At 42.8% G+C, this 288,358-nt stretch overlaps 1 protein-coding gene across 1 annotated transcript; it reads right to left on the bottom strand.

The window, feature by feature from the left end:
• Nucleotides 1-161,450: 161,450 nt before the first annotated feature.
• UBE2QL1 (ubiquitin conjugating enzyme E2 QL1) lies at nucleotides 161,451-281,924 on the bottom strand. The gene is made up of 2 exons (XM_073630837.1): nucleotides 280,508-281,924; nucleotides 161,451-162,280 (listed from the first exon to the last, which is right to left on the bottom strand). The coding sequence occupies exons 1-2, from the start codon at nucleotides 281,384-281,386 to the stop codon at nucleotides 162,149-162,151; spliced, it is 1,011 nt and encodes a 336-aa protein (XP_073486938.1). The 5' UTR covers nucleotides 281,387-281,924; the 3' UTR covers nucleotides 161,451-162,148.
• Nucleotides 281,925-288,358: the final 6,434 nt, after the last annotated feature.

The following is a 288,358-nucleotide window of genomic DNA, read 5'->3' as shown; positions in this document are numbered from 1 at the left end:
CTAAAGTGGTAACCTGTAAAGGCTTTTAAAGGCTTTTAAAAATGTATTTATTTTGTTGCCGCTGCGCGTTTGTGCGCAATTTTAAAGCATGTCATGTTTGGTATCCATGTACTCGGCCTAAGATCATCTTTTTTATTTCATCAAACATTTGGGCAATATAGTGTGTTTTATTGCATTAAAATTTAAAAAAGTGTGTTTTTTCCCCAAAAAATGCGTTTGAAAAATCGCTGCGCAAATACTGTGTGAAAAAAAAATATGAAACACCCACCATTTCAATCTGTAGGGCATTTGCTTTAAAAAATATATAATGTTTGGGGGTTCAAAGTAATTTTCTTGCAAAAAAAAATTATTTTTTCATGTAATCAAAAAGTGTCAGAAAGGGCTTTGTCTTCAAGTGGTTAGAAGAGTGTGTGATGTGTGACATAAGCTTCTAAATGTTGTGCATAAAATGCCAGGACAGTTCAACCCCCCCCAAATGACCCCATTTTGGAAAGTAGACACCCCAAGCTATTTGCTGAGAGGCATGTCGAGTCCATGGAATATTTTATATTGTGACACAAGTTGCGGGAAAGAGACAAATCTTTTTTTTTTTTTTTGCACAAAGTTGTCACTAAATGATATATTCTTCAAACATGCCATGGGAATATGTGAAATTACACCCCAAAATACATTCTGTTGCTTCTCCTAAGTATGGGGATACCACATGTGTGGGACTTTTTGGGAGCCTAGCCGCACACGGGACCCCGAAAACCAAGCACCGCCTTCAGGCTTTCTAAGGGCGTAAATTTTTGATTTCACTCTTCACTGCCTAGCACAGTTTCGGAGGCCATGGAATGCCCAGATGGCACAACCCCCCCCCCAAATGACCCCATTTTGGAAAATAGACACCCCAAGCTATTTGCTGAGAGGTATAGTGAGTATTTTGCAGACCTCACTTTTTGTCACAAACTTTCGAAAATTGAAAAAAGAAAAAAAAAATACATTTTTCTTGTCTTTCTTCATTTTCAAAAACAAATGAGAGCTGCAAAATACTCACCATGCCTCTCAGCAAATAGCTTGGGGTGTCTACTTTCCAAAATGGGGTCATTTGGGGGGGTTTTGTGCCATCTGGGCTTTTTATGGCCTTCAAAACTGTGATAGGCAGTGAGGAGTGAAATCACAACTTTACGCCCTTAGAAATCCCGAAGGCGGTGCTTGGTTTTCGGGGCCCCGTATGCGGCTAGGCTCCCAAAAAGTCCCACACATGTGGTATCCCCATACTCAGGAGAAGCAGCTAAATGTATTTTGGGGTGCAATTCCACATATGCCCATGGCCTGTGTGAGAAATATATCATTTAGTGACAACTTTGTGCAAAAAAAAAAAAAATTGTCACTTTCCCGCAACTTGTGTCAAAAAAGAAAGTATTCCATGGACTCAACATGCCTCTCAGCAAATAGCTTGGGGTGTCTACTTTCCAAAATGGGGTCATTTGGGGGGGTTTTGTGCCATCTGGGCATTTTATGGGCTTCAAAACTGTGATAGGTAGTGAGGAGTGAAATCAAAAATTTATGCCCTTAGAAATCCTGAAGGCGGTGATTGGTTTTCGGGGCCCCGTACGTGGCTAGGCTCCCAAAAAGTCCCACACATGTGGTATCCCCATACTCAGGAGAAGCAGCTGAATGTATTTTGGGGTGCAATTCCACATAGGCCCATGGCCTGTGTGAGCAATATATCATTTAGTGACAACTTTTTGTAAATATTTTTTTTTTTTTGTCATTATTCAATCACTTGGGACAAAAAAAATAAATATTCAATGGGTTCAACATGCCTCTCAGCAATTTCCTTGGGGTGTCTACTTTCCAAAATGGGGTCATTTGGGGGGGTTTTGTACTGTCCTGCCATTTTAGCACCTCAAGAAATGACATAGGCAGTCATAAACTAAAAGCTATGTAAATTCCAGAAAATGTACCCTAGTTTGTAGACGCTATAACTTTTGCGCAAACCAATAAATATACGCTTATTGACATTTTTTTTACCAAAGACATGTGGCCGAATAAATTTTGGCCTAAATGTATGACTAAAATTGAGTTTATTGGATTTTTTTTATAACAAAAAGTAGAAAATATCATTTTTTTTCAAAATTTTCGGTCTTTTTCCGTTTATAGCGCAAAAAATAAAAACCGCAGAGGTGATCAAATGCCATCAAAAGAAAGCTCTATTTGTGGGAAGAAAAGGACGCAAATTTCCGCGCAATTAAAAGTTAAAGTGACGCAGTGCCAAATTGGAAAAAGACCTCTGGTCCTTAGGCAGCATAATGGTCCGGGGCTCAAGTGGTTAAAAACACTAGGTCAGCAAAATTTGCCGAGTTGGCAAACTTTTCCTTGAATGTAGCAAACATTTAAAATAAATGTTTCTATAATTGTGGCCTATTTTTATGCCCAAGTAATTAAAATGATAATGTTTACACAATTTTGCAAATCTGTTGCTAAAGAAAAAAAAATATTGACGTTTTTGTTCTTCATTTGTTCACTGCACTTTTCACATTTACTGAACTTCCTAGATGTAGAGGCATGGGCAAATCCCGCTCAAAGGCCATCTTTTCATTCCAAGAACACAAAAAGGCATAATAAGACTAAGAATTGAAGTACATGCTGGGACTTTTTGTTCCTCAGAGGTTAACCTGACCGAGAGATGTACAAGAGTGCAGGTCCCCGACATCTGAGTTCCCGTCATAACCAGGGTCTGGATGGGTTATTACACATACATAAACACTGGATCCTTAATGCAGTAAATAAATGTCTGTCACCTTCACCTTTGCTGGATAGCGTGGCCTGCATGTAAATGTCATCAGTTTGCTGGTTTTGCCTGAAATAGATTTTCAAGCAAAGGAATCCAGCTGAAGTTCCATTTTTCTCACAGAAAGTAAAATATTTCCATTCTCCGTTATTCTTTCCTTGTATGCACCAGCACCTAATGCTTCTTGAATCAGATAACTGCACATATAAACCCACAACTAAATCATACAATCTGTAACATAGAATTGTAAAGAAATCTTCAATGTGTGTGGGCTCACATGGAATTGAATATATTCATAAAATGTAAAAGAGACTGTATGAATCAGTGTTAGGGCAGATCAGAAAATGTTGAATTACCTCTAAAGCTAGCTATGTATGCCGTAATTTCCAGAAAATTTTGAATAGCTTTCAATCACAAAACTTGGAAGAATTACAGTTTAGGGTTATAGACTGCAAATGAGCAAAACTTATCGGAAAGCAGGTTGAAATTCTCTATTTAATGTAGCTAACAACAAAAATCCAGGCACACAGACCAGAGGCCAAGTGAAAAGTCAAAAAGAAAAATTAAATGTAGCTGTGGCCGCTGCTGTCCAAAACTCATAGACAAATGAGGACAAAAGATATAATCAAAGGGGTAAACAACGCTGACATAAATAGGACCCTCAGAGGCAAAGTAAAAATGTTTTATCATTGTTAAAAAAATAATAAAATGTTCACCAAGGCATACAGCAGTCAATTGATGGTCATGCAGAGACTTGGATTAAAAAGCTAACAGTACCTGGAGGCTGGAGCCGCATGGGTGACATTTGTGCTGGGTTTCCCTAAGCCCCTGTGTCATCTATGCGGCTCCAGCCTCCAGGTACTCCAAAAAATTTTACTTTGCCTCAAAGGGTCCTATTTATGTCAGCTGATCAGTACTGTCCACCCCTTTGATTATATCTATTTAATTATATCTATTTATTGTGCCTCTTTTCCTTTCCAAAAAATGTTACATCTTAATAATTGCAGTATGCGCTTAGTAACCATTATGGCCCATCAAGATATCATCTTAAGCTACTACACTCACTGACTACAGGAAAGTCAAATCTAATCGGTTTAATAGGTATTTTGAACTAATCAGAAGACTATATATACACCATGGGGGTCATTTACTAAGATGAATGCACTGCGCTGGTTCAGACCTTAATTGGTGCGCTGGATAGCTCGCTGCAATAGGAAAAATACATCTTCCTATTAAAGCAGCGTGAGAAAAACCGGCATGGGTTCCCCCTTCGGGTGCATGCCAGGCCCTTCGGTCTGGTATGGATATTAAGGGGAACCCCCTACGCAGAAAAAACGGAGTGGGGGGGTTCCCCCAAATCCATGCCAGACCCTTATCCGAGCACGCAGCCTGGCTGGTCAGGAAAGGGGGTAGGGATGAGCAAGCGCCCCCCCCTCCTGAACCGTACCAGGCCACATGCCCTCAACATGGGGGATGGGTGCTTTGGGGAAGGGGGGTGCTCTGCGGCCCCCCACCCCAAAGCACCTTGTCCCCATATTGATGAGGACAAGGGCCTCTTCCAGACAACCCTAGCCGTTGGTTGTCAGGGTCTGCGGGCGGGGGGCTTATCAGATCCCGGCCCCCCACCCTATGTGAATGAGTATGGGGTACATGGTACCCCTACCCTTTCACCTGGGGGAAAAAGTGTCAAGAAAAAAACACACTAGACAGGTTTCTAAAGTAATTTATTAGGCAGCTCCGGAGGTCTTCTTCCGACTTCGGGGGTCTCTTCCTCTCTCTCTGGATCTTCTCCCAGTCTCCTGTTCTTCTCTGCGCTCTCCGGCTCTTCTCCGCGCTCTCCTGCTCTTCTGCCTCCGCTATCTTCTGCTCTTTTGCCGCTCTTTTGCTAGCAGAGGAGCCCGGTCTTCTCCCGCTGTCCGATTCTTCTCCCGCTGTCCGGTTCTTCTGTCGCTGTCCAGTTCTTTTCTGCTCCAGTTCTTCTGCCAGGCTCCCCCGCTATCTTCTTCCAGCTCTTTTGCTAGCGGTGGCCCGGTCGTCTTGTTCTTCTTCGTCACCGAGGCCGCCTTCTCCCCTCTTCTCTTCTCTTCTTCCGATGTTGACACAACGCTCTCTCCTGCTGTACTGCCATCTGCGAGGTGTGTGGCGACTTATATAGGCATGGGGCGTGGTCACCGTGTGATGTCACCGGGTGACCCCACCCATTATGACGGCACAGTCCCGGGGCATGCTGGGACTGTGACAACATAAGGGGCGGGGTCACTGGGGGACATCACTCCCTGGTGGCCACTCCCTATGCCTATACAATTGGTTACAGACCTCGCTCACGGCATTACAGTGAAACGGAGCGTTATGTCAACATCTCAGGAAGGGAAGAGGAAAGAAGACGTCCCAGAGGACCGAGCTCCTCCGCTAGCAAAAGAGCGGCAAAAGAGCAGAAGATAGCGGAGGAGCCTGGCAGAAGAAAGAAGGCATCGGAGAAGAACCAGAGAGTGCAGCGACGACACCGGAGAGAGAGGGAGAAGAGGCCTGAGAGACCCCTGAAGTCAGAAGAAGGCCGGGCTCCTCCGCTAGCAAAAGAGCGGCAAAAGAACAGAAGATAGCGGAGGAGCCCGGCAGAAGAGCCGGAGAGCACGGAGAAGAACCGGAGACCGGGAGAAGATCCGGAGAGCACGGAAGAGACCCCCTAAGTTGGAAGAAGACCCCCGGAGCTGCCTAATAAATTACTTTAAAAACCTGTCTAGTGTGTTTTTTCTTGACACTTTTTTTCCCCAGGTGAAAGGGTAGGGGTACCATGTACCCCATACTCATTCACATAGGGTGGGGGGCCGGGATCTGGGGGCTCACTTATTAAAGGGGGATTATCCGGATTCTGATAAGCCCCCCGCCCGCAGACCCGGACAACCAACGGCCAGGGTTGTCGGGAAGAGGCCCTTGTCCCCAAAATAAATGTTTCTATAATTGTGGCCTATTTTTATGCCCAAGTAATTAAAATGATAATGTTTACACAATTTTGCAAATCTGTTGCTAAAGAAAAAAAAATATTGACGTTTTTGTTCTTCATTTGTTCACTGCACTTTTCACATTTACTGAACTTCCTAGATGTAGAGGCATGGGCAAATCCCGCTCAAAGGCCATCTTTTCATTCCAAGAACACAAAAAGGCATAATAAGACTAAGAATTGAAGTACATGCTGGGACTTTTTGTTCCTCAGAGGTTAACCTGACCGAGAGATGTACAAGAGTGCAGGTCCCCGACATCTGAGTTCCCGTCATAACCAGGGTCTGGATGGGTTATTACACATACATAAACACTGGATCCTTAATGCAGTAAATAAATGTCTGTCACCTTCACCTTTGCTGGATAGCGTGGCCTGCATGTAAATGTCATCAGTTTGCTGGTTTTGCCTGAAATAGATTTTCAAGCAAAGGAATCCAGCTGAAGTTCCATTTTTCTCACAGAAAGTAAAATATTTCCATTCTCCGTTATTCTTTCCTTGTATGCACCAGCACCTAATGCTTCTTGAATCAGATAACTGCACATATAAACCCACAACTAAATCATACAATCTGTAACATAGAATTGTAAAGAAATCTTCAATGTGTGTGGGCTCACATGGAATTGAATATATTCATAAAATGTAAAAGAGACTGTATGAATCAGTGTTAGGGCAGATCAGAAAATGTTGAATTACCTCTAAAGCTAGCTATGTATGCCGTAATTTCCAGAAAATTTTGAATAGCTTTCAATCACAAAACTTGGAAGAATTACAGTTTAGGGTTATAGACTGCAAATGAGCAAAACTTATCGGAAAGCAGGTTGAAATTCTCTATTTAATGTAGCTAACAACAAAAATCCAGGCACACAGACCAGAGGCCAAGTGAAAAGTCAAAAAGAAAAATTAAATGTAGCTGTGGCCGCTGCTGTCCAAAACTCATAGACAAATGAGGACAAAAGATATAATCAAAGGGGTAAACAACGCTGACATAAATAGGACCCTCAGAGGCAAAGTAAAAATGTTTTATCATTGTTAAAAAAATAATAAAATGTTCACCAAGGCATACAGCAGTCAATTGATGGTCATGCAGAGACTTGGATTAAAAAGCTAACAGTACCTGGAGGCTGGAGCCGCATGGGTGACATTTGTGCTGGGTTTCCCTAAGCCCCTGTGTCATCTATGCGGCTCCAGCCTCCAGGTACTCCAAAAAATTTTACTTTGCCTCAAAGGGTCCTATTTATGTCAGCTGATCAGTACTGTCCACCCCTTTGATTATATCTATTTAATTATATCTATTTATTGTGCCTCTTTTCCTTTCCAAAAAATGTTACATCTTAATAATTGCAGTATGCGCTTAGTAACCATTATGGCCCATCAAGATATCATCTTAAGCTACTACACTCACTGACTACAGGAAAGTCAAATCTAATCGGTTTAATAGGTATTTTGAACTAATCAGAAGACTATATATACACCATGGGGGTCATTTACTAAGATGAATGCACTGCGCTGGTTCAGACCTTAATTGGTGCGCTGGATAGCTCGCTGCAATAGGAAAAATACATCTTCCTATTAAAGCAGCGTGAGAAAAACCGGCATGGGTTCCCCCTTCGGGTGCATGCCAGGCCCTTCGGTCTGGTATGGATATTAAGGGGAACCCCCTACGCAGAAAAAACGGAGTGGGGGGGTTCCCCCAAATCCATGCCAGACCCTTATCCGAGCACGCAGCCTGGCTGGTCAGGAAAGGGGGTAGGGATGAGCAAGCGCCCCCCCCTCCTGAACCGTACCAGGCCACATGCCCTCAACATGGGGGATGGGTGCTTTGGGGAAGGGGGGTGCTCTGCGGCCCCCCACCCCAAAGCACCTTGTCCCCATATTGATGAGGACAAGGGCCTCTTCCAGACAACCCTAGCCGTTGGTTGTCAGGGTCTGCGGGCGGGGGGCTTATCAGATCCCGGCCCCCCACCCTATGTGAATGAGTATGGGGTACATGGTACCCCTACCCTTTCACCTGGGGGAAAAAGTGTCAAGAAAAAAACACACTAGACAGGTTTCTAAAGTAATTTATTAGGCAGCTCCGGAGGTCTTCTTCCGACTTCGGGGGTCTCTTCCTCTCTCTCTGGATCTTCTCCCAGTCTCCTGTTCTTCTCTGCGCTCTCCGGCTCTTCTCCGCGCTCTCCTGCTCTTCTGCCTCCGCTATCTTCTGCTCTTTTGCCGCTCTTTTGCTAGCAGAGGAGCCCGGTCTTCTCCCGCTGTCCGATTCTTCTCCCGCTGTCCGGTTCTTCTGTCGCTGTCCGGTTCTTTTCTGCTCCAGTTCTTCTGCCAGGCTCCCCCGCTATCTTCTTCCAGCTCTTTTGCTAGCGGTGGCCCGGTCGTCTTGTTCTTCTTCGTCACCGAGGCCGCCTTCTCCCCTCTTCTCTTCTCTTCTTCCGATGTTGACACAACACTCTCTCCTGCTGTACTGCCATCTGCGAGGTGTGTGGCGACTTATATAGGCATGGGGCGTGGTCACCGTGTGATGTCACCGGGTGACCCCACCCATTATGACGGCACAGTCCCGGGGCATGCTGGGACTGTGACAACATAAGGGGCGGGGTCACTGGGGGACATCACTCCCTGGTGGCCACTCCCTATGCCTATACAATTGGTTACAGACCTCGCTCACGGCATTACAGTGAAACGGAGCGTTATGTCAACATCTCAGGAAGGGAAGAGGAAAGAAGACGTCCCAGAGGACCGAGCTCCTCCGCTAGCAAAAGAGCGGCAAAAGAGCAGAAGATAGCGGAGGAGCCTGGCAGAAGAAAGAAGGCATCGGAGAAGAACCAGAGAGTGCGGCGACGACACCGGAGAGAGAGGGAGAAGAGGCCTGAGAGACCCCTGAAGTCAGAAGAAGGCCGGGCTCCTCCGCTAGCAAAAGAGCGGCAAAAGAACAGAAGATAGCGGAGGAGCCCGGCAGAAGAGCCGGAGAGCACGGAGAAGAACCGGAGACCGGGAGAAGATCCGGAGAGCACGGAAGAGACCCCCTAAGTTGGAAGAAGACCCCCGGAGCTGCCTAATAAATTACTTTAAAAACCTGTCTAGTGTGTTTTTTCTTGACACTTTTTTTCCCCAGGTGAAAGGGTAGGGGTACCATGTACCCCATACTCATTCACATAGGGTGGGGGGCCGGGATCTGGGGGCTCACTTATTAAAGGGGGATTATCCGGATTCTGATAAGCCCCCCGCCCGCAGACCCCGACAACCAACGGCCAGGGTTGTCGGGAAGAGGCCCTTGTCCCCATCAACATGGGGGCAAGGTGCTTTGGGGTGGGGGACGCAGAGCCCCCCTGCCCCAAAGCACCCATCCCTCCATGTTGAGGGCATGCAGCCTGGTATGGTTCAGGGGGGGGGGCGCTTACTAGTCCCCTCCCTTTCCTGACCTGCAGGGCTGCGTGCTCGGATAAGGGTCTGGTATGGATTTTGGGGGGACCTCCAGGCCATTTTTTTTTTTAAATTTGGCATGGGGTCCCCTCCGAATCCATACTAGACCTAAGGGCCTGGTATGGACCTGGGAGGGGACCCCACACTGTTTTTTTTCAGGATTTTTTTTTTTTAGCCGGCATTTTTTTTTTACATTAAGCGGGAAGTCTGCTGACAGCTGATGACTCATAGGTTGTTAAGGACGCGGTGGCCGGCTTCCCGGCCCCCTTCTTAGCAACCAGCTATATACAGTGTAAAAAAAAGAAATTAAAAAAAATGCAAATCGCGGTAAAAACGCAGTACTTGCGTTTTAGATACAGGTCCATTGAAATCTATTACAAGCAAAACGCTGCATTTTGGGGGGAAAAAAGTCCCCGACCCTTTCCAAAAATGCATAGGCACAAAAATGCATTGATGTGAACATGTTCCATAGGAACCCATGTTAAAAAATTCCCATGCATTTCTGCAAAATGCATCAAAAAACGCATTAGTGTGAATAGAGCCTAAGGCCCCTTTCACACTGGGGCGGGGGGGCGTCTGCGGTAAAGCGTCGCTCGTTTTAGTGCTGCTTTACTGTTGTTTTAGCGGCGTTATGCGGCTGCTAGCGGGGCGGTTTTAACACCTCTGCTAGCAGGCAAAAAGGGGTTAAATCCGCCCGCAAAACGCCGCTGGGGTGGTGTTTTGCATGCGGATTTAACTGCTTTTCGGCCGCTAGCGGGGGTTAAAACCGCTAGCGGCCGAATACCGCCAGTAAAGCAGTGCAAAAAATAGCGCCGTTTTACCGCTGTCGCCCGCACCGCCCCAGTGTGAAAGGGGCCTAAGGCTCCCCTCACACGGACGGACCTTTGAGGTCCGCCTCGGACCTGAACGGACACTCCATAGACCTCCATGGAGGGTCGGATGTCAATGGTGACATGTCCGCTGACATCCGACCCACTTCAATCCTAAAAAGTGTAACAGAGGAAAAACCTATTTTTCCATCCATCTGCGGATCGGATCGGGTGACGACGGACTCTACGGTCCGTCATCATCCGATCCCCCATAGAGGAGAGCGGCACTCTGACAGGTCCGTCCCTGCACAGTGTGCAGAGACTGACCTGTCATCTGCCTACCCAGTGGGGATCCACGGAGCCATCCCCCGCTGAGCAGAGCGGGCTCCATACACAGGGTACAAAGTCCCATCATGTGTATGAGGCTTAAACACCAGAAATTCAAGTTTTCATATATTTAAAGGTCACCATACACTGGCCAATCAGTTAGATCTTCCATAAATTAGATTCAGTGCAAGAGCCTTTTTGATTTTCTACAATTAGAAGTAATTCTTATGCCCCGTACACACGGTCAGAGTTTGTTCGGACATTCTGACAACAAAATCCTAGGATTTTTTCCGACGGATGTTGGCTCAAACTTGTCTTGCATACACACGGTCACACAAAGTTGTCGGAAAATCCGATCGTTCTGAATGCGGTGACGTAAAACACGTACGTCGGGACTATAAACGGGGCAGTGGCCAATAGCTTTCATCTCTTTATTTATTCTGAGCATGCGTGGCACTTTGTCCGTCGGATTTGTGTACACACGATCGGAATTTCCGACAACAATATCCGTTGTTTTTTATATCCTGCTCTCAAACTTTGTGTGTCGGAAAATCCAATGGAAAATGTGTGATGGAGCCTACACACAGTCGGAATTTCCAACAACAAGGTCCTATCACACATTTTCCGTCGGAGAATCTGACCGTGTGTACTGGGCATTACAGTGCATCTTCCTATTACCGCTTTAGCCTAATGCTCTCTTTCCACTATTTCAACCCCAAAGTTGCTTGATTTACAATGTGCTTTTTCGGCTTGTTTTCCACTATTGCAACTTGTCATGCCACTAGGGACTGAAAAGTTGCATCACAAGTTCTACTCCATGATTTACAATGTGTACCGTTCATATGTGTGCCACTTCAAGTCGCAGCAACTTCAAAGTAGTCCCTGCACTACTTTGGTCCCACTTTGATGCGACTTGAGGTCCATAGACCTCAAAAATACACAGGCATTGCGTCAAGTTTTGGCAAAAAGTTGCGGGAAATTCGCGGCAAAAAACACGCAACTTTGGGCTTGCAATAGTGGAAACCGAGCCTTAATGCCGTGTCATGCGACTAATTGAAAACATCTGAGAAAAAGTCACACTGAAGTTGGAACAAAGTAGTGCAAGAACTTTTTTTGGAGTTGCACCAATTAGAACGGGGGAACATTGAAATACATGTGTTTTGACTTGTCCTGCAACTTCACATGTATAAGGTCGCACAACAACTCGCAGTAGTGGAAAGAGAGCCTAAAGCCACTTGGGACTGAAAAGTTGCATCACAAGTTGTACCCCATGATTTACAATGAGTACCGTTCATATGTGTGCGACTTGCTTAAGCACATGCCGTTTACACAGCGGGCACACATCTTTATTACAGAAATCCATAATTGGCATGGAAATTAACCCCTTGCTTACTGGGCACTTAAACCCCCCTGCTGTCCTGACCAATTTTCAGCGCATTTTGAATGACAATTGCGCGGTCATACTTAGCCAAATGTTTTTTTTTGTTTTTTTTTTAGTTCCCACAAATAGAGCATTCTTTTGGTGGTATTTGATCACCTGTGTGTTTTTTTCTTTTGTTCAAACAAAAGAAAAAACAGATTTTTATAAATAATTTTGTATATTTTTGGATATTTTGATATTAAATTTTGCAAACAGGTAATTTTTCTCCTTCATTGATGTAATGCTGATGAGGTGGCACTGATTGGTTACACTGATAGGCAGCACTGCTTGGGACCACTGGTGGGCATTGGTAGGTAGCAGTGGCAGGTGGTACTGGTGGGCACAGATGAGGCAGAATTGCCTCTTCGGGACCAATGTCCCTTGCACCTAAGCCGGTGATCAGCTTTTATTTTTATCCTCATGCTGTCAGCGTGAGGAGAAAAAATAAACAATTACCAAGCTTTAGTTTACATCATGCGATCAGCCGTCATTAGCTGACAGCTAATCGCGTGGTAAGGAGCCGGGATCGGCCCTTACTTCGATCTGTGATCACCTGTGTCTCAGTGACTCAGTTCACGTGCAGCAGGGAGCACACGGGAACCCCGTCCTATGACAGCCTCCCAGAAATTCAGGTCCACGCTGTGGCCGTCTTTGGCTATAGCACAGACACCAAGTGGTTAATAGAAAAACAGATGCAGATTTCTAGGACTGGCCAAAAATAATGTTTAGAGTCAAAGACAACTGATGACTTTCTATTAAAGGTCTAAATGGGCCATTAACATGCATCACAATTGAACTTAGGAATGTGTCTTTGCAAAGTTAAACTCATTAAAATCCTTTCTTATTTTTGCTTGGGGATAGATTGCAGAGGGATTAGAAGTTTTGGGGGATGTCTACACCCCTGGTAGGGTGAAGACACCTCCCAAATTTTGCCAATTTCTCATTCAAAATTATGCACTTCCTGTCACATAGCCAAACAGGAAGTGAGGGTAAAACTCTACCAATGTATGTCCTTGGGGACACACAGGTCAATCTAAATAAGTTCCCCATTCGGGAAATTGCACTCTAGCATTTTGCCCTGTACATCCCAAATTATGATATATCTTGGGGTTTATTTACTAAAAGGTAAATCCACTTTGCACTACAAGTGCACTTAGAAGTGCAGTTGCTGGAGATCCGAGGGGGACATGCAAGGAAAAGAAAAAAAACAGCATCTTTGCCTCTACATGATTGGATGATAAAATCACCAATGCTACCCCTCTGATTTTCATCAACTACACTTGTATTGCAGAAAGGATTTGCCTTTAATAAACCCCAAAATACCTAATAATTTGGGGTGTACACAACAAAGTACTAGAGTGCAATTTGCATAATGGGGGCACTAGTTAGGTTGACCTGTGTGTCCCCAAAGAAAAATATTATTGAGGACTTGAGGCTGAAAACCACTGCTCAAAAAGAAAATTGAATACTTACCACTCTGAAATGTTATTTTCCTGGTCACTAGCTATGGCAGCATACGCACAATCCATGCATGTGCTACCATGAAAGCACCAGGAAAGTAACCTAAAAAAAAAAAAAAATTAAAAAAAAGGGATTTGTCTAAGACATGTCAATCAACCTAGTTAAGCTGCAGCTGGGAAATCCGTTGCATGAAAAGAACACACATAAAACAAAGAATTTAAAACAATTTTATTGGTCCAAAAATAAAACAGGACTTGGAAAAGAAGCAAGGGAAGCAAAATACACACATGTATGTTAATTTGAGACACTAACAGAATAGGTTTTAAGTTTGACCCGTTTGCAGTGTAAATTAACAGGAGTTAAAAGGAGAGCACCCACAAATGGACATCTATTAAGGATTAAAACAGCATTAGGCACAACATCTTGAGAAAGAATTTTAAAAATAAGGCAGCACAGACAGTTAAATCAAAGTGAACAATGTAAAAACAACAAAAATTGCCAACATAAAAAAGATATCATGCTTAAATAACCACCACCCCAAAAAAAACCAACAAACCAAAGTAACAAATAAATTGCATAAAAACACATCTGTTTTGCAACAACATAATACAGAAAATACATGTGTTAGAAACTCGATAAGGACCAGCCAGGGACACACAATCTTGGCTCTTTTCAGCACAAAGTAAGTGCAAGCTTTATATAACATAGGTTTGTGTGCTAATGAGGCAATTGCAAACACATGGACAGTCCATAAAACACACAAAATGCAAGTTCACTCAATGTAGAGACTGAACTTTAAAGTGGGTACACCTATTAAGGATGTCCTTAAATTATTAACCCAAAAAACACACTGAGCATGCCCAGAAACATCCAAGTGCTGTTCACACACAAAAAGCACCACCAAAAAAAAAACAAAGTCCCTGAGAATGCCCAGAACAACCCAAATGCAGCTAGCACAAAATAAGCCACCCCACTGTCCAAAATTAAGCACATCATCCAGCATGAACCAAAATTACAGATGGGACAAAACACCCCCAGTCCAGGGGGGCAACTAAAGAGCCTAACATGTGCAAAAGTTATACAACGAATACCATTGCAGTCTAAGGGAACTGACTTGGCAATTTTACTAGTCCCCACTTGGCTGGCTTATCTTCTAGTTATTGGCCTTAAAATGTGTATGGGGCCCAGGTCTCACCCTAAGGGACATATATCAACGCACTGGAACGCACTTGTCCTTATTTAAGGTTAAGAAAAAAGAGGGGGGGAGAAGCACTGGACTGCATAAAAAATGCACCAAAAATGCACTGGAACGCATCAAAAACGGGCATGCAGAAAAGCACTTGGAACACATCCGGACTGCGTTTCTATGGAGTGAACCGGCCCTAAGGGCCCTAAGGGCCAGATCACACCATAGAAACGCAGTCCAGATGCGTTCCAGGTGCTTTTCTGCATGCACGTTTTTTATGCGTTCCAGTGCATTTTTGGTGCATTTTTGATGCAGTCCAGTGCTCCCCCCCCTCTTTTTTCTTAACCTTAAATAAGGACAAGTGTGTTGTAGTGCGTTTTTGGTGCATTTAGGTGCGTTCCATTGCGTTTTTGATGCATTTTACAGCGTTCCAGTACAGTCCAGTGCATTTTCTACGTTTTTTTTGGGAACTGGAAACACACTGGAACTGCAAACATTGGTGTGAACTATGCCATTGAAAACCATATAATCTACTTTCCGTGCGTTGATGCAGAAAAAAAACGCACTGGACTGCATGTGGTGTGAACTGGCCCTTAAGGAATAAAAGTTATTTAAAACTACTCGTGGCTATAATGAAATGTCGGTCTGGCAATACACATAAAAGTTCATTGATAAAAACAGCATTAAGAAAAAAAACAAAATCAAGAAAAAAAATGTGTGGGGTTTCCTCGAAATTCCATACCAGGCCCTTCAGGTCTGGTATGGATTTTAAGGGGAACCCCGCGCAAAAATAAAAAAAAATGGCGTGGAGGTCCCCCTCAAAATCAATACCAGGCCCTTCAGGTCTGGTATGGATTTTAAGGGGAACCCCGCACCAAAATAAAAAAAATGGCGTGGGGTCCCCCTCAAAATCCATACCAGGCCCTTCAGGTCTGGCATGGATTTTAAGAGGAACCCCGTGCCAACATTTAAAAAAATGGCGTGGGGTCCCCCTAAAAATCCATACCAGACCCTTATCCAAGCATGCAACCTGACAGGCCGCAGGAAAAGAGGGGGGACGAGAGAGCGCCCCCCCTTCCTAAACCGTACCAGGCCACATGCCCTCAACATTGGGAGGGTGCTTTGGGGTCCCTCACAAAGCACCTTGTACCCATGTTGATGAGGACAAGGGCCTCATCTCCACAACCCTTGGCCGGTGGTTGTGGGGGTCTGTGGGCGGGGGGATTTTCGGAATCTGGAAGCCCCCTTTAACAAGGGGACCCCCAGATCCCGGCCCTCCCCCGTGTGAAATGGTAAGGGGGTACCCTACCATTTCACAAAAAAACTGTCAAAAATGTTAAAAACAACAAGAGACAGTTTTTGACAATTCCTTTATTTAAATGCTTCTTCTTTCTTCTATCTTCTTTCTTCTATCTTCTATCGGTTTCTTCCTTCATCTTCATCTTCTTCTGGTTCTTCCTCCAGTGTTCTCGTCTGGCATCTTCCTCCGCGGCGCCGGCGTCTTCTTACCTTCGTCTTCTGGGCCGCTCCGCATCCAGCATGATGGGAGGCTCCTGCTGTGTGACGCTTCTCGTCTTCTGACGGTTCTTAAATAACGGAGGGCGGGGCCACCCGGTGACCCCGCCCCTACTGACGCACGGGGACTTCCCTGAAGCTTTCCACGTGACGTCAGAGGGGGCGGACAGGGAAGTCCCCGTGCGTCAGAGGGGGGCGGGGTCACTGGGTGGCCCCGCCCTCTATTATTTAAGAACCGTCATAAGAGGAGAAGCGTCACACAGCGGGAGCTTCCCATCATGCCATCATGGATGCGGAGCGGCCCGAGGAGAAGAAGGGAAGAAGACGCCGCGGAGGAAGATGCTGGACGAGAACACCGGAGGAAGAACCAGTAGAACCAGAAGAAGAAGAAGATGAGGATGAAGGAGGATACCGAAGGAAGATAGAAGAAAGAAGATGGAAGAAAGAAGATGGAAAGAAGAAGACTTTAAATAAAGGAATTGTCAAAAACTGTCTCTTGTCATTTTTAACATTTTTGACAGTTTTTTTGTGAAATGGTAGGGGTACTTACCATTTCACACAGGGGGGAGGGCCAGGATCTGGGGGTCCCCTTGTTAAAGGGGGCTTCCAGATTCCGATAAGCCCCCCGCTTTCAGACCCCCACAACCACCGGCCAAGGGTTGTGGGGATGAGGCCCTTGTCCTCATCAACATGGGGACAAGGTGCTTTGCGGGTGACCCCAAAGCACCCTCATTGTGGAGGGCACCCTCTCAATGTTGAGGGCATGTGGCCTGGTACGGTTCAGGAGGGGGGGCACTCTCTCATCCCCCTTCTTTTCCTGTGGCCTGCCAGGTTGTGTGCTCGGATAAGGGTTTGGTATGGATTTTTAGGGGAACCCCATGCCATTTTTAAAAAAAATTTTGGCGCGGGGTTCCCCTTAAAATCCATATCAAACCTGAAGGGCCTGGTATGGATTTTGAGGGGCACCCCACGCCATTTTTTTTTGGCGTGGGGTTCCCCTTAATATCCATACCAGACCTGAAGGGCCTGGTATTGAATTTCGGGGGAACCCCACGCATTTGTTTTTCTGAATTTTGTTTGTTTTCTTAATGCTGTTTTTATCAATGAACTTTTATGTGTTTTGCCGGACCAACATTTCATTAGAGCCACACGAAGTGAACCAGCGTTAAAAAAAAAAAAAAAGTCTAGAGATGCACCTGTTCAACCTATGCAAATGCTTTTACGTTGCCTGACATTTACTAATATTTTGCCGGTGCAGTGAACCAAAGTATTTGAACAAGCGCTAATGCCGTTTGAGCATGCGCAGTGCATAAATTTACCTCCCGCAGTTTAAATGTATTTGCCGGCGCTGCCGGCTTGTTCAGAGAAAGTCACTTTCTCATTCTATTTTGGCCATATTTGTGACTTGGGCAGTTAGTACTACACTTCCCCACATCACCCCACATCACCCCCATATTATTGGCACTTCCAGCTTGTTTAAATTTGAAGTGAAAGATGCCGTGCGCCATGTCTATAGTGGCATACAGATCACCTCTTCCCGTGTGCCGGGAAGAGAATAGTAAATGGGGGATCACGCTGTGTTACCGGCGCAAATGCTTTGTAAATACGAAAATGTCATTTGCACATCGGCGTGCACCACAAGTCATGGCGCAAATGCTTTGTAAATCAGCCCCAGTGTGTGTGTGTGTGTATATATATATATATATATATATATATATATATATATATATATATATATATATACATTCACAGTTGTGCTCATAAGTTTACATACCCTGGCAGAATTTATGATTTCTTGGCCATTTTTCAGAGAGTATGAATGATAACACAAAAACTTTTCTTTCACTCATGGTTAGTGTTTGGCTGAAGTCATTTATTATCAATCAACTGTGTTTACTCTTTTTAAATCATTATGGCAACAGAAACTACCCAAATTACCCTGATCAAAAGTTTACATGCCTTGGTGATTTTGACCTGATAACATGCACACAAGTTGACACAAAGAGGTTTGAATGGCTATTAAAGGTAACCATCCTCACCTGTGATCTGTTTGCTTGTAATTAGTGTGTGTGTATAAAAGGGTCAATGAGTTTCTGGACTCCTGACAGACCCTTGCATCTTTCATCCAGTGCTGCACTGATGTTTCTGGATTCTGAGTCATGAGAAAAGTAAAAAAATTGTCAAAGGATCTGTGGAAAAAGGTAGTTGAAACTGTACAAAACGGGAAAGGAATATAACAAGTTATCCAAAGAATTGAGAATGCCAATCAGCAGTGTTCAAACTCTAATCAAGAAGTGAAAAATGAGGAGTTCTGTTGAAACCAAACCATGGTCAGGTAGACCAACTAAAATTTCAGCCACAACTGCCAGGAAAATTATTCGGGATGCAAGGAAAAACCCCAAAATAACTTCAGGTGCAATACAGGACACTCTGAAATCATGTGGTGTGGCTGTTCCAAGATGCACAATAAGGAGGCACTTGAAGAAAGATGGGTTGCATGGTCGAGTCACCAGAAGAAAGCCATTACTATGCAAATGCCACAAATTATCCCACTTATAATATGCCAACCAGCACAGATACAAGCCTCAAACCTTCTGGCACAAAGTCATTTGGAGTGATGAGACCAAAATTTAGCTTTTTGGCCACAACCATAAACACTACATTTGGAGAGGAGTCAACATAGCCTATGATGAAAGGTACAACATTCCTACTGTGAAACACGGAGGTGGATCACAGATGTTTTGGGGATGTGCGAGCTACAAAGGCACAGGAAATTTTATCAAAATTGATGGCAAGATTAATGCAGTATGTTATCAAAAAATACTGGAAGAACATTTGCATTCATCAGCCAGGAAGCTGCGCAATGGACGTACTTGGACATTCCAACATGACAATGATCCAAGTCAACCTGTCATTGGCTACAGCAGAATAAGGTGAAGGTTCTGGAGTGGCCATCTCAGTCTTCTGACCTCAATATCATTGAGCCACTTTGGGGAGATCTCAAATGTGCAATTCATGCAAGACAGCCCAAGAATTTACAGAAACTGGAAGCTTTTTGCCACAAGGAATGGACAGATTTACCATCTGAGAAGTTAAAGAGCCTCATCCACAAATACCTCAAAAGACTTCAAGCTGTCATTGATGTTAAAGGGGGCAATACACAGTATTAAGAACTGGGGTATGTAAACTTTTGATCAGAGTAATTTAGGTAGTTTCCGTTGCCATTATGATTTAAAAAGAACAAGCACAGTTGACTGATAATAAATGGCTTCAGCCAAACACTAACCATGAGTGAAAGGAAAGGTTTTGTGTTATCATTCATATTCTCTAAAAAATGGCCAATAAATTAATTAATTCTGCCAGGGTAACTAAAATTATGAGCACAACTGTGTATATATATATATATATATATATATATATATATATATATATATATATATATATATATGTAGCACTAACTCTCGGTGGAGCTGCTGGTTTAAGCGGGCTTGTTACCTTCACTCTCCTTCCCTCTGTTTTACCGACACCGGGTCTAGGGTTCCGTTGAGTTTACCTCTGGACGATACACGCGACAACACTTGAATACGTTTTCAATGCTTTATTAAACGATTTACTAAGGAAGTAGCAGGAAAGAGGCAGAAGGGAAACCACAGAGGAAACTCAAATATCTTCTTACGAAATTCTTGATAAATGTCCTGGTAGAATTTGGATATAACAATAGGATGCACTCCCTTCGTTGGACACACTCTTTGCTCACCTGGATAGGCCTTTCTCACTTGCCTAGCAGCCAGTACGTAGCACGAAGAAAAGTCTCTGCCACAGACTTATTTGGGATAAACCTGTACAATCCTCTGCCACAGGATGTATTGGTTTTTCTGCAATGAACATCAGTCACAGTGCTTGAACCTTTAAGCCAACCCGGCAACACTATGCTGTATAGTTACTTTTTAGGATACACCCTCCAACCGAGTCACCAGGCCCCTCTCCAGACCAGCACGCTGCATGATCCTTCCATGACGGGTCCTCCCCTGGGATCTCCTCGGTTGTCCAGCTTCTTCCCTTCTAGATAGAAAGCTCAGGACCATTACTCGGCTGCTGTGGTAGGCCCCAGACAAGCTTCTGGGCCCACCCCTGCGCCGCAGCAATGTGGGCCTCCGGAACAGAGGTCCACGAGATAGCTCTCTAACGCATACCTGTCAGCCAGGAGGGCCAGCAGGTGGCTGTAAAACGAACCCCAGAATATGGCGTCTGCCCCATAAATACCCTCGCCCAGAATGCAACTCGGAGAACCACCTCCACCGAATTGTCTCTGGGACAGAAGAGCATCCATACACTTTGACACGTTGCCTTTCCAACACTGGCCAGTGATAACAGCGACACCCACCGGTCAGTATGGAAACACACACAACGTCAGCCAAGCTGAAACAGAGGCAAACCTAACCTATTTAACAAACAAGTTACTAAATTTACCTAATATATGGTAGATCGCAAATCTACCAGCGCTACATACTCCCCCCACTACAATAGACGTTGTCCCCAACGTCTGTCCAAAACAGTAACAGTAACTCCCAAGCCTGGGAGCAAGTATTTGAGTTTCTTATAACTTGGATAGACGAAGAGAGAGGAAAAGACAGTGGAAAGATATTATAAGACTTACATCTATAAACATTATGTTCACATCCGCAAACAAAACCATTCTACAATTGTACATAACCTCACTATCTATCTAGCTGAAAAGCCTCCCAGCTTGATAGGAGATCCAATAATTCCTGAAAAGGCAAACTTATTAAACACACATATATATACCGTACAATATTAGGAGCAAAGCCTCATTTCTAGAGAAAATGAGCCTCTCTTCCTTTTATCCATATCAGAATAAACTTAAGGAGTCCATCCCTGTACTATGATCTCTTCAAACAAAGAAAAAAATATTAATTCCGGCTAGCAAAAAAGAAGTCCTTGGATTTAAAACACTGAGCATAACATGTAAATCTTGACCACGCAGATTTCTTTACACTGACACTAACTAGCTGGCTACTTGCAAAGTTCTTTTGTCCAGAATTACCAATAAAACCGGGGATCTGGCAAGGTCAATGTTTTTTCCGTTTTATCCACGGTGGTAATGAAATAAACAACATCATCTTTTCCCGGCCTGCAGATAACCACTTTGACAGCATAGATGTGCCAACCGACGTTCCAGTGCATGAAGCATCCACTAAAACGTTCATCCATCTTAACAGAACATCCAGTCTTTCGGAAAGGCTTAGGCACAGACAAATAGTCCCAAACAGCTTCACTGTACCAAAGTTCCCGATTAGTTTCAATCGCCTGCATTATATCCTGGAGCACATAGGGGAACTCCAAACCATATTCGGCAGCTACACGCTTGTTTAACATCCTCTGCAAACGTGCAAGTTTGGGCAAAGATCTGTCTCTCCCCATACCAGGCGGTACACAGGAATCCAATGATTTGCTCACCATAGACCCAGCCGGTGTCTGCAGTGAACTAGCAACTTTTGGCAAAGTCCCAGTAACAGTGCTGTGTGGCTCCACACAGGGTGACATCTTCCCAGAACTCAGGGCTGTCCATTCAGGGAAAGTCGTGGCAGAGGCAACATCTTCACCTTGTGACCATAACAGCTCTTGTGACATAGTCTCAAATAGGTCATCATCCACGGAAAGATCCGACATGGATTCTAATTCCGAGTCTCTCAACTCTTCTGCTGGTAGATATTTACTCACAGTCCCGGACACATTCCCCATCAGTGGCTTACCCGTTCCTGACGTGGACTCTGGTAGCTCCGGTTCAGGTAACCTCTGGGGTAGGCCTCGACCATGGCCCCGGGAAGCCTTCACATATCCCACCTTCCTTTGAGTAGGCACAACAGGAGTAGGTGTAGTGGACGCAGAAATCAAAGTAATGTCCCCTGACAAGACGACAGCAGCAGTGTCTCTCTCCGAAACATTTTTCAGCAACAACCGGCAAAGTGGTGGCCTGTCGTTCTCTCTCCATAGCGGTTGTAGCTTCTACTGTGGAGATACCTGTTGCCCAATCTATCCGATAAGCACGGGGCGACGTGGTAGGTTGCTCCACCACAAACAAGTACTCTCCACATTGCGGACATCGGCCAAACGGACGGAGATGCACAGCCAATCCTTCACATCGGTGGCAGATCATACCCAGTCCCTCAATATCTCCTGAGGTATACAGGACAAACCTCCCCTGCGGCTTCAAACGAACTCCAGTATCTGTAAGCAGAGTTCCAGATAGCACAGCATTCATCACGGTGCTTGTAGGGAACATTCTCGGTCCCATGATCGGCTGCATCGCCGGAAAAGACATGGCCACACTCTGATCTTCTCAGCACGATCACAAGGCCTCTCCTCTCCTCTGGCGCCAAACACATACACGCGTCCCACGCGGTAATAAGTAGGGTAGGCTCCTCCCACTTGTTCTTCTGGTCACGTAGCTCCCATGCCTTCACTGGCGCCCGCCGTCTACGCATTTAGAAATAAAGTCCTGCAGTTTAGCCTTTTCTCTTCCTGAGGAATTTTTTCAAAGTCCAGCTCTCTCCATAAACTCCCAGTAAAACACCTCTCTGGGTTGCGAGAATTGACGGTCAACAAATCCCGGACGACGCCCCCACATGTAGCACTAGCTCTCGGTGGAGCTGCTGGTTTAAGCTGGCTTGTTACCTTCACTCTCCTTCCCTCTGTTTTACCTGCACCGGGTCTAGGGTTCCGTTGAGTTTACCTCTGGACGATACACGCACCAACACTTGAATACGTTTTCAATGCTTTATTAAACTATTTACTAAGGAAGTAGCAGGAAAGAGGCAGAAGGGAAACCGCAGAAGAAACTCAAATATCTTCTTATGAAATTCTTGATAAATGTCCTGGTAGAATTTGGATATAACAATAGGATGCACTCCCCTCGTGGCACACACTCTTTGCTCACCTGCATAGGCCTCTCTCACTTGCCTAGCAGCCAGTACGTAGCACGAACAAGAGTCTCTGCCTCAGACTTATTTGGGATAAACCTGTACGATCCTCTGCCACAGGATGTATTGGTTTTTCTGCGATGAACGTCAGTCACAGTGCTTGAACCTTTAAGCCAACCCGGCAACACTATGCGGTATATTTACTTTTTAGGATACGTCCTCCAACCGAGTCACCAGGCCCCTCTCCAGACCAGCACACTGCAAGATCCTTCCATGATGGGTCCTTCCCTGAGATTTTCTGGGTTGTCCAGCTTCTTCCCTTCTGGATAGACAGCTCAGGACCATTCCTCAGCTGCTGTGGTAGGCCCCAGACAAGCTTCTGGGCCCACCCCTGCGCCACAGCAACGTGGGCCTCCGAAACGGAGGACCACGAGATAGCTCTCTAACGCATACCTGTCGGCCAGGAGGGCCAGCAGGTGGCTGTAAAACGAACCCCACAATATGGCGTCTGCCCCATAAATACCCTCGCCCAGAATGCAACTCGGAGGACCACCTCCACCGAATTGTCTCCGGGACAGAAGAGCATCCATACGCTTCGACACGTTGCCTTTCCAACACTGGCTAGTAATAACAGCTACACCCACCGGTCAGTATGGAAACACACACAACGTCAGCCAAGCTTAAACAGAGGCAAACCTAACCTATTTAACGAACAAGTTAATAAATTTACCTAACATATGGTAGATCGCAAATCTACCAGCGCTACATATATATATATATATATATATATATATATATATATATATATATATATATATATACCTGCACTGCCGACTCATCACCATATCCAGAGAGGTAGGAAAAGAAGAAGGGCCCTATCCTTGTGGAGTGTGTTTGCCATCTTTATGATGGTTAAATAGGGACCTGAGGGGCAAAGATTCAAAGATTAAAAGTATATATAACTCACATATTCAAATGCTTATAAAATCTGTATGGAAGGTACGCCCTTCGAGAACCCCTTTAGATGTGTCATCCAAGGCCAGTGGTGGTGAACCCTCTAGCTGGAAAGGTGCTGCAAGAATGCCAAGCATACCCAGGAACAGGAATCAAGGCTGCTTATTGCACTGTAGACTTTGCCACCAGTTTGGCATTTCAGCAGCACACGCCACCTGCCTTGCTGTATTACTTTGCCACTAGTTTGGGGTTCTTGTAAAATATACCACCTGTCTTGCTATAGGATTCCCCATTGCTGCCTGTGGAAAACACTTTTACAATTTTTGTTAAATATATTTGAATTATTACACCTGATGTGCTTTGATGGTGTGTTTAATAGTATTTCATTTTTTTAATGTGTTTTTGGTGGAGTTCTGCTTGTGAGGGACCTATTGAAGCAGGAAGACTACCCTGTGTCTTTTTGCCATGCTCAGTCTTGCTATTGTGTTAGGGTTAACATTGAAACGTCTTTGGCGACCCCAACTTTTCGTAAAGCATTGCTTTTCCTCACTCAGTTTTATCGAACACAGGTAATTCTGATTGATTTATGATTGTATTTTTACTTACATTTTACTCATTAACGCTAATAACTGTTTAATCATGCACAGCGCCAAATGGGTGTAAAATCCCTAAAGTGGTTCTAAAGCCAGAAGGTTTTTTTTTACCCTAATGCATTACTATTATTAAGATAAAGAACCTTCCATAGTTGTAACCTCCAAGCCTCTCCAAATACTTACCTGAGTCCTAGATTGATGGCTGTGCCTGTCAGCAGTAGCACTGGTTCTCTCTCTCACCTCTCACAGGCTCAAAGACCAGCGGGAGCCATTGGTTCCTGCTTCTGTCAAACAAATTCTGTGATCGCTGTGCCTGTCAGCAGTAGCACTGGTTCTCTCTCTCGCCTCTCACAGGCTCAAAGACCAGCGGCAGCCATTGGTTCCTGCTTCTGTCAAACAAATTCTGTGAGGAAGGAGTGGGGGCAGGCCGAGCTGCGCTGTGTGTGTCAATAGACATATACCTTTGAGAATTAGTGTGAGAAGTTCCTGCACTGTCTGTGCTCAGTAAAGTATATAGAATCATAAAAGATAATCTACAATATCTACCTTATAATCAACAACATCTGTTATAACAAATGACAAAACATTGCAATAAAAGTTCATAAGGTGCTGTGATTCTTCAATATAACCCCATCCATTACCCCATATATTTTATATACACTGAATTTTATATATGTACACTGATTCCCCATATATTATATATACACTGGTCCCCATGTATGATATATAACGAGTGCCCCCCCCCCCCCCAATGTATTATACACACACATACCCCCCAATCTTTCAGCACCAACTTCCTTTTTAGCTCTGAGATGTCATGTTGTGATGCTGGAAGAGTTAGCATGTGGCTGTGCAGAACGGAGGGATGGGCAGCAAGGTCTAAGAGAGACCGAGAGAAGAGTGTAACTGGGGTCTGTAGCACCAGGCCAGCACTTATCTTCAATGGCGGCGCTCCTCTCTGAATCCACAGCGCTCACACCAGTTGACTCCACCCCCACTGTGGCCGGGAAACCGGAAGTGATGAAATACAACTGCCCACTGTCCTCTCCTCTGGTCCCAGTTGACTCCACCCCCACAGTGATGATAAATGTACCGCCCACTGTCCTCTCCTCCGGTCCCCCGCCACGCCAATCCTAACCAGTTACTATGCCATACTGACAAATCACAGTAGAGTGGGGGTGTTTGCGGCCCAACCACGCCCTAAACGCGGGCAAATCAGCTTCCCAGCCTGCAATCAGCTGATTGCAGGCTGGGAAGCTTCCCATAGAGCGCCGCGTGTCTGGCGCCTGGTCACTCTTAAAGTGACAATTTTTATTAATTTTTTAAACAGCTTGAGGGGGCGCCGCTCATGCGCCCCCTATAGACGGGCCACCACTGATCCATACCCAATCATGCTCATCCATGCCCAGCCATACTCATCCATGCTCATCCATGCCCAACCATGCTCAGCCATGCCCAGACATGCTTAGCCATGCTCAGCCATGCTCATCCATGCCCATCCATGCTCATCCATGCCCAGCCATGCACAACCATCCCCATCTATGCTCATCCATGCCCAGCCATGCCCATCCATGCTCATCCATGCCCATCTATGCTCATCCATGCCCAGCCATGCTCATCCATGCCCAGCCAGGTTCATCCATGCTCATCCATGCCCAGCCATGCTCATCCATACCCAGCTATGCTCATCCATACTCATCCATGCCCAGACATGCTCATCCATGCTCATCCATGCTCATCCATGCCCAGCCATGCTCATCCATGCCCAGCCATACTCATCCGTGCCCAGCCATGCCCATCCATGCTCATCCATGCCTAGCAATGCTCATCTATGTCCAGCCATGCCCATCCATACCCAGCCATGCTCATCAATGGCTCATCCATCCCCACCCATGCTCATCCATGCCCAGCCATGCTCATCCATGCCTATCCATGCTCATCCATCCCCATCCATGCCCACCTATGCTCATCCATGCCCATCCATGCTCATCCATGCCCAGCCATGCTCATCCATTCCCATCCATGCTCATCCATGGCTCATCTGTGCCCATCCGTTTACTTATCTGTGCCCATCCATGCTCATCCATGACTCATCCGTGCCCATCCATGGCTCATACGTGCTCATCCATGGCTCATTCATGCCTCATTCAAGGCTTAATTATGCTCATCCATGCCACATCAGTTCTGATCCGTGCCACATCCATGCCACATAAGTGCTCATCCGTGCAACATCCCTGTCACATCAGTGCTCATCCGTGCCACATCCATGCCACATCAGTACTCATATGTGCCACATTCATGCCAAATCAGTACTCATCTATGCCACATCCATGCCACATCAGTTCCCAGTGCCCATCAGTGCCACTACAGTGCCCATCAGTGTCTCACAAAAGGGTAATAAGTAGTCAAATTAGATGTGTAATTTATGCTCCTAAAACACCTGATGGTGCTCCCTGCATGTTGGGCCTCTGTATGTGGCCCGGCTGTGTAAAAGTCTCACACATGTGGTATCGTCATACTCAGGAGGAGTAGAAGAATGTATTTTTTTTGGGTGTAATTTTTGCTATGTACATGCTATGTGTTAGAAATATCTTATACATGGACAACTTTGTGTAAAAAAAAAATTTTCATTTTCTTTCCACATTTTCCAAAAACTTGTGGAAAAAAATGACATGTTCAAAAGACTCATTATGTCTCATGTTGGGGTGTTTGCTTCACAAAATTTTTGGGGCGTTTCCATTGTCCTGGTGCTCCATGGTCTTCAAAAGTGTAAGAGGTAGTCAAGTTAAATGTGTAATTTATGTCCCTAGAATGCCTGATGGTGCTCCCTGCATGTTGGACGTATGTGGCCAGGCTGTGAAAAAGTCTCACACATGTGGTATCGCCATACTCAGGAGGAGTAGTAGAATGTATTTTAGGGTGTAATTTGTGGTATGCATGTAAGCGGGTGTAGGGTGTAGCGGCTTCACAGAGGGAATCACATGTACTGACTTTATAAACCAGGCAACGTTTATTACCTGGAGGGACGGTAGTAGAAAGAGTATTTACAGCAGTAATGCAAATAGTTTCACTCCAAGCATGGAGGCACAGATACACAGCACAGTCACTTCTGATGTAAGCGGTAGTTGTATTCATGAGCACTATAGGCACTTTCCACTGACTGACACAGTATAAACCCAAGCACACAATGCGTATCTGTAGAGGCTGATATTCACACACGTTACCCGGTAACATCGGTATTCCTTCAGCAGATGGATATAGGCATCTGATACTCCCTTCAGTGAGGACACCAGATTTATTATCCGCAATGGGGAGTCTTTCATCCGACCAGGATTGTTGATACAGGACTCCGTAGGAACCCTGAGCTATCCCTCACAGGCCGGAACACTTTCCCTATCTTCTCCTAACTCTCCCTGACGAGCGGGGGTCTCTGTCCCTGTCTATACACACACGTGAACTGAACTAAAACATGGTTGGGCTTTCTTATATCAAGTATCCACCCAAAAATGGCCGACCAAATCTCTCAAGATTTGCTTGTCCTATCAGGACACCAGGCTTCTCCAAAATGATGCTGGAGACCATATAGAGGCCAAACAGCTCTGAACACATAAACACATAAACATATCAAATAGGCATTGAAAATGAGAATATACACTTGCTAACCCACTACTTCTTGCAGCCAACTAGGCTAGATCTCCACCTGAGGCAACAGGATCAGTAGGTGCTATTTCTTCCACAAGAGACTCATCCTCCTCCAGAGTGCAGGCACCGTGCACATCTGGCTCCTTCACAGATAAGTCCCATTCAGTAGCAGCAGCCTGGTTCTCTGTATCTCCCCCAGCTTGGGATAAGGTCTCTACCACTGGCAGAGGGGGCAGTTACCAGCTTGCACAGTCACTGTTGAGGACATCCTGGCTGTTGTCCTATCTAGCAGATGGGGGAAAAACAGGAATAGGATTATCCGTTCGTGAATCAGCACTTAACACACAGGGACGAAGGAGATTACAATGCAGTCTCTTGTGAGGTCCATGCGGCTTCTCTGAAACTAGATCATACACAGGCCGCCCAGGGAAAGGTTGTTGCTTGACTCAATATGGACAAGGCTCCCACTTGGGCTCCAGCTTGCTGCCCCTCAGGTGTTTAGAATTCATCACCAAGACTCTGTTTCCCGGTGTAAGTGGCAACAATTGAACAGTATTTTCCTCGGCTAAATCCTGGTGCTTTCCCAGTACTATCTGTTTGGCTTGATCCAGGCGGTGCCAGTGATCTTGGACCCATTCCTCTGGGGTCCTTGACGTAATAGGCTCTGGAGTTTCCAACAGTAAATCCACCGGTAAACGGCCACAACGCCCAAACATCAGAAAATGGGGAGTATAACCAGTGGCTCGATGCACAGTCTGATTATAAGCCCAAACAACATTTCCTACATACTGCGGCCAATGTTCTCGATGCTCTTGCTCTAATGTGGGAATCAATCCCAACAATGTGCGATTAAAGCGTTCTCAGGCCCCATTTCCCTGGGGGTGGTAAGGAGTAGTATGAGACTTCCGAATACAGGGGGTCTCCTAGTTACAAACATCCGACTTACAAACGACTCCTACTTACAAACGGAGGGAGACAACAGGAAGTGAGAGGAAATCTACATCTAGGAAGGGAAATTCACTCCTGTAAGAGCTATTATGGGAAAAGGTACCTCCACTGATGCTTTATCACCAAGGCTTGTTTTCACAACAACCCAAAATTTTCAAAATCCAATTATCATTGGGACAGAAAGTGAGGTGAAATCTTCTTAACAGGGGCACAGACAGCAAAACAAATGCATGTAAGCGGGTGTAGGGTGTAGCGGCTTCACAGAGGGAATTACACGTACTGACTTTATAAACCAGGCAACGTTTATTACCAGAGGGACGGTAGTAGAAAGAGTATTTACAGCAGTAATGCAAGTAGTTTTACTCCAAGCATGGAGGCACAGATACACAGCACAGTTACTTCACACATGTTACCCGGTAACAGCGGTATTCCTTCAGCAGATGGATATAGGCATCTGATACACTTGTCCCTCCCTTCAGTGAGGACACCAGATTTATTATCCGAAATGGGGAGTCTTTCATCCGACCAGGATTGCTGATACAGGACTCCGTAGGAACCCTGAGCTATCCCTCACAGGCCGGAACACTCTCCCTATCTTCTCCTAACTCTCCCTGATGAGCGGGGGTCTCTGTCCCTGTCTATACACACATGTGAACTGAACTAAAACATGGCTGGACTTTCTTATATCAAGTATCCACCCAGGACATCTGCCTCCTAAGGTAAGGAGGCCATCCGTCTCCCCCCCCCCCCCCGAATTATCGAGCACCAGCCGTCACTGGACGTACTTTTTCCTAAGAGCCCTTTCACACTGATGCGGTTTGCAGGAGCTATTGCGCTAAAAATAGCGCCTGCAAACCGACCTGAAAGTGCTGCTGCTTTGTATCCAGTGTGAAAGCCCCGAGCGCTTTCACACTGGAGCGGTGCGCTAGCAGGATGGTAAAAAAAAAGTCCTGCTAGCAGCATCTTTGGAACAGTGAAGGAGCGGTGTGTATACTGCTCCTTCACCGCTCCTGCCCATTAATCCGAGGAAGTCTATTTTAAATACAATTTATTGTCCTTGCCTGGAGGAAAAATAATTGTTACCTGTCAACGGCATCAAAGGGCTATTATATTGCCAAATGTATTTTTAGAAAGCTTATCCCATACTCTCAGTGTTTCTATGGTAATTGGAGCCATTCTCTAGAGGAGCCTCTATATTGCCTTGGAATCCAGATAATCTGACTCAGAGTTGATTTACTCAGCTCTGCCTCTAATAACACCCATTTTTTATAAGGAGAACCTTGCACCCAGTCCAAGACTCTCTGCAGTACTGCCGCTGCGTGATATTTTTCAAAGTCTGGAAGGAATAATCCTCCCTTTTCTTTTGGTCTACTCAAAATTTTATAGGCAGTACGATTACCCCTATTATTCCATATAAACTTTTGCAGTATCAATCTAAAGGTTTTAAAATAAGCCACAGGAATATTTATCGGAAGACACTGAAAGATATACAAAGCTTTTCGGGAGAGTAATCATTTTGATGACACTTATCCTCCCAAACCAGGATAGTCCGTGTATAGGGTATCCTCTCAAATCTGGTTTCATTTTGTTCAATAAGGGCAAATAATTATCCTGGTATAGGTCCATTACTGATGTTGACAGAAACACTCCCAGGTATTTCAGACCCCTCTTCATCCATTTAAAGGGATACAGAAATCGGAGATCCCTTCCTTCATCCGAGGGGACCGAGATATCTAATATCTCAATTTTCTCTATATTAATCTTGAGATTTGATACAGCCCCGTGGTCACTCCATTCAAACAAAATCTCTGGGAGTGTTTGTGTAGGATTCATTATATATAGCATAACATCATCCACAAACGCAGATGTCATATGTTCTTGTCCCGCAACCTCTATACCTTTTAATTTTACAATTAGCTCTTATAGAGGCTAAGAAAGGTTCCAGGGAAAACGCAAAGAGTAGAGGAGAGAGGGGAAAACCCTGGTGTGTACCATTATATAACCAAAGGGTCTCGGACAGAGTTCCATTTACATTAATTTTAGCCATAGGGTTGGAATATAAAGAATCTATCCACCTCAGCATTCTTGGGCCCAAACCAAATTTATATAGTGTCCGCGGCATAAAGTCCCAATCTAACCTATCAAAGGCCTATCAAAATAACTCAACACACAGCCATTAATGTCTAAACCGCTGGCAACAAAAGTGAGTACACCCCTAAGTGTAAATGTCCAAATTGGCCCAAAGTGTCAATATTTTGTGTGGCCACCATTATTTCCCAGCACTGCCTTAACCCTCTTGGGCATGGCGTTCAACAGAGCTTCACAGGTTGCCACTGGAGTCCTCTTCCACTCCTCCATGATGACATCACAGAGCTGGTGGATGTTAGAGACCTTGCGCTACTCCACTTTCCATTTGAGGATGCCCCACAGATGATCAATAGGGTTTAGGTCTGGAGACATGCTTGGCCAGTCCATCACCTTTACCCTCAGCTTCTTTAGCAAGGCAGTGGTCATCTTGGAGGTGTGTTTGGGGTTGTTATCATGTTAGAATACTGCCGTGCGGCCCAGTCTCTGAAGGGAAGGGATCATGCTCTGCTTCGGTATGTCACAGTACATGTTGGCATTCATGGTTCCCTCAATAAACTGTAGCTCCCTAGTGCCGGTAGCACTCATGCAGCCCCAGACCATGACACTCCCACCACCATGCTTGACTGTAGGCAAGACACACATGTCTTTGTACTCCTCACCTGGTTGCCACCACACACGCTTGACTCCATCTGAACCAAATAAGTTTATCTTGGTCTCATCAGACTACAGAACATGGTTCCAGTAATCCATGTCCATAGTCTGCTTGTCTTGAGCAAACTGTTTGCGGGCTTTCTTGTGCATCATCTTTAGAAGAGGTTTCCTTCTGGGACGACAGCCATGCAGACCAATTGGATGCAGTGTGTGACGTATGGTCTGAGCACTGACAGGCTGACCCCCCACCCCTTCAACCTCTACAGCAATGCTGGGAGCACTCATACGTCTATTTCCCAAAGACAACCTCTGGATATGACGCTGAGCACGTGAACTCAACTTCTTTGGTCGACCATGGCGAGGCCTGTTCTGAGTGGAACCTGTCCTGTTAAACCGCTGTATGGTCTTGACCACCGTGCTGCAGCTCAGTTTCAGGGTCTTGGCAATCTTCATATAGTCTAGGCCATTTTTATGTAGAGCAACAATTCTTTTTTTCAGATCCTCAGAGAGTTCTTTGCCATGAGGTGCCATGTTGAACTTCCAGTGACCAGTATGAGAGAGTGAGAGCGATAACAACAAATTTAACACACCTGCTCCCCATTCACACCTGAGACCTTGTAACACTAACGAGTCACATGACATCGGGGAGGGAAAATGGCTAATTGGGCCCAATTTGGACATTTTCACTTAGGGGTGTACTCACTTTTGTTGCCAGCAGTTTAGACATTAATGGCTGTGTGTTGAGTTAGTTTGAGGGGACAGCAAATTTACACTGTTATACAAGCTGTACACTCACTACTTTACATTGTAGCAAAGTGTCATTTCTTCAGTGTTCTCACATGAAAAGATAGAATAAAATATTTACAAAAATGTGAGCGGTCTACTCACTTTTGTGAGATACTGTATAAATGCAGGTTTGACGGTGGGAATGTTAATAACGCCTAAATGTCAAAAAGTCAGTTTTTGTTTGTTTTGTGACCCCTTTGTCTGTAGATTGCCATATATATTATCAATTTTGCCATAAGATAGTTGTTTGTAAAAGTAATATACTGTATGTATTACTTTGTTCTTAAGTAATGACAACTTTAATGCCAAATCCATGTGTCCTGAGCTGAAATGTAAAAATCGTTCTAATCATTTAGGGGTATACAGATGCTTACTGTCCTAATTTTAGCATCTTTAGCACTGAACTCCAAAAGTTGTCTTAAAGGAAATGTGATTTTGTACATAACGTATGGCTTGCTTTAATTATGATCAGAAGTAAAAAAAAAAAAAAAAAAGTCTATTTTTGTTTCTTTTACGCCAGAGGAGAAACAGGCCTCTTTTACATTTTCTAGAATCATTTTTTGTAAGTGCCGGTTCACACTGGTGCGATGCGAGAACACTGCGAATCCACTGCGTGTTCCCGCATCGCATGTCAGTTCACACTGCCATATGCGAATCGCTGGGGAGTGTCAATACATTGTTAACGACACCCCCACTTCAGCTCGCATATCGCACTGCGAACTGGCAGCTCGGACATGAATCGGATGGCATATGTGTGAACACACATGCGATCCGATTCTGGTCCGAACAGAAAAAAGGGTCCTGTGCGTGTTTGCACCGAATGCGGTGCGATATCAGCCATACTATCTCTATGGCTGATATCGCACCACACAGACATTGCATGTAATGTGAACGGCAGTGCGCTGTGAATTACATGCGATGTCTGTGCGATGTTTGACATCGCACCAGTGTGAAGCGGCACTTAAAGTTGTCGTGCTTATGAGGATAATTTTCCTGCGCTGTATTTATAAATGAGTAATTTTTAAACGATAATATTTTTAAGATACAGGACCAATCAATATGAACACAGACTAAAAATAGAAGGTTTATTCACCAGACATGTTTCATATAAAATAGTTATGTATCATGGTTGAGAGAAACAATTGTTACATAAAATTAATAATATTAATTGTAACACCCGCTAATGGGAGTATTGTACTTTTAAATGACACAGAAATGGTAAAACTTCCCTGTAGAATCAATAACAAAGTAAATATGACAATTAGACAGAACGTCTGTATTTCACAAATTCAACCGTTACTATACTGCAGGTAAGTAAGTGATTAATAACGTAAAAAGAAATTAGACGTTTGCTATGTTAATAGCATGGAAACTGTAAAAATTATAATGAAAAATTGAAGCTCAGAAAAAAATCTGCAAGGCAGTTATCAATTTGAGAGAAATAGTTATCCAACTGTATATAATAATCAATAAGTAAATTTTTAAGTAAACATAAATGAATATAAGGTAAAAATCAATACGACATAATTACCCTCTCCAAAATGGCTACTGGTTTGAAGTGATGGTTACCAGAGTTTTAAAATGGCTGCCGTGGCTTCCAAGATGGCTTCAACTTAAAGAGGAATTACTTCTTATGTTCTCAGAGTTTCAAAGTATAAGGTGTCAAGGAATCTTCATGAACGTGGAGCTATGAGTTGATGAATGAAGTGTGTGTCTGTGTGTCTGATTGAGTGTCTTTCCATGGTATCTAGCTTAATCCTATCTACCATTTTGGACAATAGGCTCATAAAAATTATAATAAGCCTAGCCCAGAAGGTGTAACTTAATTTCTATTGGTTGAAGTATCTAATAACCTACCTTCCAGGAAATCCTTTTGTTTGAATTGTCACTTCTTCTTTTACCCACCAAGGGTTATCATAAAGCAGAAATATTAAATTTGAAATATTTTTATAAGTAATATTTTGTAAACCCTGTTTGAAAGTATCCATCTTCATAATGTGTATCTGACTATGTATATATATATATGTCATTCATGACCATCATTCGTATATTTTAAAATATTTCTGCGTAAGGAAAAAAATCAGGTCGTTCTTTAAGTTGCCTAACATGGATTTTGCCCAGACTGATTGACTAGTTAGCCAGTTTAGTTGGATAAACAACTATTGGAGTTTTCACAATAGTCTCTGTCAGCAGACAGGGATTTCAGCTGGAGAATAATCAGTCGTTTATATTGGCGACTCGTCTTTGTGGTATCATATCTTTTTATCTACCAATCCAAAATGTAAATATCTTTGGTTCTTTGGTTTGTAGCTTTGCAAATAGTTTGTTTATAGTATTTAAGGATATGTGATTCATTAAGAGTTGGGAAACAGATGAAGTCATTGTGACCCTTCCTTCACTTTCCTCTCATGGGGCTCATGACATAAAAAATGTTTTAAAGATATTATTATTTCTTCTCAAAAGGTCTAACATAACCCCCACGATAATGGAATCCAAATGTCATAGCCGTTTGAGATGATTATCAAGGTAGACTCATGAAGAAATATGGCTTATTTCGGGCCTTGTAAGTCTTGCTTGAGAAGGTTCAGAACTGTGGGTATGGAATGTTTAAAAGGGTGTAGACACCCATCAATAGGTGTAATTCCTTTGGAAAAAGATAGGTTTCCGATCGATGTGTGCATTTCAGGGCTGTCATCCATCTGTTGGTGGGAAATGGATCACCCCAGGTACCTTTGGTCTTGGTTGTCCTGACGGGTCTGTCCTGGTAGACAGGCCATCAGTGGTATCCGTGGATCTCTCACACAGTCCCTTCTCTTGATGTCTCACACACATCAGGCTCTCGGTTCTGCCGATTGATTCATGGACATCTTAGTCCTGTAAAGAAAAATTGATTCCATGAGAAAAGGCATATATGTTTTACACTAACATAACCTGTGTTTAAGATCTCAGTGTCAAGCTGGTATCCTGGGCTTCCTCTGAGCCCCCCCCCCCCCCCCCCCAGTCCATTGTGTAATCAGTCCTTTACCTGAACACTCTGGATGGCAAAACAATGTATGATAATGTTGCTATTGGAGGTATAGCTCCAGGGCTCATTAACATGAGGACATTTATTTATAGCTATGGACATCAGACACTAACAACTGAATTACACTCCTCAGAATCATATTAGAGCTTAAATGCAGAGGTTCTGGAACAATAAAATCATCGGAACATTTTGGTTTTACATATGACATACTTACTGTCAGTAATAAAACATTTAACATTACAGTCAACCTTCTACTTGGGAGGAATAAAATAAATAAGATCTCACCCCTTTGGGGTGTCAATACAACTCATTTGAGGCAATCAAACTACCTTATGATGATGACTCCTCATCTTTAACCAGAATATCAGACCATTTAGGCCTCCTGACATCATTAGCGCCTTTAGGATTTGGTCTTCCTCTGGAATTACTGTCTTCGGAGACTTCTTGGAAGTGGGCTGTTTTGTGCGACCTGTTTATGTGGAATGAATTGACCACTAAAAAATAGGAGTATAATTATTATCTAAAGAAAAAGATCCCTTGGTAGGGATTTCACAATCCTCATTACTGTGACCTGGGGAAAAAGTGGTGTTAGAACCTCTGTTTCCTTTGTCTTTATTCAGTGAATTCCTCTAATTTTTTTAACGTGGATGCTTCAAAAGCTCTGTGGCCCTTGGCTGGCCACAGGATTTGCCCCTAAAGAAGGGTTATTTAGGTTCAGTGTAGCAATGAAACCGTTTAACATATCAATAATTAGATTCATTTTGATTTCCATGTTGCTCACAGGCCTATCAGAATTGGGTTGTGGGAACTGGTTTCTGTAATTTCTGGGGATTTCTAACTCAGCCTATCCCCGTCAGAATCACTGTCTTAATTCTGAAGTGGTGGTCTGGGCCTTAGTTGCTCCCTATCTTCCCAGGGATTTTGGGCTGTCCTAACGTGTGGTGGATCCCTATTTACCTATGTAGGTGCCTGGGGCAAATTATACTGGTTATAGTGAGGATTTCAACCCTCAGGGTTAAATCCGGTCCTTTTGGGATACTCCCTATAGTTTCTCCTAAACCTTGGGTCCGGTTCCCTTGGAGGATACTCCTGAGGTGGTCTTTGTGCTCCCCCTGTGAAGTGTGGTCTCTGCTCCCCCCCTCTGACTGGTGGGGTATCTGGTCTCCCCCTGGGGAAACCATGTGGCATATCTCGTCTGATTATATCAGCATATGTCTTTTTCTTGGTTTCAAAATGTAACGATTGAGAAGATATATGAGTTTCAGCCACAAATTTAGTTATAAGTTTATACCTTTCTTTGTATTTACTGGTCTGTTGGATAGAGTACAAATTATTACTTTCTTTTACCAAGTATTTCAGTGAACACCCCAACTTGTAGTCCCTCGCTAAACTCATTTTTATGTAGGTAGGTAGAGCCTCGAAGAACAGAGATTTAAACTCAGGGTGATTGTAATCTGGCTAATTCTGCTAAGTCGTAAGCACTTTTTAGTACAGCCAGAAATTCAGCGGGGCTTTGATGATTGGTACATCTCAGATTGTAGATAGCCACTCTAGCTCTAGTAAAGTTTTTGTACGGGCCTCATTCAAGATGACGGCAGTGTTTAATTTCTCACCATGAAGTACCGTACAGACCTTTTAAAGATTCACAGAATCTACGGTATTTGATTTCAAATACCCACAACAAGAAATGAATCCTAGACTGGTCATCATTCAGGCCCAAAACTGAGAGGGTATTTTCATAGGCCTCGATGTGGTCAGTGATATACATGGATCCCTTCTTCATAAAGACCAGGGTGGCACTTTTCAAAAATGTATTATTTTTGAAGCATCCTGTTTTGGGGTACATGTCTTTTTCTCTGAACTTGGATAGAACTGATTATACTTACCCTTACGTGGTGGTTACATTCCGACCCTCCTGTGCTTTGCAAATGGTTTGGGGTAGTACATGGGCATCTAACTCATAACCTTCAGATTGAGAGTCATATCTGGGATTGTAGTCAGACCACTCAATCTTAGGATTAGGCCTACCCTGGGGCATGAACTTCACTTGTTCTTTTAATTCTCCTACTTGTTTAATTAGGAATTCCTGTCCTGACCTAAGCTGATCCACTTCTCTTTCTAATTTTCCACTGCCTACTACTCTGCAACTTTTGTCAGGGGACCCTTTTTCTTGTCTATAACTCTCCAGCTCTTCTTTTAATTGTTCACACTTTTCATTTAATCAGAGATTTCTAGTTTATTTTATTGGATGCTCGCACAAGTGCTATCTCATCTTGCAGTTTCAGTTTGAAATCGTGATAACGATCTGCCATACCAGTGGCATCATTCATTTTTTTAATGAGTTTTCCTACCTCACATTGCTTTTCTTTTAAACGGGATGGGGACTCTAATATATCCTTCCCTTGTTGGGTATTTTGAAGTTGAAATTCATCACAAAGATACAGGCCATAATTCGAAAATTATACCATCATGCCTTTTTATGTCCTTTGTCTTAGAGAAGCTGTCTGTGAGCTCATAGATTTGATCTTCCACATTCCGCATGTCATTCATGCCTGGCTTTTAAGTTCTTTAATTTATGTCTTTATCACAGCTTCAATAGACAATATGTTTCTGACATGGTCCACCATTTTCAACATGTCCTGTATTTGTGCCAATTTTGATTGGATATTAATATCACCACTAGGGACTGACTCTGGACAAGCACTAGCATCAGACAATTCGCTTGGACCAGACATTTTGGGGAAAATTGTTTTTTTCTTTTCAAAAATTAATAAGTTATAATTTTATGCTAAATATTATCTATGTCACCACAATAACTATGATTGATCTTGTACAAAATATTAATGTTAATATCAGCAATTGCCTCCAATTAATATGTTGTGCTTATGATGATAATTTTCCCGCACTGTATTTATAAATGAGTAATTTTTAAACGATAATATTTTTAAGATACAAGATCAATCAATATGAACACAGACTTAAAATAGAAGATTTATTCACCAGATATGTATTCATACAAAATAGTTATATATCTTGGTTGACAGAAACAATTGTTACATAAAATTAATAATATTAATTGTAACACCCGCTAATGGGAGTGTTGTACTTTTAAATGACACAGAAATTATAAAACTTCCCTGTAGAATTAATAACTAAGTAAATATGACAATTAGACAGAACGTCTGTGCAGTAATACCTTGGATTGCGAGTAACGCGGTTAACAAGCGTTTCGCAATATGAGCTATTTTTTTTTTTTTAATCCTGACTTGGTTTGCGAGTGTTGTCTCGCAAAACGAGCAGGATTCAAGCCTCTGCAGTGTGCAGTACCGCATTTGGCCATTGGGCGCCGCTGACATTCAGATCCGCTTGGATGCACTCGGAGCCATTCAGAAACACTCGGAAACACTCGGTTCCCGAGTGTTTCCAAGCCTCTCCGAGTAATTCAGAGTGCATCCGATCGGCTCTGAGCTGTTTACGCGTGTTTCCAATTGTCTCCAGCGCCCCCCAACCTCTAGCCACATGTGGTACTGCATACCATAGAAGTCAATGTGGAACGAATTATCTGAGTTTCCATTGACTTCTATGGGGAAACTCGCTTTGATATACGAGTGCTTTGGATTACAAGCATTCTTCTGAAACAAAGTATGCTTGTAATCCAAGTTTCCACTGTATTTCACGAATTCAACTGTTACTATACTGCAAGTAAGTGATTAGTAATGTGAAATAAAATTACACGTTTGCTATGTCAAAAGTAAGGAAACTGTAAAAATTATAATGAAAAATTTAAGCTTAGAGAAAAATCTACAAGGTGGTTATCGACTCCAGAGAAAACGTTATCCAACTGTATATAGTAATCAATAAGTAAATTTTTAAGAAAACACAAATTAATATAAGGTAAAACTCAATATGACATATTTACCCTCTCCAAAATGGCTACTGGTTTGAAGTGATGGTTACCAGAGTTTTAAAATGGCTGCCATGGCTTCCAAGATGGCTTCAAATTAAAGAGGAAATACTTCTTGCATCCTTAGAGTTTCAAAGTATAAGGTGTCAAGGAATCTTCATGAATAGGGATGAGCCCGATGTTTGAGTGGAACGTAAGTTCCACTCGAACATCGGGTGTTCACCTGTTCGTCAAATATTGAACAATTTGGGGTGTTCGCAGCAAATTCAAAAGCCGTGGAACACCCTTTAAAAGTCTATGAGAGAAATTAAAAGTGCTTATTTTAAAGGCTTATATGCAAGTTATTGTCATAAAAAGTGTATGAGGACCTGGGTCCTGCCCCAGAGGATATGTATCAATGCAAAAAAAAGTTTTAAAAACAGCCATTTTTACGGGAGCAGTGATTTTAATAATGCTTAAAGTGGAACAATAAAAGTGAAATTATTATTTAAATTTCGTACCTGGGGGGTGTCTATAGTATGCCTGTAAATTGGCGCATGTTTCCCGTGTTTAGAACAGTCCGAGAGCAAAATGACATTTATAAAGGAAAAAAAGTAATTTAAAACTACTCGCGGCTATAATGAATTGTCGGTCCCAGCAATACAGATAAAAGAAGTCATTGAAAAAAATGGCATGGGATCCCCCCAGTCCATTACCAGTCCCTTTGGGTCTGATATAAATATTAAGGGGAACCCCAAACCAAAATTAAAAAATAAAATTGCGTAGGGGTCCCCCCAAATTCCATACCAGGCCCTTCAGGTCTGTTATGGATATTAAGGGGAACCCCGTGCCAAAATAAAAAAATGGTGTGGTGGTCCCCCTCAAAATCCATACCAGACCCGTCAGGTCTGGTATGGATTTTAAGGGGAATCCTGTGCCAAAATTAAAAAATGGCATGGGGGTCCCCCCAAAAATCCATACCAGACCCTTATCTGAGCACGCAACCTGGCAGGCCGCAGGAAAAGAGGGGGGACAAGAGAGCGCCCCCCTCCTGAACCATATCAGGCCACATGCCCTCAACAATGTTGATGGGGACAAGGGCCTCATCCCCACAACCCTTGCCCGGTGGTTGTGGGGGTCTGCGGGCGGGGGGCTTATCGGAATCTGGAAGCCACCTTTTACAAGGGGACCCCCAGATTCTGGCCTCCCCCCGCGTAAAATGGTAACGGGGTACAAATGTATTAAAGTTTTTTTCATGTATTATCATGGTTGGTAACACGTATGTAATTTAAATACTCTTTTTAAGCAGCGCCAACTTCTCTTACTTCGATTTCCAATTCTTTGCACACCACTTGTGGAGTCTTTTTTCAGGGAGGCTGCGGCTTAACTTATACCTAAGTGCAGATTTTTTTTGTTAAATATATGATTGATTAGTTAGCCAGTTTAGCTGGATAAACAACTCCTGGAGTCTTCACAATAGTCTCTGTCCACAGACAGGTTTTCATCTGGAAAATAATCAGTCAAGTGCTTATATTGTCGACTCATCTTAGTGGTATCATATCTCTTTATCTACCAACCCAAAATGTAAATATCTTTGGTTCTTTAGTTTCTAGCTTTACAAATAATTTGTTTATAGTATTTAAGGTTAGGTGATTCATTAAGAGTTAGGAAACAGATGAAGTCATTGCGACCCTTCCTTCACCTTCCTCTCATGGGGCTCACAATATAAGAAAATTAAAATATATTATTATTTCTTCTAAAAAGGTCTAACAATGTAAAGCTAATGTTTACTGAGCTCAATAGCTCAAGCTGAAATGTGCAAAAGTGAATTAGTCAAACCAGTGATGTATCACTTAATTCCCAGTTTTAAGCAGACAAACCAGAGTCTAAAACCATCTTCTGTCTGTCTCGTTGATTATCTCTTGGCATTCTTTTCTCATGTATTAAATGTTTATCTGTAAAGGAGACATTTTACACAGATAGTAAAAAGATAGTGAAAAACAGCAGTTAAAAACTTTAAAAAAAAAATTAAATTATTATGCCTAATTTCCTTTCTAGTTTACCTCTTAATTTGGTCACTTTCTAACAATTGTAAATGGAATTCATGTAATCCTTTATTAAAGCGGTAATAAACCCAAAAGCAAATATTTATTATATTGCAGATTACCAATTCTTAGATGTGGTGGCTGCATTTGTTTTCTTTTTTAGTCTTTCTTTTAAATTCACCTGATGATCCAACCAGTAAGTCTGTTGTTTTTCAAAAGAATAAGCTCTTCTGCACATGTAGCAATAACACAATGAGACAATTTAACGCTGACAGGGGTGCTTACAATGATCAGCTTATTTATTTATGTAAAACCTTTATCCCAAAAAGAAAAAAACTGTTAGCTGTAACTGATTATAAAATATTAGCTTGCGTTTGGCTTAAACTTGTTATGCCCCGTACACACGGTCGGACTTTGTTCGGACATTCCGACAACAAAATCCTAGGATTTTTTCCGACGGATGTTGGCTCAAACTTGTCTTGCATACACACGGTCACACAAAGTTGTCGGAAAATCCGATCGTTCTAAACGCGGTGACGTAAAACACGTACGTCGGGACTATAAACGGGGCAGTGGCCAATAGCTTTCATCACTGTATTTATTCTGAGCATGCGTGGCACTTTGTCCGTCGGATTTGTGTACACACGATCAGAATTTCCGACAACGGATTTTGTTGTCGGAAAATTTTATATCCTGCTCTCAAACTTTGTGTGTCGGAAAATCCGATGGAAAATGTGTGATGGAGCCTACACATGGTCGGAATTTCTGACAACAAGGTCCTATCACACATTTTCCGTCGGAAAATCCGACCGTGTGTACGGGGCATTAGTGTGTTTAAATATGCTAGTACATCTGATATATTTCTCCTCCTATAATGGCAATGCTGCAGTGCAAAAGTGCTCCTGTGCTCATTCATTGAGATGAGGGGCACTCTAATACAGGAGGTGTGTTAGTGGCCAGATTACCAGGTGAAAATAAAGGGAAATGCCTAAAAAAAGAAAACTAAAGCAGCTAACATAGCTAATGATTGGTAAGCTGCAATATATTACATACATACTGACATACAGGTACATTAACCCACATCGACCTTGTTTCCGGTCAGCCATTTATAGGCTAAATGTATTGTGACATAGACTGCCATGAATGTAACAGAGTTTTAAAATGTGGTAGCCTTGAGAGAGGCAAAAATATTTAATTTCTGATTTAGAGCATTCAGAGACTCAGTTATTGATTTAAAAATAATTTTAATGATTTGAAAGGAAAATTGGAGAAAATATTTACATAAAATATATTAAAAAATAGACAAACGATGACAATAAAATAGTTACACAGTTAGATAAATAGGATTATAAGTGAAAAGTTGTTTGATTAGGACCAGAGTAAGTCCAATCTGATATATCAAAGTCACTGGCTCTAATAAATTATTCTTAGCATCCCTTCATAGTTTTGATGGCAAGTAAAACAGTGAAGGTGCAAATGCAGCCATCTTCTCAGGTCCCTGAATTTAACCAATCAAAGGGTCTGTTTGGGGTGCTGGAGGGAATATGATGTGTTGTATTTTGCTCCAGCAGACACTCCATCCATGCCAATAATTTTGAATATTTTTATATTTCCAGATGACAAGTTTCCACACTCTGACAACAAACATATTATTGCACAAAATGACATTACACAGAATGAAATTATGATTCATTAGAGACCAAATATAAATATATACAGTGGGGATGGAAAGTATTCAGACCCCCTTAAATTTTTCACTCTTTGTTATATTGCAGCCATTTGCTATCCCTGGGCAGCAACAGCCATGGATTGGTCGGCAGCATCAAGCAGTGGACTGGACAGAATGGGCTAGTTTAAAGCCCATGCGGAGGGAGCAGAGAATAGGAGCTGAGGGCAGTCATTCACTAGCCATTGGACTGGACCGCCAGTCTTCTGCAGCTATGAAGCCCCGTTCTCCAGGCAGAAGAGAAGGCCTTCTACGCTGCCTTTTGGAGAAAGCCGAAGGTGACAGGGGAGAAGAATGGCTGCTGCAGTATCTGGAGGAGGGACAAGGCTCAGCTCCGCCTGTGAGGGCAGCCATTACAACCCCTAATGAAGAAGAGGAGGTCAGGAGTGGGACGCGTCAGCAGCCTGTCAGGAAAAAGAAACACCTAAAGACTAATGCTTCTTCTCAGCTGAGAGGCGGGGAGGGGGCTGGCAGTTCTGTAAGGAAGAGTGCACCTCACATGAGGAAGGGCAGCGCTACTCAGCCTGCCCCTGTGGCAGCCAGCAGTGGGCATCCAGCATCTAATATTGGTGGTGAGACCTGTTCTGATTCTAATGTCTCTGAACTGTCATTGTTGGTTACATCTTTATCTAATAAACAGTGGGGATGGAAAGTATTCAGACCCCTTTAAATTTTTCACTCTTTGTTATATTGCAGCCATTTGCTAAAATCATTTAAGTTCATTTTTTTCCTCATTAATGTACACACAGCACCCCATATTGACAGAAAAACACAGAATTGTCGACATTTTTGCAGATTTATTAAAAAAGAAAAACTGAAATATCACATGGTCCTAAGTATTCAGACCCTTTGCTGTGACACTCATATATTTAACTCAGGTGCTGTCCATTTCTTCTGATCATCTTTGTGATGGTTCTACACATTCATTTGAGTCCAGCTGTGTTTGATTATACTGATTGGACTTGATTAGGAAAGCCAAACACCTGTCTATGTAAGACCTTACAGCTCACAGTGCATGTCAGAGCAAATGAGAATCATGAGGTCAAAGGAACTGCTTGAAGAGCTGAGAGACAGAATTGTGGCAAGGCACAGATCTGGCCAAGGTTACAAAAAATGTCTGCTGCACTTAAGGTTCCTAGAGCACGGTGGCCTCCATAATCCTTAAATGGAAGACGTTTGGGATGATCAGAACCCTTCCTAGAGCTGGCCGTCTGGCCAAACTGAGCTATCGGGGGAGAAGAGCCTTGGTGAGAGAGGTAAAGAAGAACCCAAAGATCACTGTAGCTGAGCTCCAGAGATAGGAGACAGTTGTAGAAAGTCAACCATCACTGCAGCCCTCCATCAGTCGGGGCTTTATGGCAGAGTGGCCCGACGGAAGCCTCTCCTCAGTGCAAGACACCTGAAAGCCTGCATGGAGTTTGCTAAAAAAACACCTGAAGGACTCCAAGATGGTGAGAAATAAGATTCTCTGGTCTGATGAGACCAAGATAGAACTTTTTGGCCTTAATTCTAAGCGGTATGTGTGGAGAAAACCCGGCACTGCTCATCACCTGCCCAATACAGTCCCAACAGTGAAGCATGGTGGTGGCAGCATCATGCTGTGGGGGTGTTTTTCAGCTGCAGGGACAGGAAGACTGGTTGCAATTGAGGGAAAGATGAATGCGGCCAAGTACATGGATATCCTGGACGAAAACCTTCTCCAGAGTGCTCAGGACCTCAGACTGGGACGAAGATTTACCTTTCAACAAGACAATGACCTTAAGCACACAGCTAAAATAACGAAGGAGTGGCTTCACAACAACTACGTGACTGTTCTTTAAAGGCCCAGCCAGAGCCCTGACTTAAACCCAATTGAGCATCTCTGAAGAGACCTAAAAATGTCTGTCCACCAACGTTTACCATCCAACCTGACAGAACTGGAGAGGATCTGCAAGGAGGAATGGCAGAGGATCCCCAAATCCAGGTGTGAAAAAGTTGTTACATCTTTCCCAAAAAGACTCATGGCTGTATTAGATCAAAAGGGTGCTTCTACTAAATACTGAGCAAAGGGTCTGAATACTTAGGACCATGTGATATTTCACTTTTTCTTTTTTATTAAATCTGCAAAAATGTCAACAATTCTGTGTTTTTCTGTCAATATGGGGTGCTGTGTGTACATTAATTAGGAAAAAATGAACTTAAATGATTTTAGCAAATGGCTGCAATATAACAAAGAGTGAAAAATTTAAGGGGGCCTGAATACTTTCCGTCCCCACGGTATATATATATCCACTTGCCGACCATCCACAGTACATTTACGTCATGACTTTGACATTAATTATCGTTGTTATGGCAGCAGCTAGCTGCCATAACTCCAGTATCATTTTGTTCTGTGAGTGATTCTGTGTCAGTTAAAAGGGATCCCAGCGATGGATTTGCTGCAGGATCACTTTTAGAGGCGGTAGGAGAGGTGCTCCCCTCCTCCTGCCGCTTTCTGGTCATTTCCAAGCTTACCAGAGCCAGAACCCAGAACCGATCCGATGGCTAGGCAGGAGGACAAGTGAGGGCAAGATAGCCCCCACTTGGCTCTATGCCCTTGAAGGACCCGAGCGACCTCTGACATCACTTCTGGTACTTGGGTTTAAAGAGAAGATTTTTTTTTTTTTCAAGTCAAAGCGTCTTTTTTTTTTGCTTTTAAGGGTTAGTGAGAGATCTGGGGTCTTGATTATTTCTATTACTAGGGATGTTTACATTCTTAGTAATAGGAATAAAAGTGATCAAAAAAATTAAATAAAGGGACAGTGTAAAAATAAAAAATGTAAAGCACCCCATCCCTCTTTGCTTGCGCTCAGAAGTGAACGCATACGTAAATTGCACCCGCATATGTAACTAAAGAGTATACTCAGGTTATACCCTGTTAATTAGATCGGCTTCTTTCTGATTTCAACTCTTATTCAACTATTATTAAGTCACGTTTTTTATGTTTGATCTTCACCCTGTTACTTCCCCACTTCTATTTATTAACACTTTTGTTAGCTAACCCCCCCCCCCTTTAACAGTTGATTATTTAATTACATTATTTTTTATTCAAAAGTTCCCTACATACTTTTTTAATGCTACCAGCTTCTCTAGATATTTTCACCTCTATTTTTGATGTTATCCAACACTAAGTTTTTAAAACCTCATTTGAGTGGTTGCATGTATTATTAGGGTCAAAAGTAAATCCATTTCACAAACTCGTATGAATAAAATTCTGTTCCTTGGAGCTTTAGAAAGTAACCGAATTGAAACTTTTAGTTCTGAGAGCGATGAATGCTCCAATTATGGAAGAAAATAAAGTATAGACTGTAAAAATAATATGAGTGGTTAGCATTTAAAGTGGTTCTAAAGTATGAAGGTTTTTTACCTTCATGCATTCTGTACATGAAGGTAAAAACCTTCTGTGTGTAGCTCCCCCCTCAACCCCCCCTACAATACTTACCTGAGCCAGTTCTTAATCTAGCAAAGTGCATGAGAGCAGCTGCTCTCCCAGCACTCTCCCTCCTCATTGGCTCAGGCACAGCAGCAGAATTGGGTCTGCTCTGTGCAATACCATTGCACGAAGCAGGTAAGTATACCATGTCCGTTATTTAAAAAATGTCCTTTAGTATCACGTTTAAATCTGGTTTCACTGAAGAAAAATTTAAAGTAAATGTTGTCATTACTGCTAACAGATTAATAGGTGCATATGTTGGAGTACAATTATGGCCTTTCATATATAGACAGGACAACAAGAGGACTTAATGTACATATGTTGGAGGTCTGGATGTCATATCAGCAGATTCTCAGGCATACATAGTCTTTATCTTCATACATCATAACTTGTTGAGGTTTTTCTAAAGCATACAACTTCTGGCCAAGAGCAAAGAGCTGTTCAAGGATGTCAGGGACAAGATTGTAGACGTACACAAGGCTGGAATGGGCTACAAGACCATCGCCAACCACTTGGTGAGAAGGTGACAACCAGGGGTGGACTGGGCCAGGGGGCAGGGATGCATTTGCCCCTGGGCCGCTCTGATGGCCAGTAAAAAGGCTGCACGCACCACTTCCATTGCAGCAGTCATGGAACAATTTTCTTATTTTTTGCTGTGATCGCTGACACTTTTCCTGTCAGTGCTAAAACAGTAGATGCAGTGAAAGTCAGCTTTCCCGGGAGTTGGGATGTATCTGCTTGTCACCCGTCCCCGTTGCCACTGTCTTCCTAGCTCCTCCCTCACTTGGCCACCTGTACAATCTGACACTCCTCCTGCCATTTGTTTCCAGGCCAAACACCGCCCACACTTCAGCCCCCTGCATGCAATGCCTGCACTGTGCTCAGCTTACCTGTGGAAACCAGCCTGAGGGGAGAAGCTTAATTGGTGAGTAAGCTATCTGCACACTGCACAGCCCCCTCTCTCTCCCGACCTCCTGTTGCTTTGCCTCTTCTTTTCATTCTCAATTCTTACCCCCTCCCTGTGCAAACTAGGGGGGGGATTGTGCAAGATGGGGAGATTGTGCAGACTGTGGATGGGGGTGTTGTGTAAACTGAGGCGGGATTGTGCAGACTGGGGGGGAGGAAGGGAATTGTGCAGAATAGGGGGAGGGGGATTGTGTAAACTGAGGGGGGATGGTGCAGACTGGGGGAGAGGGATTGTGCAAACTGGGGGGGGGGAGATTGTGCAGACTAGGGAAGGGGGGATTGTGCAAACTGGTGGTGGGGATGTGCAGACTAGGGGAGGGGGATTGTGGAGACTATGGGGAGGGGGGAATGTGCAGACTGGGAGGAGGGGGATTGTGCAAAAGGGGGGGGGGGATTGTGGAGACTAGGGAGAGGGGGGATGTGCAGACTGGGGCTGTGTATGCAGACTGGGGGTAGGAGGGATGGGGCAGACTGGGGGGAATCGTGCAGACTGGGGGGGTTTACAGACTGGGGGTAGGAGGAATTGGACAGACTGGGGGGAATTGTTCAGACTGGGGAGGAGGTGTGCAGAGTGGGGGTAGGAGGGATTCGGCAGACTGGGGGGAATTGTACAGACTGAGATGGGGAGTTGTGCAGACTGGGGGTAGGAGGGATTGGGCAGAGTGGGGGGAATTGTGCAGACAAAGATGGGGGGGTTGTGCAGACTGGGGGTAGGAGGGATTGGGCAGACTAGGGGGAATTGTGTAGACTAAGATGGGGGGGTTGTGCAGACTGGGGGTAGGAGGGATTGGGCAGACTAGAGGGAATTGTGCAGAATGAGAGGTGGGTGGAGAACTCAGAGCAGCGCAGAGGAAACTGCAACTCCCAGAGTCTTGGAGGCAGGCAGAGGCATGGTGCACCTGGGAGTCAGGACACATGTGACTGGCTCGGGCTGTGGGGGTGGACGCTGGCTGCAACAGCTTGACCCCAGGACCAGGAGGCCGTGCAAGGACCTACTGAGCTGCCATCGTTCAGGTATAAGACTCTGACACAGCTGACCCCCACATCAGACTGCATTGATGGGCACTGGTGAGGCTGCATTGATGTGCACTGGTGAAGCTGCATTCATGGGCACTGGTGATACTGCATTCATGGGCACTGGTGAGGCTGAGCTGATGGGCACTGGTGAGGCTGAGCTGATGGGCACTGATTCGCAAATGGAAGTAACACAAAATAAATGCCAATCTCCCTCTGTCTGGTGCTCCATGCAAGATCTCACCTCGCGGAGTTTCAATGATCATGAGAACGGTGAGGAATCAGCCCAGAACTACACGGGAGAATCGTGTCAATAATCTCAAGGCAGCTGGGACCATAGTCAGGGGTGTACCTAGAGCATTTGGCACCCAGGGTGTATCCTATATCTGGCACCCCCCCATGTTAAAATGTAAAAACACCCCACTGTGCCCCCTGCATACCTCTGCATCCTCCAATGTCTTTTTGTCAATACTGTGTACCCCCTCTCCACCCCTGTGTACCCTGCACCTCTGGACCTATTTACATTACACAGCACTCTGCACCTCTGGACCCTTTTACATAACACAGCACCCTGCACCTCTGGACCCCTTTACATTACACAGCACCCTGCACCTCTGGATCCTTTTACACAGCACCTCTGGACCCCTTTAAACAGCGCCCTGCACCCCTGGACCCCTTTACACAGCCCCCTGTCCCTCTAGACCCCTTTACATTACACAGCACCCTGCACCTTGGGACCCCTTTGCATTACACAACACCCTACACCACTGGACCCCTTTACACAGCACCCTGCACCTCTGGACCCCTTTACATTACACAGCACCCTGCACCTCGGGACCCCTTTACATTACACAACACCCTGCACCACTGGACCCCTTTACACAGCACCCTGCACCTCTGGACCCCTTTACAATACACAGCACCCTGCACCTCTGGACCTCTTTACACAGCACCCTGAAACTATGGACCCCTTTACACAGCACCCTGCACCTCTGGACCCTTTTACACAGCACCCTGCACCTCTGGACCCCTGCATGTTACACAGCCCCCCACCCCTGGACCCCTTCACACAGCCCCCTGCACCTCTGGACCCCTGCATGTTACACAGACCCCCACCTCTGGACCCCTGCATGTTACACAGCCTCCCCACACACACCTCTGGACCCCTTCACACAGCACCCTGCACCTCTGGACCCCTGCATGTTACTTAGCCCCCCCAAACATACCTCTGAACCCCTTCACACAGCACCCTGAACCTCTGGATCCCCTGCATGTTACATAGACAGCACCCCCCCTTCTTACCTTAATCATGCAGCCAGAGGGAGAGACACAGCAGCACTGAACAGAGGAACTGCTGGAGATATTTTTCATGTTAACAAAAAAAATATATGGTTGCTAGGAACACCTAGCAACCAATTACCTGCTGGTTAGCTTAAAAAGTTAACTCCAGCAGTTCCTCTATTAAGCGCTGCTCACTGTCTCTCCTCCTGCGGTATAGGAGGAGAGACAGTGTCTTCTTTCTCCTGCATTGCTCGGCTCACTCTGGAGGCTCTGGATGTCACCCGGGTAGTGGTACTTTCCACACCCGGCCCGGGCACCCCTGCACCATCACAGCTCAGCTCTCCTGCCTCTCTCTGGCTGCCTCTCACCGCGCCGCTGCACTGCTTGAGCCCGCCCCGCTGTCACTGCTTCACTCGCGTGGGGGTGCTGGCCTGACCCCCCCCGCAGTGTGTGGCACCCAGGGTGGACCACCCCCCTGCCCCCCAGTTGGTACGCCACTGACTATAGTCACCAAGAAAACAATTCGTAACACACTACGCAGTGAAGGACTGAAATCCTGCAGCGCCCGCAAGGTCCCCCTGCTCAAGTAACCACATGTGCAGGCCCTTCTGTAGTTTGCTAATGAACATCTGAATGATTCAGAGGATGATTGAATGATTCAGAGGAATGCTGCCTAAGACCCCAAGAACACCATCCCCACCGTCAAACAGGGAAGTGGAAACATTATGCTTTGGCAGTGTTTTTCTGCTAAGGGGACAGGACAACTTCACTGCATCACTGGGACAATGAACGGGGCCATGTACCGTCAAATCTTGGGTGAGAACCTCCTTCCCTCAGCCAGAGCATTGAAAATGGGTCGTGGATGGGTATTCCAGCATGACAATGACCCAAAACACATGGCCAAGGCAACAAAGGAGTGGCTCAAAAGAAGCACATTAAGGTCCTGGAGTGGGGGGGGCGTGACCGGATGGGCGGGTGTGTGTTGAGAGGCAGCATGGAGTGAGTGAGAGCATGGACGCTGTGTGCTCCGTCCCCCCTCCGTTCTCATCTCTCTCTCCCCTGGCCGTATGAACGGCATACTGGATGGCTCTGGCTCCCTTGTCACTCGGTGCCTCGCTGCCCCTCCTCTCTCTCTGCTAAAGGTGTGCTGAGGAATCCTCTGGGTGAGATGTCATCCCCTGCACGCTGCTGTGAGACAAGCAGCTTTTTACTTTCACTTTTCCATCTCTACACTAGTCATGGAATAGAAGTCGGCCAGAGCTGGTACAGTATGGAGTCACTAATATAGTATCCAGATGCTGTTTTTTTGTTAGACAATCCTCAGACCAAAAGTAAATCCTGGTAATATGACATCTGTGTAGTAACAGAGTTATTTATGTGAGTCAGTGCGTTGACCTGCCTGCTGCTTGGGTAATATTAAGTCTGGGAGCAGACAGATTGTGCTAATATAGGAAGCAAAGTATATTCTCCAACCTTTTTTTTTTTTTTTTTTTTTTTGTTGTTTGTGTGCTGCTGACTAGCTAAAGCCCTGGGACCCCTGGGATTTTCAACAGATGCAAAGAGAGAGGTTTAGGTAGGGGTTGGGATACTCGGTATATATACCCCACTAACCGTATTTTTAATGGCGACTGCCTTAGCGGCATTTAACCAACTGTATAAAACTACGGTGTAGGTGGGGGGCTGCACCAATTTAAGTTGTAGCTGTGGAGTTTATGTGTGTAGGGAGTTGCCCCACACCTGCCATTTAAGGTATTGTAGCTTCCTTCTGTGTGAGCTCTCTTTTTTTTTTTTACGGGGGTGTATAAGAGTGTAGAGTGGAGAGACTTACCCCGCTTTATACACTTTATGGTATATGCTCTGTACAGCGGGCAGTTGAGCGCTGATGGGAGCAGCGGCTTCCCTTTCCTCCCCCTCTCTCCTTAGTTCCTTTTTGGATTTGTGGAGGACGTTGGTAACTGTCAGTCTCTAATTTGTTGCTGTTAGAGTATATTTATATCTATAAGCGTAAATGATGCAGAATCTACGTTCCTCTAAAGAGAAAAACCCGCAGCATGCGGCAGCAGTATCAGCAGCAGCAAAACTGGAGCAATATGCCCATGCCTCTGCTCTGACCCCTCCAAAAAAGGGGTCGCAGCAGAAGGGTCAACAAGGGGGGGCATCGGATAGGAAAAGCCAGGGCCAGCCTCAATTACAGCCCTTAGGGGCTGTGCCGGCTACCCAGCCTTCCAAATCTTTATGTAATAAAGGCCCAGGGCTAAGTGATCAAAACACAAACGTAAATTCGGAGCTAATAAATGACCCGAATTTACCCTTGAACAGAGAACCAACTATAACGGATGTATTCATGGCTGTAGGGGTATGTAGCGGCTCGCTTAAAGATCTTTGTGAACAAATGAAAGGTGTTAAAGCAGATCTGTTATTGGTTAGACAAGATCTGCAGAAAACGGCGGAGAGAACAACGGCCCTGGAAGAAAGAGTCAGTGGGCTAGAAGATAATGTGCTCCCAATAACCAGAGAAATAAAATGGCTGAAGGAACAGCTATCTAAACAAGCCTCTAAGTTAGATGAGATGGAGAACAGGAGTAGAAGAGATAATGTGAGGCTGATAGGTTTACCCGAAAGGAGTGAGGGCGCCAACCCAATTGCATTCCTAGAAAAATGGCTGGGGGAGCTAATCGGGAAAGAATCATTCTCGGCTTCGTTTTCCATCATAAGAGCTCATAGGATCCCTTTCAGGGCACCATCGGAGGGGGGCCACCCGAGACCCCTCCTCCTGAGATTTCTTAACTACCAGGATAAAGTAATCTTACTACGGAAGATCAGGGAAGCAGGGGAGGTTTTTTTTAAAGGAGCAAAAATATCGTTTTATTCCGACTTCTCTCCGGATTTGCAGAGGCGTAGGGCAGAGTTTACCCAGGCAAAACGCAATCTACAAAAATTTAAGTTGCCCTATGCTCTTTTATATCCGGCAAGGTTGCGGGTTGCGGCTCTGGGGGAGACTCTGTTTTTTAACTCCCCTTCTGAAGTTGAGAAGTGGCTGGAAGATAATAGGGAAAAAATCACGAATTTTACGTAGAGAATGGGGGAAGATATAATAGGCCGGGATATCAATAGGATGGCACGATAAGGCATTGGGAGGTACAGGGGTTGTATTTTTGTTTTTGTTCTTTTTCTTGTTCTTGCTTTTTTTTTTTCCACCCCTTTCTGCCATCTGTTAATGCTTTTTGTTATAAGGGGACGGGAGGGGATGGGTGCACACAGCTATTTGTGGGTAGGGTGGTGTGGGGCTGTGAGTGTAAGATTGGTGTAAAAGGTTGGTGTTAGTGTAAGAGGCAACGGTCATGGTAAACCCCCAGGGGGTACACCTAGATAGGTGGGTACGGGTGGGGGGGGGGGAGGGGGATGGGGTGGGAGGGTAGGGGAGATTAGGTGGGGAGGGAAGGGAAGGGGTGGGAAGATGGGAGGGAGGGGAAATAGGATGGGTAAACCATTCCTTACGAACACTTATACCACTAGAAATTATAACGGAGGTATCCAGACCTTCCTTAAGATTATTTTTGCACATACAGGCACTTTTTATAGTAAATAGGTTTTTGGTTGTTCTACACGCACATGCAAGCACTGTCTATGGCAAATTTATGCCCAAAGTAAGGCTAATATAGCCAAAATGAATACGTGGTCTAGTGGCCAAGTATGCACACACACGGAATTGTTATAACAGTCACTAGGAGGAGAAAAATTAGTTTTGGGTTAGGGTTATATATATTAAATTTCTCTTATATCTTTCTGTTATATACGTTTGTATATGTTGGGGTAAAGAATATTCCTCAGTCTTTAGATGTTAGCTAAGACTCTGAAAATAGGATCCTGGAATGTCAGGGGCCTAGGTACACCACTTAAAAGATTAGCAGTGTTCTCTATGATGGAGAGGTGCGGGGCTGATCTGGTCTGTCTGCAGGAAACCCACCTAACCAAGGAAACTATCCATCACCTACAGATGAAAAAATTTCAAACCCAATTTCATGCGGTTCACTCCTCCTACAGTAGGGGAGTGAGTGTTCTGGTAAAGTCTGGGGTGAAGTTTTCCTGCAGCCAGGTCAGGATAGACGAGTTGGGTAGATACATCTTTTTATTATGTTTTATTGAAAACGCCAGGTATGTGGTGGCAAATATATATATCCCTCCGCCCTTTAATCTGGATGTCTTGCTTAAACTGTATGAATTTTTGCTAGATAAAAAAGAGGTGCCGATTGTAGCAATGGGGGACTTCAACGAGGTTCTAGATAAAAGGCTGGATAGATTCCCACTACGAAAAAGCTCAGAGGACTCAGTAAAGAGTCGGTTAAGCTTTTTTCTGGAAGAAGTGGGATTAATGGATTTGTGGAGGGCACGGAACCCAGGCGTGCTGCAATATACTTGCTGTTCTGCATCTTACTCCGTGCTTTCAAGGATAGACCTAGCCCTAGGAAATGATAGGGCTCTCCAGATGGTAGAAAAAATAACATACTGGCCAAGAGGCATCTCAGACCACTCACCTATGGTAGTCATTTTAAATCTTGGGGAGCCTAGGCCCCGGAAGTACTGGAGTATAAGCCCGTACTGGTTTGAAATTTTTAAAAAGACGGTTGGGATACTTTCCTCCTTAAGGGAGTTTGTTGAGATCAATCAGGGAACGGTGTCCCCTTCTACGCTATGGGACGCCCTTAAGGCTTTTCTTAGGGGGGTCCTGATACAGCAGATAGCTACATTCAACAAAGAGGCTAGAAGGGAGGAGGAGAGCCTGTTGAGAGACGCTCTTGAAGCAGAAAACAACTATACTTGCAACCCAAACCCGGAGACGGAAAGTATCTGGCAAGAGAAACAACAAGCATATAAATCAGTGGTTTTACAGAAAGCAGAAACCAGGCGGTTACTCCAAAGACAGGAATCTATGGTGGAGGGCGAGAGAATGGGAAGGACACTGGCTATGCTAGCAAAATCCAATGCAGCTCCATCCACGGTCCTCGCGATTAGATCCCAGAGCGGTGAGGTAGTATCAAGCACCTTAAAAATAGTACAAGCCTTCAGGGATTACTATAAAAAACTGTATTCCTCCCAGAAGAGGGGTAAGGAGGCCAAGATGGAGGACTTCCTAAGGGGGTTAGACATCCCCACCATATCACAAGAAGAAAGAGATATATTAGATGCCCCAATATCTATAGCAGAATTATACCAAGCAGTAGCAGGCATGGCAACCCATAAGTCGCCCGGACCAGATGGTCTTCCAATTGAGACCTACAAACACTATGGTGAAGTGTTGATCCCCGAACTGCTGAAAGTTTTGGGGGGGGCGCTTGAGGGGGGCCAATTACCTGCCTCAATGCTAGAAGCAACTATTATTGTATTACAGAAAGAAGGGAAAGATCCCTTGGATATGGCCGCCTATAGACCAATTTCTCTTTTATGCACGGACGTAAAAATTCTGGCCAAAGTGCTGGCAGCAAGATTGAATGGAGTTATCCATAAGCTGATCCACGAGGACCAGGCGGGCTTCATAGCCAATAGATCCACGAGCCTGAATATTAGAAGGGCGTTTTTGAATGTACAGACCCCAATGGTGAACGAGGGTTCGAGAGCGTTGATGACCCTTGATGTATCCAAGGCTTTTGATAGCGTGGAGTGGGGCTATATGTGGCGCGTGCTGGAGATCTTTGGATTTGGCCCTGCCTTTATAGGGTGGATTAGAATGCTATATACTCGACCCAAGGCAAGATTAAAAATTAACAACGAATTGTCAGACTGGTTTGAGCTGGAGAGGGGGACGAGGCAGGGGTGCCCACTCTCCCCTCTGTTGTTTGCACTAGCGATGGAACCCCTGGCCATTTCCATAAGGGGAAGTCGAGCGATAACCGGCTTCCAGAGAAAAACAGGCGAGGAAAGAATCGCATTGTATGCGGATGACATTCTGTTATTTTTGGGAGACTCGAGGAAATCGCTACCGGGAGCAATGAGGATAGTGGAGGACTTCGGCAGTTTTTCTGGCTTAGAGATAAACTGGGAGAAATCAGAGTTTCTACCGATAGACCCCTTAAATGAGACAATAGCACCTGGTATGCCTCAGGTGGCAACAGTGGAGGCTCTGAAGTACCTAGGGATTGTCCTGACGAAGGACCCTGTTCTATATATCAGTAAAAACCTTGTCCCTCTATTAACAAAATTTAAACAAAAAATAGGAATTTGGAGACGCCTGCCTCTATCAGTTGCAGGAAGATGTAGCTTAATAAAAATGATATGGATGCCACAACTGCTATACGTCTTGCATAATTCCCCTGTCTGGATAAGTAAGAAGTGGTTTAAAAAAATTGACAGTCTCTTTAGGGAATTGATTTGGAAGGGGAAACAAGCCAGGATCCGTCTTGGAGTGCTCCAGCTCCCTACCCAGGAGGGGGGCTTTGCCCTCCCACATCCCGAGAGTTATTTTTACTCAACTCAGTTGCAGCAATTACTGGGCTGTGGGATACCGAAAGGAGGCACCCCTAATGGCAAGTTACTATTGTTGAGCTCCACACATAATACAATTATTGAAGCCCTAGAGGCGGACGCGTTCCATGATAAATTTCCAACAATTAAATTGATAACCAAACTTTGGAAAACAGTTAAGAAAAAGATGGGGTATGGAGCCTTAACAGCCTACTCTCCTATTTGGAACAACCATAATTTGCAGGAAGTTCTTAAGATAGGCATATTTAGAGAGTGGGAGAAGCTTGGCCTCAGTAAGCTAAGTCAATTATATAACGACTTTGGGTTAAAGAAATTTTCAGAACTGGTTGGGGAGTTTAAGCTTCCCCGGGGGTCTTTCTTCCTATATGTCCGGTTGGAACATGCCCTTAAAGCACAATTTAAAGCCCAGACCCCGAGATGGGAAGAGATGCCTCTATTTCAGTGCATAATTCAAATAACCCCCACTAGAGGGGTAATTTCAAGAATTTATGACCAATTAAGCAAATCGGTTAATAGCAGGGAAATACTCCTTCGGGTAAAGGCTAAATGGGAAGAGGAGGTGGGAGGAATGACCCAGGAACAATGGGCGAGAATTTTGGAGTTGGGAGCGCAGGTTTCTGTGACCCCTTCACAGAGACTCTCACACTTAATGCTGCTAAACAGAGCCTATTATACTCCTAAAAGACTTTTTAAATTTGGGAGAAGGCCCAATGACAACTGCCCCAGGTGTCGAAGGATGGGAGATCTCATTCACATGGTGTGGAGGTGTCCCAAGCTGTTTAGATACTGGGAGGAGGTGACTGGGAACTTGGGAAATATTTTCGGTACGACAGTGGCAAACGAGGCCTTGGTTTGTATTCTGGGGCATAGAAGAGTGATGGGAGAAAGGTTGAGTACTACCTTAGCTGTCACGCGGGCCCTGTTTCAGGCTAGAAAGTTGATAGCACTTAGATGGCAGGTAAAGGAGCCCCCCACCGTGAAAGACTGGATCTCTACAATGAATGAAACCTTGGGTAGGGAAAGAATGGAGTACATAAAAAGGGGCAATCTTCAGGAATTTGAAAGCATGTGGAAGATGTGGATAGAGAAAGTGAAGAGTCATTAATAGTGGGATCTGCATAGACACGGAATAGACTGAGGGATGGGCTTAATATAGGTATATAGGCAACTGGTATCCTTGCAGGCAAAGGATCCTATAATAAAGTGTTTCTGGATATGCACATTTTTAGTTAAATATATAGCTTAGTAGGGTATAGGATAAACATATAGGGAGTAGGTGGGGGGGGGGGGGATCGGGGTATTAGGGCATAGGTAATTTGGTACACAATACAGGCTGGGTCAGTAGAAGATGGGCACGGGGAGCCCACAAGTTCATTTTTACAAACCTCTCTTCTTGTATTTTTTTGTTGGTGTTTTTGTCCTTTTTCTTCCTTCTTACGGGTCCCTTTGGTTATCGAGTCCTAGTTAGTGGGGCTTACGAGATGGAAGGGACAGAGGACTTGTTGGTAAAGAGGCGTAATGGAATCCGTTGGTCACTAGGGCGATATAAAAAGCAATGAGAAAAAGTATAATCCACTATGATGTGAATACGAGAAGGCGACAGTTAATGAACAACAAACTGATTTAGCCCTCCAAACATTGTTTACTGATGTGGAAAAAAAAAAAAAAAAAATGTACCAACTAGGAAACCTTAATGTGAATTAATCACTAGGACAAGGCTTACACTTGAGAGTTCTTAAAGAACTTAAAGTGGGAGTAAATACCCTTAGTGGATTTTTATCTATAGGTAAGTATATAATAAGGCTTACCTATAGGTACAGCAAATATCTCTTAACCACTTGACAACTGGTTTCTTAAAAAAAAAAAAAAAAAAAAAAAAAAGGTCCTGGAGTGGCCTAGCCAGTCTCCAGACCTTAATACCATAGAAAATATGGAGGGAGCTGAAGATTCAAGTTACCAAACATCAGCCTTGAAACCTTAATTACTTGTAGAGGATCTTCAAAGAGGAGTGAGACAAAATCCCTCCTGAAATGTGTGCAAACCTGGTGGCCATTTACAAGAAATGTCTGACCTCTGTGATTGCCCAAAAAGATTGCCCAAAGTCACGTTTTGCAAAGAGGTCAAATACTTATTTCATTCATTAACCGCTTGCCGACCAGCTGCTTTTATACGGCGGCAGGTCTGCTCTCCTGCGCAAATCGCCATAGCTGTACGGCGGCTCGCACAGGCGTGATAGGGACCGGGCCGCTGCACGATGCGGGAGCGTTGTCCTAATGACCCGCAATCACCTATTACAGAGGCAGAACAGGGAACTGCCTTTGTAAACAAGGCGATTCCCCATGGGCTAGCACAAAGGGATTTTAAAAAAATAACGAGACATAGAAACAGTTTATAATTTTCACAATATTTATTTATCTTGGCATTTAAATAAATGGCCACGGTGTTATCCAAGGGGTAAACTGATAATAACTTAAATTTAAATGAAATATGAGCCACCCTGGCTAAAAATTTGTTAAACAAAATTACACGGTGTCCATCCAGACAATGCTGGACGACTACTCCCCCACTGAACAACACCATGACTTCTCAGAAATAGGGAGGGTGGGTGGGGAGTTGCGGTCCAGTCCAACGGCTAGTGACTGACTGCCCTCAGCTCCTATTCTCTGCTCCCTCCGCACGGGCTTTACACCTGACCATTCTGTCCAATCCACGGTTTGATACCGCTGACCAATCCCATGGCTGCTGCTGCCCAGGGATACCGCTGCAACCAATGACAACCTGTGACTACAGAAAGCAGGAAGAAGAGATCTGCAGACCCCTTTTGGGCTATCCCATGGTGGCCCCGCATATTGCTGTGACCTTTCATGGACTAGCACAAAGGTATTTTAATAAAATAACGAGACATAAAAACAGTTTATAATTTTCACAATATTTATCTATCTTGGCATTTAAATAAATGGCCACGGAGTTATCCAAGGGGTAACCTGATAATAACTTAAATTTACTACTCCCCACCGGCTGAAGCCAGAAGAGAAGCTACTGGCTGAGGCCCCCTAACACTGTGGCTGTCTCAATCAAATTTTGTAGGTCCATATTAAATATGTCTAGGCCAATTGCGGATAAATGCACCAAATCATTGCGAAACAAACCCGGAACAAAACCTCCTAATTCAGCGTGGCAAAATGATAATCCACCAGATGAAAACATAAAGTTATGAATGGTCCTGTTGAGATGTTTCCTAATCCTATCCACATAAAATAAGCTACTGGAGGGAGACCAGATAGGCCTTGGAATCATCTCAGAGAATGCTAAAATAGCAGATGGAAACAGAATCCTGATAGAATAAAGGTCCCTTTTTATTTCACAGAGCAGATCCCACATTTTGACCTACCCTAGATTGTTAGCCCCGACGTGGATGACTAAAACTTGAGGAGAGGGCCAGATGCTAGCCAAATAAATCAAATGGTCTCTCAGATTCCGCCACCTTAAACCCCTAATGCCCGACCAAAAAACTGAGAATTTATTAGCGCCCAGACCTAGATTGGAGGAGTGAGTCCTAGTTCCGGCATGTTTAGCAGCCCAGAGAACATAAGAATGATCCACTATCCAGACATTGGATTTGGAGGAATCTGAAAAAGAGAAATCACAAAGTTATTAGATCTGGGCGGGCATATACTGTATCTTGTACCTATCACTGCCCCAACGGCCTACCTTTTTCAAAACATCTGCAGACCCATAGAATCAGTTGTGGTAGCTGCCCCAATCCTAAGGGAATGAGATGAAAAGCAAATACCTGAAAGATTCAGGCGTTTCAAACAGGAAGCTAATGCAGCTGAAAACTGGTACCTTGTTAAAGAGGACAGGTCCTGGTGAATAAAAAGGAATCAGTACAAGTAGGTCTGACTGAAAGATACTTGGCAACATGTGAGACCGGGCATATTACAGGATTGGTGGAGCTGGCTAGAGAAATCCAATGGCCTCTACCTACACGCAGGGATTTGGACCTACAAAGGAAAAGGTTCAGGAACCCCTCACCTAAAGACACATTGCAAAAATGAAGAAAAGAGATAAACTTTTTATTCATGGCTGTAAACTCCCCAACCCTCAGGGCTCCAAAAAGGCAATTGCAAAGGCAGCTCTGAAGAGGAAAAGCTCAAACTCCGAAAAACAAACCTTCTCCAAAACCCGGAGAAAGGTCAATCAACAAATTAACTGAAATTATCACACGTAGGTCTGAACCTCCTAAGGCCTTTGAGCACTTGACTAACCTGAAAGAAAGAAGTTAATGCAGGTAAACTTGCAAATTTTAGAAAAAAGGACACACCCGCTAACATCCTGCTTACTGAGATTGGCCAGAATCAACCTAGACACGAACTCCAGAGAGACATATGCGGTCATCCAAGGCATCCAGGCCCAACTCATGACAAAACCATCTGAACCAAGAACAGCGATAGTCTATCCAAGCCTTTCTTGATGCAGAGTTTTTTAGGTTAGACAGTATTAGTTCCAAATTAAGCCCCAGGGGAAATCTAGGCAAGGAGTGCTGCACTGATCCGCTGCCGTAGCCAATTCCCAAAACTTCTCAAACTGCAAACAAGATAAAGCGTCAGCTATAATATTATGTATCCCTGCTATGTGCGTCGCTTTTAACCAAATATTAAAACGCATGCAGTGTAATACTAAAAACGCAGCAATTTAATAACTGGTTCAGACTTAGAGGATAAAGTATTAATGCCAAAGAAAACACCCTTGTTATCCATGTGCACCAGAACTCTGCAGTTTTTTAAAGCATCTTTCCATACCACTATGGAAACTATTACCTCAAATAATTCTAGGAGAACAAGATTCTGAAGAATGTCCTGCTGCAACTAATTCGAGTGCCACTCGGCGGCACGCCACTGACCATCCATAAAGGCTCCAAAGCCCGAGGATCCAGCGGCATCTGTGAAGAAATTCAACTGATAGTTATTAATAAATTCTTGTTGTCAAATTGTGGAACCATTAAAATTACATAAAAATGCATCCCAAACTTTCAGATCCTCCCTAATGCTTTTGGAGATACAGATGAGAGAATATGGACTCTTAAAACTCTTGGTAGCCAAAGCAAACCTCTGGGAAAATACCCTGGCAATAGGAATGACCCTGGCTGCGAAAGCAAAAAGACCCAATAAGGACTGGGCTTCTTTCAGTAACACCTTTCTTTTCAATAGAAAGATTGAGATCATTGATCTCATTTTTTGAAGTTTGTGTAAGGGCAATCTGAACTCCATTAGTGAGGAGTCAATTGTAATCCCCAAAAATGTGATAGTAGTAGAAGGAAAAAACGTCTTTTCTGGTGCAAGCGGAACCCCAAAGTATTCACATATGCCAAAAAACAGTTGTGACAACTTTAGACAAGCAGAGGAGCCCACAGGGCCAACAAATAAACAGTCATCCAAATAATGCAAAACCCCCCCCAGAAGGATAAGATACTGTCAAAACCCAGTGCAAAAATATAGAAAAGGCTTCAAAATAAAAACATGACAAAGAAAACCCCATGGGAATACATTTGTTGAAATAGAATTGACCTTAAAATTGAAAACCTAAGGAATTGAAACCTTGTGGGAGTACTGGCATCAAACGAAATGCAGATTTGACATCTGCCTTAGCCAATAAGGCACCAGGTCCCTGCTGCCTCAAAATAACAAGAGCCTCATCGAAGAAAGAATAGGACACTGGGGCTTCTACATCAGAAACTTCATCATTCACTGAAGAGTTCCATGGATAGGAAAGATGATGTATCAATCGAAAACAGCCACCCTCCTTTTTAGGAACTATACCCAAGGGGGGAGAGCCTAAAATTTTGAAATGGCGGGAAAGAAAAGGGACCAGCTATCCTACCTTCAGTAATTTCTTTGGAGACCTTATCTTGTACCACAGACGAATGTATATAAGCAGATTTTAAATTCCTTACCATATTACAGCCTGACCCAGTAAAAGAAGGAACCAGAAAATCATTCCTGAAACCATTAATTAGCAGAGTTGCCATCCTGCGATCTGGATAGCGTTCTAACCAGGGAATCATTCTTACTAGACTCACCGGGGTCAAGGCTTTTTCCACTAGTGTCCTTGAGAAGTGATTGAAAAGAGGTTGAGGCAGATCTACGAAAGCACCCGCTGGCAGAATGGTTCCCGTTACAGTGGAAGCACTTGTGCCTATACCTGCAGTTAGATAGGAACTTGCATTGCCCTTCATTGAAGGCAAAACAAAATCCCTTGTGAAATGTAATATGTGGAGTAGACCCTACCCTCGGGGTGAATTGAGATTTTGGAGGCAACATTAAATTTAACCATAAGCCTACATCCTTAGACCCCCCCCCCCCCAATGTAAAGAGGGGTGAACTGCCAATTTCTGACAAAAATTTTCATCATAAGTGTACCAAGCGTAACCACCAAAATGATGAAAGGCAATGATATCTAAATGCTGGAATAAACCCGAGCATTTACTAGAGAAGCGCTCTCCCATGACAGCCGCATAAATGCAAAAAGCCTGTAACCAGTTCTGGAAGGTTTTGCTGCCATATAATCAGCAGAGTGAAAAATTCCCTTTGCACAATGAAAATGTGCCCCTGTATCATCAGAATCTTTATTATTAATGCTCCATGCACCAGTAACCTGTGCTCCTTCCAACTCTTTAACATTAGCACCAATAGATTTTGCTCCTTTAAATTGCTGTAATACAGTGGGGACAGAAAGTATTCAGATCCCCTTCAATTTTTCACTCTTTGTTATATTGCAGCCATTTGCTAAAATCATTTAAGTTCATTTTTTCCTCATTATTGTACACACAGCACCCCATATTGACAGAAAAACACAGAATTGTTGACATATTCGCAGATTTATTAAAAAAGAAAAACTGAAAAATCACATGGTCCTAAGCATTCAGACCCTTTGTTGAGACACTCATATATTTAACTCGGGTATCCATTTCTTCTGATCATCCTTGAGATGGTTCTACACCTTCATTTGAGTCCAGCTGTGTTTGATTATACTGATTGGACTTGATTAGGAAAGCCACGCACCAGTCTATATAAGACCTTACAGCTCACAGTGCATGTCAGAGCAAATGAGAATCATGAGGTCAAAGGAACTGCCTGAAGAGCTCAGAGACAGAATTGTGGCAAGGCACAGATCTGGCCAAGGTTACAAAAAAAATTTCTGCTGCACTTAAGGTTCCTAAGAGCACCGTGGCCTCCATAACCCTTAAATGGAAGACGTTTGGGATGACCAGAACCCTTTCTAGAGCTGGCTTCCTGGCCAAACTGAGCCATCTGGGCAGAAGAGCCTTGGTGAGAAATGTAAAGAAGAACCCAAAGATCACTGTGGCTGAGCTCCAGAGATGCAGGCGTGAGATTGGAGAAAGTTGTAGAAAGTCAACCATCACTGCAGCCCTCTACCAGCTTTATGGCAGAGTGGCCCAACGGAAGCCTCTCCTCAGTGCAAGACACATGAAAGCCCGCATGGAGTATGCTAAAAAACACCTGAAGGACTCCAAGATGGTGAGAAATTAGATTCTTTGGTCTGATGAGACCAAGATAGAACTTTTTGGCCTTAATTCTAAGCGGTATGTATGGAGAAAACCAGGCACTGGTCATCACCTGTCCAATACAGTCCCAACATGGTGGTGGCAGCATCATGCAGTGGGGGTGTTTTTCAGCTGCAGGGACAGGACGACTGGTTGCTATTGAGGGAAAGATGAATGCGGCCAAGTACAGGGATATCCTGGACGAAAACCTTCTCCAGAGTGCTCAGGACCTCAGACTGGGCCAAAGGTTTACCTTCCAACAAGACAATGACCCTAAGCACACAGCTAAAATAATGAAGGAGTGGCTTCACAACAACTCTGTGACTGTCCTTGAATGGCCCAGCCAGAGCCCTGATTTTAACCCAATTGAGCATCTCTGGAGAGACCTAAAAATGGCTGTCCACCAACGTTTACCATCCAACCTGACAGAACTGGAGAGGATCTGCAAGGAGGAATGGCAGAGGATCCCCAAATCCAGGTGTGAAAAACTTGTTGCATCTTTCCCAAAAAGACTCATGGCTGTATTAGATCAAAAGGGTGGTTCTACTAAATACTGAGCAAAGGGTCTGAATACTTAGGACCATGTGATATTTCAGTTTTTCTTTTTTAATAAATCTGCAAAAATGTCAACAATTCTGTGTTTTTCTGTCAATATGGGGTGCTGTGTGTACATTAATGAGGAAAAAAATGAACTTAAATGATTTTAGCAAATGGCTGCAATATAACAAAGAGTGAAAAATTTAAAGGGGTCTGAATACTTTCCATCCCCACTGTTTATTAGATAAAGATGTAACCAACAATGACAGTTCAGAGACATTAGAATCAGAACAGGTCTCACCACCAATATTAGATGCTGGATACCCACTGCTGGCTGCCACAGGGGCAGGCTGAGTAGCGCTGCCCTTCCTCATGTGAGGTGCACTCTTCCTTACAGAACTGCCAGCCCCCTCCCCGCCTCTCAGCTGAGAAGAAGCATTAGTCTTTAGGTGTTTCTTTTTCCTGACAGGCTGCTGACGCGTCCCACTCCTGACCTCCTCTTCTTCATTAGGGGTTGTAATGGCTGCCCTCACAGGCGGAGCTGAGCCTTGTCCCTCCTCCAGATACTGCAGCAGCCATTCTTCTCCCCTGTCACCTTCGGCTTTCTCCAAAAGGCAGCGTAGAAGGCCTTCCCTTCTGCCTGGAGAACGGGGCTTCATAGCTGCAGAAGACTGGCGGTCCAGTCCAATGGCTAGTGAATGACTGCCCTCAGCTCCTATTCTCTGCTCCCTCCGCATGGGCTTTAAACCAGCCCATTCTGTCCAGTCCACTGCTTGATGCTGCCGACCAATCCATGGCTGTTGCTGCCCAGGGATACCGCTGCAACCAACGAAAACCTGTGAATACAGAAAGCTGGGAGAAGAGATCTGCAGACCCCCTTTGAGCTATCCCATGGTGACCCTGCATATTGTTGTGACCTTTCATTCTGACAGGTGATATGACAGAGACCTACTGTTCACAGTCATCGGGAATAGTAATTTCTGTCATGTTCCAGTAAGCCCACCCCCCTACAGTTAGAAAACACTTGGGTAACACATTTAGGCCCTTGATCGCCCCCTAGTGTTAACGCCTTCCCTGCCAGTGACATATTCACAGTAATCAGTGGCTATTTATAGCACTGTTCACTGTAAAAAAGTCACTGTTCCCAAAAAAGTGTCAAAAGTGTCCGATCTGTCCACCTCAATGTCGCAGTCCTGCTAAAAATCGCAGATCGCTGCCATTAGTAAAAAAAAAAAAAAAATGCCATAAATCTATCCCCTATTTTGTAGATGCTATAACTTTTGCACAAACCAATTAATATAGGCCTATTGGATTTTTTTTTAACCAAAAATATTTAGAAAATAAATATCGGCCTAAACTGATGAATTTTTTTTTACATATTTTTTTGGATATGTATTATAGTAAAAAGTAAAAAAAAAAAGTTTTTTTTTTTTTTTTTTAAATTGTCGCTTCTTGTTTGTTTATAGCGCAAAAAATAAAAACCACAGAGATGATCAAATACCACCAAAAAAAAGCTCAATTTGTGGGAAAAAAAGGACATCAATTTTGTTTGGGTACAGCGTTGCACGACCGCGCAATTGTCAGTTAAAGTGACGCAGTGCCATATCGCAAAAAATGGCCTGGTTATTTAGGGGGTAAATCCTTCCGGGGCTGAAGTGGTTAAAATGCAAATCAATTTATAACCTTTTTGAAATGCGTTTTTTTGGATATTTTTGTTGTTGTTCTGTCCTTGCTGTTAAAATAAACCTAACATTAAAATTATAGACCGATCATTTTTTTGTCAGTGGGCAAATGTACAAAAAATCAGCAGGCGATCAAATACTTTTTTCCCTCACTGTACGTTGTGCTGTTTTTGTACAGAACTGTGAACAAGGCCATTATGGCTGAAATGCGTTAACATCTGCTGTACATATTCATCTTTTATGGAGTCACAATAAATTTGGACTTATTGAACATGTATGCATTTGCAGATTGTCTCCTATCTATGACTGCTGAGGTGCAATAAGCCCAGGTCCCATCCGACTTATATGACCACTTAACATACCTTACCCCTTCTTCCCATCCAATAAAAAAACACATACAACCATTAACGTTGGAAAGGGCAAGGCCACAGCTTTATTTTAACTCAAACATACAATAGATATTTAAACCGTGCCAGTCACAGTTGCACTGTGAGCACTCAAAAATCCAAAAGTAAAAGGGAGATGAAGGAGGGGCCTGTCCTTACCATGAGTGCCGGACCGGCCGTTAATCTCCCAATTACCAACAGGGCGTAAAAAAGGTTGCATATTTGCTGGCAAGGTCACCAAAAACCGCCACCAGCCAGTCAGTGAACTACTGACGGGCGCCCCACCGCAGCCAGCGCTTGTTCCACCCCCCTCTGAAGTCCCAGGTTAAAAATGTCCATACCAATCTCGTTGAGATGAACACCATCCCTCCTCAGCAAGTCAGTGTTGTTCCCTTCCAGATCTCGGTGACGGACCACGACCCCCCCGATTCTCCGGACAAATTTGGACACTTGAGCATTGACCTTTCTGCGGAAATTCTCCAAACAGGGGCCAGGGACTTCCCTTGCCCAAATTGAGCGAGGGACAATTTCTGACCAGACCAAAGTCAGGCTGGTGAACATTGCAAGGCACTGAGCAATATCGCCCTTTATCGCGGTAATTAGATCCACGGACCGGGTGTAGCCAACATCATTTCCGCCGGCGTGAACAACGAGGATAACGTGACCGGACACACGGGCACGGAGCTGCCAACATTCCATCAGGACCTGATGCCAACGCAACCCGCGCAGGCCAAGCCAGCGGATTCTTGCCACGTCGGATGAAAATCCCAGATTTTTTCCATAACTGCGAATCTCAGCACGACGGGCAGCCCAGAAGATAAAGGAATCACCCAGTATCCATATTTGAGCCGGGGAAAAACCTGAAATTTAACACAAAAGGTGAGGGCGAACATACAGCGAGAAACGAGACGACTCCCATCTCCCCAGTCGCTGAAGTTCCGTATCAGAAAACCCCAAACCAGAAGCGGCGGTAGCAGCGCCTATGCGAAACGAATGAGTAGAGAAGTCGCCCGCCGGTAAGCCTAAGGCCTTTAGGCAAAAACGAAAAACCCTCAAAAATTGAAACCGGCTCAACGAGGATGATTCGGCATGCACAAAAAACGTGGGGGATGGGGGGCGCGCAGAAACAAACGGAAAAGCCAGGGATACAGGGCAAAACGGACCGCCACAGTGGTGCAGCACCACTCGGCGGCCCCTGCCAAAACTGTCAGTCTTGGATGAGCGCAACAAAACCGTGATGCTGCGCTCAGCCAAAGAAACGTCCTCCTACCTGATACCCCCGGCAGACGACCTGGATTTTGAAACTAATTCTCCGATACGAAAGGCCCCAAAAAACGCCCACAAAAAAGCAACCCGAAAAAGCAAGGTCTCGAACTCGGATGAGCACACCTCCGGCAACATAGCCAAAATTTTGGATAATATATGAAGGGAAATCGGGCGCCTGGAATCGGGAAGGTGTGTGATGCGTCTCCAGCCTCGCAATATCCGACGTACCGGAAAAGCTTTCGTGACATCTTCCCACCCCAGGAGTTGGAACCAAAAGGATAGGGCTGACATGGCAGAAGATATGGTGGAACCTGACACACCCTTTTCTTGTAACTGGACCAGGTAGGCAAATAAGACCAGATGTCTATCATCCGGAGAAAAAACAGAGAACTCACCGCCCGACGCCTGGAACCACTCGTGCCAGACCCGACAATAAGACGCCCACGTCCGCGGAGAAAGCGACGACCGAAGCAGCTCTAGCAATCCCCGGAAATGAGGTTCCATAAGTGGGCCGGACAAGGGAGGCCCTCCAGCGAAGCCGATGGAGCCAAGGAGCGAAAACGAGGAAACTGTTGACGGGAAAGAGCATCGGCAATATCGTTAGAAACTCCCGGAACGTGTTTTGCCTTAATATAATTATTAAAATGCAAACATCTTAAAACTAAAAAACGCAATAGCGAAACCACCGGAGAGGAACTGGCCGATTGCTTGTTCACTACCTGCACTACACTCAGATTGTCCGACCAGAAGATCACCTGATGATTGCGCAACTGTTCACCCCAAAGCTCCACCGCTACAATGATCGGAAAGAGCTCCAAAAGGGTGAGATTGCGCAACAAGTCCATGCGGGCCCATAAGGCCGGCCAACATTCCGCAGACCACTCCCCCCCGAAAGAAAGCACCGAAACCACAGGAGCCTGCCGCATCAGTGTACAGCTCCAGCTGTGAGTTCGGTACCTCCTCCCGCAACCAACGAGACTGTCCATTGTACGACTGCAAAAAAGTTAGCCAAATACCCAAATCAGCCCGCATGGGCTTGGTGATCCGAATGTAGTGGTGAGGAGCCGTAACCCCCTTTGTGGCCCAGGATAGGCGCCTGCAAAAAGCTCTCCCCATACGTATGACCCTACAGGTGAATACCAGGTGTCCCAACAAAGATTGTAGCTGCTTCAGCTGCAGTTTCTTTGACCCTTTTGCCAAACGGACCAAGGATAGAAGCTTGGTCAGCTTCTCCCTCGGCAGACGAAAGACCATGGCCACTATATCAATCTCAATTCCCAGAAAAGACAATACCGTAACCAGACCCTTGTTTTTTTCAGTGGGACGGCAAAACGCCGAAACACCTCCTGAAAAACAAAAAGCAGGCATTGACACTGCGCACTGTCCGCGGGGCCCACGAAAAGGAAATCGTCCAAGTAGTGCAGCAGGGACTGAAAACCAGCCTCCTGGGTGACCACCCATTCAAGGAAGCTACTGAACAACTCAAAGAAATAACACGAAATGGCGCAGCCCATAGGCAGGCACATATTGAAGAAATAGCTTCCTTGAAAGTAGCAACCCAGGAGATGGAAACAGTCCGGGTGGACCGGAAGAAGGCGAAAAGCGGACTCAATGTCCGCTTTTGCCAGCAGAGCGGACCGCCCTGCTGCCCTAACGAGGAGAAGAGCCTTGTCAAACGACGCGTAGTGTACCCGAGATTCCTCGCGATCAATTCTGTCGTTAACCGAGGAGCCAGAAGGGTAGGATAAGTGATGAATTAAACTAAATTTACCACTCGCCTTTTTTGGGACCACCCCGAGTGGGGACACCCGCAGGTTGTGAAATGGGGGGAGATTAAAGGGGCCCACCATGCGCCCCAGTTCCAGCTCCTTCCTGAGCTTGTCGGCCACTACCGACTCAAACTCTACAGCCGATTTCAAATTGGAGGACATGGTGGGGGCATCCGACGGGGAAAAGGGGATCCAAAAACCTCTATCAAGGCCATCCTTCAGGATCAGGGCCTCCCTATGAAGGGGGTACCGGTCTAGCCAGGGAAGCATCCCTGAGACGTTCACCGGCGTCCTCTGGCTTAGAAAGGTCAGTCTTGGCCCCCGCTCTGGGAAGCGTCTGCTTTCCCTTCTTAAAACATCAGCTGGCGGGGTGAGCGCCCCCGCAGCTGGAGCACTCGTGCCTGAAGCAACAGGTGGAGTACCATTTACAGTGGCTTTCGTTGAATAGCCAGCAGACACCCTTTTTGGACGTGGTCGACGCTCCGGAATGAGGAGCGCCGACCGTGGACTGAAAGGACGAAGGCCTGTGGGGGCACATAAGCAGCAACCACAGGCTACCATCCTGACAGTCAAAGCGAAGCTCCTTTCGCGCCGCCATTTTCTGCCGAAATTGGGTGTCATACTGGAACCAACACTGCCCCCCATAAACTTTATACGCCCCCCAAATAAGGTCCAGATAACAGAATAATGAAGTCGCCAATTCCGGGAAACGCTCGCAGAGCACTCCCGCATAGGCACAGAAACCCTGCAGCCAGTTCCCGAAAGTCCTAGGAAGCTGTTTTACTTTATCGCCCTGCGCCGCAACGTCTACTCGCCGAGATTTGTCAATCGTTTCCCTATCCGGTGGCACCAGCGCCAGGAAATCGACGAATTCACGACGCCAAATCCTCTCCTTCGTCTCCTCCGGTATATGGGTACCAGTGGGCGCTACTGCCCACAAGGCCCCCCCTGGAGGGGAGGTAGGATATGGCGACGCGCCCGAAACACCCATGCTGGATAGGACCGATTTGACAACCAACGCTATGCGGTCTTCGGGACCCGATACGGAATCATCAGCCAACCTACCCCAAATCAATTCACAATCATACTCACTGATCCTGGGGGGCATCATCGATGATCGATCGACCTCGTTATCCGGCACGCCTCTGGAGGACTGAAGACTGGTGCGGCCAGCACCGTGATGATCCACGTGGCCGTGTATGTTTGGGCCGTCCCGGCCTACGGAGAGATCCAAGGGCGGAGGTCCCGTCACCAACTCGGAAGAGTCCCCTTGGCCGGGGGCAGCGACTGTGCAGGTGCAGGAGCGTCTGTGAACTCTGGCCGGCTGACCCGGGGCGGAAGCTGCCGCCAGCCCGGGTCCGGAGCTCGAGTCTCCCGCCCAGCCGGGCGCTGGGAGACTGGTGCGACCCGCCTGATTTAACGCGTGGGGGGGTAAGCCCCTGTGATGTGGGGGGAGTCACTCGCACACCCTCCGCCCGTCTGGGCGCAGGAGGGCGGCAGTAGGCACAGGGTGGAGGGGGAATGGAATCCGTGAAGGGTGATAAGCCCGCACCCGCCCTGTTGGGCGCAGAGGGGGCACCCCTTGTCCGGGAAGCGGTGTGGCCTGGCCCAGCCTGGGAATGGAGCCTGTCCCCCGCCCGGTCGGGCGCAGAGGGGGTCCTAGACCGCAAAAAACCTACTCCAGAGTTCCCAGGGGCCAGTGGAGACCCTGGCCAGGAGGGCACAGAGGGATCTTGAAGTGGCCCAACAGCATCGGAGGAGGCATTACCCCCAACCCAGCCGGGTGCTGAGGGGATCAAATGCTGCGGATCCCCCTGGCTAGAAAAACCGTGGGCCAGCTGATACCCCGCCAAGGCGGGCGCAGGGGGATACCACCCATGTCTCCCTATTTCCCTGGGGTCATTGGCAGCATCATTACCCCCCACCAACACGGGCGCAGGGGGGTGCAAGTCACATTCACAGTGTGACACATCTGTGGCCAGTTCAAAAGCTCCCGCCCGTCTGGGCGCAGGGAGTGAACTGGCCACCAGGGGGAGCTCTGGAGCGCAGCCGACGCCGCTTGCCGAGGGATCCGCCGCCTGCTGGGACGCAGATGCAGGCGAACGGATCCGGCCCCCGACCGCCGCTCTCCGGGAGGAAAGCCTAGCCGAGGCACGGACCGGACGCCCGCCCGCCGCTCCCCCGCCGGCCGGGGGAGGCGGAGACAGGTACCACAGCACTCGAGGCCGGGGGATGGAGCGCCGCGGCTCTGGCCCGGCCTCGCGCCCTGCATTGGGAAGGGGAGGGGGGCGAGGGGGGCCACCGAGCGGGGACTGCGCGATCTGGGACACCGAGGGGGGGGGCGCGCGTCCGACCGACGAGGAGAGGGAGAACGCCGAGGGGGGGCACGCCGAGAACGGGCGGCCGACCCCCGCTTCCTCAACAGGGAAGACCCAGCAGCTGGAGCAGGGGACGAGGGGAGGGGGAGAGAAGGAGGGAGGCAGTAAGAGGCAGCAGAAGGACTGGGACTGAGGCGGGAAGGCGGGCGGGCACGTCTGCGGGCCCTGTGTCCCGCTATCTCAGGGGGGGGACAGGGGAAGGGGCCGTGGAAGGTGCAGGAGAAGGCACCCCAGGGGATAAGAGGGCAAAGAGCCAGTCAGCCTGACCTCTGAGAGCCAGCTCACGGACCTTAGCCAGGAGGTGGTCCGTGTCCATGGCTGGAGCCACAGGGTCAGGTCCGGGCTCTTCCATGCTTCCGTCCGAAAAGGACCATAATCCCCTGGGGTGACGAACTCCTGAGCTCAGGCCCAACCCTTTGTCCCCTCTTGTGCCAATCCTGAGATAGCCAAATTTACTTTAACTCCTCCCTGGCCATGCCCCCATCAGTCAGGGCTCTCTTTCCCGAGGGGCTCAAGAGGCCTTCATTTACTTTGTTATCAGCTGAGCGACTGCACATCCTGCACCCGACTATTCAGGATCTCTACATAATCTGGGGGGTAGTAGCACCTTTTTCTTCTATCACGTGACTGCTATATACAAGAGTATGGAAAAGGTATTTAGATTTATTATTTAAAAAATAAAAATAAAAATGCTGCAGATGTAAGGACATTTATTTTGATTAGATAATACCAGTTTCCTTATCTGAGTTTACAACTTCTTAAATTTAGTGTATTGTCTGGTAAGTAATATATAGTAGGAATCCATGAAGCTAAAGGCAATAGAGATTTTATTTTTTAGATATACAGTATTTAAAAATACTTTAGAATACTTTGAAAATACTTATGTACGTGTTTTAACTAAAGTGTATACCCTTTAAGTTAAAATGGATTATTTCTGATTTCAACTCTTATTCAACTATTATTAATTAATGTTTTATATGTTTGATCTTCACCCTGTAACTTCCTCACTTCTTTTTCTAAACACTTTTGTTAACTAAAACCTCCCCTCCCCCTTTATCAGTTGATTATATAATTACATTATTTTTTATTCAAAAGTTCCCTACATACTTTTTTAATGCTACCAGCTTCTCTAGATCTTTTCACCTCTATTTTTGATGTTATCTAACACTAAGTTTTTAAAACCTCAGTTGAGTGGTTGCATGTATTATTAGGGTCAAAAGTAAATCCATTTCATAAACTCGTATGAATAAAATTCTGTTCCTTGGAGCTTTAGAAAGTAACCGAATTGAAACTTTTAGTTCTGAGAGCGATGAATGCTCCAATTATGGATGAAGATAAAGTATAGACTGTAAAAATAATATGAGTGGTTAGCATTTAAAGTGGTTCTAAAGTATGAAGGTTTTTTACCTTCTTGAATTTTGTACATGAAGGTAAAAAACCTTCTGTGTGTAGCTCCCCCTTCAACCCCCCCCCCCCCCAATACTTACCTGAGCCAGATCTCAATCTAGCGAAGTGCATGAGAGCAGCTGCTCTCCCAGCACTCTCCCTCCTCATTGGCTCCTGCTGCTGTCAGCCACATCCAGTGAGCAGGGAACAAGGGGCAGGGCTGAGCCCTGTTCTATATGTCCAGAGACACACAGAGCGGGGCTTGGGAGTGAGCATGTATGAGTGCCCCCACAGCAAGTGGCTTTCTATGGGGGCCCTCAGCAGGGGGATGAGCCCAGAGTGCTGGCAGAAGGGCCTGAGAGGAGGATTGGGTATGCTCTGTGCAATACCATTGAACGAAGCAGGTAAATATACCATGTTTGTTATTTAAAAAGGTCCTTTAGTATCACTTTTAAATCTGCTTTCACTGGAGAAAAATGTAAAGTAAATGTTCTCATTACTGCTAACAGATTTATAGTCACATATGTTGGAGTACAACTATGGCCTTTCATATATAGACAGAACAACAAGAGGACTTAATGTACACACAGTTGTGCTCATAAGTTTACATACCCTGGCAGAATTTATGATTTCTTGGTCATTTTTCAGAGAATATGAATGAGAACACAAAAACATTTCTTTCATTCATGGTTAGTGTTTGGCTGAAGCCATTTATTATCAATCAACTGTGTTTACTCTTTTTTAATCATAATGACAACACAAACTACCCAAATGACCCTGTTCAAAAGTTTACATACCCTGGTGATTTTGGCCTGATAACATGCACACAAGTTGACACAAAGGGGTTTGAATGGGTATTAAAGGTAACCATCCTCACCTGTGATCTGTTTGCATGTAATTATTGTGTGTGTATAAAAGGGTCAATGAGTCTCCTGGACTTAAAGTACTAGAATGCTTATGAGCACAAGTGTACAAGCTCTTAAACCGTTTGTTACCCCAGCATTTCATATTCCTGATATGTGCCTGCTGTACCATCTACTTGTTTGAGAAATTATCCTGGTGTCTTTGTATTGCTTCCTGTGTGTGAAATCCCTGGTGTTCCTGCCAGTCCCTCTGCTTTCCTATTAAAAACTGACCACACTAAGCAGAACACACCATGGTCAGTTCTCTAGCTATGCTGGGAACTCAGCCGCACTCTTCCAATGATCAGACTTGTCCTGAAATGCCCCCCCCCCCCCCGCACAGCCATTCACTGGGAAGCTTAGTGTGTGCTGCATCTCCTCCCCCAGCTCTTATGCAGCTGAGAACAGAGGGAATGTGATCACTTATAAATCAGGAAAAAAGGTACTGATTAGGTTTTTTTTTTTATATCTGGACACAGATACTTGCCTTTCATTTCTATTTAAAATGAATTGGTTGTTTTATAAGGTGAGGGTTTACAACCACTTTAATATCCTGTAGTAAGCTGACAACACTGCCTCTGCTACACTACAATTCTAAGCATTTTTGTCAGTCCTGCCTGAGTTCTTCCCTGCTAGCCTAATGTATACCTCCTAGTAATGTTATTAAGATGAGGAGACAGGAGTATTCTGTAGTCCAGGAGAGGAGAACTTTAGCAGGGCTGACAATACCGCATGGAATTTTTGTGCAACAGAGGCAAAGCTGCCAGCCATCAACATAACATTAGGCGCATACTGAATTTCCAGCAGGATCAACAGGTATTTTTCTGTATTTACAGCATTGATAAAGAAACAAAACATTTTATTTTATTTTGCTCAGCCATACACTTAAAGGTTTAAAGTAGATTTTTTTTTCATTTTGGGTAGAGCAAGGGAGGGTATAACCCCTGTCAGATTTTTGTTTCGCTATCTGTGTCCCATTTCAGAGATTTACCTTCACTTTTTGTTCCATAGCCAAATGGGAAGTAAGAGGAAATCCCTGCAATTCAGGGGACACTCAGGTCACTAGAGCTAGTGTCTCCATTGGAAGATTTCCCCTTGATTACTTTTCTGGGGACAACCCAAAATTTGGGATTTTCTTTACTTTCACTTTTAAAGATAATGATAAACAGGGCAAATAGAAATGGTAAATCACATTAATGGGGCCACAGACAGCAATAAAAAGTGACAAGGGTACTAATCCCTCTGCACTCTATCCAGAACTATAAAAAATGTTTTGGCTTTAGTTATACTGTAAGTTAATGTTGTATATTAAATTGGAAGATCATAGTTAATGGATAACAGAATGAATGGAAAGAAAAAGTAAAAGAGCAAATTTACAGTGACTGATAATGTTGGATTAGCCAGGTATATCCATTTATGTATCAACTGTGGAGTAAACTGTCAATGCACAAGAGTTTATGAAGTTTAATTAGAAAGATGACATTAGGTTAGAAGAGTTGAAGAGTTAATAAAGTACTTTGTTTTTTCTGTATTTGAGATATCAGCCTCAGTATTCATTTTCTTGTCTCTGCAGTCACTGTATTAAAAGCACATTAGTGACAAAGGTGAAAAATACATGTGAGAGGCGGGTACACAGATATCAATCATTCTTATGTTAGTGTCACTAGCAAGTCTTTGAATAAATCACCTGCCCATGTTTGGCAATTAACTTTAGGATAGATTTAACAACCTCCCCAAAATTGCCAGACAGTTAGTTTATAGCTGTATTCCTAGACCATAGTTTAAGTTAACTACTGTTTATATAATAACTGTACTCTATATAGTTTTTCAATATTGAAAACTATCAAAATGTAAATTGAGCGCTGTCATTTCAAAGCCCCGACTTCATCTGGATTAGATTAGAATCCAGGAGAGGAGAGCTTAAAAGGGATGTGAGTGGACATGTGTAGGGTGTGCTTCAGCTCTCCCATCCTGTAGCCTATTCAGACTAATCTCCAAGAAATCTATGCCTAGTGCCTGTGCGCTTGAGCGGCAGCTGTTTTGAATTGCCTCAATTTTCCTCAAAACTCTCTTTCTAAATCCTTCTCTCTAAGGCACAGCACTCCGCAAGTAGAGAGCCAGTGGGATGGATGCGGAAAGCCAATAGCTTGTGTCTGGCTACCTGACGGTTTTGTCGGTTCTGGTCTCTCCTCACTACATTCCCTCCTGTTACCTTGGTTGAGTGGTTGGTCGGTATGGAGCTGCTGCCTGCTGAATTTTGATGTACCAGTGGTATCCCCATGACAGGGGGACATATCCCCATGACATCCGGAGCCGGTGGACTGTGCCATCCTGTGCCTGATTTCTGCCCGTGCTCTGGTCCTCCACATTGGTCTCCCTTTCCTACCTTCTTTTACTTCTGCCTTCGGTGGATCAGCGGCTTCTGACTGCTGTCGGTGGCTTGGCTTCAGTATAGGCTGGAGTGGGAGGTGGAAAGTACCTGAGGGGTACCCCGGCGAGTCTCTGCGAGCATCGTTGAGGCTAGGGGAGAGACACTGGCAACTCTGCCTGAAAATTGACGGAGATGGGAGCTGTGATCGGCTCTGGTCAGCCGAGATCGGCGGAACTCTGTAGAGCTTGGTAGAGCTTGCAAAAACTTGTGAAAACTCATGGAACTCTGATTAAAGGTAACCTCCACAAGCTAAAGAATTTTGGGAGAGCTGTGCAAAGCAGCAGAATAATTAAAGTTGCAGAAAAATTATATATATATATATATATATATATATATATATATATATATATATATATATATATATATATAACAATTAAGGAATAAACAAACTAAAAAGAGGGAATAAGAGAAAGATTAAAACTGAAAGAATGGAGAGGAGAGGTGTAAATAAAACCATAAAATTATGCAAGGAGGGACAGGGGGTTTTAAATGCTGCAGCCTCTATGCAAGATGATGGAGGACTATCAGCAAGCACAAAGTGGTAAATCTTCAAAAGAGAAGGCTAAAGAAGTTGCTGCTACCAAACTAGCAAAATTTTCATTATTATCAAAAGATGGTGAAAATAAAGTCCCTCAGCAGGATGCCAGTGAAGAGCTGGGAGATTTTTGCATGAGAAAAGCTACAACAATTTTACATAAATACATGGCGCAATCGGTATGTGATGTGGAAGAAAGGGATAAAAGTGCGAGACAGTACACTGATAATCAGTTAAATGGCCAGCATATATTAACAACATCACCAATGCAATTAGAGCCTACATTATTAGATGTGCTAAAAGCAGTACAACAATGTCAGAATTCTATATGCAATTTAACAGGGCAAGTGCAGGGCCTTAAAGAACAATTTACTTTTCTTCATCAGGATGTACAGAAAAAAAGGGAAAGAACGTCAGCTTGTGAAGGTCGTGTTAAAGAATTAGAGGATATCTCACAGCCATTGGATAAAGATATTAAAGAAGTGATGAAAAAATCAGATATTAACGCTTGCAAGTTGGAAAATCTTGAAAATCATCTTAGACGTAATAATATCAGGCTGGTGGGTCTCCCAGAGCACTCTGAGGGAGCAATCCCTCCAGAATTTGGGGAGACATGGCTATGGGAGATGATTGGCAAAGAACGCCTCTCTATGTTATTTTCGGTTGAAAGAGCACATCGAGTACCTAGTAGGCCTTTACCAGCAGGATCTCCCCCACGGCCATTTCTAATATGACTATTTAATCAACGAGATAGAGATTTTATTCTCAGAAGAGTTAGCATATTGAAGGAAGTTATTTTTAATTATTATTATTATTATACAGGATTTATCTAGCACCAACAGTTTACACAGCGCTTTACAATATAAAAGGGAGACAATACAGTTATAATACAATAAAATACAAGAGGATTAAGAGGGCCCTGCTCAGAAGAGTTTACAATCTAATAGGGTGGGGCAGGTCGTACAAAAGGTTGTAACTGTGGGGAATGAGCTGGTGGAAATGGTAGGAGATTAGTTGGAGACGTGATAGGCTTTCCTGAAGAGATGAGTTTTCAGGGATCGCCTGAAGGTAGCAAGAGTAGTGGATAGCCGGATAGATGGAGGTAGCGAGTTCCAGAAGATGGGAGAGGCTCTGGTGAAATCCTGGAGACGGGCATGGGAGGAGGAGATGAGAGAGCTTGAAAGCAGGAGGTCTTGAGAAGAGTGGAGAGGTCGATTTGGGTGATATTTGGAGACAAGATTAGTGATGTAGCTCGGGGCAGAGTTGTGAATGGCTTTGTATGTTGTGGTTAGTATTTTGAATTTAATTCGCTGGGTGATTGGGAGCCAGTGTAGGGATTGGAGTAGAGGGTTGGCAGACACTGAGCGGTTGGTAAGGTGGATAAGTCTGGCAGCAGCATTCATGGTAGACTGAAGAGGGGATAGCCTATGGAGAGGTAGGCCAATGAGAAGGGAGTTGCAATAGTCAAGGCGAGAGATAACAAGGGAGTGAATGAGGAGCTTGGTGGTTTCATTTGTTAAAAAGGGGCAAATTTTAGAGATGTTACAGAGGTGAATTCTACAAACTTTTGACAATGATTGGATTTGAGGCTGAAATGACAAGTCAGAGTCTAGGATTACACCTAGTACCCTGGCATGAGGGGAGGGACTGATGGTTGCATTGTTGATTTTGATGGAAAAGTCATGGAGGGGGGCACGGGCGGGGGTGGAATATTAATAGCTCAGTTTTAGAGAGATTTAGTTTAAGGAAGTGGTGCAACATCCATGCTGATATGCCAATTAGTAAGTTAGTAATGCGAGAGGAGACTGAAGGAGTGAGGTGAGGAGTAGACAGATAGATTTGGGTGTCATCAGCGTATAAGTGTTATTGGAAGCCGTGGGCGGTTATTAAGTGACCAATATTATTAATGGAACTAAAGTTATGTTCTTTCCAGATTTTTCTCCTGATGTGCAAAAACAGTGTGTTAAATTTCAAGATGTAAAAAAAAGAATGCAGACCCTGCATTTATTATATACAATGTTATACCCTGCTAAATTAAGAGGCAAATTAAGTTGCACACTTTTTTGATAACCCAAAGGCTGCCACTGAATGGCTGAATAGACACTATAAATAAAATAAAATGAGAGAAAGAGAAAAATTCTTTTTTTTTGCTCTTCCTCTTCTTATTTTTTAGATGGGAGGCGGTTAGTTTGATTCTTTTTTTTTTTTTTTTTTATGCAGAGCCGGAGGAGAGAGTCCAGTAGAATTTTTTTTACTGAATGGACTCTGTGTTTTTTTCCTGTGGGAAATGTTTGGTTGCTATTTTTTTTGTAGGAATACACAATACACAAACATATGTTCATTTTTTGTAGACTTTTTTTAAAATAACTTTCAATATTTGTTTTCAGCTATTGAAAAAAGTCACTATGTGTATATTGTGATGTTCCCATATGTAAGACCCTTCAGGAGATGGTCATTGAGGGGGATGATAATTCTTTAGGGGTCTATGTGAGACTGGTACAAGTTTTGGGATTTTTCTTTTTTTTTAATTATTATTATTATTTTATTTTTTCTTCTTTTTTTTTCTCTTTTTTGTTGTTGTTTTATTTTTTATATAGATTTTTTGTAGGCACTCACCAGATAGTTAAAATGAATTAGAAATTCTCTCCTCACAAGGAAGGGGCTCTTTTTCCATTAATAAAAAGTACTATTTACCTTACAGCTATGGTACTAAAGCTTGATATTATAGCAATCTGTTAAATACAATGCAAGTTTTGGTATCTTGGAATATTAGGGGGCTTAGCGACCCAGTGAAGAGAAAAACATTGGATACGTGTGATTTGATTACATACAGGGAGGCTGTCAATTTTGAAGTTTATGGCATTTAATTTCTTATTAACAACTCCCATACATGATCCGATATTTAATACTGATGGGATCGCTGTGTGCCTCACTTAGAGAATGTGCGCTCAGTATCAACGTTTGAATGATTGCAGTGATAACCAGTGAGAGCGCACATAGTGGGAACGCCCTGGGATAAGATCTGGGGAGGGGAGGGGATCTCACAAAGTGTGGTGATGGCAATTAAAAGTATAGTTATTCCTTAATCACCTTTATTATGATCTACGACATATGAACTACTCAGAGTTAGTTGTATTCTTAAGGAATTTTGTTTAAACTATTGACCAACATGCAGTGTGTAGAACACTAGAGAAGTGTTGCTAATGCTGGATGGCTTCTATGTAATTTTAAGGCATATGTTATGAAAGTAGAGTAATTAGTGCAGCGCAATATGAATAAGAGAAAGTCCATCCATAAATGTAAAAGAACTACAAGTCCCAGAACGGAAGATGAGACCCCTCATGAGAGAATGGAAAATCCAATCCACTGGCTATTCTAGGTGATAAGCCCTCCCCCCACAAAACCAATGCTCTTACCAGAAAAGGTGGACCCCTGATATGCAGAAGGTCAATCACGCTTGTATCCACAGTGGGATGATGGTATTCACCAGCACGGCAGTGGAACCGGAACATCCATGGCAAGTGTAGAAAGACAAAGGAGTTCCAAGATTTTTGGAGTCATAGGTTCAAGGTCACCACATCCCAATTGAATAAGAACAAAAACCCCCCATGGGTGGGTGGGACCAGAAACAATACATTTTATCAAATATATCACATTTATTTAGAAAACACATGTGTAAAAAAGACAAGAGACAAAAAAGTACAATAGTATACTACATATAAAATATATTGCCTAGTATGTGCAGACACAGCCTGTAATGGATGAACCCAACGTTTCCGTCTTGATGCCCTTCTTAAGGTTTTTTTTTAACATCCAGAGCCCGGTGTCTATTGAAAAAAAAAAAAAAAAAAATATATATATATATATATATATACATAGATTTTAGTAAATAATATATACAGACAATGTCAATAGTATAAACAATGTAAATCTGTTTTGTTATTGTTTTTCAAGACAATAAGGAGTTGCGCAAAAAAATATATACATATGGTGAATGACACATATAAAGCATACCAGATAATGATGGTGTCCACATAATTAGGGAATGAAAAATTCTGCAAGTAATAACAAGGAAAAACTGCCTGTATGCCACCCCACAAAAAACGCTTCACACAGATTCCCCAGCAAAGGTCCGAACAAAACGTGGGCATAAATCAGATCAAATGATCTGAAAAAGATGAAAAAAAAAAAAGTATGCACTAATAGATTGTGAGCATAAATGACATACAGTAGATATAAAACATCTGAGCGACCTCCATAGGGTCATACATACCCGTGGAGATAGCATATCATCGCACAAAAAAGATGCATCCAGTATATGTAAACCAACTGAGGGAATATATAGTATATTTACAAATCAGGCAGTATACCTGTAGTGGTACATATAAATGTAAGGGTAAGAAATTTGAACCAACTAAAGGACCAGGCAGTATAGGTCCATAAGTGTCAGGATGGTGGATGCTTACCCTAACTGAAAAAAGCACCGTATAGAGTGCGGGTGATCAGAGCCATGGCAGCTGTGTTTGCATGCTGCGAACGGCTCTGATAAATACCCCTTATGCTGTATGCGCGAACGGGGAAGTGACATAATGACGTACACTCAGCAGCGGTGCATAGGCCACAGAGCATGCGAACAAGGACAAAAATCAGGCTGAGATGCCCTCATTTTATTCCAATTACTTTGATCCTGTCAAAGTAATTGGAATAAAATGAGGGCATCTCAGCGCTAACATGCACCGAATTTCCCCCAAGTGCGCCGGGTGGAGATTCAAATGAGGAGACATAAAAAAAGGGGAGTGGGGAACCACACAAGCAGACTTATACTTGAGCTACACAGAGAAAGCAAGGGACCGAAGAGGGGCAGAGTAGGAGGGAAAACCAATATGTGTAAAGGGGACATGAAATTAACAGTGTGATATCATATAGAAATAATTAGAACAGGCAAAACCACAGAGCAAATATATATAGGTAGAAGAGAAAGAAGGGAAATTACTACTAAATCAGCACCTATCAGAAGGAGCATATTCCTATTCTTCCCATCCACCAGAGGAAAAACCTTCCAAAAATGGACCATAACTAACCATGTCATTCAGGCCTGGGGGTAGCGTAGCATTTAGATTGATTATCCAGCGAGTTTCATGTTGCAACAAAATTCTATTCCAATCGCCCCCAGGGGCACTGGGATGTATTCTGTCCAAAATTAAAAATTTAATTTGGGAAGTTTTGCTACCATGAACATCTCTAACATGTCTGCCCAGTGGAAGATCAGGATTAGATTTTTTCATACACAGGATATGTCTATATGCTCTTTTATGGAATTCTTGTTTGGTTTTACCAATGTAAAAGGATCCACACTGGCATACCAGCATATAGACAACTCCAGCCATTTTGCAGTTAGCAAAATGTGCCGGTTTGAAAATCTTACCATTGGGCAATTTGATGTTATTTCCAATATACATGTATTTGCAGTGGTTGCAGCCACCGCATCGAAAGGTACCCAAGAGTCTGCATGGGTCATCACGGAACTCTCCCGTGATTTCACTTTGTATAAAGATGTCCTTTAGGGACTTGGTTCTACGGTAGGTAATTAAGGGGCCATTTGGAACAAATGGACTTAGTAAAGGATCAATACTAAGTAAATGCCGGTATTTTGATATAATGGCCCCTACTTGCCTGGAATTGCCTGGGATATGTTTATTAAATAACAGATCATGTCTTGATCTAGAGTTCGCCCTCTTAAAGGCCTTTTTAAGGCATATAGAGGAATAGCCTCTCAAAAGCAATCTATCTCACAATTTATTTGCCTCTTCACAAAATCTAGCCTCATCTGAACAATTCCGACGGATTCTCAGGAATTAGCCATAGGGAATAGATTTAATAAGTGGTGCAGAGTGGGCACTGCTAGCGTGAAGTATCATATTATTTGCTGTCTCCTTATGATATAGGGAGCTAGCAAGTGTACCGTCTTGTAATTTGTAGATAGTAACATCCAGGAAATTAATTTCTGGAGTGCTATGGGTCATGGTAAAATGTAGGTTACAGGAATTTTGATTCATGGCTGAAATGCAGCTGTTCAATAAATCAAGTGATCCCCCCAGATAATCAAAATATTGTCTATATAGCGATACCAACTTAGTATCTTTTCAGTTAGATGGGAATAATTGTCATCCGTCAAAAAAGGCCTGTTCTCATTCCCCCAGGTACAGGTTGGCATAGGAGGGGGATCAACAGGTCCCCATAGCCACACCCTGTACCTGGAGGTAGTGGGAACCATCAAAAGAAAAAACATTGTAAACCAATATAAATTCATAAATAATAATATATTATATATTCCTATATTATAATGCTGAAAGAATGAATTCATTAAAAGGACGATTGTCCTTATGTGACTGAGAAATGGCATGACTGACAGCACTGATGCTCTGCTGGTGGGGGATGGAGCTGTAAAGAGCTTCAACATCAACTGCCACCAGCAGGGCATCAGGCGGCAATACCATTTCCTCTAAATTTTGAAGGATGTGCAAAGTATCCCTGATGTAGGAGGGTAAATTCATAACATATGACCTGATCTATTCATCTATGAATTTACTTAGATTTTCCGTCAGAGCCCCGCAACCAGAAACTATGGGTCATCCTGGGGGGTTATTTTTATTTTTGTGAATTTTTGGTAAACTGTAGAAGGTTGGTATCTTTGGATGAGGGGTACGAATGAAATCCCAGATTTGTTTATCAATTACTTTATTCAGGTAGGCATCATCTACCAATATGTATAATTCTTTGTCATGTTTTTCTATCAGGGATCCTAAAATTAATCTGTACCATAACTTATTATTCAAAATTTTTAAACACTTGTTTTTATATTGTATATTGATCATTATAACAATATTCCCACCCTTATTAGCTAGCTTTATTGTGAGGTGGGTTTGGTTGTTTAGAGTGGTTATAGCTGCCTTTTCTCCTAATGATATATTATGGGACATGCCGGAACGAACACTGAGTTTGTTTATGTCTCTGGTGGTCATAGCCAAAAAGGCTCCTAGGTTGATATTCAAACTAAGTGGGGGAAACTTATCAGATTTCTTTTTTAAGGTTGATTTGATTTCTAATTGTTTCTCCTTATTGGTCATAGTGTTTGCTTCAAGGAGAGTTTCTAGGTCAATCCTGTCAATAAGATCCAAAACATCCTGCTCATCAGCCAATTCAATTAGAACATCAAGGTCAATTTCATTCGAAGTTTTCTCCCTCTGAGTAGGTACGGTGTCTTTACATACTCTTCAGCAAGAGTTTTCTTGCGAATAGTTGCAAGTCTTTAATAACTTCAAATTTGTCTATGTCTGATTCTGGGCAAAAGGTAAGACCTTTAGATAAGACAGACATTTCATCATGTGATAGAATATAATCAGAGAGGTTGATAACATTCAATGTATTTTCACTTGTAGAAATAGGATAGAGCTATGAAAGAGTATTATCCTGATTGTGCTTCTGAGAGTTGTCATCAGCCACAGTAGGACCAGATATCTCCAGAATCAATTCCTATAGTTTGTAACAAAGGAAAACAAGAGACAGATTGCCCAGATGGGCCACCATGTGCATCAGTTACCTGTATACCTACAAGACCCTTAGATGGGTGTAAAGTTTGTGCATTTGAAAAGGCCTCCACTGTACTCTTTTTTGGAAGTTGTAGTTCTTTATTTGTTGATTTCCATTTGTTTTTCTGGGGTTTTTTTATTCTTATTTCCAAAGGTAGACTGCGAAAAGGATGAAATAGAGGAATTAAGAGAAGTATTAGATACTAAGCCAATCCTGTCAAAGTAATTGGAATAAAATGATGGCATCTCAGTGCTAACGTGCGCCGAATATCCCCCAAGTGCTCCGGGTGGAGATTTAAATGAGGAGACAAAAAAAAGGGGGGGAAGGAGGAACCACACAAGCAGACTTATACTTGAGCTACATAGAGAAAGCAGGGGACTGAAGAGGGGCACAGTAGGAGGGTAAACAAATACATTAAAGGGGACATGAAATTACAGTGTGATATCATATAGAAATAATTAGAACAGGCAAAACCACAGAGAAAAAAAACTTTTTCTTTTTCTAAAAAAGAGAAACAGGAATAATAAATATATATATATATATATATATATATATATATATATATATATATATATGTAGCACTAACTCACGGTGGAGCTTCTGATTTGTTGCGGGCTGTTTCCGTTACCTTATTTACCTGTGATTTCACCAACAGCGGGTCTAGGGTCCTGTTGAGCTTACTATCAGACAATGCAGGCACCAGTCACTTGAATATTTTTTCCAATGCTTTAATGGGATATAACTGGAAGAAGTAGCAGGAAAGAGGTAGAAGAAGAGTTGCAGGGAAGTTCAAATACCTTTTCTTGGTGTAGCACTGAATAATTGGAATTTTAGAGATGAATATATTTTCCTTTCAAAGTTAAATCTTTGCCCGCCCGGATAGGTCTCTCTCACCAACCTAGCAGCCGGTACGCAGCACGAACAAAAAGTCTCTGCCACAGACTTGAGTGAAACAAAACCCATACGATCCTCTGCCACAGGATGTAGTGGTTTTCGATGAACAGCAAACACAGTACCTTTAAGCCGACCCGGCAGTACTTGTGCGGTAGGGTAGTTTAGGATACGTCCTCCAAGCGAGTCACCAGGCCCCTCTCAAGACCAGCCTTGCATGGCCCTTTCCAAGATGGGTCCTCCCCTGGATCTTCCAGATCATCCGGCTTCTTCCCGCAGGACAGACAGCACAGGACCATCCCCACGATAGCAGGCCCCGGACAGGCTTCTGGGTCCACTTGCACGGCTGCAGCTCCGTAACCCTCCAGGCTGGAGGGCTATGAGATAGCACTCACTGACACATACCTCTAGGCCAGGAGGGCCACAAGGCAAAAAGCTCTCCGAAACATGGCGTCTGCCCCATAAATACCCTCTCCCAGAATGCAACCCGGAGGACCACCTCCGCCGAGTTATCTCCGGGACAGAAGAGCAGTCATTCACTTCAGCATGTTGCCTTTCCAACACCAACCCATGGTGACAACGACACCCACAGGCACAGTGTGAAACTACATGCAACACAGCCAAACTGGAACAGAGGCCAAATCTGACAATAAACTAAATCTGAACTATGTACAAAACATTTGACCCACTAAATTTACCTATAAGCGGTAGAAAAATCTACCAGCCCTACATATATATATATGTATATGTAGGTAGAAGAGAAAGAAGGGAAATTACTACTAAATCAGCACCGGATCAGCATCAGAAGGAGCATATTCCTATTCTTCCCATCCACCAGAGGAAAAACCTTTCAAAAATGGACGATAACTAACCATGTCATTCAGGCCAAGTGTAAAAAGACAAGGGGACACGTTCTAAGTGCTCTGCGTTGGTTTATTTAAAAAAGATCCATAAAATGGCATATGGTGATGACGCCAATATCGCGCTACATGTGAAACCAATAAGCCAGTGTACAACTAAATACATAGGATCCAAAGATCCAGAGATGGCAGCGGGTGACGTCCGCAAGATAGCTCCTCCCCCGTACGCGTTATGTCCTACAGGACTTCGTCAGCGAGGGCGGGGCTATCAAGTCACCTGGAAGTTTAAATGGACGGCTGGTCTCCTTGGAGAGTGTGGCGGACTGGAAGTCATAATGGCTTAAATGGTAAGAGCTCTGGTAAGAGCATTGGTTTTGCAGTGGAGGGCTTGTCACCAAGAATCACCAGTGGATTGGATTTTCCATTCTCTCATGAGGGGTCTCATCTTCCATTCTGGGACTTGTAGTTCTTTTACATTTATGGATGGACTTTCTCTTATTCATATTGCGCTGCACTAATTACTCTATTTTGTATACCCATTGAGGGTGATATGATTAACCTGTAGTGTTCAGCTTGCATTTTCTGTTTAGTTTAACCTATTGTTTGTGCTGATTGTTCTTTATATATTTACATTCTTTGTTATCACATTCCTCTCAGCAGCATTCATGGATGTTTCAATTCTTAGAACACAGAGAGGTTAGGCTTAATGAAGTCTTCTCTGACATCCAGCCTTCAAATAGCTTGGATGATCTGTCTATTTGCTTTAAGAAGCTGGGTTATATTTTTTAAAAGAAAATTAAAGCTTGGTGGGACATTGCATCATTTAAACAGTATACAAAATGCAAATTAGTACCCAGAAGACTGAGGTGGGATCTCCCACCCAATAATGACTAACGATGATAAGTACCGTATATACAGGAATAGCTTGTTTTTTTTTTTTTTTATAAAAAGGGCCAGGAACTGATGGATTTTTTATTACTTAGGAAACAGAGAAAAATTAAAATGTTGAATAAACAAATTGTTGATCTCAAAAATAAGAACCATTTCAGGATTCACTGGGTTTCCCAAAACTTTCCAGTGAATTAAAAAAATAAAATGGTTAAATGGGATAAGGAGGTTCAGGAAAAGAAAAAGAACAAATATATTAGAAATTCTGATGACTATTCTCGGGGGGAGGTCTTTAAATGGCAATCTTATGCCCTGTACACACGGTCGGACTTTCCGACGGAAAATATGCGATCGGAGCTTGTTGTCGGAAATTCCGACCGTGTGTGGGCTCTATCAGACATTTTCCATCAGATTTTCCGACACACAAAGTTTGAGAGCAGGCTATAAAATTTTCCGACAACAAAATCCGATCGCGTCAATTCCAACCGTGTGTGGACAATTTCGACGCACAAAGTGCCACGCATGCTCAGAAGAAATTTCGAGACGGAACAGCTCGGTCTGGTTAAATTAGCGTTCGGAATGGATAGAGCACTTTCGTCAGGCTGCAATGTTTAAAATAGTTTAATACAGCGCACTCTCTTCTTCTTTATAATGCTAGAAGAATGAAGTAGTTTTGCTGCTCATATTCACACAGACTTCTCACAAACGTCTTTCTTTATTATTTATCGTGATTCCCTCAATATATTTTGATTTGTCACATCTGACAAAAAATATATATATTATTATTTTTTTGGTTTGTATTTTTTTCAAAGCTCCTACTGGGCCCGGCCTTCTCCTGGCTGCCACTTAGCCCCTCCTCCTCCTGGCTGCCACTAACCCCCACCTCCTCCTGGCTGCCACATTCCACAGCCTCGTCCTGGCTGAGGTCCTTCTGTGTATGAAAAAGGGACATAGTTTGAGGTTTTTATTCATCAATCACACACAATTTTCACCTCATGATTGTTGCAAATCGAATGTTAACAAATATAACAGATTATCATTCTGAGCCCAGCATTTTTCATTCTTGTCCCAATTATTTTTGCCCACTACTGTCTATTGATATGTAAAACACTTTATTAAATCAGCAATTAGTGATCAATAATAACATCTAGTAAACATCATTTATTTATTGACCAGAAATCTGTAGAACAATACTATACCTGACTCAAGCTGGGCTCCTCCACTTCTTCCTGGCTGGAAGTCCCAGGTTGGACATCTTAAGCCTCAGCTGGGGTGGAAAATAGGGTGGAAGGAAGAGTGGAAGGAAGAGTGGAGAGGGATTCCCTGACTCCAGTCTGGTCTGACAGAAATCGCAGTCTCTCATGGTACCACAGTCTGGGGACATAAATGTCATCTGCTGCAGCTCCTGATCTCTGGGAATCCGTGACCTTCTTGCGCTCCCTAAGAAAAGTGCTCCTCAGGCCACCAATTTTGGCTTTTAAATAGGGGATGGTTGCCGTGGGGACCACCGGCTTCACCAACTCCAGCAGTTTCTCCAGCGCTGCCTGCCTCTTTGTTTATTGTTGTATTGGGGGTGTTTGATCTGCCACAGACAGGGCAGCTCACTGTATTTGTCTATGAACAGGGGGAGGAAGTTGTGGTTATTGAAGCCATCCATTTTATCTGCAAGACACAACACAAGACAAACCCTAATGTCATGCAAAACTCTCCTAATCTTGTTACAATATAGGCCTCAATCTAGAAGCAGTATAGGCCCAAGTTTAGATCTTACCTTTGTTATCACGATCGGCGCCTCCGATACTCCTTCCTCCGCTCACAGATCGTACGTACTAAGCACGCATGTTACGCTTTATATACACTGCGCGTGCGTGAAACTCCGCCCGCCCCTGACGTTCTTTCTAGTCTATTCCCCGCCCCTTTTCATTCAGACCAGTGGGGGATGAGCACATGGTGGAGACACAGCAGGTGTCTGATAATTACAGCAACAAGGAGGAGGAAAGCCGGAGCCTGAAACGTCCCGATTCCGGAAGAGACGATTTAAGGCATCAAATATGTCCTTTGCGGAGATGTTGGAGATGGTCGACATCCTGAAGAGGGCCGACTATGATGGGAAGTATGGACCTTACCCGAACCCCAATGTCAGAAATGCCAAGATAATGGTGAAAGTGGTCAAAAGTCTGCAGAATAATTTCAGGGTACGACGATCGAAAGATCAACTCAAGAAGCAGTGGTCGGACCTCAAATTAAGGGACCACGAGCAGTACAGAAGGATCAGGAGAGAGCTGCAAAAAAGTAGTTGTGCTGTGTTCCTATTCATTATTTTTATTACGTTCGTGCTGCTCCATGTGCTTTTCTTTACTGTTGTACAGTTTAAAATGGCAATTTTCATGTTCATGGGCACATTGTTCATTCGTATGAAACATTGTTCGTTCAGCCTAGAAAACACCATTGTTTTGGCCATATGCATCTGAATACATTTTTTATGGCCTACTTCTCTTAAAATAATTTGGTTGTGTAGATGGGTTTGTAACTAGAATAAAATGCAAACTAAATCCTGTGTAAGGAGAGGACACTCAGCAGCAGTTTTCACATCTGGACGCTGGAGCACTAGTGTGGGACACAAGAACACCCTTTTTATTAGGGGGCCCACACAGGTGCTCCATTGTATACTATAGGGGTGTCTCCATCTGTAAAGCTTGCACAAAACAGATAAGTATTCAAACTTGACAAAGGCAAAAAATATTTCTTCATCTTGGAACTCTGCCAAAATAGACAATTGTACCCCACTTCCAAGCAATGTTTCAGATTCCTATTTCTGCCATATATGATATGCCAAATATCTGTGAGCTAAGTATACCTATTTTTTGTTACATAGGGGATAAAAGACTCGGAGGACACCCCTCATCCGAGGACACCACAGACCCCCCACCTCAGGAAGAAGTGGAGATCCCACAAAGCCAACATGAGGAGGAGGAGGAAGACGTAGTGGAAATTGTCACCACAACAGGTGAGTGTCTGCGACCACAGGCTCAGGTAAGAGATGGATGCCGGCATATTTATAATACATGGTGTGTTTTTGTTTTTATCTTTTTAGGTGATCGTGATGTTGTGGATCCAGGTCATTTCACCTCTGAAAGTGCACAGATCCTGATCGGGGAGATCATGGGGTGTAATAGGAACTTGGAAAACATCCAGAAAAACATCAATGATGTTAAAAAAAAAATGAAGAACATCATTATTTCTTTAGGGCGAGTTTAAAACAACTCCAAATCCATTCCCTTTTTTGTGCTTTTTGGGATCTAAAAATTTCTCACATTTTTTGACATATTCGAGAAAAGGCAAATTTTGAAGATGCACACAGTGTGTCAACATGTGCTATCTGCCATCACAGGAGATCAATGTAGGCGTTTTGGGGGTGCAACCCCTTCCTCAATAATAAAGTAGCTGGGAGGAAGGGGTTGCACTCCCAAAACACGTCCCTTGTTCCCCCGTGATGGCAGGTAGCACATGTTGACATTCGGCAATTTGTGTGCATCTTCAAAATTTGGCTTTTCCAGGGGTGACTTCACTCCATCTGAACGCAATATCAAACACAGTCAATAAATACTCATGTCTGATATTGCCTTCAATTTCTATAAAAGTTGAACTTTGTAAGTTCCAGATTTGTGTCTTTCTTGTTGGTTTTAAACATGCCTGTTTTACCTTGAATAGACATTTCTACTTTTAGTAATGTGACCCAAAAAATTGTTATACAACAAACATGTTGGTTTGTTTTAAAAACCTTTTCTAAATGCACATGTGATTGTGCTTGTATTAAAAAGATTAATAATCAAGAATGTGTGGATTATTGTTTCAACGCTCCAAAACTTTTGTTGTGCTCAAATTGGTGTTTTCTGTGACAATGGGGGTTATTTCCTAAGGGAAAATCCACTTTGCACTACAAGTGCAGTTTCAGTGCAGTTTCAAGTGCACTTGTCGTGCAAAGTGTCTTTGCCTTTAGTAAATAACACCCAACAGTGCTTTGTAATGTTACACAATCACGCCATTTTCAGGACTCACCACATTTCTGTCAGGTTCAGTTAAAAGAAACACAAGCAGTAAATGTCACCAAAGATTTTAGTAGTTAAAATGTTTTTTTTTTATTTTAAAAATGTTTCAGACATTGTCTGGCATATTGATGGCTGCAAAGTAATCAAGGTATCTAAGACGGACCTCACGGGCACTCGGGGGGGGCAAGCCAGGACGGCCACTTTCAAGCGCCGTCAGGGTGGGTTCATTATGAATTCTGGCCTCAGGCCCAACTGAGGCAGCATAGTTGGCAGGATTTTGCTTTAAAAAGTTGTGTAGAACACAGCACGCCAGGACGATATGATTCAGTTTGTACTCTGCCATGTGTTTGGGGGTAAGAAATAGGCGGAACCGGCTGGCCATGATTCCAAATGTGTTCCCCACCACTCTTCTGGCTCTGGCCAGCTGGTAATTAAAAACCCTCTGGTCCGGGGTGAGGGTCCTCATAGGGAATGGCCGCATAAGATGGTCCCCCAGCGCAAACGCTTCATCAGCAATGAAGACGAATGGGAGTCCTTCCACATTGTCTTCTGGAGGTGGCAAGTCCAAGCTGCCATTCTAGAGACACCTGTAGAACTCCGTCTGGGCGATGACTCCACCATTGGACATCCGGCCATTCTTCCCCATGTCCACATACAGGAACTCATAAGTAGCCGACACCACCGCCAACATCACAATACTACTGAACCCCTTATATTTGTAATAGTATGACTCCAAGTTGGGTGGTGGGACGATGTGGACATGTTTCCCATCAATTGCCCTTCCGCAGTTAGGAAAGTCCCACCGCTGGGCAAAGTAGGAGGCCACAGTCTGCCATTCCTGTGGGTTGGAAGGAAACTGTGGAGTCAAACAAGAAAAAAAAATTAATCATTTTGCACCTAAACAGGGAAAGCAGATTAGACACAAACATTCTTGGTCAACATCAGTATAACATTTATTTTAGGGAGTTTTGAAAGAACAAGGTATAAGGTCCATCTATCAGATCCCGCCCCCCCCCATGGGCCATTTCTAACATTTTGGGGGGGGAGATCTTTTGGACAGGTAACCCTCTCCACTTCATTGAGAGATGAATGCCTAAATAATGTGTATTACTTTGGTTAGCCCCTCCTTACTTACACTATTGACAGCCTGCTGGACAGGTAAGAAGTGTCATAATGCAAAGATATAAATACACATTATACACATTTTAGCACATTTGGACATTCTGCTATTACCTATCAAGATAATAATAGGATACAAAAACTTTAAACAGTACCATTTGAAAGTATACAGGCAGGCCCTTGCACTACATGCTTTGGGGAATTCATCCATACATCTGACCACAAAAGAGATGGGTATGGTGTGTATGGGTTTGGCAAAGTCAGCAGATAGATGATTGAGGATAGATAGAGAATTGGTATCAGCTGACTTAGCAGTTGGGGGGAGGGAGGGTTCCAAATGATTTGGGGACCCCAGAAAAAAAGCCTCTGGCACTCTGCCTGAATTTAAAGCACAAATTACATTTTTAAACATTTTAGGGGGTTTTTAGGGTAAAGCACTACTGTGGAGCTGACAAAATACACTGTTAAGTGACTACATGAGGTGAATATAGGGCTAGGAGAGCATTCTGGGGAGATAAGTGAAGGCAAATGTGCATGAAGGACAAAAAAAATAATGACATAAAAATCCAGCATGTATGAGGACAAAGGGGACATTCACAGCATATTATAATCATGGTAATTAGGGAATGAGGAAAGAAATACAATATATTATCAAACATTAAATACAATAAAATGTGATATTAAAGGATAAAAATCTTACCTTCATATACTCCTTCTGCAGGACCTGGATGATGCCAGAACAGGTCTCTGGGATAATGATCCCCAGAGCCTGGGGGGAGATGCCTGTCGAGAACTTAAGGTCCTGCAGGCTTCTCCTCGTTGCCAAGTACCGCAGGGTGGCGACTAGCCTCTGCTCCGGAATGATGGCTTGCCTAATGCAGGTATCCTGCCTGCTAATATAAGGGGTCAGCAAAGCCAACAAACGGTGAAATACGGGGTCCGTCATCCAGAGAAAGTTCCTGAAATCGTCAGGATTATTCTCACGGATCTCATGGAGCAAAGGCATGTGACAGAACTGGTCACCCTGAAGCAATCAGTTCTTGGTCCATGAACTCCTCCCCACCCTGCTCATGGACTGGACTTGTGTCAAGGTAAGGACCCCAACACCAAGACCCCACACAGCACGAACTCTACAAGGAGTACGTATATGCAACATGGCTAGAAAACGGTTGGCTACTCAGAACGAAGAAACAGAACGCACTGAAGAACAGCAAGGCCTGTGAAGAGCGACCTGAAAAACAGCAACGAGTGGACAAGAATGCACTGAATAATCCAATACGAACTGACTGCACGCACTGAAGAGCAGATACAAACCCACAAGCACAAACTGAACAGCAGAAAACAATCTGAAAACCACGAGTCTAAAAAAGCGTGAATCGTCTTTCACCAAACTTTTACTAACTCGAGATTAGCAAAAGGAGCCCAAAGGGTGCCGCGCTTGGTTCAGAACAACCCTTTTCTAGTCTCGTCGTACGTGGTGGACAACTTTGTGCGACCGTGTGTATGTAAAACAAGTTTGAGCCAACATCCGTCGGAAAAAATCCATGGATTTTGTTGTCGGAATGTCCGATCAATGTCCGATCATGTGTACAGGGCATTAGTTTCAAATCTTGGAACATGTGCCAATTAATGTAGCAATGAATCAGACCTCCCAAAATAACCCCTTCCTCTTCCCCAGTTACTATTTCTAATGCCCCCACCTCTCGGGGCATCAATAACAGGGGTCGCACCCATCCCAACAATAGAGGCAGAGGGAATTTCAACAGAGGTGGGAAAAGTAGAGGAAACCATCATTATTATGCACCTCTCCAGAATCAAGGATATTGGGAAGATAATTGGGGTCCCCCACGTCCTCACAGAGGTAGGGCCCCAAATAATTAATTTAACAGGGGTAATCACCATTATATTAATCAGAGCTAATATCCTAGAGGTAGGGATGAGCCGAACACCCCCCCGGTTCGATTCGCACCAGAACCTGCGAACGGACCGAAAATTCGCAAGAACATTAGAACCCCATTGACGTCTATGGGACTCGAACGTTTGAAATCAAAAGTGCTCATTTTAAAGGCTAATTTGCATGGTATTGTCCTAAAAAGGTGTTTAGCTCCAGCCAAAAAATCTATTTTAAGCTTTTTGGAAAACATAGGGAAGGGTTATCACCCCTGTGACATTTGTTTTGCTGTCTGTGCTCCTCTTCAGAAGATTTCACCTCACTTTTTGTCCCAATGACAAATGTTTTTTGAAAATTTGGGTTTTTTTGTGAAACAAGGATTGGTGATAAAGCATCAGTTGAAAGGAGAAACGTTTTTCCCATATTAACTCTTACAGGAGAGAATTTCCCTTCCTAGGGGTAGATTTCATTTCACTTCCTGTTGTCTCCTTCCGTTTGCAAGTAGGAGTCGTTTATAAGTTGGATGTTTGAAAGTAGGGGCCTGCCCTATATACTCAGCAGAAATTTGGGCCTTAGGTGTTGTTGTGGCCACAACACTGTAAGCCCTCACAGGGCCCTGCTGTGAAATATTAGATCAAGAATTGTAATTACATGCCCCTGTTGAACAGGGGCAGAAAAATTGGGCCTTTGATGGTGGTGGTGCTAGTGCCACAACACTGTAAGTCCTCACTCACTCTTGGTGGGCACAGAAACGGGCCCTGCTGTGAAATATTAGATCAAGAATTGTAATTACATGCCCCTGTTGAACAGGGGCTGAAAAATTGGGCCTTAGGCACTGGTGCTGGTGCCACAACAGTGCAACCCCTCACAGATACTCTAGTTGAAATGCAGAAATGAGCCCTGCTGCAAAGTATTGCATCAAAAATTGTAATTACACGCCCCTGTTAAACAGGGGCTGAAAAATTAGGCCTTAGGCACTAGTGCTGGTGACACAACACTGCACCCCCTCACAGATACTCTAGTTGTAATGCAGGAATGAGCCCTCCTGCAAAGTATTGCATCAAAAATTGTAATTACACGCCCCTATTAAACAGGGGCTGAAATATTGGGCCTTAGGCACTGGTGCTGGTGCCACAACACTGCAACCCCTCACAGATACTCTAGTTGGAACGCAGAAACGAGCCTTGCTGCAAAGTATTGCATAAAAAATTGTAATTACACGCCCCTGTTAAACAGGGGCTGAAAAATTGGGCCTTAGGCACTGGTGGTGGCGCCCAGAACCAAAAATGTTCTTACAAGCTATCAGAGGATAATTACTCAGGATAGTCACTCAGCATCAGCATAGGCAGTCTTTGAAGGGATCTGATATTTCAAAAAAAATGATTCGGTTACATCAGCATCAGGTGCTTGGTAGCTGGTGGTGATCCAAGACTGATTCATTTTTATGAAGGTCAGTCGATCGACCGAGTCGGTGGACAGACGCACCCTGTGATTGGTTACAAAGCCTCCAACAGCACTGAATGTGCGTTCCGAAAGAACGCTGGATGCAGGACAGGCCAGTAGCTCAATTGCATACTGTGCAAGCTCTGGTCAGTGATCCATCCTCAAGACCCAGTAACCCAGAGGATTTTCGGTGGGAAAGGTGTCCAAGTCAGATCTTGCCCCTAGGTATTCCTGCACCATGTAAAACAGACGCTGGCGATGGTTGCTGGAACCGATCATACCTTGGGGCTGCTGACCAAAAAATTGTCTGAACACATCGGTCAGACGGCCACTTTCTCCACCGCTCCTTCTTTGACTGACCGAAGTCTCAGCAACACGTTGTCCAGAAACAGGAGTTTGTAACCTTCTAGTCTCTGGGAACACGTTGCACTGACCTTTCTGCAAGGCCTCCCGAAGATGTTTCATCCTCTGCTCCCTCTGCGATGGCAAGATAAGGTCCGCAACCATACCCTTGTAACGTTGTTCAAGGAGGGTTGCCAGCCAGTATTGGTCCTTCTCCTTGATACCACGAATACGAGGATCCTTACGCAGGCTTTGCAGGATCAGGGAGGCCATGCAGCGTAGGTTTGCTGAGGCATTCGGTCCGGAGTCCTCTGGGTCACTAAGGACGACATGGTCCGCAGCCACCTCCTCCCAGCCACGTACAAGTCCATGTGTTTCTTGGGACTGATCCCTTAAAGACTGCTGCTGATGCTGAGTGCCAGGCTCCACCTCCATACTGACCCAATCCTCCTCCTCCTCCTCCTCCTCCTCCTCTTCCTGTGTGATCGGCGGGCACGCAGGAACACTATCTGGATAAAGGGGGCCTTGAGAGCTAAGGAAGTCCTCCTCTTCCTGCCTCTGTTCTGCCTCAAGTGCCCTGTCCATTATTCCACGCAGCGTGTCCTCCAACAGGTGGACAAGGGGGACAGTGTCACTGATGCATGCACTGTCACTGCTCACCATCCTCGTGGCCTCCTGAAATGGTGACAGGACAGTGCATGCATCCCTGATCATGGCCCTCTGGTGTGGGGAAAAAAAAACAAGCTCCCCCCGACCCTGTCCTGGTGCCATAGTCGCACAGGTACTCATTGATGGCCCTCTGATGTGTGTGCAGCCGCTGCAGCATGGCCAACGTTGAGTTCCACCTGGTGGGCATGTCACAGATTAGGCGGTTCTTGGGCAGGTTAAACTCCTTTTGGAGGTCAGCCAGCTGAGCGCTGGCATTATATGACCGGCGGAAATGCACACAGTCTTTCCTGGCCTGCCTCAGGACATCCTGTAAGCCCGGGTACCTGCCCAAGAACCGCTGCACCACCAAGTTAAGGACGTGAGCCAAACAGGGCACATGGGTCATTTGTCCCTGTCGGAGGGCAGAGAGGAGGTTGGTGTCATTGTCGCAAACCACTATTCCTGCCTTAAGTTGGCGTGGCATCAACCACCTCTGAACCTGCCCCTGCAGAGCTGACAGAATCTCTGCCCCAGTGTGGCTCCTGTCCCCCAAGCACACCAGCTCAAGCACCGCATGGCATCTTTTGGCCTGCATAGTTGCGTAGCCCCTTGAACGGCTACGGAGCACCGCTGGTTCCGAGGACAAAGCACAGGAAGAGGCCATGGAGGAAGAAGAAGAGGAGGGGGTGGAGGAGAGAGGTGTGTCACAATCATTAGTAGTGGCATTTTGGAGGCATGGTGGTGGAACAACCTCCAACACTACTGCACCTTGTCCTGCATCCTTCCCAGCTGCTAGCAGAGTCACCCAATGTGCGGTGAAACTTAGGTAACGTCCCTGTCCATGCCTGCTGGACCATTGCCTTCCACATGCCGGTAGAGAGCCGGAATTGCCTTCCGTGAGAAAAAGTGGCGTTTGGGTACCTTCCACTGAGGAACCGCACATTCCACAAACTCACGGAAGGGGGCAGAGTCTACCAACCGAAAAGGCAGCAGTTGAAGTGCTAGCAATTTTGCAAAGCTAGCATTCAACCGCTGGGCATGTGGATGGCTGGGAGCGAACTTCTTTCGGCTGTGCAGCAGCTGGGGCAGGGAAATTTGCCTGGTACAATCTGACGTCGGTGTACCGAAAGCAGATTGCCCACAAGTACTTGGCTGTGACACACCTAATTCTACACCTTCATTCCTCTCAGTGCAGGTCTCACAGAGGACTGAAGGTATAGTGGGGTTGGAGATCTCAGCTGATGAGGAGCAAGGAGAGGTCCTCTTTGTTCTTTGGTGTGGGTCTTTTAGATACGCATGCCAACAAACTGCATGGCAGGTCAACATATGTCTGGTCAAGCATGTGGTGCCCAAGCGGGAGATGTTTTGGCCACGCGAGATACGCTTGAGACATATGTTACAAATAGCAGCGGTGCGATCTGATGCACTTGTCTCAAAAAAGGCCCACACCAAAGAACTTTTGGAATAACGCATAGAGACAGCAGCGCCCTGCACATGCAGAGCTTTGGGGTGTGGTGCAGTCAGTGTGCTGCCCTTAGGCTGGCCCCTGGAGGGCCTCCTGCCTCGTTGGTGATGTTCCTCCTCCGCTCTCTCCTATTAGGCACCCACATTGAGTCAGTGACCTCATCATCCCCTCCCTCCTCATCACTGGAGCAAAACTGTCAGTATGCTGCAGCAGGGGGAGCATGACTGCCAGATTGCTGTCCTTCTTGGGCACCCCCTCTGTCCGTGCTCACATTACTGCCTTCATCTAGCTCAGTATCATCATCAGAGCCTTCTAAACGCTGGGAATCCTCCTGGAGCATGTACCCAACACTGTGGTCAAATAGTTCGAGGGACTCCTCAGGAGAACATGGTGGGGCTAGGGAAGGAGTCACTGATGCCATTGAGCCGAGGGAAGAGGCCGCGTTGGCAGCTGCTTTACCAGACAAAGTACCCTGAGCATGGGTGAGAGAGGATGAGGAGGATGAGGACGGCTTGGTCATCCACTCGACCAAATCTTTCGCATGTTGCGGCTCAACAAGGCCAGCTGCCGAAAAAAAGGTCAAGCATGTCCCACGGCCACGTGCTAATGAGGAAACACTGTCTCCACGACCAGCACTGTTGCCTCTAGACACAGAGCCTGCTTGCCCTCTTTTATTGGCTTGTGACTGTCTGCCCCTCCTTGTTGGCCTTCCAGACATACTAATGGCCTGTAGCTGCACTAAGCTGGGATATATATATATATATATATATATATATATATATATATATATATACTGATACTACAGCTAGCAAAATCAACTGCCTGCCTGTAGTATGAGAACACCACCAACCTTCTACGGGTATCTTTAGCTGAACACTGTGCAGAGCTCGCAAAAAACTAACTTGTATCTTATTTAGCTGCCTGCGGTAGTGATAGGATCAGGAAAACACCACCAACCTTCGACAGGTAGCTTTAGGTGAACACTGTGCAGAGCTCACAAAAAACTAACTTGTAGCCTATTTAGCTGCCTGCGGTAGTGATAGGATCAGGAAAACACCACCAACCTTCTACAGGTAGCTTTAGGTGAACACTGTGCAGAGCTCGCAAAAAACTAACTTGTAGCTTATTTAGCTACCTGCGGTAGTGATAGGATCAGGAAAACACCACCAACCTTCTACAGGTAGCTTTAGGTGAACACTGTGCAGAGCTCGCAAAAAACTAACTTGTAGCTTATTTAGCTGCCTGCGGTAGTGATAGGATCAGGAAAACACCACCAACCTTCTACAGGTAGCTTTAGGTGAACACTGTGCAGAGCTCGCAAAAAACTAACTTGTAGCTTATTTAGATGCCTGCGGTAGTGATAGGATCAGGAAAACACCACCAACCTTCGACAGGTAGCTTTAGGTGAACATTGTGCAGAGCTCGCAAAAAACTAACTTGTAGCTTATTTATCTGCCTGCGGTAGTGATAGGATCAGGAAAACACCACCAACCTTCTACAGGTAGCTTTAGCTTAACAATGTGCAGAGCTTGGACTACACTAACTTGTAGTTTTAGCTGAACACTGTGAGGAGGACGCACTACACTAACTTGTAGCTTTAGCTGAACACTGTTCAGAGGATGCACTACACTAACTTCTAGTTTTAGCTGAACACTGTGAGGAGGACGCACTACACCAACTTGTAGCTTTAGCTGAACACTGTGAGGAGGATGCGCTACCCTAACTTGTAGCTTTAGCTGAACACTGTGCAGAGGTCACACTAAACTAACTTGTAACTTTAGCTGAACACTGTGAGGAGAACGCACTACACTAACTTGTAGTTTTAGCTGAACACTGTTCAGAGGATGCACTACACTAACTTGTAGTTTTAGCTGAACACTGTGAGGAGGACACACTACCCTAACTTGTAGCTTTAGCTGAACACTGTGCAGAGGTCACACTAAACTAACTTGTAGCTTTAACTGAACACTGTGAGGAGGACGCACTACACTAACTCTAAATAGTCTAGCTGCCTGACTGTGGTACTAATAGGATCAAAAGGACACCAGCAATTTTCTTCAGGTAGCTGTAAATACTGTAACAAGACAAGCCTGCCTGTCAGTAGGAAGATAACAGGAACGGATCTAGCTAAACTGAATACAGTGTGTATATATATATATATATATATATATATATATATACAACACCTGGGATGCATATATATATATATATATATACACAATACACTGTAAGTGCAGCTAACTCACTGACTGTCCTGCCTAATCTAGCTAACTCAAATGAAATGACACTGTCTCTCTCTCTCTCTAAGCACACTGGAACACACTACACAGGGCCAGCATGCAGGCGGCCTTATATAGTGTGGGGCGTGTTCTAAATCCCCTGAGCCATAATTGGCCAAAGCCACCTTGGCTTTGGCCAATTACAGCTCTCTCTACTGACGGCGCTGTGATTGGCCAAGCATGTGGGTTATAGTGCATGCTTGGCCAATCATCAGCCAGCAATGCACTGCGTTGCCGCAGTGAATTATGGGCCGTGACACGCTACACGAATTTGGCACGAACGGCCCATAACGTTCGCAATTCGGCGAATGATCGAACAGCCGATGTTCGAGTCGAAACCATGTCGAACGCAAAGCTCATCCCTACCTAGAGGGAATGAAGACCATTATGATAGAGCCCCAATACCGGTTCATAACAGGTTCACACCCCTTATTAATGATGGAGCACAACAGGGGGAAGGTGTTTTAGGGAACCTTCAACCCCATTGGCAAGAACCTTGGGGTCAAATGCCTACTGGAAACAAACAGGGGGGCAAAAGAAGAGAAATAGAGGGAGAAGAGCAGGAAGAAGAACAAAAAAGGAAAAGGTTCCATTAGGAGCAGCCTTTTATAACATCAGTGGTTCAGCGCTATCTGAGGACGAACTGAAGGTACTTGATAAAGGACTAAAGTTTGCCCCAGTGCACAATTTTAATAAATTCCAAACTTATATTAGTCTGCAGAAGTTTATTAGAACTCGTAGTATTAAAAGATACTTCCTTTCCAAACCTAGTGAGAGATTTTCTCAACCTGGCCTTGGAGTTTCTTCTGGGGTTTATTCCAATCTGGCCAATAAATCAGTATTCAATCCACCCAAAAATGATAATAGACATATTAAAGTCTTTAAGAATATGGCGACCAATGACCTGGAAGGAATGAAAGTTAAAAAAGTTAAGGACCCCTCTTATTTGAAAAAAGGAATTGCCACTTAGTAAAAGAATAAGGATGTGGTTGTCTGCCCCGCAGATAAGAGGGGCAGATTAGTGGTTATGAGCAAATCCTTTTTACAAAGGGGACATGGAAAGATTATTGGCCAATCGGAATACATATCAAGTGTTAAGTAACGACCCAGTGTTTCAGTTTAAAAGTGAGCTTCAAATACATTATGGTAAAACCAATGGGGTTCTAAATAAAAAGGAGGCAATGTAACTACACCCCAGTGCTTGTAGGAGACCGATTGTGTATTATTTGCCTAAAATACATAAAAATGCTCAGCCTCCCCCAGGCAGACCCATAGTTAACAGTATTGACTCGGTGTAAGCATGGTTAGGTCAATACATTGACTATTTTCTAAAACCCTTAGTGTCAACTACCAGGGCATACTTGAAGGACACTAAACACATTACTCAGATTAAACAAATAATAAGGTGATTTTGCGCAAATATTAAAATAGTGCCAAATCAATAAGGATAGTGCCAAGTCCAATTTGGACTCCCTCTAGATTGCTCCATACCATTGTCATAGAGACATTCAAAGCATAATTCATCAATTCTAGATTCAATATAGTTCATTTATATATATCTCATAGATTGGGATTTTTTTTTTTATTTCTTTATCTGTTTAATATTGACACTATTTTATGTTTAACACTGAGGATTCACATACGGACATTATTATTGCTATATAGATTATTTATTGAATATTTTTTATTAGAGTTATAACATTTGTGTGTATATATAATTTTTAGTTTTTATTTATATCACGTGGTTATATTTATTATGGAAATTATTTAGATGCTCTCCTGAAATATTTGCATTTATTGATTTGGCACTATTTTAATATTTGCGCAAAATCACCTTATTATTTGCTTTATCTGATCAGTGGTTCGTGTCACACTAATAGATTTTGCAGCATTTATTTATACACTTTCACTTTTAAATTGTTTATAAACATTTTTGCACTCATCCATAGTAGCGCGAAGGCACTTTCCCCATTAACATTATTCAGATTATGGAAACCATACCCTGTAATGAGAATAGTCTTTTGGTGACGGCAGACGTCAGCTCACTATACACCATTATTGGTCACCAGGATGCACTGATGTCTGTAAAGTGGGCCCTAGATAAATCAGATCTTCCTGAGTTGCATAAAATCTTCCTAATGAAATCACTAGAGTTTTGTTTGGCCGGAAATTATTTCTGGTATGATGGAAAATTTTTCCTTCAGATTCTCTGTGTTGTTATGGATGCTCGGTTTGCTCCAAGTGTAGCCAACCTATTTATGGAGTTATGGGAAGACGAAACGATTTTCTGTGATTAACCTGCATAGCTGGTTTGCTACCAAAGATAGATAGACAATTTGATCATGGTATGGGAGGGAGATCTTGTTAGTTTACAGCTGTTCATGTCTAAACTTAGTGACAATAATAAAAACGTTAGTTTATCTTCCTGCATGACATTCCTCGATTTGAGATTTTCAGACAGGGAAGTTCTTTTAAGACAAGAAATTTCTTCAAACCAACTGACAATAATGGCTATATACCTGTAGATAGTTGCCACCACCAATCATGGCTGTACAATATCCCAAGAGGTCAATTTATCTGCCACGGGGGAACTGTGCTCTTGATTCTGAGTATCATACGCAGTCTAATGTGTTAGCTGAACATTTTTTTCCAAAAAGGGTAAAAAAAGGAACAGATTGCAAGTGAGATCCAGAGCATTGGGAACCTGGATCGAACCCTTTTAGTTGCAGATTCCAAAATAAGAATAAAAGAGACAACAAGTTTGAATATAATATTATTTTAGATTACAATATACAACACAAAAAATTTGAAAAAATAATTATGAAGCGTTGGGAAATCTTAAAGAAGGGTAGAATTTTAGGTACAGTGCTGCCCCCACAACCGAGATTCATTTACAGAAGACCTTCTACCCCCTGAGACACTTTGGCCCCAAGTGTAGTAGACCCCCCTGTTGTTAAGGAAAATAGATTGTTTGCCTTTTTGTCTGGAAAATGCCCTGCATGCAGGCAATGTGAACATAACCTTAAAAAATGCAAGGATTTTTTCGCCTCGGCCGCTAACAGACAATGCCCCATAAAAAGTCTTATCACGTGTGATACAGTGGGGGTCGTGTACATGCTGGAGTGCGATTGTGGACTCCAGTATGTGGGGTGGACATCAAGACCTATGGGTGTTCGCATAGCCGAACATGTGAATAATATTAAAAAAGGCTTGAGAACACATAATACTTCTAAACATTTTAGACCCAAGATGTCTCAGATTCTGGGGGTTGGAGAAGATAAAAAAGCACTGGAGAGGAGAAAATTTTATACGCCAGTTAAGTCAGCGAGAATCCTTCTGGATCCATGAGACACAGGTTTCAGTTCCAAGAGGGTTAAACGTTGAATTTGACTTAACTGCTTCAGCCCCGGAAGATTTTACCCCCTTCCTGACCAGAGCACTTTTTGCGATTCGGCACTGCGCCGCTTTAACCGACAATTGCGCAGTCGTGCGACGTTGCACCCAAACAAAATTGACGTCCTTTTTTTTCCCACAAATAGAGCTTTCTTTTGGTGGTATTTGATAACCTCTGCAGTTTTGTTTTTTTGCGCTATAAACAAAAAAAGAGCGACAATTTTGAAAAAAAAGCAAAATTTTTTTCTTAAATAAGTAAATAATAAAAAACCCCAAAAGAATATAAAAAAAACTAATTTTTTCCTCAGTTTAGGCCGATATGTATTCTTCTACATATTTTTGTTAAAAAAAATCGCCATAAGTATATATTGATTGGTTTGCGCAAATGTTACAGCATCTACAAAATAGGGGATAGTTTTATGCCATTTTTTATCAATTTTTTTCTTTTATTCGTAATGGTGGCGATCTGCGATTTTTATCATGACTGCGACATTATGGCGGACACATCAGACACTATTTTGGGACCATTGTCATTTATACAGCGATCAGTGCTATAAAAATGCACTGATTACTGTGTAAATGACACTGGCAGGGAAGGGGTTAACCACTAGGGGGCAATCAAGGTGTTTAATGTGTCCCAGGGAGTGATTTTAACTGTGGGGGGATGGGCTTCAACTCACATGACAGCGATCACTGCTCTCGATGACAGGGAGCAGTGATCTCTGTCACGTCACAAGGCAGAACAGGGAAATGCTTTGTTTACATAGGCACTTCCCCGTTCTGTGGCTCTGTGACATAGAGTCCGTCTGTCCCGCAGGCACAGTCACGCCATATGCGGCAGGTGCATGCGCCCGCTAGCCCCACCAATTAAAGGGGACTTACAGGTACGCCCATTTGCCCACCATTGCCAGTGTGCAATGGTCGGCAAGTGGTTAAACTGTTTCATATCATATAAATAAATATTTTTTCAGATGTCTTTTCAACGTTTTTTAGAAGTATTTTGCTGTAAGGTATTTTATAAGTGTTTTGCTACATAAATAGTCTTCATTATGTGAAGAGATGGCCGTGGATTTACAGGTCCGTTTATTATTTTTCTAGATTCTTCTTTTCCTTTAACTATAAGTGTAGGCTTACATTTATTAATCGCTATGCCTAGATTAAATATTGTATTCATATAGTATTTATATGTGTTTTTATGCATCAGTCTGTGTCCCCAAGGGAATGTGCCATGGAGACCAGCCGTCTATTTAAACTCTAGGGTGACATGATAGCCCTGCCCTCGCTGACGAAGTCCCGTAGGACGTAATGGGGGGGAGCCATCTTGCGGACATCACCCGATGCCATCTCTGGATCTTTGGATCCTATGTTTTTAGTTGTACACTGGCTTATCGGTTTCAGATGTAGCGCAATATTGGCGACATCACCATATGCCATTTTATGGATCTTTTTTAAATAAACCAATGGAGAGCACTTAGAACGTGTCCCCTTATCTTTGTACACTTGCCCTGGATGTTCCAGTTCCACTGCCGTGCTGGAGAATACCATCATCCCACTGTGGATATAAGCGTGATTGACCTTCTGTCTCATCAGGGGTCCACCTTTTCTGGTAAGAGCATTGGTTTTGGACGGCTGGTCTCCTTGGAGAGTGCGGCGGACTGGAAGTCAGAATGGCTTAAATGGTAAGAGCTCTGGTAAGAGCATTGGTTTTGCGGTGGAGGGCTTGTCACCAAGAATCACCAGTGGATTGGATTTTCCATTCTCTCATGAGGGGTCTCATCTTCCATTCTGGGACTTGTGATTCTTTTACATTTATGGATGGACTTTCTCTTATTCATATTGCGCTGCACCAATTACTCTATTTTGTATACCCATTGAAGGTGATATGATTAGCCTGTAGTGTTCAGCTTGCATTTTCTGTTTAGTTTAACCTATTGTTAGCGCTGATTGTTCTTTATATATTTACATATGTTATGAAAGAACTACATCACCAGTGCCTAAAAAACAGGAAATACATTACATTAAAAAGTAAGTTTCCTTATAAATGTTTGTATTTTGTTATCAATTAACCACTTGCCTACAGGGCATCTATACCCCCTTCCTTCCCAGGCCATTTTTCAGCTTTCAGGGCTGTCGCACTTTGAATGACAATTGCGCGGTCATGCTACACTGTACCCAGATACATTTTTTTATCATTTTCTTCACACAAATAGAGCTTTCTTTTGGTGGGATTTAATCACTGCTGGGTTTTTATTTTTTACAAAAAAAAAAGACCAAAAAATGTGAAAAAAACTTTTTTTTTTTTACTTAGTTTCTGTCAGTAAATTTTGTAATTAAGTCATTTTTCTCAATTTTCTTGTGAGACATTGTTTGATAGTGGCTCATCTCACCTGGGAAAACAATGGTGTTTCCTTAGTCTTTTATTCAGGCATATGAGTAATCCTTTATTGCAGGGTTGTGTCTCTTTATCTACCCACCAAAGACATGTAAATTTCTTTTGGTTTCTACTTCGCAATTAGTTTGGTTATGTAAACTGGGATGGTTGATCCATTTCAAATTGGGAAATGTATGAAGTCATGGTGACCTTCAGTTCAACGCTATGTTAAGGCCTAACTACTTTGCAACCATATATCCCCATCTTAAACTTATGAGAGATAGTTATTTCTTCGCCATAATTACAACATAACATACAGTTATGACTAGTTACCAATGTCCGTGATGCATACTGAGGGATGATATAAATGTTTGGGGTGACCTTCCAAAAAGGACCTTGCCTCCTGGGTCAAGACCTGAAGCTGTGATGGAGGTCTCTGCCTCCCAGGCCTGTTGCCTGGAGAGGGTGACGGTAAGAGTGGGTCTGTGTTATAGGGTATACAGTGCCATGCTGGGGGGTATAATCAGGAGTGAAGCAGGAAAAGAGTGTCCTGAAGAGTTGGGTATCGCCTGCTGCCCGTATACATTGCAGGAAGTGAGGGTTTCTCATTGTAAAGGTACTTGTGCTGCCTGGTGGCATTTTACAGTCTGAAGAGTACAGATTGCTGGTTTTGGCTTAAAGGCCCTTAACTCCGTATTGACCATGATTAGAAGCCTGGAGTTACATTTTATCTCTTTTTGGGTATCCTGTGCCCTCATCTGCTATCATTGAGTTTATTATGCTTTAATAAATCCTCTCAAATATTTTTAAGTGAATAGTGCCCAATTTCTACCTTCCCATACAGAGTCAAGGATACTGCCCTGAGGTTTGAAATTATTGAATGGACTCATTTGTAAATAACATCCTTACCCTACTGACTTGTACCTCTGTCCCCACCTATAGATTTCCCTGTTTGCTGTGGGTTCAATAAAGCTGAGTTCTTTGATGTCTTCTGCACTTTTTATATGAAACTATGCCTGAAAAAGGGAACTAAGATTTTATGAAAGCCTGTTCCTCAGGATATATTCCTGTTAACCACACAACGAGTATCATCTACATTTTTTATTTCTTGCTGCTATCTATGGCTAACACGATGCAACATTTTACTGTGGAGAAATTCTAAAAACTCTAAACTGATCTTAGCCCTCAAGATCCAGCATTCTGCAGGCCTGAACTGAACACTTAGATTGTAGCTTAATTATAATGCTGAGGCTCATGCCACACGAAAACCAAACTACCTTTTTAAACAAATTGTGTTTTGTGTATAATGTTTTTTCTTTTTATATAACAACTTTAAAAATACTATAAATGTCTATTTAGTGAGACACATATAAAATACTTCATATATATTTAATTTCTACCACGTATTGCCAGCAGGTGGTGAAATTGAGTTTGTCTTGGTATTTTGCAAGTGTTATGTTGTTAATAGTCTACAATTAAATCCGCTATTAACAAACCACACACAGCCAATTTAAATAAAGGAAGGACACCTCCAACCTTATATAGCTGTATTTTTCAGTTTGAACAGAGATAATCATAAAAAGAACAGCAATGCAAAGGCTGTATGCTGCGCACTGGTATAGTCAAGGTATCCATGAGAAACAAGTAGATACATTGAAGGATGATGAATAAAAAAAATTAAACTTGCTTCCATATAAACCATGAAGTAACATTTATTGATTTTAAAAGGTAAAAGCCTAATTCTCATCCAACCTCAAACACTAAATGGAGGGCCCAGCACTTGTGATGGAAACAGGCTTAAGGTTCACATACCAGCCAGAAGGCTCGCTGGGATCAGCTGTTGGTGTCCCACAGTTGGAGCCAACCGGTAGCCCATGTCAGCAGAAGGGGAGGAACCCTCTCTCCAATCATATAACACGTTTCAAAGCTCCTGGCTTCTTCATCAAATTTGTCAAAGAGAGATCACCCTGGTTCCCCGTTGAGTGCTTTGGGTCTGTTTGTTTAATTTTTATAAAAAGAACAGCTACTACTGGTCTTTCTTTTTAGAAAGACCAGCATGAATGGCAAATACTGTATTATAAAGGCACTTTATAATCCAAGCTCATTTTTAACAAGATTCGAGTAATAAAAAAATCAATATAAGTTCATAAACCTGTCATGTAGGAAATATACCCTTGCAGATCTTCTTTTTAAAATGCTTGTTGATTGGCATTCTCTGGCTTCAATACTTTGTAAACCATTGACTGAGACCAAGCAAATAGCAAGTGAAGTCAGAGTGAATTCAGAAATTCCCAATCTCCATATTTGTTAGAAGCTATTAACTTGGAAAGCATTGAGTACATGGTATCTCCTTAAGCCCCAGGCAGTTAGTATGTTCATGGCCAGATATTTTTTTCATGACAGGTCCCCCTTAGAAGCCATTCTGCAGATTTTAGTCCTTTAAGGTTACAAACAGTAGTGCAAGGATTGGAGTGGCTTTAAGCTAATTGTAACTAACAAAACAACGTTGTTCTGTGCGGCACACAGTAAAAAAATTAAGTACTCATTTGTAGGACTGTGAGCTGTAAAGACAGATTATTCTATGTATCAATGAAAAGTGCCACTCATTTAGGTTATATCAGTAATATTGACACAGATGGCAGTCAGTTGATTTCCTCTGGGAAATTAAAAGCAAAGTGTGCCTGGGCTATTTGGATACTCGTGGGAAATCTATATCATGGACCACGTATGATTAAAAGAATCTCTACAAAGGAATAGTTGTACTTTGATATGACTGAAGGGAATAATGTGTATGTAGGAACCTTATCTTTTTGCATATATAAAAAAAGCCCTTTAAAGAAACACAGAGGTAATAAAAGCGCAGTTTTTAGTTAAGTGGAAAAATAGAGAATGGTTTGAACCTTTGCTAGATTTCTATTGCCACACTTGTACCCTTGGAAGCACTCCAACTCTCAGGAAGTAACCAGGTATCACAAGGAGAGCAAATCAAGAGTATACTTCCCACGTGAGAAGAAAAATGGTGTTAAAAAAGCTTCCCCACCAAGGGCATAACTACAAATCACATAGCAAACATTTTTAACACTTTCTATTGAAATCTCTGTGACTCTCAGCATTTTTCATACATAATAATAACCACATTTTTTACTGGTGGCCATTGTTCTATATTGCATAAATATTTATGTAGCTATGTAACAGTTTATCCTTTATACTGGTCACCTTGTTGGCCTACACACCCCTCAAATTTTACCCCTTTTACCTAGATGGTCAGTGGACCGCACCCACCAATAAAATCCCCATGTACATTTGTAGCATGCAAAATAGAAGGATGCCCTAATTGGTGGCTATTGTAAGTGCAAACTAAGTGTAAATTGGTGGCTATTGTAAACACCCCTTGTTATTTTGGTTGTTAGTAAAAGATCCCCAGTTACATTGGTGGTGATCCCCAGGTACATTAGCAGTCACTGTAGTGTCTCTTTATATTGATGGTTAGTGAAGAAGTGCCCTATTATTGGTGGTCAATGTGAGAAAAAATGTATCGCTTGCACTGATAGTTAGTGGGAACCCAAACACCTGCTTACAATGGTAGTCAGTGGGAAGAAAATGTTGATTTGCATTGTAGAGGAAATAAGGAAGCTATCTTACAATGGTAGTCAGAGGAAGGAAGAATAACCTCTTATGTTGGTAGTCTGTAGAAAAAAAACATGCCCCTTTTAGTGGTCGTCATTGACAGGATGAATAGTTTATTATATTGGTTGTCAGTGGAAGAATAATGCCCCCTATTTTATCAGTTGTCAGTGGAAGAATAATACCCCTATTTTATCGGTGGTCAGGGAAAAGCAATCCTCCCTAGTTGGTCCTTGGTGATCAGTAGGAGAGGAATGCTACTATTTACCGGTGGTCATAAAATACTGGTGTCAGTGTGGTTAACTCAAAAGAGAAGATCCTTTCACTCTGGTTCCACCACTGGCTTTGTCTAATGATATCAGCACCAGAACTACCAGGTCACTGTCGGGGAACAATAAAAGGAATGGACATACAGTGAAGACAGGCATGGACAGACGGTAAGGAGAAGCCTGGCTTTTTTGTCCACCACTAGTGTGATTTAAATACTGTGGCAGTGTGTAACTCATCATAAGTGCAAACTGTGTTCTTCGACTTCTGTCTTAAAATGTGCTAACCATTAAGTTTCTGAACCAAAGCAAGGTGTAGGTATTTACTAATGAAATAATGTTTATTTATGTGGCTCTAAAAATACAAACAACATGGACAAAAACAACATCTGAACAGTGAAAAAAAATCAGCAAAAAAAAAAAAAAAAAGATAACCGAAGAAGGGAAAAGGGAATTAATAAGAACTATTATGGTTAACTAACATTTAAAAAGCTTAATAAATAGGAACATCTTTATTAACAAATATAACCAAATACATTGTAACAGTATTGTTACAATGCATTTAGGACTGAACCTTGCAAACAGTGGACAGCTAAACCCCACAGATTACATTTGGAAAGCAGATCTCCTGTTGTAATCTAATGGGGTTGAGGGCTGGTGTTCTGTCAAAATATCCAACTTGTCAGAAACTCCAACTACTTAACTTCCAGTTTCTTTAAACCATCAGTAATTGAAGATTTTGACAAATTGCTGTTTGGACACAACACCGGCAACCGAATACAGTTCGGCGCACGATATTATGAGCGATACTAGCCAACAAATGATCCGCCTCCTGTGGCGCCGACAACTTTGTCCTCGTTAGCAGCTGTGGTGTTAAAACAGCTATATCTTCCTGTACTGGACTGTATTTGGTTGCCAGTGTTGTGTCCAAACAGCAATTCGTCCAAATCTCCAGTTACTGATGGTTTAAATAAACCACACGTGACGTGGTTGGAGTTTTTGATGGGTTGGAGAATTTGACAGAACACCAGCCTGACATCCCCCCTCCAGTAACCAATCAATATGCTGGCTGAATGTGAATTTCTGTTTCGGTACATCTTGTTCTTCCGGATTGAAGCAGTCTGTTGATGCAAAACTAACCAGACTCTCGTACAAGTTAAGGGTTAAAAGGTCACAGTTATCAATAACTAATGGATATCGGATGTGTTTCCTCTTAAATTTCCATGTATATTTTAGTGTAACTAAATTACCTAGCAATAAACAGTATATATATATATATATATATATATATTTATATATATTTATATGTTATTACAGTGTATTGTACTAATGTGTTTATACAGTATATACTGTATATATACTGTGTAGCACCCTCCCAGATAGGGAAATTTAGTTTGGCTCACTGTATCCAATGGAGCTACAGTTCATTGTTAGGCAAATTTAGTTTTGGCTCACTGTAACCATTGTGGCTGTGTTTAATTGTTCTGATTTTTTCGGTGTTTCAGTGGCTGCAGGATTGACCGCTTCCCCTTGGCCCAGAAAGATCTGGAAGTTAGTGGACAGGAAGTGCCTAATCAGCAGGTGAATTTTCTTATAGCCCTGGGCAATCCCTGGGGGTAGATGCTCAGATGATGACTGGGAGTCTGTATAAATACTCTGAGACAGAGAGCAGCCAGGTTTTCTTTTCCTGAGAAAGAGATCGCAGCCTTTAAGTGGGGCCTGCCTGTCCTTATAGGCCATCCGGCCATGTGCGGGTTGTCTAGGCCTTAGGTGGACTACCTGGAGACCTGCTTTGCTCAAAGTCATTGAAAGTTGAATGAGGGACTGTCGTCTGAGCATCTAGACTAATATCACGGGTGAAAGTATTGCAAGGATATTGAAAGGAAGCAATCAATTTTCAAGGACATTTGTGAGTACAGCCTGGTGAGAGAGATCCTAGAGACTGAGTGCTGAGGCCATCCCTCGTGTGCTAGAATCAGTGGGTTTAACCACTTCCAGCCCAAGGCCGTCATGTGACGTCCTGGACTTTGAGTGGAGATATCTGAATGATGCCTGCAGCCGTAGGCATCATTTAGATATCGTTATTTTCAGCCAGTGATTCCCTGCACCGTAAAAACAATCATAGCTGCTTGATCGTTTTTACAGGCGGCGGGGGGGGCGTTCTTCTACCAGCTCGCCCCTGTGATCGGCGGGCCAGAGAAGGAATCCGGGGGCGGCTGAAGTTAACCATAGAGAAAACCACAATCCAGATCGTCCCCAGCAGTCTCTATGACTTTCGGAGGCCCGGGTGTGATGTTATGATGTCACGTCTGGCCCAGCAGATGTAAATACTGCTGTGTACTCGGCTGGAAAGGCTGAGATTGTTTTTTTTTTAATTTTTTATCTTGATATTTTCTGCTTAGAGGAGAGATGTGGGGTCTTATGAACCCTACATCTCTCCATAAAGAGGACCTGTCATGCCTTATTCCTATTAAAAGGGATGTTTACATTCCTTGCAATAGGAAAAAAATGATCACATTAAAGACCCGTTATAGGTGGGCTCAGTGGCCACTTTTTTTTATAGACCAAATATACTAATACCTGACGTCTCCCATTCATCTTGCAATTTCATCCTTATACCACTAGGGTCTTTAATATTATCAAAAAACACTGGTTTATCTTGTATAATGGCTATCCGTCAGTACAGGAATTCCAGTCTTCCCCTTTACCTTCTTATTGTCGAGGTCGGACCATATATGACAGAATGGTCAAATCTGATCAATATCGTCCCCCCCTCACCTGTCACCACCTTTCTGGGACCACGCAATTTTGTCTCTTTTTCTTGTCACTGTTGCATTCAGTGTAACAGTATGATAAAAGGGAAATCTTTTTCCCATCCACGTAAAGGATACAACATTAATATTAAAAATCATTATACTTGTCAATCTTCTTATGCATTATCAAATGCCCTTGCGGGTTATTATATGTAGGAGAAACCATTCAGAAAGTTAATACAATTTGGATAAGCTCCCCTTAGCCAGGCATTTTCTGGAAAAGGGACATACTGTTTCTCAATTAAAATTTATGGTTATATCCTTCTGTTAAAAAAAAATAATTTATGGTTATAGATGGCATATCTAAAAATAGACGCAGAGGAAATAGAGAATTAACCCTTAAAAAACGGGAAGTCCAGTGGATACATCGTTTGAATACATTATTGCCCAATGGATTCAACTTAGATTTTGATTTATATTTATTTATTAGATTTATTTTTCTCTGCTGAGACTTATAAAATAATATTTATTATTTTTGTATGCAAGTTTACGATATGTGTTTGTTTTTCTCTAGCACATACCGAATATAATGAGAAAAAACGGTAGCACCTGATGAGCCATGATTCTACATATGCTCACATGCATTCACTCATTAGTTAATTGACTTGATATTGAATTATTTTTTTAATTTAATACTTTTTCTTTATTTATTCATTAAGATATTGTTACACAAATAGCAAAACAAAGTTAAAAGATACAACATCATAAAATATAGTGTAAAATATTGCAATGTAGCACACTGTTATTACTTAACTACCCACTCCCTCTCTCTCCACCCCTAACCACCCTCCCCACCCCTGCACCACTCGATCAGCCATATAACAGCTCTATTGACTATAAGCCTATCAAAAAGAAGGAAGAGATAGGTAAATCTACTGCAGAGCGTCAGAAAAAATATCAAAGTAAGGGACGTGTAAGATCCTTAGTAAAAAGGGAGAGGGGGGGAGAGAAGAAAAAAAAGGGAAAGAGAAAGAAAAGGAAAGAACAAAAGGAGGGCAGGGGGGAATACTATACACCCCTCTCACCCTATAAGGGAAAGCCCAACTTATCCAGCCAGGGTCTCCACATTTTCTTGAACTTTCTATAATTAACTTGTCTAATAAAAATCACTCTTGCGTTCCCAACTATTAAATGGATAGTCGCGACCCAGTTCTCTACAGACGGGGGGTTATGTGCTTGCCATTGCTGTGCAATTAGTTTCCTCGCCTGAAATAGACATCTTAGCACCTCTTCAATGGTGTCCTTCGGAACATTACCCCGCTCCATATTCCCCAGTAAGCAGGTCTTAACCATCGGCTCAATTGCAGTCTTAAAAGTTTTGTTTAATCTATTTACAATCTCTACCCAGTACCTGAATAGCTTTGGCCATTTCCATAACATGTGAATAAAGTCCCCAGATGCCCTGCACCTGGGGCACTGATTGTTTTGTCGCCACCCAAGTTTAAACATTTTTTTGGGGGTATAATATACGCTATGAATTAGGAACAGGTGGGATACCTTCTGTGAGGGAGAGATCAAGATGAGTGTTCCTCGTCTAAGGATCCCGTCCCATTCCACTGTAGTCATTGGCCCAACATCTCTCTCCCATCTCTCTCTACACTTGGAAGGACCCGCTTGATCTATTGTTCTAGCTTCTAGTCTGGCGTATAACCCAGAGATGAAACCTTTAGATGAATCTAAAGTCATTATTTGTGCCAAGATGAGAATCTGGGTCCACTCAACTGTCTGCGACCTGAACTGCGTCTGGATAGCATGCCTGATTTGGAGGTATTTATAGATTATTTGGTAAATTAAATTCCTGTTTCAAATCTAGGAATGTTTTCATAGTATTGCTCACATATAATTGGCTTAGACGATTGATACCCTGGCTCACCCATTCCATAGACCTCTTAATTCAACCAAACTTCTATTGTTCCAAAGAGGAACATATTCTGATATTCCTCTATATCCCAGCAGAACTTTCGTTGACTGCCATACTTTGCTAATTCATTTTATCGTCGGGCATCTATGGATAAATTAATCTGCCTCTAAGACCTCTATCAATGTACTATGCGGGACCCCCATCAACATCATCCTAGCGCTGGAATGCCCCCCTCTAGGGGCTCCACAACCTGCTAGGTGCTGTAGCTGAGATGCAAAAAAATATGACCTCGGAAGTGGAACCGCCATACCCCCTTCTTTGAGCGGCAACTGCATCGTTTGCAAACAAATTCTGGATTGGCCCTTTTTCCAAATTAAATCTCTAAACAAGGATTCTATTCTTTTAAACCACTTTTGGCCTATCCAGATTGGGGAATTATGGAAGAGGTATAGCATCTGGGGCAACCATATCATCTTAAATAAATTGCAACGTCCTGCTATAGACAGAGGGAGTCGGCTCCAGATATCTCCTTTACGTTTTAATTTAAGTAGTAGAGGGACTAAGTTATCATTAAGGTATAGATTTATATCACTAGCGGTCCAAACCCCCAGATATTTCAATTTATCAACAACTTTTAGGTTGAGAGTTCCTGACGGTATCTGGCTACCAAGTGGGTCGACGGGAGCAAGGACGATTTTTCCCAGTTGATAACCAGACCAGAAAATCGTCCAAACTCTCCAACCATTGGTATCACTGTTTTTAATGATGTTTGGACATCTCCAGGAAAAAAAATACATCGTCTGCAAACAGTGCTATCTTATTCACTTCTGTCCGCCTCCGAAATTCCTGCATATCCAGCTTAAATCTAGTCATAATTGCTAACGGCTCCATTGCCAGAGTAAATAGTAAGGGGGACAGGGGACAGCCCTGTCTCGTACCTCTCTCCAACTGGAACAAATCAGAGTACTCATTATTGATTTTTATTTTTGCTCTTGGTTCAGTGTAGAGTATTTTCATCCAGCTAATGAAGGACGGGCAAACCTGAATCTCTCAAGCACTCTCAGTAGGTATTCCCACTCCAGGCTATTGAAGGCCTTGGCTGCTTCTAGGGCCAGAATGGCCCTGGAGACACCATTGTCAGTTGGAATCTGCATATTCAAAAAGACTCTTCTAATATTAATGCTAGTTGACCTATTCGGAATGAATCCTGACTGATCAGGATGAATAAGATTCTGGATACATCCATTTAAGTGGGTTGCTAGTATTCTGGCCAATATTTTTACATCCATACATAATAATGATATTGGGTGATAAGAGGAGGCTTCCAGTTGATCTTTCCCCTCGTTGGGTATAACAACAATAGTGGCTTCCGACATTGAGGTGGGCAGTCTCCCATTGGTTAATGCCCATCCCAGCGTCTTCAGCAGCTCTGGAATTAAAGCCTCACCATATCGTTTATATATTTCTATTGGCAGCCTGTCGGGTCCTGGCAACTTTTGATTTGGCATCCCAGCTACTGCTCGCTGCACTTCATTCAGGGTTACTGGTGCGTCCATATCCATTTTATCCCTTTCTGAGAAAGTTGGGATTATTATTTTCCAAAGAAAATCGTCCATTTTTTCCCTCCCCATACCCTTGTGGGACCTGTAGAGGGAGCTATAGTATTCTCTGAATGTATGCATTATAACAGTTGGATCGGAAGAAATTTTTCCACATGGAGTCCTAACCGCCGAAACCTTTGAGGGAGGGATATTAGATCTGATCAATAAGGATAGCATGTGACCAACTTTCTCCCCTTCTCCAAATTGGCAATGTCTCTGGAATATATGCCTGTTATCTGTCTTTCTTGTGATAGTCATTTTGTAAGCTTGTTGTTTTTCTAGCCATTCCCTCCGTCTATCTGGGGTTGGGTCCTCAACAAATCGCCTCTCTGCCAAAATCGCCTCGTTTTTAACTTCCCTTTCCCACTCCCTAGACTTGCCCTTGGCTCTTGCCACCTGTTGGATAAGGAGACGTCTAAGGTAGGCCTTCAAGGAGTCCCAGACTATTCCGACCAATGCCGTACCTGCATTATTACGTATAAATTAATTTAACCTGGTCACCACTTCATCAGAGTTGGCAATCACTTCCAACCAAAAGGGGTCAATTTTTCATTCTCTCAGATGGGCCTTACTCCTGGCGTTGATTGTCAGCGCGAGAGGGGAATGATTGGAGACACCTCTTGGACCATATTCTATATTCCTTATCAGGACCAGTGCTTCACTGTTAGCTAAAGCCATGTCAGTTCTAGACAAAGTGAGGTAAGAGCCTGAAAAACAAGAATATTGTCTTTCCAGCGGATGCCGTGTTCCCCATATATCGCTTAACCCCATTTCGTTCAAGAAACGAGCTAGTCAGCCTTCGGATAAGGGAGGTAACCTTGTTGTGATGAATAATCATCAGTATGAGTCGATGGTCTTGCGTTTGTTGCAAAATCGTGATTGCTACAAAAAGGTATCTGAAAGCCATGTCAACAATATGACCATTTGCTATAGACAACTAATTGGGTCCGCTTACCATCAGGGCCTGATTAGCAAACAAACATGGGATTTTAATGCCCCCTGCCCAAAAATTCCCACATTATACGCCCTTCCCAAAATCCACAAGGATTTAAAAAATCCCCCTGATCGCCCAATAGTGTCTGGGAATGGTTGTCTGACTGAAAAGGCCAGTCAATTAGTCGATGACTTTCTTAGACTCTATGTTGAGAGTTTGGCATCATACCTGCAGGATACTAGTGATCTTCTTAGAACACTTGATGGCCTTGCCATCCCTTTGGAAGCGTGGCTTGTGATCCTTGATGTGGAGGCCCTCTACAACTCCATCCCCCATGATTTGGGGGTTGGGGTTGTGGAGGGTTTCATTTCCCAGAACAGTGACATGTCCCCCGCCTATAATAGGTTAATTTTGGACCTCTTCAAGTTTATTTTATTGAACAACATCTTTCTGTTTGGATGCTCCCATTACCTCCAGGTACAGGGGGTCGCTATGGGGACCAAATGTGCTCCCTCCTATGCAAACCTGTATCTGGGTGGATGTGAGCAAGATTTATTTTTTAGGGAGGATATGCAGATTTTCTTGGAACATATACCAATTTGGAGATGATACATTGACAATATTTTTTTCATGTGGACGGGCAACAAGGAGGATCTTTTTCATTTTTTTGAAGGTCTCAAATTGAACTCTTACAATCTTACTTTCATGATGGAAGCTAATCAGTCAACTTTGACATTCTTGGATATTAAAATCTTCATTAACTCTGACAGAACTATAGGTACCACTCTATTCCGCAAGCCTTCAGTGGGTAACTCTCTCCTGCATACCAACATTTCTCATCCCCTTTCTATGATAACCAATGTGCCGTATGGACAATATCTAAGGCTTAGGAGAAATTGTAGTGAAAGTGTTCATTTTGAACATGAGGCCAAAACGTTAATAGATCGCCTTAGATTATGAGGCTATAGTAACAAATGCCTCAGGAAAGCCTATATTAGGGCCAAGAAACAGGATCGTTCGCATCTAATTCACGGTCAGACTCCTAAGCCTGACCCTGGGTTGAGATTAATTACCAGATTCTCTGGACAACATCGACAGGTGCGCAATTTATTACAGAAGCACTGGTACTTGTTGATGGGAGATTCAAATGTCTCCAAACACTTGAAAGATCATCCAGAGATAACTTACAGATGATCGCGGTCCATCAGGGATCGTCCACAGTCATTATGTTCCCTCTTCCAGTGACACCACAAGTACCAAAGGAACTAAATCTTGCCACAAGTGTGGGTTCTGTAGATACATCTACGTACCACATAATATTGTCCTTCCCAACGGACGAGTTTACAGTTCTAAATTTCTAGCCACTTGCCAAACCATTTTTCCACCGCATTAGGGACCATGTCTCCCTGGTGCTCAAGAAAAAGATGGAGACCCCCATCAGTCGCCATGTAGGCTTGTGTCATCAATTTGATGACACATAAATGCACTTTTATGCCTTTGAATATGCTCCCCCAAATGAAAGAGGTGGTGATTACGATAGGATTCTATTGCACCGCGAAACCAGATGGATCTCTGACCTATGTGCCCTTCAACATCCTGGGTTAAATGATGTTTTAAGTTTCAAGCCTTTTCTTTAATATAATTTAATTAACAACATTTTTTTTTTTTCTCAGAACTACCCATCCACCTTTTTATTTAATATTCATTTATATATCCTTTAATTATTGTACTCAGTTTGCAATGTTCCCATGCTGCCTTTCCACTCCTGTTTCCGTGTTTATTTTGGGATGTACGGACACCTAACTGTTGGTTTCTAATCAATACTCTGACTGTTCTGTGCCCATTTTTTGGAGTTATCCCCTGCCTCTAGGCCCTCAATTGTTAGTCTTCGTCTTCCCTTTGAGATCGGGGTGTTTTCCCTCACCTCTTTTATCTCTCTGTGGCCTTGTTTCCTTTGTCCCATCTGGTATGGGCATAGGATTTTCTAAAATGGCTGCCATTCTGTGGACGCAATTGCGTCACAAACGGCACCGTCATACCTCTGCACGGACGCATGCGCATTCGCACTCCTCTAGCTTGTCCGCGACGTGATGGCGAGTCACACGCCGTCACGTCAGAGAGGCTGATAAAACTGGGATTTTCCCCACTATAGTCTGTCATTCCTCCACAGGTGAAGGTGGGCAATGCTGCGGTCTGTTTGGACCATCCTCCTGTGTCCTCCCTGCTATCTACTTTGAGTAAGTTCTTTATTATTGACACTAGTTAATATTGACTTTTGAGTGGACCTTTTTTTTAATGGCATTTTTTTGATTGCTGATTCCCAAACTTTTAGGTTCCTATCTCCGGGAAGCACGGTTCTTTGCCTTGCTGTCTGACCCCTACTGCTGATGCTTGGGGTCCCTATAACACTGAGCCGCGCTGTTCTTTCCTCTAAGGAACCCTTTAATAATTTATTCGAATTGCTTTTAACCATCCTTCTGATGTGATATTGGAACACTATTGATTCAACCTATAGATCCAGCAAGGTAAATTCATTTACTGCCTGTTTTTACCCCAATATATTTGGGTGGCTATTATAATTCTATTGCTCATTTTAACATTGAACTCAATATTATAATGTTTGAATCACTATACTTGGTGTGTTTTTTCTATATAGAGAGACTTCACACACATATATATATATATATATATATATATATATATTCCTTTATCCCTCTCTGCATACCCTGCTGTGGAGCCAAGGCTGGAAGGCATTGTGCATGTTGCAGAACTCAAGATTTATGATTCAATTTGTAGACTCACCAGTCTTTACTATTTCATTAGCAATGCGGGTAAGGTTCTCTTTTTTTCTTTTTCTTTTTTTTTTTCCCCCATGGGTATACTGCTCATTACATATATTTTTTTTTCAACATAGATTTATGTTTTTTTTTAAATACTTGTGTTCTCACATCTATGTCATTTAACTGCATATACCGTATAACACTATTTGCACAATTAATTGATGTATGTCAAATGAACACAACATGGATGTAATGTATATCTTGGATATGAGTATTTATTGTGGATTTTTTATTTGTAGTTCATCAGATGCCACATTGTATCTCCTGAGGAAGCTCTAGCAAGCGAAACATGTCGAGAAAGTGGTATTAACCTCTGTATCACATCCCCATTAGGATTTTTTTTATTGTTAATATTAAATTGCTTCATGTCCTTTTAAAGATTTATAAATAAAATATATATTTTTTTATTATTGTAATGTAAATTTCAACTTGTTTACTGGACACCCAGTAAACATCCTGTAGCCTATTGGCCTCAAGTCCCTTTTCCTGTTTGTCACTTCATCAGAGTTGGCGATCACTTCCAACCAAGAGGGGTCAATTTTCCATTCTCTCAGATGGGCCTTACTCCCAGGGTTGATTGTCAGCGCGAGAGGGGACACCTCTTGGACCATATTCTATATTCCTTGTCAGGGCCAGTGCTTCGTTGTTAGCTAAAGCCATGTCGGTTCTAGACAAAGTGAGTTAAGAGCCTGAAAAACAAGAATATTGTCTTTCCAGCAGATGCTGTGTTCGCCATATATCGCTTAACCCCATTTCGTTCAAGAAACGAGCTAGTCAGCCCTCTCCCAATCCACTGGACCTATTTACCTGGTGGAAATCTGTCCAAGAGCTTGTCTAAGACTTCATTGTCCCCCACCACTATAACTGGGACTCCAACTTTGTCCAAAGTAAATTCTAACAGTTCATGTAGAATCTCTAATTTAAATGGGGGGGGGATATAAATGTTTGCTAGCACATATGTTTTATTCTCAATCAAATATCGACCCTGGGTATCAATACAGCTCTCTCGACAGGAGAACACTACTTCTCTTCCAATCAATATGCTCACCCCCCTTGAATATGAGGAATGGACAGAATGATATTAAGTTTGAAATTTCCGAATACGAAGTAGTAAAGTTGTATCGTTAGTCAAGTGCGTCTCCTGCAGACCCACTCCCCTCCAGTGCCAACAGAACAAAAGTTCTCTTTGTTGGGTCCCCCAAACCTCGGACGTTTCAAGAGATTATGCTAAACGTTTTGTCTTGCATGGAATCTTATAAAAATAATGCTGAAAAGAAGAAAAAAGAAAAAAAAACTATGCCAAAATAAAAAGAACAAAATAAAAAAAATAAGAAAATGGATAAAGAAGTAATAGGTTAATGCATCCAGTGATCCATTTCACTCCCCTCAACCTTAAGTATTTACCACCATATATGTACTTTTCCCTCTACTCATATCCCATCCTTATCACAAATTGTGTATTAAATCATATTGATGTAAGTAGTGCATAACCTTTGTCTCCTACCCTACCCTTTCTACCCATATCCCCTGATCCACCCACCTCCCTGCCATATCTCGCCACCCCTGCCCAACAGGGCTTCCCCTTGGGGGTACCATACCTTGCCCAATACACATTCCAAAGCAACAATCTTGACATATTTAGTGCAAAGTGAAACCAGTATAGGGGCCATACCTGCTCCCTGACACTCATACCTATGTACATCTAAACATTCAAATCAAGGTGCATTTGAACTTTCTCCACTCCTAATATTCCAATAAATTATTATTAGTGTGGTGTAATTATAGTGAGAAAAAAAAAGAAAAAAAAGGGTGACACTACACTCGCTCATCCCCTCCCCCCCTCAACACATAATCAAATCAAATCAATAACTATTCCATGCTCCCTAAATTCTACAGGGCTATAAGTCCTTCTTGTTTTTCTCCAGCCACTGGGCTGCGACAGCCAGGGAGTTGAAAAACAAAGTCTCGCCAAGTGCTGTCACCCTTAAACGGGCCGGGTATAATAATGCATATGCAACCTTGTATTTCATCAAGCTTCGCTTAATCGAAATGAATTTGGCTCTTCGCTTTTGAAGATCTGGTGAAAAGTCAGGATAAAGCGAAACCTTAGCCCCCTTAAACTTAATGTCCCCCATTTCTCTGGCCTTCTGTAGCAAGGCCATCTAGGGTGGTCACCTGGCTGACGAGTTTTTTAAAGGGACTCGATGAGCTCTTTCGATCGCAAATAATGGCGTAAAAGAAGTGGCCCCAAAAATTTCCCTAAACCACACTTCCAAAAAGGCTATAGGATTGGGACCCTCACTACGCTCGGGGAGGCCTATCACTCTAACATTATTTCTACGACTCCCATTCTCCATCTCCATCTTCATTATTTCTTTGAGCCCTTTAATTTCTCGCGTCAATGGGCCCAGGTCATCCTCAACGGAACTTTATTGCCCAATGGATTAAACTTAGATTTTGATTTATATTTATTTCTTATGCCGCGTACACACGGTCGGACTTTTCGTCTAAAAAAGTCCAACGGACGCCGACGGACTAAAGCTGGCTGGTAATCCGATCGTGTGTGGGCTTCTCCGGACTTTCAGCAGACTTTTTCAGCCTCAAATCCGACGGACTTTAGATTTGAAACATGCTTCAAATCTTTACGTCGTAACTACGACGGACCCCGAAATCCGCTCGTCTGTGTGCTAGTCCGACGGACAAAAACCCATGCTAGGGCAGCTATTGGCTACTGGCTATGAACTTCCTTATTTTAGTCCGGTGTACGTCATCACGTACGAATCCGTCGGACTTTTGTGTGGTCGTGTGTAGGCAAGTCCGTTCGTTAGAAAGTCTGCTGCAAGTCCGCCGAAAGTCCGCCGGAAGTCTGTCGGACAGGCTGTCGGACTTTTGTAGACGAAAAGTCCGACCGTGTGTACGCGGCATTAGAATTATTTTTCTCTGCTCAGACTTATAAAATAATATTTATTATTTTTGTAATATTGTTGGTTTTGTATGCAAGTTTACGATATGTGTTTGTTTTTCTCTAGCACAAACCGAATGTAATGAAAAAAACGGTAGCACCTCATGAGCCATGATTCTACATATGTCCACATGCATTCACTCATTAGTTAATTGACAATATTGGTATTGAATGATTAATTAATTGATCCCATATGCTTAAGGAAAGTATAAATATACTTGTAAAGATTACCATTGCTATATGTGTTCTGCTCTGAAGAATGGTGTTATCTGTATAGCCGAAACCATCATGCATTTGACACTGAATACAATATGAATTGATGAATTGATGTCTTTTCTACAATAAATCTTTTAAGTGCAGCAATCCCACTTGTTTTTCTATATATTACAATATGGTAGTTTCAGTAGCTTTGCATTTCTTCAAAAATTCTTTATTAAATACTGCAGCATATAAGAAATTATATTACAAGAACTTGATAAAATAGCTTTATGGTAAAAATGTTCAAGGTCATAAACTGCAGAACTGTAACAACAAATACATGCCATATGGTTTATCTGCCTGTCAAAAATGTTTGTTGTCATATAATGCTTGATCTCAGAAACGTTTTTTTAATAAATAATACTGTATATCATTCATCAGTATTGCTGTATTTGGACTAGATCTAGGACTTGGGCTGCAAATAGCTTTCTCAAACTGAACAATCTTTTAAAGCTCATCAGTAAAGCAAATGTGTCTCAGAATTTTAAAGTCATACTTGAGTGATTTGTGGTATAGTAAGATGAACAGCAAATCAATTGATTCTCCTATTTGACCTTGCAGCAATTCATTTTAAACCTTTGATCTTGAGAATTTACCAAACTAGGAGCCGATTTTAACCAAAGTTCTAATCTTTATGCATTTTGAATGATATCATTTAAACTGTATACTGCACTTAGAATTTTACAGATCACTACTGCTTTTCATCTAATAGAATAGGGCATACCCCTTTTTTTAAAATTTTCGATAAAGTGTGGATATGTTACAACCCGTTCTATTTGTTCTGGTGACCATATTTTTTGGTACAGTAAGTAATAGGAAATTTTAAGTTTTAGGTTTCTTATAAGAAAAAGATATGAAGTGAAAGCTTCCAATGCAGACACATGTTGCAGGGACAGCAGTAAAGGGGAGATGTCTACTCATTTTAAAGAGAACATCTCTCTGATGGGAGTCGAAACCATTCCCTACTCTATCCAAACTTTAAAATAACTTTGGCTTCATTTGTGTGTGTACCGTATATATATACAGTGTGTGTATATATATATATATATATATATATACAGTAGATACTGTATTATATATATTAGAATTTTTGGTACGTGAAATTGAATTTAAATATATATTTAAAATTTTATTTAAATATATATATTTATATTAATTTATATAAAAGTCAGATCAATTGTAATCAAACTCCTAGTAATTTGTGAAGTCAATAAAAAGTGCATAGCTCCATCCCTCAAAGCCTTTTCCTCATATGCTATTATTAGTTACTGGCTCAGAGTCTGTAACACCTCAACACATAGCTCAGTATAATCCAAAGGAAAAGCTGCACACCGGTGATGTTTTCATGGTCCCAACTCCAGGACCATTTTTCTGACATGATTTAAACAATGGGCTTAAAGGATAAGTTCACTATTTTTATTTTTTTTAATTCCTGCTCCCCTACATACTAATAAACCATTAGTGTACTTCTTTTTCAGAAATAAAAAAAAAAGGTTCTATTTATCTTACACACCCCTTACTTCTGTGTCCAGCTGGCTGTATAAAAAAACACCTCCATAACTTCCTGGACAGACCTTGGGAAGTGACACAGGAAGGAGTTTACCAGCTGACCTCATTAGCACACACCCTGCATCATCTACCCTGCTACTCCAGCAGATCACTACCACCCCTTATCAGTTACACGTTTTTCCTATGCAATCATTGAATACCGTTCTAACTAAATACACAATAAGTGATCATTCATTTGGCAGAGTGTGCAGGAGCTGAGCGATCAGATAACAGCCTATGTGGATAGAGCTGTAATATTGAAAACAGAATTATGTCTTGTGTTCTGTAAAGCCCACCATAAACTATACAATCCTATTGTACAATCTCCTTTAGATCTACGTTTAACTATGTAATGCAAGGGCCTGTCTGATTAGATACAGAGTAATTGGATAGATGGTGTGTCCTATTATATAGGTTTGATAAATCTAAAAGAGATCATACAATCAGATTGTATAGTGTATGGCCACCTTTATACACCTAAAATAACTAGTTGAGCTGTCAGTGCCATTAATTGTTAACAGCACATCAAACACAGAAGCAAACACACATTTTGCCACATGTATAAACGAGCAACAAATGCAGTAAAAAGCACAGCAAAGAACGTGCAAAAATGTCCCAAGAGCTACTTTGCAACATGTAGCTCGGCTCATTAGAATCGATGGGTTGCCATAACGTGTCACGGGAAAAACATGCCAAAAGAAGTGTGCTCCCCCTACGCTAGGTGTGAATGGGGCCTGAAAGTGAAATTGGTGTGTTTACACAAGAACAATGAGGCTCCATTCACATCTGTGCATTTCTGAGTGGAATGCAAACTGCACAGAAAATGCATGCTTTGCCATATGTTTTAGAAACGCGCCACAAATGCACCAAAAAGCATCAGAAAAAATGCATCATGCATCATACTCTGCTCTAAAAATTGTTACATGTTAGGTATTATATTTTATTTTTGCGCAAATGCTGAGACATTTGCAATGCACATTTTTTATACATACCGTAGATAGCATAATGTGTTTGAGTTAATTGATTTAAATGGCAAAATCCAGGTCAACAAATTTGAAATGCAGCACACAGGATTTTTTTTTTTTTTCACAAAGCATGGCAACACGATGAATCCTATTTGAATTTCTCTTGTCTGAGCATTTCACTGTGTTTGAGAATGAATAGCAACGCATTCATTAATTTTGAAAAAGACCACAGTCACATGTGTGCTAAAACAAAAAAAAAATATATGGCATGACACTTCCAGGCTGGCCATTTAGGACTTCCAGCAAGTGCCCCAGATCTTAGAAATGTGTTCTACTGACTTGGGGAAGGTATGATGTTACCATTATCACTTTGTCTGGTCACTGACCACAGCTGGCACTGCCCATAGCCATATGATAACTGTGCATAACACAAATGCAAATAGTTGTCCTTCTGCTCTCTTTGTAGCTGCCAGGGATATATAACGTCATTGCAGCCTGCTGGAAACAATACATTTTTTGGAGATCTGAATGGGGATAAACAAAATAATCACTCTTCTACTAACAGTTGTTTTTTTATGAATATAATAGGAAGAGATCTGCCCATTTACTATGGCAACTTCAAATATTTGCAATACTGGGGGAAACTGGTCATATTTAGCAAAATGGCTACTATCTTGTAATCTCTGTAAAATTTGACTCAGAGGGCTGTTATTCACAAGGCTATTACAGAGTATGTCACTATAGAAATGTGTAAACATTGAAACAGGGAAGGGACCATGCACCCTGTATATGTTATAGGTTAGGTGGGTTGGTACTCACATTTGTTTGAACTGTCACCCAGAACTATTGTGCGCCTGAGTGAAGTGATAGTCTACAGACTCAATTGATAACAGGATGCATCAGTCTCCTTGCTATCATTTGTTTGCAGGCAATAGGATAATAATTCAAAGAATTGTACTGTAGCTAACTACAAGTGTAGCACTTAACTAGGGGATTACGCCCCTATCTGCTATTTGAGAGATGCTAAGACACCAATGGTCATTTTGGATATGGTTGAGAGTAACTTAAAGGGAGAAAAAAAAAGAAGATTACCATCGGAATAAAATAAGGCGAAGGGAAAGGTTCGGACTAAAAGGGAGGGTATGGAAGTTGAAGGGGGAGGGAGACAGAGGGAGGAAGGTAGACTAGAGTAATGGGGGGGTAGACAGGTAGAAAATGATGGCAGGTGGAATAAGGTAAGAGGTGGTGAATCCTACAGAGGCCCTCTTCCCTGCCCCCTTGGGCATGCAGTCCCCCTGCTATTATTGTCTTCCCCTTGCCAGTAGTTACATATCCATCAAAAATCTGTTTGGTTCCTTCTCATTAGAGATGGGCCAAACACCCCCTGGTTTGGTTCGCACCAGAGCACTCGAACATTGCAAAATTGGACCTGAACCACGAACCCTATTAAAGTCTATGGGACCCGAACTTGAGAAATCAAAAGTCCCCATTTTGAAGGTTTATATGCAAGTTTTAGGCCATAAAAAGGGTACGGAGTCCTGAGTACTTCCCTGGGGGACATGTACCAATGCAAAAAAAGAATGTTTAAAAAAGATTGTTTTTAAAGGAGCAGTGATTTTAATGATGCTGAAAGTGAAACAATTAAAATGAAAAATTCCTTTAAATATAGTTCCTGGGGGGGGGGGGTCCCCTTAGTGGCGAGTGAACATCCTGCAAATTCGGGTGTTTGTCAAACAGGTAAACAGGCAAAGCTCATTTAAAGTTTGCTGCACAACATTTAGACAAGCCTGTGAAATACTGGGATAATATAGTCTGGTCAGATGAGACCAAATTGAACTCTTTGGATACCATAATACACACCATGTTTGGAGGTCAAATGGCACTGCACCTCACCATACCAACGGTGAAGTTTGGAGGTGGGACATCATGGTGTGGGGCTGTTTTTCTGCATACAATACTGGCAAACTTCATATCATTGAGGGAAGGATGAATATAAAAATGTACCAAGACATTCTTGATACAAATCTGCTGCCATCTACCAGGATGATGAAGATGAAATGAGGGTGGACATTTCAGCAAGACAATGATCCCAAACACAAAGCCAAGGAAACTCTCAATTGGTTTCAAAGAAAGAAAATAAAGTTGCTAGAATGGCCCAACCAATCACCTGACTTGAATCCAAAAGAAAATCTATGGAAAGAATTAAAGATCAGAGTTCATAGAAGAGGCCCACAGAACCTTTTGAAGACTGTTTGTGTGGAAGAATGGGCCAAAATCACACCTGAGCAATGCATGTGACTAGTTTCTCCATACAGGAGGTGTCTTAAAGCTGTTATTACCAACAAAATATTTTGTACAAAATATTAAATACATTTCAGTTAGCGTGTTCAAAACTTTTTCCCTGTGTCATTCCATTTTATTACACATAACTTAATTCCTGAACTTATTTTTTTTGGTTTCTTTGTATATATGGATTGCATGGGTTGTTGCTGACATGTGGTGAAAATTTCATGTCAATAGCACCTTTAGAAATATATTTACCTAGAAAAATGGTGATGTGTTCAATACTTATTTTACCCGCTGTATATTGAGGAGTGATTAAATCCTCTAACAGGTAAGTAGTGAAGGTCTGTTACAATGTAAACAAATCCATAACAGAAGAGTGTATGTTCCAGTCTAGAAATCTGGTAATTTGTCAGCCCCAGGAATATTTTTTAGTGTCCGACTGTCCATGAAACCAATTCCTTGTTTAATGTTTAGGCAAAATCAATGCTGATTCTTGAGGTTGACCCTCTCCAAATAAAGGAGCTGAACAATTTCCATATGGATTAAAGGACAGTAGGGAGAAGTCTTATGGAGATTGTTTGCATAATGTAAAGTAGTCTTGGAAGCATGTTTGTTTTTAGATTAGCAGTTCTCTCAAACAAGGGATTGTTGTGGTTTCATCTATTTTGTGTTACTTTTTTCCCTTGTTGTCAGTGGTGAGCCATTAATTTACTTTAGTACAGTAAGCTAGGCTTACTAAATTAGTTATTATGATGTTTCTTATGTTTTTTTCTCATAAGATGATGTCACACAATCAGATGTTGATTTTCTTCTCCATTGTATTTTGCCCTATCCCCCCCCCCCCCCCGGTTCCTCCCACTCACTCTCATTTGATTTGTCACAAACTGAAGCAGCATTAGTCAGTGAAAACTAGACCTTTTGAGATTTGGAAATTGCAACTCTTTGTATTTATCAGATGACAGGCTAAATGGAATGTTTCTAAGACACTAAATACATCTATTGATTCTTTTCAGAGTGTGTGGCACTGATTACTGCTTTATTACCATCTACTAGTTCTTTATATTCACTGATGTCAATAGAATATCTATGCAAACCACCTTTACTTTCCTCAAGGATATAAAATCGCCAATGCATTACCAGTCATCTTTCCCTCTACATGATCATTCAAAATTTATAGGAAATATACTAAACATGGAAGAGAACAGTCCTCTTAGGCTACAAGGTCAATCTACATTGTTATGATAATACATAATTGACCAATTTTAGTAGCTGGATAATTTGTATATATTTTAAATTAGTTAATTTGTTTTAAATTATATTTAAAGCATACTTTTTAGATGGTAATTCAAATTTAAGTTGTCATTATCTTTGAACACAATATCTTATAACGAAAATTGAATTATTGAAACACTACCTTTCTACAAAATCAGTAACCATTTTAGATCAAAACAACTGCCTTTCTACGTTTTTCCTGTTTTGCACCCAAACTATTTTCAGACATCTGTTCAAATATGTGTAGTTTTAGTTTGTTGCTTATGTTGTTTAAACTCCTCTGTTTTGCTTGGACAGGAAATTATGGAAAATGGGGAAACAGTCAATAATAAAAACCTGACTAACTCTTTTCAAAAAAGAAAACGTTTTGGTGTTCCACCTAAATTTTCTGTTTTTACCTGTGATCTTGTTTTTTTAATCATCATTACCCAAGAGATTATGAGCATACCATGCCATAGGTTATTATAGTTTACCTAACTATTGGTTGAACAGGGACATTTTGTGAACAATCACTAAGGGTGATTTACTAAAATTGGAGAGTGCAAAATCTGGTGCAATTGCGCATGGTAGCCAATCAGCTTCTAACTTCAGCTTGTTCAAAAAAGGTTTGATAAAAACGAAGCTGATTGGTTTCCATGAAGAGCTGCACCAATTTTGCACTCTCCAGTTTTAATAAAGCAACCCCACTGTGTCATAAGGTAGAGGTCAGCATAAATAATTCACCCCAGCCAAAAAAAAGGTTTGTGAGTACAGCTTTCATCCTTCGTTTTTTTTTTTTTTTTTTGGGGGGGTGTATTTCTTTAACATTTTGCCTAAAGCAGCCCATAGATGGGTGGAAGGAAAGATAATTTCTTGATTCTCCCATCAAAAACAGTCAGTGTTGATGAGGTAATGCTTCCTGCAGCTCTATTGTGTTCTGACGGTGGGGGGGGGGGGGCTGGGTGGATGTGGGGAGCCATCCTGGCTGGCAGTAGCAATGATTACTGCTAGTGGCTGTAGCCACTGGTAGTAACCACATGTAAAAAATCCAACAGGCTGGTTGTACCCAGGTGGATTGATGGATCGACTTGGGTGCAATGAGCTTGCCCATAGATGAATTGAATCTCAACCAGTCCCTGCTGAACTCACTGAATTTCCATCCATGTGTGGCCAGCTTTAGTATAGTCCTGTTTTTCTAAAGCATATTTCATTTTATTTACTAGATACCACCGAATACCACATACTGGCAATATCACACAACAGTACTATTTATATATATATATATATCTATATCTATAGATATATATCTATAGATATAGATATATATATATATATATATACACAGTAGGGAGTCTATTAGGATCAGTTGCTTTCTTGCCTCATAGTCTCCAAAGGTAAGACTTTTCCTACATATTTGACTCTATTCCCACCCACCTTGGAGTCTTGGGCATGCCTGTCAGTTTTGAGATGTTCTTCCTTCTCCATTATATTTAGTACATTTCAATCTACAGAGGAGAAACTGACCACTTAGTAATGACCAAAGCAGTTGGGCAGGCTTAGTAATGTAAAAGCAAAGATTTATGTACAGAAATAAGTACTAATTAGGTTGTTTAAAGCTGGCCATACACTGCTATTTTTTTTTTTTTTCAGTCAGCCTGTGGCCTGGACAAAAAAAAAAGAACAGAATCCTCCATACAGGCTACACAGTGCAGATGGACGACTCTCTCCCTGCGGCTATTGTATAGTATTTGACCTTGTCGACTATCAAAATACCAGAACACCAGCTGCATCTGATTGGATACAACTGCTGCTCGGCTGAATGTTTTTCAGCAAGCTCTTCAATAAAAGTAAATTGAACAGTTGACTTTTGTCAAAGGGAGCAGGGCCACCCACTGAGCAAATATCTACTGGTTACCCAAGAACTGGATGAAATTTGCACATTGTATGGCCAGCTTAGCTTTTCAGTGTCTACCAAAACTAAAATATTAGGTTGGGGTGGATTGACCCTTTCAGATATATTTTAGATAATTGTTGTCTAATTCTTGTCAGTTTTAGCAAAAATAAATAATCTCTGGTTGCTTCAGACCTATGTTATATATCCCCAACACATAATTTAAATGAAATGTCTATAGACTGAGTTAGATTATTCCAATCTATTAATTTTCTTGACATAAAGTTTGAAGGAGTGCCTCAATTTAAATAATCAAGAGATAGGGGTTTGTACCATCATCCATAGTAGTTAGTATAAAATGTGCCCCAGGCAAGAAATGGAGAGGATTGGACTATCTCTGTACCCAAGGATTAGGCAGAAAAGATGATAAAATATAACAATTTATTGATAGAAAAACATGATTAAAATTAAGATAAAGGACAATATACAGAAGGGACTATATACAAGCAATGGTTACAGCCATGTATTTGTTCATTAAAGAGATTTCAAAGGTTTATGAACCCCAAAGATCATAGGGGGCACCGGAATGTAGATTTTGACACAGTCCTCTACATGTTTCACGGCAAAAGCCGCATCCCTTTAGGAGGAGTCAATCATTGTCATCCGAGAAAACCAATGGAACATGAAACAGCACAATAGAGGCACCCAAAAGGGTAGTCCCCCCATGGCGGACACAGGAGACACTGAAGAGTGCTGAATTCTCATGTGGCTAGACATTCAAAGTAGCAATCCGGGGTCGGGGACAGAGGCTAAAGGCAATTTCATCTCATAGATATGCAGGTTTTTTTAAAAGGTGTTGCCAGCAGATGGGGACTACGTTGGAAGCAGGGCTTTTTTTCTTGGAGAATAGGTGCAGGAACTCCCCCCCGTCTGAGTCACCCCTTGTTTTTGCCCCCTACCCACCTCTGACCACTGTCCCTTGATTCCACCTCCTACCCACCTACCAGTACTTCCCCTTTTAGAGAATACAGACCCAAGTATCATTTTGTGGTGCTAAATCATTTGTATGAAACATGTTAATGATAAAAAGAAAAGCAGTAAAATAGATCCCCTGCAGCCAGCAACAATGGATTCCCACACAACAATAGACTCCCCCAGCAACAATGGACTCCACCCCAACAACAATAGATTCCCTGCAGCAAAGGTGAACCACCCACAACAAAATATCACACCTAGTAACAAAATATCCACGTAAGCAACATTAGACTTCCCCCCAGCAGCAGCAACAGATCTCCCAGCAGCCAGCATCATTTGATCCTCCAGCAGCCAGTAAAAATAGACCGCTCCCTCAACAGTAGATCCCTTCCAGCAACATTAGACCCCCCCGGCAACAATAGATTCCCCATCAGCAACAATAGACCCTCACACAAAATCAGATCTCCACCAGTGACAATACATCCCCCAGCAGCCAACATCAATAGACCCTCCAGCACACCCCACGCTATTACATACATTCAGTGCTGGAGGTGCCGGAACTGCGTTCCCCCGCGTTCCCACTGAAAAAAAGCCCTGGTTGGAAGACTCCCAAAAGAATCAGTTGCAATGGACTCACAGCCCCATATGATGCCTTCAGTGCCGTTTACATGGGGGGCTACCCTTTTGGGTGCCTCTACTGTGCTGTTTCATGTTCCATTGATTTTTTCGGATGACAATGATTAACTCCTCCTGAGGAAGTGGCTTTTGCCGCAAAACATGCAGAGGACTGTGTCAAGATCTACATTCCGGTGACCTTTGGGGTTCATCAACCTTTGAAATCTCTTAAATGAACAAATACATGGCTGTAATTATTGCTTGCATATAGTCCCTTCTGTATATTGTCCTTTATCTTAATTGTAATCATGTTTTTCTATCAATAAATTGTTATATTTTATCATCTTTTCTGCCTAATCCTTGGGTACTGAGATTGTTCAATCCTCTCCATCTCTAGCCAGGGGCACATTTGAGGTATCCCCAGGTAGTCCCCTTTTATACAAATTTTCTTGACATAACGCAAACAAGCAAATCAGCTTACTAATATGTAAGTTTGGTAAAGTGAACACTGTCTCAGACAAATGGTTGAGGGTCATGTAAAAAATTTTTTGGGTACATTCTATTAGAGTTTACAAATAAACAGCAATTAATTTTTTTGATTTAAGTATAATGACAGTCAACATGTTTCGGGACCTAACCAATGCCCCTTCACCAGTGCTTATGCAGTTTAGGTTTGGGAGGAAGCTGGATTGAGATCAGATATACTGGACTGAATTTCTCAAGCATGCATTAAGGACTTGCTCTGGAAATAGAACTTTCGTGTGTGGAAAAAGTAAGGGCTTGCTCTGTTTGTTGGTCTAGCAGCCCATGTGACCAGAGTGGGCCTTTAATGAATGATAGAAAAACATTATGATATGATATGATATGATACAATGATATTAACTCTAAAGCCGCGTACACACGGCCGGACTTGCCAACGGGCTAAACTCCGTCAGCATTTCCGATGGAAAAATTTAGAACATGTTCTATATCTGAGTCCATCGGAAATGCCGACAGAAAAAGTCTGATGGGACACACACACAGTCAGAATGTCCGAGTGAAAGCTCCCATCGGACTTTTTCTGTTGGGAAGTCCGGCCGTGTGTATGCGGCATAAGTACGGCTTCCTTCCAACCCTCTCTGACAGAAGCCCTAATGAAGGAGGTGCAGTTAAACTGCTAAAATGCATTGGCTATTGTTTTTAATTTTAGGATGAATAACAATTGAACTGGATCCACAGATCTAAATACCTGTCAACATCCTGATCCAGTGCTCCACCAACATATCTACATATAAATCAACCGATATGTTAAACACGGACCAGTTAGGCAGACATTAATACTAAAGAATGTAACATCATAAATGATACAAAATAACAAATATAAAAAGTCATCTACAGTAACTGAGATTTTTAAAACAAGGAAAAAAAATATCTATATATGATAAACTGTACCAGTATGTTTGGGTGAGTGGACAGTGAAGTCTGCTTATTCCAATGCTAATGTGTGTGATGTGTATAGGAATGTTATTACTACACTGCAGAGACTAAACTGTTAATCATTTGTTATTTTAGAACTCTGGCGTAATTTTTCTTTCAGAAATGCACTGTTACTAATGGATGTGTTAAATAGAATGGCTTCTAGGTGCACCTCATTAACTACCCACTGAGTCCTCTCGCCTTCAATTAATAAGTTAAATGGTAGTACAGTCCTGAATTCTAATGTACTAATTTGTTTCTCTCTGCCACAGGACACATATCTTATCAAGCATTAAAAGGAATACTATAATCTTTATTAGGTTTGTTTAAGAAAAAAAAAATCACAAAAATGTTAAAGTGGTCTTCACAGATCTCTAGCACTTTGTGGCAGATTTCACCACCCTTTGAGCCTATTGTATTACTGTGTTTACCTATTCAAAGGAAAAACCTTACTGCTACAACTAATGGAAGTTTAATCATTCAGTAATTAATTACCAGTATGCCTGATCTTCCTTGGCGTCTTCGCTAGGTTACCTCAGTATTTAATAATTACTAGTGGAGTCATTACTTTTAAATACCTTTGCTTGCAAACATATGTCTTCCAACCTATTGTGTGTTTTTTTTAATCCTTCCTTGCTTAAACATATTGCTTTTTTCAATATGAGCATGGGACTAGCCTTATTCAGTATTGTATTCCAAAAAATATTACAGGGTAACGCCACTTTATTGGGGAAAAAAAAACAAATAAAAAAAATTAACATAGCGTATATAATTGTGACGCAAGTCATATTGAAATTGAATGTTATTAACTTTTCAATTTGCGGCACTGTCATTTTTTGTAAAATGCAATGGAATGTGACTACCTAGGATGTTCTGTACACAAAATGTGTACAGAACGCCCCCCAGAAACCTCATTTCCTGCTTGTATGATTGGCTCACTGATTTTCCCAGAAGTCTACACTAAGATACAAGTCAGATTTCAGGCATCCCCCTGCAACAAAAAATACATTTTTGGTGAGATACTCCCAATAGGAAATCACATCTAAAGGGATGCAGACTGCAATGTTCCTCATTAGAGCCCTGCAGGTGCAGCAGCTGATTGATAATTATGAAACTACTCCCATTAGATTAATTTTGCACATGGACACAGACAAACACACAGGGATTTCTTCAGAAAAACAAAAGTAGGTAGGAACCTGTAACAACGTTTGTTAAAATCCTTGTAATGTACATAGATCACCCAGAGAGAAATGTTTATTTTCTCAACAAAAGTGGAGTTACTTTTTGAAGCAACCTTTATAGTACTTTGTAAAATTCTGATTTGAAACATTAAACACTCAAAGTATAATAAATGAAAAATTCTGTTTACCTAAATGTTTTACGTATTACTAGCACCTTTACTGCAGCTTCTATTGGTTCACACACTTCCTTACCCCCTTGGCCCCCTTATTTCACCCCTTGCTGGATCAATGCTCTGTTACCCTTTGTCTTCATTAACTGAAATACTGTTCCTCCACTTGTTCCTTCTATCTTACAGCTTTTGAAGGTAAAACATATGATTTGTTTCAGACCAAAAACAGCTTGATGCTACAATTCATTAAATAAACATGATATATACACTATATTATCAAAAGTACTGGGACGCCTGCCTTTACACATACATGAACTTTAATGGCATCCCAGTCTTAGTCCGTAGGGCTAAAACGTGCACAAAGTAAGGTCCATAAAGACAAGGATGAGAGAGTTTGGAGTGGAGGAACTTGACTGGCCTGCACACAGTCCTGACCTAAACCTGATAGAACACCTTTGGGATGAATTCGAGCGGAGACTGCGAGCCAGGCCTTCTTGTCCACATCAGTGCCTGACCTCACAAATGCACTTCTGGAAGAATGGTCAAACATTCCCATAGATACACTCTTAAACCTTGTGGACAGCCTTCTCAGAAGAGTTGAAGCTGTTATAGCTGAAAAGAGTGGGCCAACTCGATGTTGAACCCTACAGACTAAGACTGGGATTCCATTAAAGTTCATGCTGTTGTGCGTGTAAAGGCAGGCACCCCAATAGTTTTGGTAATATAGTGTATATAAATCTATATGATATATATATCAGCCAATCACATGGCAGCAACTCAATGCATTTAGGCATCTATACGTGGTGAAGACGACTTGCTGAAGTTCAAACTGAGCATCAGAATGGGCAAGAAAGTGGATTTAAGTGACTTTGAACGCAGCATAGTTGTTGGTGCCAGATGGGTTGGTCTGAGTATTTCAAAAACTGCTGATCTACTGGGATTTTCACGCACAACCATCTCTAGGGTTTACAGAGAATGGTCTGAAAAAGATATCCAGTGGGTGCCAGTTGTGTGGATGGAAATGCCTTGTTGACGTCAGAGGTCAGAAGAGAATGGGCAGACTGGTTTAAGATGATAGAAAGGCAACAGTAACTCAAATAACCATTCCTTACAACCAAGGTATGCAGAATACCATCTCTGAATGCACAACACATCGAACCCTGAAGAAGATGGGCTGCAGCAGCAGAAGACCACACTGAGTGCCACTCCTGTCAGCTAGGAACAGGAAACTGAGGCTACAATTCGCACTGGCTCATCCAAATTGGACAAAAGAAGATTGAAAAAACGTTTTCTGGTCTGATAAGTCTCAATTTCAGCTGTGACATTCATATTGTAGGGTTAGAATTTGGCGTAAACAACATGAAAGCATTGATCCATCCTGTCTTGTATCAACGATTCAGGCTGGAGGTGGTGGTACAATGATGTGGGGCATATTTTCTTGGCACACTTTGGGCCTCTTAGTATCAATTTAGCATTGTTTAATCACCACAGCCTACCTGAGTATTGTTGCTGACCATGTCCATCTCTTTATGACTACAGTGTACCCATCTTCTGATGGCTATTTCCAGCAGGATAGTGCACCATGTTACAAAGCTCAAATCATCTCACCACTGGTTTCTTGAGCATGACAATGAGGTCACTGTACTCCAATGGCCTCCACAGTCACCAGATCTCAGTCCAATAGAGCACCTTTGAGATGTGGTGGAATGGGAGCATCATGGATGTGCAGCCGACAAATCTGCCGCAACTGCGTGATGCTATCATGTCAATATGGACCTAAATTTCTAAGGAATGTTTCCAACACCTTGGTGAATATATGCCACAAAGAATTAAGGCAGTTCTGAAGGGAAAAGGGGGTCCAACCAGGTACTAGCAAGGTCTACCTAATAAAGTGGCCGGTGAGTGTATATTATCATAGAAGATGTATAGCAGAAAATATGTTCAAGCCAAAGTTTAAGCCAATTAGCAGACATGTTCTTTTACTTCACAACTCATTTTTTCAGAGTTCCTACTGTCTTCCAGATTTATTCAGCTCCTGCATTTTTCCTTTCCTTTACCGCTTTCATTCAGCGTCACTGTCTATTATTTTAGCCATACTGCCTTCTTTTCCAGCAGCTAGGTTTAGTAGTGGTACATATTTCAGCACAAGTCAAAGCATTTTGTCTACTAGATAACTAGTTCAACTGCCTCAGGCATTACATTTATCATACAAGGGTAGCAGATTCAGTGTCAAGTCTAGCATGTAATATATGGAATTTTCTTACAATTACAACACAATACTATACAGTATACAACACTACAGCTTACCTGGAGATTAAATCTGCATCCTTTAAATTTTAGGTAATACACTTTAAATAGGTGAGCTATACAGTCTAACGAGGGAATAGAACATTCCTGTATGATAGTAAACCCAATATTCCCATGAATGATCACATGCTCATTCCACCAAACAAATACAGAGAAGAAATGACAAGTTATTCCCTTATATAGCCTATTGCACACATATGGCACAGCAATGTATCACAGCATTACAGCCTTTGCTGTACACAGAACAGCTGTGACAATCACTGGAAATCTCACCACTAAACAGAGTATCTCACTTTCTCAGCATATCTGACCTCTAAACAGTTAGTATATCTATAGGTAAAACTTTTCTTTTCGTTTTGGATAGAGATAGATCAATGGACTGGAACCCCATGCACATTGTTATAGCTGTTTGTGTCCTCCCTAGGTGGAGTAAGGCTCTCCATTTATCCTGGTGACCACTGTTACCGAGACAGAAAATGGTGGGAAGTCCAAAATGTTAGCCTTACCACCAGAACAAGAGGTGAGAGAAAATCTTCTAATATGGATGCTTGTTTAGGAAACAATGATTCAACGAGAGAAACCCTTCACCTTGTAGAGATTTCTGTTCCTTCTCTGGTAAAGGAAATAGAGGAACATCTCCAAAATGGGTCACAGCAGCAAAAAATAAACAGAATTTTTAACCGTTTCCAAAATGTAAAAAAAAAAATTAGCTATACACTTTAACCTCGTAGTTCTACAACCAGCCTTCAGGACAGTATTAGGGAAATGCAATGACTGTTCACAGCTATGTGACTGATGTGGGAATACCAAATCCTGGCAATTGTAATAGGCCCTGTGCTAGAATAGGTTGTGTATACTTTAACCACTTGCTTACTGGGCACCTAAATCCCTCTCCTGCCCAGGCCAATTTTCAGCTTTTAGCGCTGTCACTCTTTGAATGACAATTGCGCGCTCAAACAACACTGTACCCAAATGAAATTTTTTTCATTTTTTCCCCCACAAATAGAGCTTTCTTTTGGTGGTATTTGATCACCTCTGGGTCTTTCATTTTTTGTTAAAAAAAACAATTTTTTTTCAAAAAAAAAAATACAAAACCGTTTTATATTTTGTTAATAAATTTTGCAAACAGGTAATTTTTCTCCTTCATTGATGTACGCTGATGGCACTGATAGGGCTGCACTGATGGGCACTGATAGGGCTGCACTGATGGGCACTGATAAGGCGGGACTGATGGGTACTAATAGGCGGCACTGATAGGTGGCACTGGTGGACATTGATAGGTGGCATTGGTGAGCACTGATGGGTGGCATTGATGGGCGGTACTGAAGGGCATTGAAAGGTGGCACTGAAGGTCACTGATAGGTGGCACTGATAGGTGGCAGTGATGGGCACTGATGGGTGGCAGTGATGGGCACTGGTAGGTGGCACTGATAGGCAGCACTGCTAGGTGGCACTGATTGGCACCACTGGTGGGCATTGATAGATGGCACTTGTGGGCACTGATAGGTGGCACTGATGTACTGTGGGCAATGATTGGTGGGCACTGTGGGCACTGATTGCTGGCATTGGCAGGAGGTACTGATGGGTAGAGAGGCTCTTCCTCTTCAGGACCGATGTCCCTTCAAACAGAAGCCGGTGATCGGCTTTTTTTCTTCTCACGCTGTCAGCGTGAGAAGAAAAAAAATGATTACCGATCCTCTATTTACATCACGTGATCAGCTGTCATTGGCTGACAGCTGATCACGTGGTAAGGGGCCGGGATCGGCCCCTTACTAGGATCTGTGATCACCAGAGTCTCATTGACTCGGGTGGTCACAGTGCGCGCCACGTGCCCCCTTCAGGGGGACGTGACCAGCTTTGAAAGGGGAGGACATCAATAGACGTACTCCCAGAAAAGCAGATCCGCGCTGTAGCCATCATTCGGCTATAGCGCGGATCTGAACAAGTTGAATGTTCATTTTGCATTGTAACTTTCTAAAGGGATTTCTAAATATACAGTATATTACACATTGACTGGAACCAATTCCTTGTAATCCATCATTGTCCTTTTCTCCATTGGGGTTTTTGTTACTTTTAGGTTTTGTCTTAGTAGAAGAAAATGTCCTTGGTAATGAACTAATCTTTTGGAAAGTATTTTAGCTGTTCCTCCATTTATTCCTCATAATGCATTAAGCCAAGGTTACTCCAATAACCAACTTCTTTTGTTCATTCCCACAAGTGTAAGTCTCCCCCTACATTATCTGGTCTAGTTAATAAATGCAGAATATTTCTGCTAAGCCCTTTTCCATTTCTGTAGCTGGCACTGCTAAAATGTACATCAGTAAGTAACATGACAGCACGGTGCTTCTTATGTGTCCTTTAAAGGACAGATGTTACAAATGGATAAACCTCAACTTTGATATAGCATTTTTTTTTTCAAAATGTGCCTAAATCCTTTTATCACTTATCCTTAAAGGGAAATGTGAATATGTCTCTGTGGCAGCATTATCCTGGTCAGAAAAGCAAACAGAAGCATTCATTGTATTTATGGCATACAAATACTGAATATATGGGACATAACTGCATAAAAACCTTTGTAGTTCTTTTGATACAGCAAATAATGATAATGGTAAAGCAAATTAGAAAAAGTATCATTACCAGAATCTAGACTGGAATCCAGTCATGGCAAATTCCATTCTGCTGTATTTTATACTGGGGTTGATTTGCTAAAACTAGGGAGTGTAAAATCGGGTGCAGGTCTGCATAACAGTCAATCAGCTTCTAACTTCAGTTTGTTCAATTAAGATTTAACAAAAAACTGGAAGCTGATTGGTTTCTATGCAGAGCTGAATCAGATTTTGCACTCTCCAGTTTTAGTAAATCTCCCCCACTGCACACTCTACACCAGCTTTTTTCAACCGGGTGTGCCTTGGCAAAATGGCTAGAAACTGCCCAAAATTGTGTACAAGCCAGCAGGTGGATCAAGCCTGCCTATTAGTTACAGAAAGTTACAGGTTTTCACTGTGCACCATTTTAACCTTCTACCCGCCAGTGTCCTAACAACCAATGACCTCATTGGTTGATAAGAAGGACATTGGGCACCTGCACAGCACCCTTGTTTGCCCCTCCCCTGCCCCTCTCCATCAGCACTGGGGTCACATTAGCTGAGTGAGGGAGAGAAACTGAGGGAGAAGAGAAACATTGGAATACTAGTCAGTACCAGTGTGCAAAGGTGTTTGCTTTGGAAGAATAAATCACCGCTAATGTTGGGTGTCCTATGCGTATGGGTTTGCTGCATTATGTAAAACTATTCATTTCGTTTTTTGAATTTTAGAATGGGGTGCCTCGAGATTGTGCAGTATTGTAAAGGGTGCATTGACTGAAAAAAGGTTGAGAAACACTACTCTACACTTTTATATCTGTATTCACTGTACTGTGTAGCATATACTTGCCATTGTGTTGTTCTATGTCCAGACAGGTTTTTGCTAGTACAGTTTGTCCCATAATCTTCTCCAAGTTCCAGCAATTAAAGTCTACACCTTAGAATTAACAATGATTTTTTCTACTAATATCACCCAACAGTGATCCACTAACAAAGTGTACATAAAGTATACATATGTGTGGGTATGTACATATACGAAATTTATTGGACACACAGCTAAATTCAGTATAAATAACAGCTCCTGTTTGCTGTGCACCTGCAATCAATGCAAATCAATGTGGATGGATTTTAAGTGATATCAGCAGAAAGTCAAACGATTTCTTGCATAGTAGTTACGACCATGAAAACTCTGACATTGGTGATTTTATTGAGCATAAATATACATATTACACAGGGCATTATTTACCACTAGGCACAGTAGGGGTTGATTTACTAAAACTGGAGAGTGCAAAAACTGGTGGAGCTCTGCATAGAAACCAGCTTCCGTTTTTTTTGTCAAAGCTTAATTGAACAAACTAGAAGCGGATTGGCTACCATACACAGCTACACCATATTTTGCTCTCTCCAGTTTTAGTAAATCAACCCCAACAGCACTTGCCTATAGGTAGCAAAAGCAAAGAGGTGACTACTAGAAAAAGCAAAGATGTGAATATTTCTTGTACAATTATTGACAACACATTTTTCCATCATCAGTAGCAAAATAATCAACTCATTTGAGGTCATTTACACATTATCACAATTAGGGACAGGCCCAAGCAGAGGCAAAACTAGGCACCCACTCCAGCTGCAGCCAGGATGTGCTGGCCATTCAGTAGCCATCAACTGGCTTTAATTAAACAGATGTAAAATCGTTTTTTTTTTTAGCAGTCTGCAATATAACAGCTTCTGCTGGACGTCTGTCTTGCTCTGGGCATGAATTCTGCAGGTCTCCTACACTCCAGCTCTAGTGTTGTGTCTACGACCCTTCTCTGCTTGGCCATACACAAAATGCACTGTTATACTTTTAAAACTGAACAAATGCCTATATTGATAAATTATAGGCTAGAGGCAAAGAGGTGACCCAGATGTATTGTGGAAAGTGTTTGTAAAGCCAAAACATTTTTCAGTTTTCAATAAAGTTTGGAAGGATTAAAACTCCTGTGAGTTTATTTTTTGCTACCTTTGTCTCATTGGAGAGATTTCCTTTGACTTTCTGTCCCAAAGAAGAGCACAATGTGAGAGAAAATCTTTACAAAGTAAGGGGAACTCCTCTCTTAGACAGTTGCCACATGAGCAGGGGTCCCATTGGAAGATTTATCCTCACCAAGTTCTGGTGAAAAGTGTAATTATAAGTATGAATAAGTGTAAGTATGTATTTCCCATTACATTTTGTTTCAGTGAACCCCACAGTGGGGGACACTGATAATAACAACAATACACACTTCACAGGGGTTCTAATCCTTCCACCTAAAACTGAAAAAAAGTTTTGTCTGTACATATGCATTAACTGCAGTAAACAAAAGTCATTTCACCAAAGTGCTAAACAAAAATGGCAAAAGGCCATATTTAAGACTAGCTCTAAACATAATGTACACATGGAAATGCTTTACACACAGAAAACAAAACACTGGGGGAGATTTACTAAAACTGGAGCAGCTGTGCATGGTAGCCAATCAGTTTCTAACTTCAGCTTGTTCAATTAAGCTTTGGCAATAAAACCTGGAAGCTGATTGGTTTCTATGCAGAGCTGCACCAGATTTAGCATTCTTCAGTTTTTGTATAAGATTTGACTACAACCACTAGAGTGACGTCTGTATTTACCTTGGCCTTATTTAACCTTCCTGCTTGAGGTAAAACTTTTTGCAGATGCATCATTTTTCAAGTTAGTTTTGCAATGGAATGGCCAGTTTTCCTTATCCCCTTAGCGCCGACCGTACACACATATGCGGCCTCGGCTTTAAGGGGTTATACCGGGATGATGCATGCAGCTGCATGCATTATTCTGGTACCGATTTTTAGAGCAGGCGGTTGGCTCTTTAGGGATAACAACCGGCTAAAAGCTGCTTGGCTGTTATCCCGAAGGAGCAAGAGGGGACGTCTCGCCCTCCCCCCGCCTTATGCCGTTCTTCCAAGGGCTCCCGTCCCACCGTGAGACCCGATCCACGATCCGGCACTTCCGCCGGCTAGAGTGAGACTGGAAGGAAGCCGGAAACGGTTTCCTTCCAGTCTCCTCTGTATACACACGGAAGCGACGTCATATATATATATATCTATCACATTCAGACAGTCCAGAAATGTATGTGATATTGTGATGTAATAGTGACTGAACATAAAAGCGATGTTTGAAATGCTATGTGCTGAAAATCCATTTTTGTATTGATCAATATATATTCTGTACCAGTGTGCTTTCATTCAAAGGATTGGTTTATTATTTTGGTCGATGTAAGCTGAAAAACTTAAACTTAAAAGGACTGTGTACAGACTTTTCTGCAAGCGCACGATGTTCTGAAAGAGAAGATCCTGCATGGTAATATTCAAATGCTAATGTGCGCAGTTTTCAATGCAATCATGTGCTCATTAAATTTTATATTAAACAGAGAAATGAAATGGGTGCAGCCTTGAAGCTTATTTTTTTTTTCCTCAGTCCAGACATGTAGAGCTGAACACATCCTTCATCAAAATGTTCTCATCCTCCTTCCATATGCAATCAGACTTAAAAGGATATTTAAATATGTATGCCAGTTTTGAAGGCTATTCAAATTGCTACTAGCCACAAAGCCACTGTATTTTGTTCATTCTAAATGTCACATTAACTCTGAAAACTGTCATTTAACCAGTTTGCAGCTGTGATTCATCTTTTATGTACACTACCAAAGACTGACTTAGGATCAGTAAGTGCATCACTGTACTAATTATCTGAGAGCTCTAATTTAAGATGTACACATTAATGACACACAGTGGAATTGTAAGGAAATGTTACATTTGGTTTCAACCTAAAAGAATACACTGTTTACAAAGGGCTCATTATTTTAGTCTGTAATGGATGCATGTGTTAGTTGCCATAACAATTAATATTTTTTTAAATTATTATTATTAATATTATTATACAGGATGTATGTAGTGCCAAAAGTTGGTGCTTTACTTTACAAAATGAAAAGAGACTGTACAGTTACAATACAATTCAAGACAAAAGGGGTTAGGATGACCTTGCTAATGAGAGTTTACAGGTTCCCATTACTTAAAATAATAATTATAATGGCAAATAACACTTGCTACAACTGGTGAACCTGAAATTTGTTAGTATTTTATATTATTCATGTTTATTCTGGGATTTCTAAATGCACTATGTGATTAGTTTTTTTGTTTAGTCCTATAGTCCCATGAGACCATCTTTCTCTCTCTCGTTCTCTGTATAAAAAACAGACAGATAGGTTGAAATAGAGTTTAGACTGGCATAGAATATAGTGTATAACAAACATATAAAGCAGGTTTTCCAGTGGATACAGAAGCTGGTCAAAAGGAAAATCAAGGCAAAATGGAAATCAGTAAAACAAAAACAGTGCAACATATTAATATTGATAAAAATGTAAACAATATGCAGTAATGGCAAAACATTGTACAAAATAATAAAGGAACTAGAAATACTGTCTATTCAACTCAATCAGAATAAAAAGCTCTACTACAATTAGGTGATGAAAATTAAATTCCCTGCCAAGGACATATTAGTATTCCAGTAAAAGTATTAAAATATTATTTTCGGGAAAGCATAAAATTCTTAGCTGTCTTCCATATTATTGTACCGGATAACAGATGGCATCTTTGAGAGAAAAGATGGCTCCCAGCAGACCTCATTTTGAGTAGAGATCATTGGTAGAGGCCTGCAATTACCTAGCCAGCAATTTCTTGCCACTCAATCTGTCACCTGAGTACCCTAAATTCTATGCAAACGCTGACCTTTTTTTAAAGCCAAGTAAGCTCACTAACCTTTGTGTGAGAATTCTCTGGCTAAGGTCTGGCTCGTGAAACACCACACGCTAAACTGTAGGAGGCAAGGAGGGTTTATCACACGTTCCCCCAAAACCTGAAAGCTGCATTGGCAGATCTTGTAGAGTGGGGACCTTGGCAAGGTAGTTAAGGTACCTTAAGGTACTTGCTACACAGCTTGCCAGTTAAGTAGGTAGGCTGGTAATGAGTGCATGTCTACTCTGAGAGATACAGTGCCTTGAAAAAGTATTCATACCCCTTGACATTTTCCACAGTTTGTCATGTTACAAGCAAAAATGTAAATGTATTTTATTGTTTTTTTTTTATTAATGCTAGACCAACACAAAGTGGCACATAATTGTGAAGTGTCAGGAAAATGATAAATGGTTTTCAATTTTTTTTACAAATAAATATGTGTAAAGTGTGACATCCATTTGTATTCAGCCCCCTTTACTCTGATACCCCTAAATAAAATATAGTGGAACCAATTGCCTTCAGAAGTCTCCTAATTAGTAAATACCTGTGTGTAATTCAGTATCGGTATAAATACAGCTGTTCTGTGAAGCCCTCAGAGGTTTGTTAGAGAACCATAGTGAACAAACAGCATCATGAAGGCCAAGGAACACACCAGACAGGTCAAGGATAAAGTTGTGGAGAAGTTTAAAGCTGGGTTAGGTTATAAAAAAATATCCCAAGCTTTAAACATCTCACAGAGCACTGTTTTCATCCGAAAATGGAAAGAGGATGGCACAACTGCAAACCTACCAAGACATGGCCGTCCACCTAAACTGACAGGCCAGGCAAGGAGAGCATTAATCAGAGAAGCAGCCAAGAGGCCCATGGTAACTCTGGAGGAGCTGCAGAGAACCACAGCTCAGGTGGGAGAATCTGTCCACAGGACAACTATTAGTCGTGCTCTCCACAAATCTGGCCTTTATGGAAGAGTGGTAAGAAGAAAGCCATTGTTGAAAGAAAGCCATAAGAAGTTTAGTTTGCAGCTTGTGAGAAGCCATGTGGGGGACACAGCAAACATGTGGAAGAAGGTGCTCTGGTCAAATGAGACCAAAATTGAACTTTTTGGCCTAAAAGCAAAACGCTATGTGTGGCGGAAAACTAACACTGCACATCACCCTGAACACACCATCCCCACCGTTAAACATGGCGATGGCAGCATCATGTTGTGGGGATGCTTTTCTTCAGCAGGGACTGGGAAGCTGGTCAGAGTTGATGGGAGGATGGATGAAGCCAAATACATATCTTAAGGCTGGGTTCACACCTATGCGAATTGGATACGGTTTACACTGCATCCAATTCGCAGAACATTTTAAAATCTATTACTTTCAATCACTCTGGTTCACATATGTGTGTTACATTTGCACTCCGCATTGCCCAAAAAAAGTGTGTATTTTCTAGGCAGTGCGGTGCGAATTGCAGACACATATTCTTCTATGGGAACGCATCTGATTCGCAGATGCGTTCCGCTGTGAACAGGTATTCTCTCCCCCTCCTCACTACACCTCCCCCTCTCCCTGCTTAGCTGATCCGCAGCTACAACGTAAAGGAAGCGCTGAACAGCTGCTTTTTCTCTTCACACAGAGAACGGAGCAGGAATTCACACCGGACTGGTGTGAATCCAGCCTAAAAGAAAACCTGTTAGAGTCCGCAAAAGACTTGAGACTGGGGCGGAGGTTCACCTCCCAGCAGGACAACGACCCTAAACATACAACCAGAGGTACAATGGAATGGTTTGATCAAAGCATATCCATCCAATCTGACAGAGCTTGAGCTATTTTGCAAAGAAGAATGGGCAAAAATGTCACTCTCTAGATGTGCAAAGCTGGTAGAGACATCCCCAAAAAGACTTGCAGCTGTAATTGCAGTGAAAGGTGGTTCTACAAAGTATTGACTCAGGGGGGCTGAATACAAATGCATGCCACACTTTTCACATATTTATTTGTAAAACATTTTGAAAACCATTTATCATTTTCCTTCTACTTCACAATTATGTGCCACTTTGTGTTGGTCTATCACATAAAATCCCAATATAATACATATACATTTTTGGTTGTAACATGACAAAATGTGGAAAATTTCAAGGGGTGTGAATACTTTTTCAAGGCACCGTACTTACATTTTTACATAAAACTACTTGTAATTAGCACCTGTGTACACTCATTCCAATCTTTTATTATAACATATTAAAGTACTCTAACCTTAAAAATAAACTTATTTTCTCTTTATTGGTCTATTAAATATACTACTATTTTTCTGTTTAACAAGTGTAAAACACTAACCTGATGATTCTGTCAGAGGTGTGTTAAGGACTTTCAAAGCTTTATTTCTGAAGAATTGAAGTGCTTTTTTCAACTTTGTTCAACTATATTTCATCTCCTCTTTGAATAGCTTTGTTTTTAAGTTGCCTTACAGACTTTACCCATTAACTTCATTCACAAGCTAGTGGTATTTTATGAAGGGAAAGTCTATGCTATAATTTTATCAAATGTCTTTTGCATATAATTAGCCACACTAATTACTGAATCTATTAGGCTATATTGAATTGATCCTCTTTTTTCACTGATGAGTCTGGGTGTGGTCTGAAGGAGGTTGGGCCAGTAAATACTAAAGTAGAAGTAGAAAACCCCCTTATTGGGACTTTCTGGGCCCGTAATATTATAATTGTTGTGCAGTGGTAGAAAATGACAAAAATGTAATAATTAAAATCTAGGATCCAATGTTTATTCATCAATATAATTAAAAGATAAATTGCAGCTGGTGTATTGTCATATCAACAATCAAGGGTGATATTGTAGAACATTGTTCACTTATTGATTCTTTCCATGTTTGTTGTCAATACAATACACCAGCTGCAAATTTACCTTTTAACTATATTGTTGAATAAACATTGGATTTTAGATATTAATTATTACTTTTTTTGTCATTTTCTATCACTATACACTATGCACAACAACTATAAAATTCTGGGCTCCAAAAGTCCCTTTAAGGGGGTTTTCTTCTTTTTTACTGATGGGTTCAAAAAATGTAGTTGTGACAGATAAGAAAAGGCAAACATTAATTGGCGCACTGTAAGCTGGGTGAAAAGGGCACAGGCTGGTTTACAAAGTCTATTTAGGTAAAAGTCCATGGGATAAAATGACAGTCTCTGGGGGTGTAGATGCTGAAGATGGATGGCTGCTGGCTCTAAGAACTAGAAGGAACTCTGCAGGGATATAGAAGAGGAAGAAAGAGCAGCGTCATCTAAGAACAGCAATTGGGTACGTTTAATACACTAAAAGAATAAAACTCAGACTCGTGTGGCAGAACTTCAGTAAAAAGTTAATCTGCTCTGGGGGAGGAGGTGGTGCAGTGTGTTGGTGCACTTGGAGCTCGAGTACACTCGAGAAGGGCCACTGATGTCACTTCCGAGAGGTGAGCGGGCGGTGCACACATTTGGAGCATGCGTTCTCCCTCATCTGGCAATTCAATTGATGTCAGCAGGTCTTTTAGAGCGTACTCGAGCTCCAGGAAGCACTGGGAGCCACCAGCATGGTCAGGACTAGTGGCCACCCACCAACACACCGCACCATATCCTCCCTCAGAGCGGATGAACTTTTTACTGAAACATGCGCTAATGTCCTATAAAGTCCATTTTTGTTGCTCTTCTATTTAAAAATGTGCTAACGTTCTGCCACATTGTGAGTTTTATTCTTTTAGTGTATTAACTGTACCCGATTGCAGCACTTAGATAGCCCTGCTCTTTTTTCCTCTTCAGAACATTTTGTTAAATGCACCTATCACAAGAGAAAAATAAAATTGAAAAACATAGGAGAAAACTAGCATCCATATATAAATGTTTTTCTTTGAATTGCTTTAACCCCCTTCCCCACCAGGCCATTTTTTGTGATACGGCACTGCATTGCTTTAACTGACAATTGCACGGTCCTGCAAGACTGTACCCAAATAAAATTGAAATCCTTTTTTTTCCCCACAAATAGAGCTTTCTTTTCGTGGCATTTGATCACCTCTGAGGTTTCTATTTTTTGCACTATAAGAAAAAAAAACTTGCATATATGAATGAACAATATAATCTAAAAATAAAATAATAATTCAGGTCTTCTGTGCAAACTCCAACACCGTGCCTCCTAAAGTGCAATGTGCTTCAATTCATGACAAAAGAAAGTGCTTTACCCGATGTGACATATATATGTGCTCACCAGAATTCTAAGGCCACAAAGTGACAACCAGGCATATAAATAAAAGGATTCCTTCCCCTGTTGGCTTGACGCTTCCAAGCCACGCTCAGCCTTAATCAGCTGCTTCCAAGATTAGCCCGGACCAGTCATAAATGGTATGAAATAGTATAGACTTCAGTCAACCATACTCTTGAGTATATATCCACAGCTCCCATTCATTCAATCTGTAAAGTTAGGCTCCACCATAAACGAGCCACAGAAAGGCATAGATAGTGTAATATTGTCTTTAATTCTTTAAAAATACTTACAAGCCATATGTAAGGTACAGCAGGTTGCAGCACAGCTGGGGGAAGAGGCAGAGGCCGGTCCGTCACTGAGTGTATGATACAAGAAGTGCAGCGTGCGTCTCAGCTGTCGGTGGGGGCAGAGGACTCCTGTATCATGCGTGTTAAGCCTCAATTTTGATGCATTTCACGCTCATGCGCGCGTCATCAGTAAAAATTGACTATCCTGATGACGCACGCATGAGCGTGAAATGCTACGAAATTGAGGCTTGACACGCATGATACAGGAGTCCTCCGCCCCCACCGACAGCTGAGACAATCGCCTCGCTTCTTGTATCATACACTCAGTGACTGCAACCTGCTGTACCTTACATATGACTTGTAAGTGTTTTTAAAGAATTAAAGACAATATTACACTATCTATGCCTTTCTGTGGCTCGTTTATGGTGGAGCCTAACTTTACAGATTGAATGGATATATACTCAAGAGTATGGTTGACTGAAGTCTATACTATTTCATGCCATTTATGACTGGAGTGTGGTCCGGGCTAATCATGTAAGCAGCTGATTAAAGCAGAGGAAGGAATCCTTTTATTTAGTGCCTGGTGGTCACTTTGTGGCCTTAGAAATCTGGTGAGCACATGTATATGTCACTTCGGGTGAAGCACTTTTTTTTGTCAGGAATTGAAGCACATTGCACTTTAGGAGGCACGGTGTTGGAGTTTGCACAGAAGACTTGAATTATTATTTATTTTTATATTATATTGTTCATTCATATATACAAGTGATTTCCGAACTTTGGACTTTGACACAAATTTAATGTTTACCTTCATACGACATATTATGCACTTTATTTTATAATGTAGTAGCACATGTTCTATTTGCGCCCTTAACCACTTTTTACATAGGCTTTATTAGTAATACTAATTTTTGGTGCTGCATTAGAATATTTTTAGATTAACATATGAGGCGCCGTTTTCTCATTTTTATTTTTCATAAGAAAAAAAAGACCAACGATTTTGAAAAAAAAAAAAACTATATTTTTTACTTTCTGCTATAAAACATATCCAATAAAAAAAATGTAAAAAAATTGAATTTCTTCATAAATTTAGGCCAATATGTATTCTGCTACATATTTTTGGTAAAAAAATCCCAATAAGTGTATACAGATTGGTTTGCACAAAAGTTATCTACAAACTATGGGATAGGTTTATGGACTTTTTATATTTTTTATATTTTTACTAGTAATGGCGGTGATCAGCGTTTTTTAGCAAGACTGTGACATTGCGGTGGACAAATCTGACACTAAATGACATTTTCTGGGGACCAGTGACACCAATACAGTGATCAGTGCTAAACAAAATGTACTGTCACTGTATAAATGACAGTGGCAGGGAAGGGGTTACCATCAGGGGCTATCAAAGGGTTAAACGTGCTCCCTATGAGTGCTTTCTAACTGTGGGGGGAGTGCTTTGACTAAAGGAAAACTGAGATCCGTGTTTCTGCAGAAACACAAGATCTCAATTTTCTTCTCTGGCAGAATGGCGGTCTGCCTTGTCTACGAATGATCGCTGATTTACCCAGAGCCAAAAAAAAGATCACTGTACAGGTATGTGATTTTGCGCTTAAGGGCCACCTTGCCACAGTATATCTAAGTGGGGCGGTTCTTAAGTGGTTAATGTGGGTGTTTAGACTCATCAGATTTTGGTATTTCTATAACTGTTTGCATTTGCAGCATTGCGGTAAAAAAAAATTAATTCAGAGACACAGGTTTTCTCTTAGATGAGCTAGTCTTCTTTAGGCAAACGCAGTGGTGATTTAAAGTACCCTTCAACCACTTTAGAACCTCTCGCCAGCATTGTACTTTGGACGGGCGGATCCTTCAGACACCGTGACATACCTGTACTTTCAGAGTATAGGGTGCATGCATCAGCAGGTCCCAGCCAATGATTCATTGCTCAGACCTGCTGATCGGCTGTGTCCAATCACAGCCCAGAGCCCTGTGTTGACAAACAGCACAGGGCTCTGTACAGAGGGAACAATCTCTTTGTTTCTTCTCCCTGAAAAACAGGGAGAAGGAACAAAGAGATTTTTAGTAAAAAGTAGCACATAATACACACATTAACACTAGTTGGGCACACACTTAACCCCGAAATGTTAACCCCTTCCTAGCCAGTGTCATTAATACAGTGACAGTGTATTGTATTATCACTGATCATTGTATTAGTGTCACTGGTGATGTCAGTGTCAATTAGTGTCATATTGCTTTATTGTTTATATAATAAAAATAAAAAACCCAGTGATGATCAAATACCACCAAAAGGAAGCTCTATTTGTGTGAAAAAAATTATACAAATGTCATTTGCATACGGTGTTGCATGACCACACAATTACCAGTTAAAGTAGCAGAGTGCTAAACAGCAAAAAATGGCCTGGTCATGAAGTGGGTAAAACCTTCCGTAGCTCAAGTGGTTAAAATAGAAACATTTATTCAAGGGTCAATCTAAGGTGTATGCAGTGCAGGGATCGGCAACCTACGGCCCGCGGGCTGCTGCTAAATGAACGGCCCGTCAGTACACGTGATGAATTCACGTGCACCCGGCCCACGGACATTTTTTGTAGAGCTGACGGAGGGCTTTCTTGGGATAACAACCGATGCGGTTAATCAGCCGCTCGACTGTTATCCTCAAGCAGCGGGAGGGGACGTTCCTCCTCTCCGTGGCTCTCCCGTCCCACCGGGAGGCCCAAGCGACCATCCAGCACATCCACCGGCTGGCCAGAGACCTGAATGAAGCCGAAATCGGCTTCGATCAGGTCTCGCATCTAGTAACCCGGAAGCAATGTCATGACATCACTTCTGGTTTACAGAAGACTTAAACGTGCCAGATTAAAAAAAAATGACTGTATTCAAGACAGTCAAACTTGGCATTTGAATGCTTTTCAGTCCATAACTCTCCATAAAGAGTACCTATCACTGCCTATTACTGTCACAAGGGATAATTACAGTCCTTGTGACAGCAAGAAAAGTGATCAGAAAAATAAAAATAAATAAATTAGGGGACAGTGTAAAAAAAAAAAAAAATAAATAAGAAAAAAATTATTTAAAGTGTCCATCCCTCCGTGCTCATGTGCAAAAGTGAACACATAGGTAAGTTGTGGCCGCAAATTTAAACAATGTTCAAACCACACGTGAGGTATCGCCGTGAACGTTAGAGCGAGAGCAATCATTCTAGTACTAGACCTCCTCTGTAACTCTAAACTGGTAACCTGTAGAAATTTTTAAAGTGTCGCCTATGGATATTATTAAGTACCGTAGTTTGTCAACATTCCACAAGTGTGCGCAATTTTAAAGCATGACATGTTAGGCATCTTATTATTATCTTATTAGCAGGTGAATGTGGTCCTCCATGCATTTACATACATTGAATCCAGCCCTTAAGTGGAAAAAAGGTTGCTGACCCCTGATGTAGAGCCTGGTGGTTGAATGAGTCTTACTATATGATTGAGTACTCCAGCAGTGAGATCTCCTTGCTATAAATTCCAACTCTGTCGTTGTCCACCTGGGAGTTTTTGGGCTTTCTTGCTCACTTATACATGCACTTAATTTTCTCCTGTTGCATTCTGCATCATAAAAATTAGATTAGGATGTCAAATGGATAGAGAAGGGTCCCCTCATGATGGTCACAGCATGGTACAGACCCACAAACACTCCAATATCTGTAAAAAACTGAATTATTTGTATAGACTGCAGCTTTAAAACATGCTCAAAACAAGTATTGACCCCACCCTGCATCCACTCGGTTAATTTTGTCCTCACTTAGCAGAAGGCATGTAAAGATGTATCCCTTTTTAATTTCCTTGGACTGTATTTTCTGATTTTATGGTCATGTTTCTCCCTCTGTTTAGAGTGAGTGTGTGTGTGGGGGTTCTGGATATGGGGCTGTAGACCTTTTTGGGGTCGGTCTTTTTCAGTATTTCAGTCATAATTAGTAACCATAAGTAACATTTCCATGTCCTTACTCAGCACACATGTGTGCAGTATCTACCAGTAAGTAATTAATGTGAACAGAAGAGGAGAACTAAAATCCAAGAGTGAATCACACACCATTTGCACATAAACATTAGCCTCCAAAATCATGGAATAAACCCTGCTTTGTTAGCCAATGACACGTTCCCTCTGACTACCACGTAAGCTCCCCAAAAAAAAAAAATGTTTTTAATTCTGGAAAGAAGCGTTAGCCTTTTTGAGGTTTTTATTGTCCTGTACTTCTGTTTTCAGGAGTCTTTTCCTCACTTTCTGCAGAAAAAAAAAATTCTATGTGAAATTCCAATAAAGACATCTCTGTGACAAATTTTGATGCAAAAAAACTGGGAAAGAGTTGAAAAACAGGCGAACAGGGAATCGAATCAAGGACATGCAGTGCAGTGTCTGGAAAAGAGGAGGAAAACAAACTGGAAGGAGAGTGTTGTTTGGGAGCAAAGGAGCATTGAGGTGTCAGGGTAAAAAAAAGGCAGGGATAGAGGAGGGGAGTGAAGAAAGAGTGAGGGCAGTGCACATTGGGAGAGAGTGGAAATGAAATTCGGGGACAGGAGGGAAGAGTAGGTCAAACCAGTGCAAAGATAAACTAGAAGAAAATAGAGAGAGGAGAGCACAGCAGTGTCTGGACTTGAAGAGCAGTGGTCACTTGGGATGAGGTTCGTTCCATTGCAGGTTTCGACCTGAACTTTCCATGTTCGGTGTTTGGGAACCAACCAAACAATTTGGCTGGTTTGCCAGTCCGATCATCCTGCAGAAGCAGCAGGATGTTACTAATTTATTGGCAGTATTACTACAGGCATTGGCACTATCCCGCAGCATGTCGGCTTGTAGGTTGTGTTGCAATGCAGTGTTGTGTGTTGCAACACGCAGCAGTTAAAGGTAGTGCATGTCCTAACTTTTTCAGTGCACCCCTTCGCAAAGTGACGTGCTTTACAAATGTGTTTACCTATTTGCTTGCTTTGAGACCCTAAACAATAAAAAAGCCAGAGGGATAAGAGCCCAGATACCTATAGCATGCTAAAACTTTTATTAGTTGCTACCTTTTTTTGAAGTTGCTAGCTGGTGAAATATTTTTCCCTGGTGGAGGATTCTGGCTTATCCCCATTTCACATTAAAGACTTGTTTACACTTGCTTCAAAATGTGACATTTGACATGCTTTTTTAAAGCACTCTGAATGCCAAAGTACCTCTCACTAAAAAAAATGGCTACCTTACAGTCCTGTTCCTGTTGTTGCTTTGCTTCAATTTATTATTATACATGATTTATATAGTGCCAACATTTTGTGCAGCGCTTTACAACATGAGGGCAGACAGTACACTTACAATACAAATCAATACAGGAGGGATCAGAGGGCCCTGCTCGTCAGAGCTTACAATTTAAAAATGTATACATGTCGTTTTCTTGGTGCTTCAAATCGTCTCCAAAGCCTCCGTAGAAGTCTATCACAACGCTTGTTAGCAGCACCATCGGCATTAGAGTGGCATTTATGCAGAGTTAGCTTTGCTTTGTTTTGGAGGTATTGGAGGATATCAATAAACATTGGTTGGAATACCCATGGATTTGATTTTCATTTTCCAAATTTTTTCACATATGAATCTTAACATCCAAACTAACCTATGCATCGAGATCATTATTAAAAATTATATTAAAACAATAATAATCTTGATGCATATGTTAATTTGGATTTTAAAATTTATACCTGAATACAAATTTGTTGAATTTTAACTTTTTAGTTATAAGTGCCTAAAAAGTCCACAGGTATTCTAACCAATGTTTCTAACCATGGCTGTCATCCCAGAAGGAAGCCTCTTCTAAAGATGATGCACAAAAAAGCCTGCAAACCGTTTGCTGAAGACAAGCAGACTAAGAACATGGATTACTGGAACCATGTCATGTGGTCTACTGAGACCAAGATAAACTTATTTGGTTCAGATGGTGTCAAGCGTGTGTGACGGCAACCTGAGGAGGAGTACAAAGACAAGTGTGTCTTGCCTACAGTCAAGCATGGTGGAGGGAGTGTCATTGTCTGGGGCTGCATGAGTGCTGCGGGCACTGGGGAGCTACAGTTCATTAAGGGAACCATGAATGCCAACATGTACTGTGACATACTGGAAGCCGAGCATGATCCCCTCCCTTCAGAGACTAGGCTGCAGGGCAGTATTCCAACATGATAATAACCCCAAACACACCTCCAAGACGACCACTGCCTTGCTAAAGAAGCTGAGGGTAAAGGTGATGGACTGGCTAAGCATGTCTCCAGACCAAAACCCTATTGAGCATCTGTGGGGCATCCTCAAACGGAAAGTGGAGGAGCGCAAGGTCTCTAACATCCACCAGCTCTGTGATGTTGTCATGGAGGTGTGGAAGAGGACCCCAGTGGCAACCTGTGAAGCTCTGGTGAACTCCATGCCCAAGAGGTTTTAGGCAGTGCTGGAAAATAATGGTGGCCACACAAAATACCTTGGGCCAAATTTGGACATTTTCACTTGGGGGTGTACTCACTCTTGTTGACAGTGGTTTAGATATTAATGCCTGTGTGTTGAGTTATTTTGAGGGGACAGCAAATTTACAAGATATATTAAAATAATTACAAAAATGTGAAGGGTGTACTCACTTTTGTGAGATACCGTATAGTCTGGCAGTGTCTGGTGTAGACATCACATCTGGTGTGCAGCATGGAGCAGCGGGAAGGTGAAGGGGATCCAGACTGGTGCAGAGCAACCGGCGGGCGGCCATGTGGTGTGCAATGTGGGAACACTGACGGTGAGTGGGGACCAGAGAGAAATAAGAGACGGAAGATTAGCAGAGCTGGGGGACCAGAGTGGGAGAAACTAGATGTCACATGTGGTGAGTAGCATGGGAGCGGTAAAGCGGAGGTAAGCAGGGACTGGAGAGAGAGATGGGGATCAGCAAACCAAAGGATTAACAGAGCTGGGGGTTACTACTGACTGGGGGATCAACAGACCTGGGGATTACTACTGACTGGGGTTCAGCAGAGCCAGGGGTACTACTGAATGAGGTGTCAGCAGAGCAGGGTGTACTACTGAACAAGGGATCTGCTAAGCGGGGTATTAATGAGCTGGGGATCTGCTGAACGAGGGTACTAATGAGTTGGGGGTCTGCTGAGCAGGGGTATTACTAAGCTGGGGATACTATTGGGCAGGGGTTCTACTCAGCTTCTTTAAAAATAATAGAAAAAACAACACACATAGGGCATTTGCCAAGCTTCAAAAAAGCATCTCAGTAGCATCAAAAACACATTGAAAATGCTAGGCACCTTCACTGTGAGTTAAAATCAAAGCAAGTGTAAATGAGCCTTGTATGTAAACCCTAAAAATGAACTTCTCCTATTTGTTCCATTTTGGTAAGCTAAATATACAATTGAAAGTGTTTTATTATATCTGTTTGATGAATGCAAAAAATAACTGGAATGAAGGTAGCAGCACACAACATTTCTGGCACATTGACAGTTATTTTCTGTACACTGTGTTTAAAAGGATAGAACTTAAAGTGTTACTAAACCCAGGACCCTGTATTCACTATATCCGGTCTCCCACAGTACACAGGACATGGAAATGCAATTATTTTAGTAGATATAAACTGCTAAATACCTTTTCTCATCAGCAGTATATAGCAGTCTTGTGACTTCTATCAGTGCCTGGCCGAGCACTTGTTAAAGCTTGTAGGAGGAATTTTCATTCTAGTGCTCCTCAAGTGCTGCCATCTATTTAAATTAAGTTGATTACTGTCGTTTATAAGCATCTGTGAGATGTTGACACACAGGGAATGCTGTGTGCTGTATCTAAATTAGCACGACCTTGAAAGACAGCACTAAAATACTAAAAGACACTTGTGTGTATTGGGCCGATATGTAATGCTGTCGCTGCTCCCCACGCTGAAAAGAATATAATAAAGATTACATGCTAGAGTACACAATCGCAATACAATCTGTTTATAATTAAAAAATGGACTCTGCCAGCATAGAGTATCTATGTTCTCCTGATGTACATAAGGGATTTCTTCTTATAAGCCAAAAACATCCTGTTAACGAGGAACATCACCTGTCTAAAAACTCAAAGTCAACACCTACAGTTAGACCCCTTTCAATTGAATTGGCCCACAATTTGCAACTTTAATAGCTTCAACTCTTCTAGGAAAGATGCCCTCAAGGTTTAAGAGTATGTCTATGGGAATGTTTGGCCATTCTTCCAGAAAAACATTTGTGAGGTCAGGCATTGATGTTGGACGAGAAGGCCTGGCTTGCAGTCTCCGCTCTAATTCACCCCAAAGGTGCTATATAGTTACATAGTAGGTGGGGTTGAACAAAGTCCATCAAGTCCAACCTCTATCGGGTTGAGGTCAGGACTCTTAAGTGAAATCTTAAGGCATCAGCATACCAAGACATTTTGGACAATTTCATGCTCCCAACAATGTGGGAACAGTTTGGGGATGGCCCCTTCCTGTTCCAACATGACTGTGCACCAGTGCGCAAAGCAAGGTCCATAAAGACATGGATGAGTGAGTTTGGGGTTGAGGAACTTGACTGGCCTGTACAGAGTCCTGACCTCAACCCAATAGAACAAATCAGTGCCTGACCTTGCAAATGTGCTTCTGGAAGAATAGTGAAAGGTTCCTATAGATGCACTCCTAAACCCCGTGGACAGCCTTCCCAGAAGAGTTGACGCTGTTATAGCTGTAAACGGTGGGCCAACTGAATATTGAACTCTACGGACTAAGACTGGGATGTCATTAAAGTTCATGTGCGTGTAAAGGCAAGCGTCCCAATACTTTTGGTAATATAGTGTATTTTGGGTTAGGAACTGAATAAATTGATCTACCCTATAAAATACTGCATGTTAGGTTGGCACTGACCATGAACAAAAAATAAAAAGTGATGTCAAGATTTTTTACCCTGCCATGTGTTCTTAAATTGTATGAATAGCGCAAACCTTTTTTGTTTTAGATTGAGTGGGGAAGGATTAGAACCACTGTCAAGTTTTTATTATGGGGCAGAGAGTGTTTTTTTTGTATTGCTCAAGTTTTAAAGTGTTATTGTAAATGAATTTTTAATATTAATAAATTCTGTTAAGGAGATTTTACACTATGTGGAGTGTATATTTGGAATTATCTTTATAAATTTGTAGCGCAGCTCAGGGTGTTGAAATTGGAGAACTACTGTGACAAATATCTCGTAGTGGAGCTTCTACTTCATATTGTTGTTCACTATATGATTGATTTATTTTTTTTACTTTTTTATACACAAGTGCAGTTTCTGGGTTTTAAAATTTGAAAGTATATATTACTCTCTGTCTCCCCACGATGTACAGTAGATTCTCCCTCTCTATTTGTCCTAGTGACCATTGTGGCCATGGGGCCATAATTCCCTCCACTGACACCAATGAAAGGCACTATTCCTCTCAATGAGACCAACAATGGGGTCAATTGACACTAATGATGGGGCACAATTCTATTCCACCCCCCCCCCCCCCCTTAGACACCATGGGCATTATTTTTTTCCGCACATATGTTGGGACAAATCAAGTAGTGACCATTGTGATGGGAAATCAAAACATTTTACAGCCGTTACTAGATCAGGAATCCTCTAATGGGGCATCTGTTCCAGTGACAATTTTCTGAAGTAGGAATTCTTATTAGGAAGGGATTTCACTTCCAGTTGCTTTTTTGGGACAGCCATTGAAACTTCCCCAACAGTACTGATAGGGGTTTTAATGCTCTTATACTCTATCCAAAGCTAAATATAAGGTCAACTTACTCAGTAAGCCTAGGGTTACTCTGCTGCAATAAGATTTTGATCCAACCTTTAGTGCAATTATGTGATGCAACTTGGATGTTCCTTGGATATGGTTTGCATATTTTATGAGGCCAGAATCATTCTGGAATCATACCAAAGTAGCACAGGTCCCTTTTCTGAAATCACGCTGTGCTACATTAATGTGAACAGGCACCATTAAAAATAATCATGATTTCCATTGTCATGTGATTCTGTGTCACTCAGATCGCACCTGAAATTGCACTAATGTGAACCAGGCCTTAGGACCCCCTCCCCTATCTTAGGCTATGTTCACAACTATGTGGCTGTGCGAGACACGTTTGTACAGGAATGGCAGCCTATTCATTTGAATGGGTTGCTGTACCGGTGTTTCATGCAGGAAAAGGTTCCTGCACAATTTTTAAACCACAGCTGGAGGGAAATGGTTCTTTTGCATCAAGCAGTTTCTGGCAACCAAAAACGCACTGCAGTTTCAGATACGTGGGGATGCCATTAAAAATGCATTGCAGCCCTGTGCATCTGCAAAGGAGTAGCGTGGTTTGGCGGTTGGTGGTTGTGGGAACGATTTACCCACTCTCCCGCACCCGCAACCACTCACACAAGTGTGAACCTAGCCTTAATGTACAAAAATAATAATATACAATAAAGACAACTGAAACAAAATAACAATAAATAAATAACAATAACAACAAAATATATAACTATAAACACGTAGGGGGAGAAAGATATATATCTTTCACTTGGCTACCGCTCATAATGCCTGGTTAAAGGGGAATGTCATCATCCTTCCAGGGAGATCCTGAGGAATGTCAAGAAAGAGAGCTGAAAAGTTAAAAGAGAAGTATGGGGTATATAAAAAACTTTAAACCCTCCTAGATGCATGCAGCATCTATCCAGTGCTGCATCTGTCCCTCATCACTTCAGCAGTTGGAACTGGGCAATCAAACACCGCTGATTGCTCAGTTCTCCCCTCCGCTCTGAGCAGAGAGCCATGATTGTCTGTCACCAGTTCTCTGCTTTGCCCTTCCAGCGCTCCCTGGAGCGGTGGGCTGGAGGGGAGGGGGTGCAGCTGGCTCAGTCTCCCAGTCTCCCCCGTGCTGCTGAGAGGCTGAGCAGCCTGCCAGTTCAGGCATGTTGGTGGATCCTGACTGTAAAGTCGGGATATTTTTTTCCAGGCTGGACCAGCTGAGTGACATCAGCCGACAGCAGGCTTTAGTCACAGGAGTGCAGAACGAACTGCACTTCTGTGATCCATAGGAGAAGTAGAGCCAAAAAAAAGCTTTGTCCATACTTCTTCTTTAAGTATATTTAACTAGAAAATGACTTTATACCACAGGTGCTTTTTAAAAATATTTCTGCAGCATATTAAGATGGGGAAGAGGGCCTTCACTAAAAAAACAAAACTCGCATGAAATGCAAGGCCAGTTTTAACAGCCTCTGTCATGTTTAGTAGTTTTTTAGGAATAGCCATCAATATTTTTTTATACACTCAGAATACACTTAACTCACTTTTAAGTGATTTTTATTTTACAATTGTTCCACACTATAATTCATTATTATTTCCACTGTTATATTTCGTCAGTTATCCAACACAGATCACATCGAACACAAATGAGGTCTAAAGTTTGAGTCACAGCGGACCACATCTCCACATAAAGACAAATCTTCAACGTTGTGTCGACCTGCCAGGAAAAGAGACAAAGATAAACAGCACAGCAAACATGTACCTGCAATGCACTGCTTGCCTATTAAATATTAACGGCTTCAATTACATTTACATAAACTGGGCAGCTGTGGACAGAACTTCCACTGCTGCATTTTGGCGCTGCTGTCATGGAAAGAAGCCGAAAAATCATGCGTCTAGAATGGACAATGAAGCAATCTCAATCTCCTCTCTATGGTGACCTGAAGACGATCGCTCATCAGTCTGGAGACATGATTGTAACACGACATTCGGTGGCAAATACTGCTTTTCTTCCATGTCTTCCAATGTAAACACTTGTGAACATCATAAATAAATTATGTCTTCCTGTCAATCACATTCTTTAACTGAAGCTGAAGTAGAAAAGGACAAATGGATGAATGATAATGTACAGCATTGAGGAGATGGCATAGCGATCTTTTTTTCTTAAATATATTCATATATTTATTCATTTTCTCGATGAGGTGGTTCCCTTCCTAGAAGTCTGTTTTAGCTGGGGGTTTCATGTCAGCCGTCAGATACAGGTGGGGTGACCCAGCCGTACTTCTCATGGGTCTTCACCAAACTCTTGAATGTTGCTTCTGCTTCCTTTCGGCTAAAGGCCTTTTTAGATTTTCCAGCTTTCCTGCAGATACGACCCTAGGGAAAAGAATGAAGAATCTCTTTAAAACTACAAAACTCAGTAACAGAACAGTAATAAATCATCTTCTTTTATGTATCAGTAATAACCATCCTTTAGAGAAATGCCGCTGAAAATCTAGGTTGTTATGAATGTGATTATTTCCTGGCAGTCATTATGAACCATGGTACTTTCATGACATTTAAATATGATAGGCATAATTTGAAAATTGTGTACAAGTAGTGGATAATCCAATATATTATCTGCATGTGCTTAAAACAAGCCAAACTGTACAAAGTAGATACCTATAAAAGTCAAAGGAAAAGTCATACTTTAGTGCACACAGGGAACATGATATAGTTTAGTAGCTGCTAGTTGATAAAATAACTCCTCCTTTGGTATCGTAAATAAAGACCTCATACCCAAGATCCTAAAATGTTATATTTTGATTGTATTAGCTCTATTTAGGGTAAATAGACTGGCCAACAGATTCCTCCATCTTTTCAAAGAGGTCCTCCTGGGACATTGTATTCTGACAGCAGCACCGTCTGCTGTCAGAATACACTGATCAGTGGTTGAAGCTAATTGTCTGCAGCCGCTGATCACTGGAAAATGTTCCTTTGACAGAAGACAATTTAATAACCAACTTCTGTTGAGTGGGGTAGGTCACACACTGATCGAAATTCAGCCAGTCTTTGCTAGACTGGCCTGAATTTGATCAGTGTATTGCCAGCTTTAAATTGTTGTAAACCCTCACATATACCCAGTGAAGTGAACAGCCTCAGATGATACACAGAGAGTAAATAAATCCTCCTACATAGGTTTTACTTTATCTGCAGTCTTCTCTTCTCTATACTACTTTAAAAGGGCAGATCATGTTAAAAATCCTTCTTCATCTGTCAGGAGCGCAGAGGAGGGGCGGAAAGGCTGCAGTTACAGTGTGTGAGAGCTGACTGGAGGAAAGGAACACCCCCCACCCCCTTCACACAGCAGAAGAACTGTGTTGTGCATAGATACGCTCCATTCTAGCCCCCCCTCCAGCCCCACACAAATTTATCTCATGTATCTCTCTTCTCAGAAGTGACTTGCTGATAACAGAGGAACAAAGCACCAGAGAGAAATGGCACTTAGAGCTTTGGAGAGAGATAGGTAAACACTACAGGTGTATGTACTTTGCTCAAATTTCATGACTGAGGTTTACAACCACTTTAAAGAGGGAGTAAACTTCCCTCTAATGTTTGTACCTATAGCTAAGCCTATAATAAGGCTTACTTATAGGTACTATAAACATCTCCTTAACTTGCACCGTTTAGGAGATAATTACTGTATACTGCACCAATGATGTCATTGGCGCATGCGCTCTGAAGGAATGGCTGCCCATGACCATTTCTTTAGGGCTCTGTGCTGTGACCAGTGGCTCCCACACGGATGCGCAGGAGCGACGTCAAGCCGCCAGGGCCAGTCACACAGCCGGAGTCCGTGGGCCTGGAAGGAAGATGGGCGAAGTTGGATGCGGCCTCCAGCAGGGATGATGAGGTGACCAAAAAAAAAGGCATTGTTTACTTGCTCTTTAAGCCTGTCGATATCTCGAGTAGATGCTTTAAAAATAATGCCCAACTTAGATTTTTCCAGTGGCAGATAGACTTTTGCAAATGTTACAATTTCCTTGATTTTAATTATTATATACATTTTTAGGTTCCTATTTCATGGGCTCTGTTTCATGATGTTTTTCATGTCAGGTGCAGATACTGTGGGGTTTATTTACTAAAGGCAAATAGACTGTGCACTTTGCAAGAGCAGTTGTTCCAAAACTTAATAAATGAGCAGCTCTACTGACTTCCATCATCCAATCATGTGCAAGCAAAAATGCTGTTTATTAACTTTCCTTGCATGTGATTGCGTATTCTTTTTCAAAGTGAATCTTTCCTCATTTATTAAAGAGGGAGTCCCGCGAAAAAAAAAAATTTAAAAGTCAGCAGCTACAAATACTGCAGCTGCTGACTTTTAAAATAAGGACACTCACCTGTCCCAGGGTCCAGCGATGTCGGCACCCGAAGCCGAATCGTCCCTCGGTCCTCAGTGCTGCCGCCGCCATTCTCTGTAAGGGAATCAGAAAGTGAAGCACTGCGGCTTCACTTCCCGGTTCCCTACTGCGCATGCGCGAGTCGCGCTGCGCTTCCGAACTGGTCCCCGCTGTCTCTGGGACCTGTGTGTGTCCCAGCAGACAGCGCGGTGGGGACGGGAAGAGGCATAGACTCCCGTGGAAGTCTATGCCGAAAGTGGGTGCAAATACCTGTCTTAAACAGGTATCTGCACCCCCCTCCCCCCTGAAAGGTGCCAAATGTGACACCAGAGGGGGGGAGGGTTCCGAAAAGCAGAGGTTCAATTTTTGTGTGAACCTCCGCTTTAAGTCCTGGAGCAACTGCACTTGCAGAGTGCAACTGCACTTTTCAAAGTGCACAGCATTTTTGTCTTTAGTAAATCAACCCCTGTATGTTAGTGAAAAAAGTACTTTTACATTTCGATTTATGTAGAACATAATGTTATATTCAAATGTAAAGTATATATTGATAATCCCACACATAGTCCAAGGTTCCAAAAAAATTGTATTTATCCAACCATGTTTCAACCCTAAAAAAGAGTTTTAATTATGATCATCAGGAACATTAATATACAGTATACTCTGCAGCTTGGGTCAAGAAAACCTCACCCAGCACTAGTGCTCTCTCTCAGAACAGAGGACAATGGAGGTAGAGCAGGCCTACTTTTTGTATATTCATTAAATATGTAAGGTTACATTTGTATAGTTTATATTTTTAAATTCCTTCTTCCGTGAGCTGCCTGACTATTACATGGGAGCAGTTCATATGCAAGTCATCAACAATTTACAAATGGGTGGTAGCAGCCAAGAAATTGCTGTAATTATAACTGGAACATTAATTTTTCAATAAAACAGGGCACAAAAACAAAATTTGTTCACAAATCATAAACAAATCACAAGCAGCCATATATATGAGATTGGACCATGATGCTTTATAATTTCAGCATTGTGAGAAAGAGTACTAGTACACTATAGTGTAGTGGTCTCCAAACAGGGGCCAGATGCGGCCCTTTTCTTGCTTTCATCCAGCCCATGGGGCCATAATTCCCTCCACTGACACCAATGAAGGGCACTATTCCTCTCAAAGAGACCAACAATGGGGCCAATTGACACCAATGATGGGGCACAATCCCCCCCCCCCCATTGACACCAATGATGAGGCACAATGACTTCCACTGAAACTAATGGTATGGCATTATTTTTTTCCGCACTTATGTCGGGACCTTTTATACCTCCAATGGCCACAGTCCGGTCCCCTAGAGTCCTGATGGACAGTAAACTGGCCCTTTGTTTATATAATACGTTATAAGGTTTAATCTGTAACCCTTTCCAGATAGCACACAGCTAAATCAGTCCCACTATGAAAATTACATATATTCATGTATATTTACCATATGATTCACCTTTGGGTTGATATATAGCAAATCAGCCTTAGAAAGAAAGCAAACATTAGCTCATCACTATAGGCTTGAATAAATCTCTTCACTGAAAAGCATTAGGAAACAACAGGAAAGGAACACACAGAGACGCTGCGTGGGCAGCTTACAAGAATATATAACTCAACAGGGAAATAAATACTTCAATTTTTTTCATCCATTCATGCTTCCATATTGTGTATGAAATTGTGATTTTGAAGAGGAAATCTACCATGAACCTACAATAGAACATTATACCACAGTCTAGAAACATGTACCGGTAAGTAGCTTTTTAAAAGAAGAATACTGCTACAGGCCATAAGTGATACTAAAGAATTAGAAGTGTATATAATGTTACAGTCTAAAGTTACATCTTTGTAGGTTTATGGAAGAAGCATGTTATTTTTTTTAACCACTTAAAGACCGAGCCTCTTTCTGAGATTTGTTGTTAAAAACAGTTTTTTTTTTTTTGCTAGAAAATGACTTAGAACCCCCAAATATTATATTTTTTTTCTAACACCCTAGAGAATAAAATGGCGGTCATTGCAATACTTTCTGTCACACCGTATTCACGCAGCGGTCTTACAAGAGCACTTTTTTTGGAAAAAATACACTTTTTAAATTAAAAAATAAGACAACAGTAAAGTTAGCCCAATTTTTTTTTTTTTACATTGTGAAAGATAATGTAACGCCGAGTAACTTAATACACAACATGCCACGCTTCAAAATTGTGCCCGCTTGTGGAATGGCGACAAACTTTTACCCTTTAAAATCTCCATAGGCGAAGTTTGAAAAATTCTGCAGGTTGCATGTTTTGAGTTACAGAGTAGGTCTAGGGCTAGAATTATTGCTCTCACTCTACCGATCGCGGTGATACCTCACATGTGTGGTTTGAACACCATTTTCATATGCGGGCGCTACTCACGTATGCGTTCGATTCTGCACCCAAGCTCGGCGGGACGGGGCATGTTTAAAATTTTTTTTTTCTTATTTATTTTACCTTTTATTTTTACACTGTTCTTTAAAAAAAAAAAAATGTGTCACTTTTATTGCTATTACAAGAAATGTAAACATCCCTTGTAATAGAAAAAAGCATGACAGGACCTCTTAAATATGAGATCTGGGGTCAAAAAAAACTCATATTTACACTAAAATGCTAAAAAAAAAAAAAAAAAAAAAAAAAAATTGTCATTTGAAAAAATAAAAATAAATAAATGGCCCTTTAAGAGCTATGGGCGGAAGTTTTGTTTTGATGTCGCTTCTGCCCTGCAATGGTATGGAGATGGGTGGGGGCCATCTTCCCCTCATTTGTCTCCATACCCAGCAAGGACAAGGATTCGATCGCCTCCTCTGCTATCGATGGCTCTGGTAAGCGGCGAAGGGCACCGGAGAGCGGTGGATCCGGCGCAGAGACCACTATTATCAGAAACCAGACCGCCCGCCGAAGAAGAGGATACCAGGGTTATGGCAGCTAGTTGCTACCATAACAAAGATATCCCTCTTCAAAGTTAGGACATATATCGGCGTGCGGCGGTCCAGAAGTGGAAGGCCCTTCAAGCTAACCAATGTTTGGGTTTCATCCTATGATAGCAAGATGCTAAAGCAGAATACAGCTACAAATGGAACTGACCCTATACCAGGCCACTCCTGTAACAGTAGGTCCATATCCAAAATGGCCTGCTATTGTATCCAAAAGTATACTAGCAAGTATACTAACTGGGATTAGTTCATATTTTGGTATTAAAGCTGAACTCCAGAAATGATCTTTATTGCATACTTACATTTTTCTTACATGTTCCGGTTTGAAACATTGTAAGTATGCATATCTCATACCTGAGATGCTGCTGGGGCAGCCGACAATTATTGTAGTAGTTGTCATTACTAAAGTGAAAGCCGCAATCTTCTGGTCATTGTGCAAAATGGCTTCTCCACTGAATACTGATCAAATAGTCACTTGCGCTTTTTTTTTCTTTTCACTGCATTTTCTCTGACATATTCCCACCCGCCCAACTTAGACTTCATTCTTGTACATACTCCGTTTTGTTGAGCTACTTGTATAGCTCTGATGCCGCGTATGTTACCAGCATAACTACTGTAATTGTATTTTTGTAATACTCTTGGTTTGGTATGTATAATGCAACTTATGGTTCAATAAAGGAATTACAAAAAAAAAAAAAAAAATAGTCACTCGCTTAGCACTGCTGCCATTCACGGAACACCTTGTATTTTTTTAATAAAATCAAGGCATTCTCTAACTGGATGAGATGGAAAGGAGGGGCGGTGACCTCAAAATCATCACCTTTTCCAATTAGAGAATGCATTTTATTCATTTAAAAACCATACACTCACCAGCCACTTTATTAGGTACACATGTTTAATTGCTTGGTAACACAAATTGCTAATCAGCTAATCACATGGCAGCCACTCAATGCATTTAGCCATCTAAACGTGGCGAAGACGACATGCTGAAGTTCAAACCGAGCACGGGGAAGAAAGAAGCTTTATACGACTTTGAACGTGGCATGGTTGGTGCCAGATGGGTTGGTCTGAGTATTTCAAAAACTGCTGATCTACTGGGATTTTCATGCACAATCATCTCTAGAGTTTACAGGGAATGGTCTGAAAAAGATAAAATATCCAGTAAGCAGCAGTTTTGTGGAGGACAATGCCATGTTGATTCTAGAGGTCAGAGGAGAATGGGCAGACTGTTTTGAGATGATAGAAAGGCAACAGTAACTCAAATAACAACTCTTTAAAACCAAGGTATGCAGAATACCATCTCTGAAAGCACAACACATCAAACCTTGAAGCAGATGGGCTACAGCAGCAGAAGACCACACCGAGTGCCAGTCCTGTCAGGTAAGAACTGGAAACTGAGGCTACAATTTGCACAGGCTCACCAAAATTGGACAGTAGAAGACTAAAAAAACATTGCCTGGTCTGATAAATCTTGATTTCAGCTGCGACATTCAGATGGTAGGGTCAGAATTTGGCGTAAACAACATAGATCTATCCTGCCTTGTATCAACGGTTCAGGCTGATGGTGGTGGTGTAATGGTGTGGGGGATATTTTCTCTGCATACTTTGGGCCCCAAAATCTCTGAGGAATGTTTCCAATACCCTGTTGAATTCATGCCACTAATGCCGTGTACACACAAGCGGACTTTTCAGCATCAAAGGTCCGACAGTCTTTCCAACGGACTTTCGATGGAGTTACGACGGACTTTCAGACAACCAGACTTGCTCACACATGAACAGACTAAAGTCCGTTCGAAAGTCCGTTGGTTTGAACATGATGACGTAGGAAGGGACTAGAATAAGGAAGTTCATAGTCAGTAGCCAATAGCTGCCCTAGCGTGCTTTTTTGTCCGTCTGACTAGCATACAGATGAATTAATTTTTCGACCGGACTCGAGTCCGTAGGAAAGATTTGAAACATGTTCCAAATTCTAAAGTCTGTCTTATTTTCGACAGAAATAGTCAGCTGAAGGTCCGATGAAGCCCACACACGGTCGGATTGTCTGAAGGATTTGTTCTGTCGGACCAGTCCGGTCGTGTGTACACGGCATAAGAATTAAGGCAGTTCCGAAGGCAAAAGGGGGTCCAACCCAGTACTAGCAAGGTGTACCTAATAAAGTGGCCAGTGAGTGTACAAGGCAATCTGTGAATGCAAGCAGTGCTGAGTGAGCGCCCCCTTTCGTGGTCAGTGCTCAAAGGGGAAGTCGCTTGGCACAGGATCCAGAAGATTGCAGCAACGACAGAAGTAGCACCAGATACTAAAGGAACTCTTAGCTTCCCCAGCAGACTCTCAGGTATGAGATATGTAGAGAAAAAAAGTAGGGTGCACTATATGAAAAGGGCCTCACCTGGGGTCTTCAGTCTTGTGGCCAGAATCGAGAGATGGAGTAAGTAAAAGAAGCCTAACAAACACTCGGGCTGCACTTCACTGGAGTAGAAGCAGACTCTGGGGAAAGGCGTAAAAGAAAGAAGACACCTCTAAGTGCAGTAGGACTATGTCTATTAGATAAGCAAAGGTTAAAAAACACTCACAGACGTGATGTATATCAAGCTCTTCAATCCCTTCATATTACACAAAAGAGCTTTGCTCATGCTCTGAAACTTGTTACCGTCCCCAGTGGCGTCACTTCCGGTTGTGTCCGCTCCAAGCTGGTTCCGGCAGCCATCTTTGATGGGTATTTTGCTCCCCTTTGACTGCTGGTCGGTGTAGAAGGTTTGGAGAGGAGCCGGGACAGAAGGGGCACTAACAGCATCACAAAAGGATTGAAGAGCTTGATATATGATCACTTCTGTGTTTTTTCACCTTGCTTATCTAATAAACACAGTCTTACTGCACTTAATAGTGCCTTCTTTCATTCAATTATGAGATATGCAAATTTACAATGTTCCAAGCTGGATCGATGTAAGTATGCAATAAAGATCATACCTGGAGAGTTCCGATTTAAGTATTCCTGGAAATACGTAGGCTGGTGACGCTGTGCCAAATCATCATGGAAAAACACGGAGACTCGCAGACCGTTCTGTAATCACTTCCCAGTAGTGCACTTTCAATCAGCCTATTCTAAAACGGCATTTTTTAATATTTATCATACTGTAGCTTTTCTAATGAATAAGGTCCAGTACATAGTTATATATATAAACGTTGAACATCTAACTTTCCATTTTATGGCCCTCAGGAATCTGGCATTTTTTGTTAGTGGCACTAATAAAACGATATCTTAAACACATGATAGGAAACAATTCTTAGATGTTAGGGATGATTTTTCTATAAATAACTGTGTGTAGGATGTGTGGACTAGATGTTGCTGTAGCGAGACATAATTACTGAATCTGCTGCTCATCTGTGCTCTCAGGTCTACCCGCTCAACTCTGGTGACATGCAGCACTTTATGAAAGGAAGACAGACTTAACGGAAAGAAGTCCTATCTAATAAAACAGTAGAACTCTGTGTTACCACATTTAATACATTGTCCTTGAGCAACTGCAAGTGTGACTTACAGAAATTTGCTTCCTTGCCTCAAACAAAAGCAATGCAAAATTCATATCGCAATGTGACAATCATACCACCATTTAACCACTTAAGGACCGGAAGATTTTCCCCCTAATGACCAGGCCATTTTTTTGCAATACGGCACTGCGCCGCTTTAACTGGAAATTGCGCGGTCGTGCGACACTGTACCCAAACAATATTGACCTCCTTTTTTTCTCACAAATAGAGCTTATTTGTTTCGCTATAAACAAAAAAAGACCGACAATTTTGAAAAAAAAAAACAATATTCTTTACTTTTTGCTATAATAAATATTCAAAAAATAAATAAAAAAACCCCCACATTTCTTAGTCAGTTTAGGCCAATATGTATTCTTCTACATATTTCTGGTAAAAAAAAAACAAAAAAAAAACCCGCAATATGCGTATTTTGATTGGTTTGCGCAAAAGTTATAGCGTCTACAAAATAGGGAATAGATTTATGGCATTTTTATTATTTATTTTTTTTTTTACTAGTAATGGCGGTGATCAGCGATTTTTAGCGGGACTGCGACAGATCGGACGTGTTTGACACTTTTTTTGGGACCACTGACATTTATACAGCGATCAGTGCTATAAAAATGCACTGATTACTGTATAAATGTCACTGGTCGGGAAAGGGGTTAACACTAGGGGGCGATCAAGGGGTTAAATGTGTTCCCTGGGAAATGTTTCTAACTGTGGGGGGAGTGTACTGACTTGAGGAGGAGAGATATCACTGTTCCTAATTACTATGAACAGACGATCACTCTAGGGTTGCCACCTTTTCTTCAAGCCAAACCCGAACACTTTAGCAGCGAACGGCACGGCACCCCAACCGCGGTGCAATTTTGCCACAAATGTCACCCGACAAATCAAGGCAAAATTACGTAAACAGAATTGTGGGATGCCTGTCACACAAAAGAAGTTTTGCTTTGTGATTGGGGTGCCATTATCAGTATTCCCTCCTTTTACAAATCTTCTTCCCCTACCAGCACAAATCCTGCTCCCTCCAATACCCCCATGGCAGCTGACAGGGGGTATGACGGGGCCGCAGCACACAGGGGAGCCCAGACAGCAGGGGGTTTGGAGCGGCGAGCGTGGGGGGCAATTACAGAGGAGGGGGGACAATTACAGGGATTGGGGGGCAATTACAGAGGAGGGGGTGCAAATACAGAGGAGGGGGCAATTACAGAGGAGGGGGGTAATTATAGAGATAGGGGGGCAATTAGAGGAGGGGGCAAATACAGAGGAGGGGGGTGCAAATACAGAGGAGGGGGTACAAATACAGAGGAGGGGGTACAAATACAGAGGAGGGGGTGGCAAATACAGAGAAGGGGGTGGCAAATACAGAGGAGGGGGTGCAAATACAGAGGAGGGGGCAATTACAGAGGAGGGGGGTAATTATAGAGATAGGGGGGCAATTAGAGGAGGGGGCAAATACAGAGGACGGGGGTGCAAATACAGAGGAGGGGGTACAAATACAGAGGAGGGGGTGGCAAATATAGAGAAGGGGGTGGCAAATACAGAGGAGGGGGTGCAAATACAGAGGAGGGGGCAATTACAGAGGAGGGGGGTAATTACAGAGATAGGGGGGCAAATACAGAGGAGGGGGTGCAAATACAGAGGAGGGGGTGCAAATACAGAGGAGGGGGTACAAATACAGAGGAGGGGGGCAATTACAGAGAAGGGGGGACAATTACAGAGAAGGGGGGACAATTACAGAGAAGGGGGGACAATTACAGAGGAGGGGGTGGCAAATACAGAGGAGGGGGGGCAAACACAGGAGTCAAAACATAAGGGAGAGAGAGAGGCGACAGGCAGCTGCTGGTGCAGAAGTTTTTAATAAAATGATTGCCTAAAAACAATCCACTCACTCTTCATGTCAGAGCTGTATTTGTCAGTCTGTGAAGTCGGCTGTCCCATTCTCCCCTCCAATCCACGCTGCTGTTAAAACTGAATCACTGGAGGAAACAGAGAGCTTCGGGAATCTCATGTGAACTGTCAGCCTCTGATGATAGAGGCCTGGTTAAGCCTCCGGAATGCTCCGATTGGTCACAGCATCCCGGGTTGACAGCTCACTGCAGTTTCCCCGCGGCTCTGTATCATTGGCTTCCTCCAGCGATTCAGTGATAACAGCAGCGTGGATCGGAGGGGAGAATGGGACAGCCGACTTCACAGACTGACATATACAGCTCTGACATGAAGAGTGAGTGGACTGTTTTTAAGCATTTATTTTATTAAAAACTTCCGCACCAGCAGCTGCCTGTCGCCTCTCTCTCTCTCCCTTATGTTTTGATTGCTCTGTAACTGCTCCCCCCACCCGCCTCTCCGATCCCCCTGCTGTCCGGATCCCCCTGTGTGCCGGGGCTTGTAAAAGGAGGCCCCATGGTACCCCCTGTCAGCTGGAAATGGTGTCCAGGTATGAGGCAGAGGGAAACCCGGGCACAGCCTCCTAAACCCGTACTGTCTGGGTCAAAACCGGACAGGTGGCAACCCTAGATCTCTCTACTCCCCTGACAGAACGGGGATCTGTTTGCTTACATTGACAGGTCCCTGTTCCTGCCTCTCTGTGGAGCGATTGCGGGTGGCCAGCGGACATCGTGGCCGTTGGAAAAGTTTTATCCCTATTGTGGGGTTACCAGTACGGTATTTGTACATTGAAATCATATCCCTCTCATACCACCTTTCGCTGTAATTGCAATGAAAGGTGGTTCTACAAAGTATTGACTTCGGGGGGGCTAAACACAAATGCACGTTACACTTTTCACATATTTATTTGTAAACAATTTTGAAAACCATTTATCATTTTCCTTCCACTTCACAATTATGTGCCACTTTGTGTTGGTCTATCACATAAAATCCCAATAAAATACATTTACATTTTTGGTTGTAACATGACAAAATGTGGAAAATGTCAAGGGGTATGAATACTTTTTCAAGGCACTGTATAATTAAAGATACTCCCAGATCTCTCATTTTGGGTATATAAATTTTGTATATATAAAATTTACAAGTGACATTACTAAACTCTTTTGAGAATGCAAGTTCACCTGGCTGTCATTTTTTTAATCTTTCTGGATCACTGACCCAGAACAAGCACAGTGATAAACCCTTGTCTGCCATACTGAAACATACTGAAGTCAGACACAACCAGACATTTAGGACTTTCAGAAGTAGACCTTCAATGGAGGCTTCTATACTTCCTTCATGACAGAGCCCCTTTAAATCATCACATCCCATAACAAAAAGCAGGGTTTATGGAATTAGCCTTGATGAAGGGGGAAACATGTGGCCCACAGTACACTACTACATCAATATTTTAGCAGCAAAACTGATCAAAAGGCAGATTTATATTTTGTTTTTATTCAGGTATGTGGCCTTTATCTTTGGGCACTGTTTAAATAAAGATCCAATGTCTGCTTGTTCAAATATGCTGAAAAAAATTTCTATGAGGTTTATTTTTCACATGACCTTTATTTGCCCTATCTCCAAATCCTCAAAGTTAACACTTACTATTAACCTATCCCTAAACATTCTAAACCTATCCTTTAACCATTAAGGCCTCATGTACACTGCTGCTGGTAAACGGATATTTAGAGAGCAGTTGGGTGTTTTTTTTCAGTTGCCCCTGAACTCTCCTCTATGTTATCTTATCAGTACATGTACACAGGGTCGTTTATAGTCCTTTACAGACAGTTGAGGTAAGAAGCATTTTTTGGAAAGCAAAAAAAATGCGTTCAGGACGGATATTCAGAGACATTTGAAACGGCAAATGCCTGTAACAGCTTGTATACGCGTGTAAACACGGTAACATGCATTTAGCTGCATTTTTGTTTGAAGGCGTTTTTAATGGAGATACATTTCTGACCATTCAAAATGATTCTAAATGTGAAAGCGGCTAAACTCAACTGAACGCGGCATGAAAATGCGGCACAATGGACATTATTAAACGTCGGTTACTACCTGTCAAGTTCCATCGTTCAGGAGAGGTTTTAAACGTCCCGTGTACATGATGTCCCGTGACAACTAACACTGGTAACCCATTACATTTAAAATGACCTTGACATAACGTTTAATAATGTTGTCTAATTTTAAGAATGTGTTTTAATTCTTATTCACCAACAACATCATACATAGCTGTATCTATTTGTACAGATTGTATCATACCATACTCTGACTCCAAATGCAATTCTGGCCTTTTAATTATTTTCAAACACCCACATAAGAGTAATGGAATATTTCCACAGAATCAGAAAACCATCTGGAGATAATGCAAAAAACCAAGTAATGAAAAGCTGCCGGAAATTTGCTCTAGGTTTTCTAAATTGTGAAAGTGCTCTAAAAAACAACTTGTTTTATAAAAATGTGTTCATTTGAAATGACATTGAATAAAAGTTTAAGAGCAGTGTTACTTTGATGGTCATTTACCAAAACATTCATTTTCCACCTTTAGCCAAAAGTATTGCAACTGAATGATTTACTGAAAGAATAGAAACCATACACTTAGAAAATTGAATGTTCATGCCTGTGTGCCTGCATGCGCAATTCACTGTAAATTCCATGGAGGATTGCAAACAGGCAGGCAGGTGTACTTTATTGCAGAAAAGACACTTCATGTCCCTTCTGCAATAAAAAGCATGCCTATTTGCAATTTTTTACATTTAGTTCCACTTTAAGCAGTTTAAGCAGTTTTAAAACATTTTAGAAGAGTGCTAGCACCCAGTACCAATAATGAATACACTGGGGGGCGTGGCCGGATGGTGAAGAGAGCAGTCGCATAGACACACAGCTCCGGCTCCCAACGACCATCCTACAGCTATCCTGGGTCCTAGATCCTCGTGGAAGACATCCTCCGGTTCCCCACGGCTGTGGGCATCCTCCAGACTGGCTGACATGGTGAAATACGGGCCGCCGCGGCCCTCACACACGGCGGAACAACTAGCGCGGTTCCGGAGGCAAAATGGCGCCGAGACACATGCAGGGCACTCAGACGCGCTGCAGCCCTCCTCCTCAGCCATCCAGGACTCTGTAACAGGGGTGAGTGCATCTATTCCTGCTATATTCCGCACACCTACAGAACCCCTGCAGACACCAGAATCACAGCAATCTGCTGAATTTAGTCAGACCACAGACTCCCCCCATGCTGAGCCTACATTATCTACAATTATGCTGGCTATTCAGGACTGCAAGGCCTCCCTCTCCACTCAAATAGCCTCTATCCGTATGGACTTTTCTTTATTGAAACAAGATGTCCAAAATCTCAGAGACCGCACAGGGGATGCTGAGGAACGGATTAGTACATTAGAAGACACTGTACACCCCATGTCTGTTACTATACGTGATACCACAAGTGAGATGGCGGCACTACGCGCTAAAATCGACGATTTGGAAAATCGCTCTCGCAGGAACAATCTCAGATTTGTGGGTTTCCCAGAACGCGCGGAAGGTTCCCATCCTGAAAAGTTTCTTTATTCATGGCTGCGGGACATTTTCGGTAAAGATGCACCCTCATTCTCACATGTTATAGAACGTGCACATCGCACTCCCCCTCGTCCACCCCCAGTGGGAGCCCCACAGCGATCCATCATAGCGCGTATCCTTAACTTTCAAGATAAAGTTGCCATCCTACGTCTGGCACGTGAAAAAGGCCCGCTCTCATTCAATGGCAATAATATCTCTGTTTATCCGGACTTTTCTGCGGAAGTTCAACGCCAGCGGATCTCCTTCTCAGCAGTGAAGTCTAGATTGCGCACAGAAGGTCTCTCCTACGCCATGCTTTTCCCTGCTAAATTGCGCATTATCCATGAAGGTAGGGCCCACTTCTATACTAATCCTAAGGAGGCCATGAAATGGCTGAATGATCATTATGGTGCAGCACATAGAAGCAGAAGAGACTGAGGACACTCTTAACCTGCAAGGAAAGATCTACATCCTGCTATGCAAGTTACAGCGTCAACAATCTGCATGTCCCCTTATTGCAATGAGGGAGTTTCTCCCCCCCTTTTTTTTTTTGGTTTCTTTCCCCTTTTCATATACCCTTTTTTTTTGGGGTCCCTTCTACTTTACAACCCAGCCTGCATTGCTACGATTTGCATCTTGTGAGGACCTGCATACTGGAACAATCACACCAGAACAATTATCCACCAAAGAAGGGGGAGAGGAAGGATATTATTTTCCCCCTTTTTTTTTTTTTCTCCTCTTCTACACCATTCCTTTTTTGTTTTGTCTTTTTCTCCATGTGAACAACCAGCTTATCTATCCTTCAACAGGACTTGTCTACTAGGAGGGGGGGAATAGAGAGAAAGAGGATTTTTTTTTTTTCTCTCTCTCTTTCTCTCTCTTCCCTCTCTCTTCGGTCAATAGTTGGGAGCCTCACCAGACCCCACGTTACCCCCCTTACCAGCTTGTGGCGAGGCCACGGTACAGTTTTTTTTTCTTCCGCAGTTCCTAGTTAGGAAGGAATTTTAGTTTAGGGATCCAAAGCTTGCTGTGTTTGGGATGGCTAAGCGGGGTGGGGGGCACGAAGGTTTAAAGAAAAAGGTGATTGGGGTTTTTTTTCATGTTTTTTGTTTTTTGTTTTTCCCTCCCCTTTTTATTTTTTATGTCCTTTCTAACACACCTATATCATTTGCTAATGGAAGGTCATCAAAAATATACCGGGTTATTACATGTAGAGGTTTATTAACACCTCTGTGGTCATTTATATGTCCAATGTTTTTTTCTAAGGTAAAGCAGGGAAAATGTTCATGGTCCATGTTACCTTATCGGCAGACCCACGCATTTTTTTGTTATGTGCTTGTGTGTGCTTCAGGTGGCGCGGCCTATCTACTTATATTGATACCAACTCAGAGGTTTACTTATGCATCTTTACTACTTCCTGTTTTATTATGGCACAACCCCTTAGGATAGTCTCCTGGAACACTAGGGGCCTGAATGCACCTCAGAAGAGATCCTTGGTTTTTTCTGTACTAAAAAAATGTCACCCTCACATTATTTGCCTCCAGGAGACTCACCTGACAGGTTCTAAGGTATGGGCTCTAAAACGTCCCTGGCTCTCTAAGCTATATCATGCCACCCACACTAACTACTCAAGAGGTGTATCCATACTCCTGGCTAAATCCCTTCCAGCTGAATTAATTAGTGTTAAAACAGACCCAGAGGGGAGGTATATTGTTCTTATATTACGAATTTCTACTATAATCTTTACATTGGTGAACGTCTATGTTCCCCCTCCATTCTCAGTGGAAGTACTCTCTAAATTATCCCTGCACTTACTGAATAGACCCTTGGGCCCTCTGCTTTATATAGGGGATTTTAATGCAGTCCTGGACCCAACGGTGGATCGCTTGGGTGGGGGAGGCAGATCTTTTCCCTCCTTTGTAGACTGGGCTCAGGTTCATGGACTGACGGAGGTGTGGCGATGGAAACATCCGGAGAAACGCCAATTTTCCTGCCATTCGGATTCATTCCATACTATGTCTAGGCTAGATATGGCTTTTGCGTCGACGGAGACCCTTCCGGTCGTCTCCGCCGTCTCATACCTGCCCAGGGGGGTTTCCGATCATGCCCCCTTGTCTGTGTCCCTTCTCATCCTTCCAGGTTCGGGACCTGTTTTGTGGCGCCTGAATTCATACTGGCTGGAAGACGAGATAGTGCAGGGTGAGTGTAGGACGAGTATTTCTAACTACTGGAAGCAAAACTTAGACAAAGTAGACCCCCCCACGGAGTGGGATGCGTTTAAGTCCACATTAAGAGGTACCTTTGTGTCTATTACAGGAATTCTACGTAAAAATAACAAGATGCGCACTGAGGAATTAGAAAATGCTATGTTAAGTGCAGAATCTGCCTATGCCTCTAACCCTGTCTCTGACACTAGAGAGACATGGCTACAGTGCCGTAGGGAATATGAAATTCGTTTGCTGGATCTCACACAAAAACGCATGTTGTATGTCTCACAAAAATCGTTTGAATATGGTAATAAAGCAGGACGTCTCTTGGCATATCTGACCAAACCTGAGCATACCCCCATTTCTATACCACGAATCCTGACTGCTCAAGGTACGATCAGTGACAGCCCACGGGATATCCTAGACTCCTTTCTAAATTTTTACAGTAAATTGTACACTTCCAGGGTTGACTATGACGACTCCCAGTTGTCTGACTATCTGGCTGACATATCCCTTCCCTCCCTGTCAGATGAGGGACGAGACATGTTAGAGGAACCTATCACGGTAGAAGAGATTGCAGCAGCTATCTCCCAAATGCCGGCACATAAAACCCCCGGACCTGATGGTTTCCCGACTGAATGGTATGCTAAGTTCAAGGATCTCCTATCCCCCTTCCTTCTCCGAACCTATAACAAAGCCCTGGAGGCTGGGATCCTTCCTCCATCAATGAGGGAGGCTTTGATAGTTCTTCTGCTGAAGCCCCGCAAGGACCCACTTCACTGTGAATCTTACCGTCCAATTTCACTTATAAACGTGGACGTTAAGATTCTGGCCAAGATATTAGCAAATCGTTTAAATACTGTGGTCACATCTTTGGTCAATAGCGACCAGGGTGGATTTATCCCGGGCAGGTCTACCAGAATGAACATACGCAGATTGTTCCATAACTTGCAGTATCCACATGACTGCCCTTCTACACGTGTCATTGTGTCACTGGACACCTGTAAAGCATTTGACAGTGTGGAATGGCCGTACCTCTTTCGGGTGTTGCAGAAGTATGGTTTTGGTCCCCGAGTGATAAAATGGATAAAAATTCTATACACCTCCCCAACGGCTAAGATAAGGGTTAATTCATTTATTACTGACTCCTTCCCAATTACTAGGGGCACTCGACAGGGGTGCCCATTGTCACCTCTGTTATTTGCTCTGGCTATGGAACCGCTTGCAGTTCGCTCCTCCCCTATAATTAAAGGCCTCCCAATTGAAAATATAGAAGAGCGCATTTCTCTTTACGCAGACGATACACTGGTGTATCTGGCAGATGCTGATGAGTCTTTGGGGGCGTTACTGGAAGAGGTCAACACCTTCGGGGACTACTCAGGATTCCGAGTTAACTGGGATAAGTCCAGTCTTTTCCCTTTAGATGTGAGTGACCCCCCTCAGGTGCACCCAGACTCTAAGCTTCAAGTGGTGTCTTCTTTTAGATATCTTGGGGTGTTGGTTCAGGCTCCTTTATCTTTGTATGCCACTAATAATCTTGACCCTTTGCTGACCCGCCTCCAGGAGCAAACTAAACAATGGATGGATCTACCGTTAGACCTCATGGGGAGGGCCAATATACTTAAAATGATTTATTTACCTAGACTACTCTATATCCTCTCTAACTCCCCATGTAAAATATCCAAAGCTACTTTCAAACGCATGGATACGATGTGTACTTCTTTCCTGTGGAGGGGCGGATCCCCAAAGTGGCACTGGAGACCTTGAGGTTACCAGCCCATCTGGCAGGCCTAGCATTCCCTAACTTTTTCCTTTACTACATGGCATCTCAGCTGGTGCACATACATGACTGGATGAATCCAGATCCAGCTAATGCCTGTACAGCCACAGAGGGGGCTATCGCATCCTCCCATGAAACCTTACATAACATAATATATAGAGGTCAGGTCCCAGACCGCCCTGGAACCTCTCTGCTCTCAGTCTCCCTCTCACTGTTTAAACACATTACTACAAAAATATCGAAACATTCTTGGACAAAATCCCCTAATAACCCCTTGTGGTTCAATCCCAATCTGCAAGAACTATACTCTTTTCCAGATGCCAATCGTTGGTATTCAAAAGGAGTTAAATATCTATGCCATTTATATACTACGCAGGGCTTTAAAACCTTCTCTCAGTTGAGTACAGACTTTGATCTACCAAAATCTCATTTATTTTATTATTATCAACTTAGACATGCCATACATACCCAATTCGGTACCCTAGACCAGTGTTTCTCAACTCCAGTCCTCAAGGCGCCCCAACAGGTCATGTTTTCAGTATTTCCCTTAGATGAAACAGCTGTGGTAATTACTAAGGCAGTGAAACTGATCAAATCACCTGTGCAAAATAATGGAAGGCCTGAAAACCTGACCTGTTGGGGCGCCTTGAGGACTGGAGTTGAGAAACACTGCCCTAGACGATGTCACTGATCTGCCTCCACTGGAAAAACTACTTAGGCAACCAGAACCCTCTAAATTAGTTTCCACCTATTACGCAGCTTTAGTGACTGACTCAAACCCTAGGTTTCACAGAGCACAGGAGAAGTGGGAGACATTAGATATTGATATGGCAAACGACGATTGGACAGAATTTAGTGACACATATAAAACCTCTGTCATTTCCTCCCGAGACCGTATTATACAAATTAAAATTTTTCATCAAACTCACCTCACCCCGGCCAGACTGCATAGGATGGGTCTATTGCCATCAGCTGTCTGTTTCCGAGGCTGCGGCCAAGAGGCAGACTTTTTACATTGCTTCTGGTCATGCCCAATAGTTAGTGACTTCTGGGAAGAAGTGGGTGGTTTTATTTCAACTGTGTTGGGCCTTCCCAATATAATACACCCTAAGAACTGCTTATTGGGAGTATTTGGAGATTTACACATACCATCACATGCCAAGAGACTGCTCCGTATTCTTTATTTTTATGTTAAAAAATCTATTCTACTGTCCTGGAAAGGTGCACAGGCCTCTTTGAAGTCCATCTGGCTAAAACTTATCAATGACTCTATTCCATTATACAAACTAACCTTTGAAATTCGTAAAAGAAATAAAACCTTTTATAAAATCTGGGGGAAATGGTTGGATAGTCCACTAACTCTTTCCAAAAATTGAATACAATTGATCATTGATGGGCCGTGCCACAGGGACCCCAAGTGCCAGGTCCATTACTATGGTAATGCTGTGTAAAAATGCATATATCTGACTGTTGCGATTACCAATTTCCTAACTCTTTTGAAACGAAATAACATGCCTACAATGACCTGTGTGATCTACCCACTGATTGTACATCGCCTGTGTATACTGAATGGATCAGACATTCATGTGTGTTTTGTTTTTTTTTGTCTTTTTTTTTTTTGTGACTGTTTTGTGTCTGTTGGTTCCTGTAGAACCTAAAACCAATAAAAATATCTTTAAAAAAAAAAAAAAATAATGAATACACTGACCCCCTTAAAAAAAAAAAAAAAAACTACTGATTACTTTCCAGTTACTAATAGCTACTAATCACATTTCAGTTTAAGTAAGATCACTATCTATCATACAATAAAGTAGAAATAAAGATAAATCTTTTTTTCATTTTGGATAGAGTAAGGGAGAATTATAACCCCTGACAGTTTTTCTTCCTTGCCATCTGTGTACCATTGGGGAGGTTTCTGTTCTTGTCCCATAGCCAAAACAGTAAGTAAGGAGACATCCCCAAAAGTGCATGAATTCCTGGTTGTCACCAGGGTGACAAGAACTAGTGTCCCCCACTGGAAGATTTCCCCTCGATTACTGTTCTGTGACTGCTCACAATTTGGGATTTCCTTTCACTCTTATGCCCCGTACACACGAACAGATTTTCCGACAACAAATGTTGGATGTGAGCTTGTTGGCAGAAAGTCCGACCGTGTGTATGCTCCATCGAACATTTGTTGGCGGACTTTCCGCCAACAAATGTTAGCTAGCAGGCTCTCAAATTTTCCGCCAACAAATGTTAGCTAGCAGGCTCTCAAATTTTCCGCCAACAAATGTTTGTTGTTGTACTTTCCGATTGTGTGTACACAAGTCCATCGGACAAAAGTCCACGCATGCTCGGAATCAAGTACGAGCCGGAGATATAACTAGCATTCATAATGGAGATATCACGTACATCTTGTACGTCACTACGTTTGTAATTGTTGGCCAACATTTGTGTGACCGTGTGTATGCAAGACAAGTTGGAGCCAACATCCTTTGAACAAAAATCCACGGTTTTGTTGTCGGAAAGTCCGATCGGGTGTACGGGGCATTACTCTCAGCGATAACAGTAAACAGGACAAAGAGAAAGGCTGAATATCCCTAATGGGGGGCACAGACAATGTTAAAACACGATAGCTGTTCTAATCCCTCTGTACTTTATCCAAAACAAAACAAAAAAAAGGCTTGCCCTTAGTTATACTTTACCGACTATAGCCCAAAAAACACAAAAATAAAAATTTAAGATGAAAACAGAGCAAACATGGCCTTGTGCCATAAATCTTGTAAAAATAGTTATCTTTAAAGTATATTTTTTTACTTTTACACAGTGAGTAAAATACATAGTTGTTTTGTTTTTAATGTGATTTAACGCTAACATTCATTCTGCAGAAGGTGGACTATTTGCGGTATGGTAATTCTATCCACTTGAATTACATTCATGTGCAGTTAAGCATTTGATATTGACTATATGAGATTTGTACTGCCAGGCACTTCCTTTTGCCTACGGCATCTGTATTAGTTTCTTTTGACAAGATCATGAAACATCTTTGTAGCAACACAAAGATTCTCTTGGGGTTATGGTGCCATTCATACCATGTTATTCTTTGTGTTAAGTCTCCCCTTGCCATCCATTCATCTGTCATAGAATTAAATTTCTTGTATTAAGTAATGACATCCCTTTTACTTGATACACTGTGCTCAAAAGTTCAATAGATAATAGCTGCATTTAAAAAGAACATGGCATGGGAAAATTCACATTAAAAATATGCTCAAGTCTTGAGTTATGTAAATCAGTCCATGCAAATACACAATCACACTTGCAACTAGCGTGTTTGCTTAAATTGTTTTACATCGACTTCCTGTAATTTTCTGCAAAGCCAATTCTCGGACAGGAAGGGTGGGCCCTAGACTCCACTCCCTAGACTCCAATCAGCCTCTTCTGAAGTACACTGTGTTGTCAATCAAAAACCATGAACATGCTTATTGGAGGGGAGTTGAGGGATTACTTTATCAGTAAGCTGCTGCTCCTTTATTGTCCAATCAGCAGGCTAAGGGTGTATTATGGACCAAGCTGTGTATATAGTAGATTAAAGCCTGGTACACACTAAAGCCTCATACACATGATCGGATTGTTGGCCAACAAAACCGTGGATTTTTGTCAAAAGAGTGTTGGCCCAAATTTGTCTTGCATACACACAGCCACACAATTGTTGCCCAACAATTATGAATGTAGTGACGTACTACGTGGTTTTTCCATCTCTTTAGCGCCACCCTTTGGGCTCCTTCTGCTAATTTTGTGTTAGTAGAAGTTTGGTGAGTGTGGAGTTGCACTTTTCATTTTGCGCTTTTGATTTTGTTTCTGAGCGGCCGTTCGTCAACCAGTCATGTTGCGGAATCGGAGGAGATAACGTGTTATTTATTTTTGGCCTTGGAGTTATTGCTTTGACATTATTTTTTTGGTTGAATAATGATTTGATTTGGTATATTTTCTGTATTTTTGGATGCATAGAATGCACTTTTTGGTTAAGTTCTATTGGCAGATAGCATGTCTAATTTTATTTGTTTTCTTTTTTTTAATGCACAATAAAAAAATTGTGGAGAATAATACTTGGCTATACGTTTTACTTCAAATGACAGTTTGGGAGTAGGCAGCTACATTTTAAAAAATACAATGTAAAAAGAATAAGGGACACCTTCTTTGATCTTAAAAACTACGGGATAATGGTGTTGTGGTAACTTGCCCAAAAAAAAAAAGCATCATAATATTATTCTTGATATCATTAGAAAAAAAAAGCCTTTGAAAAATTGTTTGCAATAACTCCATCAGTATCACCGGCAAAGCAGCTTCATTATTATCCCATTAAAGAAGAAGAGAATATGCGCTGCATTTCGAGATTTCATCATTTGCCACGTTACAAATGTTAATTCTCCATTATGAACGCTAGTTTACAAGACCGACCGCTTCTGGCTCGTCCTTGCTTCCGAGCATGCATGTTTGTACTTTGGGCTTTTGTCCGACGGACTTGTGTAAACACGCTCAGAAAATCCGACAACAGACATTTGTTCGCGGAAAATGTGAAAACCTGCTAGCCAACATTTGTTGGCGGAAAATCTGACAACAATTGTGCGATGGAGCATATACACGGTCGGATTTTCCGCCAACAGCCTGTCATCACACATTTCCACTCGGAAAGTCCGATAGTGTGTATGAGGTTTAACAGTTCTGGTCGGAGCCGCTGTACTAACCATCCGACATTAGTACAGCGATATTCCCTGCTGAGCTGTTGTGTTCTGACAGGGGGACAGCCCGCCCACCAGAACACTCCAGTTAGCGCTCTCTGCCATTGGCAGAGTGCTGATTGGGAGTCGGTCGGCTGCTGGTTTTCCAAATGGGCCGGCTTCTGTCAGACAGACCATCATACACACAGGCTGAATATCCAACAGTTTTTTGAACCAGCAAATGTCTCCCGACATTCGGCCCGTGTGTGCTTAACTGCAGTGCAGGATAAGGACCTGGCTATGCAGTCTACCAAGGGTATAGGACAATTTCACTATACCTATTTCAACTGGATTGAACTGCTTGCCTGTCGTTTTGGAACAAAAGATATGTTATAAAAAAACTATAAGGCACTTTCTTGATTTTTTTTAGTTATTCAGGTTTTAGCTATTTTATAGTGGTGGTATTAAGAAAAAAAAGCTTTATTGGGTGAATAATGTAGGCTGCCTTTGCAGATCTTCCTGGCTGCCTCTGACTTCAGTACTCAATGATCCAGAACCCATAAAGAGTAAGTCAAAGCTCCTAATCTATATAAATGTTCCAGGACTCAGAAAGCATTGAATTTGGATAAGCATGACAGCCAGGCAATAAACATTTTCAGAAGGATAGGTCATCCAATACAGCGTATATATTTAGTCTGTCCCCCACATCATATCCAACAACCTAAACCAAATCCATCTCTTATGCTATTCTTCACCCACCTTATCTTGATCCCTCGTATAAAGTGTTAGGCTGGGTTCACACTAGAACGCGCAGCAGCTGACAGCAGGAGTCCGATGCGTCTCCATTCACCGTTTCAGGTCCGATTTCATCCCAAACTTTCGGAGCCACTGCGAAGGTGTGTGAACCGGCTCCATAGAGAGCCAGTCACAATCTCCTGCTATGCGAATTGGATGCAGGGAAAATCACATCAAATTTGCATAATTATGAACCCAACCTAAGTCTCTCTAATCTTCCAATACCAGACATCCCACAACACTGTAAAAGCAGGAAGATGATAGTCATAAAAAAAAATAGAAATGCCTGTTTTCTAACAGCAAATTAAAATATAAACAAGTATGCAAATACTCCATGTTTTCTAGAATTGTAAACTAATATGATATTCAAAATGATACTGTATAATACCTTAGTAATACTACAGAAACTAAAAGTTCATTCTTGTTTTACACATAAAAAAAATCATGACAGGCTGCCTGCCTTTTTAATGTTATTTATTTGGTTAGAAGTCATTGACTGACATTTAAGTAAGATGTTGCAGCTGTGATACATTCCTTGATAAGTACTTTCCACAGTCTCTCACAAAGTAAATGATCTTACTAGGCACTGGAGATTTACTGGGACAATCCAGGTTAATGCACTTTTACTTTGCTGCACATTGCCAGCAACAGCAAACCATTAGCAAGAGGGATTTCTTGTGAGCAGTGAACTAAATGGGACTGGTGTCGGGCCAGGGACCTCATAACATTCACTGTATGATCTAACTTAGCACTAGCAGGACAAAGTTAACATCAAGTATGTAATTAGTATTGTTTGTCATGTTTCTCCTTCACCAATATGGTTGCTCTAGAGTGTGCATGCATGCAACGTGCATCAACACTATTACTCTTTGTGATTTAAAAGTACCATCTCTGACAGATGATCCCACAAGCTGTGCTAATACAGCCCACACGATTAATGTTGAATATTTCAAGATGTTCACATTTTACAATGAACACCCAGGTTCATGAGCACCTTTTTTTTGGCATGGCATGGCAATAAGTAAGTTCCTAATATAAAATAATGAATTACAATCCTATTCTCATGCAAGGTCATTTCTCATACCAACTGGCGGTAAATCAGCACCTTTCCCGACTTTAATAGCCTTGAATGGATTCTAATCCCCGATGTTGCTGTTCTCTCAAGCTCTTTTTTTCTATTTAAGTCTCATCATAGGTTTTAAAAATCCTGAACCAACATCCCCAATTTAAAAGTAACATTGATGGCTTTAACCACCTAAGCCCCGGAAGACTTGGCCCCTTAATGACCAGGCAGATTTTTGCGATACGGCACTGTGTCGCTTTAACTGACAATTGCGCGGTCCTGCGACATTGTACAAAAACAAAATTAACTTACTTTTTTTCCCACAAATAGAGCTTTCTTTTGGTGGTATTTGATCACCTCTGCGATTTTTATTTTTTGCACTATAAGCAAAAAAAGAGCGACAATTTTGCAAAAAAGAAAAAAAAAACACTATTTTTTACCTTTTGCTATAATAAATATCCCCCCAATTTTTTTTTAAAAACAAATTTCTTCCTCAGTTTAGGCCGATAGGTATTCTTCTACATATTTTTGGTAAAAAAAAAAAAAAAAAAAAAAATCGCAATAAGTGTATATTAATTGGTTTGTGCAAAGATTATAGCGTCTAAAAAATAGGGGATAGATTTATGGCATTTTTATTATTATAGTTTTTTTTGTTTACTAGTAATGGCGGCGATCTGCGATTTTTATCAGGCCTGCGACATTGCGGTGGACAGATCGGGCACTTTTGACACTTTTTTGGGACCACTGACATTTATACAGCGATCGGAGCTAAAACTAGCCACCGATTACTGTATAAATGTCATTGGCAGGGAAGGGGTTAACACTAGGGGGCGATCAAGGGGTTAAATGTGTGTCCTAGGGAGTGTTTCTAACTGTGGAGGGATGGGACTGCCTGGGGGAGGAGACCGATTGTTGTTCCTAAGCATTAGCAACAACTGATCAGTCTCCTCACCCCTGACATCTATTTACATTGACAGACCTCCGTTCTGTCTCTGTGTGGAGCGATCACAGGTGCCAAGCACACGTGCATCGGCTCAGTCGTCGCGTGTGCCCCTAGTGGTCTTAAAAGTGCCAACGTACAGCTACGAAGGCTCGCCCAGGGGAGCCAACCTGCCACAGTATAACTGCGGTGGCTGGTCTGGAAGCAGTTAAAATATCTTTATGTCTTGCGTTAATTCAACCATAGCCTGACATCACAGTATTTCTGTAAGTTATTTTAGCTTTTTTTTGAAAATTGGTTTTATTAAAGTTTTAAACATAGTACAAACATGACACTTGTAAAGTGACAACACAAAAATAAAAAATAAATAATTAAATAAAAACAAAAAGTAAGAAAAGCCATAAACGAGTCACACAACAGCACAAGTGGTAAGCATGGCCCTGACTAACAGTAGAAGAATATCTCAGGAGAAGAGCCAACTACATTTCTACATAAAGAATTATCTTCTTTTTACAATAGAATTATATGCAACCGACTATGGCATTCAGATATACAATCAACTCTTCACAGATAAATCCCAAAATTATAAACCTGAAGCGCTACATGCAGTTTTATGGTATTGATAAACAATTGAACTGCATATTCAAAGAAAGACAGCTCTCACTCAGATGCAGTAGATCAGGGTTTCTCAACCAGGGTATCAGGAGATTAGTAGACCAGACTATGTGGACTGCACAGAGATAACCCAAACGTATGTAAATGAATAAATAATATTTATTAAAAATAAGTGATAACTCAAAAAATACAAACAGTGCAAAATCAACACAACAAACCCACAGCAAACAATAGTATATACAGCAAGGGGCAATACCGGAATCACAGATGTCAGCCAGGCCAGGGTCATACACAGCAGGTAAGCAGGAACAAGGGATAAACCAGAAGCATAAACGTTAGCCAAGCCAGGGTCATACACAGGAGGTCAGCAGATGGGTAAGGACGGGAAACCAGCAGGAAGGGGAGAGGATGGATGGTAAAGCTGCAGGGTAGGGATCCAAGGGAATCAGGAGGGACAAGAACAGGATAGGCCTGGGATAGGGATCGGATCAGAGCAGAGCAGAGCGGGACGGGACAGAGCAGGTACACAAACAGGATGCAGGCAGCAAGGTCAAGGCACAGGGAGAAAGATACCAAGGCGAGCATGTGAGGGCTTGCCGGGTATTAATTGGGCTGACTATAATTGGCTTCAAGTCACACCTGAGCGCAGGGAGTGTTGTCTGCTCCATACTGCCAGGATCCATCCGCTGGTGGACATCAGTACTGCGGCCAAAAGATGAAATGACACCAGCAGGGAAATATTCTCCTGACAGTTCAACACTGCCAGGAGACACCTGCTGGTGGACCCCAGTACTGCATGCCAAATGATATATCTTACCAGCGGATGGACCCTTTCCTGACAGTACCCCTCCCTAAAGGAGCGGCCTCCGGACGCTCCAACTGGTCTTAATTGTCCATGGTCTATGGCATCAGGCAGAATGGTGGAAGAAGGCATTTCAGGCTGGTCATCAGGCACATCCGGGCAGACGGCTGGCATGTCAGAGTCATTGAGCTGGGCAGCAGACAGGAACAACTTGAGCTGGGCAGCAGACAGGAACAACTTGAGCTGGGCAGCAGACAGGAACAACTTGAGCTGGGCAGCAGACAGGAACAACTTGAGCTGGGCAGCAGACAGGAACAACTTGAGCTGGGCAGCAGACAGGAACAACTTGAGCTGGGCAGCAGACAGGAACAACTTGAGCTGGGCAGCAGACAGGAACAACTTGAGCTGGACAGCAGACAGGAACAACTTGAGCTGGACAGCAGACAGGAACAACTTGAGCTGGACAGCAGACAGGAATAACTTGAGCTGGGCAGCAGACAGGAACAAGCCGAGCTGGGCAGCAGACAGGAACAAGCCGAGCTGGACAACAGACAGGAACAAGCCGAGCTGGGCAGCAGACAGGGACAAGCCGAGCTGGGCAGCAGACAGGGACAAGCCGAGCTGGGCAGCAGGCTCCGGGTCATCGAGCTGGGCAGCAGGCTCCGGGTCATCGAGCTGGGCAGCAGGCTCCGGGTCATCGAGCTGGGCAGCAGGCTCCGGGTCATCGAGCTGGGCAGCAGGCTCTGGAACATTGGGCCGAACAGCGAGCACCATAAGGGCAGGCCGGATTACAGGCACCGGCTCAGCAAGCTGGGTAATGGACCCCGGCCCAGTGGGCTGGGTAACAGGCCCCGACTCAGCGAGCTGGACACCGGGCACTGATTCGGCAAGCCGGATAACGGATACTGGCTTGACAGGCAAAGTGACGGACTTCGGTTTAGCAGACTGGGTAACGGGCACCAGTTCAGCAGACCGGGTAACGGGCACCGATTCAACAGACTGGGTAACGGGCACCGACTCAGCAGGCTGAGACACGGGCACCGAAACTCCAGGCTGAAACACGGGCACCGAAACTTCAGGCTGAGACACGGGCACCGAAACCTCAGGCTGGGATACCAACATCACGACATCAGGCTGGAAGACAGGTACCAGGATATCAGGCTGGAGGATGGACACATCAAACCGGAAAGCAGGCTCATCAGGCTGAACAGCAGGTACTGGCACAACAGGCTGAACAGGTACATCGGACTGGTCAATAGTCGCTGGAGCGTCAGACTGGAACATGGACACTGGGATTTCGGGCTGGAAGGCAAGCTTCAAGACATCCGGCTGGAAGGCAGGCATATCAGACTGGATAGCAGGTGCATTAGACTGGAAGGTGGGCACACCAGACTGGAAGGTGGGCACACCAGACTGGAAGGTGGGCACACCAGACTGGAAGGTGGGCACACCAGACTGGAAGGCAGGGACATCAAGCTGGAAGGCAGGCATCGGGACATTAGGTACAAATGCAGGAACCAAGACATCAGGCTGAAAAGCAAGCTTCGGGACATCAGGCTGGGAGGCAGGCATGAAGACATCAGACTGGGGAGCGGGCACTGGAACTTTAGACTGGGCAGCAGACACAGGCGCTAGCACATCTTGCAGAACAGCAGGTGCTGGCATACCAGGCTGAACAATAGGTACATCGAACTGGACAGTAGTCACTGAAGCGTCAGACTGGAACATGGGCACTGAGATGTCAGGCTGAGCAGCAGGCACTGGGACCTCAAACTGGACAGCGGGCACAAGCATTGGCACAACAGGTTGAGTAGAAGACACTGTCGCATCAGGCTCGGTAGCAGGCACTGGACTGTCAGGCTGGGTAGCAGGCAGAGGTTTGACAGAATCAGGTGGGTTAGTTGGTGTGGAAGCAAGTTGGGTTACTGGCAGGATCGTGTGGGTAGGAAAGAATTTTTGTTTCTTTTTTGGTTTAGCCCGTGCAGTTTTGTATGTAGGTGCAGGGCTGAAAGAAAAGAAAGTAGCTGGATCGAAGGAAGACCAAGGAACTGTAGCTAGAGAGGGGTTTTGTGGGACTGTTACAGGTGGAGGAGAAGAAACAGGTGGATTGAAGGCGGGATAGGTGCTACACTTGGAGACTGGGTAGTAGTATTTGGTAGGGGGTTGAGTAAACTGGGCTGTAGCTGAGGTTGCCATAGGCGACGGGGAGATACATTTTTGGGGAGACAGATGATTAATGGCAGGGCTGGAATATTGTGGCATAGCTAAGGACAGGAGATCTGACCATGCCTGCAGCACAGGTTGAACAAACGCTGATTCACACACAGCCTGACTAATCAAGGATTGCACTGACTGGATGCAATTAGACAGCACTTGCTGTGAACAGGAGGAATAATGTTCCATAAAATAGGCTGGATCATCCTCTAACAACCAAACCAGGGATTCAACTTGGCCATAATTGAAGGGGGGCAAAAAATCATCACTTCCCTGGGGAATACATGACAGGGCTGGTTTTGCGCATAACTGGATCAGGGGCTGAACATCCTCAAAAGACATATAACCCTGATCCACTAGGGAATGAGCTGATCGGATAGTTTCCATCAGCTGGTCACTAGTCCACCCTTTTAAAATCTGGCGACAATATTCACCATCCTCTTCTGCTAGCAGAGAATAATAAATGATTTCATCGAAATCCATATTAGTAGACCCAATACACCAGGATGGTTTTCTCAATGCAGCCACGTCTGGTCAGGGATGGCCTTGGTATACTATCAGGAGATTAGTAGACCAGACTATGTGGACTGCACAGAGATAACCCAAACGTATGTAAATGAATAAATAATATTTATTAAAAATAAGTGATAACTCAGAAAATACAAACAGTGCAAAATCAACACAACAAACCCACAGCATACAATAGTATATACAGCAAGGGGCAATACCGGAATCAAAGATGTCAGCCAGGCCAGGGTCATACACAGCAGGTAAGCAGGAACAAGGGATAAACCAGAAGCATAAACGTTGGCCAAGCCAGGGTCATACACAGGAGGTCAGCAGATGGGTAAGGACGGGAAACCAGCAGGAAGGGGAGAGGATGGATGGTAAAGCTGCAGGGTAGGGATCCAAGGGAATCAGGAGGGACAAGAACAGGATGGGCCTGGGATAGGGATCGGATCAGAGCAGAGCGGGACGGGGCAGAGCAGGTACACAAACAGGATGCAGGCAGCAAGGTCAAGGCACAGGGAGAAAGATACCAAGGCAAGCATGTGAGGGCTTGCCGGGTATTAATAGGGCTGACTATAATTGGCTTCAAGTCACACCTGAGCGCAGGGAGTGTTGTCTGCTCCATACTGCCAGGATCCATCCGCTGGTGGACATCAGTACTGCGGCCAAAAGATGAAATGACACCAGCAGGGAAATATTCTCCTGACAGTTCAACACTGCCAGGAGACACCTGCTGGTGGACCCCAGTACTGCATGCCAAATGATATATCTTACCAGCGGATGGACCCTTTCCTGACACAGGGTTCCGTGGAACTTTAGGGTTCCTTCAGAGGTTGCTAGGGGTTCCTTGAGAAATCAGCAATTTCTTCCCTTTAGATAAGTTCCCACTGACACCATTGATCTTTTTAGCTATCTGTAAGGGGGTAATTCTCCCCAATGACCGGAAGTTTAAGGCGCATTCTTCCCACTGACCATCACACTAATGTATCATGAGTTGTAGATATCATCATTTTTAGTAGGGGTTGCCTGAGACCGGAAAGATATTTCAAGGGTTCCTTTGTGTTGAAAGGGTTGAGAAAGGCTGCAGTAGATGCATCATCCATCCAGCCTCCCCACGCTTTGTCAAGTTTTGCCGGTACCACTCTACTAGCATACGTAGCCTTATAAAGAGGCGGGGCTTTGTTTATTAGAGCCTTCCAGGCCATGATGGTTGCAGCATTAGATTTTTTCCAATAAAGAATAATGCATTTTCTGGCATAACAGATGACCTTTGTAGGGGCTAAGGGGTCAACCACTGAAGTATGTTGCCGCCTACCTTCTGACTGGTCTTCAGTCAAGGGAGTCCTTAAATTAAAAGGCATGTGTAAGAAAATATTTTGGTTTGAGTAGCAAATCACCAGTTAATATTCAACAGTAGCAAACAGCTAAGTATAGAGTTGAAATAAAGATTTATTAAAGCTGAAATTTAGTCTCTTACATGAATGATGAGTGTTCTGGGTGCTGGTAGCTGCTTTTTTCTTTGAAATCGCCCTAAGCTGTGATCTCCCAGTTCTGCAGGGTTTAATATGAGTGTATTCACCTGTGATAGGCACTTGTAAAAAGTGCCAACTATGCTTGTTCATTGAAGTCATACTATTAGTTCCCACGATGAAAAGCACCCTATGAATGCAGGACAGTTGGATGAGTAAAAGGTCCTACTCCTTTCTTCGTAGATCGTTTTTAATTGCAGGAAGTCATAATACAGCTTCTATGAATGGAGGAGGGGGCAGAAAGGGAAGGCATAGGGGTTTATTTACTAAAGGAAAATAGACTGCAGTTGCACCCTGCAAATGCAGTTGCTCCAGAGCTTGGTAAATGAGGTAAAGGTTAAGTTTGCAAAGAATACCCAATCACATGCAAGGAAAAAAAAAAAAATTTTTGCTTGCACATGATTGGATGATGGAAGTCAGCAAGGCTCCCCCTCATTTACTAAGCTCTGGAGCAACTGCACTTGCAGAGTGCAATTGCACTTTGCAAAATGCACAATCTATTTTCCTTTAGTAAATCAACCCCATAATCTGTACTTTTGACCAGTGTCTGTCACAGGTGAAGCAGCTCATATTAACATATTAGCATGGGAAGATCACTGCTGTGGGGTACCTGCAGGACAGAGGAATGAAGATTTCGTATCAATGGTTTTTTTATTGAGTTTTTCACATAAACAAAGGAAAATAAAACAGGTGTGAACAGTGTCTGTCACACAGTTGACATAGTAAGTTGCCACATTTAATTGAATACAAAGGACAGATCCCGGTAGCAATAGAGTGAACGTTGGGAAGAATTCAATTGCTAATTTATCAGGTAACAGGTGTTGTCTACTCCCCCCAGACACCCGGATGGGATCAAACTGTGTCAGAAAGGGTAGACAACACACCGACTGTCATTGTGATCACTTCTAGTGTAGCTACTAAAGAGATATAAAGACAAAACTAGAAAAGAAAAAGGATAATAGGAAGAAGAAAGAGAGGGAAATAAGGGAGGAAATAGATATAATCAGTATAGGTAACAAGATGCACCGGTTGATAGAAAATTCAGCGTAACAACTTATCCCTAATTATGTTATTGCTATAACCATCCATAGGTACTATCCATGGGTAAATATGTGGGTAGGAAGGTGCACTTGCTAGCTGGGAGGTGAGAGGAGGGGAGAGGAGGTGTGAAAGAGTAGTCACCTTACGTTAGTCGTTATATATAAGGGATCAAGATATATATAAAGTATGGACTGGATTAAAGTGGAGCTCCACCTTAAACAAAAATATTAAAAGCCAGCAGCTACAAATACTGCAGCTGCTGACTTTTAATAAATGGACACTTACCTGTCCCAGGGTCCAGCGATGTCGGCAGCGGAAGCCGATCGATTGCTCGTCTGTCGGCTGCCCCCGCCGCCATCCTCGGTTAGGGAATCAGGAAGTGAAGCGTTCACTGCCCAGTTCCTTACTGCGCATGCGCGGGTCGCGCTGTGCATCTACACTGGTCCCCGTTGTGTTGTGGGAACTGTGTGTTTCCCACAACACAACGGGGGAGGGGGGCGGGCAATTGCGGCTAGCTATGCCCGGAAGTGGGTGCAGATACTTGTATTATACAGGTATCTGCAACCCCTTCCCCCTGAAAGGTGCCAATTGAGGCACCGGAGGGGGGGAGGAATCCGATGAGCGGAAGTTCCACTTTAGTGTGGAACTCCGCTTTAATAGGTCTTGATGGACGATTTATCAAGGAATGAAGATTTCAAGGAGCACAGCAGCCCATCGGATCATTCAAGTACTGTCATTGCTACTGATTTACAAACAAAACAATACTAAAATCCTCTGCTTTAATATTGTATATATTTATTTTTATCCTATACTTAGTTGTTTGCTACAACTCAACATTCTTCTGGGAGCCCCTTTGACCACAAAAGCATGCTAAATACAGGTTTTGAATGGCTCATGGGACTGTTCACAAGAAAATATTTAGGAGTAATTGCAGATGCCTAATTTTAAATGGGATTTACCAGATCTTTACAGAGGAACAATTATTCCTTTCTGATGAAAATGACCATTTATTAATCAATCCACCCATTTAATGCAGCCAATTTCTGTGATATTATTTTTTTTAAATGGTTATATTTAAATTATCAAAATGTTGCAAAACCAACATTAGCCTGATTTCTGCAGTGTAGGGGAATGTTGGAAGATAATATAACAGATACACTTTGGGGATACTCTAAAAACATTTTTTTGGCATTCTTTATATTCTTTATGTGCTCTTGCTGGTTCGGATCGGGCTCAGGTAAGTATAAGGGGGGCTGGGGGTGATTTTGCAACACAGAAGGTTTTTCACCTTAATGCATAGAATGCATTAGGTGAAAAATCTTAAAGTGTTGCTAGACCCACAACAGTAAAATCAGTCTGTATATGTAGTAAAGCATGCTTTTGTTATACCCACACCTAAGGGGTTAATCCTCTGCATTGCGTAAAAAGGCTGTTTGATCCTGTATGCACAGATCCTCCTCTTTTTGCATTTTCACCAAAATATGTCCAGATAAGACAGAGTGTCTGGAGTCAGGCTGCACGTGCTCAGTTTGTATTGCTAGAGAGTTTTTTTCTTGGGAGGGTGCATTTGATCAGCACAGGGTCAATCAGCACTGTCCAGACAGAGGGCCAGGGGTCCTGCATTGTGATAGGACAGCCAGTGCAGTATGAAAACTCCTCCTACAAGCTTTAGCCAGGCACTGATAGAAATCACAAGACTGATATATACTGCTGATGAGAAAAGGTATTTAGCAGTTTATATTTACTAAAATAATTACATGTCCATGTTCTGTGTACTGTGGGAGACCAGATATAGTGAATGCAGGGTCCTGGGTTTAGTAACACTTTAAGGCTTTAGAACAGCGGTCTCAAACTGGTGGCCCTCCAGCTGTTGCAAAACTACAAGGCCCATCATGCCTCTGTCTGTGGCTGTAACTATCAGCCTTGCAATGCCTCATGGGACTTGTAGTTTTGCAACAGCTGGAGGGCCACCAGTTTGAGACCCCTGCTTTAGAACCACTTTAAGGCCATTTTTATGTTTTCCTGGAGTTTGGCTTTCAGGTGAACAAATCCCATAGACTAATATAGAATTCCCGAAAATATAAATGGCGGGGCAGTAGTATTGGAGCTGTAAACACAAGAATGGATGCTGAATAGGCAGATCTACTGTTTGCCATATGCAAGGAGCAGGCCCACTAATTTCTGCTTATTTATGTCCATCTTTCAGTTTTTTCAAATGTGGGCAGTATGGTAACTAACTGCAGGTAATCTGAAAAACATTTGCAGCATTGTGCAGTTGCATATGGCTGTCATGAAGTGGAGATAGAGGTAATCCTGGGTCATATAGAAGCGTGATCAAGAATCACTCATCATAATGTTCTTATATTCTATAACATAATTATGTGTTCTTTTTTATTGGGAACAATGCTTTCATATGGAAACACAACTCAAAATTTTCACCTACATAAGAGAGATGAAATGTGCTTCTTGTGTGCAAAAAATGCAGCTGTTTAATTAAGTATTCCAAGAATACCACTATTTAGGATTGTTGACCAAATGAAGACACACTCCAAGTGCACAAGGAATACAAAAATGTGGATGTTCTCTAGTATAAGGAGCTGTTATTCTAGCTCACATTTAGTTTCCAATTTATGGTGTTTTGATGTTCTTTTCTATTCTGCAGTGATATACATCATACATTATATACTGGAGGACGACAGAGGGGGACCAGAGGAGTACAGAGGACATGGAGGGGGTCTGGAGCAGCACAGAGGACATGGAGGGGGACTGAAGAAGGACTGGAGGAGCACAGAGAGGGGGGTCGGAGGAGCACGGAGAAGGACACAGGGGATAGTCAGGGATGGTAGGTGAGGGGAGTTACAAGCACCAATCTCCCTGTATACTGTAGATTTCAATAAAGCAGCTGAAAGCCATGGGGGGGGGGGGGGGTCTGTCAGCTGCTTTATTGAAATCCATACAGGAAGATCAGTGCTTGTAACTCCCCCCACCTCTGCACTGATCACCCCTGACTACCCAGATATCGGGTCAAGCATAAGAGCATTTGCATGAGTGCAAGTACTCATGCAAATGCTCAGTATCAGCACCGATACCGACACTAGTATCGGTGCCACCCTAGTTCATTCACACTGAGAAATCGGTGCAGTGCACTGCAATGAGGTTTAGACTAAAGGGATCTATCACGACATTTTCAGTCTTAGTGAAATGGCCATTTTTCCTCTGTACATTGGGGGACGTATTAAGGGCTGAAACCACATGGGTGTGGAGGTGTGTCTTATGAACTAGACCCATTAGTACTGGCAGGGCTGCTGCTTGGGCTCTTTCACACATCTGAGGTTCTCCCAAGGGTGCTTTGCTGGCTAGAGGGGCCTGGATAGCAGCACTTAGACAGACCTAGCAGCTTTGGAAATGATATACTCTCTTATGGTTGACATGGTTCGTTTGGTTATGTACTAAATGTTACTCTTATCGCTGACAAAAAAAAAACTATCACAAAAAAAAAAAAAAAAAAAATAGTTACTAACATTTTATCCTATATTCTCCGCACACTAAAAATACTTCTTTTCATCCTTTTTTGTGTGTAAAAATGTGTCACTCAAAGATGCACAAAACGAACGTTTTGAATCATGGGAGAAATAGGCTAAAATTTTAAATAATAAGCTAAAGTATGCTAAATTTTCTCATATAAGACACACAAGGCCAGGAGTAGTACCCAGAAGATTAAACAAAAATATTACTTGGGGCACAGGGACATGCATCAATGAACAAACTAAACAAAACAAGATTTACATTATATTTTTGAAAATGCAACCAATTTTATGGGGTTCATTTATAAAAGAAGCCAATACTTTTGTGCTTTTCATCGTGGGAACATGGATACATCCTAGAGTTGTCCATATCAAACCTTTATGTAGAAACAGGGCAAAAAAAATGACCGTATGTGCTGTTATTAGACACCATCCAATGCCTGCAGAAGTCAGTATCAAACTATAAAATGCCTCAGATTTCTCATGGGAGTCCCCAAATCAGTCCAAATGTCTTAATTTTCTGTAGAGACGGCATCTCACAATGTAATGCTTTGACAGTTGAGATGTACCCACCTGATTTGTGGGATGAAATGAGTGGGGTGCTCAACTTATTGAAGACTCAAAATATGAATAGGTTTGTTTGTGTATCCTGGGTGCACAGCAATTTGAATTTAGTGGTTTGCAGGTCAGATTAACAGATAAGTGGTTTTGTTCCTGAGTATAGGTACACTTTTAAAGGCAGGCCTTTGTTTTCTACCTGTTGCAGCCTCACCGGGGAACACGTTTTTTTTTGTGGGTTTATACATGGTTATGACAGGTTTAAAACCGTTCTAAAGTCAAAGTTTTTCAATAGCACTGCACAGAGCAGCCCTGATCCTCTTCTTCTGGGGTCCCCCGCCAGTGCTGGCTGCTCCTCTTCTTTTGTGTGTGCCCCCATAGCAAGTGCTTGCTATGGGCGTAGATGTGCAGGCTGTGTGTCCATAGACACAGACGGTGTGGTTCAGCCCCGTCCCCTGCCTCGCAGAATTTGATTGACAGCAGCAGTAGTCAATGGCTCCTGCTGCTTCCACTGAGTCCTGTGAAGAGAGAGAGAGAGAGAACAGTGCTGGATCGAATTCGGGCTCGTGTAAGTATTTAAAAGAGGGCTGGGGGGAGTTGAACATGAAATGCTTTTTACCTTAATGCTGAGAATGCTTTAAGGTAAAAAAACCTTTAGCCTTTACAACCACTTTATTTGGTTCCCTTCCCAGAGGGGTAATCCATCTGTTGTCCTCTGCTTAGTGTTGTAGAGTCTGGTAGGTTATCAATGACCTGGTAAGGGGCTAAATTTTAGATGGGGCAATGGGTTTAAAGGCACTACTAGTTATGCTACAGTATTTGGTGGGAAAAAACCTTATTACCATTATATAATTATTAATTATAACATTAGTGTGGAACCCTAAACTCTTACGAAATTCAGACAATTGATGGCAAATAAAGTGTTATTATTGTACTTGGTGATGCAGGTACCTTAAAAAGTGTTGTTTTTACTTTTTCAAATGCCTGTTTCTAATTTTTTCTGATAATATGTCATTTTTGTACAAATTTATAGGTGTCCATTTAGATGGCTATTTATATACTGTATCATATAATGAAATCAACATTCCTAGAAAACAACTGCTGTGAGGGATTCAGTTACAAAACAATCTAACTAGAGAATGTATATTGCTCCTTTCTTCCTATGAAGCTGTTAAAGGAGAAGTCCAGTCAAAGCACATTTGGCTGGGCTTCTCCTATGGGTCACAGAAGTGCAATTCGTTTTGCACTCCTGTGACCCGTTTTCAGCAGAGAGCGGACTGAAGTCCGCTCTCTACTGACGTCAAAGAAATCAGTCCATGCACCGCTTCATCCCGACAATGGGAGTCTGGATCCGCCAGGTGCCTGGACTGATACCCATCTCAGGCTCTCAGCGAGCCTCTGAGAGGCAGGCTGGGACGGCCGCTCCCCGCCCCTCCACAGCTCAGCACTCCAATGAGCACGGAGGAGCAGAGCGAAGAGCTGCTGATTGACAGTCAACAGCTCTCTGCTCGTGGAGCTGTGAGAACCGAGCCAAACCCATACTTCTCTTTTAAATGTAAGCATATCTAAACAAACAAAAAAAAATATGTGTAAGCTCCAATTATTTTTTTTCGTAGGCTTTTTTACTTTATTTGCAGCTGGTGATATGACAGTAAAGCCGGCCATGGATGGAGCGAATCTCAGCCGGCTCAGTAGGGACTAGCTAACATTTGAATCATCTATGGGCAGGCTGATTGTACTGAATACATTGATCGGCTTCAGTACAACCAGCCTGTCAGATTTTTTGCATGCAATCCACTATCAGTGATCATTGTGTTCTGCTGGCAGGAAAGGCTCCTTGCAACCGTCGCCCCCCCTCGAGTGGCAGAACACAATAGTGCTGCATGAGGGATTCATCCATCAGCACTGGCTGTGTTGATGAGGGAATCAAGCCATTTTCTCTTAGTGCTAGATGCACTAACAGATGGACTAGCAGTATAGATATGTTTTAGGTCCCACATTTAAAAAATAAATGTTGATCCCAGTTGTCAACAGACCTACTGAGTTAAGAAAACGACAGAACACTATACTTGTAGTCAGGAATGTATTATGTAATCTGGAACAGTGATATAAACAATGTCAACCATTTCAATTCAATGTACAACCAATTTAGTTTTGAGTAGGGCAGGGTTTGATTCCATTCAGGTTACAAACCTGGCAGGATTAGAACCTCTCTTTCTACAACACAGCTCTGACATCTGTTGGCTGGCTGAGAATGGATCCTTTGTTATCTACATAAGTCAGTCCTCTAAATATTCATTGTAGAAATCCAATCTGCAGGCAAATTAAATGGAAATCGTGCATAGCCTGTAATTGAATAGACTCAATTTTAAGTGAACCTGTATTAATATTAAAATGGTTGTTAAGCCACAACAGTATAACCATACAATTCCCTCTGTAAAATAACATCATGTGTCCGAGAGTCTGTGTTATATAAAAACTATGCCAATTTCTACCTTATATCAGAGCGTCTACTGGCGCTCACGTGACTCCTCGGCTCTCTCCTCTCCCCAGCTGACAGCTATAGAAGGAGGGGCCGAGAATTCCCACTGACGTCAGCCGGGGAGGAGAGAGCCAAGGAGTCACATGAGTGCCGTGAGATGCTCTGATATAAGGTAGAAATCGGCATGGTTTTTATATAACACAGACACTTGGACACATAATGTTATTTTACAGAGGGGATTGTATGGTTATACTGTAGTTATGATAGCAGCAGGAGGGGAGGGCTGGGGAGTGGAGGGACCTGACAGGCAGGGAGGGGAGGGGGGAGAAGATGGGGGAGAGCAGGGAGGAGAGCTGCTAGAGCTGCATGGAGGCATGTAAACCGACCGGTGTCAGGGCTCATCAGCCATGATAAAAACAGTGGTCAGTTTACAGGGGGAGGGCAGAAACAGCAGGGTCAGCCAGGTATTTTATATGATACAGGTGGCCAAACTACACAGCACAAGCACTGTGCTATTATTCATGCTTTTGCATGCTCTTCTTTCTGAAAGTCAGTATTTGCGTTGGGCTAGACCAAAACCACCCCCCAAATGAATGTGCTCAAGACTGGTAACTTACTGCCAATAGTACAAACAAATTGCTACCACTCAAACCTATAACTGGCCTTTGCAGCAAGGAGCACATGGAAGGGTAACATGTCAAAAAAAAAAAAAAAAAGAAAGAAAAAATACCAGCTCATTTACAAGCCAGCCTGCAACAAACCAAATTGACCCTAATGCCACGTACACATGAACGGACTTTTCAGCATCAAAGGTCAGACGGTCTTTCGACGGAGTTACGACGGACTTTCGAACGACCGGACTTGCCCACACACGACCGACTAAAGTCCGTTTGAAAGTCCGTTCGTTTGAACGTGATGACGTACAAAGGGACTAGAATAAGGAAGTTCATAGCCAGTAGCCAATAGCTGCCCTTGCGTGCTTTTTTGTCCGTTGGACTAGCATACAGACAAACTGATTTTTCGACCTGACTCGAGTGTCCAAACATGTTCCAAATATAAAGTCCATCTGATTTGACAGAAAAGTCCGCTGAAGGTCCGATGAAGCCCACACACCAACGGATTCGTTCTGTCTGACCAGTCCGGTCGAAAAGTCCGTTGTGTATACGGCATAACGGTTTACAATAAAACAAGGGGTTTAGTTCGCACACAAGCTGCAGAGGTCACGTCATGGCACCCCAGTCTACTGCAGTCCCTAACTCTATAATTCTGAGATCCTCCTGAGTTGGAGCACATATTTAACCTCCCTGGCGGTATGATTATTTCTGATTTTAGGTGCTGAAAGCGGTACAATTATTTTGCACAGAAATTTGGCGTTTTATATTGTAGGCCTGTAATTCTTAGGAATAGTTCACTTAAATCTGTCCAAACAAGAGTCTAGTAGACATCCCGGGTATGATAAAGTTTGAAAAACGAAATAAAAAATTATAATATAATAAATAACTATAAATAATTATAACAAATAATAATATAATAATAATAAAAATTATATAATAATGTAATCAAATCAAAAACACTGAAATTTGCTCAGTTGCAGAATTTTAGCTTTCGTTACTTTTAGTGTTTGATGACGGATCGCCCCACAAATTATCGCTCAATTCTGCAAGTGATTCTAATTTATTATCGCTTTTTTCTAGCTGCTCTAAAACCACTTTTGATGTAAAGAGACAGTTTTGGTTGCTATGGACAATCTCCAGTTTCCTGGCAGAAAGAACAGTTTTATATATATAAAACTGCATGCAGGACACTGGACAGACCACTAGGGACAAAGGGGATGTGTAGTTATTTGATACAGTACTGTAATCTGTAAGATTACAGTATGCTGTATCTATACTGTGTGTTTCACTTTTGAATTTACCGCCGAACTCCGTCCCCGTGCGTCGCAACGCTCGCAGGGAACGGAGCTCGGCACTGTGAATCGAGCGAGACACAGCGGCTCGCCGATCACAGCGGGGAGACATCGCAGGATCCAGGGGACAAGGTAAGTATGCTCTTTCTGGATCCTGCGATGCAAGCCCGAGTCTGGCTCGGGGATACCGCTTTTGGTATAAAAAATCCAACCCGAGCCAGACTCGGGAATACCGCCAGGGAGGTTAATAATAGATAGATTAAGGGCAGGTATGCTTGAAGAGAGCCCACCCCTCCTTAAAGGTATAGGGATGCACTGGACATTCATCAATAGCACAATGATGCATCCCCTCTCCGTCTACCTCACTTACTGACAAAACACCAACCACTGTACTGTAGGAGACTTTGGAGGTCTTTGCATGCAATTCCCCATGCTGTATGAAAATGTAAATTCCCCATGCCTGGAAATTCTTCAAGGGTAAGATAAAGACGCACATGACCTTCAGTGCCTTATTTACGATGTCAGGCATATTTTTCATTCTTTTGGATGATACAAGTTTACTTTTAATTAAATCTCTACACAGTAGAAATATTTTAAAGCAGACTTTTAGCCCCATGTGTATCTGCACCATCTGCTTCTGGTGCTTGGTGAAAAACTGAACTGCTGCTTAATTTAGCAGCAAGCACAATCTTTCACAAGACTCACTAACTTGCATACGTCCCCTGTGCTTCACTGGATGTGAATCACTGCTGCTGTGTAAGGAATATGTAAGAGGTACTTAGTCTAGTGCTGCCTTTCTCAACCTTTTCAACACAGAGGAAATAACTTTCCAGTCTCAGGGAACCCCTGCTACAAATGACTATATCCACAATTAATGATATATCAGTGAGAAGAATGATCCTTACACTTGTGGCTTATTAGTCAAGGAACCCCTAGCAACCTCTGGAAGAATCCTGGGGTTCCATGGAACCCTGGTTGAGAAACCCTGGTCTTGTGTTCTATGCAGTGCATTGTGACCTGTACAAATAAATGCAACACACAGCATCTGGTTTACTGTATTCTAATGTTTACATTTAAGCTGTGTGTTTAGATAGGTATGTCATCTGCAAATTATCAGTCACCGCTTAGCAGTCGTTACTGCTGTGATTTTCCGACTCCACCTGACTCCTCCCACCAACTGGTGCAGGATGGAATTAAATTAAAAAAAAAAAAAGATGGTCATGTTCCCTTTTTTCTCCCCACTATATGGTTTACAACCTCACATAAATGTTAAACTAAGAGAAAGAAGTTGTATAGTAACGCTGTATAGTCTGCTGCAGACTGGAGTACTTCTTTAACCACTTGCCGACCGCCTCACGACGATATACGTCGGCAGAATGGCACGGGCAGGCAAAGTAACGTTTGGGTACGTTACTTGCCTCCCGCGGGCGGTGGGTCCGATCAGACCCCCCCCCGGTGCCCGAGGCAGTTGGCATCTTTCCCCGAGCGATCAGAGGTGAGGGGAAGGCCATCCATTCGTGGCCACCCCCTCGCGATCGCTCCCAGCCAATGACATTCTTCCTCCTGAAATGTAAACAGCGGCAGAGGAAGTGATGTCATCTCTCCTTGAGTCAGTCTTTTCCGTTCCGGCGCCGAGGAGAGAAGACATCAATTAAGTGCACCAAACACCACACTAACAGTAGAACACTCTAGGCACACATTTCACCCCCCCCCCCCCCCCGATCACCCCCCTGTACCAGTGACACGCTGGTTAGTTAGTTTATTTTTTATAGTTTCAGTGCACCCGCCGTTTATTACCTAATAAAGGTTTAACCCCCTGATCGCCCGGTGGTGATATAAGTTAAGTTTTAGGGTCAGATAGGGTCTGCGTCGCCCCAGGCAGCGTCAGGTTAGTGCCAGTACCCCTAACACCCACGCATGCAGCATACACCTCCCTTAGTGGTATAGTATCTGAACAGATCAATATCTGATCTGATCAGATTTATACTAGCGTCCCCCAGCAGTTTAGGGTTCCCAAACACGCAGTGTTAGCAGGATCAGCCTAGATACCTGCTAGCACCTGCGATTTGCCCCTCGGCCCAGCCCAGCCCACCCAAGTGCAGTATCAATCGATCACTGTCACTTACAAAACACTAAACACACATAACTGCAGTGTTCGCAGATTCAGGCCTGATCCCTGCGATTGCTAACAGCTTTTTGGTAGCGTTTTGATACAGTCGCTAACAGTCAGGAGCTTTTTTACCTGTGAGTCTCACTAGTGTACCACTAAATTTAGAGCCCAAAATGGCAAATCGAAGGTACACTAGTGAAGGGGCCTAAACGTTTCTGAGCATGACAGAGAGTGAAGAGGAAGTCACTCATCTGTCAGATTCAGGCTCAGAATACGATCCTGTAGAGGACAGCGGCTCCATGACAGATAGCTCTGACGACGGAGTTGTGCTCCCTGCCAAGGTCAGGCGTACCAGACCCCAATCTTCTTCTGCTGTTGTTGAGGTGCAAGAATCGCAGGTCCCTCGTATGGAGCAGAGCAGTACTAGTGCCGCTATTCCTTCTGGTGAACTGGCAAGCACCAGCGGCCTAGTACACCCTGGTCGTACGTCCAGCACTGCAGTAACACTTGGTGACGTGGCGAGTCCCATAAGTGCAGTTCAAGCTGGTGAGGTGGCATGCACAAGTAGTGTGCCGCTGCCACCAAGAAGAAGACGAACACAGGCCCATTGTGCCCATAGTGCCCTTCCTGCTGCATTCGCCAATTTGTACGCTGGTCAACACATCGCCACTATTCCCCAGTCCTCCCTTGCCAGAGATTGGAAACCAATCATGGTTTCCGAATTTAAGATCTTTCTGGGCCTTTCCCTCAACATGGGCATAACTAAAAAGAGTGAGATGCGGTCATATTGGTCCACTGACCCAATCACCATATGCCCTTGTTTTCTGCCTTCCATGACCAGGGCACGATACGAGCAGATTTTGCGGTTCATGCACTTCAACAACAATGAACTCTGTTGTCCTCGTGTAGACCCTGGATACGATCGGCTCTACAAAATTTGGCCCCTCGTAAACCACTTCAACCAACGTTTTGCAGACTTGTTTACTCCCCATCAAGTTGTCTGCGTTGATGAGTCCCTGATTAAGTTTTCTGGCCGCTTGTCATTCAAACAGTACATTCCCAGCAAGCGTGCCAGATACGGGGTCAAGATGTATAAGCTCTGTGACAGGGCCACAGGCTATACATGTAGTTTTATGGTTTACAAGGGCAAAGATAGTCACGTAGAGCCGACAAACTGCCCTGACTACATAGGAAGCGCTGGCAAGATTGTGTGGGACTTGATGTCACCCTTATTCGGAAAGGGGTACCACTTGTACGTGGACAATTATTACACGAACGTGACACTTTTTAGTCACCTTTTTGATCAACAGATTGGAGCATGTGGCAATGTGCGGCCTAATCGCCGGGGCTTTCCCCAGCGGCTAGTAGATTCCCGTCTTAGGCTGGGTGAGAGAGCCTGCTTGAAGTGTAATAACTTGCTCGCTATGCAGTGGAGGGATAATAAGAATGTTTTTCGTTCTTACCTCCCTTCATGCAGACACGACGGTCCAAATTCCTACGGTGACTGGTGTTGTGGAGAAACCCCTCTGTGTCCACGAATATAACCTTAACATGTAGGGGGTGGACCTCAACGACCAGTTGTTGGTGCCGTACCTAGTTACCCGTAAGGCCAGACGCTGGTACAAAAAAGTGTCTGTTTATTTATTTCAATTGGCTTTGCTGAACGCTCATGTGCTATACAGAGCTTCAGGACGGACTGGATCCTTCCTTAAATTCCAGGAAGAGATCGTCAGAGCCCTTCTGTTTCCAGACGGTGCTCTACCTCACCTTCCCCAACCAAATGCAGTAAGCCGGCTGCATGAGAGGCATTTTCCGTATGTCCTCCCGAGTACCCCTACCCAATGAGCCCCCCAAAGAAAATGTCGTGTCTGCAGCAAACGCGGATATAGGCATGACACCTGCTATTATTGTCCCTCCTGTCCTGACAATCATGGTCTTCGCATTGGTGAATGTTTTGAACGCTACCATTCTCTAGTTGAGTATTAGCATAGGGTATAGCACTGCACAGACTAGGCACACTAACATAGGGTCTCCCAAGATGCCGTCGCATTTTGAGAGACCCGAACCTGGTACCAGTTACAAAAGTTATAGTTACAAAAAAAATTTAAAAAAAGTAAAAAAAATAAAAACACAAAAAAATATATGAAATAAAAAAAACAAAAATAGTTGTCGTTTTATTGTTCTCTCGCTCTTTATTCGCTTTCTATTGTTCTGCTCTTTTTTACTGTATTCTATTCTGCAATGTTTTATTGTTATTATGTTTTACCATGCTTGCTTTTCAGATATGCAATTTTTTTATACTTTACTGTTTACTGTGTTTTATTGTTAACCATTTTTTTGTTTTCAGGTACGCATTTCAGCTGCAGCGCGGATTTATTTACCTTGACAGCAACAGCGTTTGCTCCTACGATACATAAAGCCGTGACTCCAGCGCTGTCGGAGGTGATTTCACCACCACTGTTACATACTTCAGCATATATGCCGAAGCGTGGGGGCAGCAGAGGGCGGAGGAGCGATTTGCTCCTACCTTATGCGGGAGGATGCCCCCATGCTTCGGCATATATATATTTTAGGCACAAGTTGCGTTAAATGTTTTATTTTTTACTATGTTTTTTTGTATTTGCTTTGCAGGTATGGTAAGTCTTACTGTTATACTGTAATGTTACTTTGTTTTATTGTTAACCATCATTTGCTTAGCAGGTACGTCATTCAGTTGCAGTGCGGATTTATTTATCTTGAAAGCAACAGCGTTTGCTCCCACGATACATAAAGCCGTGACTCCAGCGCTGTAGGAGGTGATTTCACCACCACAGTAAAAAAAAGATCATATATGCCAAAGCATGGGGGCAGCAGGGGCGGAGGAGCGATTTGCTCCTACCTTTTGCGGGCGGATGCCCCCATGCTTCGGCATATATAAACGGTGCATGTATGTCCATCATTAGAAGTGGGTGGATGAAGGGAGGTATTCTAATGGTGGGCATACCCACCGATCAATCTCTTTTTTTTCGTTGAGCCCACAGGCTGCATGAAAAAAAAGTTTACAATATATGCCCAACAAGGACCAGCAAAGTACTGGTATGTTGCTGGACTTTGAGTGGTTATACCAGAATGATGCCTGCAGGTTTAGGTATCATCTTGGTATCATTCTTTTCAGCCAGCGGTCGGCTTTCATATAAAAGCAATCCTTTTATTTAGCCTCTAGACTGCTTTTACAAGCAGTGGGAGGAAATGCCCACCGTCTTCCATGTCTTTCTCTGGCTCTCTAGTCCCAACAGGCAACCTGAGAATGCAGCCGGTGATTCATCCAGCTGACCATAGAGCTGATCAGAGACCAGAATGGCTCCAAACATCTCTATGGCCTGGAAACTGGAAGCTACAAGCATTTTATGACTTAGATTTCACCGGATGTAAACAGCGCCATTGGGAAATTGGGAAAGCATTTTATCACACCGATCTTGGTGTGGTCAAATGCTTTGAGGGCAGAGGAGAGATCTAGGGTCTAACAGACCCCAATTTTTTCAAAAAAGAGTACCTGTCACTACCTATTGCTATCATAGGGGATATTTACATTCCCTGAGGTAACAATAAAAATGATTAAAAAAAAAAAATAAAAATGAAAGGAACAGTTTAAAAACAAGATAAAAAAAGCAAAAAGCAAAAAGCAAAAAAAAAAAAAAAAAAAAGCACCCCTGCCCCCCCCCCTGCTCTCGCGCAAAGGCGAACGCAAGCGTCAGACTGGCGTCAATTGTAAACAGCAATTGCACCATGCATGTGAGATATCACCACGAAGGTCAGATCGAGGGCAGTAATTTTAGCAGTAGACCTCCTCTGTAAATCTAAAGTGGTAACCTGTAAAGGCTTTTAAAGGCTTTTAAAAATGTATTTAGTTTTAAAGAATGTCATGTTTGGTATCCATGTACTCGGCCTAAGATCATCTTTTTTATGGCATCAAACATTTGGGCAATATAGTGTGTTTTAGTGCATTAAAATTTAAAAAAGTGTGTTTTTTCCCAAAAAAAAAGCGTTTGAAAAATCGCTGCGCAAATACTGTGAAAAAAAAAAAAATGAAACACCCACCATTTTATTCTGTAGGGCATTTGCTTTAAAAAAAATATATAATGTTTGGGGGTTCAAAGTAATTTTCTTGCAAAAAAAAATAATTTTTTCATGTAAACAAAAAGTGTCAGAAAGGGCTTTGTCTTCAAGTGGTTAGAAGAGTGGGTGATGTGTGACATAAGCTTCTAAATGCCAGGACAGTTCAAACCCCCCCCCAAATGACCCCATTTTGGAAAGTAGACACTCCAAGCTATTTGCTGAGAGGCATGTCGAGTCCATGGAATATTTTATATTGTGACACAAGTTGCGGGAAAAAGGCAATTTTTTTTTTTTTTTTTGCACAAAGTTGTCACTAAATGATATATTGCTCAAACATGCCATGGGAATATGTGAAATTACACCCCAAAATACATTCTGTTGCTTCTCCTGAGTATGGAGATACCACATGTGTGAGACTTTTTGGGGGCCTAGCCGCGTATGGGACCCCGAAAACCAAGCACCGCCTTCAGGCTTTCTAAGGGCGTACATTTTTGATTTCACTCTTCACTGCCTATCACATTTTCAGAGGCCATGGAATGCCCAGGTGGCACAAACCCCCCCATAATCACCCTATTTTGGAAAGTAGACACCCCAAGCTATTTGCTGAGAGGTATAGTGAGTATTTTGCAGACCTCACTTTTTGTCACAAAGTTTTGAAAATTGAAAAAAAAAAAAAAACATTTTTTTCTTGTCTTTCTTCATTTTCAAAAACAAATGAGAGCTGCAAAATACTCACCATGCCTCTCAGCAAATAGCTTGGGGTGTCTACTTTCCAAAATGGGTTTATTTGGGGGGGGGGGGGGGTTGTGCTATCTTGGCATTTTATGGCCTTCAAAACTGTGATAGGTAGTGAGGAGTGAATCAAAAATTTACGCCCCTAGAAATCCTGAAGGCGGTGATTGGTTTTCAGGGCCCCGTATGCAGCTAGGCTCCCAAAAAGTCCCACACATGTGGTATCCCTGTACACAGGAGAAGCAGCAGAATGTATTTTGGGGTGTAATTCCACATATGCCCATGGCATGTTTGAGCAATATATCATTTAGAGACAACTTTGTGCAAAAAAAAAAAATAAATAAATTTGTCACGTTCCCGCAACTTGTGTCAAAATATAAAATATTCCATGGACTCAACATGCCTCTCAGCAAATAGCTTGGGGTGTCTACTTTCCAAAATGGGGTCATGGGGGGGGGGGGGGTTTGTGCCATCTTGGCATTTTATGGCCTTCAAAACTGTGATAGGTAGTGAGGAGTGAAATAAAAAATTTACGCCCTTAGGAACCCTGAAGGTGGTGCTTGGTTTTCGGGGCACCGTACGCGGCTAGGCTCCCAAAAAGACCCACACATGTGGTATCCCCGTACTCAGGAGAAGCAGCTAAATGTATTTTGGGGTGCAATTCCACATATGCCCATGGCCTGTGTGAGCAATATATCATTTAGTGACAACTTTTTGTAAATTTTTTTTTTTTTGTCATTATTCAATCACTTGGGACAAAAAAATTAATATTCAATGGGCTCAACATGCCTCTCAACAATTTCCTTGGGGTGCCTACTTTCCAAAATGGGGTAATTTGGGGGGGGGGGGGGTGTGTTGTACTGCCCTGCCATTTTATCACCTCAAGAAATGACATAGGCAGTCATAAACAAAAAGCTGGGTAAATTCCAGAAAATGTACCCTAGCTTGTAGACGCTATAACTTTTGCAAACCAATAAATATACACTTATTGACATTTTTTTTACCAAAGACATGTGGCCAAATACAATTGAGTTTATTGGATTTTTTTTTTATAACAAAAAGTAGAAAATATCATTTTTTTTCAAAATTTTCGGTTTATAGCGCAAAAAATAAAAACAGCAGAGGTGATCAAATACCATCAAAAGAAAGCTCTATTTGTGGGCAGAAAAGGACGCAAATTTCGTTTGGGTACAGCATTGCATGACCGCGCATTTAGCAGTTAAAGCAACGCAGTGCCAAATTGTAAAAAGTGCTCTGGTCAGGAAGGGGGTAAATCCTTCCAGGGCTGAAGTGGTTAAGACGTCACAGTGACACCATCAAAAATGACTTGATATATTAATTGCATACCAGGGGTGTTGGAACATCCTCTTGTTCTGTTGGGTTAAAGAGAGCTGTAAAGACCCACAGAAGACTGACTTATGGCTATGAATTCTTAAATTAAAAGTTGAATACAGTCATACCTAAAATGTATACAGTTGTGCTCATAGGTTTACATACCCTGGCAGAATTTATGATTTCTTGGCCATTTTTCAGAGAATATGAATGATAACACAAAAACGTTTCGTTCACTCGTGTTTAGTGTTTGGCTGAAGCCATTTATTATCAATCAACTGTGTTTACTCTTTTTAAATCATAATCACAAACTACCCAAATGACCCTGATCAAAAGTTTACATACCCCAGCTCTTAATACCGTGTATTGCCCCCTTTAACATCAATGACAGCTTAAAGTCTTTTGTAGTATTTGTGAATGAGTCTCTTTATCTAGTAAAGATAGTAAAGCTACCCATTCCTCTTGGCAAAAAGCCCCCCAGTTCCTGTAAATTCTTGGGCTGTCTTGCATGAACTGCACGTTTGAGATCTCCCCAGAGTGGCTCAATGATATTGAGGTCAGGAGACTGAGATGGCCACTCCAGAACCTTCACTTTATTCTGCTGTAGCCAATGACAGGTCGACTTGGCCTTGTGTTTTCTATCATTGTCATGTTGGAATGTCCAAGTACGTCCCATGCACAGCTTCCTGGCTGATGATTGCAAATGTTCCTCCAGTATTTTTTGATAACATACTGCATTCATCTTGCCATCAATTTTGACCAAATTTCCTGTGCCTTTGTAGCTCACACATCCCCAAAACATCAGTGATCCACCTCCGTACCTTTCATCACAGGCCTTGTTGACTCCTCTCCAAATATAGTGTTTATGGTTGTGGCCAAAAAGCTAAATTTTGGTCTCATCACTCCAAATGACTTTGTGCCAGAAGGTTTGAGGCTTGTCTCTGTGGTGTTTGGCGTATTGTAAGTGGGATACTTTGTGGCATTTGCGTAGTAATGGCTTTTTCTGGCGACTCGACCATGCAGCCCATCTTTCTTCAAGTGCCTCCTTATTGTGCATCTTGAAACAGCCATACCACAAGTTTTCAGAGAGTTCTGTATTTCATATGAAGTTATTTGTGGGGTTTTCTTTGCATCCCGAACAATTTTCCTGGCAGTTGTGGCTGAAATCATAGTTGCTCTACCTGACCGTGGTTTGGTTTCAACAGAACCCCTCATTTTCCAATTCTTGATTAGAGTTTGAAAACTGCTGATTGGCATTCTCAATTCCTTGGATATCTTTTTATATCCCTTTCCTGTTTTATACAGTTCAACTACAATTTCCCGCAGATCCTTTGACAATTCTTTTGCTTTCCCCATGACTCAGAATCCAGAGTGTAGTAGTGCAGCACTGGATGAAAGATGCAAGGGTCTGTCAGGAGTCCAGAAACTCATTGACCTTTTATACACAGACACTAATTACAAGCAAACAGATCACAGGTGAGGATGGTTACCTTTAATAGCCATTCAAACTCCTTTGTGTCAACTTGTGTGCATGTTATCAGGCCAAAATCAGTATGTAAACCTTTAATCAGGGTCAATTGTTTAGTTTCTTTCGTGATTATGATTTAAAAAGAGTAAACACAGTTGATTGATAATAAATGGATTCAGCCAAACACTAACCATGAGTAAAATAAATGTTTTTGTTTTATTATTCATATTCTCTGAAAAGTGGCCAAGAAATCATAAATTCTGCCAGGGTATGTACACTTATGAGCACAACTGTATGTAAAGCCAGTTATGTACCACTTTTTATGGGTTTTTGGAGCCACCTTCACATTAATGTCTTAGCTAGCAGGTAAGTGAGCTAAGAGAGCTTCTGCATATAGCTTGTCTTCATTCTTTTCCATCTCTTGTACAGCACAAGGCAGGGCAACAACATTTTCATACAGCCATCAGCTAGTCAGAATTCTGCCTTTTCTAAAGTTTTTCTCTTGCCTTGGATAAATATTAATTTACACAGGCAAATGTATACTAACTGCCCTTGCCCCGATTATATTTAGCATACTATAAAGGTTTCAATACGTTTAATGGCATCTAGATTAAAGCAGTTGAAACCTAGAGAGAAAATGTAACTGGTTTATACATATTTGTTGCCCATACTTGGTTATCACTTGCAGAGATGATTCTTCTTGATACAATATCTGCTTCCTTTATGCCAGCACTATTATTCTTTGACACACTACTGACTTCAGCAGGAAACTAAGCTCCACTTCATTACATGCGTGCGATAAAACAGATCAAGGTAACTCATTCTGTGGGTGAAGCTGGGAGGCATTCAATACTATATGTGTGCTAACAGAGGACATTCGGCTATTGTTAGTTTTGCTGAAAATACTGTGGTTTAATAGTGATGGAATCCAGGTGGGCTGGAGACAATTAACTCCTTTAGCGGAGAAAGGTCTTAGAATTTACAAGACAAACTGAAAGATATTCAAGCTGCTGTGATACACAGGAGTGATTGTGGACCTGACTGACTTATGCATGCACATTGGTGCATTGATCGTGCTTAACAAGGATCTCATGCTCTTAAAATTTACAATGTGGAAGAATGCAGGAGCACAGGAAGTACTGTACGTGCATGGAATTTACTTACATGTGTGAAGCATTTTTAAACTCACATACTCTATAGGAATAAAACCACATCAAGTGCATACACTATAGCAATCATTAAAATAGAACATACAAAAGCTTGTATTTTCCTGTACAATCGTGTATCTTCATGCTAATGCACAGAAGTTTAGCCACTAGCCAGTTTACAAGATTCCATGCAGTGATGCTTGTAATAGCGATTCCAGTGCTGTACATTGCCTGCCTTTTTTCCTATGACAAGATAGCATACGGGGTTTGTGGATAGGTCATTTAGGTAGGTAAAAGGGCATTTCGTTGCTTGGCTAGCCAGTCACATTTGTTTATTTTTTTTAGGGGTTTATTCATCTATTAGTAAATAGCGTTGACATGCACATAATGAAATCATAGGAAATAATAAAGAAAAGCAATAGTATATGGACATTTACTGTATCATGCACAGTAAGCTAGGGCCATATACAGTGCTTTGAAAAAGTAATAATAACCCTTGAAATTTTCCACATTTTGTCATGTTACAACCAGAAACGTAAATGTATTTTATTGGGATTTTTTGTGATAGACCAACACAAAGTGGCATCTAATTAGTAAATTGAGTCCACATGTGTGTAATTTAATCTCAGTATAAAAACTGCTGTTCTGTGAAGCCCTCAGAGGTTTGTTAGAGAACCTTAGTGAACAAACAGCATCACGAAGGCCAGGGAACACCCCAGACAGGTCAGGGATAAAGTTGTGGAGACATTTAAAGCAGGGTTAGGTTATAAAAAAAAAAATATCCCAAGCTTTGAACATCTCCCAGAGCACTGTTCAATCCATCATCTTAAAATGGAAAGATTATGGCACAATTGCAAACCTACCAAGCCATGGCCACCCTCCTAAACTGACAGGCCAGGCAAGGAGAGCAATAAACAGAGCAGTCAAGAGGCCCAAGGTAACTCTGGAAATCCACAGCTCAGGTGGGAGAATCTGTCCACAGGACAACTATTAGTCGTGTACTCCACAAATCTGGCCTTTACGGAAGAGTGGCAAGAAGAAATCCATTGTTGAAAGAAAGCCATAAGAAGTCCTGTTTGTGAGAAGCCATGTGGGGGACACAGCAAACATGTGGAAGAAGGTGCTCTGGTCAGATGAGACCAAAGTTGACTTTTTTGGCCTAAAAGCAAAACGCTATGTGTGGCGGAAAACTAATACTGCACATCACCCTGAATACACCGTGAAACATGGTGGTGGCAGCATTATGATGTGGGGCTTTTCTTCAGTAGGGACAGGGGAGTTGGTCAGAGTTGATGGGAAGATGGATGGAGCCACATACAGGGCAATCTTAGAAGGAAACCTTTAAATACAAAAGCAATGCGCTTTAGAATGCAAAAATACCCAATAGTAGTGCTGCTACTTAAATAACAAACATAACAAGAGATGAAAACATAAATATATAACAATGTATACATAATATAATCCACAGTAGCGCTCTTAAATGTGTCCAAAAAAGACAAAAAAATGTCCTTAATAATGAAATTTATAATATATATATATATATATATATATATATATATATATATATATATATATATATATATATATATTCATAATTTTTTGTCTTTTTTGGGCACATTTAAGAGCGCTACTGTGGATTATATTATATATACACTGTTATATATTTATGTTTTTCATCTCTTGTTAGAAGGAAACTTGTTAGCAAAAAACTTGAGACTGGGGCAGAGGTTCACCTTCCAGCAGGACAACGACCCTAAATATACAGCCAGAGCTACAATGGAATGGTTTAGATCAAAGCATATTCATGTGTTAGAATGGCCCAGTCAAAGTCCAGACCTAAATCCAATTGAGAATCTATGGCAAGACTTGAAAATTGTTTTTTACAGACACTCGCCATCCAATCTGACAGAGCTTGATTCATTTTGCAAAGAAGAATGGGCAAAAATGTCACTCTCTAGATGTGCAAAGCTGGTAGAGACATCCCCAAAAACACTTGCAGCTGTAATTGCAACGAAAGGCGGTTCTACAAAGTATTGACTCAGGGGGGCTGAATACAGATGCACACCACACTTTCATATTTATTTGTAAAAAAAAAAATTGAAAACCATTTATCATTTTCCTTCCACTTCACAATAATGTGCCACTTTGTGTTGGTCTATCACAAAAAAATTCCAATAAAATACATTTATGTTTTTGGTTGTAACATGACAAAATGTGGAAAATTTCAAGGGGTATGAATACTTTTTCAAGGCACTGTACACTGAACATCAATGTAATTAGCAAGATAGATTCAGGGACTATGACTGATACACTCATGAACATCTGCATGCTCATGCAGTGCAGCATACCTGTAACAATGGCAGTCAATTTACTAAAGGGTTTTGAGAATCTTCACTCAGAGTGAATATTCACTATTACAAAATTACACAATTTTCATAATTATCCAATCATGTAAAATGTAAATTTCTGTTCCCTTTAAATACCCAGCTATGTGCAGATGCTTTTCATATGAGTGGATACTTGAAATGAATATTCACACAATAACAATTCTCATCTTCTTTAGTAAATGAGCCCAACCTTATCCTGACTGTTGTTATAATAAATCATATTCCATACCTCAGTTATAAAGCGCCCAGTATTTTTAACAAAATATACTGTGTTGCAGACCATAGCAATATCCACTATGAAAAATGTGACATATATGTATTGCTAGCAGCAGACATTCATATTGACCTATTTAGCTTCCAGGCAAAGGGATGGTATTTCAAAAAATATATTGTGTTTCTAGGGCACCTGCTTGTTTTGCTACACAGAGAGTAACATCTAAATCTGATTTATGTTTTACAGCTTTGCCCTGGCTTTTTCTAAATCTGCTGCTGCTTGTAATTTCCCGTGGGTGCAGGATACCTGACACCACATGTAGAGGAATATATTTTAGTTTTATGTATTAAAAATCTTTGCTAGACCCTTTTTTTCCAGTTTAATGAGACATAAGTGAGACTATGATTGCATGGTAATTTAAAAGCCAGCAGCCATTCATAGAGAGATTTCTCATTGATTTTGATCACAGATCTACCCGTGTCTGTTGTATACCCAAACCCATAGCAGTGTATCCTCTCAATGCACATTCTATGGAGGAAAGGTAGGGTGGTCCTCAATCTGAAGCATGCAGAAAAATAAAATTAGACCAACATTAGCGCCATTTATAATGCCTTACAGCTCATTGTTCTTCATTGTTTCTTTCACATCTGTGAATAAATTAAAGGGCAACTCCATTTTTGTGGAAAAGAATACAGAAATTATAGCATATACAACTGCTACACAAGATATTATATATTATTATTATTATATTATAATTTAAAGCGGTTGTATAGCCTGCTTGGTGATTTTTATATATTTTATTATAATAAGGCTTACCTGTAGGCCTGTAAAAAGAATATCTCCTAAACCTACACGGTTTAGGAAATATTGATCCTGCATGCAGCCGCTGATGTCAGCGGCGCATGCACTCTGCAGGTCTGGCGTATCCTGCCGGAATGGAGGGCTTCCGTGCATTGCGCAGGAGTGACGTCATTGCGACTCTGGCCACTCCTGCGCCAGAGCCAGTGATCCCGGAAGACACGCAGAGGGAACATATCAGCTCCCTCAGTGGTGATCGGGTGCTGCTGCAGGGCTTCGTTCTAAGGTAAGTATTTCATAATGTGCTAGTATGCGATGTATACTAGCACATTACGCTATTGTCTTGCAGGTTGTTTTTTCCACGGTTTACTACCACTTTGATGTTAATGAAAATTTACTTTTCTTTTCAAACTGCAGCACTGTAATTTTCTTTCAATTAAATTCAATGTGATATGGCAACCTGGAGATTAGGGATGAGCCGAACACCCCCCGGTTCGGTTCGCACCAGAACCCGCGAACGGACCGAAAGTTCGCACGAACGTTAGAACCCCATTGACGTCTATGGGACTCGAACGTTCGAAATCAAAAGTGCTCATTTTAAAGGCTAATTTGCATGGTATTGTCCTAAAAAGGGTTTGGGGACCCGGGTCCTACCCCAGGGGACATGTATCAATGCAAAAAAAACTTTTAAAAACGGCCGTTTTTTCGGGAGCAGTGATTTTAATGATGCTTAAAGTAAAAAAAAAAAAAGTGAAATATTCCTTTAAATATCGTACCTGGGGGGTGTCTATAGTATGCCTGTAAAGTGACGCGTGTTTCCCATGTTTAGAACAGTCCCTGCACCAAATGTCATTTTTAAAGGAAAAAATCTCATTTAAAACTGCTTGCGGGTTTAATGTCATGTCGGGTCATGGCAATATGGATGAAAATCAGTGAGACAAACGGCATGGGTACCCCCCAGTCCATTACCAGGCCCTTTGGGTCTTGTATGGATATTAAGGGGAACCCCGCACCCAAATTAAAATAAGGAAAGGTGTGGGGCCACCAGGCCCTATATACTCTGAACAGCAGTATACAGGCGGTGCAAACAAGACAGGGACTGTAGGTTTGTTGTTAAGTAGAATCTGTTTGTAATTTTGAACATTTTTAACGTGTTTAGCTCCAGCCAAAAAATCTTTTCTAAGCTTTTTGGAAAACATAGGGAAGGGCCTGCTTGCCCTCTCTTATTGGCTTGTGACTGTCTGCCTCTCCTTCTTGGCCTTCCAGACATACTAATGGCCTGTAGCTGCACTAAGCTGGGATAGAACACCTGTAATTTTCTTCAAGTAGCTTTATATACTGTAACCAGACAAGCCTGCCTGTCAGTAGGAAGATAATAGGAACGGATCTAGCTGAACACTGTGAGCAGGACGCACTGTACTAAATGTAAATAGTCTAGCTGCCTGACCGTGGTACTAATAGGATCAAATAGAACACCTGTAATTTTCTTCAGGTAGCTTTATATACTGTAACCAGACAAGCCTGCCTGTCAGTAGAAAGATAACAGGAACGGATCTAGCTGTACACTGTGAGCAGGACGCACTGTACTAAATGTAAATAGTCTAGCTGCCTGACCGTGGTACTAATAGGATCAAATAGAACACCTGTAATTTTCTTCAGGTAGCTTTATATACTGTAACCAGACAAGCCTGCCTGTCAGTAGGAATTTAACAGGAACGGATCTAGCTGAACACTGTGAGCAGGACGCACTGCACTAAATGTAAATAGTCTAGAAGATAACAGGAACGGATCTAGCTGAACACTGTGAGCAGGACGCACTGCACTAAATGTAAATAGTCTAGAAGATAACAGGAACGGATCTAGCTGAACACTGTGAGCAGGACGCACTGCACTAAATGTAAATAGCAGGAACGGATCTAGCTGAACACTGTGAGCAGGACGCACTGCATTAAATGTAAATAGTCTAGACAGAAGATAACAGGAACGGATCTAGCTAAACTGAATACAGTGTATATATATATATGCAACACCTGGGATGCATATATATACACAATACACTGTAAGTGCAGCTAACTGACTGACTGTTCTGCCTAATCTATCTAACTCAAATCAAATGACACTGTCTCTCTCTCTCTCTATCTCTCAGCACACCAGAACACACACTACACAGGGCCGCCGTGCAGGCGGCCTTATATAGTGTGGGGTGTGTACTAAATCCCCTGAGCCATAATTGGCCAAAGCCACCCTGGCTTTGGCCAATTACAGCTCTCTCTACTGACGGCGCTGTGATTGGCCAAGCATGCGGGTCATAGTGCATGCTTGGCCAATCATCAGCCAGCAATGCACTGCGATGCCGCAGTGAATTATGGGCCGTGACGCGCCACACGAATTTAGCGCGAACGGCCCATAACGTTCGCAATTCGGCGAACGATCGAACAGCCGATGTTCGAGTCGAACATGGGTTCGACTCGAACACGAAGCTCATCCCTACTGGAGATGTTCTGTACACAGTTGGTGTGCAGAACACGCCCAGAAAGGTAATTTTCTGCTTGCATGAAGAACTCTGCACTAAGTCAGGTTTTAGGCATCCTCTGCAACAGAAATGTCACTGTTTAAAATGAAGTAGTGACTTCCATTTAGAATCAGTATAAAAAAGACAGTGGAACAAAGAACTATTTCTTTAAAGCAGAAAGAGGTAAGAATCTTCAACAAAGTTTATTAAAATCCCCGCATTGCACACTGATCACCCAGAGGAAATTGCTTTTTTCCCCAACAAAAGTGAAATTATTCTTGACACTTTTCTCACACCAGAACTCTGAAAACTGCAAGTACCGTATTTATCAGCATATAACACGCACCTTCATTTTAAGAGGGAATTTTCAGGAAAAAAACTTACATTTTAAATAAAATACTTTGAAGCAAAATTAGGGTCACAGCTCATCAATGCAGCCTCACAAGTGCCCATCTGTAGCCACTAAATTGCCCAACAATGCACCCTGCTCAGTGCCCATCTGCAGCCATTAAATTGCCCAACAATGCAGCCTGTTCAGTGCCCATCTGCAGCCATTAAATTGCCCAACAATGCAGCCTGTTCAGTGCCCATCTGCAGCCTCACCTTTCCCATCATTGCAGCCGCGCCAGTGTTGGATTATCCCTGCTGTCTCTGAGGGAAGAGGAGGAGCGAGCGCCGCTGAATTACACAGAGCCGCGATCTCCTGTGTACCCGGTGCTCCTTCATTCACAGCCACGCCTCCTGGCCCTGCTCATATGATAGACAGAACAGGGGACCAATGCGGGGCCAGGAGGCGTGGCTGCGCGTGACGGAGCACTGGGTACACAGGAGATCGCGGCTCTATGAAATTCAGCGACGCTTGCTCCCCTTCCTTCAGAGACAGCAGGGATAAGCGTATAACACACACAAGTTCCCCCTGATTTTCAGGGGGAAATGGTGCGTGTTATACGCTGATAAATACAATCAATTAAAAGATTGGTACCTTATGAGTCATTTCGGTTTTAAAAGTATCCTTTTGAAAACGCCTTTGAGGCTGGGTTCACACTATTGCAAATTGGATGCGGTTTTCTCCGCATCCAATTTGCATGTCAGGAGATTGTGACTGGCTCTCAATGGAGCCGGTTCACACATTTCAGCAGCGGCTCCGCTGCGAATTGCACAGGAGCCCCGTGCATCTTCTGGTCCGTTTCAGCCCAAAATTTGGGCTGAAATCAGACCTGAAATGGTGAACGGGGGCGCATCGGACCCCTGCTGTGAGCCGCTCCGTGCTGCGGTGTGAGACACACTGATAATGCACAAAAACAGTTCAAGTCTGAATTGGCCCTGGACTGCATTGTACATTCCAAATTCAATAGGGTAAATTCCAATAATTTTGTAAAGGGACTATCACTACTGTCAGTAGTTTTCCAAGCGTGATTGGCTCATAAAGCATAACAAAAAAAAGTTTCTGATTCATACTTCAAACATAAGTTTTCAATGATCCAGACTGTTCATTAGTGAATTTACGGTGTAAAGCTTTTGGTTTGCTGCATGCTGTTTTCAGAACATGTACTGCAGCATCTGCCAAAGCTGATGATGATTTTCGACTGCTGTGTTTGGACTGCATAGCATAAATGTCATAAGGATATATAAATACAAATTTCAAGTTTACCTGCTGCTAACAAGAATGTGCTACAACATGTACAACAATGGTGTGAAGGTTCTACTGCAATTAACAAGAAGTTGGAGAGTGAGGCAGCTCTCCATGTTACATTATCCAGTCTTTTATTCAGGTTTTTTTTTTACTGCGAAATCCCAAACACATCAAGTGAATTCTAACATTTTACCTGTGATTTTACACCATTTTCTTTCCAAAAGACCATTTCGTTTCTCATTACAAAGATCAACAAAAATGTGGTTTCTGCTCATCTGGCACAAGGACAGCCACTGGTAAAGGACCTGAATTTTTGGGCTTGGGGCTTGTTTCAATGGGCAAATGCAGCTTGCTTTCAACATCAGTTTGTCAAGCTGCATCAGTCAACATTTATGCATTTGATCTGCGGTTAACCTGTGCTTGACCTTCTTCAATACACGTTTGCATTTCGATTAACTTGCACAGGGAGAAACAGTTCTGATGTAAGCAAAAGCCTGTCAACACAGGCCTAAGAATGGGCACTAGCTCTGGTAGAAGTTCCATGCACTCCCCACCTATAGAAGTTCACTTCAAATACCACACAATTCATGCAGCATTCATTTCTATGTGCTGCTACAGAACTCAATGGTTTAGTAAAATCTTTTCCACCCTGTGTTTGGGGGCACTTGGTAGGTGTCAAAACACTTGTCAATAGTCTCCTTTTAGAGCCTGTACATCCTAACTGCACTTTGAAAGTAACAGCTATATTCAGAAGCTTCACAACATGATAAAAAAAAACCATAGGCTCAATTCACAAAGCTAACACACCATTATAAGGATCCTCTTTTAATAAAAGTTAAACTCTATGAGGTTTAAAAATTACAGTTACATGGCTAAGATCCTCAACGTTTGTAAACTGAACCTTACGTTACCTATTAAACCAAGAGTAAATAACTACCTTGACAGTTTAAATCACATGCAACTATTCTCAATCAAAACATTGATTTTTTTTTGGCATTGTTTGGCCTTTTTTTTACAATTCTTGCACTGCAAGTATACTACTTGAACCAGCTGGCTCCACCAGTGCCAATGGAACTTCTAAGAAAATACTTTAGCTAAAAGTTTATAAATGTGCCTCAGCTTCCCTATTTCCAATAAGCCCCAACCCTTTCCAAACGTGTCATGGCTGGCACAAACATCTGTACCCGTACTTCACAAAAAAAGGAATATACTGTAAACTGGGGTACTTTCCTACAGGAGGGAGAAATGACAGTTCATACATGACCAAGACTATTGTAAGACTATAGGCCTGCTGTAGGGTCTTGATTTGTTATATAGAGCGGCCTTCTTTTGAGTCAAGCAGGATGCAAGATTATATCTTAATGCATACATATTTTTTTCAAATAATCTAAGTTGGGCCAAGAAAGCTCAATAAGTCTAATTTTGCAAAGTCTAATGCCGCGTACACACGGCCGGACTTGCCAACGGGCTAAACTCAGTCAGCATTTCCGACGGAAAGATTTAGAACATGTTCTATATCTGAGTACGTCGGAAATGCCGACAGAAAAAGTCAGATGGAGCATACACCCGGTCGGAATGTCTGACCGAAAGCTCCCATTGCATTTTTTCTGTCAGGAAGTCCGGCCGTGTGTACGCGGCATAAGAGCTTTCTCCTGTTCTGGTACCCATTGCCTTTATTGCTTTTAGTAGTAACATTTTCCTTTAGAGAATCCCCCTTCAGTTTCACGGGGAATATTTTATCATGCATGGGCTTATTAAACCCTTTTGTTGTGTGGTGCAAGCATATTTTAGATTTTTACCAATTGTTATCAAGCTTCACGCTCTCTGAAATTATGTGTCTTCCCTTTCTCACCCGATGTGGAGTTTTGTTTCTTTTCATAGCTTTGCTATAATTAGGTTCAGGCAGCGGTGTTCATGTAGTGTGCTGTGATGTGGATGTCTTCAATGTCTCAAAATACTCAAGTATAATTTTTCTTTAACACCTTACTTGTAGATTTGACGCCAAATGTTAATTAAACTGTATAATTCAAAATATGAATGAAAAATGTATGTCAGTGATGACTATGCATTTAAACTTCCATTTCTCATACACGTGAAGAAAAAATGTTTTCTACAGTTTTGGTTTTGATGTGTTGTCTTTGGGTGCTACAATAGTAGACATTTTGTCATTTGTTGTTTTGTAAAAGTAAACCTTTTACAAACGTAGATAATTCCAACCTAGCATGATAAAAATGCATAAGCAGAGGTTACCTTTTATGTTCAAAACTACTGGAAAATCCAGAGTCTAGAAAATGATACATCTCCGCAATACACACACAATTCCCCATATTTGTCTCTTTAAAACTACTGCAAGTACATAGTGGTGTCTTGGAGATTTTCACACATGAGCAGAATTTTAGAAACCTTCTTTGCCTATGGTGTGCAGTAAAATTGCTATTTTTTCTTTTGGTATTTACGAGTAGTATTCAAATTATACATAGCTCTAAAGTACATTCATGTCTCAGTTTTAATTAAGGTCTCCAGAGAATATAAAGATTTGAATACTTAAATTTCCCCATGTCAATGAAGCACACTCTTTTAACCGTGTAAGGGTTCTTTCAGACAGGCGGTAAGCTTACCAACCTCTGATAAACAATATGTGGTGGAACGCTTTTCAGAGCGCGGTATAGCAAAGGTTCACAGGCATTCAGGAGGCACTACTGGGCTTCCTAATGCCTTTTTTTTGCTTTTTTTTTTATTGCTGAACAGTCATTTTACATTGCAGGACTGCACTGCAACTGAAGCATTTGGTTCAAGGTTACAGTAAGGCCCCATTGTTCTCTATGGGCAAGCTCGACAGGCAGTGACGCCTGTCAAACTCTGCAGCACAAATTAAAAATGCCACGCCGGCAAAGTGTGTACATGTTAGAATTCAGGTGAGCAGCCAGGGAAGGGGGGGGGGGGGGTCAAAAAAAAGCTGTGGCTAAACTATTTTTCATGTCCCTTGGCTGTCCATGTGAAAGAACCCTAATAGAAATATCTTAGTGACCGGTATGGTCTGCTTTGTTTTCAGTGGGAAAACAATTAACTCAGCCAAAGGAAACTTTTGGTCACTGGGACCTGGAAGTGCACATTGAAAGACTTGTTTTACTGTAATGGGAAATGAAACGGTGTCAAGCCAGGACCTTCAAGCATGAATACAATGGATTGGTCATTATTTAATTAATGCAATATATCTATATGAATACAATGTTATACTGTTTACTTAACCACTTGCTGGCGCACGCTGTCGTTTTACTGCTACAGTGCCTGCCAGCTGCGCACAATCGCATATATCACATATATATATATACATATATATACACACACACACACACACACACACACATACATATATGTGTGTGTGATTTTTAATGTCTGGGTCAGGGGCACGTGTACACACCTGCCTGCTCGGCTGTGCTGTCATTGGCTCCAGCACATGCTGATCCATCTATCATCAGAGTGAGTGACAGGAGAGAGATTTGTGTATGTAAACAACACAAAGCTCTCTTTTGACAGCGGTGATGTGCCGGTTTTTGTTTCCCTGCAGGGAATAAAGATCGGGCATATTGCTTAGTAAAATCAGCACACATTACACATGGTAAACATTGTTAGGCACACATTTAACCCTTTGATTGCCCCTGATGTTAACCCCTTATCATTAGTACAGTGGCAGTGTATACTATTAGCACTGATCACTGTATTATTGTCATTGGAGATGTCAGCGGCAGTTAGCCACTTCCCACAAAGTGTCAGTTGGTGTCAAATTGCCCACCGTTCCACTATAAGTCACTGGTCATTGCCATTACTAGTATAAAAAAAAAATCATGTATATATCTTGTAGTTTGTAGACACTATAACTTTCACGCAATCAATCAATATACACTTATTGGGATTATTTTTTTACCAAAGGCATGTAGCAGAATACATTTTAGTCTAAGTGTATGAAGAAATTGGATTTGCTTTATAACAGAAAGTAATAAATCTCTTTTTCTTTTTTTCAAATGTATGCTCTTTTTTTCATTATAGCGCAAAAACAAAAAAAAAAACCCAATGGTGATCAAATACCATCACATGAAAGCTTTATTTGTGGGGAAAAAATAGCAAAAAATGGCCTGGTCATGAAGGGGGTAAAGTCTTCCGGAGCTGAAATGAATATAAAACAAATATATGTAGTAAGCTAACAAAATCAAGCTGGTAGAGTTAAGGCCTCATGCACACTGGGTGTTATGCTGTCTCTTCTAGACACCTTTCCTATTGGGAGTGGTGTTTTGTCAAAAAAAAAAAAGCGCTTGACGCTTGTAAATGCGAGTAATGCGTTTAGGTACATTGAACGCTTAAGTGTCAATTTATTTAATTGACCAGAATAATAGCTTGTTTTGGCCATGGAAATGAATTAACGCTCATGTGCTAAATCCACCAAGGGTTAACACGTGTCTAGACGCGTTAAAATGCACTTAGACACGTTTAAATGCATCAAGCATTTTTTCTGCCAAAGCACTGCTGCTCTTGGACCCAGTAGCAGTGTTTTCTGCCTCTAAACACTCCTGATTCTCAACTCCTCTAAACATCTACCTGTATGTGTGCATAGAAACATAGGCTAATAAAAAAAGTCCAGACGCCCTTAAGAGCAGCATCAAAAATATGTGTTGGTAGTCATTCTTCTGTGCTCCCAGATGCACAGCAATACAAAAAAGTTATTTAGAGCACAGGTTCTAAAACCTGTCCTCCGGCTTAACCAACCATTCTTGTTTAGTTTAACTCCTCAGAATATGTAGGAAAGTCTATCTATGTTTAATCCACCTGTGTTACAGCAGAAAATCCTGTTGCTGACATAAAAGGGCAGTTCTGAGAGCCTATAATCTACAGGAACCTAGTGTGGTGGGATTACAGTGAACAGGGTATCTGAGAAGACTGGTGGTGCAGTTTATCCAGGATTGATGAAGAAGAAATGCTGTAATAGTGGTATATATAGCTTAAATATTTTTATTTGTGATATCACTGCATTTTAAAATCCAAGAATTGTATTATCTTGGATTTAGAATAATTGTGATTCACAAAAGATAAAGTTTAAATAATTTGCCAGATTTGCCCTATGAGCAAATCAAGCTGGACATTTCTGCTCACTAAGGTGGATCTCTCTCTCTCTCTCTCTCTCTCTCTCTCTCTCTCTCTGCCTAAGGCTTGGTTCTACTTTGCCAAGCGACTTGCTGGTGACTTGAGTACTACTTGATGCAACATTAAAACAACTTTGAAACAACTTTCATGGAATGCTGGGTAATCTTCCTATAATGTCTGATCCAAATCACATCAATATAGATGGAGATCCGACTTGGAGGCGACTTCCATTAAAGTCTTTGGGCACAAGTTGGATAGAAGTCGCCTTGAAGTAGTACAGGAACCTTTTCTAAAGTCGGAACGACTTCGATCAGTGCTAATTAAGACAGCTCTCATTGACTAACATGGGATTTGACATGTCATGCGACTTAGGGTCTCACAAGTCGGATCCCAAGTCGTGACAGTGTGAACTGAGCCTAAGAATTATAAATTCCATTCACCTAGTCTTGCCATTCATACTCCTCCGCCACACTGAATAGTCAAGCAGATGGCACCACTACTTTCTATTCCAGATTCTAGTGGCATATTTCCATCTGCATCCTCTTTACTGGACTATGAAACTGCATTGCCATATCTGTCCACTGAATAGGAAGGTGATTTAGAATGGCTTGAACACAGCATAGAAGAAGTGAGTGTAGCGCCCTGCTCCTGTTGATCAGGCGCTTGCATGTAAATTTAGTTGGTATCTGTTAGTAGTTCAGGTTCAATGTTATGGTTAAATTAGCCTCTGTTCCAGCATTGGCTGTGTTGCATGCAGTTCCACACTGTCGTCTGTAGGTGTCGTTGTCACCACAAGCCAGTGATGGAAGGGCAACAGGCTAAGGTGAATTGAATATCTTTCTTTCCCAGAAACAGCCCAGTGGAAGTGGTTAACCGCTGTGCATTCTGGGGCAGACGCCATATTTTTCGCTCTCTCACCTCCTGGCCCTCCTGGCCTAAGGTATGTGACAACTCCTTTTCTGTCTCTGGGCCCTACTGGCCCGAGGCTATGTGACTGCGAGTAGGCTCAGAAGCTATCTGGGGCTTATTGGTTCCGAGGTGGTCCTGTGCTGTCTGTCCTGCGGGAAGAAGCCGAGCAATTGAAAGTTCCGGGGGAGGACTCATCTTGGAGAGGACCGAGGGAAAGGCTGGTATCTCAAGAGGAACCTGGTGACTCAATTGGAGGATGCATCCTAACCAAATCTACCTCACAGTTCTGCCGGATGGCTTAAAGGAATTATCGGTACTGTGTTGCTGTGTTCATAATCATTACTGAATCCTGTGGCAGAGGATCATTCAACTAATACTGAATCCTGTGGCAGAGGATCATTCAACTAATACTGAATCCTGTGGCAGAGGATTCTTCAACCATTTTTGTTCTTATCAAGTCTGTGGCAGAGACTTTTTGTCCGTGCATCATTTTGGCTGCTAGGTCAGTGAGAGAGGCCTTATCCGGGTGAGCAAGATCCGTTGACTTAAGGAGTACTTGTCTACAGGATCTAAAAGTTCCTCAGTGATCTGCACAAGGTATCTGAACTTCCCCTTGAACCCTCCATCCCTCTACTGCTTAAGTTGTTTAATAAAAAAGCATCTTGAAAAGAACCAAGTGACTGGGGCATATATCAGTGGGTGCAAGGCCCAGTACAGACTCTAAGTTTCTGGTATGGTGAACTGTGAGAACGGCAAAGACCCAAAATAATAACCAGACGCTCCTTCGGGGGTAAGTGCTACATGAGGGAATTAGTGACTTAACAGAATTAGAAAACTACATTACAAAAAAAAAGAATGACAGTAAGTCCCCTACATACAAACATTCAACTTGCGAACTTTGCAAAGATTTTTTTTTTTCGTTCAACAAAGCAGGCTGAATAAAAAAAAGTGACATATCGCTGTACCAACACAAGCAATGTTAGTGTAGCGATCTTCCCTGCTGTGCTATTTTGTTCTGACAGGGGGACTCCCCGAGCCACAACACACTAATCAGCGCTCATAGCCTTTGTCTGCAAGCGCTGATCTTTGTTGGACTTACGAACGAGCTCCCGGAACGGAACTCGTTCGTAAATAAAGGACTTATTGTACTAAAAACAGAGAGAGATATTTGCCTGGAGTACTAATTTATAGAGTATAGAGAAGCAGTATTGCTTTGTAAATCCGCAAATGAATAAAATGGATTTGATGAATCACAAACTCTTCAAATGGCCTGAATAGACGTGTGCTAATTTGTCCTATCACCAAAGAATGATCTAGACCAGCAATGGCGAACCTTGGCACCCCAGATGTTTTGGAACTACATTTCTACTACACCGCAGAGTGCAGGAGCATCATGGGAAATGTAGTTCCAAAACATCTGGGGTGCCAAGGTTCGCCATCACTGATCTAGTCCATTAATCCAAGTAATCATGGTTCAAATAAAATGCTGCTCTTGCATGCACATAAATACATGAATCAAAATGAGTTTAATCACCAAAAATGTAGGATTTGTCTAATGTCAGATTTACATGACTTCAAAAATGATGTCATCATCTCTGCTAAGAATATTTTTCATTCTTACATAATAAAAAAAAGCCTGCAAATTTATAGAAATTAGAAGTTTGTCTGGTCAGATAAAATGTATTAAACATCATAACAACTACAGTAAAATAATAAAGTCAACTGAATTAAAATTCCAGAAAGCACATGAATTTAGAGTAGACTGAAAGCTGATTGTTAGAGTAACCAAACCCCCTGCCCCATCAGATGCACTGCTTAATCACTTCAATACTGGGCACTTTTTACCCCCTTCCTGCCCAGGCCAATTTTAAGCTTTCAGCGCTGTTGCAATTTGAATGACAATTGTGCAGTCATGCAACACTGAACCCAAACTACATTTCTATCATTTTGTTCAAATAAATACAGCTTTCTTTTGGTGGTATTTAACCCTTTCGCTGCCAGAGCTGTTTTTTGCGTTTTCTTTGCACACATGTTTAAAAAATGATTTTAGGCCTGAAGATTACACAAAACCCCAAACATTATATATTTTCTGAAAGCAGACACCCTACAGAATAAAATAGCGGTAGTTCCAATTTTTAATGTCACGTGATATTACTGCAAGGGTCTAGGAAATGCAATATTTCAGTAAAAACACACTAATGTGAATTTTAGGGCAAACAAACGCCATAAATGACCCACATTTTTGGTAAAATATAAAAGATGAGGTTGCACCGAGTAAATAGATATCCAACATGCCAAACCTTGAATTTCTTTTGTGCCCAAGAAATGGCATCAAACTTCAGTACTTCAGTACTGATACCCATAGGCGACACTTCAAAGGCCCCCTATAGGTATCAGTTTAGTGTTACGGAGGAGGTCTGGTGCTAGAATTATGGCTCTCACTCCGGCATACGCAGCAATATGTAACATGTGGGTGTGGGGGGGGGGGCTCAATTTTTTTGGGGGGGGGGGATTTTATGTGCTTGGGTGTAACTTTATTTTTTTACGTAACTTTTTTTTTTCATCACACAAGGTACAAACAGTCCCTTATGTGATGATTTTTTGGTCACAAGTTCTCTTTATTGACATATGCAGGGTCTAAAAGACCCTGCATGTCTCCTGTGTACTCCACTGAATGTCTTGGAATGCAGATCGCATTGCAAAACATCCTACACCGGCAAATCGAGCTGGGGACACAGAGAATGTGACCCGTCAGAGACGTCGCTTTCCGGGTCACTGCAAGAAAGGGAGGAGAGCGGATGTGTATCTGCTCTTCTCCTTCCCCCCTACCTGACCAGCAGCACCCGCCATGACGCCGTGCGAACGGGAGGGGGGGGGGTCGGATTTCGGGGGCGCCGGTACCAGGCAGGAGTCTGCCTGTCAGTTTCACACACAATCCAGGTGGCTGCAGCCACGGGATTGTGTGCAATACCCCCCGCCGTTGGGTGGCGGCCTAGGTGGTGGTGAAAGGGTTAACCACCACTGGGTTTTTTATTTTCTGCTAAATAAAATGAAAAAAAAAAGACTGAACATTTTGAAAAAAAAAACAAAAAACCTTTTTTCTTAGTTTCTGTTATAAAATTTTGCAAATAAATACCGTAATTGTTCTTTTAGGCCAAAATGTAATCTGCTACATTTCTTTGATCAAAATAACCCAAATTAGTGTATATTGGTTTAGTCTGTGTAAAAGTTATAAAGTCCACAAACTATGATATACACAATTATAAATGCAACACTTTTGTGTTTGCCCCTAAATATCATGAGCTGAACTCTACGACTTTTTATATGTACACAAAAGGCCTATTTCTCTCAAATATTATTCACATATCTGTATAAATCTGTGTTAGTGAACACAGGTGTGATATATCAAGATGCTGATTAGATAGCATGATTATTGCACAGGTGTGCCTTAGGCTGACCACAATAAAAGGCCCCTCTAAAATGTGCGGTTTTATTGTATTGGGGAGGTTGGGTGGGGTCCGAAAAACAGTCAGTATCTGGTGTGACCACCATTTGCCTCATGCAGTGCAGCACATCTCCTTCACATAGAGTTGATCAGGTTGATTGGGGCCTATGGAATATTGGTCCATTCCTCTTCAATGGCTGTGCGAAGTTGCTGGATATTGGTAAGAACTAGAACACGCTGTCGTATACGCCGATCCAGAGCAACCCAAACATGCTCAATGGGTGACATGTCCGGTGAGTATGTTGGCCATGCAAGAACTGGGGTGTTTTCAGCTTCCAGGAATTGTGTACAGATTGCAACATGGGGCCATGCATTATATCATGCTGTAACATGAGGTGATGGTTGTGGATGAATGGCACAACAATGGGCCTCAGGATCTTGTCACGTCTCTGTGCATTCAAAATGCCATCAATAAAATGCACCTGTGTTAGTTGTCCATAGCACACGCCTCACCATACTATAACCCCACCGCCACCATGGACCACTCAATCCACAACGTTGACATCAGCAAACCGCTCACCCACACGACACCATACACACTGTCTGCCATCTGCCCTGTACAGTGAAAACCGGGATTCATCCGTGAAGAGAACACCTCTCCAAAGTGCCAGATGGCATCAAATGTGAGCATTTGCCCACTCAAGTTGGTTAAGAGAACGAACTGCAGTCAGGTCGAGACCCTGATGAGGACGACGAGCATGCAGATGAGCTTCCCTGAGACGGTTTCTGACAGTTTGTGCAGAAATTCTTTGGTTATGCAAACCGATTGTTGCAGCAGCTGTCCAGGTGGCTGGTCTCAAGACGATCTTGGAGGTAAAGATGGTAGATGTGGAGGTCCTGGGCTGGTGTGGTTACATGTAATCTGCGGTTGAGAGGCCGGTTGGATGTACTGTCAAATTCTCTGAAACGCCTTTGGAGACGGCTTATGGTAGAGAAATTAACATTCAATTCAAGGGCAACAGCTCTGGTGGACATTCCTGCAGTCAGCATGCCAATTGCATGCCCCCTTAAAACTTGCCACATCTGTGACATTGTGCTGTGTGATAAAACTGCACATTTTAGAGTGGCCTTTTATTGTGGCCAGCCTAAGGCACATCTGTGCAATAATCATGCAGGTGTCGGCATTATTCGGCCATAGGCCAGACTGGAACCGGTTAAAGATGAAGTTACATTGGTCAAACTTGGAGCATTGCTCGGAGGAAGGGGGCACGTCCCCCAAAACGCGTCAGATGGCGGTAGGAATTCCATTTAAACCAGAGGAGCTGACCTTTGGGTTTTTGCACAATCTACAAGGTTAACATTTATATTCCCTTTGTGAGTATATATTATTGTTTTACATCTTTCAATAAAGTGCTGTGGATAATACACTAGGTATTTGCTTCCCTTTTGTTTTATTTGTTTGTGCAGTTGGAAGATTTCCCAGTCTTACAAGGGTCGCATCTTCTCCCATCCAGTCTGGATTGTACAGTGGCCACTTTGACTTGAGGATTCTAGTCCAGCCTTTTTGGAGGTTCTTAGCGCTACGGTGTCAAGTCTCTTTTTTTTCTTTAGACCATCTATTTACCATACCTGGTTGATCCTCCTGGAAGCTGGAAATCATTGAAGTAGACATCACTACTTCAGTGATCTCGCTTCCATGTCTAGTGCTGAGTGGCTGAGTGCACAGTAGGTCGGCCTCTAAGCATGGGCACCGTTCCGAGAACACTTTACATTTTCTGAATGAATGCAAGACATTCTCTGACTGGACGAGGTTTAGAGGAGGGGCAATGATGTCACACTCTCCACCTCTTCCAATACCTGGAATTCCTATTTGCAATAAAAACAAGTATTGCTCACAGGTCAGAAGTAGAGGTCGACCGATATATCGGCCGATATTTGGTGTTCTTTACTGAATCAGCATCGGCCGATTGTGCTGATAAAAAAGGCCGATATCAGCGGACTTGCAAATGACTTCTGTAATAGAAGTCAATACAAGTTGCCTGAAAACTTCTGTGAAGAGACTTCTCCCCTCCTCTGGGCAGCCTGCCAAATCTGATAAAAAGAACCTGAAGGATACAATGTTTACACTTATGAATGAACTGAGCTCCTTGTGTAGAAGCTCTCAGTTTAATCATTTAAAGACTAAATCTTTTCTGACATTTGTTGCTTACAAGTAAAAATCCTGTATTTTCTGCTAGAAAATCACTTAGAACCCCCAAACATTATATATCTTTTTTTTAGCAGAGACCCTAGGGAATAAAATAGCGGTTGTTGCAATATTTTATGTCACACGGTATTTGCACAGCGGTCTTTCAAACACAATATTTTTTGAAAAAATACACTATAATAAATTAAAAAAAAAACTAAGCAGTAAAGTTAGCCCATTTTTTTTCATCCAAAAGTTTTGATTACCTGTTTTTGTGTATTTAAGATATAGTTTTTTTTAATCTAAATTCTACATACAAGTGAACTAATTGGAGGTTTGTTTTGTTTAATAAATGTTTAAATGTAAAAAATTTTCTGTATCATTTAAGGTTGCTTTCACACTGGAGCAGGCATGCGTTGACGGTAAAACGCTGCTAGTTTTAGCAGCGCTTTACCATCATTTTAGCGGCGCTATTCGGCTGCTAGCAGGGCGCTTATAACCCAGCTAGCAGCCGAGGAAGGGGCTAAATACACCGCTGCCGAAACGCTTTGCAGGCGCTTCGGCAGTGGTGCGCATTCATTTCAATGGGCAGGAGTGGTGGAGGAGTGGTATACACCAGTCCAAAGATGCCGCTTGCAGGACTTTTTTTTTTAACATCCTGCCAGCGCATCGCCTCATTGTGAAAGCACTCGGGCTTTCAGACTGAGTCTGCAGGGGAGCCGTTTTACAGGCACTTTACAGGCGCTATTTTTAGCCCAAAAGCGCCTGAAAAACACCCCAGTGTGAAAGGGGTCTAATCTGTTAGATTTTATGAGATGAAGGGAAAAAAAAATAAAAAATCGGCCTAATATATCGGCCCAAAAATATCGGCATCACATATCGGCCACCGCGATTTCTAAATATCGGCATCGGCCAGAGAAAAACCCATATCGGTCAACCTCTAGTCAGAAGCCCCAGACTCCCACTGCCATTCATCACCTGAACACAGCTGCAGGAGCAAGAAGCTGTCCTCAACCGGAATGCACATAGTCTGCTTCCACAGCTGTATTTGCGTTTTGGCAGCCAGGAAGAGCCTGGAACTGCTGGAAAGTTAGTTTTTACCCAGGTATTTTTAGTAACTAAGATTTTAGAACAGCTGGGAGTATTTTACAATTTACATATCTAGAATGCTAAAATAAATCATTCATCAGTTTAACTTGATCATAATCCGATAGTGAATAAAACTGGTGATTGAGCTGAGCTATATCTAATTAACTGCTAGAGATGTGAATGATATCACACAGCAATATTTTCCCCAGCAGAAATCATGTTGCAAAATGTTCCCCTAACAACATTATCATATGAGCTTAAAGAGGAATTGAACTCTGGAAAATGTGCCCAAAAATAGGAAGGCATCAGTTGAAGACCAGTCATCTGTGCAGATGATCTCAGGAGATCCAGCCACCAGAGCCTTTTATGCAGATTTACCTGTTTATTTCGTTTTTATGTAAGTTGCCAATTGGCTGTTAATAAATCCATTATTTTACTGCTACACTTAGTCTGGCACCCCGCTGTGTTTCTTTTCATGTCATACAGGGTTTGTTTTACTCAATGGTGAGCTGCCACTAGTGTGGTGTAGAATTCCTGTTGATCCATTTGGAATTGATGGACTTTTTATACATGGACTTTTAATACCAATACGTTACTATCTGTCACTCCAGCACCATTCACCTTTTTTGCATAACCTGTGCTCTTCATGCAACTGATCTTTCCCCATCACTAATCTACCATGCCCTGGTCTGCACTGTGTGTGGGTGGGCATCTTGATAGAGGCAGAGCTTTGTTTCCTCATGTCAAAGCCTCCAGAAAGAGCAGTGAGCAGCACAGTAGTTACATCCCCAAGTCCCACTTAAAATCTGTCGAGACTATAAGTCAGAGGCATCAAAGCCTTAAATCTCACACTGCAGATACACAGCTATAAGTGTACATAGGCTTACCCATCTACCAAAAGTACACTGCTATTTTCAGGAGAAATTCCAGACAAAAGTTAAAATGCTTAGGCACAAAAAACCCCATTCTAAATGTTTCCTACAACATAGCAAATCTTTACTTTTTCAGTTGAGTTTCTCTTTAAGGCTGTGTCCACGCTTACAGGATTAACACATGGTACTATATTGCATACCTCCCAACTTTTTGAGATGGGAATGAGGAACACCTATTAGCAAAAGTATGCAGGCATAGGACGAACCCCTTGCCATGCCCCATTAAAGGAGAATGGTACAAAAAAAACAAGATTGGTTAAACCCACAAGTGCTTTTTTTTACCACTACTATTCCTTTATATCGGCTTTTGGAATTTACAAATGCAGCAATTTAGAAATCAGATTAAAGGTTTAGCGCTGGGAAACACTTTTTGATAAAAATTGCATTTTATATACAGCTTTATAAATCAGACCAAAATGAGGGACAAATGAGGAGGAAAGAGGGACAGAGGGACATTGCTCCAAATCAGGGACAGTCCCTCGAAATCAGGGAAAGTTGGGAGCTATGTATTGCAGTGCCATTTATCTAGAACAGTAACCCAACGCACACATAAAGTAGCACATGCAAGTGTCAAGAGGCCCCAAGAGCAGCTACTATATGCTCTCCTCAACTAGTATTTAGTTACTGTCTTTCACTTATAATTACATTTTCTGATCCTATAATCTCCAGTATGGCATCACACATTTCTAAAAGTCCATTTATTTGCCTAATCCATTATATTTAATATATATTGCTACTACTTTTCATCTGATCAGTTTACAGTTCAATTATTATTAGATGTTTTTTTTTTTTAATTATTTGTGTAGGATCTTCCTACATTTTGATTGCCAGAAGATATTGTCTATCTCCTGGCACTGACATACTGTATGAGAGCTTGCTAATGAAATTAGCAACACAGTAAACTGTGGTTATGTTTCTTAATGACTTCTCTAACACGCTAGAGTTACATTGTACAACACATTTTTAGATGACTTCATCCTCTCCTTTATTTTTACCTTCACAAATACCTGTATGATTTGGACTTAGTTAATTAACAATCAGAAGAATAATACCAGGGGAGACAATTTATTGTGCATACTAGACCAGAGTATTTTGCCCAAATCTGCAGTAATGTGCATGTTATAACACAATGGTGTTAATTTACTACAGGTAAATAGACTGTGCACTTTGCAAGCGCAGTTGCACTAATTTTCCCCAGAGCTTAGTGAATGTTGTATTTTCACTTTGCACAGAATACCCAATCAGTTGCAAAAAAAAAAAAAAAAACAGCATTTTTACTTGCACATGATTGGATGATGTAAATCAGCAGAGCTTCATCACATTCACTTAGCTCTGGGGAAAATAAATGCAACTGTACTTGCAAGGTGCACAGTCTATATTTGCCTTTAGTAAATCGACCCCATTATGTACATAGGTAGGCTGTGGTGCAATTCAATATAAATGCCACCCCAATGCACCTGCATCACAGTGTACTGCAACACACAGTAATGTATGTACATGCTTTTCAGTGCGCTGCACTCAACAAAATTGGTGCAGGTCCGATGCCACCAATGCCGTGGTGTGTTTGCAACCCTCTCATTTGAATGGGCTGCTTAACGAAACACAGGATAATGCGCAGCATAACACATCATAAACACACTACAGCAGGCTGCCCTGATGCAAATGGATGGAAACTTACTAAACTCTTATCCTCCCATTATGGTGTTATTCATACCTAAAGATTAAAGCGGAGTTCCACCCAGAAATGGAACTTCCGCTGATCCAGTACCTCCCCCCATCCGGTGTCACATTTGCCACCTTACAGGGGGGAGGGGGGAGGAGCAGATACCTGTCTAATCCAGGTATTTGCTCCCACTTCTGGCGAAAGACTGCCACAGAATCTGCTGAGAACTACCCCATGTCCGGTTCCTCCTCTATCCCCCCCGCTGTCTTCTGGGAGACACACAGATCCCAGAAGACAGCAGGGACCATTCAGAACACTCAGCACAACTCGCAGTAGGAAACAGGCTGTAAAGCAAGGCTTCACTTCCTGATTTCCTTACTGAAGATGCTGGTCCCTCCACCCGGAGCCAAGGGACGGCTTCGAGTGAGGACATCGCGGGGGACGCCCTGGACAGGTAAGTGTCCTTATTTTAAAAGTCAGCTGCTGTAGTATTTGTAGCTGCTGACTTCTTTTTTTTGCAGGCGGAACTCTGCTTTAACTACTAAGATCTATTAGGCTGCAAGCTATCCTTGCAAAACCTAATTGTAATGGTTTCTCTCACTTTATGTTCTTGCTTATTACTTGGCCTTTCTGCATAATACTCTTTTGTAACTGTTTCCAATCACTGAAAATGGGATGCTGCAGTTTATTAATTTCATGTTTGCAATTAGTGTAAAAAAATGTGTTAATAACTGTATATAGCGAGTAAACTAAAGTCATATATTACGTGCACCATAAATATGTGAAAAAGATTAATGTCAGACAAAGGTGAATTGCAGGTTCCAGTGTGATACAGCGAATCTTACGTTCATAAATCCGGGCTTATTCATCTCTTAATTACACACAGTGGAGTGTTAACATAATGCAGACACGAGATAAACATTAAGAAATCATGACACGTAACAGATATAAAGGTCCAATTAAGGTTTAGAAGATTTTATAACTACCTGCTTCTGGTATGAAAACACTACAAACATAATTTTACTGTTACATACTAAATTGTGAAAAAAGAGCCATACAGAGGTTATTTAGTGCTCCTTTCACACTGCCGCAAATTGAATGTGCAATTTTTACGCGGTTTCAGGGAATGCCCGTGTAAACTTGAGGTCTATGGGCTAGGGATGGGCGAACGGTTCGGCCCGAGCATAAGTTTGGGCTAAACTTTGGTTGTATGGACGTTCATCGAACAACGAACATTATGCGCTGTTCGCAGCAAATTAGAAAGCCATGGAACCCCGTTAAAGTCTATGGGACACTAACATGAAAAAACAAAAGTGCTAATTTTAAAGGCTTATATGCAAGTTATTGTCATAAAAAGTGTTTGGGGACCTGGGTCCTGCCCCAGGGGACATACATCAATGCAAAAAAAGTTTTAAAAACTGCTGTTTTTTTGGGAGCAGTGATTTTAATAATGCTTAAGGTAAAACAATAAAAATGAAATAGTCCTTTAAAAATCGTGTCTGTGGGGTGTCTATAGTATTCCTGTAAAGTGGCACAGTTTTCCCGTGTTTAGAACAGTACCACAGCAAATTTACATTTGTAAAGGAAAAAAAAAGTAATTTAAGGGGGCGTGACCGGAAGCCGACCTTAATGGACGCTTGAACCCACAGCTCCTTCAGCCCACAGCATCAAAGGCACATTGGGAGACGATCCGCAGCACCCACATGGGCAAATCGAGGACCACCCGATCCTCCAAACAAAGGGGCTCATCACAACCCCCTCCCGGAGCATCCACGGATCTCCGCACCTTCTTCCTCCAGACGGACATGTCTCAGGGCGGGGGAGACAAGATGGCGCCGGATACTCAGGCGCGCGGACGACGGAACTCCCCACAGCCCAAGCCGCCTCTCGCCACTCAGCAGCACCATCAGCCTGACTCCCCGCTGACGGAGACAGGCCCAGAGATCCCACCATACCACAAGGGAGCGGTGAGTCCGTCGTCCCCCCCCGATCCCCAGTCTATGCAGACACGCGGGCCGCAGCCCTCCATGCTGCCGGCCACCACACAGCACTACACGCAGTGCTCAGCAGCATTCCCCCGCCTTCTCAGAGCGGCTTCAGACCCTTACATGCAGGGAACAGCTCCGCTCTCCCCAGCATCCTCAATCCTCTCACAGGACTACCCACCATTACCTGCCCCGGCCCATCCTCCTATGCGGGGGCACCAGGACCTGGAGGCTGACAGTGATAGTCCCTGGGCCATGACCGCATCGTCCCCCCCACCAAAGGCACAGAGACTGTCCAGACCCAGAGACCCCAGTGTCTCTAAGCAGCAACAAGCCTTTAACCCCTCATACGCTCAGAAAGCCAGCACCCCTCCCTGCACATCACCAGACAACCATCTCAGGAGGCCCCCCCAGCTAACACAGGCCCTGCCGTGGTCTGAACAGTGGGAGCCCCCGCTGTCTGGACCCCCCGTGCCATCTGAAGCAGGCTCACTTAGTCCACGCTCCCCGCCTCCAGCTCCATCCCCACCGTGCCAGCAATTTGGACCTATGCAACCCCCACATATGCCACCTCAATGGCACACATATCTTCAGGCCATGCCCACTAAGGAGGACTTTAGACAACTAATAGAAGATGTGAAAACCACATGCCGCACAGAAATTCAAGCCCTCCAAACAGGCCTTAAACACTTGGCAGACAGAGTAGAAATGGCGGAAGAAGAGATCCAGGAAACAAAATTGGCAGTTCACAGATCACAACTCCAGGGAGCGGAACATAGATCACTCCTCAGAGACATGCAGAGGCACGTGGAGGATTTGGACAACAGGGGGCGCCGCAACAACATTCGGGTGAGAGGTATCCCAGAATCGGAAGGTAGCGAGGACTTGCAAACCACCCTACAAACCATCTTCAACAACCTTCTCGGCGAACCCCCAACAAAACATATAGAGATGGACAGAGCACACCGAGCCCTGCGACCTAAAGGAGCAGCATCCAAGCCAAGAGATGTTATTTGCAGAATCACCTCTTACCCCCTCAAGGAGGGAATCATGAAACAAGCACGCCTGGCACGCAAAATTATCTTTGAAGGGACTCAGTTACAACTATACCCTGATCTCTCCTGGATCACTCTGCAAAAACGCAGACTCCTTCAACCGTTGCTGCAATTACTGCAGACCAAGACAATCCCCTACCGGTGGGGCTTCCCTTTCACTCTCACTGCGAAGCACCAAGGCACAACTGCTATCCTGAGATATCCGGAGGACCTCCGCACATTCTGTAACATCCTGGACATTCAACCTCCACAACTCCCAGATTGGGACCTAGTAGCCACCCCTCCAATACCACCTACAGTTTGGCAGAAGGTCCCCACCTCCAATCGGCCCAGAAACCCGGAAACATCACGCAAATCTGCCAAGCACAAGAACGGATAAGCTTCACTGCACCATGAAGACCTGCACTTCCGATTGGATCACTACTATTCAGGATCATTGGTTCTACCTACTCGGGACTTAAATGCCCACTATATTTCTAGATTATAGTCTCCTAAATTGCCCCTACGCCATAGAATGGCTAACTACAAGGGCTTACCTAGATCGAGCTTTGAGAGCGTGGACACTTACTCGATCGCCCCTCACCCCCCCTGTTCTATTTTGATTCATAGTTTAGCGAATCATAAAGTTTGACTGTATAACTATATTAGAGGCGGGCTCCCTGGTGCCTTCTCCTGGCTGATCCCCTTGGGTTGGCGGGGGGGAGACATCTGGGAATCCGTGACTGTCAAGGCCTGTTGGCCAGAAAAGCACTGAAGATAATGTTTGCATCATGTTACCACTTGGTCTTAATCTCTAATCTCCTTCCTCACCTCTTTTCCTTCTCTCTCCCCCTTAGTCGTTCTCAGGTGTATACAAAAGTGAAGGCGAGGTGTCCTGGTCCCCTCCCGGAGAAAGCCGGCCCCTGGCTTTTGCCCACAGACCCTGGTGCATCCTCGGTAAGTAAGCTCACACACACTCACCCACACGTAGACAGATGGCAAAGATACTATCATTAAATGTCCATGGACTAAATTCTAACAAAAAAAGGCATCTGGCGCTGAGGGAGTTCAGGCAGTCGGGGGCTGATATTGTACTAGTGCAGGAAACACATTTTAATAAAGAGGGCTCATTCGCGTTCGCCTCCAGATATTTCCCTCAAATATATTTATCATCTAGCACTCAAAAAAAAGCGGGTGTGGCTATACTTATTAAAAAGGGAGCCCCCTTCACGTGTGAAAACCACTATGCTGATCCTAAAGGCCACTTCATTATCCTACAGGGTACATGGCACGCACAACCAATCACGTTATGCGCCCTATACGCACCGAACACCAAACAATACAACTTTCTCTCCAAAGTATACTCCCGCATCTTTAAATCAAACCCAGGGGTTTTGGTGGTGGGGGGGGATTTCAATCTTGTCCAATCAGCTACTGCGGACCGTCGGGTGGTGGGCACCCGGGCGTCACCCACAGGAGTCCTTAGAGACTCTAGACTTTTCCGACAAATCTCTAGACGATATGCGCTCTTTGACGCGTGGAGGGCCCTTCACCCAGGCGATCGGCAGTATACATTCTATTCCGCCCCCCACCGCATTCACTCTAGAATAGATTACTTCTTCGTCAACAATCTTACGCTCAAACTAACACAAGCAGCTCAAATATTCCCCATCTCATGGTCAGACCATGCCCCCATCTTACTTAGGCTGAACTTAGACACCCCTAACCGCAGATCCTATAACTGGAGACTTAACACATTTCTCCTCCAACACCTGCCCTCTCAACTGGAGCTACAATCCACTCTTAAACACTACTTTATAGAAAATGCCTCCTCAGAGATTTCATTATCAACACTATGGGAAGCCCATAAGGCGGTCCTACGCGGTAAATGTATGGCACTGTCCTCCGCAATGAAGAAAGATAAACTAGCAGCGAAATTAAACGCGGAAAGGGATCTCAGGGTGTTGGAATGTAAATTCCAAGATACCCCCACAATACCCCTTCTCCGGAAAATAATTAGTCTCCGCTCTACCCTTAAAGAACTCGCACTAGGCCAAGTGGAAAAGGCACTGATTAGATTGAAACAAATATTCTATGATAAAGGAAATAAGGCGCATTCCCTTTTAGCCAACAAACTACGAGACAGATCCCATATGCAAACACCACATCAAATTAAAAATAAATTGGGACAAATGGTATCCCACCCCACGGAGATTGCCCATGTTTTTGCAGACTTTTACAAAAACCTATATAATAACCCAGACATACCCAGTAACCCCCCCTCACAGGACTTATCCCACAAACTGCGACAGTATCTGGAAGCCAGCAGAATCCCCCAATTGACGTCAACTGACTTGCTGTCATTGAATGCACAGATCACAGACGAGGAAATAGAAATGACTGTTAAAAGTTTGCCTTCACATAAAGCCCCAGGTCCAGACGGATTCCCATATGAATACTACAAAACATTCCTCCCCACTTTACTCCCACATATGCGTAGATTATTTCAAGCCTTCCTACAAGACACCCCCATACCTCCAGACATGCAACGTTCCTTTATTACACTTATACCTAAACCAGATAAAGACCCCTCCATATGCGCCAGTTACAGACCCATTGCGTTATTGAACTCTGACCTAAAAATCTTTACCAAACTCCTCTCTAACCGCCTCAATCAGATCCTCCCCTCCCTGGTCCATAAAGACCAGGTGGGATTTGTCCCGCTTAGACAAGCGGGTGATAACACCAGAAAGGTTATAGATCTGGTGGAGGTGGCGAACAAGGAAGGCCAGGCGTCCTTGCTGCTAAGCCTGGACGCGGAAAAAGCATTTGATCGGTTGGGATGGCCTTTTCTATTTGCAACCTTACAATTTATGGGATTTCGGGGACCTTTCCTGCGGGCAATCAAACACCTATACACTGATCCCTCATCCCAAGTTAGAACCCCCTTTGCACTTTCTCCAACATTTTCTGTGGCGAACGGGACTAGACAGGGATGCCCACTCTCGCCTCTTCTATTTGCACTCTGTGTAGAACCCCTAGCAGCATCCATCAGGAACAATCCAGATATTAAGGGAATTTCGGTCAGAGGTAGAGAATTTAAGATCTCCCTCTTCGCCGATGATATTATACTCACACTAACTCAACCTCATACTACCCTTCCGATCCTCCATACAGAGCTAAACCGCTTCAGAGCCCTTTCAGGATATAAAATTAACGAATCAAAATCAGAAGCACTCCCAATTAATATCCCGGCCACCGAGGTCACACTTTTAAAATCCAACTTCCCGTTTACATGGAAAACAACATCCCTGAAGTATCTGGGGACGTACATCACCCCCAAATTTAACACCCTGTACCAGGAGAACTTGCCCCCATTATTCCGCTCAATTAGATCCTCATTGCTCCAATGGAAAAAACACCATATTTCTTTACTAGGTCGAATAGCCTCACTTAAAATGACCATCCTTCCAAAACTCCTTTATCTTTTTCAAACACTACCCATACCAATTCCGCTCCACCAATTGAAAAAACTCCAGTCTGAACTCCTACAATTTGTCTGGAATTATAAAAGACACAGGATACGGAGATCAGTGCTGATGGCATCGCGCAATGAAGGGGGACTGGCTTTCCCCAATATTATTAAATACTACTATGCAGCCCAATTACGCGCAGTAGCATCGTGGTTCACCCTCAAGTCCTACAATAAATGGACAGAAATTGAAAAGTTATGGCTAGCTCCCACACATCCAAATAACCTATTATGGAGTGCGAACGCGGATGTGGCCCCTGAACGCATGCTAGGTCCCATGTCCCTCCTGCGGAGGGTATGGCGTAAACTGGCTCCCACTCATGGACTATCATCAGAGAGATCGCTCCTGACCTCTTTTGTCTGTAACCCCAGAGTGCCGGATAGCCTTACCTATCAAATGTCACACCCCTGGACCTCCCGGAATTTATTCCATTTTGGAAACCTGGTGGATCCTAGAACACGGAAACTTTTGCCATTTACTGATCTACAAAAAAAACATGAACTCCCTAGACAGGCGTTTTATGGGTATTTACAAATTAGACATTATGCACTTACTATAACACCCGACCTACAATTCTCACCCCCCTCCCCATTCGAAACTATGATTCTGGCAGGCAACGCCCAGAGAGGGCTCATATCAGGCATATATAAGATTCTAAATACATTCTCCCAGGATGGACAGGGCAAACATTCCTATATGACTAAATGGGAAAGGATCCTAGGTGAGGACATCCCCTTGACACAGTGGCAGATCATTTGGTCCCAAGCAGCAAAGAGCTCAATATGCTCATTGTATAAGGAAAACTCCTATAAAATTCTCCTACTGTGGTACATGACCCCAGAGGTGCTCCATACTATCTTCCCGAATACCTCCGATAAATGCTGGCGCTGCCAAGAAGCAAAGGGCACCTTCCTACATATATATTGGAGTTGCCCGCTGCTGGCTCCTTACTGGTCCACAGTTCAGAGATTACTAGATCGCCTTTTGGACACACAGGTCCAGGCATCCCCGAAATTCTTTTTATTAGGTCTATCACCACTCAAACTCTCCACCCCATACAAGAAATTGGTGCGTCATGTCCTAACGGCAGCAAGATGCCTCATAGCTTTATATTGGAAACGCTCCACCCCACCAACTGCTGAGGATCTTTATGCCAGAATTAAGGACATGGAAGTGATGGAAAAAATGACAGCCAGAATACAAGACAGACTGGAGGCACATAACAGGGTCTGGGAGCCATGGCACCTCCGGGAGGACCCACCTTGACCAGGTAACACTACCATCTCAACGACTTCTATATCCCCCCTCCCCCCTTCCTTTTTTTTTCCCTTTCTAAATTTCATTCCCCCTCTCCTCTCCTTCTCCTCCTCCTTCTCCTTCCTCTCTCCCCCACTACCCACCTTTAATTTCTACTACTGTATAGTTTCATGATTTTTACAGTTTTGGCATGTATAACCACAGTTTTGCAGTGGTGAAACATATACTCCAATAACGTGCTTTAACAAATGAAACACCAGACGACAAATATTGGACTACTGAAGGCACCTAGTAATACTTTTGTCTATGAGTATAGACGTTTAGCATCAGCAAATTATACGTTAATTTAAGGTTATGTAATGCTATTGCATATACTGTTTTCACTGCAATGTATTGCACATGTGTTTGAAAACAAAATAAAAACGCTATTTGAAACAAAAAAAAGTAATTTAAAACTGATCGAGGCTGTAATGAATTGTCGGATCTCGGCAATATAGATAAAACTCATTAAAAAAAAATGGCATGGGCTCTCCCCCATTACCAGGTCCTTTGGGTCTGGTATTAATATTAAGGGGAACCCTGAACCAATTTTTTTTTTTTTAATTGCGTGGGGGTCCCCCCAAAAGCCATACCAGGCCCTTCAGGTCTGATATGGATATTAAGGGGAAACCTGTGCCAAAATTTAAAAAATATGACCCTTATCCGAGCATGCAACCTGGTAGGTCACAGGAAAAGAGGGGGGGACAAAAACCGTACCAGGCCACATGCCCTCAACATGGGGAGGATGCTTTGGAGTCACCCCCAAAGCACCTTGTCCCCATGTTGATGGGGACAAGGGCCTCATCCCCACGACCCTTGCCCGGTGGTTGTGGGGGTCTGCGGGTGGGGGGCTTATCGGAATCTGGAAGCCCCCTTTAACAAGGGACCCCTAGATCCCGGCCTCCCCCCTATGTGAATTGGTAACGGGTACATTGTAGCCCTACCATTTCACAAAAAAAGTGTCAAAAATAGTAAAAAAGACAGTAGACACTTTGGGACAAGTCCTTTATTAAAAAATAAAAATGTCCCGCGATGTAGATCCATCTCACGCCCCCCCGACAAGCCAAAAAATGAAAAAGACGCAACAGCTCCACCTCCAACTCACATCAAAGTCGGACAAAAGTAGTACAGGGACTACTTTGAAGTCGCATAGATATGAATGATACTCATTGGAAATCATTGGGTACAACTTGTCATGCGGCTTTTCAGTCCCAAGTCGCAGGAGAAGTCTCACAAGTGTGAAAGGGGCCTAAGGCCTGGTTCACACTAGTGCGATGCGAGAACCCTGCGAATCCAGTGCGGGTTTAAGCATCGCACCTGAATCACACAGTGGCTCACACTGAGATCTGCGAACCGCTGCGGGTGTCAATGTAAAATTAACGACACCTCCAGATCGGTTCGCAGTGCAAACTGTAAAATGGTGCAGGAATCGGATCGCATGGGTGTGAATACCCATGCGATCAGATTCCAGTGCGGACCAAAAAAAAAAGGGTCCTGCACTGGCTAAAATCGCATCGCACAGACATCGCATGTGATGTGCACAGCAATGCGGTGCGAATCACATGCAATGTCTGGCATCGCACTAGTGTGAACCGGGCCTAAAGGTTACCAACCCACTTGTTTTAGATCTGAAAATGTTTCTGTCAGTAGTCAGAGGTGAGTCTGATGCAAACGCAATTATACTGCTGCATAATGATATTTTTTATTACTCGTAAAACGAGCAGGCATTTACAAAAATGTTTACTATAAAATAATCGTGCTCTTACTGCTTGCAGAGCTTGCCAATCCTTAGGCTAGTGTTCCAGATCATTCTTTCAACAGAGGTAAGGAAGAGGCATCTCCAAGTGGTAAGATACAGAGACAGATTACAGTAAAATATGGACACCTCTCTAAAAGTTTCAATGCAGATGACAGAAGATTTGACACAGAGCAACCCAAAAACACTCCAGAGGTAAAAAATGACATTTAGTGGGCTATTTATACCAGACACTATCCCTCTTTCCCCTCCTGCCTTCCGAGAACCCCCCTAGCAAGCCACTTCAAACGGGGGGGGGGCGGGATCTGGGGTCCCCTTGTTAAAGGAGGCTTCCAGATTCTGATAAGCCCCCCGCCCGCAGACCCCCACAACCACCGGGCAAGGGTTGTGGGGATGAGGCCCTTGTCCCCATCAACATGGGGACAAGGTGCTTTGGGGGGGCTACCCCAAAGCACCCTCTCCATGTTGAGAGCATGTGGCCTGGTACGGTTCAGGAGGGGGGGCGCTCTCTCGTCCCCCCTCTTTTCCTGCTGCCTGCCAGGTTGCGTGCTCGGATAAGGGTCTGGTATAGATTTTTGGGGGGACCCCCACGCCATTTTTTTTGAAATTTTGGCGCGAGGATCCCCTAAAAAATCCATACCAGACCTGCAGAGTCTGATATGGATTTTGAGGGGGACCCCTACGCAATTTTTTAAAAAAACTTGGCGCAGGGTTCCCCTTAATATCCATACCAGACCTGAACAGCCTGGTATGGAATTTGAGGGGGCCCCCACGCAATTTTAAAAAAAAATTTTGGTTCGGGGTTCCCCTTAATATTCAAACCAGACCCAAAGGGCCTGGTATGGATTTTTGGGGGGACCCCCATGCCGTTTTTTTGAATTACTTTTATCTATATTGCCAGGACCGACAATTCATTATAGCCGCGAGCTATATGACTTTTTTTCCTTTAGAAATGTCATTTTGTGCAGGGACTGTTCTAAACACAGGAAAAAGGCACCACTTTATAGGCATACTATAGACACCCCCCAGGTACGAAATTTAAAGGAATATTTCATTTTTATTGTTTCACTTTAAGCATTATTAAAATCACTGCTCTCGAAAAAACAGCCGTTTTTAGAACTTTTTTTTGCACTGAAACATGTCCCATGGGGCAGGACCCAGGTCCCCATACACTTTTTATGAAAATATATTAACCCTTAAAATTAGAACTTTTGATTTTTCACATTCGTGTCCCATAGACTTTAATGGTGTTAGCATGTTCGAACAAATCTTTTGCCTGTTCGCATCTTCTGCTGCGAACCGAACCGGGGGGGGGGGGGGTGTTCAGCTCATCCCTTGCAGAAAGCTGCAATGCTTACATGTTGCTATGGTGATCTTTTGCACCTTGGTCTTCTTAAGCGTGATGCGTCCTTAGCTCTCCTGATCTTTCAGAAAGTTTGGGCAGGATGCAACGCATCAGGTGGACGGAGCAGTGTGACGTCATCACAATTGACGTACCCAAGGCACCATCTTGGATTCCTTATACTAGCTAGTGTTTGACGCTCTTTTATATACTGGATATTATAAGTTCACTTTTACCTTCTTTTAATAAAAAGTGAGTGGTTTTATGCTATGAAGTTCTCTTTTGGTTTATGGATTTCCCTGGATCAGAGTTGCATTTAAGGAAATGGTGGATGACAACAGCCCTTTGAACGAGGAGACCAGCAACCTTGAGAGGAGTATCTGGGGAGCACATCTTTTATTTTTAAGCATTGTTTGACTTCCTGTTTATAAAAATAGTGGGGTCCATCGTATGAAGTGGGGGCACAGTTTAAATATCATGGTGGTGGTGCAACATATAGTGCACGGATAAGCTTAAAGGCAAAGTGAAGGTTTATAAGTGCACTTTGAATGTCAAACACAAAAAAACTTTGTGTTATTTGTATATTTTTTAGTTTCTTGCACCATAATTGATAATTTTGGACTGGTAAAATCATATTGTATAAGGATATTTGGAATTTTTTTTTCATGTATATTTATTTTGCACATTATTTCTTATTTTTATGTAAACACATGTCATAACATGTTAACGCATGCCACAGGCGATATTATAGTTTTTTTGCTTAATGTTAAGGGCATCCCACCCTTGTAAATTTTTGCTTGGTACATATTCTCAGATTGATTGCGAATATTTGATACATCTGATTAGCGCTGCATATCAGGATTTTTAATCGTTATATTTGTAATCACATTTTTTCAACACATTTTTTCCTGGATGCTATCCCATTGTCTTTTTTTTTTTTTTTTTTGGTAGCGTGGAGGATTTGTGGTTTTATTTGCTTGGTACATATTCTCAGTTGCTGGTGCCCTTGCTTCATATGGATTCACTCATGTGACCTATTTATTTCTAGGCATGCCCTCTGTCTCTCTGCATCTCTTCATGGTCCAATCCTATAATAGGACCTGTTTACTTGTACCTGGCTCTGGTTGGTGCCTTCATCCTCTCCCAACCCATATCTTGTCCAAGAAGTATGAGGGATTAAAGCGGTTGTTCACTCTGGAAAAAAAAAAAGTCAGCAGCTACAAATCCTGTAGCTGCTGACTTTTAATATCAGGATATTTATCTGTCCGGAGGTCCAGCGCTGCCCCCACCCACAATAGTTCTTCACTAGCTTTTGGGTTCCCCGCATACTAACTGTGGGCAGCTGCTAACCTACTTTCAGCTTCACAGTAGGCTATCCACTGTGCGTGCTCGAGCCATATCCCATGCTTCGAGGTGTATCCCAAAATACTGCAGGGGGGGGGGGGGGGGCTAGCCTAGGCTTTTTAAGCAGGAGTGGGTGTGGGTACTCGTCAAAACTAGGTACTCACCCCCCCCCCCAAAATAAAAAATTCTAGATATGGCGGGGGGGGGGGGGGGGGGTGTTCATTTGAGGACCTAAAACAGTACTTCCTCTTTTGGGTGGAGTTACGCTATAAGGAGCTTCTACCAGGTGTAATACACTTTCTAGTGTACTTGTGTATCCTGCAATTTTGATTTTGTCAAATAATGCCAAGTAATTTTGCAACTTAAATTTACAAAACATCAATGTTATTCAATACCCTATTTATCATCCTGATGAAGCTTACTGCAAAACGCATTGAAAGACAAGGCACCACCTTTATTCTGAATTATACTTTTTCTTGAATTACCCAATGGTTTATAGCAAGTATTGAGCTATGTAATGGTGGATATGTAATAACATAAGGGTATATGGGTATATAACAGGGATATGCAATTAGCGGACCTCCAGCTGTTGCAGAACTACAAGTCCCATGAGGCATAGCAAGACAGCCACAAGCATGTTGGGACTTGTAGTTTTACAACAGCTGGAAGTTCATTAATTGCATATCCCTGTTATATAAGGTGGTAATCAAAGGGGAAACTATTTCTTGAATACACTGATGTTTTGTCATTTTAAATCACACAATTATTCAATGTTGTGAAAAAGTGTTTCATTTAAATATTTTCTAAAATAAAAAGAAACAATTTTAACGCTATCTCTGTCTTATTTTTGGCTCCCTAAGATGGTCCATTTATATTTATTCCATTTTTCTCTATAAAAAGGGGATGTGTTGCTGGTTGACTACCTATCAATCCTCTCTATATATATTTTTATTATAAAGGTGAAGTTCTTCTTTATTCTACCATTCTTATCTACACATGCTAACTGAGCTTGGAAATCAGATCTATATCTGTAGCAATCCTATCTGTATTCTGGACTGGGTGTCCTGACTTTTTATCTGAACCTGAATGCTGGACTTGTGTATCTTGGACTCTTAGCCCCGGTTCACACTGAGGCAGCGCGACTTGCAGCGCGACTGCCTCAGGCGACCTGGACACGACAGGGGCGGCGACTTGCAAAACGACTTCTATATAGAAGTCTATGCAAGTCGCCCCCAAAGTAGTACAGGAACCTTTTTCGCTCCGATTAGAACCTTGCGTCGCTCCGATTAGAACGGTTCCATTGTACAGAACGGGACGCTACTTGTCAGGCGGCTAAGTCGCCTGACAAGTCGTCCTAGTGTGAACCGACCCTTACACTCACTGGCCACTTTATTAGGTACACCTGTTCAATTGCCTGGTAACACAAATTGCTAATCAGCCAATCACATGGCAGCCACTCAATGCATTTAGGCATCTAGACGTGGTGAAGAAAATTTTCTGAAGCTCAAACTGAGCATCAGAATGGGGAAGCAAGGGGATTTATGTGACTTTGAACGTGGCATGGTTGTTGGTGCCAGACAAGCTGGTCTGAGTATTTTAAAACTTCTGATCTACTGGGATTTTCACACACAACCATCTCTAGGGTTTACAGAGAATGGTCCGAAAAAGACAAAATATCCAGTGAGCAGCAGTTGTGTGGACAAAAATGCCTCGTTGATGCCAGAGGTTAGAGGAGAATGGGTAGACTAGTACGAAATGATAGAAAGGCAACAGTAACTCAAATAACCATTCCTTACAACCAAGGTATGTAGATTATCATCTCTGAATACACAACACATCGAACCTTGAAGCAGTTGGGCTACAGCAGCAGAAGACCACACTGAGTGCCACTCCTGTCAGCTAAGAACACAAAACTGAGGCTACAATTTGCACGGCTCACCTAAATTGAACAATAGAAGATCAGAAAAACGTTGGCTGGTCTGATGAGTCTTGATTTCAGCTACAAAATTCAGATGGTAGGGTCAGAATTTTGCATAAACAACATAAAAGCATGGATCCATCCTGCCTTGTATCAATGGTTCAGGCTGGTGGTGTAATGGTGTAGGGGACATTTTCTTGGCACTTTGGGCCCATTAGTACCAATCGAGCATCGTTTTATCACCACAGCCTTCCTAAGTATTGTTGCTGACCATGTCCATCTCTTTATGACTACAGTGTACCCATATTCTAATGGCTACTTCCATCAGGATAATGCACCATGTCACAAAGCTCAAATCATCTCAAACTGGTTTCTTGAACATGACAATGAGTTCACTGTACTCCAATGGCCTCCACAGTCACCAGATCTCAATCCAATAGAGCACCTTTGGGATGTGGTGGAACAGGAGATTCTCATCATGGATGTGCAGCCGACAAATCTGCAGCAACTGCGCATTGTCATCATGTCAATATGAACCAAAATCTCTGAGAAATGTTTTCAACGCCTTGTTGGATCTATGCCATGAAGAATTAAGGCAGTTCTGAAGGCAAAAGGGGGTCCAACCCAGTACTAGCAACATGTACCTAATAAAGGGGCCGGTGAGTGTATATCCTATTCTGTGGTATTCTCCAAGCCACCTTGGTGTCAGTCTTGTCTGGTCATTGAATTCCTGTTCCGAGTTCTGACTTGTGTATCCTGAACTATTATAACCTTCCACCCATTTATCTGCCTGACTTCTTATTATTGCTCAATATAGTCATTTATATTAAATAAGGCAATTTTATCAAGATGATGAATCACACCCAGCTCTAGTTATTAGGTCAACTCCTGTTGGCTCATCCATGCAGTCTGAATGTGGGCTCTTCCAACACAGTCGGCAATTGGCAAGGGGTTTATACTACTTTGCTAGTTCTTTCGAGCAGATGTGTCTGCCTGGGATGTGAACATTCACTCCCTGTGGACTGTCGGATTCAGCTGGGGTAAACCAATATGCTAACTACTAGTCTTAGTTAACAAGCTGATAATTGTTTTTTCCAGTAGGTTCTGCACAAAACGAATTAGTGCATTCTGCAATATTTTGAAGACAAGACCAGATATGACACATTATGCAGTCAGACTGTCCTGTCACTGTCCTTGGTGGTCGCTGTCCTTGGTGGTCACTGTCCTTGGTGGTCACTGTCCTTGGTGGTCACTGTCCTTGGTACCATAATATCATTGTTATTTTGCTGAAGTAAAAATGAAAGCCCATCTCCTGGCACAACAATAAAATGTACCCTTGCAGTGGGACCCTTTCACACTACAAGGGTTAAATGCTTGATTTGTATAGGGGTGCTGGAATAATGCCCCGTACACACGATAGGATTTTCCGTTGGAAAATGTGTGATAGGACATTGTCGGAAATTCCGACCGTGTGTAGGCTCCATCACACATTTACCATAGGAATTTCCGACACACAAAGTTTGAGAGCTTGCTATAAAATTTTCCGACAACAAAATCCGTTGTCGGAAATTCCGATCGTGTGTACACAAATCCGACGCACAAAGTGCCATGCATGCTCAGAATAAATTAAGAGATGAAAGCTATTGGCTACTGCCCCGTTTATAGTCCCGACGTACGTGTTTTACGTCACCGCGTTCAGAACGATCGGATTTTCCGACAACTTTGTGTGACCGTGTGTATGCAAGACAAGTTTGAGCCAACATCCGTCGGAAAAAATCCATGGATTTTGTTGTCGGAATGTCCGATCAATGTCCGACCGTGTGTACAGGGCATAAGTAGAAATACCATATCCTGGCTCCCTCCAGCAGTGCAACCGGTTCGCAGCAGCCTCCTCTCTCTCAAGCCTGTGGCCACATGCTCACCTCCTCCATATATAATGCAGGGTTAAAGTGGTTGTAAACCCCTCTGAGACATTTTTACATATAAGTAAGCCTATAATAAGGCTTACCTATATGTACTGAAAATATCTCCTAAACGTGCGCCATTTAGGAGATATTTACCTTGTAGTGCGCCGATGAGGGCCATGGGCGCATGCGCAGTTCCCCCCGCGTGTGCCGTGACTGGAGGGACCTCATGCAGCTCCGGCCAGTCCCAGAGCCAGAGTCCACAGCCCTGGAAGGAAGAGGGGCGATGATGAATGCTTCCACCAGCGGGGACATCGTGGACATCACGGGCTTCGTTTGCAGGTAAGTGCCACATAATGGCCTACTAGCCCATTATGCTTTTACTTTGCAGGGGAATAAAGAGGAAGTAAAACCCATCAGGGATTACTTCCTCTTTAATAGCGCTACATTGTATGTAATGATGCCAAGGGACCACCACAGACAAGAGCTTAGAGGAGAATAGGACAGCACCAGAGGAGCATTAGGGTAGTTAAAGTTTGAAGTTCCAGTCGTTTTTGTATTTATTAAAAGTCAGCAGCTACAAAAAGTGTAGCTGCTGACTTTTAATAAAAACACACACTCACCTGTCCCACGATCCAGCGATGCGGCCCCACCGAAGCGTCCACTCTCTCCCCCGTCAGTTTGCGGCGCCGGCATTGCAAGCGTAGGCACTCAGCTGTGATAGCTTGCGCCTTCACAGCCGGGTGCATGCGCGAGTCGTGCTGCATGTCCCGATTGACGGGGCAATCTTCTGGGACCTGTGACTTGTCCCAGAAGATTGCAGGGAGGGAGGGGAAAAGGAGGAGTCGCTTAGGTGGCAGAGGCGGAAGTGGGAGATGGGTACCTGTCAAAAACTAGGTACCCCCCCCCCCCACCCTAAAAAAAAATTACTGCCAAATGTGGCATGTCAGGGGATCAGGTTACCAGAAGTTCCACTTTTGGGTGAACTCCACTTTAATATTGCCTCTCACTCTACCCCATAGACATAATCAGCATTTAATTCTTGCAGTGCAGATGGCCACACTGCAAGGGTAGAATTTTATTAATTCCCGGAGTTGGCTTTAAGACATAATGTGGACTATTCCTATGCAATCCTTCAAGGACTGAAATGAGCGGCATAAAATGACTTATGGCTTACAACAGCACTAGCTTTAAAACAAGACAGCAATCTCAAGCTGGAACCACGTGAAAGTTGGCAGTCAAATGTGTTTGATTAAATTCTTGTTCACTCAACTATACTGGAGACCTATTGCTCCTTATGCACATTTGACTATTACAATTACTGTGAATTTTTTTACACTGTACCTTAGGCACAGCAAACTTTAGTTGCACCCCAAGGATGAAATAGTGATTGCTCTGTAATTTTATCCATATTACAGTAACTCCATAAATCCCCCCAAAAATCTGCACAACAAAATACTTTGCAAATGACAAATATGCTTTGGGTAACTGGACTATAATTTCATAGTTGCCAACATTGCAAAAAAAATATGTGGGACACTTTTTTGGCTGTAGGTGTAGCTGTACAAGGGGGCGGGGCATTCGTTTGTAGGCGTGGCTTAGAAATAAAAATATAAGTGCGGCACGCGAAAAATGGGCGTGGTTTACGTGAAACAGTGGGCGTGGCTTAAATGGGCATGGCTCAAAGAGGGTGTGGTTAGAGTCTGAGATGAATGAGGGATGGAGAGGGAAAGGGGGAGAGGGAAAGGGGGAGAGAGGAAGGACGGGACAGCAGCCCCAGATCCTACACAACAATAGAAATATGTGTATTCTAGAAAGTTTAACAATCAGCAGATAAAGATACTCCAAACACCTGGTGTTAACGCCTCAATCATCCCGGCACCATGATTGTTATGGTGTCAGGATGATTTAAGCGCATTATTTCTATTATTACATTGTAATATAAAATTAAATCATTCAACTTACCATAATGCCGAATCAGTGGGATCCCTGTGCGTGTCACCTGCCACGTCGCCTGCCGCCAGCAGAGTCCATCCTTGCATCAGGTGCCCCTAGCAGAGTCCATCCTTGCATCAGGGGTCCCCAGCAGACTCTGTCCTTGCATCAGGTGCCCCCAGCAGAGTCTGTCCTCGCATCAGGTGCCCCCAGCAGAGTCTGTCCTCGCATCAGGTGCCCCCAGCAGAGTCAGTATAGACCCCATCAGTGCAGACCCCCTCCATCAGTGCAGACCCCCCTCCATCAGTGCAGACCACCCCTCTATTAGTGCAGGACCACCCCTCTATTAGTGCAGACCCCCCTCTATTAGTGCAGACCCCCCTCTATTAGTGCAGACCCCCCTCTATTAGTGCAGACCCTCCTCTATTAGTGCAGACCCTCCTCTATTAGTGCAGACCCCCCTCTATTAGTGCAGACCCCACTCTATTAGTGCAGACCCCCACTCTATTAGTGCAGACCCCCACTCTATTAGTGCAGACCCCCCTCAGTGCAGACCCCCTCTATTAGTGCAGACCCCCCTCAGTGCAGACCCCCCTCTATCAGTGCAGGCCCCCCTCAGTGCAGACCACCCCCTCCATCAGTGCCAGTGCAGACCCTCCCCTCCCATAACGCCCCTCATCACACATCCAGGAGCGGCCGGTGTTCTGCTGAGAAAGTTCCCCTCGGCAAGTAAGGACCCCCTATACTGTGCAGGCGCAGCGCTTGCGCAGTACGAGCCAGCGGAAATAGCCGAGCTGAATAGCTGGGGAACTTTCTCGGCAAGACACCGGCGCCATGTGTTCAATGGAGAGGGGAAGGGCTGATCCGTGCAGCTAAAGAAGCCAATTCATTGGCTGCACGGATCGAGCCCCCTTCCTCTCTCCACTGAAAACTAGGGGGAAGATCTAGCGGCGGCGCCGGCGGCCATTTTGCTGGAGCCAGCTGCTCCAAAAATAAAAAAAAAACAACATTCCCGATTTTCCTGACGGAAATCCCGATTCGGGACAGCCTCCAATCGGGACGAGGGTCCCAAAATCGGGATTGTCCCGGAAATTGTCCCGCCAATGATGTCATCGGCTGCATGCACTCTTAATATCTCCAAAACTGTGCTTAGGAGATGTTCACAGTACCTACAGGTAAGCCTTATTTAAGGCTTATACAGCGTACACACGAGCTGACTTTTCAACCAGATTGGTCCGACGCACCGAGTCTGGCGGACAATCCGATCGTGTGTGGGCTTCATCGGACCTTCAGCTGACTTTTCAAAAAATCTGACGGACTTTAGATTTGAAACATGCTTCAAATCTTTCCGACGGACTCGAGTCCGGCCGAAAAATCCACTCGTCTGTATGCTAGTCTGACGGACGAAAACCCACGCTAGGGCAGCTATTGGCTACTGGCTATCAACTTCCTTATTTTAGTCTGGTCGTACGTCATCACGTACGAATCCGTCGGACTTTGGTGTGATTGTGTGTAGGCAAGTCCGTTCGTTCAAAAGTCCGTCAAAAGTCTGACGAAAGTCCGCCGGAATGGCCGTCGGACTTTTGTTGCCGAAAAGTCCGCTTGTGTGTACGCGGCCTTACCTGTACGTAAACGTGGTGTAACAGAGTTTACAACCACTTTAAAGTGGATGTAAACCCTCACATATACCCAGTAAAGTGAACAGCCTCGGCTGATACACACAAATTCTCCTACATAAGTTTTACATGTATATCTGCTTTCTTCATCTTTATAAATTCTTTAGAATTCTTACATCAATTTTCACTCCTCATTCTGCACTGTTATGCCCCGTACACACGGTCGGATTTTCCGATGGAAAATGTCCGATCGGAGCGTGTTGTCGGAAATTCCGACCGTGTGTGGGCTCCATCGGACATTTTCCATCGGATTTTCCGACACACAAAGTTGGAGAGCAGGAGATAAAATTTTCCGACAACAAAATCCGTTGTCGGAAATTCCGATCGTGTGTACACAAATCCGACGGACAAAGTGCCACGCATGCTCAGAATAAATAAAGAGATGAAAGCTATTGGCCACTGCCCCGTTTATAGTCCCGACGTACGTGTTTTACGTCACCGCGTTTAGAACGATCGGATTTTCCGACAACTTTGTGTGACCGTGTGTATGCAAGACAAGTTTGAGCCAACATCCGTCGGAAAAAATCCTAGGATTTTGTTGTCGGAATGTCCGAACAAAGTCCGACCGTGTGTACGGGGCATTAGACCCCCTTTCACACTGGGGCATTTTTCAGGCGCTTTTTGTGCTAAAAATAGCGCCTATAAAATGCCTGAAAAACGGCTCCCCTGCAGTCTCATTGTGAAAGCCAGAGGGCTTTCAACCTGAGGCGATGCGCTGGCAGGTCATTAGAAAAACTCCTGCAAACAGCATCTTTGGAGCGGTGAAGGAGTTGTGTATACACCGCTCCTTCACCGCTCCTGCCCATTGAAATAAATGGGCAGAACCGGCGGCAAAACACCGCAGCATTTTTCGTCGGCTAGCGGGGGTTAAAAGCACCCCCATATCGGCCGTAAACCCCCGCAAAGACAACGGTAAAGCGCCGCTAAAAATAGAGGCGCTTTACCGCCGACGGCGCCAATGCCCCAGTGTGAAAGGGGCCTTATGCCAGGTACACACGATCGGAAATTCGGCCAGCAAAAGACCGATGAGAGCTTTTGGTCAGAAAGTGCAACCGTGTGTATGCCCCATTGGACTTTTGCTGGCGGAATCCCGCCAGCAAAAGATCGAGAGCAGGTTCTCTATTTTTCGGTCGGAAAAAGTTCCTATCCGAAAATGCGATCGTCTGTACAAATTCCATCACGCAAAATTCCTACCCATGCTCGGAAACAATTCGACGCATGCTTAGAAGCACTGAACTTCATTTTCTCGGCTTGTCGTAGTGTTGTACGTCACCGTGTTCTTGACGGTCGAAAGTTCAGAGAACTTTTGTGTGACCGTGTGTATGCAAGGCAAGCTTGAGCGGAAATCCGTCGGAAAAACCAGCCAAGTTTTTTCCAACGGAAAATCCGCTCCTGTGTACGCAGCATAAGAGAAGGCTTGGATTACACTGAGAGCACTGAGACGGCAGGCTGACTGCTAATCTATTTATAGCAACCCTCCCCTGACCCTCCCCCGACACAAACTTCTATCTCCCGTTTCGAAGAACGTGTGAGAAGTTATCAGGCTGATAACAGAAGAAGGGAGCAAGAGTTAGTCCACTTTAAGGCTAGGTTCACACATATACAATGCGGGAACCAGCGCGATTTCAGCTAATGGAATGCCTGAGCATGATGTCGCCCATAGGCCAACTACTTGTTGGCTGTCCCTCCTCTCCCTAAATCACATGACCAGACCAAAGTGCCCTGAGAATATGTAAGTATAATTATCTTCCTTCTACCAGGTAGTTATAATATGAGATAGGAAGGGGTGGGAGCAGTTTGATGTGATTGTAAGGCCCCTTTCACACTGGAGCGGTTTTCAGGCGGTATTGCGCTAAAAATACCGCCTGAAAACCCCCCCTAAACAGCCTCCGCTGTTTGTTCAGTGTGAAAGCCCGAGGGCTTTCACACTGAAGCGGTGCGCAGGCAGGGCGGTGAAAAAAGTCCTGCAAACCGCTTTTTTGGAGCGGGGAAGGAGCGGTGTATTCACCGCTCCTTCACCGCTCCTGCCCATTGAAATCAATGGGACAGCGCGGCTATACCGTGGCAATACCGCGGCTATAGCCGCGCTGTACGAGGGATTTTAACCCTTTTTCGGCCGCCAGCGGGGGTTAAAACCGCACCGCTAGCGGCCGAATACCACAGCAAGAACGACGGTACAGCAGCGTTAAAAATAGCGCTGTTGTACCGCCGACGCCCCCACCGCCCCAGTGTGAAAGGGGCCTAAAGGTCTTTTTTTTTTTAAATAATCATGTCATACTTACCTGCTCCATGCAATGGTTTTGCACAGCGCATCCCCAATCCTCTTTTTCTGGGGTCCCCCGCTTGTACCGTCTACTTCTCCTCTCTTCCTAGTGCACCCATAGCAAAAAGCTGCTTGCTATGGGGGCACTCATGCAGGCTCGATCCCAAGCCGAGCTGTGTGCATCATACAGCATGGCACTTCCCCGGCCCCTCTCCATCTTCACAAGATTTGATGTGCAGCAACAGAAGACAATGGCTCCCATTACTATCTCAATGTCCAGTAAGGATAGAGAGAGCAGTGGTGTTGCTCTGGGACACAGCGCTGGATCGAGATTGGGCTGAGGTAACTATTGGGGGGGGGGGGGGGGGGGACTCAGGGGGAGCTGATTAGGTTTTTTGCCTTATTACATTACCTTACCTTAATGCAAAGAATGCTTTAGGCCTTCACAACCACTTTAAGCTTAGTTAGTTGTAGCCTGGGCTTCCACTTTAAGCAAATTAAACTTCAGCTTTAATAATACAGTATTTACATTTTTTTTCTTTTTTTTGATACACTGTTTTAATTAATGTTTTAAAATATTTTTTTCTTAAACATAATTTTTTGCTTTAAATATTGTACTATCCTATTTATTACACAGTGAACGCACAAAGAAAGAGACAGCACACAATGAACTGTCACTGTCAGTCAGGGCTTTTTTTCTCAGAGAATAGGTGCAGGAACTCAACCATTCCAGCCACACACACACATACCTGACAAATGGCATCAAATGGTTGCTCTTCCCTCTGCATACAACCCCTCCCTCCACTGCCCTCATCTTCTCCCCCCTCCTTAAAAGCTCCACCATCTGTCATATTTCTTACCTTTGTTGAAATATTAAGCTGAAGCACCTGTCCGGCTGTAGTACCTCCCGGCATACTATGCTATACTACAGTCACTTGCAAGGGAGATCATGCAGTAGGAGCTTCAACAACTGGTCACCAGGGAAAAAATGGAGACCACAGAGGGTGCAGCCTACCACGCACCCTCTCCTGCCCATGACTGCACTGAACCCTGGTTATTTGTTCTGTATCTCCCTTGTCCCTGTCCGGCACTCAGTGGGATCTGCACAGGGGATCTGACCTGTGGGAGCTACTGGGAGATAAGCTATCACTTGTAAACACAGAAGCTGGACTTCAGTGTTACCAAGTGATAGTGGTGAGCAGGGAGCAGAAGACCTGAGCCAGAGGTGGTGGAACTGAGTTCCCCCTAGTTCCTGCTGAAAAAAAGCCCTGCTGTCAGTTATTTACAAGCAAAGCCATATGCTTACCAGGTCATTACTAAAATGTATGTTCACATGACTGGGAACCATGCTGATTGGTCATCGATCGTGCAAGAGAATATATCTACTGATTGCAGATTAATGGTTCCTCAGATTCATCTAAACAAAATGCCTTATATTTAAATGATCAAACCAATCAAAATTGAATTAAAACTAAATGGATTTAGGTAGTAGAGATTTCCAAACAGAAATTGCTGTCATGCTCCAGCCCACCCCACCACTTTTGTGTGTAATTTGGTGATTCTGAACGTTACATGCTAGTGAAGCATTCACTTACTTGCTGCTCCTCACACAAAAAAGCCTGATTTAAAAATATACAAGTACTCAAAAGTTTTTTACAGCCACCAATCAGAGTCAATCCTGCCCCAGAAGACTGGATGGGATTGGTAATACAAAAAGCACATAAAAGGAAGTTAAACAATTTAGGTTTCACAGAGTTCACCCTCTTGTCCTCCTACTGATGACTGTGACTCCTACTGATGACTGTGTGAGCTTATTTAGCACAATACAACAGAACAATTAAGGTAAACTGACTGAACTGACTTAAAGTGACCACTTTCCATGAATTCCTGATAGCGATAGACTTTGACTTCCCAATTTCTTAAAGGCCAGTGAGGCAGGTAGTCATAATGATGGCGGGAGCAAGCAAGTTTAAACACTTCCCTAAGGTTACCAGATTTTCAAATTAAAATCCAAGGACACCTTACTGACCATGCCCTTTTTTTTACCACACTCACAAAATGAGACCACTATTTCTATTTCTATGACCACAAAATCACCAACAGTGATGGTGAAAGACCCAGGACACCCTTGGGTATTCTGAAGAGAGCTTAACTGCTTTAACAATAGGAGGGGCTCAAATGAGTATGGTCAAATAAAACCTGAGTCTACTCTGCTCAGGGTCAAAGAATGCATAGTGCACAGAGTGCAGGGGTCAGGAGTGCATAATGCATAACAGAGTGCGGGGGTGAGGAGTACATAACTCACAGGGGTTGATTTACTAAAGGCAAAGAGACTGTGCACTTTGCAGTTGCTCCAGAGCGTAGTAAATGAGCAGAAGCTCTGCTGACTTCCATCATCCAATCATGTTGGATGATGGAAATGCTGTTTTTTACAGTTTCCTTGCATGTGATGGGTATTGTTTTCAAAGAGAACCTTTACCTCATTTACTAAGCTATGTAGCAACTGCACTTGCAGACTGCAACTGCATTTGCAAAGTGCACAGTCTATTTGCCTTTAGTAAATCAACCCCACAGTGTGCAGGGGTCAGGATTGCATAACACAAAGAGTACAGGGGTCAGGAGTAAGTAACACACAGGAGTTGATTTACTAAAGGCAAATAGAGTGCACTTTTGACAGTGCAGTTGCTCCAGAGCTTGGTAAAACGATGGAGAGCTCTGCTGACTTCCATCATCCAATCATGTGTAAGGAAATTACTAAACAGCATTTTTCCTTACAAAAATTGATTGGATGATGGAAGTCAGCTCTCCATTATTTACCAAGCTCTGGATCAACTTCCCTTGTAACTGCACGTTCAAAAATCAACCCCATAGTGCGCACGGAACAGTACATAACATACAGATTACAGAGGTCAGGAGTGCATAATGCAGAGTGCAGGGGTCAGGAGTACATAACACACTGATTGTAGAAGTCAGAAGTGCATAACGCATAGAGTGCAGGGGTCAGGAGTAAGTAACACATCGAGTGCAGGGGTTAGGAGTAAGTAACTCCCAGAGTGCAGGGGTCTGGACAAACAGGGACTAATTGCAACTTTAAACTACCCGGACGCTTCAGAGCTTTGCCGCTTTAAACTGGCCCAGCATTTAGGTGAAACAGGTACAAGGAAACCTGCTGTAGGTATACCTGCTAGCAGTTTTAAGTGACATAGTCACTTTAGCCGCAGTTACTATGTTTACTGAACTTCATTTAAAGCTTATTGAATGCTTTCACATGCTACCCTAAATTGTCCTTTAATGTATGCATTTCACTAAACAAATATTCAGCAAGATAAAAAAAAAAAAAAAAACATCATCAACGTAACAATAAGAGACAAGAAAATGAGTCAGGGTTATGGCGGTTCTAAAATTGGCTAATACATGTTACATTTTAAAACAGCAAGCTCTATAAAAAAAAACGTAATTCTTCATAAGTGCGGCTGGATCAGCTATAGAAAGTATTTTCACATACGGCCTATTAGGGAGCTGCATCTGCAAGATGGGAAACATTACTACAGAGTTGTATTAAGAGCCCTCAATGGAATCTTATGTGACACACAGCGAAGGATAATAATGTATCTTGTAGTTACTGATGTAGGGGAAAAAAATACAGTGTACCTTTGTTTTAGAATTTTAAAGTGGTTGTAAAGCTTTGTTTTAAATTTAAAAATTACAAACATGCCTATACCTACCTGCTCTGGTTGGTTTTGCACAGAGCAGCCCTGATCATATTCTTCTAGGGTCCCCTGCCAGTGCTCCAGGCCCCTCCTCTTCATAGGGTGCCCCCACTTCTATTGACACAGACAGCGGGATTTGCCCCCGCCCCCCACTCCCATGTCACCGGATTTGATTGACAGCAGCGGATGCCAATCGCTCCTGCTGCTATCAATCTGTCCAATGAGGAGAGAGACAGCGGCGGGAGCTGCTGCACTCGTGCACACCGCTGGATCGAATCGGGCTCAGGTAAGGAAAAGAGGGGGGGGGGTCTGGGGAGCAGCTGCAGCACAGAAGGTTTTTCACCTTAATGCATAGAATGCTTTAAGGTGAAAAACATTAAGGCTTTAGAACCACTTTAATGACATGTACTAGCTTAACACATAATGACTAATATACAAACATATGCATAAGTATAAATTATGTGTATATAAATATGAAATAGAAATTGTGGCTCGGAATTAGACTATAGTTTTCTTTTTCACTAAATTAACATGTACAATAGGTCTAGGGATGGGAGAGAGGGCAGGAGGGGCAGCTGCCCCGGGAGTAGTGGTTTTATCTATCTGCCCAAATGACAGAAGTGACAGCAGTGTCACTCCTGTCAGGAAGAGCAGGTATGCAATACTGTAGCTGCTGGGTGGTGGATTGCTAAACACTTCCCCCACTGCCACCATTAAAAAAAAACCCTGCCCTCTAAATACAGAAAAAAAATGAATCAATTTTTTTTTCAAGCAAATTTCACCAGGACTTAGTAAATGAGGAAAGCTTCACTCTGAAAAGAATACCCAATCACATGCAAGAAAAAAATGTGCTTGCACATGATTGGATGATTGAAGTCAGCAGAGCTTCTGCTTATGTATTAAGCTATGGAGCAACTGCTCTTGCAGAGTGCCACTGCACATTACAAAGTGCACAGTCTACTTGCCTTTAGTAAATCAGCCCCTATATTTTTGACAAGCTCGATAAAGATGAGAATGCAAAATTCAAAAGACTTGGCAAAAATTATAAAAAAGCTGGAAGAATAGAATATAATGATTCTATGCAAATCCAAACATGTTGGCATCTTTAGCACTGATCAAGTAATGAATTTGAAATGTTTACTGCAGTCCTGTAAGTGGAAGCACTGGCTGGGGGCTTTCTGGAATAAAAACATATCACTATCTGCCCAAAAACTTTTTGTTTCATTTGCTTCACTTTTGTTGTAGTTTCTCTATTCCGTATTGATTGTTATTTTAAAATAAACCTGTGGTTAGGCTATGGACACTCAACTACAGTATATACATATTCTTAACATGCAGTAAAAATTTTAAAACAAGCCCTCATTGCCCTCTGTAGCTGAAGACACTAGTGCAATTAATTCTCAAAGTTCATAGCAGGTGCACTCAGTTGTTCAAGTTATTCTCTCAGAAACTAAACTCACATTTCTCCTAGATCACCTGGTCTTTGATTATGTTACAGATTAAAAGGCTGAAAGTCTGTCAAGTCACTGCTGGGAAGGGTACAGGTAGAACTGAGCTGGCTTAGAAAACAACTTCAGTGTTTTTGCTGTGAACTTTGAGGAGAATTTGCTCCACAGTGCCTACAGCTACAAAGGTCAGTGATGGCTTGTTTTAAAGCGTTTGTAAAGGTGTTTTTTTTTTTTTTTTAAAATAACAAACATGTTATACTTACCTTCACTGTGCAGCTCGTTCTGCACAGAGTGGCCCCGAACCTCGTCTTCTGGGGTCCCTCGGCGGCTGTTTCAGCTCCTCCCCGCAAGCATTCACCACCTTAATGCGAGCTCCCTCGCACGGTGGTGAGTGCTTGCGGGCGCGCTCCCGTGATACAGCCGGCGGCTATAGCCGCTCGCTGTATCACTCGGCCCCGCCCCCCGGCGCGCCGCGTCATCGGATGTGATTGACAGCAGCGCGAGCCAATGGCTGCGCTGCTTTCAATCCATCCACTGCAGCCAATCAGCGGCCAGGGTGAGCGGAGGAACAGATGTCGGGAAAGCGAAGCTGACTTTCGAGGCGTCAGGTAAGTAAAACGGGGGGGCTGGGGGCGGCGGTTCTGTCAGAAGTTTTTTCACCTTAATGCATAGAATGCATTAAGGTGAAAAAATTTTTACCTTTACAACCCCTTTAAAGACTGTTTACTGCTTGTTAAGAATCTGTAAATACTTGAATGTCCATAGCCTGACCACAGGTTCACTTAAAAAAGAACTTCCACCTCAGAAGCAAGGTTTGCATATTTAGGGTGCCCCCTCATCTACCTAAAAGAGCCTGTGTGTGTATAATATGTTTACCTTTTCCTGAATTTCAATGCAGGGAGTGATGTCCTTTTCCTGCCAATGAAATTACTGGGAATGCTGAGTAGCCCAAACCTCATGAGAAGATGCTTCAGCACAGTACAGGATCATCTTCTAAAATTCTCTGAAGAATTGGGATGATGTTACCCTTGCCTAGCCGCTGTGGAAGGAAGTCGGGAAAGGCAAGTATGATATCAGGTTTTTTATGCGGAGTTTTAAGTATAGGAGGGGACATCTTGAAAAAGTGGAACTTGCTACTGAGGTGGAAGGTCTGCTTAAAAGCTATTGATACATACAGTGGGGCAAAAAAGTATTTAGTCAGCCACTAATTGTGCAAGTTCTCCCATTTAAAAAGATGAGAGACCATGTTCCATACATGGTGGACATGTCCAAAAGTGCGAAGGTTCTGGATACGCACATACAATTTCATATATTCACTGACTCAAGTGAATTTCACTAAGTCGCCCCTGCAGGCACTGCTGGGACGCCCAGTGGAGGGGACATCGAGACACATAAAGAGATTCATCGCTTTTATATTTGTTGCAGCAAGAATAGCGATAGCCAAATCTTGGATATCTCCATCGATCCCTTTTTATTTACTGAAGTCTAAACTGTCATGGATAATGGTGAACGAACGCCTCTCGGCGATTTAAACGATAAGGTAGCTGTGTTTGACAAAATATGGGACCCTTGGATTAAATATCTCTCGGTTACATAATGAGATGGGAGTGGCTCGGGAGTACTTTTCTCCAGGGCCGGAGTGCCCCCCCCATTCTCCTCTACTCTTCTTTCTATCATAACTTTCCTCTCTCTCTCTTTTCTTTCTACCCGAATTTGCCTCTGAGGGCCCATGGACCAATTGAGGCCCCAGGGCCCACTTAGAAGTAAAACAAGTTGGTTACACCTAGTGCAGGTGACAGAGGGAGTTGGGGTTTTCCCCCCACGGTTCCCCGTGCTACCTGTTAGACCACTCCTGTGCACCTCCAAGGAGGGTTTTTTCCTGTTTATTTTTCTTTGTTTAATTTTTTCAGTTTAGGTCTGACCTTTATAATATAAACCTAAAATAAGGAAAAGGATACATAAAACCTCACATAAATATAGGGTCAACTGTGATGTAACCGACTCATAACCGTTTTGTCACCTGTACCATTACTTTGTACTAAGATGATATTGTACTTGTTTAAAAAAAAATTTGGAAACAATATTGGAAAAGAAAAAGATGAGAGAGGCCTGTAATTCTCATCATAGGTATACCTCAACTATGAGAGACAAAATGTGGAAACAAATCCATACAATCACATTGTCTGATTTTTGAAAGAATTTATATTCAAATTATGGTGGAAAAATAAGTATTTTGTCAATATCAAAAGTTTATCTCAATACTTTGTTATATATCCTTTGTTGGCAATGACAGAGGTCAAACATTTTCCGTAAGTCTTCACAAGGTTGTCACACACGGTTGCTGGTATGTTGGCCCATTCCTCCATGCAGATTTCCTCTAGAGCAGTGATTTTTTGGGGCTGTCACTTTGCAACACGGACTTTCAACTCCCTCCAAAGGTTTTCTATGGGATTAAGATCTGGAGACTGGCTAGGCCACTCCAGGACCTTGAAATGCTTCTTACGAAGCCACTTCTTCGTTGCCTGGGTGGTGTGCTTGGGATCATTGTCATGCTGAAAGACCCAGCCACGTTTCATATTCAATGCCCTTGCTGATGGGAGGAGGTTTGCACTCAAAATCTCACAATACATGGCCCCATTCATTCTTTCATGTACACTAATCAGTCGTCCTGTTCCCTTTGCAAAGACACAGCCCCAAAGCATGATGTTGCCACCCCCATGCTTCACAGTAGGTATGGTGTTCTTTGGTTGCAACTCAGAATTCTCTCTCCTCCAAACACGACGAGTTGTGTTTCTACCAAACAGTTCTACTTTGGTTTCATCTGACCATATGACATCCTCCCAATCCTCTTGGATCATCCAAATGCTCTCTAGCAAACCTCAGACAGGCCCAGACATGTACTGACTTAAGCAGGGGGACACGTCTGGCACTGCAGGATCTGAGACCCTGGCAGCATAGTGTGTTACTGATGGTAGCCTTTGTTACGTTGGTCCCAGCTCACTGCAGGTCATTCACTAGGCCTCCCTGTGTGGTTCTGGGATTTTTGTTTACCATTCTTGTGATCATTTTGACCCCACGGGGTGAGATCTTGCGTGGAGCCCCAGATCGAGGGAGATTATCAGTGGTCTTGTATGTCTTCCATTTTCTAATTATTGCTCCCACAGTTGATTTCTTCACACCAAGCTGCTTGCCTATTGCATATTCAGTCTTCCCAGCCTGGTGCAGGTCTACAATTTTGTTTCCGGTGTCCTTCGACACCATATTGGAGTTTGGAGTGTGACTGTTTGAGGTTGTGGACAGGTGTCTTTTATACTGATAACACGTTCAAACAGGTGCCATTAATACAGGTAATGAGTGGAGGACAGAGGAGCCTCTTAAAGAAGAAGATACAGGTCTGGGAGAGCCAGAAATCTTGCTTGTTTGTAGGTGACCAAATACTTATTTTCCACCATAATTTGCAAATAAATTCTTTCAAAAATCAGACAATGTGATTGTCTGGATTTGTTTCCACACGTTGTCTCTCATAGTTGAGGTATACCTATGATGACAATTGCAGGCCTCTCTCATCTTTTTAAGTGGGAGAACTTGCACAATTGGTGGCTGACTAAATACTTTTTTGCCCCACTGTATGTCAACACTGTTCTGTATATACAAACTGAAAATACAGATAGTGGGACACCCCCTCATAGTTTCCTTATGGGTTGATACAGCATCACTCCTCACATTTTTGTAAATATTTTATTATATCTTTTCATGTGACAACACTGAAGAAATTATACTTTGCTACAATGTAAAGTAGGGAGTGTACAGCTTGTATAACAGTGTAAATGTGCTGTCCCCTCAAAATAACTGAACACACAGCCATTAACTGCTTCAGAAGATTTTACATATTTATATATGTATAAAAATGATGATAAAAAAAATCGACTGGATAAGTGTATATATATAGCTAAATGCTGAAAAAAATGTATATATAGTCTGTGAAAGGTTTCAGTACAAAAATCCAAAAATAGTAGTGTAATGATTCATCAGTGCTCCCCGCCTTCATCTGTAACCCCACTCGTGCCCGTACTCACCAGAGTGCCTAACCCCTGCAGGGGTAACAGGCGTGTAGGCTGGGATCCAGCAGTGGTATTCCCTTGTAGTAGATAGACCTTCACACGGGTGCCGTAATCTTCCCCTTTACCACAGAAGTTCTCCTGTCTCCATGTGTTCGTCTCTATGGAAGATTACGGCACCCGTGTGAAACCTTTCACAGACTATATATACATTTTTTCAGCATTTAGAGATTATATATATATATATGTATATGTATATGTGTATATATATATATATATATATATATATATATATATACACACGATTCTTGACGATTAATCGCTCAGCTCTAATATATGTAGTTGTGTCTATGTTTGTATGGTTTCTGTTTATATGTATTCTTCCTGGATAAATATTACAATAACTATTGTTATACTATACTATAGTATACTATTGTTGTTTTTAAACATACCAGCACCTACCCAGTATCTGTCCTGAGGAAGCTAATATTTTAGTGAAACACGTCGACGAGCAAGTTCTTGGAGGCATTGCTGGATCATAAATGTATTTTTCACTTTGATATATTACCAAATCAATCCTTGTACCTTAGCTCCAGCAACTGTAACTGCATTATTGGGTAACTGGTAACTGTGTCCATACAGGGTGTTTATATGTTTTTAAATATGCTGCAATAAAATGTATACCTTTTTACTGATTTTCCCTCTCATTATGTGCCCACAAAGTCCTCCAATTTTTTGACTTGTTCAATTTATATTTATTTATTGGATGTTGGCATGGTGGGGAACTTCCCTTCCTATGTTCAGTGTAGTAAATACCGATTTTTCTACTTTCATATTTACTGCCTGACCATTGTACAGGCCGTGTTTAGAAGTCTTAATACAATTTGTGTATAATACTCTCTAATTTTTTCCAGGAGGAATGTTTTTTTTTTCTCTCATGACGGACTATGTTGGCACAGCATGGGATGGTTGGATGCTCAAAATTCAAAAGAACTGTTCAGGGGAAGAAAGGTGCATCTCTGGAGTTAAAAGGTTTTCATGCATAAACTATATAAAGCATTGGAGAAAAAATCTGGCCTATTTTGGCATTATACATTTTTGACTAGATATATCGATGAGAATATAAACCTGAGTGGTTTAAGGATACAAATATTTCCTAATCTACATAATATGTCTCCCGCTTTTACAAATGCATGGGAACAAAACTTGCAACTGTCCTGAGGAAGCTAATATTTTGTGAAACGCGTCAACGAGCAAGTTTTTGGAGGCATTGCTGGATCAAAAATGTATTTTTTACTTTTTATTTTTCACTTTAATATATTACCAAACTAAGCCTTGAACCTTAGATCCAGCCCTCTGTAACTGCATTATTGGGTAACTGTGTCCATACAGGGTATTGTTTGTATGTTGTTTATATGTTTTTAAATATGCTGTAATAACATTTATACCTTTTTACTGATTTTTCCCTCTCATTATGTTCCCAAATAGTCCACCAATTTTTGGACTTGTTCAATCCTTATATATATATATATATATATATATATATATTGGATGTTAGCATGGTTAGTGTCTTCCCTTCCTACCTTGTGTATATGAATTGTGCATTTTTTTTCAATTTGTTTTACACATATGCATTTAAAGTGCTTTCATCAAACAAAAAATATAATTGTACCTTTAGCTGGGACCCTCAATTTATCAAAACCTTTTGCTAAAGATAACAGATCTAAACAGGATCTCTGCTGAGGTTCAAACATATAGTGAGATTGGTGCATTATGTCCCAGCGCTTGTAATTGAGTACCAGTATCCAAGCCAAAATTTAACAGAAAACTGATGAAAACAGAAAAAAAACACTAGTCCCTACCAAGTGAAAACAATCAAAGGAGGTTAAAGAGTATGTTAAGTATGCAAAGGGCTAGGCCCTTTGTCAGGATATTACTACAGTCTGTGTTCTGCTTAGGGAAATTCATTCTTACTATTTAACCTGTGACCATTGTCTCTGAGACAGGAAGTGAGTTGTCACTTAAACAAGAGGTAAGAGAAAATTGTCCAATGGGGACACCTGTTCCTGACACATCTAAGATGGGAATTCTGCTTACATTGCAGAGTTTTCCTCACACTTAGGCTGGGTTCACACCATTGCGAATTGGATGCGGGTTCTCCACATCCAATTCGCAATAGCAGGAGACTTTGACCGGCTCTCTATGGAGCGGGTTCTCATATCTCCGCTGCGGCTCCGGTGCGAATTTGCAGAGGAGCACTGTGCGTCTTTTGGTCCGTTTCAGGTCCGAATTCAGCCCAAAATTCAGGCTGAGATCGGACCTGAAGCAGTGAGCCAGGACGCACCGATCCCCTACTGGGAGCCGCATGCAGCGATGGTGTGAACCCAGCCTCACTGTTTGATCTCCAAGACAGGGAGTGAAGAAAAATCTCCCCCGGGGGTCACAAATATAAAAAAATAACCTCACAGGGGTTCTAATAATTCCCCACTAAAAAAAAAAAAAAGGAAAAAACCGTGATGGGAAAGATGTGGAGATTGTTATTTCCGAACTTATAAAAATGCTAGTTACCTGGATGTCTGTGTTTCAGGCTGTGTTCACACTAGTGCAAATTGGATGCAGGTTTCCCCGCATCCTATTCGCATAGCAGGAGATTGTGATAGCCGGGTTCACATATCTCCTCAGTGGCCCTGTGCTTCTTTTGGTCAGTTTCAGGTCTGAATTCAGCCCAAAATTCAGGCTGAAATCAGACCTGAAACGGTGAATGGAGACGCACCGGGCTCCTGCTGTGAGCCGCTGTGTGTTATAGTGTGAACCCAGCCTAATACTTTAAGACAGTGTTTCTCAACCTTTTTCTCAGTCAAGGCACCCTTTAAAATGATAGACAATCTCAAGGAAACTTTGAAAATTATGGACAGCCTCGAGGCACCCCATTCTAAAATGTAAAACTATTCTAACAGTTTTACATATGCAGCAACATCCACATATAAGACTCTCAACGTTAGAGGTGATTTATACTTCCAAAGTAAATACAATTTTGCACACTGGTACTGACTAGTATACCAATGTTTCTCTTCTCCCTTAATTTCTCTCCATCAGTCAGCTAATGTCACCCCAGTGCTGAGGGAGAGAGGCAGAGGAGGGTCAAACAAGGATGCTGTGGAGGCGACAGACATCCTCCTTATTAACTGATGATGTCATTGATTGTTAGGATACCAGTGTCTAGAAAGTTGTAATGGTGCATAATGAAAACCCGTGGCTTTGTGCAACTAAAAGGCAGGCTTGAGCAACCTGCTGGCTTGTATACAATTTTTGATACTTTTTTAGGCATTTTGCCAAGGCACCCCTGAAGAAACCTTAAAGTGGAGTTCCACCCACTTTTACAACTCTTCAGCATCCCTCACTAAACTGTGCACTGTAAACGAATTGGATATTTTTTTTTTTTCTCAGCACCTACTGTATATCTGCTGTATTCATTTTTCACTTCCTCCTCCCTGGCCACGGCCCATCGCATTTCCTGTTTGCAATGCCTTCTGGGAAGGGGCGGCAACTTCCTCTGACACTGCCGTTGCTATGGAAACCTGACCTGAAACCTATTACACTGCTTGTGCTGCACTGAGCATGTGCGAGATCTGCAAGGATGAGATCCAGGAAGAAATACAGTCTGGCTTCAGATGCCCACACTTAAGATGGCCACGGCCTGCTGTAAGTTTATAAAATAACAAACTACAGCTATAAACCAACAAAACAGACCTTAGTTTACAGACTAACTTTACTAGAATACATTAAGCTTGTGTATTATAGGGGTATTTTTATTTAAAAGTATAATTTCGTCCGGAACACCACTTTAAGGCATCCTAGGGTGCCTGGGCACCCTGGTTGAAAAAGGTTGCTTTAAGACACTGACTTGGAACAAATATGCAGATAAGAACATGTATACTTTTTAAATAAATGCTTAAAGGAGTTGTTAAGGCAGAAGGTTTGTATTTTAATGCATTTTATGCATTAAAGCGGAGGTCCACACAAATTACGCACTTAAGCTTAACCCCATTAGTGCATTGCACAGCTGTGCCAATGTATTTACCTTATTATCGGTCTTTTTAGTGGCACTTCCTGCTTGTCACCCCCACGGGAGTAGGCGTGTCTATCCTTTTTCCCTGGCGGCGCACTGTCTCCTGAGAGCTAAGTGTCAACATTCCCATGAGTCAGTGCGGATTGCCGCCAAGAGAGAGTGTAAAACAGGAAGTGACGCATGGCGCTGCTCTCTCCCCGTACTGAGCTTTGCATCATCTGTGTTTGTTTTTGTTGCCATCACAACGGGGAAGGGACTTCCGACGACGATGCCCGTTGTGATGGCCACCTGGAAGTTTACGGCGCTTCCCCCGTCAACACTGAGCATGCGCGGAAACGAGCGATGAATGCTTGGAGCTCAGCATTCACCGCATCCAGGAAATAAATGCTTGTGGGCTTAACAAGCCCACAAGCAAGATGGAACCAGCCATCATCAATTATTATAACTTCGTTTTTTATGCCAAACTGGACATCGGGGGAGATATTACAGCTAACAAGTGAGTGTAATATTGTAACTAGGAAAGTGTATGAATGGCTGAAAAAAAAGAAAAAATGAATGGTTGGTGGACCTCCGGTTTAAGATAAAAAGCCTTCTGTGTGTAGCAGCTGCCCCAGAACCCCCTAATACTTTCCTGATCCCCCTCTCTGTCCAGCAATGTCCACAAGTCCTTCAGCTGTCCGGGACTCTCCCTCTTGTTTGGCTGAGACACAGCAACTGTGCCATTGGCTCCCGCAACTGTCAATTAAAGTGAGTCAGCCAATCAGGGAAGAGAGGGGGCAGGGCTGAATGGCAGCTCTGTGTCTGAATGGACACACAGAGCTACAGCTCGGCTTGGGTGCCCCCATAGCAAGGGGGCAGGAGGGAGGGGCCAGGAGCAGCAAAGAGGGAAGCATAACATGTTTGTTATTTTTAATTTAACAAAAAACAAGACTTTACAATCACTTTAACATGTATTTTGATCTTTGGTCTAAATGTAGTCATTTAATTTTCTAATTTGTGTCTTCTAATGATACATTTGTCAACACAAATTCTAAAGCTTGATATAGGTTTTCCGCAGTATTGTACATTGGACATCTGTGGTTTTGGGGCATGTCCCGTGTACATGAAGCCTTAATCTGCTGCTCCTGGCATCTCTTCCTCACTGATTAAACTTGTGGGGTTTTTTTTGTTTTTTTGCAGGAAATTATACAAAAGTAAATATGCCTTTAACCAGTTCAGATCCACGCTATTGTCGAATGACGGCAACAGCGTGTACCTGCTTTGCCGGGACGACGTCTATTAACGTCGTCCTGTGCACGAGCGGCCTGCGCGCCCCCTGCAGAGTCTATGAGACTCGCCTGATCACAGATCGGAGTAAGGGGTTGGTCCCGACCCCTTACCACGTGATCAGCTGTCAGCCAATGACAGCTGATCATGTGATGTAAACAGAGCCGGTAATCGGCTATTTTTTCTCCTCGCGCTGACAGCTTGAGGAAGAAAAAAAAGCCGATCACCAGCGGCCATGAGAGGAACATCAGTCCCGATCATGGCGATCATCTGTACCCCCTGCCAGTGACACATAGCAATAGGCAGCAGTGCCGCCTACCAGTGCCCACCAGCATCACCCATCAGTGCCCACAGTGCCACCCATCAGTGCCACAACAACAGTGCTGCACATCGGTGCCACCTATCAGTGCCCATCAGTGTCACTTACCAGTGCCCATAAGTGCCCATCAGTGCCGCCCATCACTGCCCATCAGTGCCACCCATCAGTGCCGCCTTATCTGTGCCCATCAGTGCCGCCTTATCTGTCCCCATCAGTGCCGCCTTATCTGTCCCCATCAGTGCCGCCTTAACTGTGCCTATCCGTGCCCATCAGTGCAGCCTATCAGTGCCCACCAGTGCCGCCTCATCAGCGCATATCAATGAAGGAGAAAAATTACCTGTTTGCAAAATTTTATAACAAACTATGAAACATGATTTTTTTTTTTTCAAAATTTTCCATCTTTTTTTGTTGAGGAACATCAGTCCCGATCATGGCGATCATCTGTGCCCCCTGCCAGTGACACCTAGCAATAGGCAGCAGTGCCGCCTACCAGAATCACCCATCAGTGCCCACAGTGCCACCCATCAGTGCCCACAGTGCCACCCATCAGTGCCACAACAACAGTGCTGCACATCAGTGCCACCTATCAGTGCCCATCAGTGTCACCTATCAGTGCCCATCAGTGTCACCTACCAGTGCCCATCAGTGTCACCTACCAGTGCCGCCCATCACTGCCACCCATCAGTGCCGCCTTATCTGTCCCCATCAGTGCCGCCTTATCTGTCCCCATCAGTGCCGCCTTAACTGTGCCTATCCGTGCAGCCTATCAGTGCCCACCAGTGCCGCCTCATCAGCGCATATCAATGAAGGAGAAAAATTACCTGTTTGCAAAATTTTATAACAAACTATGAAACATGATTTTTTTTTTTCAAAATTTTCCATCTTTTTTTGTTTGTTTAGAAAAAAATAAAAATCCCAGCTGTGATTAAATACCACCAAAAGAATGCTCTATTTGTGGGGAAAAAAAATGATAAAAATTTCATTTGGGTACAGTGTTGTATGACCGGGCAATTGTCATTCAAAGCGTGACAGCGCTGAAAGCTGAAAATTGGTCTGGGCAGGAGGGGGGTTTAAGTGCCCAGTAAGCAAGTGGTTAAAGTATATGCATGACCAAAATTATTCATTTTAGTTTTGGATAGATTATGGAAGGGTTAACAAAACTGTCAATGCATGCTTTGTTGTCCGTGTTCTATTATGGAGATGTCCCTTTGCTTCCTGTTTTGGGGATGCTAAAGGAGGTGAGAAAAAATGTTCTCCAAAATTAGCAGAATTTCTCTCTTAAACAATTGTCACAGAAACAAGGGAATATTTCCCTCCACCTCTTGCTCTTTTGACAACTCTTTCCCATAATTTTCTGTCTTATTGACAGTACAAATATAGTTTAAATCTCCCCAGCAGGCCAGGCACAGAGAGGCAATATAAAATTGACAGGGGATTTAACCCTACCACACTATCCAAAACCAGAGAAAAAAATTGGCTCAACATACTGTATATGGACCCTTTACAGTTCGGAAAAGATAGATTCCAGACATGTAACAATATGCAACAATCATATAATTTTCTACAAAGGTCTACCATATGCCATTAAAAAACAGTCGTTCAGCTCCATTCCAGTGACTTGGTCTAGGCAGAGATGATGCAACCAGTGTGCTGCAGGAGGCAGAAGCTTTTCTTCAGTCTTCTTTCCCCTAATGCTCAGCCTGCAAAATGTTAACTCTGCAGCAAGTCACAAGGTGAGAGCAGACAGGAGATGCTGATCTGTGCCAGATGATATGAACAAAACTGCAGAAGCAGCAGGATCTAGATTCCAGCATCTCAGTCTAGAAAGTAAATGCTGACCGTTCCTAAACCAAAAACACGCTCTCTCCTTTTGGAAAGAAAAGTAGATAAAAGGTATTGTCTGGGAGAGTACTATGAGCTCTTTGAGATGTAATACTGTACATACTTGTTTTATGCTTATATAAAACATAAAGCAGAATTTGTAGCTGCTGAATTTAAATTTTTGCTGGAGGGAGACTGAAGTTCCTCTTTAACAAGCAAGCCCTTAAAAGGAGAAGTATGGCCAAAGCTCTCCTGTGGGTCACAAAAGCTCACTTAGTTCTTCAGACCTGTGACCCTGATTCAGCTGGCAGTGAGCTAAAGTCCACTGTCGGCTGATGTCACAGAGCGAGCCCAGGCTCTACAGGGATCCCAACAATAATGTAGGGATGCACCTGATCCGCAGCTAGCTCAGCCTCTCAGCGTGCCTCCGTGATCCTGACCCAGTCACTTCTGCCCCCTACACAGTCCGGGGCAGAGCACAGAGCAATTGATGCTGCAGAGATCTAGGTGAGTGAGTATAATTGTTTATTATTTTTGATTCCAGAACTTCTCTTAAAAAGACAGGTAAACAGATCATTTCCACATGTGTCCTACTGATTTATGTGAAGTATGTTTTCTAATAGGCCCAACTAAACTAGATTAATTACATGACCATTTAGGAGGAGTATATATGTGTGTAAGCAAAAAAAATTATATCTATGTATGTATCTATCTATCTATCTATCTGTGTATATATACTATAATACCAAAAGTATTGGGACGCCTGCCTTTGGTATGAATTAGAGCTTTGACCGAGAGCCAGGCCTTCTCGTCCAACATCAGTGCCTGACCTCACAAATACGCTTCTATAGAATAATGATCAAACATTCCCATAGCCACACTCCTAAACCTTGTGGACGGCCTTCCCAGAAGAGTTGAAGCTGTTATAGCTGCAAAGGGTGGGCCAACTCAATATTGAACCCTACAGACTAAGACTGGGATTCCATTAAAGTTCGTGTGTGTGTGTGTGTGTGTGTGTGTGTGTAAGGCAGGCATCTAGTATATATCTATATCTATATATACACACACAGAAAAATAATTAGCATGTTTATGATCAATACAAGGACCAACAATTATAGAAAATGTATGGGATTTCAAATACAAACAACACATCCTAACTTTAGAATTGCAGATGGTCCATGCAGATAAAAACATAGAGAACAAGGTGTAACCCTGCTATAGGTATGGATTTATGCTGACTTAAAGCTGGATTCACATTCAAGATACATCACTAAAATGAACCTTGCATCATACCAAAATTAGCATAAAATTAACATTATGCTGCAAAATAGATTACTTACCACTTATAACATTTTAATAACTGTATTCATTCATAAAATAATCATTCATAACTAATTTCTGTTTCTACACCAGTCTCTCTCTCTCTCTCTCTCTCTCATCATGTTTATGCATGCAATATAGGCAGCAGATAATTATTAAAGTCTGCATTTAAGTAAAAATCTTAAATCAAATGGAGAACAATTGAGGTTTCTCTACAAAAATACTATGACCAGAGGTCACTGAAGACATGTCCAAAAGACATAAATGGAGCTCTGGAATATCTTCAAAAAATGACAATCTATAGATATGATGTTTTACAACTTACCTACAGTATCATAATATGGCTAACCCATATTGAATTATAATATAGTACTAGGACCCAATGCATCACATGTATTACACTCCTTCAATTAATGCACTAGCTGCATACATTTCATGATAAAAATATTTGCATATAACATGGTGGTATGTAACAAGGAAAATCATCACCATATGTTCACCACCTACTGGCACTATGCCTATTTTTTAACATGAGAGAAATATATTGTGTGTGTGATTTAGAAAATCTGCTATTATATTAGAGTAACCAGTTTAGGACTCATGCACCATCTTCTGCATAATAATGGTCTATAAATTTAAATATGTTGCTTTGCTATGTTTTGTAAAATGTGCAATAGGAAAAATATCCATTTTATTATTAGTAAACAATGGAATGACGTATATGACTCCTTGATGTATTCTGAATATATTTGGTGGTACAATGACCTAAGGGTGAGAGAGCCAGCTCCATATTGTATTCCTTAGGGCTCTATAACCACCTCAAGCAGATGCTATCTGAAAATAACTCATATATAAATGTAGACGGTAAATTAAATTCTGGGGTCAGCAAATGGTCATTGGCTGATTACAGTCAACTCAATCTCCTGAAGCTCAAAGTGATTATTTGAGAACAATGCTGGGACCAGTATGTCAACAGCACCCATGATGACTGCATTGTCTTACAAGCAACTGGACATTTACCTTGTTTATAACGATGACTAACCATGCTAACGCTATAACTGATTATCTGCCTACCTGTTCGTGATTTAGTCCCACATCCTAACACATTTAGGTATAACTATAGGCAAAAAAAAAAAAAAAAAAGGCCTATGAAAGTCAGTCATTCCAATAATAAATACCTGGTAATCCTGCCTGTTCACAGCTTGACTGTATGATAATGCTATTTTGCCAGCAATTAATTTACTGCAGCATTGTCACCCTGTCAACCCTCCTCCTTACATAAAATAAGGACAAGGGTTATCAACCTTGCTACCGCTAAAAGTCCCAATTGGCACTGGCCATAGAACCAAATAGGGAGCCATACATCTGAAGGATGTAGGATCGGAAGGAATCAGTAGAGTAACGACCTTGGTGGCCCCATGTTATGATGTCACAGGGGCAAAGAAGATTTCTTCTTCCATTAGGAAGGTAATTAAAAAAAAAAAAAACTAAATTAAATTTACAGGGAGAAGAGAAATGGGCAGTAAAAAAACACCCTGGCAAAAGCAGTTTTTTTTTTTTTTTTTTTTTGCCAAAAGGGGTTTTTATTTATTCTGTCCGTGATAAAGATAAGGACACCCACCTGAATTGCAGCTCTAGAGTAATAGAGACCACAGCGATGATGTGGTGATGTGATGATGTCACGGGGCAAAGAAGAGGATTTCTTCATCCATTAAGAGGGTAAGTAGATAAAAAAGACAGATGGAATCTACAGGGGGAAAAAGGTTTGGCAGTAAAGGAAAATACCCTGGCCAAAAAAAGGCCTTTAATAATACTGTAAATATTAAAGACAAGGGCACCCTCTTCAGTTCCAGCACCAGTGTATTAAAGCAGCAGCCCCATGCAATGATGTCATAGGGGCAAAAAGAGGATTTCTTCATTAATTAACAAGATAAGTAAAAAAAAAAAAAAAAAAAAAAAAAAGAAAAAAAAGTTAGATGAAATCTATAGGACAAAGAGGACTTGGCAGTATTGATTCTGTCCACAAAATAGATAAAGGCATTCTCTTAGATTCCAGCTGCAGTGCAAAAAAAAGACTTCAGTGACCCCATGTGATGATGTCATGGGGCAAAGAAGAGGATTTCTTAAAGCTTGTTAAGATCTACAGAGGGAACAGGACTTGTCAGTAAAGAAAATCACCTTGGCCAAAGAACATCTTTAATGATTTACAGTAAAGATAAGGGCACCCATCTGGATTCCAGCTCTGGTGGACCTCAGCAGCCCATGTGATGATGTGACAGGGGGGAAGAGGAGAGTAACTTCATCCATTAAGAGGGTGAGTAGAAAAGGGTGGATAAAAAAAGCTATGAAATCTATGAAAGGGGGATTTGGCAGTAAAGAAACACACCTTGGCCATAAAAGGTATTTAATGATTTTCTCCACCATAAAGAAAAGGGCTTCCTCTTGAGTTCCAGCTCTAGTGGGGTAAGGACCCCAGGGGCCCCAATGTGAAGATTTAATGGGCAAAAAATCTAGATGGGAGCTGTAGGGGGGAGATGACTTGGCAGTAAAGAAAAACACATTCTGTCCACAATATAGATTAAGGCTATCTCTTGGATTCCAGCTCCAGAGGAAAAAAGACTTCAGTGGGCCCATGTGATGATGTCATGGGGCAACGAAGAGGATTTCTTAAAGCTAGTTGGGATCTATAGAAAGAACAGGACTTGGCAGTAAAGAAAAACACCTTGGCCAAAGAAGGTCTTTAATGATTCACAATAAAAGATAAAGGCACCCATCTAGGTTCCACCTCTGGTGGACTTCAGCGGCTTCGTGTCATAGGGGGGAAAAAAGAGGATTACTTCATCCATTGAGAGAGTGTGAGTAGAAAAAGGTAGATACAAATCTATGAAATCTACAGGGAGAGGGATTTGGCAGTAAAGAAACGCACCTTGGCCAAAGAAGGTCTTTAATGATTTTCTGCATTTAAAAGAGAAGGGCTTCTTTTTGAATTCCAGTTCTAGTAAAGACCTCATGGGTCCCAATGTGAGGATGTCAGGGGGCAAAGAAGAGGATTTATTCATTCATTAAGAAGGTAGGGGAATAAAACACTAGATGGGATCTGCAGGGGAAGATGACTTCACAGGGAAGAAAAACACCTTGGCCAAAGAAGGTCTTTAATGATTCTGTCCATGACAAAGACAACTGGATTCCAGCTCTGGAGGAGTAAAGACCTCAAGCCTCCTGTGATGATGTCATAGGGGGGAAGAAGAGGATTACTTCATCCATTAAGAAGGCAAGTAAAAAAATTAAATAAAAAATCTAGATCAAATCTACAGAGAGGGGGATATGTAAAGAAACACATCTTGGCCAAAGAAGGTCTTAACAACTTTCTCCAAGGTGAAAAGAAGGGCTTCCTCTTAAATTCCAGTTCTAGTGGAGTAAAGACCTCAGGTGCCCAATGTGAGAATGTCAGGCAGGGGCAAAGAAAATATTTTTTAAAATTATTAAGAAGGTAGGTACAAAAAAAATAGATGGGATCTGTAGGGGGAGGTTGACTTAGCAGTTAAGAAGAACACCTTGGCCAAAGGTCTTTAATGATTCTATCCAATGATAAAACCAAATTCTAATCTGACACAGATGACAAACAATGTGATATTTATAGATTGTTCATTGTTACATTTCGCTATTTACATAAGAAGATGATACACAGGTTTAAACATTAATCAGCTATATAAGGCAGTAGTGTTAGTGTCTATCGATGTCTGACATCATCACCAGGGATTGCTAAGCACTGATTGATAGCTGCCCTTTACTTACCTGCCCTTTAACAAGGCTGGCTGCGAACTGCCTCATGACTGCCTCCACCGTGTAGGCACTGGACCATCCTCTGGGGGTAAGGAGCTCCATGCAGATTGCACCACCATCTAGCACATAGCCATTCTCCAATCTGGGGCTCAGCACCCTCATGAAAGGAGGGGAGAAGGGAAAGTTGTCCGGAAAGGTGAGGTTGAGCAAGATGAACTCGGTGTTGGTCTCCTTCATGTCCTGCCAGAGGGTGGAGTCCTTGTCCACCTGGTGCAGTTTGACATTCCAGTCGAAGAGGTTGTCATCCACCAGCTCCACCGAGATGAAGTGGTCGCTCAGTTTGCGGATGTCTTGAAGCTCCTTCATCAGCCGCCTACTCCTCACCTGGGTGCAGTGTTGCCTGTTAGGGGGCACCAGGGGCTGCAAGGAGGAGCCCCCACTTTGCTTGTTGCCCCCTCCCCCGCTGCCACCCCCTTGCTGCTTGGCTTCTTTTGTAATGGTCGGGGTACTAGTCTCTTTGGCACTGTTCTTGTCCTTGCCTCCAGCTGTCCCATGCTTGTCCTTGTGAGCCTGCTCAGTCTTTTTGCCCTTGATGTCAGCCTGGCCGAGCATCCCTTCGGTGCTTGTGGAGTTATTGCTGCAGCAGCCACCGCCGCTGCCCCCGCCAACGCCGCTACTCCCACCAATTCCACCACAACCACCACCACCAACACCACCTCCTCCTGCTGAACCTCCTTGCTGCTGCTGCTGCTGCTTGTTGCTGCTGTTCTTCCCCTTGCTGCCGCCGTTCTTCAGAGATCCCTGCTGGTTGCGGTGGTGGTGATGCTTGGGGTCCTCGGTGTCCCTGTCATTAAGGCGAATCAGTCCTATTTTTCGCAGGAGTGTGGCCATTTTCCAATCTGCTGCACTCGCAATAATCCGCAGGGGACTGGCGATGGAGCGATCACAGATGAGACCAACTGTCTACAATCAGCCTGATTCACAAGATCGCTGCTGCCTTCAGAGTCCATCCATCATCCTCTACAGAACAACAACAAGCGACGATCTGATTCATAGGCGCTGGGGAATGATGAGTCTGGGGTGACTGGGGGGTCTCATCCTGTCAATTGCCATTCAGTGGTGGGGGGCTGCTGCGTGCATAGGGGTGATGATCTCATGGGGAGCATCAGCAATGCCTCCCTGTCATCCTGTATGAGCCTAGGTGATCCACACTAGAGTCTGCAGTGCTCCGATCTCTTCTCTCCTTCTGCTGCAGTAAAATAGTAGTGATCGCCAGCCTGCCAGCTCCGATCCCTTCTGTCTCTTATCTGCAGACCTCACAAAAGAGGGGGGAGGGTTGCTGTAGAGGTGGGAGGAGGAGGAGGAAGGAGTCGAGCAGCTCACATGGAAGGCAGGCACACCACTGGCTACTTTAGAATTAAAAGCCCTATGATTAATGCCTTGGGAACGCCCATTCGTCTAGGACGTCAAGCAAGCCACTCCCCCTTCTCCCCCCTCTCTCCTTGTCTTCTCTCTGTTACCTGTGCTGCATCCCAAATTGCTGGGTCTGCAGCTATTCTGCATCATCTCAAGGGGGCTGTGTGCAGGAAAGGAAGAGATCTTCCTACATCTCAGGATACACCAGGATACATCTCAGGATCTCAGGATACATCTCAGGATACATCAGGATACATCTCAGAATACATCAGGATACATCTCAAAATACATCTCAAGATACATCTCAGAATACATCAGGATACATCTCAAAATACATCTCAAGATATATCTCAGAATACATCAGGATACATCTCAGAATACATCTCAGAATACATCAGGATACATCTCAAAATACATCTCAAGATATATCTCAGAATACATCAGGATACATCTCAGAATACATCTCAGAATACATCAGAATACATCTCAGGATAAATCTCAGAATACGTCTCAGGATACATCAGAATACATCTCAGGATACATCAGAATACATCAGGATACATCTCAGAATACATCTCAGGATACATCAGAATACATCTCAGGATACATCTGGGTACATCTCAGAATACATCTCAGGATACATCTCCCTACTGATTAATCTGCTTTATTCTGCTTACAACTTCCACCCTCTGACCAGTGCCATGCAGGATTTTCCAAAAAGAAACCCACTTCCTTCCCCATTTGCTGACCCAGATTCTTCATCCTTAGCAATGGGAAATGTACTGGACTGATCACAGTGGTTCACCCATCTGGAAGGAGAGATAGCCTGGATTATGCAGGTTTCCTTCTGATGACAGATGCATCTGCTACACAGAAGGTGACACCTTCACGTGTCACCTAGAGCTAACCCCTTTCTTTTTCTTTCTGCACTCCTCTGTAGTGATGAATGCACAGGGGAAACAATAGAAAGGGGCGGACGTTGTGGCCTTGGCCAGTATAAAAAGACAGGTACAGATCACACATAAGCTGCTCTGTGGATTTAGTGGGCGGCAGAGAATTTATTCCTGCATAGAAATGACTATACACAACACAGGAGCAGATACAATGCAATATAATGAGCTTGCAATTTTACTCACGGGGTATGAGGTCAAAGATATAATACATAATAAGGCGCACTGTGTTTTGTTATTTCCTTCTTCACCAATTTTACTCCATGGTCCATTATTAAAAGCATGGTTTTGTTAGACACGTATGATATGCACGTTTAAGTCATTGGAGAGGAAATTACTACATCGCTTCCAGCTAGGAGCTAAAATTAGTGATGGAATTATGACTTTCTCAAGGTCACTCTGAACAGGTCATCAACCTACAGCATGATTACGATCAATTAAAGTGATATTAGACACTCCGTTTTTATAAGTATTTTCAGAAGCGGATTTAACCATTTACTGTGCATGCATCTTCGGTATGTGTTAAAATGGTTGTAAACCACAGACATAAAAAATGCACAAAGCATATCTCTCTATAGTGTGTACTTGACTCACAGTTATGCCCCGTACACACAATCGGACATTCCGACAACAAAATCCATGGATTTTTTCCGACAGATGTTGGCTCAAACTTGTCTTGCATACACACGATCACACAAATCTTGTTGGAAATTCCAAACATCAAGAACGCGGTGACGTACAACACGTACAACGCGCTGAGAAAAATAAAGTTCAACAGTCAGTCGGCTCTTCTGCTTGATTCCGAGCATGCGTGGAACTTTGTGCGCCGGAATTGTGTACACACGATCGGAATTTACGACAACAGATTTTGTTGTCGGAAAATTTGAGATCCAGATCTCAAATTTTGTGTGATGGAAATTCCGATGGAAAATGTCCATTGGAGCCTACACACGGTCAGAATTTCCGACAACAAGCATTTTTCGCCGGAAAATCCGACCATGTGTATGGGCATAAGTGTAATTTCTGTCTGCTTCTTTGCTCTTCTGCTATCAGCATGAGTTACTTCTGACAAGTTTTTCTGACACCAAGATAAAAAAGGTGACAGGGGAGAGAACTCCAGCAAATTGACAGCCTCAGCTCTGATCCTGTGTGCTGTGGAAAGGGGGTGTGTCCCTTCCCACCAATCAGCTCTCAGAGCTCTCCTCACTAAGCTCTGCAGAGTGTGAATTCAGCTCTCCACCCTTTCTTTCTGAGCTCTCCGACAAGCTTTAACCACTTGCCAACCAGCCCCCGCAGTTATCCTGCGGAAAGTTGTCTCAGATGCGCAAATCGCCGTAGATGTACGTCAGGCTCATACGCGGTGATTTGTGGGTAGGAGCGTGCTCCCATTAGCCAGTGGGGGAGCCAATGAGCGGGTCTGGCGGACTCAATGTCCGCCGGCCACCCGCGATTGTTCCCCGCAGTGACAGAACGCGGATCTGCCTGTGTAAACAAGGCAAATCTCCGTTCTGAAGGGGGGGAGATCACGCAGATCCTGCCTTTCTGCTATGCAGGAAGACGGATCTGTGTGTTGTCTCAGTGAGCCCTTCCCCCATACAGTTAGAACACACAGTGAGGGAACACAGTTAACCCCTTGATCGCCCCTCATGTTAACCCCTTCCCTGCCAGTGTGATTAGTACAATAACAGTGCATATTTTTAGCACTGATTATTGTAGCAATGTCACTGGTTCCCAAAAAAGTGTCGAAAATGTCCGTCAGGTGTCTGATCTGTCCGACGCAATGTCGCAGCCCTGCTAAAAATCACTGATCGCCGCCATTACTAGGAAGTCACTCCAAAGACATGCTGGTAGGTTAATTGGATCCTGTCTAAAATGTCCCTAGTAGGTATGAATGTGAGTTAGGGACCTTAGATTGTAAGCTCCTTGAGGGTAGGGACTGATGTGAATGTATAATGTATATGTAAAGCGCTGCGTAAATTGACGGCGCTATATAAGTACCTGAAATAAAATTAAAAAAATAAAAAGTCAAAAGAAATAATAAAAATGCCATAAACTATCCCCTATTTTGTTAACGCGGTAACTTTTCCACAAATCAATCAATATACGCTTATTGGGATTTTTGTTTTACCAAAAATATGTAGAAGAATACAAATTGGCCTAAATTGATGAATGCATTTTTTTTTACATTTGTTTTTTTTTTGGAAATGTTTTATAACAGAAAGTAAAAAATGTTTTTTTTTTTTTTCAAAATTGTTGCTCTTTTTTTGTTTATAGCGTAAAAAAAAAAAAAAAAAAAAAAAAAAAACCGCAGAGGTGATCAAATACCACCAAAAGAAACCTCTATTTGTGGGAAAAAAAAGGACATCAATTTTGTTTGGGTACAGCGTCACTCGACCGCACAATTGTCAGTTAAAACAATGCAGTGCCGTATCGCAAAAAAGGGCCTGGTCATTAAAGGGGTTATAAACCCTCGCCGTTTTTCACCTTAATGCATTCTATGCATTAAGGTGAAAAACCTGCTGTGCTGCAGCCTCCTGTGCTGCAACAGCTCCCCTGAGCCCCCCTTATACTTACCTGAGCCCCGTAATTCCCATGACGAGAACAAGCGCACCAGCTCTGGTCGGTGTCCTGATTGGATAGATTGATAGTAGCGCAGCCATTGGCTCCCACTGCTGTCAGTCAAATCCAATGACATGAGCACCGGGGGTGGAGCCGAGTCCTGCTGTCTGTGTCTATGGACACAGCAGCAGGACACGGGAGCGCGCCCGCACGGGTGTCCCGTCGGAGAGCACTTCTCCGGCTGGACGCTCGAGAAGAGGAGGAGCCAGGAGCGACATGGAGGGACTCCATAAGAGGAGGATCAGGGCCACTCTGTGCAAAACCAAATGCACAGTGGAGGTAAGTATGACGTGTTTTTTTTTAAACTAAACCTTTACAACCCCTTTAAGGGGGTAAATCCTTCCGGAGCTGAAGTGGTTAAAATTCAGCACGGATGTAGAGAAGCGAATACTGCTGATAGATAGGTACAACTTATATAGGAGAATTTGTTTCATCTTTGTGTATCACCTGAGGCCAGCCACTTCACTGGGTATATGTGAGGGTTTACAACCACATTACGTTTTAATTTAATTTGGTGTCATGACTGCTGCCCCAGGTTCCCTGTTTCAGGGTTGCCCCTTTCCTCTTGAAGCATCCCGCAGCGGCGTTCATTAGTTCACATGTGTCTTATGAGTCACCCTTGCATGCAGGGTTCTAAAGTCATGTCACCCCACACTGTGTGCATCAATATAAACATACAACCCTAGATTCTAAAATGGTAATGCTCTCCCCTGCTTCTCCATCTCCCCCCTTTCTTCTGGAAGCTAACAGACTGATTGGAGACTGCACTGTCCACTGTTACCTCTTTCCTTTGAGAACCAGAAGTTCAGGGAAGCAGCACTGAGAGAGTAGGATCCAGAAGCATTGAAAGTTGTAAACTGCAATTGCTGGGATAAGAATTTTTAAACCCCTATGCTGCCTCCCAGTGGCTGGGCATTAATGCCCATGGGGTGACATGGCTTCTTTATCATATGACTGCTGTGATTGTCTCTAACAGTCACATGATCGGGAGGCCATCCTGATGGCTACCGCTTAGAAGCCTTGACTGAGAGCGTTTCCCACTAATGTCCTCATTGGTTTGGAGTAGTGGAGAAAGTCATTGATGTGTATAATGCAAGTCCAATGCACTTTATTTCTGACATATATCTCATAAAGGCATCATATTATTGTTGTTTAAAGCCTTAGGGCCTAGAAATGTGCATTAAACAGATCTGTGGATCTGACCCTGAGATGGCTCTCGGCTTTACAGGTCTTTATTATACAACCACCTTTCAAACGTTTGTTCCTTTGTTATTGGAGTGCGACTATAGAAGATACCAACATTAGATTATCTTTCTAGCTCAGTGGTTCTCAACCTTACTAGTGTCGTGACCCCTTGATAAAGTTTCCCAAGTTGTGGGGGCCCCTAACAGTAAAATTATTTTCATAGCGTGGGTTTTCAGCACCCAAGACAAGACAAGTAATTTATGCCCCTAACCAACGGAAATTTAGCGCTCCCTGAGTCGCTTCCACTCGTACAGTATTAAAACCCCTTATGGTACATTTTAGGATGTACCACTTTTTCTCTTTTTTCTCCTTTCTTTCCCTTTTATCTCTCTATCCTAATTTAGTTTTTTTTTTCCCCATCCCTCACTCTAGCCATCTTTCTTGTTCTCGTATTCCTTCTCCCCGTTTTTCTTTGTTCCTCCCCCTCTTTCCCTCTCCCTTCTACGTATTCTCTACTTTTATTCCTTCTCTTACTCCTTGGTGGGGGGAATGGGATGAGTGGCAGTGCTGGTGGGGAGATGGAATGATTGGCAGTGCTGGGGCAGCCTTGATCAAGGTCATCTGCTGATCTGAGAACTGAAGTGGGGACTTTTATTGGCAACTATAATCACAGGTATTGTTACTCACTGTGTCTCCGGCTTAGTGGTGTCTCGTAGCAGTGACACCTATGCCAAAATCAGGAGATAGGGTCTCCTCCAGCCCCTCCCACTTCACATTCCTCACCAGTCAGCTGACCTCTAGTCTCTGCCCCCCAGCCATGCCGTGAACTGAATAGGTGGCTGAGTGGGCGGCCGTGGGTACCAGGAACAGCCCAGCTGGGCGGCCACAGGCTCCAGGGACAGCCCTGCTGGGTGGCTGTGAAGAGGCTGGGAAAGCAGTGCTGGCTTCAGGAACAGCCCAAGATTTGGTGACCCCTGGCAAATCATAATTTGACCCCCAGGTTGAGAACCACTGTTCTAGGTGCTCCTGGAACATTTATTACGCCCCCCCCCCCCCTTACCACCTCCCTTCCTATATACGTCTTAAGTACTTATAATGTTGAACAATCGGAGAGTGACAAGGACGGTTTGCCACTCTCCTTTCCATAAAGCTCACCTTTCTTGCAGCCCCATATATGTTACGTGGTTGGCAAGAGGTTAACAAATAATTTAATTTTTGAATGTTTATTTTATTGTGTTCAATGTGTTAAGCTAAAAAACACAGAGGGTTTAAGACTTCTTTGGTAAGAGGATATTGCTGTGGCAACTGAGCCAATTCCTCCACGTAGATCTGACATATAGTAACATCCTAATTATACATACAGTATGTCAGATTGGGGGACTAACTGATGAGAAAGTGATGATGGAATCCTTCTCGCTGTCTGTTGTTGCATGACAAACATTACTCAGTCAAAATCTATTCCCATTCATTTCCTATGATTTATCACTATCATGCACTACAATATTTAAAGCATTATTTGTTGTTATTGCTAACAGGTATTTTAAACGCTCATTGATATCTGGGTGTTATTTTCTCTACACTTACATCAAGTAGATACTTGTCATATCACTTAAAAATGCATATGTCCAAAGGTGGACCTCTATAAATGCACTACTTATCTGAGATATCTAAACTACAAAACTACAGCTTGCTA

This window comes from Aquarana catesbeiana, linkage group LG05, assembly GCF_042186555.1.
Source record: "Aquarana catesbeiana isolate 2022-GZ linkage group LG05, ASM4218655v1, whole genome shotgun sequence".
In the NCBI taxonomy this organism is placed as follows: Eukaryota; Metazoa; Chordata; class Amphibia; order Anura; family Ranidae; genus Aquarana; species Aquarana catesbeiana.
This window is presented reverse-complemented; position numbering and strand designations above follow the sequence as displayed.

Excerpts from the sequence above, each read along its gene's own strand:
- UBE2QL1 (XM_073630837.1), bottom strand. The coding sequence starts at position 281,386 with ATGGCCACACTCCTGCGAAAAATAGGACTGATTCGCCTTAATGACAGG. Across the intron at positions 162,281-280,507 it reads CCAGCCTTGTTAAAGGGCAG|GGTCGTATCTGCAGGAAAGC; the intron begins GTAAGTAAAGGG and ends TCTTTTCCCTAG.